Below are 274,994 nucleotides of genomic sequence, written 5' to 3'. Positions count from 1 at the left end.
CAGAGCGGGTCTTTCAATTTGGCACTATAACATTTCGGGCCAGACAGTTCTTTGTTGTGGGGGCCATCCGATGCATTGTAGCACGTTTAGCAGTACCCATAGCCATTGCCCCCAGTTGTGACAATCAAAACTGTCCCCCAGGGGACAAATTTGCCCTCCGCTGAGAACCACTGCTATATAGATTTATAGGTCATCAATATGGGGGTCATGGTTAAAAGTGGGAGTCAGTTGGGTTCTCTGGAAGAGGAAAGGACAACAAACTTAACCTTGGAGGATTCCCAAGGAGAAGAAACAGCTCAGAAAGATGGACTCTGTATTGTTAGAGATGTGTTGCCTGATTGCCTAAGATGACTCTATCTGGAGAAGAATGAAATATTGGGACGAGAGAAGCAACAGAGCATCAGCCACGAAATAGAAGGGACACAGGGCAGGGATATGTTCTGCATCCTTCTATCCCTCTCTCCCTCACATCTCTGGGTGGCCTTTCCAGAACCCTGTCCCCCAAGCCTATGTGAGGTCTTCCTGCCACATACTGTAATATATTTTCCCTCTAACAGGGAAATAATTCCATTTTATGGCAAGTGCATATGAAATGGTCTCCCGTCTAAGTCTTTGACCGCACGTCTGTGTTGCTTGCCCTTGTACACCTAACACCTAACCCACATCAGGGACATAGAAAATGCTCCAAAAACATCTGGTGAAAGAATGGATGCCTGAATTACCAAACAAGCAGATCTCATGAGATATATGTCATCATTTTGTATGTAAGAAAATTGAAACTCCTATAGGTTAAGTGACTTTCTCATAAGTTCAGGCCATACGATTAGTAAAACCAGATGACTGAAACCCAGGCTTGTCCAATTCTAGATTCCATTTTCTCTCCAAGACACACCACATATGTCCCATTTGCACATGGCCTTTTGAGCATCTCCACGGCCTCCCTATCTCAGGAGCTACAAGTCTCAACAGAAGATGCTGTGTGTGGTGCCTCTACAGACAAGCAAGGCAGGAGCCTCTCACTTCTAAACTCTCCAACCCAGGTGTGATCTCTGTTCCTGAGACCCTGGGTTATTGCAAGTTCTACTCTGCTATCCAAATATGATTCACATTCCAATTAAAATTCTGTCTGGATGCACAGCTGAGGCCTTTCGGCCTATTCCTCTCTGAAACTGCCTCCAACTTGAAAATTGGGTGGAGAGGTGCAAGCAGTCTGTGATTTAACTAGCAGGCTGTGCTCCCAATGGTTATTTAAGTGAGTTGTTGGAATTTAGAATATACTTTTTCATTAAAAGAAAACAACAACAATAACAACAACAACAACAACAACAACAACAACAACAAAACACTTGTCATGAGTGGCTGGGCTTCCAGGTTAGACTACTGGAGGTCATTTAACATGCAGGTGAAATGAATTTCAGTAGGCGTAGCTTTTGTTGAGGCTCCTGGAAGTTGGGATAAAGTTTCCTAATTGAGAGGATAGACTCAGAAAAAGCCTTTAAGAAGATAAATGAAAAACCTCCTACTTTGTCCTAAAAATAAAGACTGCACAATTTGCCCTGTTATAAAACTACTGTCAGGAAGAAGGGCTTACCAAAAACTTCTCTAAGACCCAAATTATAACTTAATTTTTTTAAAAGTAAACTCCACTCCCAGTGTGAGACTCAAACTCACAACCTCAAGATCAAGAGTTGCATGCTCTACTGACTGAGGCTGCCGGATGACACTCAGGAAGCACTGTTGGGTTGGATTTTTTTTTTTTCCAAATCGTAACTTTTAATAGAACTCTGAAATGTAAGTGCCTTATCTTCAACCTTCTATACTCATATCAATGTTTAATTATTTAAGGTTACATTTTGCAACCAATTTGACTTAGAAGCGTCAAAAGGATGTTACGACGATTTATAATTATCTTTCTCCTGACTTACTCTTTCACTTGCATGTCTAACGGGCGTCTAACCACATAACAAAGCCAAAACAAAACTTCACATTTCCTCTTTAAACTCCTACCCACCCTGGCCAAACCTCTTTTTTTTTTTTCCCTAAAATCTTCTCCCCTCTTTTCACAAAATGATACATGATCCACTTTGGTGGCTCAAACCAAATATCTAGAATTCAGAATTAATTGCTTTTTTCTGTCATGACCTCCTCTTCGTCTTCAAACCATGATAAAATTTTATCCATTCTGCCTTTAGAATCTGTCCTGAATCTGTCTACTTCCCTTCAGCTACACTGTCACCAACACAGATATCATGTCTCTCATCTACGCCATTGAAAAGGGCTCTTCACCACCTTCCCTGACCAATTCTCCCCCACTGCCCATCCTCTGTACATCAGCTGTATGGATGAGCACAAGCTTTGAAGTAGAGATAACCAGCCTAGGATGCAGCTTTCCTTTACTCATTATAATGGCTTTGCCAAGTCCTCTTGGCATTACTTGTTGCTCCAGTCTGACCCAGAGAGTTGATCATTGGACCTTGATCATAGGATCAAACACTTCCTACGGCAGATGGATATAGCCCTGGATCTTACTGAAAGTGACTATCCTTCAGGTTCTAGTCTACTTGAGTGCAAGCGATCTATCAATCCTATTAAAATATATGACTTAGGGGAGCCTGGCTGGCTCAGTCAGTAGAGCGTGAGATTCTTGATCTGAGGGTTGTTAAGTTCAAGCCCCATGTTGGGTGTAGCGATAGCAATTACTTAAAAAGAAGATCTTTAAAAGTAAATAAATGAATAAAGTGTGTGACTTAAGTTCAAGTGCACCATTACATTCCAAACACAGAATTATCTTCTAAATTCAAACTGCCCTATTATAATCAAGTTTGATAAGTCTGCTTTTGAAGCTAACTTGATGGCCAAAAATGTTACAGTATGTGATGGGAAAATCTCAGTCTCTACAGAGCAAACTGTCCTGGCAATTCTTCAACAACGTAGCCTTCTAGGTTATTTCTACAATTCTCCAGGAACTTGGCCCATATTGACCATTCTGCCTTTTTCACTCTGATCACTTCAGATAGGATACTCAGACAGGCCTCTACATGGCCCCAGGGACCCGACCTCTGTTTCTGGCTTACCCCCTTGTTTCACTTGCCTAGCCCAACATGAACAGTAAGAAAAAAAAATCATTTGGTTAAATTAATTTTCACCAAACTAACTTCTCCAAATCTGATTGAATGAATAAGCACTGATGGCCCTTTAACTCCTCCAGATACATTCACATTTGTTAAGATGATGATCTTTGTGGTTTGTGGGACCTTAGAAAATAGAATAATTCTTCTGACAATGTATAAAAACTTGATCACCCCCAATGGCTTAGCTCTGCTTAGAAGCTTGACCCTGGGGTTGGCTCTGCTGTGCTGTTGTTTGCTTCATCTTCCGAACCCAGAGCACCATGATGTCTGTAATTTACTTCATCATAAGGTTTTTCGGTGTGGATTAGTTTAAGCTATACTTTAGGGGCAATCACTTGCCTTAGCTATTTACATAATAGTGGTTAGGTAATATTTCTTTCAAAGGGCCAAACTTCATAGGAAACTACTGACAATAGCTCAGCCGATCATTATTGCCCATTAATGTCAGAAGTTCTGCTGGTTAGTGTTAATGAATTCTAGAAACAGGTTTTAACTGACGAAAATACAAATATTTTAGTGAACAGATTTTAGTAATAGTTTGCTCTTGGTGAAAATTGTTGCTGAAAACATCTGGATTGTCCATAATATTCTGGAAAGACTCCCCTCACTTGTATGAAGTAAGATATAAGAACCTAGTGAGGCCTGCAGCCTGTGTGCCCTAGACAGTCCTATGCTGAACATTTGTTTGGAAAATTCTGGTTGCCTGATGTCAAATTGGCTTTGATGAGGCAGCAACATAGGAAACTCATAAATATTTAACGTAAATCCCCCTAGTTTCATGACAGCAAAGCACATCCAGGCAGCAGCAAGAGTTCAGAAGACATAGCAGACTCACTGCAGTAGGCTGGGGGTGGTGGGTGTCATATAATAATCTGCAAGTCAAGGATTGTCCTATGGGGACAGTAGATCCTTGAGAAGCTAGTGAAGGGCATGGGGTAGGAAGGCCTAGCTAAAGCGGATGGCGGAGCTTTGGCAGAAAGGAGAAAAATGCGGTGCAATAAAGCTTGAGGTAAGGTTCTTTCTGTATGTGGTGGAGGACGGGGTCGCTGCTCAGCTGGGGACAAAGCATATAGGAAGGTCCCACTAAGGGGTAGCTCCTAGCACTTGTTCAAGCAGCCATCCCTGAGGCAGGGACACCCATGCAGGCAGTGGCTGTTCCCGACAGAAGAGGAGTAACATGGGATGTGTGGTGTTTTCCAAAGGGCAAAGAGTAGGTAGAGATGTGCACACGCAAACACACACACACACTATTGATGCTGACGTTGGCAGAGCATGTGTGTGGATCTGTGGCAAGTAAATTTTTGTGGAAGCTTGGAGACCCCTTATAGCTGAAGCCTTAAAACAAAACAAAACAAAAAAGAGCTTCACTAAGGCTTTGGGTTGATGAATCAGTTCTGTCTGCATTCCCTGCCCCTGCCCCCATCGTGGCAAGACTTTCATATCCTGAGATAGTCCAGATAATAGAGCAGGAGCTTTTTCTTAGCGTATGCAATTATTTCTGTATTTCGCCCTCCACTACACAAACACTCCCCATGGCAGCTTTAAATCAGAATCTCTAGGGATAAGGTGGGAAATGTGAATGCATAAAAACTCTCCCAAATGATTCAATATGATAAAATTTAAGAACTGAGAGTTTCTGGAGTGCCTGGGTGGCAAAGTGGGTTAAGCGTCAGACTCCCAGTCATGATCTCAGGGTTGTGAGATCCAGGCCCAACTCAGGTTCTGTGCTCAGCATGGAGTCTGCTCAAGACTCTCTCTCTCTCTCTCCCTCTGCCCCTCCCCTCCTCTCTCTAATAAATAAATAATTCTCAAAAATCCAAAAACAAAACTGGGGGTTTCTATGTATGCCTGGGACTCGTCTTCAATTCTCCCTAAAAGTCTTGGGGGGTAGAGTCCATCAACCTTCTCTCTCTTAGCTCCTTCTCCTCATGGAGAGAAAACACAGCCGTGCATGGGTTGCCGTGTTCATAGGAGCTATTAGGGGCCTTTTCAGCCAGGTGCATCCCCTTGCTCTCACAGAACCTGAGCAGCCACCATAGAGCCCCTATTGCCAGACAGATGAGGAGATGTGAGCTAGGGAAGAAGAAGGAGAAAGGGTGTGAATGAAGTTCGATCATAGAAAGAAAATCTGTGAAAAGCTGAAAGCATTTCCACTTCCATAAAGAATTGAATCCACTTCTCATGGGCACTCTGTTCCTCTGTGCAGGAGAATAACCCAGAGGGGCCATTTAGATGGATGGATTTTCCCAGAAATGTGACTATATAGTGTAGATATGTCTGGAACATACCATTTATTATAAACGGCTGGGTTTTGTAGTGGACTGTGTGAACACTGCATTCAAACACACATATTGGACATCAAGTGTTTAGACAAATGATGTCTTAAAAATGCAGAAATGAACCTCAGACCTTATAAGATCAACCTCACACATGCCAAAAACTTTCACCACTGGTGGAGGATATTGTTATGCAAGGGCTGATGTGAAGCACACAGGTTTGGGGTTAAGACCCAACTTTAGGGGCTCCTGGGTGGCTCAGTGGTTGAGCATCTGCCTCCAGCTCAGGACATGATTCCAGGATCCTGGGATCGAGTCCCACACTGGGCTCCCCACGGGGAGCCTGCTTCTCCCTCTGCCTGTGTCTCTGCCTCTCTCTGTGTGTCTCTCATGAATAAATAAATAAATTTTTTATTTAAACAACAAAGGCCCATCTTTACTAGCTACTCATAGTACAGTCTCCAGGCTTTCACAGATCAAGGTGGAATACACAGGAGAGAAACTCCTTAGTAATCAATACGAGCTTCAGATCTCAGAGCCTAGAGATAGTCTGTGTATTTCCAAATGGTCCCCAGTGCGGTCAGAAGAGAAAATATCCCGGAGGCAGAACATTAATGGGCGCCATGAAAGGAAGAACAAGAAAGAGGTCTCAGGGCATCTTGATCCTACTAAAGCACAAAATAAATCAATTGTAGATTAAACTAAAAAGTAACAGGACCTGTCTGGAGAGTCTTGCGTATCATACTCAGAAGTGTGAATGTTGGTAGGCAGAGGGGGGTTATCGATAGGGAAGCGTGACAGACCTGATTCATGGTGTGGATGGATCACGTGGCCTGCAGGGTGGAGGACGTCTCACTTCATGAGAAAAACATCTGGGTCATAAGAACTATTATAGTCTATTTACCGTTTAATTAACTACATAATTATGTGTGTGTGCACACCCACGTGTGTGTGTGTTTGTAACATTTACTGTGTCATATACTACTTTGCAGTTTGTTAACATCGATTGGCACAAGGAGCCCGTGATGTAGGCAGGCATTATTATCTCTCCATTTAACAGATAAGGAAACGAAGCCCCAAGAGATGAACAACTTGCCTGAGATCCCAGAAACAATGAGGGCACAAGTCAGGTCTCTAGACCAGCTCACTTCTCCCCATGGTCTCAATGTTTTTCTATGACTCTATATTTTCAACGGTGCCATCTTCTAACACATTCTACTAAATCCTTTACAGTTTTAGGGGGTCAGAAGAGTGATGGGGAATCACTTGTTTTCTCACAGGGAAAAATGGATGGGAAACATGTCAAGTCTTCCTGGCCACCGAGGCAGAATGAGCAGGGTCCTCTAAACCCTTGTGCCTTTGAACACGCTCTTCTGCTACGTGGAACACCTTCTGTCCTCAAATCTTTTGCATTTGCACAGCAGACAGCCGTCCTTCCTCCAGGAAGCCTTCCCAGACCTCCAGTGCTGACAACATGCTCTTCCTCGGCACTCTAATAATATCCAAGGGTCATGTTGATCATAGTCCACACACCCCTTTGTAGTACTTACTGCGTTGCTTTCCCACTAGAACCTTGAGCTCCTAAATCTAAGAAATATTTTATGCTCTTAATGCTCTAGCCCAATTGCTGGCACAAGGCATGGCACCCTCTAAAGCCCTCAAAAACTGGCTGTTGGTTTGAATTTCCTGAATGACGTTTGCTGAAGGAGCTGTATGCAACCTACCAAGGTTAGAAATGAAATCTATTCCCCACGGGAGAAAAAAAAAAAATCACTGCACCTTGCACCAATTCTCTCTTCTAAGCTCTAATCTCTTCTGCTCCGATTTATCACCAGAGCAACTGTCTGAAAATGCTTTTTCCTTATCTCACAGGCCCATAATAAAAGCTCGTTTACTTTAAGCAAATGACAGGTTTTTTTTTTTTACTTCTATTTTTTCTCCTGCTCTTTTTTTCCCCCCTTCTATTTACTTATCTACTGGCAGCAAGAAAAGAAAAATGACTCTGATCTCTATTTAGATATTTGATATACAATGTGTTTAGACAGGGACAGCTATAAATTGCTAGCCAGGCACCGTTTGAATATCTAAAACCTGTTTGTTCTATTTTGGATTCCATGATGGCAGAGGAAAGAAGGGGAAAAATCGTACACGCACCGTGTATGAGTAGACCTGCAGGTTCAAATGTTTATTATTTTTAGGCCAAGTGTGAGTTCCTAATCAGCATCCATCACAAAGGGAATTCATCTCACCCCAAGAAAACTGCAAGTTAGCAACAATCTTCATAATTCAACCTAACCAGCCTTGGTTGAGATTTGCTTCGATTTGGCCACTGTCTGGCTTTGGGAGCCTAGGCCGGGTGCATGTCTCTCTATGCCTCAGATTTGTCACTGGTAAAAGGAGGAGTGGGGTCTAAGTAAGACCTTGAAAGATCCAATTCCATCAATTTCTTGGAAGTCATCCCAACGTGTCTATACAGTTTGCTCTGTCATGGCATGATTTGCTGGAATCACATGTTGAGTGACCAGGCCACATCTGAGCTCTCCCTACCAGAAACACATGTTGTCCTTACCCAGAAAGGCTCTGCCACGGTTCCCAACATGAGTGTGCCAGGTGCAATCTTTGCCTTTTTTTTTTTTTAATGAGGCTGAATATTGATATTTTATCAATAACCTAATTTGTTCCACATCAACTATTTCCTAATCACGGAAGAGCACATCTTAAGAAATCTCTTTCCAAAGTTGTAGATCAAATTGATTATTGCCTTAAAAAAACACATTCTTTGAAATAACAGTCTCTCTCAGTGCATTTAAAATATTTCATTTTGAAAAGCTATTTGACTTGTAGCATTTGGTTTTCACACTTCTGGAGAAACACATCCAATGCAGTCTGACGCTGACTTCACTGAGTTCTCCAAAATTTCCATTCCCAAAAGGTAAATAGGTTCTCCATTTACTCTTTGAGAGCTGAATAGATATTTTGGACGGTTCAAACGCTTTTATTCATACCCTCACCTTATTCAGAATGTTCCTTGACCCTCCATTATCATCAGAATAAAGGCCAACTTCTCAGCTCTCCTCCATGATCTAGTCTTACTTTCCAGATACGTCTTCCACTAATGCCTTCTCACCTCTCCGTCTGCCAGTTACTTGTCCCCAGTTCCTCAGACACATAAATGACCTAACGCATGTGCCCAGTGCCAGCCCAGTGGTGGGGCTAACGTAAGAGGCTCTCAGCACATGATGGGCCTTAATTCACACATTCATTCATCTTTTATTCATTCACTTGTGATTCCTGTTCATTGTTGACCAAGCTGGGCCCCTGCTACATTAGGATAAAGAACAGAACTGGCTACATGAGTTGTTATACTGTGAAACCATGGGCCTTTGCTTGAAAATCATTAAGAATTTCAAGATAGCACCTGGGAGGCTCAGTCAGTTAAGTGTCTGCCTTCGGCTCAGGTCATGATCTCAGGGTCCTGGGATCCAGCCCCAAATCGGGCTCCTTGCTCAGCGGGAAGCCTGCTTCTTCCTTTCCCTCTTGTTCTTCCCTTACTCTTGCTCTCTCTCTAATGAATGAGTAAAATCTTAAAAAAAAAAAAAAAAAAAAAGGAATTTCAAGATAGTGACAACAGTGCAAACAAGCACAGGGCCCTTCCTTCTGAGTCTGGATCCCTGTGTGGCCATCCAGGTAGCAAACCCATAAGGCTAGCCCTGAATAAGGCACAGTCTCTGACCCCAGAAGCTCATTAGGATGGATAGAACAGGTGAGTAAAAACAGTTGCTCTCTGATGGTAAGTTCTATGAAATGTGTGAGTACCGGGGGTTTTGGGGGTGGGTGGAGCACTCAGCCCACACAAGGGGGGAGCTGGAGAGGAGGAGGGGTCAGGAAAGTCCTATGGAAAGAGGCAACATTGAATTATTCAATTCAGATCAGTGCTGGGAAGGCAAGAGAGAGAGGAGAGTAAGAGACATGAAATAGCCAAATAGCTGGTCACAAAGGACAAAGGAACATAGCCAAACCTTACTCCTCTCTTAAGGAAAGCACTTTCAGACATTTTTGATGAGCCACAGTAAGAAATGCATATTTTGACCTAGCACGCACATGGAAACAAAACTTCCAGATAACGATACTTATTCTTACTATGGGCGCGTTCTCTTTTCTTTCTTATTTGAAATACATTTACAACCCACGGTCTGAAGGACTTGCTTTAAGGACTATTTCAACCATTACCTTCTTGGCAAAGCTCCCTAAGCCATTCAGCCAGGTGCCATCTGAACTCCTGAACTGCTTCTCTTCGGCGTTTTGCTATCTAGAGCCTGTCATGGGCCCACCTCTCCTGTTAGTCCATAACTTGAAGCCAACTTCAAGTACCTTGCACCTGATACATGTCTATGAAGGCCCAATAAGTGTTTGTTGAGGGACAGTGCGAGAGATCACCCTCTTCCTCAATCCTGACCTGACATTCTTCTTCAGACCATCTGTGCTTTGTCTGTATCCCAAATTACATTAGTTTAACTAATTTTTTCTTGCTCAAGAATTAAAGAAGAGCCCTTGGGCTCAAGTGAAAAGCCCCTTTCCTTCCCTTGGTCGACTTGATGATAAATATCAAATCAGTTTCGTTCTGCGTCCCGTTTCCATTGCTTTTCTGTTCACCCAGTACCAAACTCTAGTGATGGAATCCTAAGACCTCCCACTGTGCTGATGTAGTCCCTGTGACAAGCCCTCTGTAGTTAAAGAGGGATTGCTCTTGACTTTACAGGTTTTTAAGTATTTCCATGATGGTATAGAACTTGAACCCTAATTTTTTGCAACCACTGAGTTCCAAAGACTTTCATAAAATTTTATCATGAAATCCTTAAATCAATGTCTGAAGATAGTATCATTATTAGTAGTTTCCATTTTACAAGTTCACGTAGACAGTGCATCAAGCCCAGAGACCACATCCTCTCCATGATGCTGATCGAATTAAAGCAATGACAAAACCATCAATGGATTCACCTTTGGCCAACAAACCAGCCGAACATAACAGCCAGCAGTGTGACTCTGGGCAGGAAGGAAATTTGCCAGAAGTCTTGTGGCAAGCCACAGCTCCTTACTGTCTGGGTTTTATGTGAGGCCCCACTTCCTGCCTCCCTCCCAAGCATGGCACTGATGGCCTCGTCCTACCATTGGTCATGGGCACTGGGCTATTTCCAAGCCTACAGTGGATATGTCATGTCAGATTCTAAAGGTTAGCATCTTATTTCTGTCACCCCAGTTTGTTGCTTTGTGGAATTGGTTTTCTTGTTTTTTTATTTCTCCTTTGGTGACAGAACCAAGAATGTACTTCCATATTTTCCTTGGGGGTACATAGGGGATTTAACAAGACTTAAAACTGAGTCCAAATGTTCTCAGAGATGTCCCCTGGCACATTGATTTCAATGTCTCCACCCCACCTAGACACTTGGGACAGAGTACCATAGAGAGTGAGCCCGGCGTGAGAAAAAATCATGGGCTGGAGACAGTGTGAAGCTCACTTCCCATCTACAATAAGGGAATTGGTGCCGGAAGGCAGCATGGGGAAGTGGAAGGACCCTGAGCTGGAAAGCAGAGGCCTGGTTTCAACAGCTGCAGAATGAAGTAGCATGTGTGAAACTGCTGCGTGCGCTATAAAAGTAACACCACCAGAATCATGGCTTATATTTGACTGTTGATACTGAAAGGTAACTTGGGGAATCAATTGGTTTGACTCTCTTTGGGAAGCGGAGACTCAGAGAAGGGTGCCCAGAGGGTCACAGGTGCCCAAGGCCAAGCCAGAGCGGCAGTATAAACCTTCTGACTAGGCTCCCCACGATGCCTATCATCTGCAGTGTGTGACTCATGGTAGCTCACATTTCCCAGGTCACATCTGTGGCCATTCAATTAAAGGGACTCATGTTAAATTGAAAATTGCTCTGAATTCAGGCCTTTGTACAGATACGCGGGGCTCCAATTTTAAGAGAACTTGTTGGCAAGAGCATTCCCAAGCTCTCAGGTGAGAGTCCATGTCTACCTCCCTCATGTAGTTGTAAATGGCCTAGGGGACCCCCTGCCATAGCTCAAATAATGCCAACAGCTCCATATCTCTTCCCAACAACAATGCCCCACCTCAGCAGATTCTTTCTTCTACAGTTATTACTTCCTCCACACAGACTAACTTAAACTAAGCCAGAAGGATCATAGTTGGAAGACCTCACACAGAGCCCAGGCTGGCTTCATGGATGGGCCACCTGTGCCCATACTCAGAGGGCCCCATGCTTGCATTAACACTCTGCTGTCACCATCTGGAAATTCTTGATAATTCTTTAACAAAGAATTGCATTATCATTTGGCACTGGACTCCACAAATTAACTAGGCAGTCCTCATGGACCTGAAACTCTCATGTATTCTGAAATGCCACACATAACCTCTGGCTTTCCTCTGTTGCCCCATGCCTTCACCTCCCAAAAACAACTTTCTGCGTGTGGGTTGAGATAGGGGTAGGATAATTATACAAAGTTTTTACATTCTTTCTTCCAAGACTTAGGAACTTTCAGACAAATGGGCATCCATGATGGAAACTATGAAGAAAGGTCACCAAGTGTTCAGCCTGGATTAAGTATGACTTATTAATGTTGCATTTTCTAAATAATTCATTGTATTCAATAACTCATGGATTCTAATTCAGACAGAGTACATGAGTGTCTTCTACTTGTCTGGTCTTTTACACGAATTTCTTATTCATCAAAATTACTAAAGTTCCAGTTATAAACACCATCAACTTAATCATGCAACAAAATATGTGTGCCAGGGATTTTCCAGGTTTCTGGACCTACAGCAATGAACAAAAGGGGCAAAATCATGAACAGATATTGTGCAAGGGCCCTCATTAGACATATATGAGCATAAAAAGATATGACTTCCATCCTCAAGGGGACACACATTCTAATAGGAGAAACAGATGAAAATAATGCAAAATATACAGATTCATAAGTACCTAAAGAGAGATACAAATCAGAGATGAGAAGGGAGATGGGCTAAAGGGGAGAGAGAAAGATAGAAAATCACTAACCTGTTTTTTATTGGGTAGAAAAATGATCAGTCCCTACATGCAGGTTTGATATTGAAAATCTCCACAACTTCTTCAGAAAGATGCTAATTAAAGTGGGAGATGGACCAAAGCTTCAGATGCTGAATTTGCAATAAGCATTTGAAACAGGAAAATACACTCTTATGGGAATTTAAGTTAGAAACGCTGCTCCCCAAAGACCATCTATGGGACCAATTAAGCAGGGGGGTAATACAGGAGATAACCATCCTAGGAACAGGCAAACAGAAAACACTGGATTATAAATAAATTACCAGCCCTGTCTTGAGAAAACAACTGATTCATCCATATAAGTGAGATATTGGAGATTTGACATCAGAGAGTGCACAGAGCTCAAATGTAAACTTCATTTGTCATGAGGCTGTACCAGCTGGGCATCCCACAATTCAACACAATTCAACTCAGTTCTGACACTACTAGATACCCGCAGATAGCATCAGATTCCTCAGGGTAAGGGTTCAGTCTTACAAGATTGCTCCTCCCCTACAGATGCCAGTCATACCCCAGGCTGTACATGGTACTTCTGACTGACTGGCTATAATCACCGGAGGCTACTATGACCTCCTCCAACTCAGAATGCCAATCGAAAGTCCAGCTGGTTATCCTTACTTCTGACCAACAGGCTGGGTTCCAAAGACCCTCATTGGGTTCAATTTGAACCCAGACCTCAGAGAAACACTTGAGAAATCTGTCTCACTTACCAGATTACTGGTTTCTTACAAAAGACTGAAACTCTGGAACCTCCAGGTAGAAGAGACTCCCAGGGCAAGGTGTGGTGGAAGGGTGCTGAGCTTCCATGCCCTCTCCAGACATGACACTGTCCCTGAACCTCCATGTGTTGGCCAACCTGGACACTTTTATGACCTAGCCCTTTTGGGTTTTCTTGCAGACTCCATCACACAGTCATGGTTGATGAAATCATTGACCATCATATCCTCACCCGATAAGTGGGGAAGGGGACAATAGCCTTATTTCCAGGAGTTTGTGGGGAAATTTTAATTAGATAACACCTAGAAAGTACTAAGTGGAGGTGCTGCCTCATTACTGTTGCTCAATAAATGTTAGCTATTTTTATAAACTTTAGTTCGCTAAGCTAGTTAAAGCATACAAATATGAACACACAGAAGGGTGTGTGAGGATGCACACACACATCATACATACACACACTCAGAATCCCCACCACCACTTCTTTCAAGGAGGAAGCAGGGAATCAGACAATCAGGCTGGCCAAAGTAAGCACCTCTGTCATCACCCTGGGTTTGGTCACCCCACTCTTCAGTGGTGCCTCGGTCTCTACAAATCGAACATACATCTGAATTTGGTGTTTCCAAGAAAAAAAAAAGAAGACACTTACTCTCTATATGCAGTTGTTGGAAATTTATAAGTCAAGTTATCATTGATTCTTTATTGTCACTCTAGCTGCTACTATGGCTGATGTTAAATCTCAGGATCCCTCAAATCAGGAATTTAGGGAAGACCATCTCCTGACAAAGTGTAATCTCAGAAATTGCCTGCTGCAATTTTTAGTTTGTCTATGTGTTGTTTGGTTGGGTGGGCGGTTTCTGTTTTTTATGACTTGGGAACCATTATAAAACCAACCTTTGAACTGAGTGTTAGCTGAGTCAATTTTCCCAGAACAGGAATTTTAAACCTAACAATGGCTTGCTATTGAGGAGCCCAGAACTTTCACTACTGAATGTCTATAAGTTGACTAGCAGGTAGTGTTAAGAAGTGCTGTGTAAACTCTAAAGTGTTTTATTACTATTATTGTTATTAGCATTAACCAAAATCTAGTCAAAAATGTTTTGGAATGTCTTGAGGGCATATTAGTAGATGAGAACTACAACACACACACACACACACACACACACACACACACCCCAGAAAGAAGTCACAGGTCAGAAACAGTTCTCAAAGAGAACAATAAGGGTACCTGGGTGGCTCAGAGGTTGAGCATCTGCCTTTGGTGTAGGACGTGATCCCGGGGTCCTGGGATCGAGTCCTGCACCAGGCTCCCCACAGGGAGCCTGGTTCTCCTTCTTCCTATGTCTCTGCCTCTCTCTCTGTATCTCTCATGAATAAATAAATAAAATCTTTAAAAAGAGAAAGATAACAAGAAAAAATCCAAGACTTCTTTCCAAACGGTGAAGTTTGAGCAAGAAGTTGTTGTTGCAACAGGAGTTTCAGAGGGAATGATGAGAAATGTCAAAGTAGAAAGGCAACACAGTGAGGGAGGTCAGAGTAGGGTCACAGGAAGATGGCTTACAGTCCACATGGAGAAACTTCTGCTAGGATGTCGCATGGACTCAGGAGCCACATCACATTGTGAGTGACAAAGACTTTTCACAGAAATTGATTTAGTGTGAGAGAAAAGCTCCTTCTGGCAGCTGGAAGGCGCAGCACTGTGAAGGGTGTTGCTTGCAGACACGAGGCATGTCCTGTGTGCCTTGGACCTGGAGGGAAGGTAAGAACATCAGATAAGGGAAGAGGTTACTGAAGGCAATGATTTGAACCAAACAGACCATACAGTAAACCCTGAAGTAAATCTTACTATTGGGAGAGGGTCTAAGTAGAAATGTTAGTATCGGGGATACCTGGGTGGATTAGTGGTTTGGCACCTGCCTTTGGCCCAGGGCGTGGTCCTGGAGTCCCGGGATCAAGTCCCGTATTGGGCTCCTGCATGGAACCTGCTTCTCCCTCTGCCTGTGTCTCTGCCTCTCTCTCTCTCTCTGTGTCTCTCACGAATAAATAAATAAAATCTTTTAAAAAATAATCAGGAACAGAAGCAAAGTTTTTGCATAGTCGTACTTTTTCAAAAAATTGTTTTGTATATGCGCACACACAATACCAACCTAGTGAGACAGTGATGCAGGTGTTACTGAATCATCAGGGCTTCTTTTCTTCAGCCTCCCATTGCTGAGAAAGTCTGGCTTACCCACTGTGACCTATATGTCCACTGACCACGCTTTTTGCAGTAAAGGGGCCCAGAACTTGTGAAATGACCTAAGCTAACGGCCACCTCCTACCTTCCATTAGGCCTTCAACAACCACCACAAGTAAACAACCCGAAAATAATTCTACCAGCTTTAGCAGGCATTTTGTCACTGTCTTTTGTTTTACCTGGAACAGGGATCCTTGTGCCAGGTCCCTCTGGGTTCTGTTCCCACTCATGGCAGACATAAAAAGAAGTCTGCTATAGAGAGCCAACCTGGAGAATTCTGTTTCCAAATTCACTAGACTTTGTCCTGGGTTTATCCTGTCAGTATATAGCCTAGAGTAAATAGCCTTTTCTTTAAACATAATTTGAGTCATTGATGTGCAACAAAGAGCCATGAAGGGGATTTGACCCAAGGAGACCAGACGTTAACTGCCTCTTACTAAAAGACACATTTTTTATTCTTTGTTAGCAGCTTCCTTCCTTTTTGTGAGTGAATCACAGCTATTGCAAAGAGAATTTGGCAACTGGCCCAGTAACAATTTTGGACTGGCACCCAGTACTAGGTTGCTCTCATTTTCTGTCTAACCCACCTTGGGCAGGCATATCTTGTTAAAAAGTGGTGTGGTCTATAGAAAGAACAGGGACATGACAACCAGATGGATTTAAGTCCTCCTTCCTCCAATGACCAGTTTTGTGCCTTCGGGCAAGTTACTTAATCTCTTGGCCTCAAGTACTCATCTGTGAAATGGGGATAAAAGAAAAACACAGTCCTGTGAAAGGTGTTGCTTGCAGACATGAGGGATGTTCTGTGTGTCCTGGAACTTGGCAGGAAGTTAAAAACATCGAATAGGAGAAGAGGTCACTAAAGGATCTTTGGGAAGATTCTAAATAATCTAATTAAGATACTGACCACAGTGGATAAGAATTTTGACCTGTGAACTGAAGAGTGTTTGAATACAATTTTATTTTTCTGTAAATCAATTTAAAATCTACAGATGCATCCTTAATCTACTAAGAGGCAGAAACTTTGCCTCAATCAATTTGGTGAACCAACATCCTCCACCAATATCCTCAGGGCTTGATTTCCAGGGAGAGATTATATGGGGCTGAACAAGGGTTTAGGGCGCAGATCAGTCAGGTCAAGGGGAGAGAAGAGGAGCATCTAGTCTGGGCTGTTACCCATCTGGACAGGTGCCTGTCCGCTGGTTTTGTTCCTAACCAGTCTTTGGTTCCATGAGGACCACTGTTGAATCATCCTTCATTCTTAACCCAAGATCCTCTGTGATTGGTATCCTCTCAGAGAACCCTATGTCCCACTCTGGGATTGTTGTACTGCTGTTCCCACATCACATGAGCTGTGAAAATCCAGTGGGGCTGCACATAGTCCTGCACCAAATTCATGCTTCTCGCTGACTTCTTGGCTCCTCCATTATAGTGATGGAAGTTTTTAAACCCTCCCAGGTCTATCAGGCTAGACATTCCATATAGCTCCTTCTATTCTGGAGTATCACTGCCTCACTGCCCTCCATCCAAGAGGAAAGGAACCATGGGTTCTCTCTGCAGTTGAATCTCTAAATTCATCTTAGAAACCAGAATACCTGTTTATTTCTAGCTTCTTCTGTGACATGCACCTCCTTCATTCCAGCCCACTGCCTCATCTACTCCAGTAAACCTTAATCATTTTGGGGCATGAGAAATAGGTCTGACTCATTTTGCATCTTCTATACTCTACATCTTCTCAGAGTCCAGGCTTCTGAAATTCAAACCTTCTCTCCACAGTATAGTATGTGTTAATGTGCATGATCTAGGTGCCTAAACAAGGGAGGAGTGTTAAGGTGATTGGAAATACTAAGAAAAAAAACCACAGTATTTCAGAATACTATTCCATTGCATCACTTAATAATTATAGTAAGTAGTGTTATTTTAATAACAATATTAATATTAATAATAAATTATTGAATGCTCACTGGAATTCCTAAGAAGGAACAATGTTTGGATGACTTCAAGTTCTGACATGAAGGGAGTAAGAAAAACAAGGAGGGAAAAATGTACAGAATGTTAAATGGGAAAGATCTTAGAAGTCATTAGTTGATATTTTGGTTCCAAATCTTTTATCACCAAAAATTCCTCAGAAGTCTTTTCTCTCTGAAATTAGACACGTTGCCCTGAAAACCCCTATCTATACAGTAATATCTGCTATCAATTGCTTAACTTCCTTATTCTTGATTAATCAATAAATCCATATGACTTATTGGTCTTTTGATTCAGCATGAGGCAGCCTTTTAGGGCTAGACTCAGACCCCATATTAAAGGGATACTAGTCAGAGCTGGTGATCCAGGAGAGATAGAAGCTGCTCTCATACCCACTCATGCCTTCCATGGCCCCATCTCCATATCGACCACTCTGTGTATCTTTGCAGATCCCTACCTGCCCAGCCCCCCCAGCATTAACATTGAATCTTTCTCCTTTTTGGTGTATAGCTTGTGACCTTCCTCTGGCATATGCTGCAGGTCTTTCCTGGAACCGTCTTCATTGCTGGAGCCCTTTGTCTTCTCTTCCCTGTCTCACTGTCTTGGGCTGATTCACACTCCTCTCTGGCCTGGGCCCCTGAGGTCCAAGGCCCAGCTCTGTGTCTGTCTTCAATATGAATATAACAAATTGAGAAAGTTGATACTTTGATAGAACATGGTAGGCAATCCTCAGATTCAGAATCATTGGTCCACTTAATATCTCTCCAGTAATGCTGTACAGATTCCCAATTCCAAGCTTTGTTTCCTGCAATCCATTTCCCCAGAATTCTCTTACTTCTATCAACTCCTCGGTGAACTGTACTTCAACTTGGTGTCTTCTACTCAGGAGAGATTTTGCCTTCCAATGAATTGTTACTCCCCTTAAGCCACTCACCTGGCACTTGCCATTAACCTCCTTGGGCTGGCTTGCTCTGTAGTAGGAAGGGCATGACTACAGAGTCGGGCGAGCCGACATTCACATCCCAAAGTCACCACTTCCTAGGCTTGTGATCACCAGCAAGCTACTTGACTTCTCTGAACATGTATCTCTTTAGCTGCAAAACGTTGACAATAATACTTATTGCACAAAGTTGTTGTGAGGAGAATTTGAGAATCTCATCTGCTCTGGCCTCCCTGGTGCGTGTTGTCTATTTCTTTTTTTCTTTTTTTTGCTCTCCCTCTCCTCTTATGAGCTAGCTGTCCACAGGGAATGTGCTCTGCTCCGCCCCTGTGCGGGTGAACTCCTCCCATGAGGATAGCCTCCCTCATTCAGTGTAGCTGAGAGAGTTGATGTACGTAAACACTGACATTCGGTATTAAGAAAATTTGTCCACAGATATAAGCCATACCCAGTAAATGGAATACTAGTTAGAGGTGGTATTACTTAAATATAAGTAATATTTGGGCTCAAACTTATTCCTTTATCTTATTTTATATTTTAATTGATGCAAAACTTTGGCATAAAAGGATATAGTTCATTGGTGCTCTTGCATCCCAACACTTTCATCTCAATGGGCCTCAAATTATTCATCTGTAAATTGAGCTAGATGCTCTTTAGGGTCATTTCTAGTTCTGAAAATCTGCAATCAGGGGGGAAATGACAGTATCTCACCCAATGCATGGCATATAGTAAGTATTCAACAAGTGGTAATGTTCTCAGCTTGTGCATAGCAATACAGAGATGAGCTCAAGACTAAGAGTCTTCTTTGCTTTACAAGAGGATGAATGGATGCATTTTGCATAGCCCCTTAAACACCCCAGTCTAGGCAGAACTTCGAAAACCAGCTAAAGCAGTGTTTCTAGCCTCCTCATTAATAAAATGATGAGCTATTCCCAAAGTCTTAAAAGACAGGGCTTCGAGAAAAATTAACCTGGTTACAGGATATTCCCCGTAAAGACCATTAGGACTTTAATGAGATAGCTAACTATCCCATACATTCATCCATATATTTTCTGGAAGCTTTCAAAATAGCAATGTTTGGGATGTGTATGTGGTAGGGGGAAGGGTAGCTTGTCCTAGAGAAGATGATTGCTAGAAAGGAAATCCCACAGGCATCTTTTGATGGCCAGCCATGCTGGGTTTTGATGGCTGAATGGCACTATAGCCTGCGGGTCCCCCACACTGTCAGGCTTGCAGCTGATGGCAGATGAACACAAGATTATGACAAAATACAAAATAAAGTATTGATTTGGTTAATAACCTGGGAAGGACTTCATATTCCAATGCAAACTTTTATGGTCTAAGCGAGGTTAGAACATACAGCTATACAGCATTCATTTTTTAAAAAAATGAAGTGCTTTCTTTCCTCCTCCCCTCTGTCTATTTTATTTCTTAATCCCAGAGAGTGATGCTCCTACACAGTAGAAGTCAAGGCCAATCTGTAATGCAACCCACAGCATTAGAAGAAAAGGCAAGATATACTGAGTATGTTTGTCCCCAAAGCAATGTTTGGAGGCACTACTATTGTTCTCATAATATAATTCTCATAATATAATTTTTGTTCTACAAAAATATAAACCAAAGCACAAAAATTATAAGTAAATTGTCCAAGACAGCATAGCTTGGAAATGGTAGAATGAGAATTAGAACATGGGAACTCTGGCTACAGAGTCCTTGAATTTGACAATTTCTCAGTAGAGAATGTTATACAATACTCCAAATAATACAATATGAATTTGCATCCATTATTAAGGTCTTATGCAGAAATTAGAATTCAAAATTGAAAAATAAATTAAATTTCCTTCCCTGGTTTTAAAAAAATATTGATAGGGATGCCTGGCTGGCCCAGTCATTAGAGCATGGGACTCTGATCTTGTGAGTTCAAGCCCCATGTTGGATGTAGAGATGACTTTTTAAAAAATACTATCAGTATTTTAAAAAATACTCTAAAATGTTACCCTCATTCATTTCTTACTCTGTTTGGTCTTAGCCACAGCTCTATGAATTTCTCCTTTCTAGACATCCCTCAAGGGGTGTTTAGAAAGTGTTTTGGTTTTGTTTTGTATTTTGCTTTGACCTTCTTCCTTGTGACACCTGCTTTGATGCTCTTCACTTCACTCTTCCACCTCTGCTGTTTCTGATGTGGACAATCCCATGTGCACTGCCCAAGTCTTCAACTGGGTACATTTCAAAAATAGAAAAATATAAATTGTAGGATAATAGTAGCACAAAGGAACAGGAAGGGAATGGAGCTATGTATAGTGTATACTGTTGTAATTACATTGGTAAACTAGATTATGATAAATTAAAATGTTCATTGTAATCCCAGGATAATCACTAAGAAAATAACTTATAAGAAAATAAAATAAATGACAAGGAAATTAAAATGGTACCCCCCAAAGCATCTATTTAACAGAAAAGAAGACCATAATGAAGGGATAGAGGAGTAAAAAAAAGACACATAGAAAACAAATATATGGGAACCCTGGGTGGCGCAGCGGTTTGGCGCCTACCTTTGGCCCAGGGCACGATCCTGGAGACCCGGGATCGAATCCCACGTCGGGTTCCCGGTGCATGGAGCCTGCTTCTCCCTCTGCCTGTGTCTCTGCCTCTCTCTCTCTCTGTGACTATCATAAGTAAATAAAAAATTTTAAAAAAAGAAGACAAATATATAATGACAGAATCAGACTTACCTACCAGTAATAACACGAAGCATACACTCCAGTGAAGACATAGGTTGGCATAATGAACTTTATTTAAGTGTTTCAACTATAGATGGTCTACAAAACACACTTCAGATTCAACGACACTAATAGGCTGAAAGGTAAAGGCTGGAAAAAGCTATACCATGCTAGCAATAAGCAAGAGAAACAGGAGTGTAGCACTAATTCCAGACAAAATAGAATTTTTTAAATTTTTATTTATATATTCATGAGAGACACAGAGAGAGAGAGGGAGAGACACAGGCAGAGGCAGAAGCAGACTCCATGCAGGGAGCCCGACACGGGCCTTGATACCGGGTCCCCAGGATCACGCTCTGGGCTGAAGGCAGTGCTAAACCACTGAGCCACCCGGGCTGCCTGACAAAATAGAATTTAAGATAGAAATTGTGACCAGAAACAAAGAAGTACATCTGATTTGGGTTCAACTCAACCAAAGATAACAATTATAAACATTTATGCAACATCAGAGCCCTAAAATACGTGAAGCAAAAACTGCCAGAACTGAAGGAACTGACAGACAATAGAAATTTGAAGACTCACTGTCAGTAACGGATAGAACAAGTAGTCTTGAGATCAACAAGGAAATAAAAGACTTAAAAAGCAATATAAACCAACTAAACCTAAAGGTATCTATAGAGACTTCGCCCAACAGTGGCAGAGTGTGTATTCTCCCAAAGTCTGCATGGTGTATTATTCAGGATGGACCAAGGGCCATATATTAGGCCATAAAATGAGTCTCAATAAACTTAAAAGTATTGAAACCATACAAAGTGTGTTCTCTGGCCACACAGAATGAAGTTATAAATTAGGTGAGTCTTGGGGGTGCATTTACTCTAAAAGACCATCTAAAAATTGCAGATTATATTATCATGGGGAATAAGAGGGATAGGTATTGGGGGATGTGTCTCCATCTCTGCCAAATAGGGCTGATGTGGGGACCACAGAGAATAATATATGAGCAAGACTTTTGTCATTCATAAACCATTATTCAAAGTGAGTCATCATTATTGCTCACGGGTCAGGTTGGCAGGGATGCCAGCCATCTCCAGGGCTGACTCAACCTGTAACTGAACAAACGTTTTTATAAAAAAAAAAAAAATAGTTGTTTTATTGAATTCAGCATTTATTGGCCAAGATTGCGGACTCTCCAGGCAAGTACAGAAGAGTTTTTCTCCACAATATTGAATATAGAATAGCTCCTTGATGCCAATAAGTTCCCCCTAAAGCCCAGGTCCTGTGGCCACTGGCTTCCTGGGAGTAGGGACTCCATCTACAGCAGGTATCGCTATGGGAATTGTCAAGCACCAGATAATCCGAATAGTCCGTAGATGCTTTTTTCTCTCTGATAACTTTGTTTCTATTGAACATTGCCATGATCTGTGATTCTTCTAAAAGCTTTAATGTAATTTCAGTTTGTGTGAAAGGGAAGTAGGGACTACAGATATGGAACTGAATGAACATAATCCCTAGCCTCTTGATCTGTAGGTACAGGCAGAGATTGGAGCACCTGCAAACTCTTATCTTGGACCTACTCCATCAGATTTGAGGAAACCAGTGATAAAACACTTCTTTCCCCTCACACTGGTATCCCCCATCTCTGTTCACAGAAGGGTTCAAACAATCTCGTGGTCATCTCAGCATCTAAAACAGTTTCTATATGTTGAGGAAGGAATACAAAATAAATAGCAGGCTCCTTCCCAGACTTGCCCATTAAGGTATTCCATATTAAAATAAATCATAATATATAATCTCTCTGACATGTAGCCAAAATGCTCACTAGAACTTGGCAATTTCTTTAGAGTCTTATATGTTATTATAAAACTTCATATGATTTTGCATTTTGCCTTCGAGATACCTCTGTGTTTGTTTTGTGTTAAAATATCTTAAAGCATGTATCTTCAAATATTAAGGATATTCCAAGGAGGATAACCATGTGGAACATACAGCTGCAGCATCACCATGCAACATTGAACCCCTTTTAGAAATCTGGGGATGGGTAATGCCAGAGCTTGATTAGTATCTCCCACAGGTCCCCACCCCTTGATCAGAAGCATCCTGTTTTTGCTGTGTCTTCTAATCCTGTTTCTCTTCTGATACAAGATTCATGCTGAAATGCTGGAAAGTTTTGCCCTAAGACAGAGTGGTGGGTCAGTCCTACCAGGGCCTTGTGCTGATTATTCAGGAGACACCCCGTGTCATTAGTCTGTTTGTTCATTAATGTGTCCTAAGTGCCTGGAACAGTAGAGCACATGGTAGATGCCACATTAATATTTGTTGGGTAACTAATATCTTCTAGGGGTCTCATTTGTCAGATCTTTTATTCCAGCAAATAAGCAATGTGTCTGATATCACAAAATAAAATATTTAATGAGAGCTATCATTTATTGAGTGCCTATGTTGTACCAGGCATATAAATATACTTCAGCTCTGCAAGAGATTTTGGGTGGGAGAGGGTCCGTCTTTTACAGAGAAGGAAAATAGATTTAAAAGATGAAGTAACTTGCTCCAGGTTAAGTAATTAGTAGGGAGCCTGTCTAAAAAACATGCTTTCTACGAGGCTTCACCAACTTTCACTTTCAGAAGGCCTCACTTTAAAGGCTGGTGACACAGAGATCCTTTGTCCGGGTGATACAAATTGAGAGTTATTTACATGGCTTGGTTTTGGGATCCAAGTAGTTGATACCTGTCTGGCGTCCCTGGGGCTCACTCACTGGTTTCATTAATATTTCTCTGCACCATCTAGTGCAGTAGCCACTAACCACATGTGTGGCTACAGAGCACTTATAATGTGGCCAATCCCAACTGAGATATGCTACGAAAGCAAAACACACACCAGATTTCCAAGACTTAGTATGAGAAGTGGAATATAAACTATCTTAATAATTTTTAGGGGCACCTGGGTGACACAGTCGGTTAAGCATCTGCCTTCAGCTCAGGTCATGATCCTGGCATCCTGGGATGAAGCCCTGCATTGGGCTCCCTGCTCAGTGGGGAGTCTGCTTCTCCCTCTCCCTCCCCCACCCTGGCTCATGCTCTCTCTTTCTCTCTCTCTCCCCCAAATAAATAAATAAATAAAAATCTTTTAAAAAGAAGAAAAAATGAGCGGGAAATATCAGAAAGGGAGACAGAACATGAGAGACTCCTAACTCTGGGAAACGAACAAGGGGTGGTAGAAAGGGAGGTGGGCAGGGGGTGGGGGTGACTGGGTGATGGGCACTGAGTGGGGCACTTGATGGGATGAGCACTGGATGTTATGTTAGGTGTTGGCAAATTGAACTCCAATAAAAAAAAATAATAAAAATAATTTTATATTGATTACATGTTGAAATGACAATATATTATTGAAATTAATTTTTTTCATGCTTCCTCTTACTTTTTGTAAGGTAGCTACTAGAACATTTTAAAAAAGCTAGATGCGTGGCTTGCACTGTGTTTCTCTTGGATACTGCCAGGACAGCTTCCCGGGTACACTCTGAACCACTTCGGGAAAGACCAAAGAAAGAGGTAGGCCACTCCACACTGGAGGTGGCAGGTCTCATAAGCAAGGCTTGTCTTGGGCAGATGCAAAGCACTAGATCTCTGTGCCCATCCACCAAATGTTAAAAACTCCTGTGGAAGTCATAGCTGGGTCTCGGAATGTGTCAACACCACATCACTATCACAAGGCTGTATCCTTGGGGAGGTCTCAGGAAGCAGGGAAGGCAAGCGGAATGCACATTCCAAGGACAAGGGAGGGGGTGAGGAGCCTCTGCATCCCGGGTCTTGCTCACAGTTTCCACTGGCGGTCACATCCCCTCGATGACTTCTCCCAACATACAGCTTCTCAGTTCAGTTCCCACCATGCTAGGCCCTGAGCCACCTGTGGCAGGATGCACGGAAAACAGAGAAGCACGATCTCTGCTCCTCAGGAACTGACCACTATGTGGGAGAAATGGACACACACACCCACAGTGGTAATCAGAGGGCATGCACAAGCCGCCTCTCAGTATAGACGTGTGTTGTCCTGAGCACCCTGTCGACCCCTCCGGTCAGTACTCTCCCTTCATAGTCATCTTCAATCAAGCCATTGAGGTCACCTGGATGGTGCAGCCAGTTAACATCTGCCTTGGGCTCAGGTCATGATCCCAGCATCCTGGGATCGAGTCCTGCATCAGGGTCCCTGCTCAGCTGGGAGTCTCCTTCTCCCTCTCCCTCTGCCCTTGCTCTTGCTCGTGCTCATGCTCGTGCTCTCTCTCTCTCTCTCTCTCTCTCTCTCAAATAAATACGATCTTTAAAAAAAAATCAACCCATCAACACATGGAACAGCATCATCAGGACTTGAGCATGTTATTTAGAATCACAAAATCAGGATCCAAATTGTGGCCCTACTTAGACGAGTCTGGTAGCTTCAGCTTAGCAGTTCTCTGGTGTGATTGTAAAATACAAGTAGAAACACCTGCTCTGCCTGCAGACTCCCCACTGAGCAGGGAGCCCAATGTGGGGCTCCGTCCCAGGACCCCAGGATCATGACCTGATCATTGAATCATTGATCCTTGAATCTTTGATCCCTAAATCATTGTCCTTAAGGCAGATGCTTCACCAACTGTTCTAAAGATGGGATGGGGTCACGGTAGCAATCTCACAGGACTGTTAAAGGTTAAATGAGTTAACACGGGGAAAGCCCTTAGCATGGGGCCTGGCACACAGGGGATGCTGTGTGTACCCAAGTATTCCAGTGTTTATTTCCTAGGTGGAGTTTAGCACAATCCCTAATGACTTCCCTGATTCACTTGCTACTTGTTTATTGTTTACCACCTCCCCGCCTACAGAAGGCAGGTTCCGTGAAGATAAGGAACACCACGAAATTTTCCACACCTCGTCAAGAGTACACACGATAGGCTTTCAATAAATATTTGTTGAGTGAATCATTGTCCTTAAAAGCTGTAAACACAGGATGGAGACCGTAACAAGGACAGAAAATGACAAATTGAATACCAGAATGAGTTTGAGATTTCAACAAAAACTTAACTTTCGCTGTAGTGGACTAGGCCCCACCTGCCCCTAGGAAGAGAATTGTAGGGGGGACAAATGTTTTGGTAAGTTGGACCTGAATCTGCCTTACTCTCTTTCTCTGCAGGAAGAGGTTCTCAACCAAATAGGTTAGAAGCTATTGAGGAATTAAAAAAAAAAAAAAAAAAAACGTGGGATGAGACAAGTGTCATCCAGAAATCAATCTGAAGCCAAAAGTAATATCGATGCAGAATGTTTGGAACACCTCATTGTGTGGTACCTGTGTAGATATTCTTTAAAACATCCTGTGTACCCGCTAAACCCATGGTGAGAGACTTAGTCCTTGGTAAGGCATGTGGCTTGGGCTGTTTTGAGGGATGTGATGCGATGCTGGGTTTGGCCTCAAATGGAAATGCAGTGCGCCAGGATCCCACTGGACAACGGGACAGTGGCTACAGTCCTCTCATGAGTGAGAGGACCAGGGAATGGTGTTCCTCAAGTAAGAGAAAAGAGAAAGAAACAGAGGTCCTGAGGCCTACGAGGTAAGACAGAAGAGTCTTCCCGGGATGGAAGCAATATCCTAAGATGGAAGCAGAGCAATGACCAGGGATCCATCCCAGTAGCCGTGGCCCTGATGGGTTGCCTAGAACCATATGAGTTGACGGTAAGGCAGCTGTGCCAACCCAACACGGAGAACAAGCCTGGATCCTTACCTAGGTCTTCCTAACCTAGGAAGTTGGATGAGCCCAAGCCAGCTGTTTCAGCAATGCCCTCTGTGGGGGCTCAGGCAGGGGTCCCGGGGAGCCTCCTACAAATACAGGTTAAGATTTGGCCAGAAGAGAGAATCTTGAAAATCTCCCTGAAGTGACTCCTTTCTTCTGGGCTAAGGCTCAGCATGGGTTATAACCTGAGACCACAGCTGGATCACTGGGGTTCAGGGCCTGAGTGCTGAGGTGATGTGCTCATGCCGGAAGAAAGAGTGGCTACGGCCTCATTACCATTGTCCACAAGGAAGCATTTGGTGTTTCCCAAACACACCAGACTATGGCTGCTTTGCTCCCTCATGGTTTTGGACTCACCTGAAATGATCTTCTTGGGCTTGACCAACTGCCCCAGCCTCCAGGGAGGCCTAATTTCTCCATCCTTTTGCTCCTGATGGTCTCTTCTCCTCCCTCCATTTAGCCTCTGATATACCCTGTGGCTCTTCTTTTCGAGTCTGCCTCTGCCAAAACAGTGAGCCACCTGAGGACAATGTGTCTCAATGTATTAATAGCTCCTGGCCTACAGCCTGATTCATATTTGTTTTTTTGTTTTTAATTTTATGTATTTATTCATGAGAGACACACAGAGAGAGGCAGAGACACAGGCAAAGGGAGAAGCAGGCTCCCTGTGGGGACCCCAAATGCGGGACTCGATTCCAGGGCCCGGGGATCATGCCCTGAGCCAAAGGCAGATGCTCAACCACTGAACCACCCAGTCTTCCTTGATTCATATTTGTTAAACCTAATGAAATCATATTGGGGTTGATGCAGCCTTTCCGGGAATATCCTGTGATTCCAGTTCCTCCCCCCTTCCTCCCTTCCCCAAAACTCAGTTCCTGTAGCTTCCCTTCCACAGATATCTGGTACTTTGAGGAACCCCCAAAGCACAAGAACTTCTTTGAACTGAAAAGCTCAAAGAGGTCAGGTGATTAAGGGGCTGTTGAGAGAGCCCCAATGGAGGATGACGGAAACCTGGCTCCCGGTCCCTGTGTGGCCCTCGTGGGCTGTGACACTGAGCAAGTCACTTCACTCTCTTCTGAAAAATGAAGTGAGATCACCAGAATTCCTGAATTTAGGACAGGATAAAAAGCCACTTTCGATCAGGGAGCCAAAAATAACCTCTACCACGAGTGTGAAGACAGTCTCAAGCAAAATACTCTTCATGAATTAAATATATGTAAGCATGGAAAAATTCAATGAAACGTCAACCACCACATCAGAGTGATTATTTCCAGAGGAGGGCCGAGGGAAGGGGGACTACATCTAACAGGAAATAAACAAAGCAAGTGATGGCCCTTGCACAGACCAGTGATGACCATTGGCCATACATGAACGTGCATCTGCCCCTCCACGTGCGAGGTCCCAAGGGTGGCAGGAAGGTGGTTATCAGGTATAAGAATTGCTTGGGCCATGTTGATTGAAAAAGGAACAAGCAGGGAGCAGGGATGATGACATGTGGGCAGCGCTGGGGTCAGGATGGCTTAGGAAGAAAAAGAGGGCACACATGCACCCCAGGAAAGTTATGAAATGAGGAACATAAAGCTGGAAGAAGGGGAAAGCCCTGCCCATGTCTATGGTCTCCAGACGATCAGTCCACCTAATCTTGTCACCAGGCCCTGCTAAAAAGCAGAAGGTCCCTTCTCAAAAGCTTTCCCTGACTTTACATAATGAGACATTATGTAAAGGGTGAACTTAATTTAGACGCTGGTGTTGACCAGAACAAACAGCAATAAAGCAGAAATGATTAAAAACACGTCAATCACCTTTATCCCTCGGAGCGTACAATGTGTACACAGCCTCCCAATCAGCTGGGTTACTCCAGCCACCAGACCCACCGATCCGGACTCTTGGTGTTGAGAAAAAAGCCAAAGGCCTAAGCAGCCCCTGCATCTCGGGAAACACTTCTGTCACCACAATACCTACCATCTGCCAAAAGACCTGCTCATTTCTCAGGGAATGAAAGGATGACAATGAGAGATCGCCCTGACATGCTTCTGAGGACGCGCCCTGAATTGTGTCCCCCACAAAGTTCATAGATTGAATCTCAGCCCCCAGGACATCAGAATGTGGCCAGATTTGGAAATATAGTTTTTGCAGATGTAATTAATTAGTTAAAAGGAAGTCATACTGGAGTTGGGTGGGTCGCTAAGCTGATATATATGACGACTTATCAAGGGGAAATTTGGACACGGACACACATATACACGTGCATGGAAAGAACATCACATGAAGATAAAGGCAGAGATTGGGGTGAGGTTTCTATAAACCAAGAAACACCAAAGATCATCAGCAAATCGCCAGAAGCTGGGAGACACATGGAAGGTGGGACGGGTCTGCTGCCATCATTTCTCAGAAGGAATCAATGCTGACAACACCCCGATCTCAGACTCCTAGCACCCAGACTGTGACACAGTACATTTCTGTTGGGTAAGCTGTTTGCTTTGTGGAACTTTGTTACAGAAGCTCTAGTGCACGAGCCCACAATTTAATGAATAAAGAATAATATGTTACATTGGCTGGAAAATATAATGACCAGAGCTCAGGCCTGTGCTTAAGAAACAAGCTGCATAAGGACAGAGCCTGCAACCATCACCCAGAAGCTATGAAGCCACCAGAACACTACTTGACCTTCAGTATCTCAGTCTCCTTAACTGTAAGATGGATATAATAATAGTCCTACTTCACAGGATGAAATGAGCTAATCCTGTTCTTGGCACAGTATCTGGCACATAACATGCACTCAATAAATACTCACTTCTATTATTAGCGTGCTATAAATAACAAACACTTCCATGCATTTCAGTTCACCTTCCCTCAAATTTCATGAGAGTAGTGCTATTATTCACATTTTACAACTGGAGATTCCGAAGCTCAGATGTTTTAATTACACAGTATGGGGTAGGTCTTGGGTATAGGAAGATCTGGGTTAGGATCCTAACTCCAACAACCCCTTGCTATGTATGTAACTTTGGGCACATCTCTTAACCCCCACCAAATCTCTGTTTTTTCAGATTTCAGATGAAGAATTGTGTGCGAGAGATGTGCATGGCTGACATCTGGTTGATAGTTGGCCTTGGATAAAGTATTTTTACGATTATTAAGTAACTTGTCCACAATCATATCAAGTATTGGTAGAGTCAGGACTTGAACAAGCTTCAGAGCTTTCTGTTCTACATCATCATCTCCCTGAGAGCAGAGAGTAAACATCAAAATGGGAAAATGTTACAAGATATAGGGGAACAGGTCATCTCTCGGAGAGAAGGATGAGAGGAGGACCGGACAGTAAGGTGTAACATTGCAATAGAGGTAGGGGAAGAATGGCAGGCGTCCCCTGCAAACGACTCACCATTAAGAGGTTGACTGGTTGTCTGAAGACATGGTGCCCATCAGGGACTCAGCTTTGATCTCAATTTTCTCTGCTCTTCTGTTTCCCTTATAATTAAGTCCTGGACCTTATTCTCTGTTCTTTCTGCAACAAAGAAGACCTTCTGTCTTTCATAATTTATTTTAAATTGGTGGTGAGTTACCCTCAGCCTTTCGATCTTTCTCCAGTGCATTAAAGACACTGAAGGCAGTCATCCATTTCCATAGTCTTTAGGATTACTATTCCCCACCACCACCACCACCACCAACCCGAACCGCTCAAATACGTGACATCAGGCTCTTCTCAAGGTGTTTCCTATCAAAAGGTCTGATCAGGACCAGGAACTCTGCTGTTAACAGTTGCCCCTTAGGGAATTTATGGGCTTACCCCTCTACAATTCCTTATTCTCCCAGACTTTACCTTTAATTATTCAATATCTTCTAAGTTTTCCCGTTACCTTTAGATAGGTTTTCTACCTAAAGCAAGATAGGTACCTAGCCTCAGACCCACTATCAAAATAAAAATACCAAAAATAAAAATACATTTGTCCACATTTTCCTAATGCATAAGTCGCCTCTTTTTTTCCTTAATGATTTAGATGGTCTCCTTGTAAATTAAGAATGTTATTTAGCTGTTGTGTGTGCTACAGATATTTTCTTCTTGGTTTATGGTTTGACTTCTAACATTATTTGAAGGATTTCTTTTTCCCAAATAGATTTTTTTTTTAAAGTTCTTTATGTAGTCCAATTTATCTCTCATTTCCTATGTGACTTTTGGATTTTCTCTCTTGATTAAAGGCTTTGCTCATTCCAGGATTATTAATATATCAACCAATGGTTTCATTTGGAAAGTATGAGTTATTTTTATGTTTAAATCTTTAAACCATCTGTAATGCCAATTTTATTTTCCACAGGAAGAATAAGGGAGATTTTTGGAAAAGAGTCTTAAAATATTTTGTATTTCATTAAATCAGAAAGTATCCTTTCTACCTTTTTCTTTTTTTACACAATGTTTTCTAATTAGACAAACACATCTTTTATGGTAGAAAATGTGAAAAATACAGAAAAGTATAAGAAAGAAAATTAAAATATCAATAGTAAGTTCAGTAGTCAGAGATAATCCCTGTTAGTATTTTGGATTATTTATTTTAGGCATTTGAAGCATAGCTACAACCTGTATAAAACTGATCATACATCATAGATTTAGATCTATCAATATAGATTTGATTCCTGATTTTGTATTTAATATCGTACCATCAGATTTCAGCTCTATATCATTAGATAATCTTCAAAAGCACAATCTCAAAGAGCTATATAATATTATATTACATGGATGTGGTATAATGGTAACCATTCCAACAATTTGGGAATGGATTAATGAAAGTGAAATTAATTAAACATTTGTACATGTTAAAAATATTTCCCAAAGATTCTTCTAATAAGTAATATTGACTTCTACTTCTGCCTACTGTGTTTAAGAGCTCTCACCTCACAACTGAATATTTCATTTTAATATCTGCCAGTTTGGAAGGTAACAAATGGTTTATTCCTACAGGCCTTTTCTACACTGTGTGACTTTCTGGGAATGATGTCTGCCCAGAAAGAATTTCCTAAGACTAATTGAAGGAGAGCCCTGGGGTGCTTGAAGGGCTCAACCAGTTAAGCATTTGACTCTTGGTTTCAACTCAGATCATGATCTCAGAGATCTGGGATCAAGCCCTACAGGTATGGAGTCTGCTTGGGATTCTCTCTCTCCCTCTCTCCTTGTCCCTCCCCCACCCCCCTCCCTCTTTCTCAAATAAATAAATCTTTAAAAATAAAAAATCAAAAAAAAATCTTTAAAAATAAACAAATAATAAAAATAAAATAAAGCAGAGCCCTGAAAGTCCTCAAGTCTCCAACTGTTCCAATCCTGAGGAATGTAAAATTTTCCTCCCAAATTCCCATGTGAACCCAGAACCCAAAGCAGGAAGTCACCACCTCCCTTCTCCGAAGGACCAAAGCCTCATATAGCACAGAAAGTCCATCACTGGTTGGGTTGTTGTGTCTCAGAGAAGTCACGTATTCCCTGGTCCTGTCTCCTGAGTAGAAAGCCTACATTTAGATTCATACAAAGGTGGGATCTCTACAGGGTTAACCTGGAAGTAAGGAAAGACAGAGGAGAGGAAGAAAAGGAGAAGAAAATGTGTGCTGGGCCTCATCCCTGGCTATCGTTTGCCTGGATGCATTTGGAGAAACCCTAAGGCTGATGCTTACATCAGGTTCTACGTGAAATCTCAAGGCTGGAGCCTCATTAAGGGGGTGGCTATTTATCAAGAAGACATTGTTTCCCCACAATAAAGAACAGCAGTGGAACAACCAGGAGGCTAAGCCGCCAGGATGGAGGTGGGTCATCACACGGATACTCTCCAGGCCTTCCTGGTGAGTGGATTCTCGCTCTGATCTGTTGGGGAAACCATTCAGTGGTCCCCTCATCTCAGAGGCGGACCAGTGGGAAGGAGAAAGGAGGGAAGTAACAAAAATAGCATTTAACAATGGCTTTGTATACGTGAATCACTTGCATACCACACGTTATCATATTTGATCTTCACAACAACGCTATTGGATGTTTTTATTCTCATCTTGCAGATGAAAGACGAAGTACAGAAAAGCTCAGAAATTCAACATGGTTATGCATCTAGGAAATCAACGGCTAAGCCGGGATTTAAATGCACATGCCTGATTCTGCAGCCCACGCTCGATCCACAGAATTCTGGTTCTGTCATGAGCGAAGCATTTAATTTCTGATAACTTGACTGTCCTATTTTTAATGTGGAAGAAGCAAAAGTCATCATGCAAAGTTATCAGAGGCAGACCCATCCTCTCGTGGCCTAAAACCTATGAAGTTATCTGTAAATTTGATCACAGTGATGCTTATGTGTTTGCAGTCACAACATGAGAGTCTGTGACTCAACATTTAATGTATTCCTATGATAACTTATTTATATCACAGGCAGTCAGCATGCTCTATAAATAGGGGGTAATAAGATCTTATTTTTAAGATTCATAAATTTAATTAACTACTTAAATATGCTCATGTCTCCATTAATGATCAACTCTTCAGTTAAAAACAGTGCAAGTCTGATCCAGCAACCAGAGTCAGATCTACCACAAACCTCTCATGGGGGCGAAGGAAGGAAGCCGATGGTACCCCGCTTTGCTCTCCCTGCCCTCCTGCCTGTGTGTCTGCCCACCAGGCTCTCTGTTTCTTTTCTTCTGCTCTTCAAAACCCATTCTTAAGAGATCTAGCTCGCAGGTATCTACAATTTAAGGTGCATTTTAAACAGTGTGCTCCTGGGTATTTAAGTCATTCATCACTTAGCTTAGCTGCAGGAGGTACAAGAGTAGAGCAGAGGGGCAGGTGCACTCAGCCCTGTACACTGAGAGTTATATTGTCATTATATCACTCCCAATGCTGAGAAAGAGACAGAGGAGGGGGAACGACAAGCTTTTCTTTTCTCTCTACAGAACAATCACAGACATTGTTCAAGAATGTGGGTGGAGGGGCACCTGGGTGGCTCAGTCAGTGAAGCATCTACCTGCAGCTCAGGTCATGATCTTGGGGTCCTGGGATCAAGCCCCGCGTTAGGCTCCCTGCTCAGTGGGGACCTTGCTTCTCCCTCTCCCTCCGCCTGCTGCTCCACCTTCTTGTGTGCTCTCTCTTTCTCTCTCTCTGTTAAATAAATTAATTAATTAATTAATTAATTAATTAATACTTTAAAAAAAAGAAGAATGTGGGTGGAGACAATGTGAAAAGGAGAAAACACTGGCCTTAGGTCCCCAGACCTGGCATTTATCTTCCCTGCCACTCCCCAGCTTCCAACTTCAGGCAAATCACCCTTCCTGTTTGGACCTCTGTTTCTCCACCTGCAAATTTAGAAGCTTGAAGTAACCACTTCAAGGACCTTTCAACATTGGTTTTCTAGGATTCTGATACTTGAGCATCCTTGAAATCCCAGCAGGCGGATTAATGACAACCACGGTTATCGTTTTTAAATAAGCAGATTTGCACAAGAAGAGCTTCATCCCCAAACTCCAAAAGCATACTTCCCCTTTCCTGGCATATGGAATAAGCCCCTACATGATGAGATTGAATTATCATCGGTTTCACCCAAATTCCTGCCCATCAGCCCATGCCATTTCCACTCTAGCCTGGGACTCTTTGTGCTGCCCGTGTGCCTCCTTCCCCCATCCTCCACTCCAGTGGGCCCAGGTGCTAATACAAGGCATGCCGTGGAGGGGAGAAAAAGCCTCCTCTTTCAGGTGCTGGCCTGAGAAACCCAAAGCATCACCCTTTTCATGACAGTTAGTTGTGCACCATTCCTGCCAGCTCTCACACTGCCCAGACTCCCAAGAAGTCACTCCTCTGGGCTACCTCCTTCTCTTGGTAGCCCCACAAACCTCCCCTCTCCTACCCCTCATTCTCCTCCCTCCCCTGCCCAGCAGCTCTCACTGCAGCTGGGAAAGTACAGGCAGTTGGGGAAAGGGCACAACTTGGCTCCTTTCCCAAAGCAAACAATTAGGAAACATTAACTTCCCTTAATGGGCAAAGCAACATTAAGCAGATGGAAGCTCAGACCCGGGTCACTTTGCACAGAGCCCAAGCTGTGATGGGGGTGCCAGCGTGCATATGTGACCTCTAAATTGAAACTTAATTGGCCATTAATGGAATTCATCTAATTAAAAACACTTGTAATTAAGCATGAAGAAGAAAAACAGCCTGAATTTGACTTGGAGAAAGCATAACTACATTTGATATGGTCAATAAACCCATACTTAAGAGCATATTCAATTATTTCCCGTCTTCTATCATGCAGGGTTTGCATCACATAAGAAAGCTCACTGTAGAGCCCTCCACTCCCTGGCTTCGTGCCCCACAATCCAGGAACTTCAGGACCATTGGCAGCGGGAGCTGTGGGAGCTCTACAGTGTCCCCCAGAACGTAAGACAGGTACAATGAGGAAAGCCTCTAGAAATAGTAAGAAATTGCTGCTATAGTTTGGAACAGGTCGATGTGCCCCATTTGGAACCCCAAAGTTTAAGGGGTCCTCCCAGATAAGGATAGAGTTTCATAAACTTATTTTTTGTCCATTTCAAAAATGCAGATAGAAATAGTATGTTGATCTGCAAGGAAGACGCAAAATGAAGAAAATAGACCCTCAGAGAGGTTGAAGTAATTTGCCCAATGTCACAGAGCCCAACATGGCCGAGCCAAAGCTTTGTAGTAATCTTGCCTTACCCATCTCGTAGGTCATCGGAAGGATTTAACAAGATGACATTTGTGAAAAGTAGAACCTATAACTATAAAGTATATAATCGGTAGATCCTATTGTACCTTTTTTAAAGATTTTATTTATTCATTAGAGACACAGAGAAAGAGGCAGAGACTCAGGAGAAGCAGGCTCCCTGGGGGGAGCCCAATGTGGGACCTAATCCTGGGACCCTGGGGTCACGCCCAGAGCTGAAGGCAGATGCTCAACCACTGAGCCACTCAGGCGTCCCCTGATTGTACCTTCTCGAGGATTGTCACTTTGGGCGACCCAAACCCCTCCATCACAATACAATCCCTAATGTGTACACGGCACCTAGGCCGGTGCCTCACAGAGGGAGGTACAGGACGGTGGTGAAGAGTGCAGGTTAGGACCAGAATGCCTGGGCTGGATGCCGACTCTACCACTCACCTACCAGCCATGTGACCTTTGGGGAATTTCTCTCTCCCTAGGTCAGTTTGCCCATCTGTCAGATGGGGAGAACAATAGCCCCATCCTGTTGAATTAAATGAATGCATAAAACATTCTTCAAACAGGGTCTGGCACATAACGAGCCCTCGTGAGTGTTAGCTATCATTATTAACGTGCCAAGATCAACAAGAAGTCCAGTCTTTCTCTCGAGCTCCCCTGCCCTGATAATTCCCAAATTTCCCTGCGTGCCTAGTGGCAGATATTAACGAGATCGCTCCTGGCTCCTCTCTCAGCTCATGCATTGAGTCAAGATGCTCATATAGTCCTCGGGGGCTGCAGAAGGCTACAAAGCTGTCCTAGATGCCAGAGCCAGCCAGCTCTGCCCTGCTCTTGCTGCAACAGCAACTGCCCAAAGCAGAGGCCCTGTGCTACCCCTTACTGGCGGCCTATTGGAACCCCCACTCCATGCCTTCTGATATCTAAGGAGAGAACAGGGCTCCCACTGCACCACACCGTCCCAAGCACAGCCCAGGCTCACCTAACAGCAATGCCCTCCCTGACTCACAGGGGACCAAGACCAAGACCCCCACTGAATGCCTGAAACTGCAGCTAGAGCCAAACCCTATATATATATATATATATACACACACACACACATAGCATGTTCTGGCCTATACATACATACCTGTGATCAAGCTTAATTTCTGAATTAGGCACAGTAGGAGACGATTAATAACCACCAATAATAAAATAGAACAATTATACAATATACTATGACAGTTATGTGAACATGGTCTCTCTCTCTGGAAATATATTACCGTAGCCACCCTTCCTCCTGTGAGGATGTGAGATGATAAAATGCCCACATGCTCAGATGACTGAGTGGAATGACACAGGCACCGTGACACAGCATTAGGCCACAACTGAAGTCTTGATGCTGCCTCAGAAGGATGATCCTCTGCTTCAGGCCAGCGGTTGACGAGGTGTAGCAGAAGCCCTGGAAAGTGAAGCCCCAGACAAGGGGGGACACCTATGGCATAAACTAAGATCTGCCCAAGGGTCCCCAATGAACGTTAGCCCATCCCCTCTCTCCCTGTCAGCCTGCCACATCATGGGGGCCGTTACCAGCTCCCTGATACCCTAGAACCAGGTCTTGTCTTCTTCTGGCCCAGAAAAGAGGACACCCAGCCTGCCTATTTCTGTCCCAAGACTAAGTAACCCCTGCCAGGGCTGCTTTCACGGCATGTGATGGGGGCAGAAGGGCTCTGCACTTGGGGTTTAATGCTCTGTGGTGACCATCTGGGAATTCTTAATCATTTTATCTTTGAATGTATGTTTTGTAAGTGAGGTCCAACAGGACAGTGGGGCACGTGCTGTCACCTCCCCAGCTCCACGGACACATTCTCGGCCTCCCTGTCCTCACCCCTGCCCCATGACTCCTGTCATCCTCTGCTCAGGGTGACCACACCACCTGGATGGGGGGTGGGGGATATCGGAGGTATGACAGGAGACTAGTGGCTGGTGTCTGGGTCAGACCAGGGCAGCAGCCATCCTCCACACCTGGTTGGCAGCACCAAAAAGCAGTTGGCAGGCAAGCAGAGGTGACAGGCAGAGGGTTGATGGGGGTGGGGGGGTCTTGCCAAGGTTGCAATCCCTTGACGACTGCCTGTCCACCAGGGTCTGGGGCAGTGGGCCATGGAAAGGGAAGACTGATTTCCCCATCCCCTGCCCAGGGCCCCCATTTTCATCCTGCATCGGGTGGGCAAATTATGTAGTGAGCCCCCAACACTTTGTAGGATGATTGGCCATAATAACACCAATCACCTTTCAGGAAAACCCTACTTCTTCTACAGAAATATGTCAGACTCCATGACCCCAACAAGCCAGGGTCCTCAGATGCGATCTGTGGTTACTTACCACAAATACCATGCCAATATGAAATCATGTTATACCACAGGGTTTCATGTAGTATTAAATTCCAAAAAGTGGCCCTACAGGTCTCCATCCTTACAGGGCTCCTTTATGATAATAAGAATGGTAAGTAGACCTGAGACCCAGTCTCAGTTTGCCATGCAACTGGAAACAATGAGAAGGAATATTGTTCAGGAATGTTCTGATGAAAGCAAGGACTGAGAATACAAGGGTAAGACTTGTTAATTCAATGAATCACACAGAGCTTAGAAAAACAAGAGAATAGTTTTCTTTTCTTTTTTGTTTGTTTTTTTTGTTTTATTTTTTGTTTGTTTGTTTGTTTTTTGGGGGGAATAGTTTTCCAAACAGAAATTTAACTTCATCAAAACCAACTATGGGGGTAATTTCTTCGGCCAGAACGTGTAGCCAGCAGCATGTAGAGCCTTGGAAGCACCACTTCCCATTCAGGAAAATAGACATGACTCGAGACCATGTCTCATTTCACCTGACTCCCCAGCACTTTCTTGTAGATGTTAAGGTTCCTGTTGCTACATAGGACACCTCCATCTAAAAATGCAGCCATCCCCAACTCATCAATGGAGAGGCTTCTAAGGAATCTTGGGCTTTTCCAAAAGAGTAGTAACTCAAGGGGCACCTGGGTGGCTCAGTTGGTTAAGCATCCAACTCTTGATTTTGGCTCAGGTCATGATCTCAGGGTCCTGGGATCAAGTCCCATATCAGACCCCATGCTCAGTAGGGAGTCTGCTTGAGACTCTCTCTCTCTCCCCCTTCTCGGTCCCTCCCCCTGTTCACTCACTCTCTCTCCCTTTCTCTCCCAAATAAGTAAATCTTAAAAAAAAAAAAAAAAAAGAGTTGCAATTCAAGCCAAACCATCTCATCTCACTTGTTCCCACTCACCCAAGAGGTAAATATTATTACTGGCCATACAGAGACAATTTCCCGGGATGCTGGGAATGGTCTTACACAATCATGCTGAGGTTCCTGATGAGGTAAAGTGGCTGCCTGCATTTTCTACTTTTTCTGTAGCTTTTGGCTGCCCTTCTGTTTCCTACAGACCAGCCATGTGACTCGGGCAGAAAGATGTTGGCTGAAGGAATGAGAAGTGTCAGTATCTGGGTGGAACAGTGGGGACATTGGTTAATAGACCTACATAGTTGCTCTTCCTGCTAGACAGGAGCCACCTCTCCAAAAAGAAAGTCTCCAGATTCCACCCACAAAACAGTTAAAAAGTCCTAATAATCCTAAAGAGGTTGTGGTTCTAAGTTCCACTGGTGGGTGGAACCATGTGCTCCTCAACAGTAGGAAATGCGTCTTGTCCACCTCTTCATCTCCAGGACGTGGCCCCATGTCAAAACACATTTGGTGTGGACTACACGTGGGAGGAAAGGGTGAGGACACCAGCCATTACAACATGGGGAGGAATGTGGGGGTTTTGCCTCTACCAGCTTTACAGAATTCTCTGGAAATTTATTTTGAGCACAGAGATAAACATGGGAATAATTGAAAGCTGTGAGCCTCTTGAGGTCCAGCATGTTTATAATTTCACTGCTGAGCGTGGGGCCAGACATGTAGTGTGTGTGGAAGGGGTGTCAAGAATTATTTGTGAATTGAAAATGTTGCTACTTTCTGAGACTTCCCTGTGGCAGGCCAGGTCACCGTCGCCCCTCTTTAGCACTTCACTGCTTGTCTGTGATTCTGGATGCAGGAGTAAGGCCTAATCTCAGAGCCTTCATGAATGTCAGAGAGAAAGCTACCCTAGGGAACCCCAGAGGGCTCCTCGTGCTGGTAAACCTTGCAGACCCCTCCCTCCTTCCTAGCAAGGAGAGCCCCCAAACCTGTCAGGACTACCCTGCATGGAGCAGGGGCCAGACAACTCAGCAATCTGCCCCCTCAACCACCTACTTCTCACTCTCTACTTTCCCTGGGGCCTGAATTACAAGGTCAGAGGAAGTCAAACAGCATAATGATGTGCTCTGCACGGCCTGGCAACCCCTCATCTCTGCAAATCCCTAATCAGGAGAGGCCTATTGATCAGAATGATTAGCTTGGCCCAGCTGCTGCTCGCTTTCAGCAACTCTCTCTGTGTGAACTCACAAAGGGCAGCTGCCCAGGAGAATCCAGTTCTGGCCCGCTGGAGAAGAACACGGACCTGCCCCATACATTTGGGGCTGGCCTATGCCTATCTCCAGCAGGCCCCGACTGGAGATGGATACCAGCCATCTGATCTGTTCACATGAATTACCAAAATAGAAACAGGTAAGCAGCAAGGTCCAGTGGAACTGGACTCCCTCCCCTCACGTGCTTCGGGCGCTGGGACGGGATTGTTGTAGATAAACTTCTGTTAGACGCTGATGGATGTCTCTCTCCCTCCACGCACAGCCAGAGAGACAGGAAGCCAGCTCCCACTGAGGGAAAATCCAGCCATCGATTTTCTGAAAAGAGAGCACTACCAAGATTCCTTGAAAACATAATAAGACGCCTCATTTTAGAAAATAACGAGCATTTTCCTCAACACAAATGCATCAGTGTTGTCTAAGGGGCAATAAACCGGATGTTGGAAACACCATCACACAACAGATCTCTGGCCTCTAGGGGAAAATGTACCCTAGGGAAGCTTGATTCCAAGGTTGTGAATGTAATGTTTTTCCTTTAAGGGGCAGGTATACTGGTTACCACCTCACAGGTAAGAGGTAGGACTAATTTCTTTTTTATTTTTGTTTTGTTTTTGCAAAACTATTCACCAGGCAACAGGTGCATGGATAATCGTCAATTCAAGACAGGGCTCATTCATCAGTTTCTGACAACAGCAATGTTATAAACAATAAGGGCCATTGCTTTTAATGTACAGAGTAGCCCAACGTTCCTCAAACTGTGGCTCCCAGATCAGCATCAGTACCACCTCAGAACTTGTTAGAAAATGCACATTTCTGGACCTTGCCCCAAACCCACTGAGTTAGAAATGCCAAGGATGAGACCCAGGTATCTGCATTTTAATAGGCCCTCTAGAGATGCCCGCCCCTCGCTTCTAGGGAGATTCAATTTCATGGGTAGAGAGTGTGATCGGGATTTTTATAAGCTCCCCAGGTGATCCCAATGTGCAGGGAAGTTTGAGAACCACTGGGCTAGGAGTCAAGAACTGGTCTCCACACAGTCTTGGAATTCCTTTTGTGCCTGGCATTTGCAGCCACTTCAATTTTGAAGAGTAAATTTTCAAAGAGTTACTTGCCTTTCAAAGTGTTGATGGAAAAACTTGGGCAGGGAGGCTGCTACCAGGTGAGAGCACTGTGCTGTGGCCCTGTGCTCCTGGACGTACTCTCACTTATGGAGTCTTGTGGAGACCCTGTGCTCAAACTCTACAGGTAGGTTACCGTGAACGTGCTACTCTTTTTCTAAAAATAAAAGCATATTGGGGTGCCTGGGTAGCTCAGTTGGTTAAGCGGCTAACTCTTGGTTTCAGCTCAGGTCATGATCTCAGGGTCATGAGATTGAGTCCCACATCAGGCTCTATGCTGGGTATGGAGTCTGCTTAAGAGTCTCTCTCTCCCCCTCTTCCTCTGCCCCTCCCCACACCTCCTTAAGCTCATGCTCACTCTCTTTCTCTCTCTCAAAAATTAAATTAAAAACAAAAATATATTTATCAAGCCATGTAAAATCAACAAATATTAAATAACCATTTTTAAAAGTGGTACTTTGGGACAAAGTTTAAAAGTCTTGGTATGAAATGGTAACCTTCTCATTAATAATAAGTAATAATAGTTCAGTCTTCTTTTGTCAAGTCATCCCATATCATTTTAAAATCAAAAAGTTTCCCAGTAATTTAACTCTAACCTCCATGTAGCTCAGCCCTAGAGTGACCCTTGGTTGCTTGTTCCTAAGAATACTTGTAGACTTCGCTTCAGTCAGAGGCAATCCAGCCCATGACTTAGAAGCCTTGAGTTCAAGGGAGGGATGTCCTACTTGGCCTCGGGGAGCAGCAAAATGGAAACGCCAAGGAGACACTGGACCTGGGAGTTAGATGGCTCCAGAGGACTAGAGGATCACGGGATGGGTGTGGAGGCAGAAAGGCAACACCAGAGCAAGTAAGCCGGGATCAGAGTACGGGAAACAAGGCAGCACCAATCAGTGATACGAACAAGGGATCTAAATTAGATGTTAAAGTATAGAAAATTTCAACAGTGTACAGGAGGGTAGGCACCAGCAGACAGAGTAAGAGGAGTCAAGAACTGAGAAACAGGCCAAATGCAAACACTGAATGACAACAAGACACAGAGAGTTTGCAGTACAAATGTCCCTGGTCCTGTTTCTGTTTGAAACCAAAGGTGGCCTACAGCAGGACAAGGAGACCACAGAGAACCAAGTTCCAGTGGCCACATCATCGGGGGACTGCATGCCGTAGACATTCCATTGGCGTTACAGAACAAAGAGTCTCAAACTCATCCCTGGTTGTAACTGCATAACTGTCTCTACCAGTGACCACACTGTGTCTAGCACAGCCTGCCCTCACCCTGTTAGAAACGCATCTATCACAGAGCTGGAGGGGAGAATGGAAGTTGAGGTGGGCTTTGGGTAGAAATCACCAAGCTCTGGGTTCATAAATCTGGATTCCCTCCCAATGTCCAAAATAGATTCCCTCCCAATGTCCAAAATAGATTAGGACAAATGTCCTGAGAAGTCCTGAGTGCCCCCAGCCTTGCTCTCCCAGCTGGATCCCAGCTCCACTTCTAACTCATTGTGTAGCTTTAGGCAAGTCCTTTTAAAGCTCTGCGTCCCAGATCCTCTCCTGGATCATGAGGCAAGCAGGATGGGAATACAACCCACTCGCTAAAGCAGGTCTTGACTCTAAAAACCACTGGCTCTGCAGAGCAGTCACATTTCCCCAAATCCATATCACAGATATGGTTTGTCCTGTCAGATTACACAGGCTCCCTGTGCCTATTACTGGCTCCCTGTGGCTGGTGATCTTCCAGACATTTCTAAGGTCTCCACAGTCAATGGGAAGTAAATGTGATCTTTCAGGTTGTTCATGGGGCCAAAGGGCAATCCTGTGGATAGACTGATGCCAGCCTTACAGGGCGTTGGTTGGCCAAGTTTAACTGGGGGCTTTGCAAGTCTTCCCTAAGGAAAGCCCCGTATCTTGCCATCACATGCAAGGAAGCAGAAATCAGAGGCATGGAACCAGATGTCTAGTTTTAGCTTTGGTCTTCATGCACTGGGGTCAGAGGTGGAGGTGAGGGGCAGTAGGACAGCCGAGAAAATTCGGGAAAAATCCAGACATAGGAGAGCATTCTTCCCTCCTTTGCATCCTCCAGGGGCCAGCCCCGCACCCAGCCCGCTACGTGCTTCACGGCATTCTCAGCCAGATGTGGGTTGGCCCAAGGGGCAGCCATCTGGACTTGAGAGCCCATTATAGCCATAACAGACAGCTGAATCTAGTTACCAACGCAGCCTCTCCCAGCCTGCATGTCTCAAGCTGGAAATCGCACACTTAGGAAGCATCTGTTGGGGACACGAGACACCTCTCCCATGGGGATGGAGGGAGGAAAAGAATGTGGGTACATGGACAAAGTCACACAGGCTGCCAGCAGAAGCAGGAGGTGTGCAGGCTCCTTCCTGCCATCCCACCCCTGCCCGATTACCGTCTCTCGCCTACCCATCAGGAGCACGTACACACCCCTCCCTGGAATCACCCTCTCAGGGCCACTGCTGCAAGCAGGCCTTGGTTTAAAGCAGAACCAGATGACAGATACCAGAATGTCTGGGACTGTCAACCCAAGCAAAAAGTCGCTTGCCCTGGGAAAGTTACATCCACAGACAGCCCAGGCCTTAGACGGGGGGAGGCTGCTCTGGGGGCTGATGGGGCTGCAGAGGAAACACTGTGCTTACCTCCGCAGCTCTTTTTCCATGAACTCACAGAGGGCCGCATGGGGTGTCAAAGGGCTGATGGCCATATAGGGGATGGGACACACAGGAGCAAATGCCACCCTGCTCTGCTCCAGGTGGCATGATGCCCAAATGTGCCTCCCTTCCTCAGGATGGGTCAAGGTTCCCTCCCAATGTCCAAAATAGAAGATTAGGACAAATGTCCTGAGAAGTCCTGAGAAGTCCTGAGTGCCCCCAGCCTTGCTCTCCTGTGACCGGCTCTGTCCTGCCACAGCTAACCAGGCTTTTTTCACCACCCCACATGTTTTCTTGCTTCCATGTGGGCTCTCGCTCAGCCCGTCCCATCTTCCTGGAGGCCCTCCTGCTCCTCCCCATTTCTTCAACGTGCTGAAAGCAGGAGAGGAGTCAAGACCATCACCTCTGAGCACCAGATCTCCTGGGTTCCAATCCCAGCTCGGCCACCCCTAGCCGATGCTTCCTAGCCTGTCTGCCCCTTACTTTGCTTTCCTGGAATGTGAGGACGACGTCTATCCAGTAGTTAACTTCACACAGTTGTGTTAAGAATTAAATAAGCCAATACCTGTGGAAGATTAAAAACAGCACCTGCTCCATCTGAAACATGGAACGGCTGCTGGTCATTATTCTATGAACACCTTCCTGATTCTTCCCATCCTCGCTCACCACTTTCCCCAGCAATTCCTAATTCGAAGGGTCATGTTGTTTTGCCATGACGAATTTAGATGCCTGTCGGCTGCCCTAGTCTTCCAGATTCTCAAGGAAAGAGATCTGACTTCTTTATTTTCACACCTCCGATACAAAGTGTTGGGCATCAAGCAGATATTTCAAGTGTGTTGGATTACATGGGATGGGCAACTACTAACAACGCCTTTCATTCAGTGGGTGCCACCTATGTGTTGGACAGGTTGCTAAGAAGTTCATTTGTATTCATAAGTAGCTTCTTCAAATTTCACCTCACGTGTTCTCATAGCTCACAAGTATGGCTTTTGGAAGCATGAGGGAGAATTGCTACTACAGATTTGAGGGCTTAAGACAAAAGAACTGGAGAAGTAGAAATAGACAAATATCGGTCCTCGATGGCGAGGGACATGTAGGAAAAGAACTGCCAGCTTGGAGTCTTTCAACACAAAAAAGGTGATTCTGTGTGGCCAACTGAGCTCTCAGGAAAGCAGACTTATATCCAGAAAACAGAGATATATCATCAGACATATGACCAAAAGAGAGTGGAGGCTCCTCAAAATAATAGAAAAATAAGGAATAAAGGGGGTCAACACAAAACAAACCAAAGTAGATGAATGGGCTGTTCTCTACATTATACATAGAATATACATACACGGTCTCCCTCTGTATATAATACATATATGTCTATATGTTAGATAATATATATTATAGTGTTAGTATACTATTCTTTTATTTTTTAATATTATATATTCTTAATTCTGTTAATATTTCATGTACTATTAATGGAATAATATTAATGGAATAATATGTTAATATATATTATATGGAATTATATTAATGGAATAATATGTTAATATATATTATATGTGAAATAAGGAGCCACAAAATGGAAGCAGCTCAGTCTGCAGTCACTGTGGTCTGGGACTGTGAGGACAGGTGTCAGAATAGGCAAACTCCTGGAGCAAGCCGAGGCAGGAGGAAAATACTAAGAGAGCAGAGAAGGCTCTCTTCTGAGGGGGAGCAGGTGCTGGTATGATGTTCAGAAAAACAGAAAAGAGGGAAACCGGGACCAGCAGGTTAAGAAGGGCTCCGTCTGGGTAGATGGCAAGGAAGCTGAGCAGCTCTGTTGTAGTTTCCTCCCTCCACCCAGTGAGGACCAGCATTGGCCAGGACCTGGAGACGAATTTCATCAAGAGGCTGCTCATGACCAAAATATGTGAAATGATGGTAACAAAGTCCTTAGCATGTAAAAGAACTTAAACCTCTTGCCCGGGCAAATTTTTTTTATAATAAATTTATTTTTTATTGGTGTATGGCCAACATACAGAATAACACCCAGTGATCATCCCGTCAAGTGCCCCCCTCAGTGCCCGTCATGACAATCACCATTTTATGGTTTTTAAAAAGTCTTTTCATTGTGCTATTTTATGAATATAGCTTCAGAGTGCCTTACGAGGTGCAGAATGAAGAGTTGACGGGGGCCTTTGGGCAGAGCCCTGCAGAAGTAATTCTTTGGCTGATGCAGAAAAGAGTCAAAGAAGAGAGAATTAATCATGTGGCATAGTTTTATCCTTTAAAAAAGTATTTTTTAATGTAACCCCACTTCTATCATGAAAAAAATTGCTGCCTCATAAATCGCATTAAAAAATGAAAGCCCCGTTTAAACAAAACAGGACCAGCAAGTGTGCAACGTAGCTAAAAGGTGAAGGGAGGGGAGGCTCCCGCCCAGCCCTCCTGGGCTTTCCCCGCATTTCCAGCCTTGAGTGCAGCGCAGAGGCCTCAAGGCTCAGCGAGTGGTTTAGGAGCGCCACCCCGTGTCACACTCAGAAGCCACAACAGGTTTTCACAGGAGGAGCTTTAACTGGAGGCGTCCGACTGAAATTCCAACCAGAAACTCATTTCTTGCCTGTGGTTATATCTGGAGCTCATGCGACCTAATTCCAACACACCTATAAGAGTTCTATATAGGATGATTCCAAAATGTCTGAAAGCAAAATTGGGACTGGGTATCATCATCACCATCACCATCATCATCATCATCAGTGATGGTTAAGTACTCCCTTGACTACACACACATGTGGTCTAAAGATTCAAGTGTTACAAAGTGGAAACCCTCTCACTTACCGACTATGTTAATATCCTTGAGTCTTCAAACCCTCTCCACCTTCACACCCTCCGCCTGAATAACAGAATAACAAAGCCTCACCTCAAACCCTTCTTATGTCTTCAAAACTCTGCCACCTGGGCAGCTCAGTTGGTTGAGCCACCAACTCTTAATTTCCACTCAGGTCCTGAACCCAGGGTCATAAGATGGAGCCCTGCGTCAGGCTCTGTGCTCACTGGGGAGTGTGTCTGAGATTCTCTCTCTCCCTCTGCCTCTGCCTCTCCCTCCAATCATGTGCTTGCTCTCAAATAAGAAAAGAAAGAAAGAAAGAAAGAAAGAAAGAAAGAAAGAAAGAAAGAAAGAAGAAAGAAAAAAGAAAGAAAGAAGAAATAGAAAGAGGAGAAAGAGAAAAAAAAGAAAGAAAGAAAGAAAAGAGGAGAAAGAGAAGAAAGAAAAGAAAGAGAAAAAAGAAAGCGGAGAAAGAAAGAAAGAAAGAAAGAAGAAAGAAAGAAAGAAAGAAAAAGAGAAGAAAGAAAAGAAAAAAAGAAAGAGGAGAAAGAAAAAGAGGAGAAAGAGAAAAAAGAAAGAAAGAGGAAAAAGAGAAGAAAGAAAAGAAATGAGAAAGAAAGAGAAAGAAAAGAAGAAAGAGAAATAAAGAGGAGAAAGAAAGAAAAAAGAAAGAGAAGAAAAGAAAGAAAGAAAAAAGAAAGAAAGAGAAAGAAAAAGAAGAAAGAAAGAAAGAAAGAAGAAAGAGAGAAAAAGAAAGAAAGAAAGAAAGAAAGAAAGAAAGAAAGAAAGAAAGAAAGAAAGAAAGAGAGAAAGAAAGAAAGAAAGAAAGAAAGAAAGAAAGAAAGAAAGAAAGAAAGAAAGAAAGAAAGAAAGAAAGAAAGAAAGAAAGAAAGAAAGAAAGAAAGAAAGAAAAAAGAAAATGCAAATGCTGCCACTTTGGACCTTGGTGGGGGGGCGGGGGAGAAAGGAGGCAAAAGCTAGTTTAGGGCCTGTGGGTGGGCAGGCGGCGCACGTGGGCAGGGGGTGGGGGTGTGGGGGAGAGAAGCAGGTGCTTCACCTTCAAGGCACCTCTCCTGAGTATTTCCCTCCTAATTTACCTAAAAGGCTAACATGTTTGGTGCCTCCGAAATTAATGTTCTTCTGATGACTGTATAGACCACTTACATATACCCTGTAAAAAAAAAAAAAAAAAGTCTTTAGCTCTACTTGCAAAATAGTAACCCTGACCTTACTGTGTTAAAAGTAAATCTAACTTCTTTTCTTGGTTTTTATTACAAATGGTCCCCGCACTAACTCAGATGCTTCTGCTGATTTCCAGAACAAAGGGCAGAACAAAGGGCAAACCTTGAACCAAGGTTCAAGTCACTTCTCCCTGGTCATAATTTTCCCAAACATGTGACCTGTTTTGTTCCTGGAACATAAGATACCTTCAAGAGGTGAACAAACTCAATTTTGGAGTCTCTTCATCTTTCTACCTGTTACTTCCCTCAACTTGACTTTCATTTCCTCAAGGCAAGGATCATTTTTACCTTTCTCCACAGCTCTCCTGCTATTGAGCACAGCAGCAATGCTCGGTGCACATGTGCTGGATTAACCCAGAAAGAATAGCAGTTGATATGGAAGAAACTTCTTGACAGCGGCAGTAACAGAATTCCAGAGTGGGCGACCAGGGGCAGAAGCAGGATCCCTGACTCTGAGCTCCTTACGAAGTGAGGACATGTGGGGCCCCTGGGTGGCTAAGTCAGTTAAGGAAACTTCTCTGTTTCAGCTCAGGTCATGATCTCACCATTGTGGGATAGAGACCCTAGACCGGGCTCCAAGCTTAGTGCGGAACCCACTTCAGGTGCTTTCTCCCTCCTCCTCTGCCCTTCCCCACTTGTGCTCTCACTCTCATATTCTCTCTGTGTGTCTCTGTCTCTCTCTCTCTCAAATAATTTTTTTTAAAAAAAGGAAGTAAGCAGACATGAGGGCAAGAAGTGCAAAATCTTAAGAAAGATCTCTAGCTTCTCAAACAGAAATCTCTTTGATAAATAACCCAGGAGTTTACAGCCTGTGAACCGCTGCGCCAGCGCAGAGACAGAGAAAATGAGGATGAGATGGAAGCAGGAGGAGAGACGTGCAGGTAAGAACCTGAAATAGGTATGTCCACCTTGTGCCTGGAGGGGGATGTTGATGTGCACTCTGCCCTGGTTGCTTCCAATTCCCTCTGGGAGCTTCCAAGTTCAGTTGTTTGCACCCCTGAAGCCATTCCCAGGCTTCTCTTCTTAATGGAGGGAAGGTTGAATGGAGCTTTGCAGTCAAGGAAATCTTTAATTTGTCCATTTCTGGGACTGGGTCAGATGGGATTGTAAAGCGAGGGACATCAGCTTCTCTGCACAGGGTGGTTGGGTTCAAAGTCGAACTCATCTCCCTGGAAGCAAGAAGGAAGGTCAGAATGTTTGGGGAGGCCTGTGGGTCTAGATGGAGAGCGACCATGACCCTTTTCTCTCATGCTTTTGCATCCCACTCTTGAAGATCTCCTGAAAGGTTCACAGGAGCTACTGGTTTGTAATGGCCTCACCTCCTCTCTCTCCAGCAGGTGGCACAATAAGATCCAAGATGATTTGGAAAATCTTCAAGACCTCAAGCCCCTCTGAAGATTGGTTTGGGGAGAGGAAGCCTCAACTCATACCCTAGACAAAAGAAAAGAACTTGTGGGGAACATGGAGCATGGAATAGGCATGTATTGGCTAAGTTAAAATAATCTGAGACTGAAGAGAGAGGGGTCATAAGAGGAGTAGGGAGGTTTGTGGTGGCCTGGACAGAAAAGCATTTCATTACAGTTTTCCTCCTTCAAGACTAGACCTCATTTCAAAATGTTAATCATTGATACAACCACGGGTGGTTCTTTCACTATTTTACCGATGCCTTTCCATATTTTCCAAATTTTCTGCATGAAGCAGATCTTAATTTCATACCGACCAAATATTAAACATCATTACAAAAATCTTTCATATCAATATTTTTTCGATATCCCTCCAAGTTATGCTATTTTCTACCCTTGTAAATAACAAGTTTACTTTTCTTGGATGATTGGACATTTGGGGAATCATTAGGTCAATTGCTGTAAATATTATGTGTCCTGACACCATATTGGTAAGTCATTAGAAACATGAACACTTCTATCATCGACACCATAGAGTTATGTTTCCAGGTCAAGCTTCTGATTCTCCCAGGTGAAAACATTTCTTTAATTTATCAAACAAAGATATATTCTAGAAAGGTTTTAAACAATGAGGTCACATGATTACTAATCTGGTGATGTGAGGAGAGACCCAGGTCAGGAAATCAGACAGGAATTCCTTATCATGGTTTAGGCATAAGGAGTCAAAAGCATGATGGTAGTGAGTGTTCAGGAAGAGATGGAAGAAAGGGATATTCTAACGGACAGATTCAGAGGGTTTGGTAAAGGATAAGCAGGTCAAGAGGAAAAGAGGAATCAGTGATGGTGACAAGGCTAAGCAGCTGGAAAAATTAGAGTATTAGCAACAGAAATAAGTAAATCAAATGGCGAAGATGGTACATTAAGACACGTGTCATGTTACCGGAAGTTTAAAAAATAAGATGTATGTTGGATCATTAAAATAGTGTAACTCCCAGTAATGAAAATAGTAAACATTAAAATTGCAGCAATTTTTTTTTTTAATTTTAAAAAATACGCAGCCAGGCTTTCCATCCGGTGGCAACCATCAGCTCAAAGGTAGACCAAGATGGGTGCTTACAGGTACACCCAGGAGCTATGGAGGAAGAAGCGGTCTGATGTAATGTGCTTTATTCTCAGGGTGCACCGTCCACAGGGCCCCCCACCCAACCCGGGCTGATAAAGTGCATAGACTGGGGTCCAAGGCCAAGCAAGGTTACGTCGTATGTCGGGTTCATGTCCGTCGTGGTGGCCACAAACACCCTGTTCCTAAGGGTGCTGTGTACAGCAAGCCTGCCCATCATGGTGTTAACCAGCTAAAGTTTGCCCAAAGCCTTCAGTCTGTTGCAGAGGAGTGAGCTGGCTGCCACGTGGGGCTCTGAGAGTCGCGAATTCTTCTTACTGAGTTGGTGAAGATTCTACGTACAAATTCTTTGAGGTTATCCTCATTGAGCCATTGTGTAAAGCTATCAGAGGGAATCCTTACACCCAGGGGACCACCAAGGCAGTCTACAAGCACAGGGAGACACCTGCAGGCCACGAGAGCCATGGCCTTGGAAAGGGTCACAAGTTCCACCACCCTATTGGCGGGTCTCTCACTGCGACATGGAGAAGACGCAATACTCTCCAGCTCTACCGTTACCACTAACATAAGTAACGTTTGCAAAATTCTTACCTAAAAAAAAAACAATTTAGGACAGCCATGTCTGCTTAGAAGTGTTCTTTAATTTGTCTGTGAAAACTAGCTGTCTGCAGATCGTTCCATAAATGCATTGTCAAATTATGAAAGTTAAAGCGCAATAATGTTTGAAAACTGTAAGTGATGGTGTATCATGTTTGTAATAAGATAAACACTTTTGTCTTTGCTTTATCTTGTTAGGGAGCTTATATGTCAGTGTTTAAAATGCTGTTTCGTAAAAAAAAAAAAAAAATAAAAAAAAAAAAAAAAAAAAAAAAAAAAAAAATAAAATGCTGTTTCGTATAATAGGTGTAAAATAAATTCTGTAAAAGCGTAATGCAGAAGCTAGCCATGTAGATTGGTTGGTGCATGTAATGAATCCTACAGCTTCATTGGAATGATGTGATGCTTTGGTTTACTCTCAAATGGCTGTTTTTAGGAGTTTGGTAGGAACAAGGCTTTTATTTTATATATATATATATATATATATATATATATATATATATATATATAAATTTATTTTTATTGGTGTTCAATTTGCCAACATATAGAATAACACCGAGTGCTCATCCCATCAAGTGCCCCCCTCAGTGCCCATGGAACAAGGCTTTTAAAACTGGATTTTGCTTGAAAATGTGAAGAATATCCTAATCTTTAATCTTGATCATATGCAGAACAGTGTTAACTAGGAACCACACATTTAGGTTGAATGCAATATTCCATTTATGTAACTGCTGCTTTGGAAACATTAGTTTTTTTAAAGATCAACATTTTTTTAAGAGAATTGCATAAACCTGTTGCAAGAGGATTCTCTTAAAAATGAAAATAAATCCTGCTTAACCACAGCAAACCTGCCTTGGTCTCCACAGTACCATTGGAAGGTCACATAAAAAGTGGAGGCTTTTGGTTCTATCCCATGATTCCATGGGATCTGTAGAATACTGAATTTCATACAAAGCAGTCAGTTAATGGTATTTACTCTGGTCTATATGAAAACTGATGGAGGGGCACCTGGGTGGCTCAGTAGTTGAGCATCTGCCTTTGGCTCAGGTCATGATCCTGGGGTCCTAGGATCAAGTCCCGCATCAGGCTCCCCGCAGGGAGCCTGCTTCTCCGTCTGCCTATGTCTCTGCCTCTCTCTCTCTCTCTCTCTCTCTCCCCCTCTCTGTCTCTCACGAATAAATAAATTAATTAATTTTTAAAAATGGATGGAAATTGAACATTCGGTAAATGAGAAGAAAGACTTTACCTTAAGATTCGTAAGCTATTAGGAAACTGCTGGCCATCAGACAACCTTTGAAATGTGAGGAAAAATTAAAGTTGGCTTTGGTCATAACTTTAAACACTTTATCCATGGTCTTTGTGGCAATTATGAATCCACTGGCCACCTTAGGGGGAAAAATAGGATTGGCTTTAAAAGTACATCATTGCTCATTCTAAGTCCTAAGTCATCTTGGGTCAACCCACTTATCCATTCCCATAGGCTATTGAGAAAAGTCATGTAGTTGGTGTCAGTACATGTCTATAGTTTCCAATCTAATCCTTATATGTGTTCTTCAGAGTCATTTTTCTCATTCTTACTCAAATCCCTCAAAATCCTTGCCATTCCATAAACTTGGCAGCCCACCAATTGAGCCCACCTTGATGTTAAGCATGCCACCACATTCTGTTTCCATTCTGTCTTCCAATAGATGAGGTTTCTGTTTCCCAGGGTGAATCTGAGTAGGCAGTAAATACAGCAGAGGAATCACCCCAATTCTAAGTTTGCCGACTTAATTCATAGTTTGATTGCAAAATCTAATTGCTGGTTTCCTTGAGCCACTTTTTATATTTTTTCCAGGGGTCTTAGGCTCAGTTAAATGACTTCCAGAAAACAGGCTCAAAACCTCTGAGACCTAAATTCCTTTCTACTCAAAAAAAGATCCTAAACCATACATATATTTTTGTGTGTAGACATTGTTCAACTAAAGGCATAAGTGTTTATTAACTAAAACATATACATATATACAAAACACCTGTTTGTAAAAATTGGAAATAAAAAAACTGAGTAACATTGACCCAAAAGAAAGGGCTCCATAGGGCTTCTTTAAAATTCTCCACCATGGGTTGAATCATGGCCCCCAAAATGATGTAAGTCCTAATGCCTAGTCCATGTGAATGTGACCTCACTTCAAAATAGGGTCTTTAGAGATGTAATCAATTTAAGATGAGTTCATAGTGAATTGGGTGGGCCCTAATCCAATGTGACCAGAGTCCTTATAAGACAAGAAGAGACACAAAAGCAAACACGGAAGGAAGAGAGCCATGACAGCATGGACACAGGGATCACCAGGACTCCACCACAAGCCAAGGAGTGTCTGGAGCTACCAGAACCTGGGAGATTCCTTCTCCAGAGGCTGAGGAGGGAACATGGCCCTGTCAACCCCTCCATTTCAGGCTTCTAGCCTCCAGAGCCTTGAAAGAATAAATTTCTGTTGTTCTAAACCACCCACTTGGTGATGGCAGCCCCAGAAAACTAGTAGAGTCCTCTTGAGCACTCAGAGCAGGAGAGGAGCGGTAGATGTCTAGTTTTGTAGGTGGGGTGGATAATACAGGACCATATCACTACGGAGATCCACACACTGCCTCACGTTACCCATTAAGCAGATGCGGAGATTAGGAGTGTATTAGTTCAATAACTCTGTGTACTTTTTCCTTGATTCAGGGTGACCACAACTGTTCTGTTATCACTCTGTGATGAAGGCTTAAGTCTCATTACCAGAAATAAGGAGGTGTTATCCAGTCCACTTCCCTCACCATCCCATCCCCACCAAAGAAACATGTTCTGGGCACCTCACCGCACCCCTTCCTCCCTGGTAAAGGCTGCTGGGTTTCAGAAACCCAACAAGCTCACACATTATCTGTTCTAATATAAAACAGAAAGATGAAAGATAAAACTTCAGCAATAAATCAAGAATGAGCCAGGTGAGGGGACATGATAGGGGAAAATTAGTCAACTTACCACTAATATGGGATAACCGTTATAAGCATGGATATACCCTACAGGTCACGGTTTTCCCAGCTCAAAATATTAATAAGACAGTTGGCATTACCTTAAAAACACTCTCACCTTCTCAGTTTGATAAGAGAAGAACTAAAGTCCTCTTGGCTGTTGATTAGTAGGAAAATTAAAAGTTTGAGTTGTGTAAGTTTTCAGGGGAGATTATTTAAGTTGCTGGCTACTTTTTCCGAATTAAGTTTTAATTCAGCAAACATGTATTGAACACTTATCGTGAGTCAGGCAACCGGGGTGCCTACTGAAGACACCGAGAAGTTTTTCAAGGCCCTTCTCTCAAGGAATAGGCACACCAGGAGGAGAAATCAACAAATCATTAAAAGGATACTGATATTTAAAAAAAAAAAAACTGTAATAAAGTGTAATAAAGGCTCCTGCTGGAGGGCGTAACAATAGTAGTAGTAGTAATAATAATGTCAAATAAACTGTATGTTTTACGTGCATTAAGGGAGGAGAGAGAAAAGTGTGCTTGGTTCCCTCTGGAAAGATAAAGGGCACCGGCCTGTCCTGTTGGCACACCCCTATTCCTCCAAGGAGGACAAAGAGCCAAGGGACGGAGAATGGGTCAGCAAGGGAAGAAACAGTCTGTGCCAAAACCTGGAGCCTTAAGAATTCATGTCGTCTTTGGAAAAATGCAAACAGCACGGGGAGCTGCGGGAGAGTAGGAGATGAGGCCAGGGCTGTGCCTTGAAAATGTGCGCGTGAGCCTCATTCTCTGAGGCAGGTGTTTTCAAACTGGTGTCCGTTAACACAATGGGGGGATTTTGAACTTGTCTGTAAGAAAGCATGCGTGCGTGCGTGCGCTCTGCTTCGAATATGATCTAAAACAGTTCTATTAACATATTCTGACCATCTGGATAAACCACCTTACAAGAGAGGCACTGCCAGTGATTTTAGACTTTGCATTTGCATTTATAATAACGTTTGTACCAATTAGTGCCTATCTGATCAGAGCCTGTCACATAGTGAGAGTGGTGAGCGCTCGGTGACTCTAGGCTGTCTCTGTGTAGTAGTATCCGTGGTCTCCTAGCATACATCTCTCCTTCTTCCCAAGTAACGAAACCCCGAACCCAGCTGTCCAGAAAAATAAAAACAAAAAAGAAAAAACAAAAATATTGCCCAGTCTTGCTTGAAGCTAGCTCAAGTTCAAGTCAATGAATTGTAAGCAGAAATATCTTATGGCAGCTTCCGGGAACCTTTCTTAAAAGCGAGGTGATTTTTCTCTATAATGTCTGTAAGGTTAAATTTGCGACTGTGTTCTCCAAATGTCCCATGTCCTCATCGATTCCTAACCGATTCCATTAATTACTGATATAGGTGAATTAACGTTTTCCACTGGGATTTCAGATGTCTGTATTTTTTTTCTTCTACTCGCTTTAAATTTCACCTTATACATTTCAAGTTCCCATGTTGGGGAGCAATATTAAAATATTTGAATCATCTCAGTGACCATCATTTACTAGAGAAATTTCACATGACTTCCTCATGTCCATTTGTATTTAGATTTATAATCATTTTGGTGCCAAGTTGCACTCTTAAAAAAAAAAAATCCAGCCTGACAACTCTTAGCTTTTAATTACAGCATTTAGTCACTTATGTACACAATTCCTGATCTATTTGGACTGAAATTTCCATCTTGGTTTGTACTCTCTGCTTTCCCCATCTTTCTCCCATTTTAGGTTCATTGTTTTTTTTTTTTTCCATTTCCATTCTTATCCTGTACTGGTTTGTAAATCATACTCTCTTACATAATCCTTTTAATAGTCATCCCAGACATGATGACATGAATCTTAATTTATGGGTATGTCATGTTAATTAGGGTCTTTACCCTTCTCTGGTAAAGGCTGCTGGATTTCAGAAACCCAACAAGCTCACACATTATCCATCCTACCCCTTTGAAAGCTCAATGCTTTATTATGGTGCATTAAATATTTTATTTTCCAAATTTCAGTTTTCTATAGCCTTTATTCATTTAGATGTGCCCACATATCTACTACTTTCTCTGCCCTACATTCCTTCCTGGTCCTACATCTAGGAATGTTTCTTTCTGCCATAAGTACATCCTTTAGAATTTTATTTAGGGCAGTACAGACTCTGCTTTTTGTTTATCTTTCTGAGAATGTCTTTATTTTACCACATACAGAATTTTAGGTTGGCACTTACTGTCTTTCAGGATATTGAAGATACTCCACTGTTTTCTGCTTTCCATCATTACTGTTGAAAACTCAGCTAAAAATGTACTGATCACTCCTTTGAATATAATAAGTCTTCCCTCAATCTGGCTGCCTCAAAAAAAATTTTTAACTACTTGTTATGGAAAATTTTAAAACATGTTCCTAATTAGAAAGACTCATCCAATAAACTCTTTGTGCCCACATCCCAGCTTCAACAATTATCAACACTTTGCCACTTTTGTGTCGCCTCATCCCACACATGCAGGCTCTTATGCACTTGTTTTAGTATTTTATTTCATTTTTACCAGAGTCTTTTGGAACAGATACAAAATATCAGCTCATGTCTTTTCATCTGTAAACACTTCAATGTGTACCTCTAACTGATAAGGACTTCATTAACGTAAGCACCCCCCATTATCACAACTAGTAAAATTAGCAAAACGCCTTAAATCTTCGAATACCCATTTTCGTTGAAATTTCCCACTTGTCCCACAGGTGCTTTTCACAGTTGGTTTGTGGAAATCAGGATCCAAAGAAGCCCACACATCACCTTGGGTGCTATTTCTTTTAAGACTATTTTATTACAAGTGGCCCTCCCTTGGGTTTTTCTGTCCTTGCTATAGATTTGTCAGGAAAACCAGATAATTCTTTAGAGAGACCCCCATTCTGGATTGGGCTTTCTCAAGTTGTTGAATCATTTCTTCACATTTCTATGAATGGTCAGTCAGACCTAGAGGTTTGACTAGATTTGGGTTAAATATATCTTAGTAAATATATTTCTTCGGTGTATTCATGGTGAATAATATGCTTGCTTTTCCCTTTCTTAGGTCTCTAAGTGTGAACCATGAGCTTAAGGAGTGTTGGCTGATGCCTCCATTCTGAAGTATCCCTCGACCTTCCACCGAGGGTGTTAGTACCACTGAGGACTTGGCGTAGGTCCATGACTTCAATGGAGGTTTTTAAACGATGGTTTTCTGGGGTGCCTGGTGGCTCAGGTCATCATCTAAGGGTCCTGGGATCGAGTTCTGCTTTGGGCTCTCTGCTCTGTGGGGAGTCTGCTTGGGATTCTCTCTCCCTCTCAAATGAATAAGTAAAATATTTTTTAAAAAAATTTTATTTATTTATTCATGAGAGACAGAGAGAGAGAGAGAGAGAGGGAGGGAGAGGAAGAAGCAGGCCCCATGCAGGGAGCCCAAGGTGGGACTCGATCCTGGGTCTCCAGGATCACACCCTGGGCCAAAGGTGGCGCTAAACCGCTGAGCCACCCAGGCTGCCCCAGTAAAATCTTTTTTAAAAATAAAATAAAATGGTTTTCCTACTGCTATCATTCCTTCTGATCTAGTAGCTCCAAGACTTCTAAAAAAAAACCTTTCCTTCATCTACTCTTTCATCGCCCTGAAAATATAGTTTATATAGGAAAGACAGTGTAGATGCGTGATCCTTTCCCTTTGTTAATTTTCAGGGTAGTGAGTCCCTACCTAAGCCACCTCCAAATATAATTGATCTGTAGAAACTTTTCATAATGATTCTTATGTCTTTTTTTTTAAATCAGCTTTATTAAGGCTTAATGTTTGTCCAATAAAATTCACCCATATTGAGTACACAGTTTGAACAATTCTGACAGATGCAAACATCTATGTAAACACATCACGATCAAGATTAGAACATCTCCAGGACCCCCAGGAACTTTTCTCTTGTCCTTTCAAGTCCATCTGTGCTCCTTAGCTTGGCTCCAAGCTGCCTGTCTGCTTTCTATCACTTTGTTTACCTTTTCTAGAATTTTCTATAAGTGAAGTCACCCAAATTTAGTCTTTTGTATGGTCATCTTTCTCTTCACACAATGCTTTTTTAGAGTAATCCATGTTGTTTCATGTATCAGTAGGGTTTGTTTGTTTTTGTTTTGTTTTTTATAAATAGTTTTTTATTATATGAACATATTCCATTTTATTTCTTAATCCACAGTTTTATTGGACATTTCATCCTTGCATGAAGTAGGTCAGCCAAAAACTCAAAAGGACTCCTCTGCAGATCTCTGGGCCCTCTGCCCCCACCAAGTATTTACCTCCTGTCTGGTTCTGTTTTATACATCCAGCCACCCAAGCCTGCCCAAACCCCATTCTCTGGATCCTCAACTCAAAGAGACAGTGGAATTCTGTTTGAGTGCCCCCTTCCTGCACCACAGCCTGGAAACTGCATCCAGGTACTAACGTGGGGCAGTCACAGAGTTCACCTTGTTTGTATCTTATCTCCAGGGGATCACAAACCTTCATTGCCTATCTTCCAACATCTGAAAGCAGTAGTTTCATATATTTTGTTTAGTTTTCCAAGTTTTAAGGGAGAAGGGCAATTCTCATAAAAGTCCATCCTTCATGGTGAAAGCAGAAGTCTCTTGCATCTTTTTGACAAGATTAAATTAGGTTTTTTTTTCAATCAGCTTTACTGAGGTATAATTTATATACTTTAAAATTCACAGTTGACGTCTACACGTTGTTGGTTTTGACAAATGTATGCAACATATAATCACCACCTCTGTCTCCCCCAGAAACTTCCTCATTCCTTTTTTGCAATCAGTCTTCATCCACACCTCTCAACCTGGGCAACCAGTTATCTAATCTCTCACTACAGAGTAATTGCATCTGTCCTAATATTTCAAATGTGTAGAATCAGTTTCTCTTTTGTATCTGGATTCCTTCACCAGTATCATGTCTGTAAGATTTATTGGTGCCATTATATGTGTCAATGTTTGGGGTTTTTTTTTATTGCTGAGTACATGTTTTCATTTCTTTTGGTTAAATAACTAGGAATGGAATTTCTGGGTCATGTGTAAGTATATGTTAAATTTTATGGGAAATTGCCAAACTCTTCTCCAAAATAGTAATACAATTTTACATTTCCAGCATCGATTCATGAAAGTTTTAATTGCTCTGTATTATCACTAACACCAAGAGTGGTTTTGATGCCATTTTAAATTTAAATTTAATCTAAATGTAGAATAGAAGGTAGACATCCTTGCCTTGTCTGTGATCTTATAAGAAAGAATTCAGTCTTTCACTATTAAGCATGATTGCTAGTCATCAGTTTTTCATCGATATCTTTTATGAGACTAAGTTCCCTCTTGGTCTTTGTTAAGAGATTTTACCAAGAAGGAATTTTGGGTTTTGTCATGTCTTTTTTCTTTATCTATGGAGCTAATTATATATTTTTCTCTTTTAGTCTGTTAAGATGATGAACCACATTGATTTATTTTTTAATGTTCAATCACCCTTGCATTCTGGGGATAACCACATTTGGTCATAATTATCCTTTTTACATATTTTACATATTTGATATGATAGACCATATCTACAATCCTTCATATTTATGATCATGAAAAATATTGTTCTACAGTATTCATTTCTCATAACATTTTTTTCTGGAAATATCTCCTTTTCAATTTTCTGGGAGAGTTTCTGTAAAGTTCATCTTTATTTCTTCCTTAAATGTTTGGTAGAATCACCCAGTTTACTTTGTGGGAAGACTTTAACTACAAATTCAGTTTCTTTCATCTGTAATAAGGGTATTTTGTTGATCTATTTCTTTTTAAAGGACTGGCATTTAGATTTCAGGTTGTACTACAAAGCTGTGGTCATCAAAACAGTGTGGTACTGGCACAAAAACAGACACATAGATCAATGGAACAGAATAGAGAATCCAGAAGTGGACCCTCAACTTTATGGTCAACTAATATTCGACAAAGGAGGAAAGACTATCCACTGGAAGAAAGACAGTCTCTTCAATAAATGGTGCTGGGAAAATTGGACATCCACATGCAGAAGAATGAAATTAGACCACTCTCTTGCACCATACACAAAGATAAACTCAAAATGGATGAAAGATCTAAATGTGAGACAAGATTCCATCAAAATCCTAGAGGAGAACACAGGCAACACCCTTTTTGAACTCGGCCACAGTAACTTCTTGCAAGATACATTCACAAAGGCAAAAGAAACAAAAGCAAAAATGAACTATTGGGACTTCATCAAGATAAGAAGCTTTTGCACAGCAAAGGATACAGTCAACAAAACTCAAAGACAACCTACAGAATGTGAGAAGATATTTGCAAATGACGTATCAGATAAAGGGCTAGTTTCCAAGATCTATAAAGAACTTATTCAACTCAACAGCAAAGAAACAAACAATCCAATAATGAAATGGGCAAAAGACATGAACAGAAATCTCACAGAGGAAGACATAGACATGGCCAACACACACATGAGAAAATGCTCTGCATCACTTGCCATCAGGGAAATAAATATCAAAACCACAATGAGATACCACCTCACACCAGTGAGAATGGGGAAAATTAACAAGGCAGGAAACCACAAATGTTGGAGAGGATGCGGAGAAAAGGGATAGAATGTGAATTCTATCCCTTACACTGTTGGTGGGAATGTGAAATGGTGCAGCCACTCTGGAAAACTGTGTGGAGGTTCCTCAAAGAGTTAAAAATAGACCTGCCCTACGATCCAGCAATTGCACTGCTGGAGATTTACCCCCAAAGATACAGATGCAATGAAAAACTGGGACACCTGCACCCCAATGTTTATAGCAGCAATGTCCACAATAAGCCAAACTGTGGAAGGAGCCTCGGTGTCCATCGAAAGATGAATGGATAAAGAAGTTGTGGTTTATGTATACAATGGAATATTCCTCAGCCATTAGAAATGACAAATACCCACCATTTGCTTCAACATGGATGGAACTGGAGGGGATTATGCTGAGTGAAATAAGTCAATTGGAGAAGGACAAGCATTATATGGTCTCATTCATTTGGGGAATATAAATAATAGTGAAAGGGAATAGAAGGGAAGGGAGAAGAAAAGGGTAGGAAATATCAGAAAGGGAGACAGAACATGAAGACTCCTAACTCTGGGAAACGAACTAGGGGTGGTGGAAGGGGAGGAGGGCGGGGGGTGGGGGTCAATGGGTGATGGGCACTGAGGGGGGCACTTGATGGGATGAGCACTGGGTGTTATTCTGTATGATGGCAAATTGAACACCAATTAAAAATGTATTATTAAAAAATAAAAAAATAAATATTTGCTTTTTAGAAAAAAATAAAATAAAGGACTGGCATTTTATGTCTTTCAAGGAATTTGTCTTTTTCATTGAATTTGCCAAATTGTTGGTGTAAACTTATTTACAATATTCTCTTATTAGCTTTTTACTGTCTGTAGAATCTGTAGTGATGTACCTCTCTTATTTATGATATTGACAATTGCTGTCTTTATTTCTTTGTGGTTTTTTTTGTTTTGTTTTGTTTTAAGATTTTCTTTATTTATTCATGAGAGAGACATGGAGAGAGAGAGAGGCACAGACACAGGCAGAGGGAGAAGCAGGCTCCACACAGGGAGCCCAATGTGGGACTCGATCCTGAGTTTCCAGGATCACACCCAGAGCCGAAGGCAGGCGCCAAACCGCTGAGCCACCCGGGCTGCCCTCTTTATTTCTTTGTTACTTTTTTTTTTTAGCAGTTAGACCTTATATCCCTCAGAGTCATTTTATGTATGTTTGTTTTGCTTAGGACTCATTGAGCTTCTTGAATCTGGTACTCTGCCTGGCTGATGCTAGGCTAGCTGCCTTGTTTTTCTGGACTTCTACCTCTGTCTCCTCAACTCAGGAATCCATGCCTTGCTGCTTTTCCCTGCCCTGTGGCCTGAAACCTCTTCCCAGGCAGTAAGCTGGGGCAATAAAAGGGATCGCCTGGTTTGTTTCTGCTCTTTCAGAGACTGCCATCCTCTCTACCTGATGTCCAATGGAACAACAAAAAATCATTTCATAAATTTTGTGTCTGATTTTTAAATTGTTTCACATAAAAGAGTAAATCTAGTTCCTATTCCTTTGCTAGAAACCAGAAACTAACTTTTATTGTGCACCTACTATGCACAAACACTTTTCATTTATCCTTTCATTCAATTCTGTTAGAAGTCCTATGCTGAAGATACTCTGAACCCTTTTTACAGATGAGGAACCAGGGGCTTTGACAAATTAATGAATAAAGCCATATACTCTATTAAATGACAGAATTATTTGATCTCAGTTGTCTTTGACTACAGAAGGATGCTCCCTCCAGATAAAAAAGAGAGACAGGAAAGTGCAGAGTGCAAACTAATAAAATCCATTCTGTAAAATTTATTTTAATCATAACCACTTTAACGAGCAGTTGAAACCCCCCCTTTCTCTCAGAATGCAATGTAAGAATGACAATTTTAGGGATCCCTGGGTGGCACAGCGGTTTGGCACCTGCCTTTGGCCCAGGGAGCGATCCTGGAGACCCGGGATCGAATCCCACATCAGGCTCCCGGTGCATGGAGCCTGCTTCTCCCTCTGCCCATGTCTCTGCCTCTCTCTCTCTCTCTTTCTCTCTCTCTCTGTGTGTGTGTGTGTGTGACTATCATAAATAAATTAAAATAAATTAAAAAAAAAGAATGACAATTTTACATTTCCAATCATTATCTTTGCTGGTTTTCCTTTCTTGTCTTTTAGTGACATTGTGGGCATATTCCCCACATTCCTGGCCATTCTGGTTATAAAAAGGCCAGTCCCCTTAGAAGTTCCAATCTCACATACAATTTAAACCCTTCCCCCACCAGACTCCAAAGGACTTGGAGAGGGAGTGGGATGAACTAACTGCTTTATCATTCTTCCTTCTCCAACACCTTGGGGTGGAATGGGGAATGTGGTCTTGTTTTGTATACTTCTCCTGTTTTCTTAATATCTAATCCCCCTCCCTGTCTCCTCAATATCTAATCCCTTCCCCGGTCTTCTCCGTATCTAATCCTTCTGAGGTTGTGGGATCAAAGGGAAACAGAAGAGGCACAGCTCTTCCTATATAACTGTTGCTTGTGTGACCATTAGTAATCTTGTCCTGACCAGTGATGTTCTATGTTTTCTGCTGTCCTCTGCTCTTACAAGGTGTTTTCATGAGGAAGTTCTCCTTCAGTCAGATCTCTCTGTCCCTACTTCCTCTGGCCCCACCTGAGGTTCAATGCTCACTCTGGTGAAGTTATTACCTTATTTGACCTCAAGTCTTCCATGGTTTCTGCTTCCTTATATAACCCCTCTGCTCCTTCACATGGGGCCAGGAAACTACTCAGGTCCTCTTTGGAACTCTCAAAGGGCCAAGAGGGAACTAGGGTGGGTTGGTCACCATTCCCTTGCACTCACCACACTAAGGCTCATTCCTATCCTCCAGCCTTGGATTATTTCTGCAAGCCTCCCTTCTCAGCTCTCAAGATGACATGGAGTAACCAGCTTTTCTAAGAAATCCCTCACCATCATGAGTCCTGGTGGCAGCAAAGGGCTGGAATGGGAACTCTTCTATGGTTCTGTTGGTCATCAAGTCTAGCTGCGGAGTGAGCTGCCAGTCTCTGCCTGTGTAGGCACTCCATTCTCTACGATGGTGTTCTTGGAACCCCACCCTATTCATTTAAATACTGGAGGTGAGAGAATTACCTGTGGGAAGGCTGGAAAAGGAATTACCTCCTACTGAGAGAATAAATAATGGCCTTCCCTTTTCCTCTCCCCGGTAATCTCCTTATAATAGCTTGTTAGCTAGGTGATGACTGTGGGTAATAGGGACTGTTTAGCTCTTCTCAGTAATCTCTGGGGGGATTAATAGGCCATACAGCTGGCAGGTCTCTTTAGACTGTAGCACAAGAGTGCCTCCTGTTTTCTGATGAAGCCCCAGGCAACAGTAAAGATCCCACTTAATATTCTGCTCTATAACCAATAGTTCAACTGGTGTACAGCAGTTGCCCAAACTCTGATCACAAAAGTTGACTTAAGGTTCATTGTACCTAATTCTCATGTCACAACAGAAAATCTTAATAAGCTCTGAAGTACACAATATGGATAGAAGCCTGAGAAAAGTGAGTATGGTGTGCAAGAATGCACAATTTAAAAAAAAGATTACTCTCCTGCACAAAATGTGCACAATCTCACTCTCCTCACCCCACCTCCAGGAAAAAAAAAAAAAAAAAAAAAACCAGAAAACAAAGAACGGTCCATTCTTTTGGGGCCTGGCCTGATTTCTAAGAAGTCAGAATGAGCATGGTAGGTAGGGGGAGGGGTGGGATGACAAATGAGGTGGAAAGAGAGAAGGGGGTGGGGAAGGAGAGAGAATGAGAACACAGTAAAACAATCCTTGCTTTCATTCTTGGCTCCCATAGACACAGCCCAGAAGGAGCACTATGGGTCCCATTAGGGGACTGCTGGACGCTGGCAGGCTTCCTTAACTCACAGAGCTATTTAGAGATCTGGGATTGGTGCTCGTGTCCAGGGAGTTAGCATTCCTGCCCAGGGGAGGTGGCATGGGAGAGAGCTTTCAAGAGTATTCAACATTCTCCCCGACAGCCTCTTCCTCCCCACTCCCTAACACCAAACTCCTAAATTTCCTGAAGAAAAACAAGCTCATTAATCCAGACTCAGCCTGACATAGCAAAAGATACAAGCAGCATTCTCATGGTGAGAACTCTGGGTTTGTAGGTAAGTGCTACTCACCTGTCCTTTAAACTATAAAGCAAGCTGTCTTAAAAGGTCTTTCTGGGTCCTGAACTAATCCTCCCTTTTAACACTGAGTTTTTTCCTGTATTATTATCACCAAAGCTCCATCAATAGCAATCCATTTATATCCTGGGGGCATGTTCTGAAATAGTATTGCGAAGGACTCAAAGAAGAGGAAGGTGCGTCCTGCCTAAGCATGTGAGAGTTCCCAGGAGGAGGAAGCCAGTGTGGGCTTGGTCATCAAGGTACAAGAAGGGTAGAGAGGACCAGAGGTCTGAGAAGATAGGTGAGCATGTCCAACCCAACTGGGCTCACTAGTGCTGCCCAGACTGCTGGTTTGGGACACCTGCCTTGTTTTGTGACCAGTAGGGTCCTACCCTTCCCATGTTTGAAATGTTGACTGTTCAGATTTAGTGTGTATTATTAGACTCTATAGTCACAAATCTGAAAGCCCCTTGGGAGTGGGAATGGTGACTTGGTCACCACGACTCTCAGCACTTAGTGTAGTACCTAGGACCTGGTAGGCTACAGGCTGCATGGACCCATTCATTGTGAATGAATGAACCAAAAAGGGTCCCAGAAAATGGCTCTGTCCTAAGTCCCAGATCCTCTCCAGACCCTTGTGCAGGCTTTTTGGAAACCTCTAAGGAATTGTGGAAGAGACTCTCTTATTAAGTAAATAATGCCTTGTATAAGTGAAGTGTTTCTATTGTTTCTCTCCAAAGAGTTGTTCATATGCTTGATCTTTATGGCAATCTTATTGGGACTACATAGGGAACCTACCATCTATCGCTATTTTATTGGAAGGACACTAAGCCTCAGGAGAACAATTTTACCCTCAATTCTCTATGTCACCCTAGGAATTCATTAGTAACAGGGCAAAATTTCCCAATGGTGTGACTTCATCTGAGTGGCCAGCTGTGGTTTCAGAAAAACACAGGATTCAAATATTGAAACCTGATTAAAAGCCAATGTTCAGAGTCCTCCCATCTTTCTCTATCAGGTTAGTCATGGTGTGTGAGAGACTCTCGTATTATTGTCTGTAGACCATGAAGAGGATGGAGAGACACATGGTCATGGGCCCTCTGTATATGCACTTTGATTTGGAGAGGAAGAACACCAGGTGGGCAGAAGCCAGACTCAGCCAAAGACTGCAGAGATTAGAGCACATCTGCCTGTACCATATGAAGCTGCTGACCCAGGAGCAGAGACAGCTCCAGAAAGAACTGCAGAGGTTGCAGCAAGGTGAGGCCTCCGGGATTAGGGAGAGGCAGGCCAGGGCAGCAAGCCATCACCTGGCTGAGGCCAGAGTGGCATCCCTGCCTCAGGACAAGGGCTCTTTCAGAGACCTGGATATCAAGGAAGCAAGAACTTAACCCGACCTGGATTTGAGGCTGCCTGCCCTCCCACCACCCTCCTCCCTGGGTTACACAGCTTCCCCCAGCAGCTCAGCAGCGAGGCTTTTTGAGCTAATACTTCTCAGGCTTCCAGTTACTTCTGTGTTTCAAATGAGCTTTTTCTTGCTTTAGACCTTTGTTTTCTTTTTACATTATTTTCCATTCTGCTTTCCTTTCACTACATCTGGGTTGATTTGGTTTCATCTCTATGCTTGGTCAGCATTGATTGAGCAACTGTTAATGTGCATGTCACATTAAGAAAGGGAAGTTAAAAAAAAAAGATCCCCAGGATTAGCAACCACAGATCAATATCCTCATACTGACAGCTGTCCTCTGATGGGGCTGAGCAAGAGCATCTGGCCATTTTCAACACTCGCCAATGAGATTGAGGCCCTTCCTACCTTCTGTGCAAAACGAACTTCTCAATCACCTTCCTATGTGTGTTCACACTAGAGCCTACAGATTTTGCTTAGGTCAGAAAATTTCAAACAAGTAATTGTGTGGTATATCAGTACTGTGTTTTCTTGGACTCTGAAGGCAAAGACCCAATATTTCTGCTGTTTTCCCAAAGAGACCTCTTTACCTGTAAGCCATGTGCTCATATTCTTTATAATAATGTTCTTCCATAAAACCTCCTGTCTCCAAATAACCCTTTCCAAGTGTATACATCACTCAGAAGACCATCCAATTTATGGAGATAAGTAAGTAGTTAAGTAGTGATAATGAGAATAATGTAAGCTAAAAAACTGGTTCTGGTTAGTAGCTACTGATCATCATGGAACAAAGGACTACAGGGTGGTGTCCAGAATCTTGGACCTTCCAGAGCTGCTTACACCAGTCAAAAAAAAATGGGGAAAGAAAACTCCTCTATTTGATGATCCCATTAAACATGGTGGCTAAGAACACAGAATCTGGACCCAGACTGTCAGTGTTGAAATCCTGATTCTCATTTACTAGGGTGAGGCCTTGGGGGGCTCACTGGACCAGTCTGTGCCTCACTTGCCTCCAAGTTAAATAGAAATGATGTTCCCCACTTCATGGAGTTAGTTGAGGATTTAGGTACTTGGAACAGTACCTAAACACACAATAAGTGTTAGGTAAGTGTTTACTCTGATCACTTAATCAATCAGTCAATCAATCAATAAAAGATGGTTACAGGATTAAAACTTCTACTGCTAAAAAAACTAAACTAAACTAAACTAAAATAAAATAAAACTCCTGCTTTGTTGACAACTGCAAACTAGCACTGGGTGTTATACTATATGTTGGCAAATTGAATTTAAATTTTAAAAATAGTTTTTTTAAAAAAAGAAAGAAAACCACAAACTAGTTGTACGATTTGTAGAAACTACATCCATCATTAAAATAATTAGATTTTGCTTTACAACAAAATTCAGCACAGAAAGGACCCCCCCCCCGCCCCCCCAGCTCTGGGAAACTATAGGCCCTTCTCACTAAAGGCAGGTATCAGGACTCAGAAGCTCTGAAAATGCTAGAGCATGTTCCAGAGGAAAGCCAGGTGTCGTATTCAATGTAAATCTGTTTAGGCCTACACAGCTAATATATGGGTGCAAGAATAAAGAGTAATGTCCAAACAGCTGGCCTGGGAATTATTTCCCACAGCTTTGGGTCTGAAGGAGGATTCTGAGCAAGTAGCTGAACTTCTCTGCTTTCTATTTCCCTGTCTGCAAAAATGGTTAAAACAAACTCCAATGAGCGCTCATAGACTGGAAAAGAACCTTAAAAGCCATCTAATTAAATTCCACTTCCATTCTCAAAAGGACACTGAAGACCATATACCTACTTCCAAGGAGAGGGGTGGGGGAGGTATGCAGAAGGCCAGGCCTGAGGTAGCTGGTGTCCTGGCTGAGTAGCAAGTTTGCCTCAGTGGCAGGTAGTGTGGGAAAGTCTGGACCAGGAGGCAGGAAACTGATTCAGCGGCCTCCGTCCCTCTGTCCTTTAGAAAGTCATATTCTTTCTGAGCCTCAGGCTTCTTGACAGTACAATAAAGGGAAAGGGGGGGGGGGATAAGGAAAAGGGGATGAAATAATATGTATTACATTTCAGTATTTATCAGGCATTGCACTAGGCAGTATTTTTCCATGATTCATTTACCAAAATTGTTACTGAGATTCAACTATATGCCGGTTGGTGGATTATCTAAAATGCATATTCCCAGTCCTCATCTGTAAAGATTTGGATATTCAGGTTGGGAATTAGGCTCAAAAACCCACATGTTTAACTGAGGCGATACTAAGGCAGATTATTATGGGACAGGTATTTTGTGGACCAGACTTTACAAAACAGTATTACAGCCACTCCAATAGATGCGGGATTCTAAATATTACAAAAAAAAAAAAAAAAAAAAAAAAAACATGATCCGCTTCCTGTAGATGCTCACGTTTAAATTGGAAGGTAGCTGTGCTTGTGAAAAATTATGATAGATGCTAATTGCTGGGACGGTCAGTGGTTGAGCGTCTGCCTTTAGCTCAGGGCATGATCCCGGGGTCCCAAGATCAAGTCCCACATCGGGCTTCCTGCAGGGAGCCTGCTTCTCCCTCTGCCTCTGTTTCTGTGTCTCTCATGAATAAATAAATAAAATCTTAAAAAAAAAAAAAAAGAAAATACTAATTGCTAAATTAGAGTTATTTCCAAAGTAGGGCAGGAGCATAAGAAGATTCCTATGTCAAAGGGCCTCAGGTGAGATCTCCCAAAAAAAAGCAGTGTGCAAGCAGAATCCTGGAGGAGAATGGGGCAGGGGGCAGCACGGTTTGCATGGAGGACACGTGGGACACACCCAGGCCAGAGGGAACAGTATGTACAAAGGCGCCGCATGAGCATAACTTGCTCCAAATAGTCCAGTACTGAGGAGGGTGAGGGGCGAGGAGAAGGTGAGGCACGGTGTTGAGGCAAGGCCGTATGGGCAGTGTCTCCGCTCATGGAGAGTTCCATAGGTCTTACAAAGGAGTTTAGTTTTCACCCTCCAGGGTCTGGCGGTGGGGAGATGAGATGACATGTTCACCCTGGCTGCAAGGTTTAAGAGAATCCCCAAATTCAGACCTAAACCAGAGGATTGGCCGAGTGAAGAGAATGAGTATTTTGAGATATTTGGAAAGTAGAATCGTCAGAGCTTTGCGAGTAATTATATGTCCAGGGCCCAGAGTCTATTGCCTGGCACAAAGTTGGTTTTCAATTAATCTTATTGAGTGGGACAGCTGGACACATCCAGGTGCCGTGTGTCCACAAGGGAACACGGAGGACAGATGTAGTGTCAGGAAAGTTATGTTCATTTCTGAGCCTGTTGACTCAACAGGGCCAAACTGCAGAAGAATGACCTGGCTGGGAGAAGTAGCTTAAAATCTCTCAGCTTATAGGAAACAGATGAGGTTATTACATGGAAAAGACACACACACACTCAAGGAAACAACAGGGGAAGAAGGGCTCACGAAAGACAGTCTCCTGTCTTGACTACCTCGCAAAGAAGTGATCAGATGAAGCAGTGTTAGGAGTTTAATGTGAGTTCCAGTCCCCTTATCTGGTCATATTCCCTCTGCCTGGTGCCTGCTGACCCCATGCACATTCAGGGAACTCACTCCCAAACCAGTGCAAGACTTTCAACCCCAAGTCACCAACTCCTGAGGTGTCCTGAAGGCTAACAGGGTCCTCCAGAGCAGCCATGACTCCAAGATGCTGAAACATTTACTCAAAGAGTGAAAAACCCACTTAATCGTACCCGGCAGTTGCAACTCCTGGGTCAGGCGAGTAGGAGGTCACATAATTGAGGTGAATGAAACAATAGGGCACCATCTCTGGGTATCGCCCACGCCCAGTTATTTTGTCTTGAAAACACAATGCTTGCCAAGTAAGACATTCAAACAAAACCTCCACGGGCCTCCAGCCAGTTTCAACCTCTAATCTCAGTATTTCTAAATCCTTGTTAACATGTTCTAGGTCAACACTGGGGAGCTGCTGTAAATTTTTCTGTCTTCCCCCGTCCTGCCAAATCCGTCTTATGTGCATGCGGTCTGAGAGCGTTTGTACGTTGGTTCTCTGCCCAGAGAACAAGTTTCCAGTCCAGAATCCTTTCTGTTCTTCTCTTACTAGGTTAGTTTTTAGGGTTTCCGTCAGAGAGAACCACTAACTGGCTGTCTTATTTATTGCCTTGTGGTTCTGGAGGCTCCAAGTCCAAGATCGAGGTGTCTGGGGGACTGATTCACTCTGAGGCTCTAAGGGAAGGACTACTCTCAGGCCTCTCTCCTTGGAGTACCAGTGGCTGTCTTTCCCCTACATCCCTTCACCACTGTCCTCCCTCTATCTGTGTCTCTGTGTCCAAATTTCCCCTTGTTATAAGGACACCAGCCATGGATTAGGGCTCCCCCTAATGACCTCCTCTTAACTGGCCTATCTCCTTAAAGGCCCTATCTCCTATTTCTACAAGTTCTGAGGTGCTATGGGGTTAGGACGTCTACCTATGACATTTGGGGAAAACAGAATTCAACCGGTAACACTTTTTATTGACTCAAAGCAGATATTATCAAGAAAAAACTCTCCTCTTATTTGGGGAATGAAATTCAGAAGAGACCAGAAGATGTCCTTGTGCCCTCACCACCAGGAAGGCAGAAGCACAGAGTTCCACAGGCTAATAAAGTTAGGTGAGAAAATGCTTACTACCCTCATGGGGATGCTACTGAATCCTCCTTCCCACTTCACCTCCCTGAATCATCCTCTCCCTAAGAAAATGCTGCCTTTCCTCCTTAAGCAATGAAACACTTCCCCATAGCTTGACCACCTCCTTCTCAGCCACTTCATCACCTCAGCCAATTAATTCCACACCAAACGTGACCTAACAACTGGGAAATTCCAAATATGGGCCTTGTTGCTGGCTTTCACAGATCTTTCTTCTTTTTACCTCTTTCCCCAGAGCACTGGCCACCAACACGACCCAAGAGATATATAAATCCAAGACACAGGTGCCTCCTTTCCATCAGGCTGGTCTAAGGGACTCCGTGAAAAGCAAAGAACAGTCACTACCTCCAAACTACAAGGCTTCCCACTTCACAGCCGAGAAGACACAAGCCCAAGAGAAAGACTGCCTAAGGCCCCCGAAGGGCAAAGAGTCCAACAAGGGCATCTCTACTCTGTGTCAGGATGGAGATGTCTCCACCCACACTGTAGATCAAGGCCCCGGTTCCAGCCCAGCTGGCGAGAGTGGAAGAGCACACGTTGATGAGGCCAGGTCGGAGGATGCCAGCCTAAAGCCAGACCCCCAGGCCGGGAGACAAAGCCCCCTGAACCCCAGGGAATGTGCAGGAAATTGGAAAGGCGAGTCCACAACACCTACCTTCTCAGAGCTGTTTGCGAAGGTCAGAAACGCCCACTACCTCCGGCACAGGGTCCCCCCCGAGTCTGAGAGATTGCTTACTATCGGGGAGATATTCGGGCACGAGGAATCCTTGCAGCCCAGGGCAGCCCAGGAACGTGAGGACACGGTGAGCACCCTCCGGCCCTAACCACCCAGGTAACCTCACAATAACGTAGATCGTACTTGCTAAAGGGATGCGTTCCTCAAGAAGCTGCAGAAAGTAGTATATAATGTGTGTCGATTTTATTTTAAACCCTCGGGCCTTTTTTTCCTTTTATGGGGATAGAATCTTTCACTGAACGAGCAAGACGGGCATATGACAAATGAGGGGAGAGACGAATCTTCTGAAAACGCTGTAAGCGGTGCCCACGTGTTGCTGATGCCACCAATTCTGTGCATCTCCACTGATGACTAGACTTTTCCCCGAAAAGAAAAATATTCGGGGTCTTGCTTACTTTGGTCGCCCCTTTTCTTATAGGAGGTTCTTACGGTGCCACCTGCTGGCAAAGGACAAAGGTCTTCTGTCCTCACTGGAACGGTGGGCATAGGAGCATTCTCGGAAATACGCATCCTCGTAGGTGCTAGAAATAAAACCTGCTCCCTGAAAAAAAAAGAAAAAAAAACCTGCTCCCTGAAGGGCAAGAAAAAAATAGGATTTTTTAAGACTACCAGGCTTGCTCTCGTTAGGGTGAGAACAACGCTCTTGCTGATTTCTACATCCTAAGCAGGAACAGAAGTCCAATGTTTCTTTGCGATTTGTAAGAACACTGTCATTTCTGATGGGTTTTTTTTTTTGCAACCTATTATATTTTAGAGATGTAATATATTCTTGGATCTCACTGAATTCATTAATAAGTACTTGTGAAAAGCACTGACCTGTTAATTATTTCTGGAGTAAATTGTTCATCTTGGTAAAAAAAAAAAAAAAAAAAAAAAAAAAAAAAAACCAACAAACAAACACCGAAGTCTTTCCTTCCTTCCTTTCTTCCCAGGTGGCTCCACTTTGGTTTTCTCATTCCTGCTTTCTACCCACTCAGAGCACACTTTCTGGATCCTAATAAAGGAAGAGTAAACAATTTGTATCACCTCCTCCAACATTTCCTCCCCAAGAAGCAAAGCAACCGAGGAAGGCAGGCCGGAGCCACAGGAGGGATTCACGGACACTTACTTTATTCCCACGGGCCCAGGCCCCAGCTAGCAGGCCCCACAGTGTAGAGAGCCCCCTGCAAAGTGCCCCAGCCCCTTATTGTATGTCCTTCCTCCTTGTTTCCTGCCTAAACCCTGTCTGTCTGCATTTCAAGCATGCTCCAAGGGGGAGTTTCCCAAAGGATCTGTCTCGCTCCTCCAGGGCCTTTCGTCCAGGCCAAGCCACTGGGGATGTGGCCTCAGCCTGGGACCTGCTCCCTGCGTGCCATCAAGCCCCCACCCTGAGCACACCTGTGTTGCCAACTCAAGAAATAAACATTCTGCACGGTCCTCGCTGTGACCGTGCTTGTGTCTTCACAGGTCAGAGGGGCCCAGGCCTGCCTGGCCTTCCCACTCCGGGACCTGATACACCCTCTTTAAAATGACGTGTCCTGCGCTGCCCCAAAATTGTGCATTACGAACCTTCCATCCACACAGATTTCATGTTCTTATCATTTAGTCCAATATGTGTTCCTCCTTCGATACAACAGATGAGCACTTTTATTGGCACCACTCAACACAACCAGGCGGGAAGCTGCTGCGGGGGCCGTGGCTGCCCTAACTCATTATGCCCTAAAGGACGGGGCAAAGCCCTAGTCTTCCCGAGGCACACTGAGCTCCAGGACGGCTTGCAGCGAGTCAGCTTCAAGTCATTCATTCGTCCCATGGTCCCCCCCGGGGGATCAGTGTGCTCCCCAAAGGACACTGGGCACTGTTCAGAGACAATCTGGCGAGGTGGTTAAAACACCACTGTATTAAGCCTTTGCAAAAGCCTCTGAAGGGTAAGAAATCGGTGAGACAACTGCTTCCATTTTACAGAAAAGAAAAAAATTGAGGCTCACGATAAGCAAAATCTCTAAATGGTAATGTGAATGAGGACCAAGGGCCAGGATACTACTTTCCTGTCCTATCTTCTCTCTCAGAAAGCCGGGGGTGGGGGGCGCTGACACAATGTACAATGGCTTATGCCCTCATTTTCACTTTGAAATACTTTCTTACCCTATAACTGAAAATCGTATGCAATAAAATTAAAAATAATGAGAAGGAAAAACTCATACTTCAATTTTGAGGGAACCTGACATTTTTTTACTACATGCATCATTAATTCAGAGGTGTATTGAGGAAGCAGTCTTCCCCATTTATACCCCTTCCCCCTGCCGTAAGGGAAAGGGGGCTTTCACCTCATCACCTGAACCCATCCAGCGGGCAGGGAATCCACGCTCCACCCGGAGGCAGAGGCATCTAGAAAACTCTGAGATGGTGGCTCAGCCTGTCACCCAGGGTCCCATGGTGGTGCAGGCTGCTGAGAGGGACCCCAAAGTTTCCCACAGCCCTCCATGATTGGGTAAAAGTTGTGACAGCCCCTCTGAGGGTGAAGGCAAGGCAGAGGGAGGGGAACTTGAGAGGTCCGCCCCCACTCCAAGAACCCCGGGGCCAGAGGAGCCTCTGTGCCAACCAAACAGAAGTCAACAGCCCCACATCAATGACAGCCGGCATAGCAAGACCTGCCAGAGACATAGGACTGCAGCTGGACCCCAGCCCTGCACAGGCATTTGGATACAGAGGACAGAAGGAGGGAGATGGGGAGGCCGGGCCTCAGGCCTCATGCTCCTGCGGAGCCCAAGCCACACTGGGGTGGGGAAGGAAGGATTTTAACTGGTCAGGACCCTAAGGAATCATAGCTCACGTGGTTGAAGAGAAACAAAACTGGGAAAACAGAACAACTGGAAGTTGCTGGATCGGACTGCGATGGTATCAAGCAAAGCTGGCAGCAGTTCCCGGGAGAAAAGCGCCCACCCCATGCGTGCACCTGACCACGCCGGGAGTTCTCAGCGGGATCCAGGTGGAGCAGCGTGGTACTGAGATGTCTCAGATGTGGCTGGGGATGCGGCCCACCTGAGATGTGTAGGAGAAAAGGTCTGTTCCTAATTAGATGTTATATGAACCAAATGCAGGTTCTCCCATTGTCTCTCTGGGGCAGAGAAAGCACTACTGTCCTGGGTCCCAGTAGCCGGCACTACCTAGAAACTGCGGATGAAATCGAATGCAATTGGTTTGATTACTTTCAATCGCTCCAGTTTAATTCCATTCAGGTTGGGCTGTGACGCTGGGCAAGGGAGAAACCTTCCTGGTCAAAGGGAAACACATAATAAAGACTCCAAACACACTTTACACGTGTTGCTTGGAATCACACCCAATACTGGCGTGGGGCTTCTCGACTCCACATTATTTCTATTAAAATACTATTCCAAAAGCATGTGGTAGAGAGAAAATGTATGCAAGTTATCCGTGAAGATATGTAATTACGCAATCCGCTGCTGGGAAATTTGTGCACACTCTTGCTGAGGTCTAACCTGGAGTGAGCTGCAGGAAGTGGGAAGCAGGTGCCTGCAGAGCCAGAGCTGTCGCCAGGGCTCAGCCTCTTTCTCTCTCAGTTTAAGCTCTAGCCACTAGGATAGCATGAGCAGAATGAGTGATTCCAACAGTTATTTCAATATGATTGCACAAGAGATTAGATATAATTTTGTAGAATAGGTATAAGAATTCACATTTGAGGGGCACCCGGGTTGCTCAGTCAATTAAGCATCTGCCTTCAGCTCAGGTCATGACCCCAGGGTCCTGGGATTGAGCCCCCACATTGGGCTTCCTGCTCCGCAGGGAGTCTGCTTCTCCCTCTCCCTCTGCCTCCTCTCCCCTACTCATGCTGTGTCTCTATCTCTCAAATAAATAAAATCTTTAAAAAAAAAAAGAATTCATATTTGAATGGTATTTTTCCTAAAGAATTTCCCTTCATTTTTTTAGGAGGTCCACACTCAAACAAATACATACACAACAACCTCCTAACCCGGTGCCCTGTGGTCCCAGGGGCTGGTTCACTACAAGTGCTCCCACCAACAACATCGCAGCACCCGGCGTGCATGTGGGAGCTGAGGAGGTTCCAGGGATCCTCATAATCAGTGTCAGATATGAGACGTCCATCGTTGCCCTACATACTTTTCCCATTCTAGCAAATTCGGTAAAATTTTTCAGCAGTGTCTTCGTGCAGGTCCATCTGGAAATGAAAGCAAAAGCAGATATAATTTGGGTCCTAAAGGAAAATGGGATTAATAAAATTTGAGTTTAAAAGGAAGGCATTTTACATGAATAGGAAGAGAGTGAAAAGCTATGGATGGAAAAGAACAGCAAGCTAGGACTCCTCTAGGAATTCCCAGCAACTTGAAGACACGTGATCTCATAATCCCAGCTCTGTCCCTTATCCAGCCAACTGGGACCCTCAAAAGTGGAAAAGCTGACAGATCTGAGCCTTGCTGCCCCCATTGTCTGTGTCTTTGGGCAGAGGCTCACTCCTGGTGTCATGACCCAGGAAGAGGAAAAGCCTCTGCACTAAAAACACAACAGAGACCACAATTCTAGAATCGAGACTCTTATAATTATCTGAGAAGCTATAAGATGAGTAAATTTTTCTTCTATTATATTATTATAATTCTATTATATATAATTCTATTATAATTCTCAACAGATATCCCTTCAGTATAGAAAACAAGTAATAACCTGCAGACGTTGTCAATAATTTACACTCAGGAGAACATGCTTTCTGAAATGTGACTCAGAGTGATCAGAATCCCCAGACTTAAGACTTCTACAGCTCAACCGTACTTTACTGTTTAATCCTAATTATCACTAAAAAGAAAATAAACAAGTCTGTGTTTGGTAATATAGAAATAACCATCTGGTTTATACTGGTCATCTTGGAGTTGTTCCATAGGATATTGGAGTTAGCAAAGGCTTTGAAGATGAATCAGTTCAAGCTCAGTCCAGAGGTATGAGATGACTTTCGAAACAAACAGAAAGTGAAAACACTTGCTTTCAGTCAATTTCCCACCAATGCCTCTGATCTAGAGTTGAAAGTCTGTTCACTCTTTGTAAACCAATGACCTTCCTTTGTGAGGAAGATGGCAGGTTCGAGCATGTAATCTTCAGGGCCAGGAGTTAGTTATTAGACTGATATGATTTCCCAGAAGATATTCCCACAAATGCTACAAAGTGCAAGAGGAAAAAAGGACTCTGAGTTAAAATAAGTTTGGGGACATACAGATGGCCAACAGACACATCAAAAAATGCTCAACATCACTCGGCATCGGGAAAATAAATACAAATCAAAACCACAATGAGATACCACCTCACACCAGTCAGAATGAGTTAAAATTAACAACTCAGGAAACAACAGATGTTGGCGAGGATAGAGGAGAAAGGGGAGAAAGGGGAACCCTCTTACACTGTTTGTGGGAATGCACGTAAGCTGGTGCAGCTACTCTGCAAAACAGTATGGAGGTTCTTCAAGAAGCTAAAAATAGAGCTACCCTAAGACCCAGCAATTGCACTCCTAGGTATTTATCTGAAGGATACGAACATAGTGATTCATAGGGGCACCAGCGCCCCGAAGTTCAGTGTCCACAAGAGCCAAACTCTGGAAAGAGCCCAGATGTCCATCGACAGATAAATGGATAAAGATGTGGTGTGTATCTACATGCACTATTACTCAGCCATCAAAAAAGAATGAAATCTTGCTATTTGCAGTGATGTGGATGGAACTAGAGGGTATTACGCTAAGTGAAGTGAGTCAGAGAAAGCCAAAGACCATATAATCTCACTCATATATAAAATTTAAGAAACAAAACGGTTGAACATAGGGGAAGGGAGGGAAAAATAAAATAAGATGAAAACAGAGGGAGGCAAACCATAAGAGACTCAACTCTGGGAAACAAGCTGAGGGTTGTTGTAGGGGAGGGGTATGGGGGCTGGGGTAACTGGGTGAGGGGCATTAAGGAGGGCACGTGATGGGATGACCACTGGGTGTTATATGCAACTGATGAATCATAAATTCTACCCCTGAAACTAATAATGCCATGTTAACTAAACTGAACTAAATTTGTTAACTAGTTAACTATGTTAACTAGTTGAATTTAAATTAAAAAAAAATAAGTTTGGGGAAACGTGGGTTAAACAATAAAAACAAATCTCTCTCCCAGGGGCCTCTCTAAACTTTCAATATGCTAAGATTATGGTGAACGTCTGGGGAAAAATTATGTCATGCTGAATTCCTCTAAATGATATGACCATGACAGTTTTGTACATGAATCATCTTCGGAGACTGTGATAATTCACTAATCACACCTTAGAAACATTGTCTTGGAATAAAAACTAGATTAGGAGAGGTTTCTTTTCACATATAGGTCAAATAGTCAGCAAAGATCTTACAAATTCCAGATGGCAATAGCAGGAATGACACTTTATATAGAGAATATTTCCCTCATTTTCCTTCTAGGTGTTCCTGCGTGCACGTGCACACACACACACACGAACACACATATACACACAAACGTGACAACAGCCTCACTCAAAAATTTTCTTAGGGCAAAACGACAAAAATGGTAAGAAGGTGAGGTAATGTTTGTGGCTGTTGCAGCCACTTTATATGGGTTACATGTGTTGGGAGGTAATCTTAGCTTCATTTCACAGATGAGAAATCTGCATTCAGAAGTTCAGCTGGATCCTGCATTGACAATAAATACAGAGCTGAGATCAAGCCTATTTCTGTTTATCTCCAAAGCCCCTGCTCTTCCCACATCACCCCATCCTGCTTACTTCCACCCAAAAATTCAACAACAATAATTGCTAATGCCAAGCACTGGGTAAGAGGCTCCAGCACAGGCCCTCGTCTGAAGGACTTTTTTGTTAAGTGGAATAAACAAAGATAAACTCAAGTAAAATTGACATTGTATGTGCATCTGGGTGACACAGTCTGTTGAGCATCCAGCTCTTGGTTTCGGTGCAGGTCATGAGATCTCATGGTCATGACCTCAGGGTCATGAGATCGAGCCCCACGTCAGGCTCCATGTTCAGCATGGAGTCTGCTTACATTTCTCTTTCCCTCTCCCCTGCCTCCTCTAAAATAAAGAACTAAATCTTCAAAAATAAAATAATGGCTGTCTATTCTCTAACATCTACCCTGCCCCAAATGATCATATAAAACCAGTCATGGTAATTCTATTCTTCCTGCCAGGAACTCATTCAGGAAAGGGCATGTGACTCAGTTGTTGACAATCAGACATGAGGATTGAATTAGTGTTGGTTGAGGGGTCTGTTTTGATCCAGAGGGTCAACCGAGGGCTCTGGGACAGGCCTTCCCATTCCTAAGGAATCAACAATCAACACAGATAAAACAGTTGCACTCGTCTTGCAGACACTGTCCTATCTGCATGTGATTACCTGAACCACTGATGTCATCCTGCTGCAGACTGAGGAGGAAGCCCGGGCAGTGATGAGCCAGAGGCAGAGCTGGAAAAGTAGGTAGGAGGCAGATCATAAAAGGCTTTATGTTTGGGACGACTGTATAATTTACCATCCACCCTGGAGCACCTCTGAGGATGAGAAGAGATGCTAGTGATCAATAAGCTGAGCTAACAGGCATAGAAGGGACAGATCTTCTTACATCCCAGGCTAAAGAGTGTGGGCTTTGCCTGGGTCTGGCCACTTCACAGTTTGGAAGGAAAGAAAGGTTGTAGTCCTGTCAACAGGTTAGACACACATTTCTGGCCATAATGGAGAGAAGAGATTCAAGGGACCAGATGAGAATTGGGATAAAACTGGAGGCATGGTCCATATGAGAGAGGTTGAAGGACTGGCTCTGTGTTCAACGGGTCACAAAGATGAAGAGGATGAACAATGTTAACTTGGACATCTACGTGAAAGATGGTGCCTCTTCCCAGGACTTGGGCCATATGAAGGGCACGATCCTCTCTTCACCCTGGTTAAAGTCCAGGCAGCCAACCTCTGAAGCCCAGGGGAGGCTGAGTTCAGCTGAACGCGCTGAATAGGCCTGTGCATGGGAATGCACCTCGATGGGAATCGTAGAAAGTAAATTAGGGGTGGGGGGAAATTATACAGTCTGGCAAAGATTAAGAAGGACAGAAAAAAATTGAGGGACGAGAATCCATTTTAGTGGCTCATCTGTTGGACTGTCAATGAGAAAAGATAGGAGGCAGCATATGTGTCTGAGGCCCAGGACACATCAAGGAGACAAAAACTCGCCCCATGCCTGGATTTTAGATTACGCCCATGCCGTGGCTCCAGTCAGATCGTTCTCTTTCTCCCTGAATCCATCTCTCTCCCTCATTTTCTCTCCTTGTGATCTCACCAGCTGCAATACAAACGAGGGGGCCCGACTTCCGTGAAGCATTCATTCCAACCCCCAGCCAAGATAATAAATGCGATGTGGTGGTGGCTGGCCAGGGGACAAAACACCCACTGCCCTATGGCTTGAGAATTCATTAATTCATTCATCCAACAAACATCTCTCCCGAGCACCATTATGTGATAGGACCATCCCCTCGTTACAGAGAACAGGAAACAAGGCATGATCATTGCCTGCAGGGCCAGCTTCCAGGCTTTTCGTTCATGTCTATGAATCTAATCCAATAAAGACAGACATCTGATAGGCTGGTGTTTGTCCAGAAAACACGCCACGCTCTCTCTCTCCCCTCCCAGTTTCCCTTCCAGCTCCATGACCTCACCCTGTACTTCACAAGAGCCAAAAGAGCAAACAATGAAGAAGCTAAGTGCAGGAAGCCTGGAGTGTGACCATGATGAAGTGACACACAGTCCTTGCAGGCTAACCATGAGTTTTTTTCTTCCTGATAGAAGCTTTCTTTGCAAAAGATCCTTCTGAGCCTAGGAAGACCTCCCCTGTCTCCGAATTCCATCCTCAGCGCCTTCAAAACAACAGTGTTGACTACAGACTGCTATAGCTGGTGGCGCTCAAAGTGAGAGCAGCCTTGGGATGACTTAAAAAAGTAGTTCGCCTCTTAAAAAAAAGAAAAAAAGTAGTTCACCTCTTAAGGGAAAAGTACTTTCAGCTAATCAGAGTTCTCCTTGTTTGGCCATTCATTCATATATATAAAGTTCCTGCCCCAGGGGCTGGGGACACGGATATATAATGCTCTTGGAGCATTTACTCTGGCCGGAGAGCCAATAAGAAATAAGAAAACAGGTATTCCATTAATTCTTTGATCACAACCATAAAGAGTGCTAGGAGGAAGTACAGGTGCTTCTTAGCCTAGAACAGCCTCCCGACCTCATCTGGAGGGACAGGGAAGGCCTCTCTGAGGACTGATGGGTAAGCTGAGACCTGACGGGGAAGGAGAAGTCAACAAGGTAAAAGGGGAGGGGCTGAGTTTCTAGAAGGAAGATGAACCCGAGCAAAGGTCCTTAGATGAGAAGAAGCATGGGGTTAAGCGGGTCCTGGAGGAGGAAGAGCGGGGCTGGAGCTCAGAGAGAAGAGGCAGAGAAAGGGCTGGAAAGGCTTGTAAGAGAAGAGGCAGGGGTCTTGCTACTAAAAGTTTTCGGTTAAACCATGTTCACGAGGATACCAATCCCCCAGAAGTACAGTTGACCCGTGAACAGCACAGGTTTGAACTGCGTGGGTCCACTTACATGGGGATTTTCTTCAAAAAATACTATAAATGGATTTTCGCTTATGATTTTCTTAACATTTTCTTTTCTCTAGCATACTTTACCGTAAGAATACAGTATATAATACACGGTACACATACCAAGTACGGGTTAACCGACTGTTTAGGTTGTGGGTAGGGCTTCCGGTCAACAGTAGGCTCTTCGTAGTTTTGTTTTTAGGGGAGTCCAAAGGTATACATGGATTTTCAACAGCTCCACGGAAGGTGGCGGTTGGTCGATGCCCCCTAGCCCACATGCTGTTTGTTCCAGGGTCAGCTCTACTTTTGGGGGATTGACATCCTCGTGTCTAAGGCCTGCAGGAGCGTTGTGATGTTGGTGAGGGGACCAGGAGACTCCCCTTTTGCTGGAACAGACGCAACTATTAAAGGAACAGGAATGTGTGTGACTCGTACCTACCCAAGCCGAGGGGGACGGTGGCACCCTTCACCTTGTACCTGACGCCGAACAACCTTACAAGTGTCTTATTCTTCTATTTGTTCTTTCTCCAGGGATTGCAGGTGCCTGGCAAGTAAGCCGGAGGAAGGAAGCTGGGCAGACTGATGAGCAGTGTCCTCGCAAATTATTTAAATGAAACAAGGTCCCATTACGGCTGTCTCCTTCCCTTAGGCTCATGGTGTATAACTTAGCACACCCCGTGTCAACGCAAGATACAAATCCCTAGTCTCCTGGGACTTGAAAATGGGTTGATAAGACATGGATCAAAACAGACCCCTCAACCATAACTAATTCAACATGTGTTCTAGACGTCATTTGGCATTGAATTAGTATTCGTCTAGTTTTCCTTATAAAACTGGAGACCAGACACATCCAAACCCAGGTTAGACGGATAATAAAGGGCCAAGCCTGCTGCCTACCAGAGCAGCTCATCCTTCCCAAATTACCGAAGAGGACAGCAAACCGCGTCTCTCACGCAGGCTCAAACACTGGTGTGAGTGCAGACATACATATGCACAAGCATGTACAGTTATACATATGGAAATGTGTGCATGAATATTCATTACCATATTTCATCTGACCCAGGATCCCATATTTCATGACACACACCATTATTTTCCAGTAAGAAAGGAAAACATGCTGCCAATTAAACTGACATGCTGTTGACTGGAAGCTGCATCACAATTTCAGAGAAGTTAAAATGCGAAAATGTACATTTTAGGACTGAAGCAACGAGGTCTATCTGAGTGTGTATATCGCGTGCGTGACACACACTTACTTTTTCTCACGTCTGTCACCTGCAAACAAGCAAGCACCCTGTGAGAAGATGATAAGGTCTTGGGTGACAGTCTCCGGTGGCCCTAATCATAAGAAATCAGGGAAAGATCACATTAGCTAAACATTGAGATTATGCTGAAATGCCTCTAATCCCGCTGAAGTCCCACCCAGGGCATGAAGCCTTTCCCAACTGATCTCCTTTCCCATCCACCCTAGAACACCTGCCCTCCTACTACATGATCCTAAACTTTGCTCTAGAAAGTCTGGTCTTCACCCATCACCATTTTTGTATTTCAGTGGTGTTTCAGGCTAAAGGTCCCTGCAGAGTATGTGTATGTATGTGTGTGTGTGTGTGTGTGTGTGTGTGTGTGTGATGGGGAGGGGTCATGGGGCCACATTTTCCATCTAATACAACCCCACCCTCCCCCCAGAGAGCACATCCATACATACTCATGCTCTTGCCTTACCCCCCCCCCCCCGCCCCCGATGCTCTAAGATGCAACCTGTGAGTGCCCCCCAGAGCACGTCTGAGAGCCTTCCTGGCAATTCCCAAAAGGAGAGAAAGCTGCGTAAGAAAGTCAAAGTAGGGTTTCTCACTCGGACTCTAAATTCCCCTTTTACTAAACCCTTTACTTTGTTTTAATGGAGCCAACAATCACAAAGCCCTAACTAGGAGTAGCCAGTACTGAGCGGGCCAGACGGTGCCGAGAGCAAGGCCGCAGCCCGGTGAGCGCCCCTTGCCTGGGCCCGGGCTGCCCACAGGGAGCCTGCAGCCGGACACAGGCACAGCAACGTGAGAGCAGCATGCACTGTGACCTTCTCACACGACGCAAGTCACGTCTGGCAGGCAGGTTCTTTGCTCAACAGGCCCTCATAACGGCTGCCTTGGGGGGCGGTGTTAAGAAGGAGTCTGAGGCCCGAGCCTTTGCCAAACACATCTGTGCCCCCAGGAGGTGTCACTGCGAAGGGGTTCACAAAGAGCCATAAGCCGCTCATTAACGACTCACAATATTTGAGTAGGTCAGCCAGGGTCTTAAAAGCATATTTTTTTCTTGTTTTGGAGAATATTTGGTTTTCTGTTTTGTTTTGTTTTGTTTTTATTGGGTTTCAATCTGCCAACATAGAGCATAACACCCAGTGCTTAATTTTGATTTAATCATTTTTGTGGCTGCATCCTGTATGCTAAGCGTAGATCTTTAGGAAGTACGGAAGGTGTTGCAGGGGCTGCAAGGCATAGACACAGGCCCCCAGTGAGAGGCGACGCGGTGGCGATGGTAGCAGGCTTCTTTCCAGTCTTTGTATCCAGGCATCGTCAGGAAGGAGACGAATTCCAGCACCAGCCAACACACAGAGGAGCCTTCGACCTTGTGGTTTCTGTTTAAGGATGGACACCCGTTCCCAAAGCGGGTCCACTGGTCCTACTTGCCACCGGATGCTCTCAAAAGAGGCAATCTGTGTCTATTTTTTTTTTTTTAACTTTTATTTAAATTCACTCTGCCAACACACAGGATAACCCCCAGTGCTCAAGCACCTGTGCTTACACGCATTGGGCGAAGGCCTGTGGTAACTCGGTATCCACACAACAAAGGCCTTGGGACGTTCCACTATAAGCAGATTCCTCTGGAAACGGTCCCCTTTTCTTACTTGCTGTCTTCCTCCCACCCCCTCCCTCTCCCCCCCTTCCCTCTCCTTCCCTTCTTTCCTGCTTCCTCCCTTTTGTTACCAACAGCATCTTGCAGCAGAGTCACATAGCACAGAACACGCTTGGGAAGTAGTTTCTCCGTTGGTGTTCCCACCCCCAGAGCCCCGCAGCCCAGGGGGGCAGCAGGCCTTGTCCTAGGCCGGGAACAGCCTCAGGAAAGCCCGACAGGCTAAACAGGACTGTCCGGCAGCGCTCCCTGGAGTTGGTAGGACGGAGTCAAAGTGAAAAACCCATAAAACTCTTAAAATTTACATCAAGATCTGCTTTCTTGGGGCGCCTGGGTAGCTCAGGATGGAGCATCTGCCTTGGGCTCAGGGCGTGATCCTGGGGTCCTGGGATCAAATCCTACATCAGGCTCCCTGCATGGAGCCTGCTTCTCCCTCTGCCTGTGTCTCTGCATCTCTCTCTCTTTCTCATGAATAAATAAAATCTTAAAAAAAGAAAAAAAAAAAAGAAAAGAAAAGAAAATGGAACTCTGGTTTAACAACCAGGTGCTGTGTGTCCACTACATGAAAAGAGGTGGGAATATAAAAGAAGCCTCTACTCCCCCCAGAAACTTCTAGTATGAAAACATCGGCAGCTGTCCTGTGCCTTTAGCTAAGAAACGGCTGCGGGAAGGGCAATGTTCCTGGAGGTGGGACATCCATCACCTGTATCTTGAGGTAGGAACCTTCCAGCCCCAGAGGAGCCTCACACCAAGAGGCTCAGACCCAGCCTGGGTCCCCCCAGCAGAAGGCAAGCAGAGGACAAAGAAGAGGCTGACACCCTGCAACCCCCCACCCCCGGTGGGACTTGGGTGACCTTCCTCAGGCACTCCCGGCTGCCCTAAAGCTAAGGAAAGGAAAAATAAATAGTTAACTTAATAGAGATCACAATCCAGCAAAACTTGGGTCTGCCTCAGTTTACAAATGTCTTAGCAATTTACAAGAACAAAGCGTTTTTAATCAATGACATGGCTTCCAGAAGGAAATGCAGATACAATGAAACGTCCTGATCACCTGCAGCCCATGGACAGAGACTTGACGTGGGCAGAGGGTCGCGTTCCTCCAGGAAGCTCCCAACTGTCTCAGTATTAATGCCTTGCTAGAGGGAAAAGCAACCTTAACTTGGATTTATGTTGGCTTTTACTTATTTTATTTCATCCAAAGGCATGGCTTGATCTTCAGTGGTTGCTACCGCTACCCACAGCAGAATTGCTCTGCTGTTTTATATCTGGTGTAATTTGAGGTGGTTTGTTTTAATTATGGGTAATTTATCTTAAAAACATATTTATTTCTTGTCATCTTAATTTTAACTTCCCTTAAATCTTCATTTTAATTTTTAATAATTAGGATAATGATCACGTTACGGAATTATATGTGATAGGATTATGCATAGCAACATTATATAATTATAGCTATCATATGTAACCTTATAATGATTATTTTCAATAACAAATTATTTTCATCTTAATTTTTTTATCTTAATTTTATTCATTTCGGCAAGGGCCAGAAAATGCCAATGTATGTGAGGGAGCCCGTGTTTGGCCTATGCCCCAAATAAAAGGGGCCTATTGCCTTTCTTGCCCTAGTCAGCAGGACAGAGAGAAGTCAGCTATCCCTTAGAGCACAACTCCCATCGAGTTCCCTATGTGGTTAAGTAAGAAGCTCATAATGTCCCCTGGGGAAGGTCAGGTAAATAGCCTTAGACTCAACATCACAGCCCTTGGCAGCTCATTATCTATTTATTATTTAATTATTTTAATAAACACTAATACAGCAGTAGCTGCTGTATGCCAGATACTGTTCTAAGCATTTTATAAATATCGACCCAGAACTTCCCCCCCAAAAGAGTAATGAGTCCTATTTCAAGGAGAGCTCAGAAGAGCTGAGAGGGCTGTGTTTCCCCATCTTATTTTTAGAACTAACACAAAGCCCCTGGGCGAGGGAATCTCAGAACTAAAATTCAGAGTCTCCAACACATCAATCACTATTAGGTGAAAAAGAAGGAAGCGGGAAGCCACAGCCTAGCTGGGTTCTGACCCACCCACTGTTCTGACCCCTTCCAGAACTTTCTGGGAGCAAAAGTGTGTCTGGTGAACCGAGAGAACACCAAGAAGCGGCAGCTGGTGCTAGAACGATGGTTCTTGAAGTGTGAGCCAGGAAACTCATGCAGAGTGCCTGTGAGGTCACAACTATTTCCCTAATAATACATTATGCTCTTTTCCACTCTTTTGTCTCACATGTGTACACCCAAAGTTTCCAAAGGCTCCATGACATGTGTCTCCATGGTATTGCTCAGTCATGTGTCTCCATGGCATTGCTCAGAAGTCGCCAGACCTCCGGCCACCTCCACGGGCCCTCCCGGTGGAAGGAGGGGTGACTTGCAGGTGAGACTAAGCAAAGGGGCCGAGCAGGTGTGCTCTTCGGCCACGGTCAGCCGCCGTCCTTCTCTTTCCCACCCGCGTACGAAGGCAGGCTGTGCGCCAGAGCGAAGGCCAAAGGCCTCGTCCATGCACGCTGATCTCCACTCACATGGCACTAGGAAGATCTACTTTTAGCCCCGGTCCCATTTTGCCAGAAATAAAGTTCATCTGGAAGCCCTATGTGCATGTCACTCAGGGCACGAACCAGGAGGGACGGTGAGTGGGGGGTCCTTTATGCCTCACCTCCCACCGTGCGACCTTAGGTAACTTGCATCCTCTCTGTACCTTCGTCACCTCCCCTGGAATACGGACAAAGCCCTGTTCTTTTAGAAAGAAGACAGCCAAGGGGGGTGGGGTGCCAGCATCATCAGGCTCAGCGGCCCACCTGCCCTCCAGATACAGCAGCGATATCTTGCTGAAGGAAATACAAACAAGGGACCGGGAAAGAGACACGAGGAAAAGTGGGGGCCCAAGGATTCAGGCGTCCGGGGGGTGCAAGCAGGCCCATGTATTTAAAAGATATTAGCCAGGGGATCCCTGAGTGGCTCAGTGGTTTGGCACCTGCCTTCGGCCCAGGGCGTGATCCTGGAGTCCCAGGATCAAGTCCCACGTCCGGCTCCCTGCAAGGAGCCTGCTTCTCCCTCTGCCTGTGTCTCTGCCTCTCTCTCTCTCTCTCTCTCTGTCTCTCTCTCTCTCTGTCTATCATAAATAAATAAATAAAATCTTTAAAAAATTTTTTTAAATAAATAAATAAAAGGCACTAGCCAGGACTTACTAAATACATCTTCCCCGTCTCCCTCCCACATGGTGACAAATGTTTCAATAAGCTCCAACACACGCTGTGAAACACACCCTTCAGCAGCTCTGTGAGCCCAGAATCCAACCCTTTGTTTCACGGTTAATGCACAGGTGCACACACGCACATGCACGGAGAGGCTGCATGTACCACGCTGTCACGACAGAGGATGCAGGGTTGTAGTTAGGAGCGCACCGTCTGGAACTCCACTGGCTGGCTTTGAACCCCGACTCTATTGCTTACAGCTCCGGGCCCTGGGCGAGTTACTCCTTGCCTCATGTGTAAAGGGAGGGTCCTGATGGCGCCTGGCCCCACGGCATTAAAATCACAAGAAAAAACAAACATCACACACGTAGAGCCGTGCCCGGGACCTGGGTAGCTAGAGTTATTGGCTCAACCCAGTTTGATAATGAGGCCCTCTCTGAGCTTCTGCGCATGGTGTGGGGGCTGCTGGGGGGGAAGGCACTGTTGTCACCGGGCTTGTGGGGGACCTGGGGGGCCTTCGCTGGGCATGGTCAAGGTGCTGTCGAGCACTAAAGAGCTGCTCGGGGTAATAGTGTCAGTAAATTCCATCCACGCAGGGGGATTTTTACTGAACCCTTTATACCGAGCACCAGCAGAAACTACGAGCCCCGAGCCCCAAAGTAACGGAATGTACTGGTTAAGGTCTAAAGGCCTTTCTCTCCAGGCCTCTGCACTGGAAAGGCAGCTAAGGGAAGCATCCAGAAGCAGAGCCAGCTGCTGAGGCACTGGCGTTCTGGGAGTCTCTGATCCTCTCCACGTTCAAAAGGTGATGGTTCGGGCAGCCCGGGTGGCTCAGTGGTTTAGCACGGCCTTCAGCCCAGGATGTGATCCTGGAGACTCCGGGATCGAGTCCCACGTCGGGCTGCCTGCGTGGAGCCTGCTTCTCCCTCTGCCTGTGTCTCTGCCTCTCTCTCTGTGTCTCTCATGAATAAATAAAATAAAATAAAATAAAATAAAATAAAATAAAATAAAATAAAATAAAATAAAATAAAATAAAAAGGTGATGGTTCTTCCCTCCGATCGGTTAGTCACCCAAGTAACAGATACCCCACCACCAGTTCCCATCCCACTGGACAATTAGGTCCAGTTGGGAGAGAAGCAGAACATGTCACCCACAGGAAACCACAACCTGACCTCCGGAGCGGGGGGCCCTCTGGGGTCGGGGAGGGTGGCCGCTCCTGCCCACCACACCTGGATGCCACTCGCACCTGCTCGGCGCCGCACCTGCAGGCCGGGAACCCAGATGCGCCCCGGGAGCCTTGAGAGCGGCTCCCCAGGGCTGGTTCCTGCCCGCAGCTGACCCCGGGCCCTGCGCTCCCATGCACCTGGGCCCAGGTTGGGCGGGAGGGCGACCCCTGCTGCCCTAGGGCAGCCCCCCACGCGGCACCCCACGGCCCCCCATGCCCTGGCCAGTCCCCGAGCTCCCCACCCACCAGCTGGCATTTGGCATCGTTATTCCGGTCAGTCTTTTGCTCTGTTTGAAAGGTAAGGACATCCTTGAGTTCCCGTTCCCACCGGGCATCTCCTCTGCGTTCCCTCCATTGCCACCACACCCCTAACTGCAGCCGCCTTCGAGAAGACTCTCCATTTGACTTGATGTCTTCGATTACAGGCTGAAGCAGAAAGAAATCTGGCTCTTGGTAAGGAATCGTATGTAATATAACGGGGTATATGATTCCATGGTGTGGACGAGGGGACACACCCCAGCTGCCTGCAGTCCACCCTGGAGTTCTGGAAAATACTTCAATCCATTTCCCACCTCCGCCCCCACCATCACTTTTTCTCTGCTTTTTCAGGACCATCTTCCCAAATATCCCCCATCAGAGGAGGTGGCAAGGTCAACATAGGACGCCTGGAGGCAGCGAAATCTGAGCTACACGTTTAATGTCCTAGAGATTTGTTTTTTCCTTTTTGAGTAATACGTGCTGGCAATTGAAAATAAAATATATAAACTACAAATTCAATGCAAGAGAAATGCAGAGGAAAGCCCGGGTCTTGTTCAGCTTCCCGGAACAACCAGTCACTACCATAAAACCTTAGTTTCTTCCCATGCCTCGAGATTCTGTGTGTGTGTGTGTGTGTGTATGTGTGTGTGTGTAACACAACTGGAAGCAAAATATACACACTTCACAGCACCTTATTTTTATTCACTTATCAACCCATGGGGTATCTGGGTGGCTCAGTGATTGAACATCTGTCCTTGGCTCAGGTCATGATCCCAGGGTCCCGGAATCGAGTCCCACATCATGCTCCCTGCAGGGAGCCTGCTTCTCCCTCTGCCTGTGTCTCTGCCTCTCTGTGTGTGTCTCATAAATAAATAAATAAATAAATAAATAAATAAATAAATAATCCATCTATACCTGCTTATATTCTTTGTACTTAATTCCTTTTAATATTTTTATGGCTTTAAATATTGTTCTTACATTTTTATGGCTATGACATCATTCTTTATCCAGTACCCTGTGGCTGGGTAAAGCTGTTTAAGTCTTTCTACTCTTCTGCTGTTGCAGGATAAAAAAAAAAAAAATTCTTTTTTTAAAGCTGCAATGAGTGTTCTTGTCTAAAATCCCTTGTCTGCAATTCCAAAGCCCAAACAGCTTAAATAACTGAAAGTCTTTTCAAATTTTTGGCACAGTCATTTGGCGGCTAAACTACAGCTGAGCAAATGTGAGGCTATTTATAGCCTTTATACCACTTAATGTGAATTCATATATCTTTTTGCTGACATATTACTGGGTTTGATTACAGGTTGTTATCCCAACTCCCACTAGAGTTGTTACAAAAAATACTGTGTTGTGTGCACAGACTTATCTTTCTAAAATCCAAGCAGTTTAAAGTTCTGCAGCACATTCAGCAGTAACGGTTTTAGGGCAGTGACGATAGCCCCGTGTAAATATCTCTGTACATATTTATGAGTTGTATCTTGAGGATAAATTTGGAAAAGTAGAGCTGCTAACAAAATGTGCATTTCAAATTTTGACAGATACTGTCAAATTGCTCTTCAAAGGAGTTCATGATTTACATCGCAAATAATATTAAATAAAAATGCCTCTTCTGGGGTGCCTGGGTGGCTCAGTCGGTTAAGCATCTGCCTTCAACTCAGGTCATGATCCCGGGGTGCTGGGATCGAGCCCTGCATCAAGCTTCCTGCTTGGCGGGGAATCTGCTTGTGTCTCCCCCTTGCCACTCCACCCTGTCTTCATGCTCTCGCTAGAGCTCTTTCTCTCAAATACATAAATAAAATCTTTATTTAAAAAATGCCTGTTCTCCTCTTCTTTCACATCCAAACAAAACTTTCTGATGTTTGCTAATAGGATCAGTGAAAAGATAACACATGTAGTTTCGAGCTCATTTTATTATGGGTGAGATTAAGCATCTTTAGAATTTACCATCGATTTATGTACATTCCTTAGGTATGAGCTTAATTACCCCAATGACTCTCAATATGTGTTCCAAATACTTTTTCCCCATTTGTTGTTTGTATTTTGTTTTAGTTTTATTTATGATAATCTATTGTAGAGGAAGTTTTAGTTCTTTTGTAATTGGATTCATTCCTCATTGATCCATCTGGAACTTATTTTGATGTAAGGAGTTGTTTGCATGCCATAACAAACTGTCACAAACTTAGCACTTTATTTATTTTTTTAAAGATTTTATTTATGAGAGACACAGAGAGAGAGGCAGAGACACAGGCAGAGGGAGAAGCAGGCTCCATGTAGGGTGCCTGATGTGGGACTCGATCCCGGGTCTCCAGGATCACGCCCTGGGCTGAAGGCAGGCTCTAAACCACTGAGTCACCCAGGGATCCCCAAACTTAGCAGTTTAAAACAATACAAATGTATTATCTCTCGATTGTGTAGGTCAGAAGTCCAGCACAGCTTGATTAGATTCTCTGCTCAGAGACTCACTGAGCTAAAATCAAGGTATTGGCCAGGCAGGATTCCAGCTCCTTGCCCGGTAGATCTGAGGTCCCTGTTTCCTTGTTGTCTGCCAGCTGGGCACCCAGCTTCAGCTTCTAGAGGACACCCATCCTCTCTAGTCACACAGCCTTTCCACAATATGGTGATTTGTTTCTCGAAAGGCCACAGGGTAGCATCTACTGTATCTTCAAATCTCTGACTTGAGCTCTGCTATTTCTCTCCTGCTTTTAAAGGCTCATGTGATTACACTGGGCCCATGTCAAAAATCTGGGATAATCTCCCTGTTATGGTCAACTGTGCCATAAAGATAAACATGAGGGTAACTCTGAGCAAAGATCCTGGGGCACATTTCGAATTTGGCCTACTAGAGCAATGAAGTAAGAGTCTAACTTCTTTCGATTACTAGCCGGTTGTCCCACAATTATTTTTGAATAAATCACTGATACCAATTTGGTTGTTCGAAATTTGGATTGCTGGACAATTCGGAAATATCATTGATCTGAGTGGAACTCAGCCCCTCCATTCGGCCGCTTTCAGCTCCTCTAGGGGCAAGAGATTTGTATTTGACAACTCTAAAACTCCTGGCAATCAGAATAGTCCCATTCTGGGGCCAGTGCCATTGATTCGATGTGAAAGGTCCAGGGCTCAACGGTGCCCCGTGAGGGAAGAAAGAGCAGAAGCTCTGGTGTGTGGCTGTTCCATGGGGAGCTCACCCCTGTAGAGATGAGGGAAAGGTCTGGATCTTGTAGGATCGGTGCTCATTATACTCTGGGAATGACAGCCAGAGGAAACTGTGAGCTCCAGGAAGCTTCTGGGCATTGGAGCCCGGTCAGCAGCTTCTCCTTCCCATCCTACATCCACCTGCACCAGGTAAGAAAGACCTACTTGCTTGTATTCCCAGAGACTTGGCTTCAACTTCGACTTGACTTCAACTAAAGAAGTGGCCTTCCAGCTGCTGCAGACTTGGAACAACTGGCTGAAGGAGAAGCCAGGACAGACCTTGGGATGATTGCAATGTCATTTATTTACACCATTATATTATTATATGATGTAATGGGTGGTTGTCATAATATCATCCTTTTGTCCATGTCTCGATTGTGTTTTCAATAGCTCCAGTGTTTTCATCTTGTTTTTGGTTTTTGTTTTTTTGCTATAGACACTTCAGTTTCTGGGCACTCAGGAGAACAGCTTGGTCATGATCACCCTATTCCTATAAAATCTTTGATCCAGGCCTTTACTAATAATCTGCCAGCTAGATCTACCTCCAGCTGGTTATTTGCTCTTTTCCCCATCCATTTCGACTCTGAACTTTAAAATCTAGGTTTGATTCTCTTTGTGTGCCTGAATTGTCATGGACGGCCAAGGGTAAAATGACTTATCCTTAGCACTTTATAACAGAGAACTTCCACTTCTCTGTAAATCTCTCTGGAATGAGTTGAACCTCCAGTTGTAAGCAGGAGAAAGAAAGAAGTACTGCCTTGAAATCAAATATTCCCTCCTTCCCAGCCCTTCCCTCTTACCCCTCATATCTGTTTTTTTCAAATCCCCCTGCATCCAGCCTGGTTCAGAACTAATTCAGGGGATAGGATTGGGGGGATTACTTTTTATTTATTTATTTTTTATTTTAACATTTCATCTTCTTACTCATAGGCCACAAAAAAAATCATTTTCCTTTCTAAACATCTCAGAAATGAGAAAATGTGTGCTTGTGAATATGCTTTCTTTTCAACTACAGAATGTAAATGATAGTTATAAATGGAAATCCTTTTGCAATCAACAACCCAGAGAATACAGCACCATCCTGGTTGTTAAATAGAAAAGAACGGGATAGAGGTACTTCCTAGCCTAAAGAAGAAAGAAATCTATGCATGGCCTCTGCCTAAAGCTGCACCTGGGACCCCTATTCAGATTTAAACCCATTTATGAATCACTAACAACAAAAATGTGTGTTTCTTTTTTAAAAATTTTTATTTATTTATGATAGTCACACACAGAGAGAGAGTGAGAGAGAGAGGGGCAGAGACACAGGCAGAGGGAGAAGCAGGCTCCATGCACCGGGAGCCCGACGTGGGACTCGATCCCGGGTCCCCAGGTAATGAGTAGTAAAAAAAAAAAAAAAAAAAAAAAAAGAGATGAGAAAACTTGACCAGCCTGATGAAATTCCAGATGAGGAGATGGGAAAGGAGCCCACTGAGAAGCAAAGAAAATAAGAAACAAAACACAAATAACGACTCTAATTACTCCTCTCCCTGCCTGACCCCAAGGGACTCCCAAGAGCGAGACCGACACAACACACTGTCCACCCCGAACTGTGCGGACGTGCACACAATCTAGCTTAGGAGGAGCATCCCAGGCACCAGTGCGATCCCCCCGTGGCTCTCCCGTAGCCAGGCGTCAAGAGCAACCAGTGTCCTGAATTTGATGGGACTTTTGCTCTTTGCACATACGAAGGTATTCCTAAACTATGAGTGGAACCAAGCTGCATACATCTTTCTGAAGTCTGTCTTTATTCAATATTATGTATTTTTAGATTTATCCCTATTGACCCAAGTATCTCTAGGTCTTTAGTTTTAAATTGCTCTACAGACTGTTGGGGCATAACCACCTAGTCTCCTGTTAAGGGTCACTTAGCTGTTTCTTTTTCATGCACAGGAATGCAATGGACTATTTTTTTTTCCTTTTTAATTAATGTGTATGTCTCTTTGGTTGACCCTTTAGAGCTCCACGTCATCTGCAAATAGCTATTTTCTTTCTTGCTCTCTGATCCTGAGAGCATTATTATTTCTCTGTCTTGCTTTAACCTCTGGTCCAAACTTCTAGTACAAGGCTGAAAAGAAATGGGGATAGTAGATGTATGTATGCACTTGGTGCCTGTCTTTTAAAAAAACGCTCCCAATATTTCATTGAATGTGATGCCAAGGGTATTTGCTGGCTGCAGGATATGGGAGTTCCTATTACTGATTACTTGAGATGTTTCTACTATTGCATGAGTGTTGAATTTTATTAAATATATTCCTGCATCTACCAAGAGGAGCCTATTACTTTTCCTCCTTTTTAACAATGATTCACAGGGGCGCCTGGGTGGTTCAGTGGGTTAAGCATCCGACTCTTGGTTTTGGCTCAGGTCATGATCTCAGGGTTCTGGGATCGAACACCACATGGGGCCCTGCGCTCAGTGGGGAATCTGCTGGATGATTCGCTCCCTCTCCCTCTGCCCCTCCCCTCGCTCAAGCTCTGTCTCCATGTAATGAATTACATTATTAGCTCTTCTGGTGCTGAGCTGTCCCGTGTTCCTCGTATACATACAATCTGGTCATGCTTCGCTTTATTAATATATTGCTATATTCAGTTATGACATCTTTCTATGGTAAGTGAATTCAGCCTATGATTTTCCTTTAAAGGACCGTGCTTGTCTGGTAAAGATGTTATGCTGCCTTCATGAAACGATCTTTGTAAAAAGCACTCCTTTCCAAATAATCTGGAATGGTTTGTATTAGGATTGAGCTAAGGTTTGTTTTTTGATGTTTGGAGGAATTCGTCACTAATCCTATCTGGCATCTAGGGATGGTTGTGCCCTTTTTTAATTGAAATTTTTATTGAAAGAATTGTAGGTTCGTTTATAGGAGTAGAAAATCGAGAGAATTCCATGTACCTTTTATCCAGTTTCCTCCACTGATAACATCTTGCAAAAACGATGCTAGCAGGATACAGGCATTGATAAGCCTTTTCCAGTTTTCCTCAGTTTTACTTGTACTTATTTGTGTTGGTGTATTTTGCCCTATACAATTCATCACACCTACAGATTTGTGTATCTGCTACCACAATCAAGATATACAGTCCCATAATTACCAGGATTCTTTGTCCTGCCCTTCAATAATCCCACAGAGGAAAAGAAGGGTGTTCTTCATGCAGATTTCAATTGCTCTCAGGTATTCAGGTTTTCTGTTTCTGCTTGTGTTCATTTTGCTAAAGAACATTTTTTTCTTGTAAACATTCCACCAAAAATAGTGTAAGCTTTTTCATAGTTTGCTCCCATTTTTAAAATCTCTACTTCTGTACTTATGTTCCCCCTTTGGGTCCTACATTGTTATTTACCAGTCTATTCCTTTTGCATATATTCACCTCACCAGAAGTTCCCCTATTTTTCTTTTTAAAGAATCAACTCTCACTTGTTTTCACTGTACACCTATTATCTTCTGCTTTTGTCTTTTCTTTCCTTCTACTTTCTTGGAATTTGTCCATATTCCCTCTAACTTCTTGAGTAGAGTGAAGTCATTAATTTTGCCTTTTTTCTAATCTACTCATCTATAAATCTCTCCTTTAGTAGTTCTCAGAGGAGCTTCACTCATCCGCATGTAGAATTTTCATGGTTTAATTGCAAATATTTTCTAGATTCCAATATGAATTCTCCCTGGACTCGTGAGTTTAAAAGTGGTTTTCTTGGGATGCTTGGGGCGGGGGGGGGGGGGGGCGCAGCGGTTGAGCATCTGCCTTTGGCTCAGGTCGTGACCCCAGGCTCCTGGGATCGAGTCCCACATCGGGCTTCCTGCTCAGCGGGGAGCCTGCTTCTCCATCTGCCTGTGTCTCTGCCTTTCTCTGTGTTGCTCATGAATAAATAAAATATTTTTTTTAAATGGCGTATCTGATATCTTGAGTATCTTTAGTCAACTCCCCCAGCTTGCATACGGCCACTTTGCTTTACTTCCTTCTGAAATTAGCCATCTTTGTTATTGCTTTAGAAAGTCAGAGTTTAAAGCTTATCTACATGACTGCAAGTATCTTTACTCATTATTCCTTTTGCATCTCACTTCTGCTTTGCAGGATTCCATTTTCGTCTCCAAATACATCTCCCAGGAATCTTTTTCAAAAAAGGAATGTTAGAGGTAAACTGTCAGAAAGGGTTAGTGATAAACTTGCAACTTTTGTCTCAAATTTTTATTTCAGCCTCATTCTGAAGTTACAGTTCACATGGGTTTAATTTCACTCAGTGCTTACTATTTTCTTGTCTTCTCTAAGGCAATGCGGGAAGAAGTCTGCTGTCAGTCTCAAGAACTCTCATTAGTGATCTCTTGTCTCTGACGGGCAAGTCCGTTTCTCGGACCCTCAGCACTTTCATTGTATCTGGGTTTGTGATTGAGAATCGTCATTTTTCCTCAATCTGATGATCACAGCTGCCATCGGATCTGACAAATGCTCAGCTTTTCTCTCTTCAAATGTTGCCTCTTTCCCATTTCTCAATTCCCTCCTTCTGGAACACTTACTAAATGCATTTCGAAATGTCCCATTCTATCTTCCACATGTCCACTCTCTATCCTCAAAACCCAACAGTGCATAAAGCCAAGGCCTGATACGTATCTGCAGAATGAATGAATGACTTAAGCTAAATCCATCATGGAAATCAGAATAAATGCACCAGTCCAAAGAAATCTGGTTAGCCATTTTTAAGGGAAAAAAATCAGGCATCTCCTGGAGCCCTTCTTAATAATTGAATCTTCAACCTAGTATCTAAGTTCAGGTACAAAAACAGTGAAATCTGGGATAATTTAATGACAAGAACCAACTGCTGAGGTATGCCACTTGGGGTATGTACTTGAGGGGGGGCTGTGATTTGTTCTCCATTTCAAGGAAATTTGATAAAATGGCTCAGAAAATATGTAGAGCACTAACCAACATCATAATAGCATGAGACGGGGACTGAGTTCATGCTCTAAGTCTCCTTTTGGGCACTTATCATAGAACAGAAATAAGTAACAGTTTGCACCGACCGACCGTCTACTAGGACACAATCTCACAATTCTTCAAAGTAAGCATTGGTAGCAATATTTTCGGTGACTCAATGAAAGTATAAATTGAAGTAGTTTTCCCTAAGTCATCGAGTTAATGACTGGACCCAAATCTGACCCAGTGTCCTCGCTGTCCCAGACAGAGCCCGTCGTCCCAGAGCCCATGCTCCTCCCGGTGCCTTCCTGCTTCCCTGGATCTTCTCTGCCTCCTCAGCATTCAGAAAACCCAGCCAGCTCTCAGAGGGGACAACTGTCGTCACTCAGCACCTTCTGCTGCGCCACCTGAACCATGACATTCTGGTTTATCCATCTCTAATAAAAACCGTGTTGGCATCATTCTCAAAAATGCTCTTTATTCATTCACACGTATTATTGCATTTAATGTTCCTCCACACCCAGGAGCAGAAAGAGAAGGACTCCACTTTACAGAGGAGAAGCCTGGGATTCACAGTAAAGTGCTTCTCGCAAACCTGCAGGGTGAGTGATCGCAAGAGCACAACCTGGAGCTGCTCTCAGCTCCCCAACCTCACCGCCCGTTTGCACATACGGAATGCTCAACTTTATTAAAAATATCTTTAGCAACAAAATTTGAGAAACTATAACCAGAAACTCATACAGAATATGTATAGAAACTGTATTTCTATGCAACTTTTGACTTTTATTAAATCGTTCAAGATTTCGCCCACTTTCTTATATTCTGGGCATAGTGGTTATATTTAGGGTTAAAAACATTCAGGCATTTTAGCATCCTGTCTTCATATCATACAAACTAAGTCTTAACCACCTCCGACCACTACTGATACCAGCAGATATCCCGCCAGCAATTATTCGATTGGAAAACTTCCTTGAAACAATGTGAGTAAATAGTTTTTCCTGCAAGTTTGCATACATTAAAATACAATCATGAAAAACAGGTTGGTCAGCAATGAACACATTTGCAAATGGTGTTAAAGGTCAAGCCCAATATTAACACTGACTACCTCAACATCAATGAAAGATACTTTCAAAATAAGAAAAAATTCCAGTATCCCAAACATATATATTCTTCTGTTCCTGTGATGAACTACATGGATATCTGTATTAGGTCTGTTAGGAGTCTAACAATCTCAGGATTTTTAAAGATTCTATTTATTTATTTGAGAGAAAGAGAGTGAGAGTACACGTGAGCAGGGGGAGGGGCAGAGAGAGAGAATCCCAAGTAGACCCTGCACAGAGCACAAAGCCTGACTCAGGGCTCGATTTCACAACCGTGAGATCATGACCTGAGTGGAAATCAAGAGTCGGACGCCTAACAGAGTTATTCAGACACCCCACAATCTGAGGATTTTTAGAAACACCCCGTGGAGGAAGAAATAAGGTATAAGACCTAAGAAAACTGTCCATAAAAAAAAGGAACAAAGCTCAGATTACCACTCAGAGAGGGGCCAGGCCAAAAGGAGGACCAGTGAGTGCCTGGGTCACCTCTACCTGAGGTGGAGCTTGGGATCCAGTTGTCAGAACCAATAAGCACACACTTGGTTGGGTGACTCTAGCACAACTCTGATGTGACACCATTCTGGAGAACCTCTAAGTCGTATTTTACTTATCGATCTTTTTCTCCTGTTTATATACAGATGCACCCGTAATCCTAGAGATAATCCTGACAGGAAGGAAAAGAGACAATTATAGCTCACTGTCCACCACAAATGCACATCATCCAACTCCACAAAAACCCAGAAAGCACAGCAGGTGTGCGATGTTTCAGATTTCAGACACTGTCATCGTCAGCTCTGATTATGTTTTTTGAATGGTGACCCTAACACGCTTTTCCAGTTCCAGTAAGTTTTGGTAAAATTTTTCAGCAGTGTCTTCATCTAGGTCCATCTGGAAAAGAGGCAAAGATAGGGATATAAGCAAAAAGGAAAAATAATATGAATGGCATCTGCGTAAAAGGAAGGCATTCGACATACATAAGAGAACGGGGGAAAAAAGAACAGGGCTGGTAGGTCGGGGCTGGGGTTCCTGACTCTGAGGACGTGTCCCAAGCTCCAGCCTTCAGCAAACCTACCGTTGCCGCCCTCACACAGCAAGAGTGAAAGACCTGGTTTTGCTTTCTCCCCGAACTCTTGTGTATCCAGTCACAGGAGACACCAGCCAAGGGTTTTTGGAATTTAACTGACATCCACCTAATGTCCATCTTCTTTCATCAAGCACCCCAGCTGTAGCTGGGCTCACTGGCCTCCAGGTAAGAGCTCACTTACATTGCCAGGCTCCACGGAAGCTACTGGGTGCCTTGCAGCTGTGCCCTGGCCATGAGAGCTGAGTGGAAGTGGGTGGTATTGCCCACAAGTCTCCTGTAAAGGCATCAGCACCTCCCTTTCCCCTTCTTCCCCTGGCTCTCTTGAGCCGTAAGAATGAGGGTCATACCCCAGGAATGGCAGAGGGTGGCTGAAGGACCCTGGGTCCTGACAATCTGGGGAGCTGCCCAACCCGCCCAAGGCTACCTCTCTCCAAAACTGCTTTTACGTGCGAGAGACCTGAGTTTCCATCCTGTTTAATCTATTAGTTCACACTCTTCTGTCCCACGTAGAAAACCCAATTTTATTTTTATTTATTTGTTTACTTCAGACAGAGAGAGCACGCACATGAGCATGAGCTGGGGGAGCAACAGAGGCAGAGGGAGAAGCAGGCTCTTTGCTGAGCAGCGAGCCCGATGTGGGGCTCGATCCCAGGACCCCGAGATCATGACCTGAGCCAAAGATAGACACTCAACCAACTGAGCCCCCAGGCGCCCCTAGAAAATTTAATTTTAATTGATACACTCTATGTAAAAGCAAACTTTCAGCCCCTATAAAATAAAGCAACATCTCCTTTCAGGTCAACACAGAGGCTCTTTCTGCACAAAGCTGACAGGCTAAAAATGAAAACTTTTTTAACATTTTGGAAGTAACTTTTACATTCAACATAAATCTCATCAGAGTTTTCCATATGGGAACTGGAAGAGGCAAGAGCGATCTCATGCAACCCCCGCTCTGAACAGAGGAGAAAGCTAACCCCCCAAATTGATCAACGTTTTTAAAGCAAACTTTCAACGCATTTCCATAAAATGCTAATATTTTGGTTTGTAAAATGAAGCGTTTTCTCACCATTGATAAACAAGTCATGCCCTTGAGATTAACAGTCTGTTCAAACAAACTCTGAGGCCCTTCTTAAAAGGAAGTTTATTAATTTACAACAGAGTAGCCCAAGGTGTGTTCTTTGGGATTTTATTAAGTGCTACATAAAACGTGAAGGAAAAAATAAAAAGTCATGTAGTCGAGAAAAAGTGAGAAAGAGCAGGATGGGACACTGCAGACACACACAGGTGAACTCCGGCACCTTCTCGGAGCCTTCCCTGGGCGAGTGTGCTCAGTGGAGGTCTCTGCAAATGGGGAACACAATATGAAGCTTTTCTCAAACTTCCTTGGCCGACAAACAGCTTTTTGCAAATCTTCTCAAGGAACCAGAATCCCACAGAACATATTTTGGAAAACACTGGAGGTTCACAGGTTCATTTTTAGTAAAGAGACGTTGCGGGAGCAAGAGCACGGTTCCCTTCAGACCTCAGCTCCTGACACAGACCTGATCACTGCCAATTATTTGACATCGCGGAGAAAAATTATTTGTCGCAATCTAGTTTTATTTTAGGCCCACGCCTCCCACATAAACTAGGCAGCGGAAAACAGGAGGCTGAAATAAACCCTACTCCTGACAAAAATACAGCAAAAACAGTTTTATAAGTTCAAAATAAATTTTCTTTTTCTTGTATGTAATTCCATGTTTGACTTGTTTTTAGAAGACTATCCAGAGGCTAAAATCCACAGCATCAAGGCCTTTATTTCCCCGTACTTCATGCCCTGCCTCGTGAAAAGTCCAATCTATCAAAGCTAATAATCGTCACAAGCAGAACTGAACATTCGAGGGGAAGGTAGCTTCCCTCAGAAAGACACTTTATATTCCATCCACCTTGCAACGCGTTTATTGTGCACCTACCACATGGGAGGCAACCTGCTTGGGAAGGGGGTTTAATCCTCCTCCTCACAGAGCTTATATTTGGACACAGGAGTCCGACGTGGAAGGAATCCTACACAGAAGAGGTACGAGATGCCAAGAAAGCCTGTGATGGAGGCACCTAACCTGGTCTAACAGGTCACAGAAGCTGGGGTACAAGCTGAGGTCTTAAGCATAAGCAGAAATCTATCAGTTGAAAGAAGGGTGGGCACCTGGGTGGCTCTGTTGGTTGAGCGTCTGCCTTCAGCTCAGGTCATGATCCCGGGGTCCTGGGATCGAGCCCCACGTCCGGCCCCCTGCTCAGCAGGGAGCCTGATTCTCCCTCCCTCTCTGCTTCCTTCCCCCAGCTCATGCTTGTTGTCTCTCTCTCTCACACACAAAAAAACACATAAATAAAATCGTTAGGAAAAAAAAAGGAAGAAGAAGGGTAAGAGCCATTCAGGTGGACGGAAGAAGACATGCAAGACTCAGAGGCAGGACAGAGCAGAGAACGAAAGCAGGTCAGCTGGACGCAGCGACCAGAGAGGGAAGCTGTGGGGACCAGTTCAGCAGCCAAGCAGCAAGCGTCCTCCGTGCAGCAGTGTAAACACATTTACCTTCTGGGTCGCTACATAATTGCTTCCAAAGCCAGTGGTGGCACTCAGGTATTTGGTCAGAGGATTTAGAGACTCCGGCTTTTGGTGGAAAAGCCATACCTAGAAAGGAAGAGGATGTCAATGATTTTTTTCTTCTTCTGCCCAAGATGAGTGAAGCCAGGGAGAGTGGGGGGTGATCTATAATAAGCATTTTACCAAGCTCTAAACAAACTCTAAAAATTCTCTTGGGTATCATCAGCTGTGACGTCCTCATGAACCACTAACATAATCTGAAGGAAGAAAGGAGGGCAACTTGCTTAATAGCATCCTTTGAAAATTTATTTAAAGCTAAAAAAAAAAAAAAAAAGCCTCATATTTTAGCTGTCTCTTCCCTTAATCTCCAAATTAAAGTTCACGCGTATAGATAGCTTTTTCAAGGTTGATACTCAGCCCATGCCACAGGAAGTACAGGTTAAAACTTGTACTATTCATTTTCATTTTCTTAATAGATAAGCACGAGCATGTGCATCGTTCACAAGATGTACATGGTAGTAAGTGAGTCTCCCTACCCTCCCAAATTTTCCAGCCACCCCTCTCTGGAACCAAGCACTCTTGCTAGTATCTTACATGTTCTTCCAAAGAAAATCTATTTGTTTAAAAACATAGATAGCCTTTTCTCTTAACTCAAGTGGAAGCAAAATATACATACTATTCCAGACTCAGCATCTTTCACTTGAACAACAAGCCCTTTCGAGAGATGTTCAGACCAGTAGAGAGCTGTTCTGTTCTTTTTTATTTAAAGCAGCCCAGTATTCCATCTCGTGGCTGGACCGTCATTTATGAAATCAATTTCCAGGGGATCCCTGGGTGGCGCAGCGGTTTGGCGCCTTCCTTTGGTCCGGGGTGCAATCCTGGAGTCCCAGGATCGAATCCCACGTCGGGCTCCCGGTGCATGGAGCCTGCTTCTCCCTCTGCCTGTGTCTCTGCCTCTCTCTCTCTCTATGTCTATCATGAATAAATAAATAAAATCTTTAAAAAAAAAATCAATTTCCAAATGACGGACGTATATGTTGTTTCCAGTCTTTGCTATTACAAGCCACACTGCACCGAAGGATGAATACGCCGGCTCATAGAACCTGAGTACGTCGGTAAGATAAATACCAAAGATGGAATCGCTGGGTGAGGAGGCTGGGCGCGAATTATTTTGAAAGATCCTGCCAAACAGTCCTGGATACAGGCTGCGTCAGTCCACCTTCCCTAGCAGTGCGGGGGCATGTCCACTCCTGACGGCCCCGCCAGGTGGGTGCAATACCGAACTTTCTAGTGGCTGCTAATCAGAGGTGGAAAACAATCTTTCGTTACAGTTGTGATTTGCCTGAGTAAGACGGAGCACCTTTGCCGTGACCAACACAGTTTAAAGACTCTCTTCATACCCTTTGCCCACCGTGCCAACAGATGGTCATTTCTCTTGATTTGCTGAAGCTCCTCCATACTCGTTAGTATGAAAATTAGCCCTTTCCTATGATACGAATGGCAGCTATTTTTCCTCCACAATTTGGTTAGTCTTTGGAGCATATTTATAGTGAGGATTTTGGTCACGTGAAATGGGATTATTTTAATTTAATCGAAAAGTTCACGGGTGTCTGGGTGGCTCAGTCAATCAAGCATCTGCCTTCAGCTCAAGTCATGACCTCAGGGTTTTGGGATCGAGCCCTGTGTCAGGCTCCCTGCTAAGTGGGGAGTCTGCTTCTCCCTCTCCCTCTATCCCTACCCACTGCCACTCATGCTGCCTCTCTCTCTCTAATAAATAAGTAAAATCTTGAAAAAAAGTTCCATCTTTTTTTCTTACAGTTCTAAGAGTAGCTAAGCCCCCACACTCTTAAAACTATTAAAACATATTCCCCTATTTCCTTCTAGTCATGTTTTTTGACTTTTGGGTGTAAATCTTTTAATTTATCTAGAATTTTGAGTGTGAGGGATGAAGAAAAGATCCTGTTCTATTTTTTGGCAACATTTGCCAGATAATCCCTCTCCCCCACTAATCTAGAATACAGGCACCATCATTTGCCAGGTCCCTGCATGCCGCAGGCCTGTCCCGAACCTTCTAGTCTACTCCCTCATCAGCCAAGTCACATGCCAGCACTATACTGTTTTCATTAAGAGAGTTTTCTTAAATATCTTGAATGCTGAAATACGAAGAATCCTTTACAGTAAGCTTCCTCTCGTTTATGCCTAGAATTCCTGTTTTACAGATGATAAAAGGCTTAAATGAGTAAAAACAAAACAAAACAAAACAAAAAAAACGTGTCCCCGGATCCATAGCTAGAACCTGGAGAAGTGGGATTTGAACAGAATCAGCAGAATTGTAGAGCCCACACTCTGAACCACTGGCTTTTGGCCACTCCAGGTTAGCTCACGTACGGAGATGAAACTCCCGTGAGGACTGCAGAGATTCTTACGACACATGCACTAGGCCCAAATCCTCATCCATCCACATCCACCAGCATCTACGATCATTACTACTTGGCAATCGGAGGCATCCATCCATATTATAGAAAATTACAGCAAAGTCACAAAATTTTAAATTGTGACACGGGTCATGCTGTCCTATCCAGATCAATGCATCCTTCAGAGCCCAGATCAAGCCCTACTTAGTGAAGCAAAGCCTGTGCCCACCATCCCAGCTTCCTGTGATCATCCTCTCTGAACAGTCTAACTACTCACCACCTGATGACAGAATGTTTTATTTTCTTGCCTGTCTCCTACATTCTTTTCTTTTTTTTTCAAAATATGACCCTAAGCTCCTTAGTACCTGGGGATTTTGTCTCCTAAGTATTCCTCGTATCACTGATACTCAATATATACTTGACCTCCACATTTGATTTTCATTATCTCTAAAGGATCACATACTACTTCTAGTGCTTTGACAAATACAGTGACTAATTAAAATTGGTTTAAAAGTACTTGACAATCTGTGTTCTTACAACAAAACGCATTTATTTCTGCAACATTTACCAAAACAAGAGTGCAAACCAAATCCCTCAGTGTTTTCCTTAGCTAATTTCATTTTTTTTAAAAGATTTTTTATTTATTTATTCATAGACACACAGAGAGGCAGAGACACAGGCAGAGGGAGAAGCAGGCTCCATGCAGGGAGCCCGATGCGGGACTTGATCCCGGGTCTCCAGGATCACACCCAGGCTGCAGGTGGTGCCAAATCGCTGCGCCACCAGGGCTGCCCCTCCTTAGCTAATTTCAATTCAGCCAAGATTCAAGAATCTACTACGTATAAGCACTACAGTGACAGGGGACAAATGAGCTTCATCTTGAGGGACGTTTCTGATCCATTAGCAGAAGGTGCCTTTGGGGCCTTGAGTTGATGAATCATCAAAGGCATCATTTGTGTAATGAGTAATATCTGTCATTGATGGGGAAACACATGTAATCCATTTGCCATGTGTGATTTTAAGGAAGTGCACTGATTTTCAAATAAAGTTAACACTCGATTCTCTAATATTTAAACAGAGGAAAGAGAATCTTCATATAAAAGGAAATGGAGTTGGATGGTGTCACCTGTACTCTTGGCCTGCAAGGTGCACCTTCTCCATGGGAACCGCTGGCCCGGCCACCATCTTGCTTTGCCTGCCCCTGTGGTGTTCCGCTGCTTTGCCCTCGAGCTGCTGGTGGATCTTGCTTCTGCAGAAGTGCTGTCCCTACGACCATGCTCCCCAGTGCTATGGTAGACACTACACTTTGAAATTTGACTCCTCATACTCTACACTCAGTCTTATGGTCCCCCTTAGTCCAAAGCAGGACCTTGATCATTCACAGAGCTTCTCTTTTCTGTTGAGAGGGTTTCCACTACCGGCGAACTGAAATTTATACCTGCTAGGCAAGCGTACAGGCAACTGCAACTCTAGTAACGTACCAGGGCTTCTGTTCCATTGTACGGCGTCAAAGTGAAAGCATTTGCAAAAAAGCGAAGCTGAGGAAAAGAAACGAACAGTCATTTTTTGTGGTGATTTAGAACAGTCACAAAAGCGACATTAAAAGAAGACATTCATTTCTTGTCATAGAACATTTCTTAAGTACTAAAAAATAAAGAAGTCTAAAAAAGAAATCTCACAATCTCTGTCGCTCCGAGCCAACCATTTTTAACAGGGAGGCATATTTCCTTCTCATTTTTTTCCTATACCTGCCATAATGGAGGGACAATTTTTTCCAGAGCTCTGCAAGAGAGAAATGTCTCCTATGAGGGGCATTTTCTAACGTGTGCTGGAGGAACACTGGTCCTGCAAGACACTCAAAACATTAACAAACGAGCAAAAACACGGTTCTGTGGTCATACCGTGCTCAACCATCCCCTTCTGGGGAACTTTTAATGCATATGACCACTCTGAAAGCTCAGAGACACCCAGTTTAATATCCCTTGATGCAGGTTTCTAAAAATGATGTCATCCTGGTACCCTCGGGAGCTACAGTGCATGATCAAAGGCACATCCCTGTAAAGAGAAGCGGGTGTGCAGGTGGTGAGGCAGCAGGGCCCCAGGGAGTGCGAAGCAGGGGTGACTGGACTGAGGAACTTCAAAAACCTCAAATGAAATGAAACTCTGCCACCTTCTGGTTCAATTTCTTAAATCCGTTCCCAACCCTCAAGCGTGTCACGTTGGCCGCACGCGGAAGAGCGGAAGCAAACCAAGAACGGAGCGTTCACACTCACCAGCCATATGATTGGCAGCAGCAGCGTCCACACCAAGGGAGGGAGAATCCCGTAGGTCATGTTGGTCACCATCGTACCCGGGCACACCACGCTGGAGTACAGACCCTGGCAGCACGGAGAGGACCAAGAAGAGGACTCAAACTCAGTGTGTACTGAGCCAGGCCACCAGGACGCGTGTGAGTAAAGAGGGCGTGCAGATGAGCCAGGACGCCAGGGCACGAAGCACAGATGCTCTGGGCTGCCCCAAGCTGCGCGAGCCACTCGGTGAGAGAGTCACGCACGGAGGACTCACTATGAGAAGCGCTGAGGATGCAAAAATTAGTAAGACAAGATCTCTGTTCTCAAGAAACTCACAGTACACAGAATGACCGAGCTTGAAGCTGGAAGAGAAAAGTAGGATCCGGTCACTGGAGTTTCCCATGTATTGGCTTAATTTAAGAACGGTTTATGAATCATAGTAAGCACTTAAGAAAAAAAAAAAGGACATATACGGGGGCATCTGGGTCGCAGGCAGTTGAGCATCCAAGCTCCTGGTTTCGGCTCAGGTCACGATCTCAGGGTCAGGAGATCGAGCCCTGCGTTGGGCTCCGTGCTCAGCAGGGAGTCTGCTTAAGACTCTCTCTCAGGCAGCCCGGGTGGCCCAGCGGTTTAGCACCTGCCTTCGGTCCAGGGCGTGATCCTGGAGTCCCAGGATTGAGTCCCACATCGGGCTCCCTGCATGGAGCCTGCTTCTCCCTCTGCCTGTGTCTCTGTCTCTCTCTTTCTCTCTCTGTGTCTGTCATGAATAAATAAATAAAATCTTAAAAAAAAAAAAAAAAGACTCTCTCTCTCCTTCTGCCCCTCCCTGCTGCTCTCTCTCTAAAATAAATCTTTAAAAAAAAAAAATACATATACAGTACAGTCTCTGCCTTCAAGAAGTTTCTGATCTAGTAAATACGACAGCTAGACCTAAAGTCTCTGTCTGTCTCCCTGCAGTTCATTAGACCCACGCTGTAGCTTGAGGTGGGAGCTCCTGACACGAGAGGTGAATGAAGGGCTGCGTGTGGTTCCACAAGGACCCCCACCCCAACTGAAGAGCTCTACATCAGGTCCTTGGCCCAGGACTTGTCATTTTAGAAAGATCTGCCCTAGAAAGAGGGCCCAACTACCACAGAGCGTGTGTTACCAGGAAGGGCCCTGTGTGGGCTTTACTAATCCTTGGACCACTGGGATTTGTTGTACTAGTTTATTTAGTTAGATTTTCACTTTTTCTTTTTTTTTTTTTAAACATTTTATTTATTCACGAGAGACACAGAGAGAAAGAGGCAGAGACACAGGCAGAGGGAGAAGCAGGCTCCATGCAGGGAGCCCGACGTGGGACTCGATCCCAGTACCCCAGGATCACACCCTGGGCCACAGGCAGATGTTCAACCACTGAGCCACCCAGGTGTGCCCCAATTTTTACTACATTTTACCTTACGTAGCTATTGACTATTTTAACTCTTATTTCTACTACTTTTAAGTCTCTCTTCCTAAGAGCCAAGGAGGAAAAGCTGTGGGCTGAAAACCAATCACACAGATTTTAGGAGACAGCACCATTTGCTAAATCTCCCTTCTTGTAAAAGATGAAATCCCGAAGCTTACTTGACAACAAAACTTGAGTAAAGTCCCAAAGCATTTCATAAAAAGAGAAGCTAATCCACCCTGACCTTGTGCCCACAAGAGAGCTTCCAGAGAACAAGCAGTTGTGACAACTTTTTAAATATCTCAAGAAACCTCAGAAGGAAGCTAACAACTGGACAAACACACTGAACTCAAATAATAACAATGACAGTAATAATAATGATGATGATGATGATAGCCGACATAAACACACACAAGCTCATGCACACTCGTGCACAGACCACATGCCTTCCATACACACATGACGCCTACACACATGCAGACAGCACATGTACAATCACATCACACACACGCACACACATTCTGAGACCTCTAGCTCCTGGGAGTGCTCCACACCACCCCCCTCATTCAACCCTCCCAACAGACCTGCGAGACAGGCACTATTTTCATCCCTATTTTTCAGATGAGGAACCTGAGGCGTTGGGAGAAGATACAATTTGTCTAAGGATTCAAATCCAGTTCTGGGAGATACTCTCAGCTTCTACTCTTAGACCACCCTCCTTTCTAAGAGGCATGTTTCCAGGAGATTTCGTTCTAATCTGATAGGGGATCCATTCCCGGATACGCCAGGATTGTGACTGTGTCCAAAGCATCACCAGAGAAGGTCCCGCAAGGGCAGACAGCTTCTCGGTCATCTTTTTATTTCTCCTTTCTCTCCAACCCCAAGCCTGGCCCGAAGCCCTGAAGATGGTAAGCATTCTGTAAGTATTAGCAGGATTAAATTTCTCCCCAGTCCCACCCTCAAATAGCAGAGTCAAAGAAAACCAAGGAAAATGCCCCGAGAAAAACTAGAGATTTTCAGTTAAGGTTTTGGACCTGAGCAGGAGAGGTATCCAGGGCAGCTACTGTAAGCTCCAGACCCCAGGGGCCACAGGGAGCCCACATAACTGCCAAAGGCCACCTTCTCCATAGAAACAGTCCCAAAAGTTGGAGTCTGCACAGACAGGCCTGTGGAGTGAGTCTCACCAAAGATCACCACTACCCAGGAGGCTTGGCTACTCCTGATGGTCCTCTAGTGCCTGACGTGATAAACACTAGGACATGGCACAGCTTAGTGGGAAACGTCTGACAGTCAGACTGCCCGGGCTCAAGTCTGAGCTTGACCACTAACCAGCCGTGTGACCTCTGGGTACCTCATGTCACCCGACTGTGGTGTCCTCACATGAAACTGGGAACACTCAGGCCTAGCCTCGCTGTGACAGGAGGGGCACTGAGTGACGTACACAGGGAAGGAGTACAGTATCTCAGACCCAGTAAGTACTGCCATCATCAATAATGTCATTCTGTTCATAAATTATAGCTCGTGAAGAGGTACGGAAGGGCAAACGAAACCACACGTACCTAAAAGGTCAGGAGCTAATTATCTCTGCCCCAAAACTTTTAGGCACGCCAACTGCCAATCTTATTCACATCTTATCTTGTCCTCAGAGCAATCCTGCTCAAGAAACGATACTGCGTCTTCTAAATGATGACAGTTCATGGAAAGCCAACCCCATTACTAGGAAGTCAACCATAGCTGGGAAACCACTGCCCTGCCATTCCCATCACCGGGACAGGCCTCACCCGTGGGTTGAAGTTCCGGTTCAGCGCCACACTCAGCAGGTCAACTGCATATTTGGAGGAGCTGTAAGGCTCCTGGCCTCTGCTGTGCTGGATGTCCTCAAGGTGGAAATTAGATTTCCTTGCATTGCGAGACGATGTCCAGATGAGCTGGGAGGGACTGTCCCTGTGACAGAGAAGAGGTTCCAGTTCCTGAATCTGAATGAGATTAAAAAAAGGAACAAAAAAAAAAAAAAAAAAAAAAAAAAGATCAAAATCTACTGGAGGAGTACAGGTATCAGCTGTGAAACCATTGTCCGTGTACCCTGGAAGCAAACCGGTATGTCATCACTGACGGGGCTACTCTGGACGTGTGAGAGGAGGCTGGAACGACCCACGTGAGATGAGTTAGAGTTAGAGACATCTGGAACCGATGTTTAGCTTCATAAAGATGGATGCATATAAAGATATTTATAGGCACTTACATATACATGGATGACCCTGCGTGTTTATCTCTCTGCTCTGTTAGCCTAGAATCTACTGATCCATCAATAGCAACAAGCACCCAGATCTTCGTTTTTAATACCATTGTCCAGTAAGAAGAACCAGATTTTGGGACACCTGGTGGCTCAGTTGGTTGAGCGTCCAACTCTTGATTTCAGCTCAGGTCATGATCTCAGGGTCCTGGGATGGAGCCCCACGTCAGGCTCCACAGCAGTGGAGAGTCTGCTTGAGGATTCTCTCCCTCTCCCTCTCTTCCTCCTCCTGCTCAAGCTCTCTGTCTCTCTCTAAAATAAATAAATCTAAAAAAAAAGCGGCACCAGATCTCCTTAGGGAAATGGCTGATTCTAGGAAATAAATCTGATGAGTCTGAACCATCTTGTAATGCCAGAAAGAACATGCTCAAAAAGAAAACCATGCGGATGAGGCTATACCAGAGAGATGCAGGATCCAACAGAAAGAGCCCTCAATGGCCTAAACTCAAATAACTGGGGAACGAAAATAAGTAGTATTTCCCCCATCCTTTTGTTTTTAAAAAGATTTTGTTTATTTATTTGTAAGAGACACACAGAGAGAGGCAGAGACACAGGCAGAGGGAGAAGCAGGCTCCATGCAGGGAGTCCTACGTGAGACTCAATTCCAGAACCCTGGGATGGTGACCTGAGCCAAAGGCAGACTCTGTCCACAACCACTGAGCCATGCAGGTGCCCCAATAAAGTAGTATTTCCAGCTCCAAGTAGAAAATACATATCCACAAGCCCATGGGAAGATGATAAGTGATTTTTGCAGCTTTACTGAGGTATACTTGACCAAGAAATGACTGAATGGAGCATCAGATGGAGAACAGACAATCTCTCTTGCAGAGAAATTCCAAACAATTCATGTAGCTAATGAAACCTTTGGGGCGTCAAACACAAACCCTTCAGTACGAGGTACACATAGAAGTCTCCTCCAGAGAATGCAATATGGAAAGGGAGAGAAAACCAAAAAAAAAGAGACTTTATAATGAAAAACCTGACAAACACTCCCTCGAGTCAGATGATCAAAGAGAACATCAATACCCACAAGTCACAGCAACAGCTGATGATGCCCTTGATGCGATGTGATGAGAATGGGACTTCACCTCTGTGGTCCTCCTCCCGCAGACACAGTACTCAAGTCTAACCATGAGGAAAACCTCGGACAAATCCCAACTGTCATCAAAAACAAGGAAATCTGAGAAACTGTCACAACCAAGGGGAGCCCAAGGAGACAGCCACTACATGTACTGTGGTACCCAAGAGGGGATCCTGGACGTGACAAAGGACATTAGGCAAAACTGAAGAAATCTGGATCAAGTTTAGAGTTTTGGTTAATAATAAGGCATCACTATTGGTTCTCAGATTGCGACAAATGTATCCCAATAATGTAAGAGGTTAGTAGCAGAGAAAACTGGGCCGGGCGGCAGGGGGTGGGCCATAGGAACTCTGCACTAGCTCTGCAACGAATCTGCAAATCTAAAACTATTCTATAACAAAAACCGTATTAGAGAAAAACGTAGAAAAGCTTCCAGATGCGCGCCCCATTTGCAATGAACAGATAAGTCAAATGCAGTCAGGATGAAATCAGTTTAACTGGTTCCTGGACAGTAATACTACACTGTGCTCGGGACTCCAGAGAAATTACCTCCACTCTTTGTAACAACCCTAAAGGTTTGGTCACGTCACCTATAATCAAACTGGGGACGGATGATCCATTTGCACAACGCATTTACACCGGAACCCAGAATCCAAGTTTGTATTCCAGGAGAAGTGGTAAGATTGTTAAATCGAACCTGAAGAGAGTGGGAAGTGCTCTACGCCTTCTGATTATTTTACTTGATAAATCACTTCCAAAACCCTTGCCGAGGGACACCTGGGTGGCTCAGTGGTTAAGTGTCTGCCTTTAGTCCAGGGTGTGATCCTGGAGTCCCAGAATCGAGTCCCATATCGGGCTCCCTGCATGGAGCCTGCTTCTCCCTCTGCCTGTGTCTCTGCTTCCCTCTTTCTCTCTCTGTGTCTCTCATGAATAAATAAATAAAATCTTTAAAAAAAAAAAAAACCTTGCCGATATGCCTACCAATACCAGGATACACATGGACAGGTCACGTCATCGGGACACCTGTGACCATTGTCCCCATGGCCACCACTGCCATTCCCCCAACCCAGATGACCCAAATACCTGATGTCCTGAACATTAATTTTTAGAAACTAGATTTATCATAAAATTAACAGACTAGTAATAATTATCTTCTTTTATTGCCAACTAATTTAATAATTCAAAGAGAAGGCAAAGAACGAGTATTATATTAAAAAGATAAAGGAAAAAGTAGATAATGGATCTGTGTAAAGGTATAAAGAAAGGCAAGAACTGAATCCCATTTTGACTTTACATTTTAATTGACTTTTGTCATTGAAAAAGTGACACCGTATTGTGTTAAATCAATAGCATGAAAGGTTATAGAATGAAACATGAAGCCCCCCCACCATGAACTGGCGCCCCAGTTCAAGGCAACCAGTGCTCCCAATTTCATCCGTATCATTCTAGAAATGTTATGTACGTTTATATACTCTATGTAAACATGTATCTTCTTCTGTTTCTACAAATGAGATCACACTATACATGCTGCACCCTGCCATTCCTTCTTCACGATAAAACGCGAGAGGCCGGGAGACCTGGGGGCTCAGTGGTTGAGCATCTGCCTTCGGCTCAGGGCATGATCCCATGGTCCCCAGATTGAGTCCCACATCAGGCTCCCTGCATGGAACCTGCTTCTCCCTCTCCCTCTGCCTCTCTCTCTCTGTCTCTCATGAATATATCAACAAAATATAAAATAAAAAAAATTAAAAAAAAAACCACAAGAGGCCATCGCATGTAAGTGCAAAACGTTTACCTCATTTCTTCTCATGGATCCATAATATTCCAACATCTGCCTCTATCTTCATTTACTCTAAATACGGGCAAGTACTCAAAGAGTTCCAACGTTAAGGGAAATTAAGCTGACAGTGGAGAAGAGTGCTGGTGAATACAGAGGCGTCAGAAATGCGGGTTCTGTGCAGGCCAACCCGGCAACAGGAGCTGATCCTCCAACACCGAGCAATTCTAGGCAACCAGCAACAAAGCCGGGCATTACTTAATCTAGGTATTAAGGCTGTCCTCTGGGTTACACATGAGGCAAGAATACGGAACAAGCCAGACAAACTACACAGCTCTTGTCTACGTGTACCTGTACGCCTGGAACTGTAACACATGGTACCGATGCCGAAGCATCAGAAACCAACATAATGATAAAAGACTAATTACAAATTTGCTGTTTAACAATGGCTTGCCCACCACCCCATCCTATCTGGCACCCAGCCCAGTTGCAAAGGCCGTTCAGAGCAGGACCCGTACTTTCTCACAGTTCTGCACGCTGTTTCTGAAGGCGCTTGTGTTTCCTTCTCACTCTGTCTCTGCCGTCTAGAGTTGATGTCAAAAGAAAAAAAAAAAAAAACAGAAAAAAACATATATATACATCGATACACTGCTTTAGCGAAGCAATGTTTTCATAGAGTGCAGGGATCATTCAATCCAAATACTCAAGCATCCAACGCTAGCCATAAGCTAACGAGCTGAGCAAACAGGCCCAGGACGAGGCCACACAAGCCTTTAGGGTTAGAGCACTAGAGTGAGCGAATTGGGCCCCGAGTCTCTTTACCAGAATAAAGTGGCCAAAGACGTTGGTTTCAAAGACCTCCTGGAGGCCATCGGCAGTGACTTTGTCTTCCTGGGTCAGCAATCCTTCAGCTGTGGAGAACATATGAATCACTTTTCTGAAACAGAAGACAATTGCATGCCTTTGAAAAGCTTCTTTAACTGAAGATACTGAAAAATAGTCCCTGCTGCTCTCCCCTGCCCCAAAACCACATTTTCCTTGATCCTATAATATCAAGAATAAAAATACCCATTTCTCAGATTGTGTTATTGTGAATCTATAAATACCATGCAAAAATGCTTCCTTCCCCACCTCCTACCCCCCACCCGCCCTGCCCCCCTGGCCCCGATTCAGAGAAGTATTCACGTTAGAAGTCAGACTACCAATAGGACCCTGGCTCAAAAAAACTGCTGCTGAAACTCTTCTCACTTTTTTCCATGTCATGTCGCAGATGAACCTCTCTGGGGGAAAAAGAGCCATGCCAAGGAGCAAAAGTCTTCCCCTGCACAAGCTGTTGGGTAACTGCCAAAGCTACACAGGTTGGTTTTTTTTACTGGGAATTCTTAAAGCACCGAGTGGATTAACACGGTGATTTGCTGTGAGATCAATTTAGTAGGTCAAGACCTGGGTGTGTGTGTGTGTGTGTGTGTGACGGAAGAGAAGTAAAACAAAAGTAGCAACGTAGGAAGGAGCATGCAGGAAGAGTGAGAATATCTACCTGTAAGTTTACTAAGTCACAGAGTAAGATTTAGTTCTTTTATTTTTAAAGATCTTATTTATTTGGCAGAGAGAGAGAGACGCGGAAGCAGGGGGAGAGGCAGAAGGGGAGGGAGAAGCAGCCTCGGCGCCAAGCAGAGAACTGGATGTGGGGCTCCATCCCAGGACCCCGGGATCATGACCTGAGCCGAAGGCGGACGCCCAGCCGACGGAGCCCCCAGGCGCCCCTAGATTCAGTTCTTACTGTGGGTCGTGGCCAGACCTTTCAGAAGCACGTCTGTGCTACCGCGTACTGAGACTCTCCCAGGGAGGCCTTTCCTTCGGCGCATTTCCCAGGCTACGGGGCAGAGCACCTGCCACAGCGCCAGGGGACGCTTCCAAAGCAGCCGTCCCGGGTACTGACAACCCTGGACAATCTCACCGACAGCTCTGCCAAATCCTGACATGACCCTGCTACGAGGCACATCCAGGCAGACCAAAAATGGACCCTCTGCAGCATGGAGCCACCTGGAATGTCCCGGAGACCTGGAGCACCCTAAGGCCCAGGACGTGCAGCGTTCTCCACAAAAGATGGGTGCTCTTCCTTCATGACGTGGCTGCAACACTTCCCGTCCTTATTCTTCTCACCCGGCCCTCAGCCCCCAACTTAACCTACCGAGGGCAAAACCAGGCAAAAAAAAAAAAAAAAAACACCCAAAACCAAAACCAAAACCTGACTCTTCCTACTCAGTTCATCTAGAAAATGGACATTACCTTGAAAAGAGGCCACAGAAAAGTGCTTTGATATTCAGCTGTGGATTGGGCATGATCCCAGCGTTCAGATAGACGTAGTCTAATCTCTGAAACCTGTGAGGAAAACAAGACCAGATTGTTCTTTTTCTCTAGAGCAACTGGAATAAAGAAGCCCTACGATGGACGGAAAAATGCTCTCTGCACCCAAATAGTGGCCACAGCCAGCTGAAGGGGATGCATGGCACATCCGCTGACACCGCTTCTTTCTCAATGGGGTTTCTCCAGCCACAGTAAACGGTAAATATTTGAGAATTTTTTTTTTTACAGTGGCTTCAAATAATTTGGGGAGCTATAATGGGCTTTGAAGTTACGTCTACTCAGATGGATACTCCTTCCAGCTTTGTCCTCCCAATTGACACTGCACACCTAATTACGTAACCCTCTGTCCATTAAACCCACTCTCTTTCTGGTCTTAGGACGTCTTCTACTTTTTTCTTAAGATTCACATCTTCCCTAGGGATAAGTAAAATATATGTAATATTCGTGATCGCCCAATCTGATCCATCAGTGCTGGAGGCTGAGTGTCAACGTATCTACTAAGGCAACAACAGAGCCAAGTGGAAACCCTCCACTCTTCACAGCCAGGTGCTCGGGAATCACAAAATGAAGAAAGCTCACAGGAAGACAATGACATGACAGATGCTGAATGGGGGAAGGCGCTCCTGGAAAGCTCCCTACAGGACATCTGTCATGGAGAGAACAGTGATGTGTAGACTTGTGAGAGCTTTTTCATTTTTAAACCTCCATAAGCCTTAATGTAGCGTATTCCTCTAGGGCCAAGCCTGCCCTCGTGATACAGGCACCGTGAATACTCACAAGATCTCCTACAATTCTACGCATTACACTGTCTCCGTGCCCTCTTCTGCATCGCCCAAGACCGTACGGGCCACAGTTACCTTAAAATACATCTACGTTACCAATACAGATTGCACGCAAACATCTCTTGATCATCCTATAAGTAATTAACAGCCAAATGACTCTAGTTACTAAACTTTCTGTTTAAAATGCTGATGTGGGGGATCCCTGGGTGGCTTAGCGGTTTAGCGCCTGCCTTCAGCCAGGGCGTGATCCTGGAGACCCGGGATCGGGTCCCGCAAAAGGCTCCCTGCATAGAGCCTGCTTCTCCCTCTGCCTGTGTCTCTGCCTCTGTCTCTTTCTCTGTATGTCTCATGAATAAATAAATAAAACCTAAATAAATAAGTAAAAGGAGAGACTTTTAAAAAAATTTAAAAAATAAAAAATAAAAAATAAAATGCTGATGTGTACTACTGGGCCATCCATGTAAGCGCCATGAAGTCATGCGGGCCCATCTATTCTTTTCTTTGAATTCATTTAGTTAACATATAGTGTATTATTAGCTTCAGGAGTAGAATTTAGTGATTCATCAGTTGCATATAGTACCCAGGGCTCATCCCATCACATGCCCTCCTTAGTGCCTGTCACCCAGTGACCCCATCCCCTCACCCACTTCCCTTCCAGCCACCCTCATTTTTTTTTCTAGAGTTAAGAGTCTCTTATGGTTTATCTCCCTCTCTGTTTTCATCCTATTTTATTTTTCCTTCCCTTCCCCTCCCTGTGTTCATGTTTTGTTTCTTAAATTCCACATACGAGTGAATTGTCTTTCTCTGACTGACTTATTTCACTTAGCATGAACCCTCTAGTTCCATCCACATCATGGCAAATGACAAGATTTCATTCTTTCTGATGGCTGAGTAATATTCCCTTGTATAGATACCACCTCTTCTTCATCTACTCATCTGTCGATGGACATCTGGGCTCTTTCTTTTTTTTTTTTTTTTTTTTTTTTTTTATGGTTTGGCTACTGTGGGCGTTGCTGCTATGAGCACTGGGGTGCAGGTGCCCCTTCGGGTCACTACATTTGTACTTTTGGGGTAAATTCCTAGTAGTGTAATTGCTGGGTCACAGGGTAGCCCTACTTTCAACTCTTTGAGGAACCTCCATGCTGTTTTCCAGAGCGGCTGCACCAGCTTGCATCCCCACCAGCAACGTGAGAGGGTTGCCCTTTCTCCACATCCTCGCTAACTTCTGTTGTTTCCTGACTTGTTCATTTTAACCATTCTGACGGGTGTGAGGTAGTTTCTCATCATGGTTCTGATTTGTACTTCCCTGATACTGAGTGATGTTGAGCATTTCTTCCTGCGTCTGTTGGCCTGGAATGGGCTATTCCTAACTGAGGATGAAGGTTCTTTTCTGCTAAATGAGGAAATATAACTAAATCTATACAAAACAGAAAGCCGGCTGGCTGAGGTTTGGGCAAAGGAATGCCTGAAACCTGATTTGAGCTCAAGACTTCTGTCCTGACTCTCGGGTTTTTACCTCAGTAAGGACATTTACTGTGTAGCTTCACAGACTCGGGAACTCATATTTGTGGAAGAGTAGGAGATATCAAACCTAGAAAATCTCCTTAGTTCTGTAGAAAGATAATGTGGCAGAAAATTCTAGGAGAAATGACATTTCACAAGAGGCTAAGGCTGAAACTAGAAGAGTGGGGTGAAGAAAACCGGCCCCACCTTTGCTTTATAACTTGTACATTTGGAACAGGAAAATGCAAATGGGCTAGCAGCCCCCATACATGAAACACGAAGTTGTATTCTTTAGGAAAATGCCTTTAAAAAAAAGGCCTTGTTTTCACTGAACCTCACTTTACTGTCCAAGAAAATAAAGCAGTTCTTGTTTCTTAAGGACTTCAATTACAAAAATGCTTGAAAATTAATTATTCTGCATACCCTTGGGGCTGAGTATGGACTAGTGCGGGGCTCTTGAGCTTTTTGGATCATAAATTCTCCCTAGAATTAAAAAAAAAACAAAAACAAAAACAAAAAAACAAACTATGCCCTCTTTCCCCAGGAAAAAATGCATTGTGCACCTATATGCAATTCTGTGTACACTCTCTAGGGAGTTAGACATCTAAAGACTCTATTCCTTCAGATGCCAAGTATTTCTCAAATGCCTATTACACGCCGATTACCACGCATATGCAAACACATCTTTACAGGCCTGTGGGGGGGGGGGGGAAATCTCTGAAGAAACGGGGTACCGATGGGGGTTCTAAGTCCAACCCGATCAATATCCCGTCCTACAACCTTCTCAGGCACCTGCCCAACCTACTTAGCAAAGTTGTACATGGAGGAAAGATGCAAAAGCCATATTCAGAAAGGAGTTACCATAATGTCCACACAACTAGCCATACATCAAGGTGCACTCAAATTAATCCTCATGAAATAAGCATGACTAGGACTGGGCGTGAAAATGCGCTACCGAGACACCACAGGTCACTCTAGAGCACAACTTCTCACACTGCACCTGTTTCTTTTCAGGCTTTTCTCTTTCTGATCTTATCCACTGCTGTGTCATGCGATCACGGGCGAGAAAAGCCACTAACCAGAGGTGTTACCTTTGCTTGAGCTCGCTGGAGGCCCGGATGACCGACTGCAGGTTGCTGACATCCACCTGCACGATGCTGACCTCGGCGGCGGGGTGAGAAGCCAGCAGATCAGCGCTGACAGCTTCCGCTTTGCTCACGTTCCTGCATGCCAAACACACGTGCAGCTCATCGTCCTCCTCCAGCAGCCGCTTGCAGAGCGCGAGGCCCACGCCACTGACAGGACAGTTCAGACAAGAACACGCATTAATGCCGACAGTGCCAAACGGAGGCATTGCTCTCTGGTTCGGAAAACCACCTCTGCCAACGTGGGCTCCGGTGCAGGGCCCAGGCAGAGAAAAAAGACTCAAAGGTTTTTTTAAAAGAAGGGACAACCCCCCCACCCCAACTTGAATAGTCAGTCACGTGCTCAGGATGCTGTCCAGTTTGTGTTTCTCTCATTTTGCAAAAAGCGCACTGCGCGCAGAGCTGTCTTTTCATCGGCGGGCACCCACCCGGCGCTTTTCATTTTGTACCTGTTAGGACACTCGGGAGAGTGATTCAGTCTGTCACCAGCGAGAGCTGAACAGAGCATCGTGGTGGCTGTTTGCTGGGTTGCTCAAGGGCAGGGGCTCTACTACCTGTTGGCATCGCTGCCACCATCCTGAGCAAGAGCAAGAGCCAATCCCAGTAAGGAACAGATGGCTCTTTACCTAACACAGCAGGAGGCAGGTCCCCCTCAGTAAGGACAAATAACCCCTGCTGCCACTTCCTAATTGAAGACTCCACTGATTAAGCAGCAGGTAAGGAGAGGAAATAGGAGATGGCGCCTAGGAAGGGGGGGCGGGCAGGGCACAGGTCAAAGACAGATGAACCACTTCAGGAACGGCATCTGCAAGTGCATGGGGATTGAGGGCACCAGGCAGACCAGCTGGGCAGGGCTGCACCCCAAGCCGGGGCCGTCCCAGCAGAGCACCAAATACATGCACGTTTATTCCTCCTCCCTGAGCAGAGTGGGTCCTTACGATGAACATCCAATGGCATCCATCACCATATCCGCACAACAAAGAAACACACCAAAACAGCTCTGAGTTGCCTCCAGGCCTTGGGCTCCTGCAGCACCAGGTGGGGGGTTCAGGGCACCCAGGGGAGGACACTCACAGACACCTGCGCCTGCGCCGCTGGCTCAGCTGAGGGGGGTGTGGCTAGGGCACGTCTGATGGGATGACACTGGACCCATCCTCTCTGCCTTAATCCCTCAAGACCTCCCCCTGCAACAGGCATGCAAACAGAATGGTTTGATGGTTTGATGGGTGTCATCCTGCCCGCGATCTTCACAGAAGAGGCTGAGTCCACAGGGACAGCCCCGGAACAATTAGGAAGCGGCAGCAGGGGTTATTTGCACTCTTCCCACGTCTTATCAGGTGGAGGGTGATTTTTATTTTTTATGATTTTTATTTATGCATGAGAGACACAGAGAGAGAGAGAGGCAGGGACACAGAGGGAGAAGCAGGCTCCATGCAGGGAACCCGATGCGGGACTCGATCCGGGGACCCCGGGGTCACGGCCTGGGCCAGCCAGGCGGCCCGGAGGGTCACTAAGATGTGTCGCGGGGTCTGCTCCGGGCTGTCTGCAACGACACCCCCGCCCCCTGGGGCCCCCGACCGCCGAGGGCGCCTCACCTGCTGGCCCCGGTGACCAACACCACCTTCCGCATGGCCTCCCGCCGCCGCCGCCGCCGTCTCCGCCTCCCTCCCGGGCAGCGGAGGCCGGCGCCCGCCGAGGCCACGCCCACGATGCCGCCACCGTCCAATCAGCGCCCGCCGGGTCCCTGACGTCACGGCCTCCGCGCTGGGCCCTCCAATCGCGGCCCGCGCTGCGCTCCGGGGGCCGGGGCCGGCGTGGGGTGACCTAGGCCGAGGGGCGGGGCCGCGCCCGGGCCAATCCGGAGAGTCCGGCCCGAGGGCGCAGGTGTCCCCGGGCGCCGCCCCTCCCGCACCTGCGGCTCGCGGTCCAGGTGCTCCCTGCGGCGGGCGCGGGGCTCGGGGGCGCGCGGGGCGTCTCCGCCTGCAAACGCCTCGGCCTGGGGGGAAGGGCTTGGGCCTAGGAACGAACGGTTTGGGTATCGTCGACCTTGTTTTCCACTCCTTTTTTGGAACCGTGGCTCTAGGAACACGGGAGCTGTAGCGCTTTACGGGCCGGCTTCTGGTGACCCCAGACCTGCTCTTTCTCTTTAAAAAAAAAAAAAAAAAAAAATCGCCTTTGGAGAAATGAACATGGATTTCAGTAAAACGTGTCTGTAGAATCACGCTTGAATTTACCAATTTTCAAAATTTGGAACATGGCATGAATCAGAGTGTCCAAGAACTTCATAGGACATTATGGGCGCTGTACTGGAAGCTCCTACTTCAGTGTTTCTCAAACTCCGTGGTAAAGGGCCCCTTATGGTTTTCCAAGCCATCCCAGATGGGTACTTTTGGAAACTATGGTAACAATGGATTATTAGAAAAATGAAATAAAAAGGGAAGGATGCAAAGCACAAGCCCCATTTTTATTATTATTATTATTATTATTATTATTATTATTATTATTATTACTAGATTCAACATGTAAAAGGATCTTCAGCCAAACTGCTATTGACGTTTCTAAGGCCTATTCTAGGTTTCTGTATGTGTCCTGAACTCCACGCACCATGTGCCCGACTCTAGGGAACACACTTTAATCTACTTCATGGCCTCTTTCAGAGTTTCAATTATTTATGCCCAGCAATGAGCCCTGAGCAACGGGAGACTGAGAGCATTTACACTGGCTTCTGAAATCATAGAGGTCTTGATTAATTTGATATTGTAACAGCACTCCAACTTGCTTCTAGCTCACGCGCTCCCTGCTTGCTGACCTAAGTCCCTTGGTCTGCAGCAGAACTAACCTACTTTCCTTGAAATCTGCAGACCACTGGCCTTAAGGGAACCAAACTTCCCCAGAAGATAAGATCTGACTACATAGATTCAAAAACAGCTGCCGTGTATACTGGCAGGTCTGTTCAGGGTCATGGCAACATTCAATTAACCACCTGGGCTGGAGCTTCTCCTCCGTACAGCCCACCCCTCCCTCCTCCCATGCCTTCCCCTTTAAAACCCTCTACCTTTGCCTGGATGGGAAAATGGTCTTTGGAGAATCTAGTCCACCATCATCCCGGGTTGCTGGCTTCCTGAATAAAGCAAACTGTGCTTTCTCACTGTCACGTGTCTCTCGAGTGTTGATTTCCACAGGTAAGCAGCCGAACCTGAGTTCAGAACTGGTTCTCTGTCCAGTAACAATATTGACTACTGTAGTGATCTTATACCATAAAATCGTATTCAAAAAATAAATCCAGTTACTTGAATATTAGATTCCCAAAACATTAAAATGTCTTTATTGTCATCTGGATGGAACTCAGCTCCTACCTTTATGACACTTTCCACCATTCTAAAGAGACCACGCTTTAACAATATTTTCTGGGAGTTCTAGAATAAAATTAACCCCAATCTTTACAGTCTAGACCCAAAGGCTCCTTTTAAAATGTTCTAGGGCTCAGAAGTGACACATAAAAGGAATAAGATTGTGGGGCTATTCTATGAAAAACTCATTCCTATAAAGACAGAGAAGGGCCTGGGCTCCTGGAGAGTCAGAATCATCACGATCTTGGGATGACAACCAGTGTAGGACCCACTACAGGGAGCCCAAAGCAAGAACGGCAGTTTCCTACTAGCATGATGTCCATCCAATCCAAGCGAGGAAACCTTGGGCTTTGCTTCCCTCTTTCAATTCAGGTTGGACCTTTCAAGGTCCTTCAACCTTCACGAGATGGGATGAACCACTAGGGGTGCTAGAGAGACCAGGAGAACAGAAATCTGTTGCAACAGATGTCATTGGACTTTGTATTTTAAAAATATTTTATCACACGTAGGATATGTCAGTAACTGTATAATATACAGTGTATTCATAGGTAAGTATTGCTTTCATCATCCTGAACTAGTCATCTTGAGTTTATGCTGTTCCTGGGCTGTTTTCCTGGAAAAAGAAGAAAAAATTGGTACACAAAGATCCCATTTATCCCTGGCAACGCTTGGCCCCTTGAACAGAATAGTAAATGTAGGGACGCCTGGGTGGCTCAGCGGTTGAGAGCCTGCCTTCGGCTCAGGGTGTGATCCCAGAGTCCCGGGATCGAGTCCTACATCGTGCTCCTTCAGGAAGCCTGCTTCTCTCTGCCTGTGTCTCTGCCTCTCTCTCTGTGTCTCTTATTATTTATAAATAAATATATAAATCTTTAAAAAAAATAGTAAATGTAGCGCTTCCACCTTTGACTATTTACTACCTTATAAAATAAATTTGCCTCTACCGTAAATGCTGAAAGTGATTTCTGGCTCTTTTGGTGGTGCCCAACATAGTCCTTAGGTAGACAAAGATGAGTAAAGGTACCTTTAGCACCCATGACTGACATCTATTTTGGGTCCCTAGAAACCTCTCCAGAATTGACTTGCCTCTGTTTTACAAACAGGGGCAAAAGAACAGCTGCCAGCGGGGCCACGTAGCTTTTCTTGTGGGTAGCTTTCATCCGTCTCCTCTTCAAATCACTACACATTCAGCCTGGCCCAAACCTACTTCAAGCGTGGGATTTCACCCATTTCATCAGATAGGAAGTGGTAAGTATGTGCCTTATACATAAGCAGCTATTCAGTGTGACTCAAGACCAGAAGGTAAGTGTGCATGCTTCTTTCTCAAATACAAAGTGAACATAAAAGTATAATTGGCACTAAATGATAACAAATCACTCAGATACATGCATAGTACATATATGCCATATCCTGTGCAAATACATCTCACTCGCACCTTCCTCTAAAGCTTGAAGCAGGTGTTAACAGTAGAACTGTGCCTCTCTGAACACCTCTGTTGTTCCTGTTTTCTTTTTCTCTCTTTTGTCTTCAACCCCACTCCCACCATATAGATACTTGAATCCCTGGCCTTTAGCCCTGACTCTGGGGGGGTCAGAGTGTGCATTTGTGAATTATTGTCCTCTGAGTATTCTCTGAAAACTTTTATCCATTTTCTTATCATGGCCATTGCTGAAATAATATATAATTATTCAGAAAATTAAAAGTATGAATTTATTTTTCAGTGACCAAGTGAGAAATATGGTTGTTGTTTTTCTTTTTTCTTTTCTTTTCTTTTCTTTTCTTTTCTTTCTTTTTTGCGGGGGTGGGGGTGCCGGTTCATCTTAATTTCTCCTGTGAAGACGGAGTCTGTATTCCGGTTGTTCATAGTTTTTGTTATTTTTTATATGCCTGGGTGGTCTTGAGGCAGATTATATTTGGATTTAGAAGAGATCTCTATGTATCAAACAAGACCACTCTGTAACAACAACAATAAAGCATCTGCAGTTAATTCTGGACTGGATTCTCCAAAACTGGACTAATGTGACAACACAAAGTCCCAATTTCTAGTATGTTTGGATGTGCCAGAGACCAAGATGCTTTTCCTCCAATAAACAGTCAAGTAATATGTGAGAGGCCTGTGTAAGCAACCCTCTGTTGGATATCCCCCCACAAACAGGCACACCCTTGGCTTCCCCTACCTCCCCCCACCACCCCATCACTTCTCCAGGAAGACCGTAAGGAGTAGGTAAGAAAGCCCAGAACTGGTGCTGTTGACACAGAAAGAAGGATCCATCAGTAGCATATTTCTTTAATCATTGTTATTTACAATTTATCATCTGACAGACTTACAGAGAATAAATAAAGAAAAGAAAATATACAATTGGTATCTTGTTCCTTTTTCTAATACAGAGAACTTTTACGTGTTCTATTTGGGAATGACTATGATAGTTTTAAGCAGGGATCGATCAGTTTGCTCTTTACCCCTTGACAAGACACATCATCCTCCCAAGCCCACAAAACTGAGGCCCAGATATTCCCTCCTCGGAGGAAGAGCGAGCCCTGTTGGTTCGGAAACTCAGTCCTCAGGAAAAGTTGCCAGACGACCGGGGAGAAGAACAGGATATCATGAGTAGTAAAGGACATAAAATGAACAGGCTAGGTTACAAACTCTTGGTGTGCTTGCAGGAACCCTACCCAATTCCAACTAATTCTAAGCCTCTTTGCAAGAAAACAGGTTTTCATGCAAAGTGATCGCCTTATCACATTGTGCTTTCCCTTGAGCCTCTTTGCAGATTCTTCCTTCGTATGCTTTTGTGCATGTTGGTAAGCAGAGCCTAGCTGGGGACTCTGATCCTTCGCCCTTAGAGGTTCTCGACAGGTGTCTGCTGGAGAAACCAAAAAGTTTGTTTCAAATAGGTTGGGTTTGGGACCAGAGTCCCTCCCTGCTCTTGTTGGGGGTAGGGGGTGCCTTGTAGAGAACTGCCTTGCACTGCTGTCTAAATAACCCCAAAGAATGAGATATCTCCAAACATCTATTTCATCCTTAGAAAATATACAAATGGAGAATGTACTTCACCAGGTACGAGCCTGGGCACTTTTCTCTCTTTCTTCATTTGAAAATAAGCCCCCGGCATTATAGCAAAGCAGTTCTCCCTAAATTCACCCCACTTAGACTAGATGACAAGTTTCAGCTTCTGACTTTTATTCATTCAAGAAACAACACTCAGCAGATACCTCCTGAGTGCTCGCTATGTGTCTGGAACTTGACAGGACATGCGGTAGGCAGTGTGAACCCAGTAACCACCTTGTGACCCAGTAAGGGGGGAGGTGGAAGATTCCTGCACAAAACCCACAGCTCCTTCATAGTAAATGTACTATGAAGTGTACTATGAAACACTAAGCAACCCCACCCCTGAGGTTGCTTCTGTGTTTACATTTAGTTTGGTCCAATGTAGCCGTTATTCCATTTAAAAATGGATATTTAGCCAAATGGAAGGTCTCTGCTATTCCAAACGTTGTGTTTCATCACACGCTGGGGGATCCGATGCCATTGTACTCTATTCCTCCCACAAGGCAGCGTTGGTGCCATTAACTAAGTGCCACCCAGCTCTTGACCAAAATACTGGGTGAACCCAAAGCCCCCTGCCTGCCACCACTACAGATCCTACTCACTTATAGGAACAGCAAGAACCATCTAGAATGCCCCACACCTGATTCTCTAGCCAGCAAGCTACGTGCAGATCTCACTGTCTCTTGTGGTTCCAAATCCAAAGCCAAACTAGTCAGAAAAATGTGGAAGCAGTCTAGGCAGGATTTTGCTCATTGATAGGGAACAGATTGATTTGTTTTACTCTCTTTAGAATTTTGTAGAATTATACCCAGATAGTATTTTTCCTGCTGCATCCAAGCCAGACCAGGTTACAAATCAGAAAGGGATGAAGTATCCAGAAACTAAATAAATGCATGTTAAAACAAACAAACAGTAAGTGGTGAAATCTGAGTGAGGTCTTCTGTTTAGTTAATAGCGTTTCAAATGTCAACTTTCTGATTCTGAAAACAGACCATGATTATGTAAGATGTTATCAATGGGCGTTCGGGGAAGGCCGCTCTACTACTTTCCCAACGTCTTGTGAGTCTTAAAGTATTTCAAAATAACAAGTTTTAAAAAGAGAGAGAGACACAGCAAGTAAATAATTACCCACCACTTGTCTGCCACCAGGCAACACAGCTAATTGTGCCAGAGAACTCAAAATGCCAGAAATCCAATCACCATTTACCATTCTGGTGTCTTTCCATCTTGATTCAGCATTCCAAGACATTTGCCGAGTGGAAAAGACATTCATCTGTTTCTATAAAAATGTTAAATTTCAATTCAGAAGGATCTCCCAGCATAAAGCAGGATCTGCAACTTCCAGAGATATTCCGGGGCCTACCAAAGTACTGCCAGAGGTCAGAGCCTTGCTGAAAAGACCAAGATGGCAGGTATATAAATGCAAGTTCAGATCAAAGACTTAAGAGCCAAATGTTGGAGTAACCAAAGCCCTAACTCTATGTCTCTTCTTCTTCTTTTTTTTTTTTTTTTTTCAATCTTGGGCAAAACAGATGCTGTTCTGTTTTAGAATATTTCCTTGGAACATCTCATCCCTCCCTCTTGCAGACACTCCCCTTCTTCTGTTCCCCTTTACTCAAAACACATGGCTCAGCCCCACATCATGGCTTTCTTGTGGGAAGTCTGGATGGAACTAGGAAAACACATGGCTCCAATGTGCCACATACCTCGTTGTGTAGATCTCAAACAAGACTTGGTCTCGTCTAACTTCAGCCCTTGTTTCAATGTTTCCCGGTGGCCCTTCTGGGCACAGCAATGACAGGCATTATTTAAAATGGATTTGGTTGGCAGAAGGAAGGGAAGGGGGGAGAAGAGACCCATGAGATGCCATAAATACCCTATTTCTAGGTCCTCGTGTCCAAAGTGGCACTTGGGAAACACAGTGCAGTTCAGGCTAGGAGTTGGTTCCCTCTCAGTACCAGTATCCCCAGCTCGCAGGGGCCCGGCATCCGCAGACACCCTCACACCCCCCTTCCCCGCCTCCGCTGAAATGAGAAGACCTTCCCCCAACGGTTGCTTGCCTGTTTCTCTAAGGACTTGCCTTTTCTGAAAACTCCCTTCCTTTCCATACATTGTACCTGACTTTTCATTTCTTAATACTTATAAAATCTCTGTCATCCAGAACCTCTTTCTCTATACATATTCAACCTTTATCTTTGAGACACTTACTTGTCCTGCCCGCTCTCGGATCTCTCTCCAGAGATGTGCTCTCCTGCTTCGGCGCCACCTGTTTCTACCTCGCTGCCCAGGGCACCCTGGGTCCCTCCCAGGTACTCCCCAGACCCTTCTCTGTCCTCCCCACCAGCCTCCCCACTCCGGCACCTGTGCACTCATCTCCTCATTTCCGACTCCACTTCCCTATGATGCTCTCTGCGATACTGTCCCGTGCACTTGCAAGTGACCTTTCCACAGCATGAAAGCCACGTGCCCCCCGCCCCGTGCCTCGCTCCACTCCAGATCTCTGCTGACCACGTGTGTGTCTGGACCACGCATCAAGCTTGGGACCTAGTTATCAGCACATTAACCAGCAAAAGTATGAATTTAAATCTGGCGATCCGACACCATGATCTGGACATAAACTTTTCCACTTATGTCATGCAGAGGAGGACTCCCTACAAACGTAACAAAGCCCCGTGGTTTCCTGTCCCTCTTCCTAGGTCCTTTTCTAAAGATGCCCAGCTAGCATTCCTCTCATCGGGGTTTGAACTGCTTTTAACTTCTACGTACTAGGCCTTCTTCTCCATGTCCCGTGTTGGGTCTCTTCGGTCTGTAGGGCGAGGCTCTGTGGGTGCAACCAGGTGAGAAGCTAGACCTGTGTCTGTGCTGGAAGACGAGCTTCCTCCTCCCAGGACGGGGCAGCTGTACCTGCCAAAGCAGGCCTGCCAGCCACTTGCAGCATGTTGCTCTGTGACTCGAGGCGACGAAAATCCAGACACATTAAGTTCATTTTCAAGATGATTGGGTTACTATTTTTTTTTTATGGGATCATGGAAGGCAGTGCATCGAGGCAGAAGGGTAAAAAGAAAGAAGTGGAGAGATGAGGCAAAGATGGGGACATGATGCTGTTACTTCTTGTCACACAGAGAAGCCGTGGGCAGGGTCTGCACGTCGCCCTCCCGGACGCATGGTTGTGCAGGAGAACAGCCCGCTGGCCTGATTTCACGGCCCTTTAATTCTACTGAAGTCGGGTGCCCGGATGCAGCACAACTTCTGGGTGTGTCTGTGACGGTGTTTCCAGGTGACGGGAGCGTGGGAACTGGAGCACTGAGTGCAGCACCTTGCCCTCCCCCTCTCCTGTGCTGGGGGGACCTCATCAAATCCACGGGAGAATGGGGAAAGGATGAATCAGATGGAGGAAGGGGGGCTCTATCCTTGCTCCCTGACTGCCGAGCTAGGACACCAGTCTCCCGGCCTGTCTCTCAAAAGCACACCACCCCCAGCTTCCCCGGGGCTGCAGCTTCAGGCAGCCGATGCTGAGCTTCGGAGGCTCCACAACCACGTGGGCCAATCCCTTATAATAAATTATATATATTTATGTCTGTACTTAATTGATTCTGTGTCTCTAGAGAATTCTCCAATACATGAGGTTAATTAGCACTGGTCTTGAAAGCAGAGTATCCGGTATAAGAACCTGTCCGGCCTGGCACACATCAAATGAGATTATGTCTGTAGAAAGGCCTGGTACACTTTAAGGCACTGTCCACGTGGCAGCTGATGCTGTCGCTATTGCAGTAGTTCCCCCCATTATTCCTTCTGCTGAGCACGATCTTCAGAGCAGGAGACACAGTCAGGTAAGGGAATCTGCATCACCTGTTGATCCAGTTGTCCAGACACCCCTGCTCATATCAGGACTGGGAGAGGCTTCAAGTCCGTCTAATCCAATTTCCTCATCTTACGGACAGGGAAACCGAAGTCTGGAAAGACTAAAGGGACTTGTCCAAGGTGACATGCTGGGCTTGAGGCAGAAGTAGGATCAAAGCTCCCAAACCGATGCTCTCCTGACCCCCAAACCAACCATCTCCACAGAATTAGTCCCGGGAGAGACTGGAACCCAGAGACAAAGGACAGCGGTGGGGGAAGGTATTTGCTAGGGTCACCCGATGATCTGGGGAATTGGGGAACTTTGCCTCCGCTGTCACCTGGAGCGATGCTTGAGGGCTGAACAGGGGAGAAATCTCAAGTCCCCGAACGGCCGTGACAAGGGGAACCAGGCAAGGGCTCCAGCAGCAGACCCAAGGACTCAAGACCATTAAGACTATTACTTCTGAGCTCGGGAAGTTTATTCTGTAACCTTTTCTTGTTCTCCTCTGTGGGAGTTGAGAAGCCCCCCCTTCCTGCTTCCACTACATCTGAGCCCTTGGGAAGCATAAAGCTCACAATCTCTTCCGAGGGGACTCTTAAATGACAGCGTATGTTTCCAGGAATTCTCACCCGGACCTTCCCGATTTCTCTCCTGCTGCTCACACCATCCCTGAGGCCAGAGCGTCTGTACGGAGCAGCAGCAGTGAATGACTTCCCTCTCGGGCTCTCCCCGTCCCATTCTGAAATCAAGGGCTCCTAGGGTTAGAAGGACATTAAATGTCATCTCCTACAACCATTTACCTCGTGTTTGAAAGCCTACACCTCTCTTGCCTACTCTTCAGCCTACCACCCGCCCTCTGGAGGTAGCCCATTTAGCCTCCTGTGTCTTCTGCTGTCCAGGCTTTCTCTAATGAAAAGTGGAAAGCTCTCTGCTCGTACCTTTCCCTCACTGGCCCTCAGTGGTCAACATTTTGGAAATACGCAGAACAGATCTACTGTGTATTGCACACAGCCTTCGGATACGGGTCCCCTAGGGGATGATGCATCCACTAAGAGGGCTGTAAGACTTAGAGAAGATAAACCAAAGGGCCTGTGATCCAGACCTCAAAACACCAGTCTTCACTGATTCAAAACCAGGCTCTCACCAACACACACACACACCTGAAAATATCTGAACAAGAGGACCCTCTGCAGAAATCACAGGGGAATAGCACACCTGTTACCTGTCCTCCACAGACCTCTTCTCCTATGTCCATTCTCTGTTCAAGAATCCTTCCATGCACGAGGTACCTTTTTGGCAAGTGACAGCGCCCCTTCATACAGCCTTGCAGCGGACATCCTCTGCTCTGTGCATCCCCTGTGTTGCCTATGCGTGTAGACCGTATAGACCTTATCCTTGACCCCTGCCCACAAATGAACAAAACACCCACTCCGAGAAGCCAGGGTTTTTCAAGCATGTATCGTCTGCTTTGACAGGACAGGCAAGCGCAGAGAGTAGGACGTGTCCAGAGGGCCAAATTAGGAAACCAAGAAATCTATGATCAGTTACTGAATACCAACCATTCCATCCAATTCTCCACACTTACTGAGTGTTTTCCCTAAGCCTCATCTCATGTTTCCTAAGACATGAGTATTCTTCAAGTTTTTCTTTCTGGAAATACATTTTAAAAGGTGACATAGAAGAAGTATTGTAGCATCTGCACATTTATAAACATAGCATATTTAACCTTTATAAATTATCTAAATTGTCTAGCCTGCTATCCAACACTTTGGTATATTAAGTAAGATTTCTTTACTAGATTTTATCTGTCCTAGGCTTTTTTTTTTCTTTTTTAGTTCTTTAATGTAAAAAAAAAAAAAAAGAGTATATATGGGTTGGGGGGTAGAGAAGTGTGGGAGTGGAGTGAAGAGCGGCCAGGGACACGGAGAGAGAAGTGAACAAGCCTCCGCCTCCCAGGCCCATTCAACGTCCAGATGGAGTGGCTTAGGCGTGGGTGAGTGGTAGGTCTCGTGAGAAGGACCTGGGCCATCGGAATGTCGCCAGGCAGTGACAGCATCACTCGTCCCCTTGTTGAAGGAGCAGAAGGTGGATTTCCTGGAACGAAGGACGGTGCTTGGTGTCTCTTCTCCAGCAGCTGAGCATCAGCTTGTACACAGAGTCAGGGCAAATGACAGGCTGGGGGAGGTAAATCTTGGAAAACAAAAGTGAACAAAAAATGAGAATGTTCAGAAGAAGGGCAAAGAGGAAGTGTAGCCGCATTGTGGTTTTATTTGCCTCCCTCTCCGCTTGAACTTGATAACTGGAACAGGTGAGGTGCCTGTTCTTCCCACGCTCATCTCGGCCCCTGTCCCCTTCCCTTGTCGTGCCAAGTCATCTGGACCAGGATCTCCTGATGAACCACTCTGAGGTCCCTACCATCATGCAAAAGATGAACCTGAAGCAAAAAGAGGTCTCAGACTGAAAGCAAATGGTTAGAACACTAGATCCTCCGTTTACGGCCCACACATGTTGAGGTTGATCTTGGCTGAGCCAATCATGGCAGGGGCGGCAAGCGGGTGAGTTGTCTCAGCTCCCCCACTTGAACAGGAGCCTGGCCAGACACAGACACTGCAAAGCATCCACGTTGCTCCTACTGTCATGTCCCCTGTGACCCCCTGCCCCAGACCTCTCCCCTCTCTGCGGAGAGGAGTCTGCTGACCACAGAGCCCACCTCGCAGCTGATAGTGTTGAGAAATGACTATTCCTCCACTCTAATGTCAAACTTTTAAAATGTGAATACTGAAATTTTAGCAATCAAATATAAAGTAATTAAATGTTGTAAAATGTAACCAGGTATAATTTTGATAAATTATGTTTAGTAATCAATGTGCTCAATTCAATAAATTTTTGTTGACAATTTAAACTTATGCCTATAGGTGAGACATTTACTCAGCATATATAATGGCAATATTTGATTTTGACCTTGGCTTCACTCAATTACTTAACTTCACGATTCGACCATTTGGTGGTCAGTGAAAACATATTTGGTTCACAACCAGTATTTAGTGAAGATGAAATGGTGAGTCCTTTTAAGCTGAGTATTCAAAAATAAATAAGAAAAATAAAATCCTGGAGATTGTTAGAAATTAAAATGAAACTAGGTCAACCTGGGGTCATGATGGTTTAGTCCGGGAGAAAAACCATTTTTTCCTTGGTCCACTCACTTATCTCTGCCACAGGAGTAAAGTTGCCCTCTGTCATGGTAAGAAAGCAATTATTTTTATAACCAAGATAGATAATTTGGGTCCCCTGCTCCCAAAATATGTGCAGAGTGTCAAAATAAAATGAAATTCCAGGACCTCTCCCTATTATTTTCAACCTGCATATTGTCCTATCTCTTGTCGTTCCCTTATCTTTTGCTTGCTCCAATACACTTAAGCAATCGGGAAAATCGAGTTATTTTCTCTCCATCCCCAGCTGTTAGCTTGAGCTGCCATGCTCCAGGGGCGGGGCGGGGGGGGTGTGGAGTGGGGTGGGGTGGTCAGAGTTCTAGCCACATCAGCAAGCCCTAAATTCTACATCTCATGGGGACTTTACAAACGGAGTCAGCCAAAGAAATCTTGGAGTATCTTGACCGGGAATTGGGATCCTTGTCAGCGTGGGAATCCAGATTTTCCCGAGCTCTGGGAAGCCACAGTCCAGGATGCACTTGATCATCTCTGAGCATGTAAATCTAGAAACATTGCTAAATGTTTAGTCCAAACCAAATTGTTAATTCCTACCAATAAATCCCTTATTCACTTTTAAACTTATATTTTTGTTTTTGTGTATTTCCACTAGGAGGACAAACTACACAGTCTAGATCAAAAAATAGAGCCAACACGAGAAAGAGGATTTTATTTCCTGCTACCATTGAGTTGGGGAGGAGCCTGATGTAACTGACCCCTCCTGTCCCCTCCAGTGATCATGGGTTGCCATATGGATAAAGCAGAGGGTATGGTGGGGCAGGAGTTGAGGGGGGGGGAACCTCTCAGTCCATCCTCCAGGTCATCTGGAAAATTAGGCACCAAAGACTGCCACCCAGGTAGCCCAACTTCCAGCTCAGGATACCTGGCTCAGTCAAGACTTTCTTCTTCTCACCTTCTGGAGCACCAAGCTCCAGACCCAGCCATCCCCAGCAGTTCTCACCTGCCTCCCTTGGTCCCGGAAGAACTCTCCAGTATTCTCGATGACCTGTTCATCTGACAGCTGGGAATAGGGCTGCTCCTGGCAAAAGGTGAAAGTCTCCCACAGAGTCACCCCAAAGGCCCACACGTCGCTCGCTGTCGTAAATTTGCCCTGTTTACACAAAGAAAAAAAGAAGAAACCAGAATAGTCTGTGCATGACAAGAGCAGGTAAGGTCTGCATGACCTGGTTATGCCCTTGTGACACCCGGGGCAAGGACTACTAAAACTGCCACGATGTACACAGAGAATCTAAAAGAAAAAGTGACGTTGTTTTGACGTCAGGCTGCAGGCCACTGTCTCGTCCTCCTGGTCTCAGTTTAGGTGTGCTTCTCCTGGGGATGAGATCCTGGGGCTGAAAGAGGTGTGGCCGGAAGCTATCTGACTCTGCCACTCAGTGTCAGAAGCTCAAACTTCAGGTTCTAGGGTAGCCTTGGGAAAATGCCCATGGGGATGGCAAAATTAGAATGGGAGGTCAATCATTTGGATGTTAGAGATAGAGGAATCTAGTTTAAGTGCTCGGAGAGGTCCCTGGGAGAATCCAGGACTCTCGCTTCCAGGCCAGGGAAAGTCCCAGTCTTGAAGGGTCAACTAACACGTGACGGCAATGGGCTTCAGGTGTGATCAGCACGCATAGAATCGTGCACATTTCCTATTCAAGAAATACAACACTCAAGTACCTGATGTTATTTATCCTTATTTTTTCAGATCAGAAAAGTGAGATGAGGGGTTTACCAAAATCTCCTAGAGAGTAAGGCCATTAGCAATGGAAAAACAGATTTGGAACAGGATCCTGTGAATGTCACACTAATACTCTTTTACAACACTGTATAATACCTTTAAAGGGAGCAATGCTAATTAATCACATAAAATATGTGATTCACATACAGAGATGATAAAGACCCTTATAAGAACTACGTAAACTGGTGTACATCACAGCAACAGTCATAACAATGGGGCAACTGGAAAGCACTTACACGTCAAATGACAGAGATGTTATTAAATTATTGGATAGATACACACAGTGGAATATTATTCAGCTGTTAAAGTCAGGTTTTTGAAGAACATTGAATGACATAGGAAAGGCTAATGATGTAGAATGATACGTGCATTACATCACCCTGGTTATGTACTATAATTAGTTCCACAGGGTAGTCCCCTTTATCTGCAGTTCCACTTTCCATGATTTCAGTTACCCACAGTCAACAGTGGCCCAGAAGCAGAGCACCCTCCTTCTAATGTATCATCAGCGGGTTAGTAGTAACCTAACGTTACATCACAATGCCTCCACAATTCACCTGCTCCATCTCTTCAGGCAGGCATTTTATCACCTTATATCATCACAAGAGGAAGGGTGAGTACAGTACAATATTTTGGAGAGAGAGAGAGAAACCATATTTACATGACTTTTGACAGTATATTGTTACAATTGTTCTATTTTATTATTAATTACTGTTTTTAATCTCTTACTGTACCTGATTTCTATATTAAAATATCTATTATACCTTTATCATAGGTGTGTATGTATGGGAAAAAAACATAGTATGTATAGGGTTCAGTACTACCTGCAGTTTCAGGCATCCACTGGAGGCCCTGGACATATCCCCCGTAAATAAGGGGGTCTACTGTACATATACACATACATACATATACACATATATATACATATATACACGTATATATACATAGACACATATACACATACACAGAAATGTGTGTATAGAAAACAACCCCAAAGGAAATATACCAAAATATTAAGTGGTTATCTTGGTGAGAGAAAGGGAATAACTATATTTTTTCATTTCAAATTTAATTAATGAATCCTTTAAGAATATGAACAAGAAATAAGCTGATTGACTATAAATGAACAAAGCTAGATTGCTCTCAGGCTTTTCTCTGCAATACTAAATGACAAAAGACAAAATTACATGTATATAGCATTGTAGGAAGTAAGTGTTTAAAGTCTAATAATTCCACAAATCAGCTAAGTGGTGTAAAATCAACACTGACATGTCTCAGATTCGCAGGGTCAGAAAATACACCTCCAAGAGAGACATTTGGAAAAAATTACTCGCTCGTGGTCCAGAATACCAAGCATTGAATAAAAATTATAAAGCAAAGAATGATGAACTTAAAATAAAAAGCAGCAAAACTCATTAAAATAAATATAGAGATGTCAATCCAAATAATTCATTAGAAATATGGTTATGAAATTAATACAGAAGAAAAATATTCTGTGTGGATAACATTTCATTAAGTGATAAGGTTTTTATTTTTATTTATTTATTTAAAGCTTTATTTATTTATTTATTTATTTATTTATTTATTTATGAATGATAGAGAGAGAGAGAGAGAGAGAGAGAGGCAGAGACACAGGAAGAGGGAGAAGCAGGCTCCATGCCAGGAGCCTGACGTGGGACTCAATCCCAGGACTCCAGGATCGCGCCCTGGGCCAAAGGCAGGCGCCAAACCGCTGAGCCACCCAGGGATCCCCATGATAAGGTTTTTAATATCACAAATTAATGAAGACCAATCAGTAGGTCGAAAGGGTAGAGAGAAAACGAAGGATAGTAAATCTTGTATGATGATAGGTGCATTTTTAACCTTGTCCTGAATTTTCTATAGCGAGCATGTTACACTTTATCAGCAGAAGTAGGCAAGTGTAAAAATAATAATAATGGTGAATATACCGAGTAAATCCTCTCAAGTCAGAGAAAATATCAACATCTAGTGTTTGCTTGCTGCAAACTTGCCTTGTCTCAGGCTTGTCCCTGTGTGCCACGCGTACCTGCCTACACGTCCGTTGTTGAGGTAGCGCTTAAAAACGAGAGGAACTCACCAGCAAGATACTCTCCCAAGACATCCAGCGGATGGGGAGCACCGCGCGGCCCTGGATCCGGTAGTAGTCACCACTGTACAGGTTTCTGCTCATTCCGAAGTCAGCTATCTTGATGGTATAGTTCTTACCCACTAAGCAGTTTCGTGTGGCCAGATCTCGGTGGACAAAATTGAGAGAGGAAAGGTACTTCATGCCAGAGGCAATCTGGGTAGCCATAAACTTCAGGTTGGCATAACTGAGGGAATAAAAAAAGAGGGGAGGAAGTAGCCTATGGAAAGAGCAAGCTGCGAGAGGCACACATTCTCCAGGGGGTATCAGTCAACTGGAGTTTCCACCAACATCCCTTCTCTGTTCTCAGTGGATCTCTTTGCTTTCCCTCAAAGGGTGGCTGCTCCATTATTCCTGCGTGCTAACCTCCCCTCCTCATGCCAGAACATTGATGAACTTTACTTCCCGGAGCCCAGGTTAGCCTCTTGAATGCAGAGGAGGGATGGGGGACCCGACTTACTTACCTGACGGTGGGTACATTGCCGGAGGCAGAACTAGGGGGCTCGTGGCGGGAAAGAAACTGATTGAGATCTCCATTCTCCATGTACTCGGTGATCATGCACAGCGGGTCATCAGTGATACACACAGCTAAGAGGCGGATGATGTTTGGGTCCTTGAGTCGGGACATGATCTTTATCTCCTTGAGAAAATCGTTCCTTTGGAGGACACAGACATAGGTAAACCCAGAGGCTGCCAGGGTTAGAAACAAGAGGGGGAAGGAGACACAGCAAAGCCTAGTCCTACCCATTACCCCAGAGTCTTGTTTCCCTTTAAATAACCTTTGGGAGGACAGAGAAGTTGGTACCTGGAAATGCCTTATTCTACACACCCTGGAATAGGATGCATGTTTATTCAACTGTGGTCTTTTTGAGAACAAGAGCCATGACCTGCTCACATTTATATCCCTAGAGTCCAACAAAAGGCCCACCACATAGAAAGTGACTACTATTTGCTGAAACACAGATATGCTGCTAAAAACTCATATGCAAAATGAAACTTTTCCCTGGAAATTGTTTCTTAAGTACACTGGAGTATTTACTTTTTTAAAAAGCTACGGACTCGCTCTATCGATCAAGCAAAGAAATCCTTTATAACGTGAAAAATCATCCTCTGCTTTATCTGGGAACTCTTTCTTTTTCTCATACTGGTTGTTCGCACTACAGGGCACACCAGCAGTAGTCACAACACACACTGAGCAGCCTGTTCAAAACAGAGCTGTTTTCAAGTTCATGGTGGTAGTGTGGAGTTGCTTCCAAATCAGCACTCACTTGGACTAGAACTGTTTGAGGACCCTAGTGACAACCACTCGAGTCACAAAATGGGCTATCATCTTTCCCAGTAACAATATTTGGGTCAGTGAGACCACTGGCCCACATTCTTAAAACTATCAGAGCAGATGAGCTATGAATCTCTGGTGAGTTTTCTAGGAATTCTGGACTGGGAGTTATACTGTATCAATATAAAACCCCAGAAATCAATGTAGTCCTGATGTGACATGTCCCCTCTTTCATTTCCCTTCCACTCAAAACCAGGGGTCTCCACAGCTTGGGGGAGACCATCCTTCACTGCTAAATTACAGTGGCCCCGGGAGAGGAACACCAAACCTCACCAACCAAACCAATGGGCAAAGGCTTTGTTATATCCTATGTTTTTTTTTTTTTCTTCTTGCCACTCTCTCCAATCACGTGATAAAGTTAATATTAAGAATATCTTGTCTCTCTAAGGGACCCAGAGGATGTCATTTTTCATGCATATCCAGGTCTTTAAGACTGAAGTTCTCACAGTTAAAATTCCAATTGTGTTCCCTCACCTTTCTTCCTTCTTCATTTCACATCCTGTCCGTTGCAACACTTTTAATGAAACTCTACTGACCATACTTGGAATTTACAATAATTTGGGGGACAGGGATAATAAGCTTTCTCTCGCTGTGAGTATCAGCGAGACAAACCAAGTCAACACAAATGGGAAAATACATACGTTACCCAGATGTGCAGACTTCTTTGAGACACAGACAACCAGCTTTCAACCAGCATGCCTCTCTGGGTGAGGATTAACTCACCATTACTGTAATGGAAAGGCTGTCAGACAACGGAGTATGGCTGGAAACTGGAATTTATGTAGTAAAGGATCCAAGAGACTATTGGCCAGTTTGGGACACGCTAACCAACTGTAGGATCCTTTTGCTTTGAGGTCCATGGATACTTTTCCAAGTAGAGGTAGCTTCTCATTTGGGGGTTTGCTGGTCACAGAAGAAAAGGAGCATAAAAGAGAAAAAAAAAAGGAATGAGACAGTAAATAGAGACGCGAATAAAGGAGCATGGAGGAGACTCAGCAAGAAAGTTGTGTGTAAAAGTGGAAGTCGGCCAAGAGGCAGTAATGACATTCAGGAGGATGTCTGAGCGCCATGGTCGAAGGAGCACATATTCAGGCTGTTGGGTGTGTTGGGAAGTACAGCTCTGTGCAAAGGGAGTGAGGAAGTAAACACGGAGCTAATTCAATGGAAAGTGGACATCTGCATTTGCCGGAGACAGAGAAGAGAGATGAGGACTGCAGGCCCCTCAGAAAAATAGAGCACAACAGTGAAAGGTGAGGCAGCTCACAGACCTTCCCATCTCAAAGAAAAACAAAAAATGCTCAAAGGTTTCCAGGAGTGTTCCTGATCCTGAAGGAGAAATACATAAAGAAAAATTCAAAATGCAGACCACAGACCTGGCATTCTTGTTGGCGTCTGCTCGGAGCATTTTCACGGCCACCAGGACAGGCTGGTTGGCACTGACATCTAGGGCAAAATCTTTGTCTTTGAATTTTTCCATCCCCTCCACTTCACAGAGATGAACCTAGACAAAAGTCATCTAGTCTCAGCATCATCGTTTCTCCTGAAGATGGCTCAGTACTCTTGCTGGGCATTTCCTGGAGATAAGCTAACTCTTACAACTCAAGCCAAATCATACATGTTAAGATACGTGTAACATGCCTTTAATGCAAATAGTCGAGACAAACAATGATAAAGTTTGACATTGTTACTGCTTTATAAAAGAAACATACATGGATTGGGATGCTATGTGACTGAACCTACAACATACTATTGTATTACGGCATAGGCCACTCTAAAATGGCGCTCGGCAGAAACACTCCAACTTTGACTCAAGGAAGTTTAGTTATTGGCTCATAGGAAACATATGGCAGATTCTTCTCTAAGGTAATCCCTTAGTATGGTGTTAGTACATAAGTAACCCCTATGTATTAGTAACAGAATAATGAGCCTGTGTTTTTAACCCAGGGGACAGAATGAGTATATACGACATCACAAACAGATGTCACCGGCCCTTGTACATCCACCAACACCAAACCTACCCAAGGGCAAAGCATGCCACCCACACTGAAAACCAATAACATATTCCTATATTTCATCTGGGGTTCAGATGGTGCTGGTGAAAGGCTCCTGTTGCCACTTAAGTCATGGCTTTGGATTCTCAGAAGGTTCCCGTGACTGATAGAAGAGTGCAAAGTCACTATTACGTGCATCACTCGGAGGGCCATCGGGAAGAGTGCTCCTCCTTATCTCAGTTGGCAATTCATTCCCTCCGGCTGATTCTGGGACTCAAGTCAGGGGCGAGGTTGTTTTTGACCACTTTACACATAACTCCCACTGACAGGAAGAAAACAAAGTGGCTATCAAGTAGCAGGATGTTCTTGGACAGTTTATCAAAGATGATCACATCTTACGGGACCCCACCCTTTGTAACCTATCGTAAAAAAATTTGAAAATATTGCATGTTTTTCAAGATATCTGCAGTCTAGTGACTTGCTTGCTTTAAAAATTTCTATACAGAACTCAGAAGACCCAGCAACCTTTGTGGGCTATTTCACAAAGATGAGGTTGATCCCAATACCAGCCTTCCAGAGGACGAGGCAAGGACAGAGGAGTGAAGGAGACACTGAGGTCTGAACCCACTTCGGAAGGGACACTTGGCTCTACTGGCCATTTGTATTCAACCCCTATCTTTGAGATACCAAGAACCGGAGATCCCACTAAAAGATTCAACTCACCTCCCCGAACTGGCCTTCTCCCAGCTTCTCCTTGAACGTTAGGAGTTTCCTGGGGAACTCTTCCACAGCCACGTCCTTCCCTGAGAGCAGGTCCATGGTAACGGCAGGCACCGAGTAGGTGTTGCCTCCCGTGACCCCCTGCAGGTTCACAATGTCAGCCTCTGCGTAGTGTGGCGCCCCCTCAGGCCCGCTGGGCTGGGCAGGCTTCACGATGCCACTGCAGCCTGGGAAGACACAGGCAATAAGTCCTCCTCCAAGGGGCATCTTTGGAGATCCTTCCAGGAAGAAAATCCAAAAGGAAGGCTAGGACCTGCCCCTAAGACAGCCTACACTACTCCATGCCATTCTCACTCAAAGAATGGTTCCCCTGGAGACCCTGTCTCGTGGCCTTCAGAATGTAGAATATCATTTTCTCTTATTCTTCTCAAACTACGTGATCATTAGCAACCTCCTTGGCTAATCTTAGGGGATCGTGGTGAAGCTGTAGGTGTAGTTCACTCTAGATAAGAGCAGAGTAGGAAAGTTCGATGATTTAATCACATCACTTATTTCTTTAATTTGAAGACACTCTCATTGATTTAATAACATATTTTAGGGATGAAACAACTTTCCGATGATTCAATATAGTTTGAGACACATTCTTCCTTAAAAAAAAATAACTTAAAATATGAGGGGGGAGATGTTTTAACATATTAGAAAATAGGTAAGTTACTTTAGGTTAGCCTAGGAAATAAATTCGTTCATATCCTTGAGTTCAACGTGCTCCTTCAATGTTTCTTATCCGCTGAGTGATAAACATATGCGAGTTTCCTTTCCTCCTTTGTAAAGAGCCCTTGCAAAGCCTATGCGTGCCCAGTTAGGTCTGTCTGCTTCTCCATCTGGCCTTTCTCCCAAACACAAGTTCCACTGACTTAGGTCATTCCTCAGGTGCTGACCTTATGGAAAAGCTGCTCTGAGCCTCACTGATGACCCCAGAATCCCTTCTGATGTCACTCTGCAGCACTCTAAAAAACACTGGATATGAATCAATTGGCACTATTTTACCAAAGCAATGCTTTTTATTGAAGAAAGGCAAGAAATATTCACTGATGTAAAAGATCTTGTATCATTCTAATAAATTTTCACCAAAGAGAAATAAACAAAAATTAGATAAACTCAGTTATCTAGATGGCTAGAAGATTGGGAATTCCAGGATGTCTTTAGCTTCATTTATTTGTTTTCTCCAGGTGAAATGCTAGTCCTGAATTTACCACTAATGATGTTTGGTATTGGGTGAGTGCCCTAGCTGGGCTTCCTCACCTTCTTCCTATGGAAAATGAAGAGACCAGACTAGTTGGACTTAGCTTAGGCTCTTCAGGTGTTAGCACCTTAGCGACAACCTTTATCTATTTTCTTTCTCTTCTGACCTGAGGGTCCTTTTAAATACCTACTATGTGCAGTAGCAAAAGAGAGGCACTCAGATTAGGGTAGGACCAGTGGCAGATCAGTCTAGAAAGAGAGTGTGGACTTCTCAGGAAAACGTGGGCTCCTCTCGATTAAAACCAGTCTTGGCTGAGGAGGAGAAAAGTGTCACACCTTCATGATGCCCGTCAAGATCTCTCCCTCATTCTCTGCCACTGGGCCATCCTCACCTGACTCTTCCTCCCCAGGAGCAAATTCTGGGAGTTTTCGTATCAGCCTCGATGGCTCCTGGTAGTCAGGACGAAGGGGAAAGATGCGATCATAAGTGGAATTGGACTCCTGCTCACTTGGCGATGAGGAGCGGTTGTTGTTGAACATGCTGGACTCACTGGGCAGGGACAGGCTGACTGTCATTTCATCATCCAGCATCCTCCGGGAAGCCTGAATGAGAAGAATGGGGAAGGCATGTTGGCACAAAGGGGATCATAGCCTCCTCCTCTTCTGAGATCCAGCTCCTCCACTCAGGTGAAATACCTCTCTGTTACTCTTAAACCCTGGAAGCACCACAAGTGACAGGGATGCGACCTGTGTCAAATGCCTGTGTCATAGGAACTGAGAGTAATCCTCCATTGCTTCAAGGCAAAATGTGATCTCCTAACTTCTGTGCTGCCAATGTTTGTTAACTTCCACTGAAGCATTTATAAGCATTATTTATATGACACTGTGAGAACCTATCAGTGGCCAATCAAAGATCTTCTCCATCTTACAGTTTTTGATGTTCTATTATATACTGGATTTTAGCAGGCTTATCCTTTAATTGGTTTGATTCTGTGTAGACACATTAAAATGCTCATTCACTCAACAGATGTGCTATAACATGATGGCTCAGTAGTGCACTCCATCACTCTGGCTCCATAGCTTAGGATAATATGCCCTCAATCCTGCATTTTTACTAGCCCAAAATAAAATAGCTATAAGAATGCAAAAGGAAATCCCTAGGGATACTGAAGTGAATTATACCTAATGAAGAAGAAGAAGAAGAAGAAGAAGAAGAAGAAGAAGAAGAAGAAGAAGAGGAGGAGGAGGGGGAGGAGAAGGAGGAGGGAGAGGAGGAGGGGGAGGGGGGAGGAAGGAGGAAGATAATAATAAAATTGTTTTGGCATCCTAGCCAATGTGATCTATCTGCACCTTCTAAAGGAAAATGCACGAATTTGAATGTATGTGAACTATTTGGATTTGAGCATAAAAAATGTTCCACTCTCATAAACACATGTTTGAGTGTTCAGTGGAAACGCTTAGATGTCTGCTTTATCCCCTGAACTAAAAAGTCCTTTGTTACAATCACATCCTCAATACAGAGTTTGGAGCCCAGCACATAGTAGGTACTCAATAAGTATGGGTTTATTTAGCTCTCTCAAAGAAAAAATGTTAAGGACACTACTAAAAGCATCCTGCAAATAATGGTTAGTCTAAAGCTATTTTGAATCATGGTTTTTGGAATATATGTGTATGCCTAAGGGTTTTATACACACACATACGCATACGTGCACACAAACGCATAGACACACACAGAGACACAAATTCTGTCCCCAGGAAGAAATCCTGTCATTCCAAAGCATCTGGATTTATCTTACTAGGATACACAGGGTAGAAATAATTTTTTGAAGGACCAAGTTAAATATTCCAGGGCAAAATTTTTGCTTTCCCTTTTACTTGAAGAATCTCGAATCCAATACTCCTCTTCCAGTCATGAACATATTCCAATCAGGCTCAGAAGATCCAGAGAAGTGTGGTAATTTCTCCAATAAAGAGAAATATAGCTCACAGGGTATAGAACACAGATTCCCTCTTCCCAGTGAAAATGCAGGCATAACAAAATACTCAATAAGACACACATCAGCTTCAAGCTGTCCCATGGACCTTCAGACTACCAGCTTCTACTACCACCAGCACATTTTGCTGCTCCTCATCCAGAACTTAGATACCCAGTGTGTTCCAGCATTCTAGAAGAAAGGTCTTGAATTACCTCAAAGCTCAGAGCTTCTCTAACCTTTCAGTCCACATCCCTTTGAATCCATGGATCAGTGAAGACGTCCATGGCCAAATCTAGAAACACTTAAACATCAGCAGACCCTAAGAGTATCAGATACCTAGCAGAAATGCCCAGGGAGTTGCTATCTAGCCTAAAATACCAAAGTTATAGATATTCCAACTTTTCAGTGGAATGTATATATTTTAAAAGGAAAAAAGTTGACAAATTTCAACACTGACAATTGGAATGACCATAGAAAATAGGATATCAGTTATATGACCTTAAGTACATCACACTTCTATATAACTTACTAGGCCCAGCTCACCATTATTCAACAAGGTTTAAGTAAAAGAGTACACACAAAAAAAAAGACCTTGCAGATTGTCGAATGTTAGGCAAATGTATAAAAATTATTCAGGTAAGTTAGGCTGGACAAAACAAATCTGAAGAGGGACCCAGAAGGATGCATAATCACAACTTCCAAGTAAATAAAGTAGAAACAGGACTATGAGAAACTTGGCTTGGATATTAATGAGGCTGAATGTTTTTCTACACACACACACACATGCATGTGTGTAAACAGTAACAAGAGAAGGAACAGCATTATCAGAAATTTTAGCTAGGTACCAATTGTACATCTGTTAATTTTTTTAAAAAACACAGATGCCTGCACTCTCCCCAAACCCAGTGAATCAAAACCTTCAAGGAAGATGTTTGAGTTGAGATTCAATGTATTAGGAAGAGTTTCCTAGGGAGGCTCCAAAATCCTCGTTTCAAACATGAGAAAATGGACTTAGCTTATTCTTTTCTGACTCCCTTCAGCAACAAGCTTCTCCAATCCCAGGCTTCTTAGTGGCCTCAGTTAATGCTCTAAGCATTTACAAGTTCTTATAGTTTGCCTTTTTCTCCTGGGGTGACAGTGGCTTAGGCACGTGTAGCACAGGTTCTTATCCCATGACTGTTCTGCACTTCCTTACCTTCTCCAGCATTTTCTGCCAGAACTGCCTCCAGAGGATGATGACAATGATGGCCAGGAGAATGAAGATGATGGCCACCAAGCAGCCAATCAGGATCCGAGTGTTGCTGTCATCGACTTTAAGCATTGGATCTGTGACCAAGAAGAGAGAGATGGAGAACATCACCATCTCATGGGGCAAGGAAAAGCATGAGAGACTGGACCAGGGACAGAGGTAGAACTTTTTCCTTCAGGATAATTCTACAAGATGCCGCCTTAACACTTCTGCTTAGTTTCAGTCTTGCTAGTCTTGTATGACTTTGCTCCTCCAACATACAGTCCTCCTCCTTGGGGCCGTAGCCTCCGCCTCCTCCTCATGTATCAGACTGGATAATGGAGAAGTTTTCAATTCATCCTCAAATTTTGTTCCTTTATTACCACAGCCTAGGTCTACTGGCCCACAGTCATACCTCATGAAAAATAGGTGAAGAGTCCCCCTTGGAGACACTTGATCATATGTGTTTCCCATATTGCCGGCTCATATTACCAGTGATCATCTAAAGCACTGGATACATTTTTGCATGTATCTCCAATTAGAGAGACTACCATTTTGTTTAATGGACTTCCATCCATTGAGATCCCCTAGAAATGTCCCTTTCCTTGTTTTTGTTCTGAGATACCCAAACTTTCATGAAGCAATTGGAACAACTCCAGACTCTGCTTTAACTGAAGAATAAAATGAACTAGTGAGGAGAGTGAGTTTGGATCCTTTACTTTGGATTCTATCTTTCCAGAACTACCCTTCATCCAAAGCCACCTGGTATAAAGCCTCCTATGCAGACAATCAGGCCCTTGCAAATCTCTACCCTTCTTCATCTTTTAGAAGCCCCCTTCAATTTTAACTTTTATAACTAGAAATCACACATACCATAGGTTGTGGGTGCCACAGGTGAGGTGGGCAGGGCTCCAGAGTTGTTATACATTGCAGCGTCTGTTACAAAATAAGTGTGAGTCAGAGCTGGGGAGAATACAGCTAAGTAGTGGTTTTTCTGGAGGCAGATCGTGACCTAGCACATTGTGAAATCAATTTAGCGAGTTGTCATCAGCCTTTCTTAAAAAGGAACTCATATAATATTCTAAATTTTAAAAAATCATCATTCATCTGGACAGTAAGAGCAACTCTTCTTTTGGAAAATGTTTGTTTAAACGATACTAGGTGTCATGGTACAAAGAAGTTTATGAAACAGTGGCTCAGAGGGCTGTGACCACACATTATCATAAAGCATGCATAGGAAGTCAGACCCAAATTCAGCAAAATGTAGAGAGAACATGATGGGTAAGTGGTCATGGAACAGACATAGCGCTAAGCGGCTCTCCAAGGAAATTAAGTTGTTTTCACTATGCTCATTGACCTAGCCCTTTAATTTATAATCAAACCTCATCCTTATAGGTAAATTATTGATACCGGAGTGTCCTTTACTGTGATGTATAAGCTTCTAAAACTAGCCCCCCAGAGTGTATTTGCTAGATTGATGTTGGCAACTCATTTTCCCCTCTGATTTGTCTAAGGAAGGAAGTCAAGAATTAGAATATGCAATTCCCTTCAACCCGCATGCTCTCCGTAAGTCCTAATTTTTCTTCTTCTTAGCATTATTATGCAAATTGGGAGGTATCTGGCATCTACATATACTTTTCTGCATTGGGTCCTCAAGCTCCAATGGAAATGAATGTTATCATGACATTGGATTATAAAACTCAAGAGATCCCAGGAGTCAAAAACTAGCCCATTGCTGCAATTGGGTATAACAAGGTAAGTGGACTAATTACTCTGCCAAGAGAATAGAATCCCTGAGGATGGATGAGAATCTATGGTCTCATTGTTAACACAATGTAATGACACCGTTTTTAAACATCTAAACCACTGTTCTTTTTTTTTTTTTAAGATTTAATTTATTTATTCATGAGAGGCACAGACAGAGGCAGAGGGAGAAGCAGGCTCCATTCCATGCAGGGAGCCTGACGTGGGATTCAATCCTGGGTCCCCAGGACCACACCCTGGGATGAAGGCAGTGCTAAACTGCTGAGCCACCCAGACTGCTCTAAATTTCTGCTCTTAGTAAATACTTCATGTAAAATAATCAATCTATTCTTAAATTAGGTCTTTATAGAAGAAGGCATCAAGGCACCAAACTTGTTTTTTTTTCAAACAGATGTTCTATTTCCTTATCAGTACATCTTAATGAGCAAACTGTCCTGAAATTTTCTTCCTTTAAAACTTAAATCAGGGGTGCCTGGGTGGCTCAGTCAGTTAAGGGTCCGACTCTTGATTTTGGCTCAAGTCATGATCTCAGTCATGAGATCTTCAGTCATGGGGTGGAGTCCCATGTTGGGCTCTGCTCTCAGCATGGAGCCTGTTTGTCCCTCTCCCTCTACTCATCCTCCTGCTCTCTCTCTCTCTCTCTCTCTCTTTCTCAAATAAATAAATATATAAATTTTTAAAATCTTAAAATAAATAAACAAAAATTTTTAAGAAATAAAAGTTAAATCAGAAAGCATGGGGTCTTGTACTTTATCTTCACATTAGTCTCTCTTCCCCTCTTCTGTTATTTTTCACCTAAACTTTTCTACCAGTCCAGTGCAAGGCTCACTCTTTTGACACTGTTATGAACCCACCCTCTACTGACCTCTCTCCTGACTGCTAATTCTTGGTATCAGTTTTTTGATTTTTTGAGCATCTTTAGAAAAATCAATGTGTGGGTTTTGTACCTCATCTCAATGGTGGTAGACAATGTCCTAAATGCCTTTTAATTTTGCAAGATTCAGCACAATCCCTACTACCCGGTTTGTGGTCTCTAAGCACCATTCTCCAATAAAAGGAACGAGGACTGCTTAAGGAAATGGTTGACTCCATATCTGGAACACCAATGTTTAAAAAGAGCTTGCATAATTTTGTTCTTCCAGAAAATAAGATATTTATCAAAGTCTTATAAGTCCAGATACAAAGAACACAGAGCCAGCCTAAAGGTGTATGCTCTGGTCAAATGTAAGACAATTTGAGCATCAGAAATAATTAATAATTACAACTGATTAAACATACTGAAATTATTAAAAAAGCAATGAATGCATGATGATATTAAAAACCAAAACATTATTGAAGGTTGCTAGGGCATCAACTCTGAAAATTGATGAAGAGAAAAAATTAATCATGTTTCCTGCCCTTTCAATGTGAACCATATCTCAGGGTAAGCAAGTGCATGAGGAACAGTTCTACTAGTCAGAAGAAATTGAGCTAATAAATGCAGAAGGAATGCAAAAACTAGAAAATCACCATTTAACAATCCCTAATGAAATAAATAATTCAAGCAGTGGTCATCAGTGGAGATAACTTGAGCCCAGGAATCAATCTTAGCATTACTTAAGGTGAGAGAATCTAACATTACATCCTCATGATGAGGTTCAACATAAAGGACACAGCACTATCTATGAAAATTCTTGACAAAAATAAATATTGAACTTGAATCAAATCAGCCTGTAGATATAACCACGAGTCTACAGAAATGACAAAAGATATATGCTCTAAAAAATGGCATCACAGAAAGCAATCAGCCAAACCAGAATGGATTTTTTTTAAAAGGACTGTTTTATATTAAGAGAGACACTTAGGAATATCCTAAAGGAAATCTCCCAAGAGGACCTTATTTGTTTTTTTGGTTTTTTAAAATTTTTTTTCTTTATTTATATATGATAGTCACACAGAGAGAGAGAGAGAGGCAGAGACACAGGCAGAGGGAGAAGCAGGCTGCATGCACCGGGAGCCCGACGTGGGATTCGATCCTGGGTCTCCAGGATCGCGCCCTGGGCCAAAGGCAGGCGCCAAACCACTGCGCCACCCAGGGATCCCCAAGAGGACCTTATTTGGATCTGAATTTGATCAAGCCAACTGTAGTAGTAGTATTAGACAATCAGGGATACCTGAATGTGGACAACCTATTAGCTAATGTTAAAGAATTACTTATTAACAAATGTTGTTAGATGCCATAATGCTTTATGCGTATGAGGCATGATGTTTATAAAGATAATGCTATTTTCTTAGATGTGGTCTCACATTTTTAGTAATGAAATCAAATAATGTCTCAAATTTATTTAAAATTCTACAATGGAAAGGGAGAAATGGATAAAACAAGACTGGCAAAACCAGTGGTTAGTAAGGCAGTGACTGATGAGGGGTCTTTACTTTTGTGTATTTAGAATTTTTTCTTAAGATTTTATTTATTCATAAGAGACACACAGAGAGAGGCAGAGACACAGGCAGAGGGAGAAGCAGGGTCCCTGCAGGGAGCCCAATGTGGGACTCGATCCCAGGACCCCAGGATCACCCCAGGATCAGGTTGGCAGACGCTCAACCAAAGAGCCAACGAGGTGCCCCTATTTAGAAATTTTCACTTAAATATTTTAGTAGTGTGCTTCCCCTTAACTGGCTTCATTTATATAGCTTTAGCTCATTGTATTCTCATGTATTAGTCCTTTATTTATGTGCCTTTTACAAAAATATGTAGAACCCAGTAAGTATTCTAGTCTTACGGAAGATTCCTCTATGCATCTGCGAGAAGCCGCCATGCAACCCTTTTCCTTAGAGACCCTCCAGTGAGCAGCTCCAGTCCACCCCTTCCTCCTGTTCCTCCCATTTCCACAGGAGGCTCCCTCAGCTCCCAACCTGATTGGAAGGTGATTTCACTGAACATCATCCAGGTGTCCGCAAAATGGTATTGGCACTTGATGGCACTGGCCATGCGGTGGTGGAGGGGCACCGTGACGAAGCGGGCACTGGGGTTGACATCGTCCAGGACGAGGGGGAAGGACACAGCGTTAGGTTCCCACTCGTTGGCCTCAGAGCGGAAGTAGCACTGCACCTCCTTAAAAATCTTCACACCTTTAGCAAACATGTTGTTGCAATGGACCTGGCAGAGAAAGAGGCATGCGAGTGACAGGCTGACAGCAGTAAGTGGCGCAGGGACACAGTGCAACCTAACCCCTGACGTCCTAGACCTGACCATTTATCTGAGCACTGCCCTTGGTGAGAAGTTGCTCTGTAGTCTTTCAGACTTGCTCTTCCAGGAACTTGAAGGGTGGCAGGGATACATTGGTCTGGCCCTCAGAACCGAGGTGGCTCCCCTGGTCACCTGTCTACACCTGTAAGGCCCGGGTCACCTCATTTCCTGTCACCTCATCTGTTAAATGAGGGCTGGACCAGCATCCTTTCGGGGCCTTCCTTGCGCTTAACACTCCCAGGTGTCTAACCCTCTCCAACAGGCTTGCCATGCACCCAGAAGCAGGCTGCTCTGAACTGAGGTAAGGGGGAGTCCTCTCTCCTGCTCCCTCCTAGGTGCATTCTAAAGCCAGTCCACTCCTTCCAACAGGGTTAGCTGAGAAATCTGAAACAGTACACATTCCAAAACAATTTCATCTTTCTCTTTAGGAATCTCATTTCAAGGGCCACATATTGGCATTTTTCAGCCAGAGACACACTATCTTCATTTAAGTTAAGTTAAGGTGAAGCCATTCTGATGTGGGCATGAAATCTTCCCCACGGATATTTTCTGAGATGAGAAAAGAAGGTCTTTCGGAAAGTAGCTTGCATCCTCTTGCCTGCTGCCATGACTCTTTCACCAGGATATTTGTATGGCTTTTAAAAGGGTCATCGGAAACAAAGATCCCACAACAGTTCCTCTGGAGCACCTTGCTGCATTTAACATCCCTCAGAAATGGAATATGCATATTTGTAACTAGGTCAGGTCCCTCGTGGTAGTTCACTGACATTTCCTCTGGCTTAGTCGTACGTGGAAAATGGAGCTTTGTGGATCGCTATCCCCTGAACTAAAAGACTGCACAGGTTGGAAAAGCATCTTTGCCATTCTGGGAATATATTTGCTATTTGCATTTTAATGTCTTGCTTAGGGCCTGAATTGTAACCCTCCGACTGTCTTTGGTACCCTCCTCTGCTCTCTGGATGGGAAATACAGGAGGACTACCATTCAGAATTTATTTTTAAATGAAGAAGAAGCAGCAATGATTGCAGCAATTTTATGGTTGAAGAAATGAGCAGAGAAATGAGCAGTCAACAACAGGATGGAGTCTAGAACTCTAGACTCTTAGTCCAGTGCTCTTGCCAATACCATGTCACACAGAAATGGAGCAAGTTGCTTTAACTTCTCCATTTGGATTTTCCTGTAAACTTTTTAATGTTGAAAACATCTGTTAGTACCTTCTTTCTTTGGGATGAGTTAACTGTTCCAGTTTATTGAGCACAAGTCAATGGAACAAGGCTAGAAAAAAAAATCCAAAAAATACCATCTACAGCTTCACTAGATTTTTTAGATTTTTTTTTTTTTTTTGAAATCTGCAAAGTGTTGGATAGGTAGCCTGCGGGAGAGGTAATAATCTCTCCTCCAGATGTTTTGAGAATTCTCCTGGAATGCAAATAAATAGTATAGAATTTCATTCCCCTCTGGGCTTACATATTTATTTAATAAATGCAGAACATTTTAAAAGTACATGAATATACTTCAATAGGCTATTTTGACTATATTTAAGGACTGAGGGGAATGGCAATAATTTGCCTAGAAACCAATAACTACTCTCTAAAAGATGTTAGTGATCCAAAAGTCATCTTTTACATTTTATTTGTCTCAGAAAAATTAAAATATGCTAGAGACCTGTTTGGGCTCGAGAGGCCTGAGCCTGAGATAGCTTCTTCGAAGTTTCTGGCACCTGCTTACTGTAGATTATGCTTCTGAATAATTCTGACCTGTGATAAACTAATTAAACCGGAGCTACAGGGGACTCAGGAAGATTACGTCTATTGACTAAATAGTACAATTTTGTGGAGAGTTTAACATACATTTTATTATTTCTGAGACTAAAAGTTATCCCAATGGTATATTTCTCTGAATCAACAGACATGTTCATAGGTGCATGTGGCTATCTCATTATTCAGCAAAACAAATAAATTTTCCCTGGAGGTACATATTTTTGCCACTATGCATATTCTCTTCCTCCCTCCAGAAAACCTTGTGAAGAAGAGTGTGTTACACACAACTGCACGTACTTATGTTTTACAACTGCCAAGGAGCCAGCCTTGAACAATATACAAGTAGATGGGCATGTGTTGATCCTTCTGTTCTCATCTTAAATATTTGTTCATTTAACTGATAGCTATTAGTCCAGTTAGGAGATATTACCACATTAACATGTGAGGGTGATATAATAGACATGGATTTCCTCTTTGACTCCAGGTTTGTGCCAAGAATAACAAATTTTGATTCACTAGGGACCCTTAATGATAACACAGATTTCCTTCTGCTGGATCTTCAACTCATCCTACATATCTCCTTTTGCAAATAGGTAGTGCCTCTCCCCACACTGAACTGCAAATCATCCCAAGGGGATTGAAATAGAGGCAGCAACACCAGGTTTTTGGCCATTAATATTCTGTATTCAACTATTAATAGGGAAATAATATTATTATAATGTTATAATATTAATATAATATTATTATAATGATATTAACTATTAATTGGGAAACTGACAGATAAATGAGGATCCATGTGTGAGGTCAAATGCACTTGTCCACTTTCTTGGGCCTCTTATTAGAGTCCTCTTATGCTCCTCAACAAACCAGTAAAAATTCTATGTGAACCACAAAAACTTCAGGGGTCTCCCTTACATTCAACAAAAGGACTTTGTACTTTTAAGCCCCAGTTTTCCTCAAGCTTAGAGTTCAGTTTGGGGGAGATCAAAATCTAGTAGGATGACCAGACAGATGTGCTGTTGCAACAGATAAGGGACAAAGAACTCTGGAAACAGAAGAGTACAGAGCCTTCTATTATGATTTCTCAGTGCTGCAGGGGTTAAAGAGACAGGGTAGGGGTGGAAAGTTATTCCAAAGACAAAATACAAAATATTCATGTCTTCCATTTAGAATTAGAGTTGCAACAAGCCAGCCTTATTGATAAAAGTATGTCTTGTCCCTGGGGCACATGGGGCAGGGCCATAAAATGATTTCCATGGGCAATTGTTACTTTTGCTCTTGTGAGCCCCTCTCTCCACTAAAAATAAAATAAAATAAAACTGTATTTTAAAATTGTGTTGTTAAACAGATGAAAATAATTTTTGACCCTAAAAGTTCTTTTCCCCCACTGACTTTAAAAGAAGTTAAAGTTAAAACATTTCCAGGGGCTTTAAAAAGTCCTGTGAGCTCTAGGCCCACTGTGCCTAATGGTATGTAGGCTCTGATGTTGGAACAACAGAAAACATTGAGAAACAGTGACCTAGTCTAACCCCCTTATTTACAAAGGAAGCAAGAAGCCAAGAGATGAAGTGACTTGGAAACACATGTGGCTCATTAGTAGCAGAATACCGATTTGAATCCAGTTCTGCTGGCACCACCCAGGGTTCTTTCTAGTGTGCCTTTTCACTACACCATCATTTTGGATTCCTTGGACACGTTCCACTACACCTAACTCCACTGACCTTCATGGTTGTGAAATTCCTGATGCGGTCAAATTCAAACATGATCTCGATGTAACCACTGGGGGCACTTTCATTCCTCCAGCCCACGTAGTCATAGCCCGGCCACACGTGGTATTCGTGAGTCTGAGTGAAGTCATCCAGGCCAGACACCCCATCTGTCAGCTGGCCCAACCCTTCAGTCATGCTGCGCAAGCCAGGGGAAAAGACGGGAAAGGGAGAGAGAAATCTAGAATTAATTGCACATTCGAGGAAGAGCTTTTATACCCAGCTTCTTCACCCCAGGGTTTTGTAAGAGTTGATTATCTTGAAGGTTGAAGGATTATGAAAAATCCAGTATATTTTATAATATTGATGCATTTATCCTGCATCAATGGAGAACAAAGAATTTCATACAAATAAATTTTACAAAATACTTAATTGCTTACTCCTTCAGCAGCAAAGCTTTTGAACAATATTTTATCAGGTTATAAGAAAAGCGTTCTATAATCTATTGTATCCTTACCTATTCTTGGAAACTGAATATAATATGCTTTTCAATAATAATTCAATGTTATCAAATTCATTTGATTAATTAATCTATTAATGAGTAAATGAATGAATGGATGGATGGATGCATACAATGAACACTACAGTAGATAGTAGCACTTGACTATCACTCAATAAATAGTCCCAGAGCTTGTTGGAAATTTTTCTGACTCTTCTTTGACTTAATGTTGTCATTTTTCAGTGAATCAATTCCAGAGAAGCCAGTCATGCACTCCTCTACCCCACATCCAACCACCCAATTTGACCCCAAACTAAAGGGGGGAAAGTAATCAATGCCAAATTTAAATACTAATTTATTTCTAATTTTAATTAAATTTGCAGAATACTAGAGTCATGAAATAAAATGCATGAATTACATGAGGGGCTCAGGCATTGGATTTAGTCTTGCTTTCTAGCTTGGCGGGCTTTCCATTTCTGATTGTAAGGCTTTGCTTGATTAGTATATAGGACAATTGTGTATTTATGTTAATTTGGCTATTTCTTATTGGCTTTCTCTTTTTATTTTACCTTCTTTTTATGGAAGGACAGAGCAAGAACTCATCAACTGGGACTCCTCTCTCCTCAAACTCTGCATTTCAAGCTCTAAATGATAGTCAGGAGTCTCCCAAATGAAAATATTGGGATACTCACCCTCAAGCAAAAATACATGTGCCCCTTTAGGTTACATAAAAGTTGTGAATTCACAAAAAATAATTGCGTGATTATGCCAGCCTTACAGATACATTTTTTTATTTATTTGTTCATTGAAAAATGTTTGGCAAATTATAAAATTTGACTGGCCTTATCCACAGTGACCAGAGCCTGGATCTCCCTTCCAAGGATTTGCCATCTTTTTCTTCTCTCTACAGATCAGAAGGCTAGGAGAACATAAGTTTACTTGCAATAAGTATATTTCCCATTGTCCCCAGAATTATAAATCCCCATGAAACTTATGAAAGCAACACAAATGAAAAATTAACTTGTTTTAATCAAAATTAAATCACATGGGGATGGGTAAGGAAAGAAACTTTCCTGGTTTACTTAATCTCCTTTAGAATTGTTAGAAATCACTACAACAAGCATGTACTATCTCTATAAATTTTTTAGTTAAAAAAAGATAACTTTTGCTACTAAAACTATCTAATCCTGAGATTCTGAATTAGGGAGCTTATACCTCATCACTCAGGCACACTCCATAGTGATAACCTCACTACCTCAGCTATAAATGGGAGATGATTGTGTGAAAACTATTGCAATTATTCTTGATCTTCCCTCTGTTACTAGTTACCTGCCTTATTTATCCATTTGAATCCCCTGCTAGTCCCTTAAATTTATAACCCAACTGAAACCCATCACTATCCCTTTCTTAACTAAATATTTCCCCTTAAGTTTCTCATTTCTGCCCATTATATTTTTCTCATATTCAGTGGCTCAAAGTGCCTGGCACAACATGAGCACCAAAATTTTTTTGTTAGTGAATAAATGCCATCCCCAAGGTTTCATCTACCTCTTTTTCTCACCCGACTGTCTCTCCTCTATATCCAATCAGATTGCAAACGACCCCTATGTGAATGTCTCCTCCTCTTGTTCCCACAGTCACCATTTTAGCAGCCTTGGTCCTTCCTTCTTCTCATCTGACAGAATTTGCAATTAGAAAATGTCCCTCGTCACCTCCTCTTTTCACTCTAATCTAACCTTTGCAAGCCTCTTGATTAATCTGTCTAAAGCACAGTTCCAATCATGTCCTTCCTCAGCTTTCAAAATCTTCAAAGATTTGTTCTGTTGGTGATTATGTTGATGATGAAAAGAAAACTCCTCCTCCCCTTCTTCCTCCTGGCCCTAACATTCAAGTACCTCCAAAATAGGACATCATCTGCTCAATCATGCTTCTCATCTACTCTTTTGCTACCTAAGTATGGCTGGTGGTTAAACTATTGATCTTTTTTTTTCTAAAGATTTTATTTATTTGTTCATGAGACACACACACAGAGAGAGAGAGAGAGAGGCAGAGACACAGGCAGAGAGAGAAGCAGGCTCCATACAGGGAGCCTGATGTGGGACTCGATCCCAGGTCTCCAGGATCAGGGCTGAAGGCAGCGCTAAACTGCTGAGCCACCCGGGCTGCCCTAAACTATTGGTCTTTAGCAGACATTCCCCTGAACCTTACAGTGTGTTTCTTCTGTCTTGCGATTCACTCTGCCTCAAATAGAATTTCAACATTCTTTACCTGTGAAAGTTCCACCCTTCCTTGGGGCCCACTTGAGATTTCATCTATTCCATCATGTCTTTGCCAGTTTTCCAAATCAGATAAAAACTTACATGTATTTTTCACTTTACCTTTACAAAATGCTTTTCTCATACATTTTTTATCACTTTAAGCAAACATAAGCAACTTTTATGACATGCAGCCAAGTGTTTTCACTCCCAGTGCTATGCTTTCCTACCATAGCTTACTCGTTTCTTTGAACCCCAGCATACTCATAAGATGTCTCTTAATCCTATGTTTGTATCACAGTGATTTATATCCTGGTTTAGTTCCCATTCCTAACTGTGAGCTTCTTAAAGGTAGGATCAAGGACTTTCTTATATTTTTGAGTACCTGCCAAGTCTGTCCAAATTCCTTGTAGGTAGTAACAGTGGATTAGCAAAGATTTATTGACCTAAATGAATTCAATTGATCTCTGATTTCCTCTATGCCTTGAGTAAATGTCAGTTGGAGTGTGGCTGAATAAAAGGATGCCCAGACAGTTTAAGTGAATGGGGAAGAACAGTGACTAAGCAGATGGAAAGGAAGTAGCTAGAAATTGAATATTGGAGGAGTCAGGTCTTCACTCTCAGGGAGTGGTATCTGGGGGGATTTATTCTTCACACCTAAAACAATAGAAGTGCTCTAATCTCTCACTCCCCTTCCTGAGACTAATTTCTCCCTCTCTCAACCACTAGAAACCTCCAACATCTAGTCTGGACTTAACCTCTCTCCCAGGCTCAATCTTTGCAGACAAAGACCAAGTTAAGAGAGAGAAAAGTGTTGAAGTGGACTAGAAGAAGAATGGCAAGGCTCAGAGTGAGGTGAGATAAGTGGGAACACTTCTCATCCAACCCTAAATTCCTACCATGTCCAATCATACTCTTCCACCATGGTCCTCCATAGGTCCATTTCAGGACTTCCCACTGGTCCTTTCTGCTGGTCCCAGCTTGAGTTTCTGCTACAATCAGGCCATTCTTGTCCTCAGCCCTTTCCTCTGCTCCCTTCTACCTGCCTTCTCTGCTCTAAATCATATCATCCTAGAAACTCTCCTTGTCTCTCATAAGCCTTATGAGTCTCCTTTTCATGACTTCTAAAGCATTTATATGTATGGGGTTCATTCTTCCTGAACTTCATGACTTAGCTTATTTAGTATACTTATAATTTCAATCCTTCTAGTCCTTTGTCTCCATAGTCAGACCATATGTCCTGTTTTAAGGGTCAAAAAAATATGGCTACCATACTTAGAGCTATACCACAATTTCAGCCTTTGTTTTATGTAATTTTCTATTTCTCTGTCTTCCCAAACTAGGATCTAAGTTCCTTGCAGAACTCCATATTTTACTTCATCTAAATTATCTCACAATGCCTAATACAGGGTCTAAATAAACACCAGTTGGTTGACCTGTTGATTAATTATTAATCCCAAGCCATAATAAAATATTACTCTCTTCTAGTAGCCACATTCTCATTCTGATGACCAAAGTTTCCGAGAATTTACCTGTACCCAACAGCTCCATCATAGACAGAATCATTCAGATAAATGATGGAGCCTCCAGGGAGTACAAACTGCTGTCCAGCTGGAGCATTGTAAGACACCAAGCCATCTGCCAAAGGAAACACAAATGTGTCAGTGCCTCAGGAAGGAGATACACCTACTGCTCAGACCAATTCTCACAGGGAGTTACATAAGACTGCAAGGATGCAATCGTGTTCAGTGTGTCTGCATAGGACTTAACCTGGGCACAAAAGGAGCACGGCTGAGGAGCACTCCTCAGTGGCAGTCAGTGAAATGAATCAGAATGCATCATTTAGAGCATACAGCACCAAATCTTGGTGGAGAAACAATATCCTTTCTTGACTCTAACCTAGAGGGAATCACATCACTCCAGAGATTACTAATCCCATACCTCTCCGACCTGTTTGCCTTTATTTTCCAGGGGTTGGGGTTTTTTATAAGGTCTATAAGCTCTCTGTCTCTGGAGACCTACCTAGCCAGACACAGCCATAAAGCTCCACCCGCATGCACACATTCATGGAGTGGTCAGTGACTGGAATGAAGCGGACAAATCTGGCCACGATGGGTGGCTCCAAGTCCTTTAGGAAAATGTCATAGGGGTTACTATTCCCATCCAGCACCTGAGGAAAGAGAAGAGAAAGAGCAGGAAGATGCTATGAGGTTACACTGACTCTTCCTCATCACCCCTTTCATGGACCCTCTCTTTTGAATTGAAGGAGAAGAATGTATCCACTTAGCTGTCTCAGCAGCCTTGATATTCCTCCCAATAGCCCCAGTCCACCCTCCCTCATCCTCGGTCAGACATTTACAAGGGCATGCCAGGTGTGTGGATGCACATACCTACAAGACAGCCTGCGTACTTCCTCTTCTAGCCTAAGTCAAAATATGGTCCTGGACATCTCAGGGTCTAGATGTCTCTTCTTCCTACCTGTTTCCCATGCCGGTTCCGCCAAGAGATCCAGCGAGTGCCATCCCGACTGTAATTGATCTTGTACATGGGGGCAAACTCAATCCCATGGCCCCCGGCATGGCGCCCTTGGGTCCCCACCAGAGTGATAAAGTGCAGGGTGTGCAAGTCAATCTGTAGGAACTCCTTCAGGTCATCGGGTTCCACTGGAATCTCAGGGCACCAGGCTCCATCCCCGTCTTCTGAGTCCAGCCTTGAGACACAGGGTTAGGGAAACAGAGAGAAACCATGAAACTACAGTTGTTTACCAATCCACAGCAAGCAACTGAGGGGAGAGAGCAGGCTGGGTTCCCACTCTAAAAAGACTCTTCTGGTCTCCCTTCAAGCCTTACTGCCATCACCCGTGGTCAGTCCCCTGTCCCTGAGGCACTATGAAACCCAGAGAAACACAACCAGGGCCTAGAGGCTTTCAGATCAGATGTAGTCTTTACTTCTCATCCTGATTTAAAGGTCTCAAGGGAAATGAAACCTTTTCTACCCTATACCCCCCCCATGAGTCATTTTACCACCCCCTTCCACATTCAGTCCCAACATAACAAGGGTGGCCACCCCTTGCTTGGATATCAAGTTATAGGAAGGAGGAGGGAGGGATCATAAGATCCCCAGTGTGGGTTATGTAACGCAGTGGAATTTTAACCAACAGGATGGGCATGGCGGCCCAGCAGAAAGCCATGGGAACCCATGATGAGAGTGAGGGGTAGGAGCATGTCAGGGGAGTAGTAAATAATCTGGTTTCATTTTATTACCTCTAAACTAAACTACCAGTGAGGAAAATTGTGAAATAAGTATAAGGTTTATTTTGGGAACCTCTTACCACTTTCCCTCTTCCCTGGAATGTCTCTTTTCTTACAGATGTCACCTACTCGTTGTTCTCTTCCAACCCCACCAACCCACTCTCATCTTTCACATATGAAGAAATTATAGGGAAGGTTTACTAAGATTGCTTTTCTTATGGGAGATTCCATTTTAACAGAAATCAACACTTTACACTAAAAGAATTAGATTCCAGGAGGAGGAGGATTGCGCTCTAACAAGCAGAGTAGTCTTTGACAAGGGTGTTTATTGCTTTAGAAGATCCCTGCTATTAGGCCACTAGGAACCCACCATACTCTTTATAGTTGAGGATGGCCCTTCTATGAGGTATCCTTGAGAGAAGGGAAGAATTTATTGGAGGCCTCAGCATATGCTTACAGCCTTGATGCTTTGCACTGTGAGTGATGTTTCAGAGACACCCACTGAGAAGAGGACCGGGTCTCCTAGCTCCCAGTGCCTTAACTTCATCTGCACCTTCTCCTACCACTGTCGCCAGCTTCCTGCAGGTGCTCACAGTGAGAAGGTGAAGTAAAGCAAACCACTGCATGTCAATGAACCCATCTGTTGTGGCCATAGTGGGGCAAGGTCTTGTGGTTGGGATGGGGTTGCCAGATGACCATTTAGTACCAAGCCCTGAATTCTCTTCCTGAAAATATACAGAACATGACAGGCCCACTTGATGTCCTTCCCTCATGCCTTCCAGCTCCCACCAAATACTACTCTTCTTCCCCAGTCCCTTGAGTCAGAAAACGTATTCCAACCCAGGACTCAGGCTTTCTTGGGGTATCCATCCTCACCTTCCATATTTGGCAGCTGTGGATTCTGACCACTGACTGGAAGCTGTGATGTCCTCATCTGGAATGTGGCCTCCTGACATGCCCAGAGGATAGCGACATATGGCTGGACCAAGAGAAACCGAAGAAAAAAAGAGAGGAAATACTTTTCTTTTTATTTCCAAAGATCCCCTGCCCCTTGTAGGAATAATGTAATTGATTATTGGACAGGGAAACAGAGGACTAAAATTTTCCAAAGTCTTTCTATGACCCCAGTTTGATCACCCTCTCTCAGCTTTTTCACCCTGGCCCTCCCTCCAAACTTATTAGTGTCCAATCCCTTGAGCACTGACCTTCAGCCACACCTATCTTTTGGTCCAAAATCTGACAAATAATGTAACATAATGCACTGTCCTGATTTATCCTTTTATTTGGCAGTAAGCCCATGGCCCGTTCCCATTCTCCTATTAGCAAATGTACACTTCTAACCAGTTTCCCAACTGTGCTGAGTCATCCGCACAGTCAGCAGATATTACCTGTGATCCAAAGCATTCTTTTTTCTAGGTAGGTGATTGCACAAAACTGTGGAACAAAGCCAACAAAGCCAACAAACTCAAAAAGCCAACAGACTGAACACACAGCTTTGGCCCCCAACAGCACCATGTTTTGGCCACTGGCTAAAAATAATAGCCTCTGGAGAGGGACTTCCATCCCCAGCCAAGACAGAGTAAGAGGAGCCAGACTTACTCTCCTGGGTGAAACAATCAAAAAATGGACAAAGTACACAAAACACTGGATTTCAATACAATGAATATCAGACAACAGAGGACGACAATCCCTGAGAGACAGAGGACAAAGATAAGTCCTACAGTGGCACCAGTTTACTACTGTGACAGATTCAGGCTGCAGCACAGTGAGTGAGAACTCAAGCAGAGTCTAGAGGATTCCCCAAATCAAGGAGACAAGGGTCTGGAGAAGCCATGGGGATCTTGGGTTGCCAGAGAAATACAGGATTAAATACAGGATTCCTAGCTAAACTTAACTTTCAGATAAACAGGGGTGCCTGGGTGGCTCAGTCAGTTGAGTGGCTACTTTCAGCTCAGGTCCTGATCTCGGGGTCCTGGGATCGAGCCCCACATGGGACTCCCTGCTCAGCGGGGAATCTGCTCCTCCCTCTGCCCCTCACCCTGCTCATGCTCTTTCTCTCTCTCTCTCAAATGGATAAATAAAATCTTTAAAAATAATAATAAATTTCAAATAAGCAATAATTTTAGTGTAAATATGTATGATGTAATTTTTATTTTTTTGTATGACATAATTTTTAAAGAAGCAGGCATGTGCAGAAGCAGATGATAGAACATATAATGAAAAAAACAATCAAAACTAATTCAGAACTTATATAGAAGTTAGAATTTAAGAAGAAGAGTATTAAAACAGTTATAACTATATTGTACGTGTTCAAAAATACAAGGTCAGCCACTGTGGGAAACAGTACAGAAGTTCCTCAAAAATTTAAAGAAGAATTACCATATGATCCAGTAATTCTACTACTACTGGGTATTTACCCAAAGAATACCCAAACACTAATTTGAAGAGATGTGTGCACCCCTATGTTTCTTGCAGCATTACTCACAATAGACAAGATATGAAAGCCACTCAAGTATTCATTGACTGATGAATGGATAAAGAAGAAACAGTATATATATTTATATATATGTATATATTACTCAGCCATAAAAAGAATGAGATCTTGCCACTTGTAACAACATGGATGGACCTAGAAGATATAATGCTAAAAGAAGTAAATCAGAGAAAGACAAATACCATATGATTTCGCTTGGATGTGGAATTTGAGAAACAAAACAAATTTTAAAAAGAGACACACACACAAAAAAATCAGTCTCTTAAATACAGAGAACAAACTGGTGGTTGCCTGAGAGGAGGTGGATGGGGAAGATAGGTGAAATAGATAAAGAAGACAAAGACTACACTTATATTGATGAGCACTGAGAAAGTTGAATTGTTGGATCATTATATTGTACACCTGAAACTGATACAACACTGAATGTTAATAATACTTGAATAAAAACAAAAAACAAAAATATAAGGAAAGCTACAAGTGATATAGAAAGAATATAAATCAAATTTTAGAGGTGAACCTGACTGAGAAAATATACTGGATAAGATTAAAGGAAGGTTATACATTAAAGAAAAGATCGGTGAAATTAAAGACAGCAATAGAAATCATCCAAAATGAAACCATGACAGAAATAAACCAAATAATCAACAATAAAAAATAGAACACTAGTTAATTTTGGAACAATTTCAAACATCTTACTATACATGTAAATGGATTCCTTAAAGAAGAGGAGAAAGAAAGACCAAAAAAGTATTTGAATAAAACATGGTAGAATTTTCTCTCAAATTTGAGAAGCTCAATGACCTGAAGCACAAGAAACATGAAGAAAATTATGCTACCGTACATCATGATCCAACTGGTTAAAACAAGTGATAAGGAGAAAAGCTTTTAAGCTGCCAGTTTTAAGCAGTTTTTTAAGTTTTAAAAGAACATATCATGAACAGAGGACCAAAGAAAATGACAGCAAATGTCCCATTGGGAATGGTAATTACATAGTAAATATATAAGATGAGTTTCCATGTTATTTACATCTTTTTAAAAGGTAACTGACTATTTAAACAAAAACAGTAACAATATACAGTGGGTTTTGTAATATACACCAAGATGAAATGCATGAAAACAATAGCATAAAGGCTAAAAAAGGTAAAATGGAAGTTATCCTGTTGGAAGATTTTTATACCCCACATGAAGTGATATAATATCACTTAAAGATAGACTTTATTTAATTAAAGATTTACATGGCAAATCCTAAAGCAAGCACTAAAATAATATTTTCAAAAAGATTTATAGCTAATCAGTCAGCAAGAGGTGAAATGGAATCATAAAAATTTCAATTCACTGAATAGAAGGCAGAGAACCACAGATAAGTTATAAGTAAAAGGATGAAAAAAAGACAAACCATGAATACTTAATTTTTAAAAATCTGGAGTGGTTGTATTAATACCAGACACAATACATTTTAAGATAAGAAATAGAGATGGTACTTCACAATGATAAAGGAGTTAGTTAATCAAGAACACATGACAGTCCTAAATATTTATGCATGTATCAGCTTCAAAACAAATGAAAAGGATTTAAAAAAAAGACTGCAGGGAAAAATTAACAAAACCACAATTATAGATGGTTTTATATCTCAATAATTGGTAAAACAAGTGGACAAAAAATTAGTAAGGATATTGAAGATTTGAACATTATCTACTAGTTTTACCTAACTGAACTTTATAGAACTCTACCCAACAAAAAGTATAAATTATTTTAAAGTGCATATATAACCAAGATAAACCAAGATAAACCATATTCTGAATCATAAAAGAAATCCCAATAAATATTAATTATTCAAGTCAAAAAAGTATGTTCTCTGTCATAATGCAATTACTATTCAGAAAAATAAATAGTGGAAAGATACCTGGAAAATCCCCAAATATTTGCAAACTAAATAACACTCTTCTAAATATGCCATGGGTCAAAGATGAAATCAAAAGGGAAATTAGAAACTATTCTGTACTGTAAGATAAAGAAAATACAACATAACAAAATTTGTGGACACCACTTGAGAAGTACTTATGGGGAAAACTATCACAATAAAAGCCTATATTAGAAAAAAGGAAAGATCTTTTTTAAAAAAATATTTATTTATTTATTTATTCATGAGAGACACAGAGAGAGAGAGAGACAGACAGACAGACAGATACAGGCAGAGGGAGAAACAGGCTCCAAGCAGGCAGCCTGACATGGGACTTGATCCCAGGTCTCCAGGATCAGGCCCTCGGCTGAAGGCGGCACTAAACCACTGAGCCACCCGAGCTGCCCAAAAGGAAAGATCTTAAAACTATGATCTCAGTTTTCACCTTCAGAAACTAGTAATAGTAGAGCAAATAAAACACAAAGTAATTATAAGAAAGAAAAGGATATATTAGTGGAAATCAGTGAAATAGAAAACAGAAAAATAGCAAAGAAACTTTATAAAAGCAAAAGCTGGTTCCTTGACAAGACTTAAAAGGAAAAAGAATCTCTAGCTAGGTTGACTTGGAGAGAAAAAAGAAAAAAAAACACTACCAATATTAGGAAATGTAGGAAGTTACCTAGTTACAGATACTACAGATGTTAAAAGTACGGGAAGAAAATATTATAAACAATATTATGCCAACAATTTCAACAACTCTGATAAAATAGTCAAATTTCTTGAAAGATACAAACTACCAAACCACACCTGTAAAGAAATAGATAAACTGAATATTAAATATATAGTCAACAACATTTCCACACACACAAAAAAAAACCCCTCCAGCATAAGATGGCTTTACTTTTGAATTCTAACAAATATTTCAGAAAGAAAAAAATACCAAGCTCTCACCAACTCTTCCAGAAAATTAAAAAAAGGAGAGGATATTTCCTCATTCATTCTATGACATCATATTATTCTAATACAAAAACCAAACAGGAACATTATAAGAAAACTATACACCAATAACCATCATGAACATAGATGCAAAATCTCTAAACAAAATTTTAGTAAATTGAATCCAAAAATACATAAAAAGGATAACATGTGATGACCAAGTGGGGTTTATTCTAGGAATGCAAGGTTGGTTTGACATTCAGAAATCAGTCAATGAAATTCACCACAAACTTAAAAATGAAACTATATCATCACTTCAGTAGATATAGAAAAAGCATTTGATAAATTCAAACATCCTTTTCTGATAAACATTCTCAGCAAACTAGAAATAGAAAGGAACTTCCTCAGGGCCCCCAGATGCTCAATTGGTTACGTGTCCAACTCTTGATTTTGTCTCAGGTTATGATCTCAAGGTCATGAGATCTAGCCCTGTGTCAGGCTCCATGCTGAGTATGAAGCCTACTTAAGATTCTCTCTCTCCCTCTCTCTCTGCCCCTACTCCCCTGATCTCTCTCTCTTAAAAAAAAAAAGGAAAAGAAGAAAAGAAAAGAACTTCCCTAATAGGAACAATTATAACAGAATATTATGAAAACCTATATGCCAACAAACTGGACAACTTAGAAGAAATGAATAAATTCCTAGAAACATTACAAGCTACCAAAACTAAAGGAGGAAGCCATAGAAAATTTGAACAGACCAATCACCAACAATGCAATTGAATCAATACAAAAAACTCCCCAAAAATAAAGCTAGATGGTTTCACAGGCAAATTCTACCAAACATTTCGAGTAGAGTTAATACTTATTTTTCTTAAACTATTCCAAAAAATGCAAGAGGAATGAATCACCCTGATACCAAAACTGGACAAAGGCACTACAGGAAAAAAAAAAAAAAAGAGAGGATCCCTGGGTGGCTCAGTGGTTTGGTGCCTGCCTTTGGCCCAGCGCACGATCCTGGAGTCCTGGGATAGAGTCCTGCATCGGGCTCTCGGCATGGGGCCTGCTTCTTCCTCTGCCTGTGTCTCTGCCTCTCTCTCTCAATCTGTGTCTCTCATAAATAAATAAATAAATAAATAAATAAATAAATCTTTAAAAAAAAAAAAGAGGACTACAGGCCATTATCTCTCATGAATACAGATACAAAAATCCTCAACAAAATATTAGCAAACTGAATCTAACAATATATTTTAAAAATCACATACCACAATCAAATAGGACTTACTCCCAGGATGCAGAGGCGGTTTAATATTCACAAAACAATCGACATGATATGTCACATCAATATTAGAAAGGATAAAAACCATATGATCAGTTCAACAGACACAGAAAGAGCATTTGACAAAGTACATCTGTAATGTCACGTGATGCTTCTAGAGACAGTGTGGTGAAGCAAAACCATACACAGCCACTTTGGCCAGAATCATGGCCACCACCACCCTGAAACACTTCTAGGTTCCTGTCCACTACATTTTCCAAGTCAAATTTGAATCAAGGGACGAACATGGGAGCTATGGGGGGATGTATAATTTCTCCATCTGAGGTGACAGCTTCTACCCATAACCATTATGCCTGAATCTCAAGTATAATTCTGGGTTGTTCAGGAATGAAGCCCCACATTCTCAGATTCTAAACCCTCCAGGATATGAAACTGAAAGGAGGAGTAAGGATGAGGAAATATTGATACAGGATGCCAGTGAGGCCAAGATTACCAATGGGTGAGGTCAAAGAACATTTCAGAAATCACTCACAGGGCGTGTCCTCTCTTGTGGGCCACCCCTCCATGCAGTGGAGGCCATCCTCTGATTTTAGCGCTGGTGCTTAGTGCTTCTCAGGGTCAGTGACTTAATGGCAAGGAGAAGCTTCTGGACACCTTTATCCCACATGCCACGTGCACCAGTCCAGTTTGGCATTTGGGACACAAGCCAGCTACTAATAAACTAGACCTTTGCTTTCCTTTTGTTATTGTCCCCTGTGTGTATATTTCCCCTGAGAACCTTCTGGGGAGGGGGCCTGGCTGGCCAAGGCAGGCAACCCTTGCTCCTTTGGCTATCATTCACGTCATGGTGCTCCCAATCCCGATCTTGACTCCTGAAATACAGTTCCTCACAGTTTTCAAAGTGCTGTCCCCGTGTTTACATCTGGTTTACCCTTACAATAACCCTACATGGTAGACAGGACGTGTATTACTATTTTCAAACTACACGTGAGGAAGCCAGTTAAAGTCTCACAGCTATTAAGCAGTCCTAATCCAAAATTAGTCCAGCGTACCAGACGGTCCCCGTCTGCTTTAACCACAGGTGCGACACAATGCAAGCTGTTTCTCCCAGCATGCCAGGCTGAGGCAGGAGCCTTGCAGATTTAGTAAGAGAGTTGGCCTCTGGCCCCTTCCCTCGCTTCTGAAACCAAAGCTTTGTTCGTGGATCCAGACCTATCTCCATCCCCAACACAATAATCTACTGTTTGCTCATGGCTTTCCAGATTCATAGGGTTTTTAAGTTCCTATTTGTATTCATTCATTCATTCTGTGATTTTATTTTATTTTATTTTATTTTGGAGCACTATGGGAATACAGCCATAAACAAAACAAAGTGCCTTTTGTCAGAGTCTACATCCTAGTGAGGGGAAACAGACAATAGGCAAATAAATACATAAGACGAGAGAAGATGGTAAATGGTGTGAAGAAAGTTAAGTGTGGAAAGGTAATAGGTGCTTTTTCCTGCAAAGTGATAAGAAAGGCTGCTCAGATAAGGGGACTGTGAGCAGAGACCTGAGTGAAGGAAGCCAGTGAGCCAAGTGACTCTTAGAGGGCGGGATGTTTCACGGAAAGGGAACAGGAAGTTGAGAAAAGAGTCTTCTTGGTTGTTTCAGGTACAAGGAGGTGGCACACATGAAGTGGAAAAACTAGCTTAAGTTACTATCCAGCATTGTCGCTTTGCAATGTAATGAACCTGGATGCCTCCAAAGCAAGCATTTTTGAATAAGAATAGGACCAATTTTGGTAAATTCTCTTTCCTCTGATTTCTGACATTTTTGGTGTCTGTTTTATAGCCTTAGGTACATAGTGCTTTCTCATATAATTGTGTGGGAAGTCCTATCTCCCCTCAGATGGCAAACTTTTTAGAGGGAAAAAACAGGGGGAAGGGGGGGGTTGTATCTTATTCCATTTTATTTCTCAGTGCCTATCTAGGGAGACAACAGGTGCTCAAAAATACTGAGAAAAGAACTAGGTATCAATTAGGAGTAAAAATAAAGTTGAGTAAAATAATGTCTCCCTGCAAATCTTACCCCCTAGACTGTTCCATTTCAACAAATTCCATTCTTCCCATTACTTAAGCCAAAAATCTTGAGGCCACCCTTGACTCTTTCTTACTCCATATCCACCCCATCAGCTGATAAGAAATCCTGTAAGCCACCCTAAAAAATTCCCGTAACCCATCTACTTCCCACTTATGCTGTTACCATTCTAGGCCAATCCACTGCCTCCTATTCGCCAGGAATAGAACAAGCACCTCCTACCTGGACTTCCTTGGTCCACCTTGCCCCATGTATCTAGAAAAATGTAAGTCAGACCCTGTAACTCTTCTGCTCATTGCCCTTCAGGAATCTCCCACCTCACTCATAATGATATTAAAACCCACGAGTGGTCTCCAGGGACCTGTGGAGTTGGTCTCTGGACCCCCATCCAGCACACTCCCCCATCTGGCCACCCTGATCTCCTTGGTGTTCCTCAAGCACATTAAGTATGCTTCTTTAGACATTGAAGTAATTAATTTAGTAATAGTAGTAATCTGTGCAGGCTGAGGAAAGAGGAGTGAAAGACCATATTTCCTATTAATTTTCACACGTTAACAGATCTGAAATCTGAATGCAGCTTACAAGCAAATGGTGAATCATAGCTTAACTGTCTGGGTTTTTTTTTTTTTTCTTCTTAGAGTTACACAAAGTAATGACACATGGTAGAGTCAGCAGAGTCTTAACTTTGATGAAGTACAGTAACCATAGCATCCATTCAGAAGTAGTTGTCAAGTGTCGGACAATGTGGTGTTTTCTCTCATTTCTTCATATTTCTCACGAATCACTTCTCCATAGGTAAGAGTTTAAATAACCACCCAAGGAGGGGTGCATGGCTGGTGCTGTCAGTTAAAAGACCAACTTTTGGTTTTGGCTCAGGTTGTGATCTCAGGATCATAAGATCAAAGCCCATGTCAGGCTCAAGCTGAGCTCAGAGTCTGCTTGGAATTCTCTCTCCTTCTCCCTCTGTCCCTCCTGCTCTTGTTCTCTCTCTCCCTCTCTCTAAAAATAAATAAAGAAATCTGAAGAAGAAGAAGAAGAAGAAGAAGAAGAAGAAGAAGAAGAAGAAGACGACGACGACTGCCCAAGGCCGTTCATTGAGTAACTATTAAGTTAAGCCTCATGTCAGGCTCTATGTTGAGCACAGGAGTCTGCTTAGAATTCTCTCTCCTTCTCCCTCTGGCCCTCCTGCTCATGCTCTCTCTCTCTCTCTCTCTCTCTCTCTCTCAAAATAAATACATGATTTTTTTTTAAAATGCCCAAAGCCATCCATTGACTAAATACTAAGTCACTTTAGAATCTGATTTGAAAGACTGCCCTCTTGGCCACACAACCTCTGAAAATAAAGAGATTTCAAATCCACTCTGGTATCCGAGCAAAGGTCACATCCCTTCTGGGTCTCAGTTTTCTTGTGCAAAAAGCGAGGGAGCTAGATTAGATGTTTTCCAAGGCAAGGGTTCCCAAAAGCCAGTCCATGGATGACTGCTTTAGAATTGCTTAGGAAGATTGTAGAACATATGGTTGTGAGCCCCATCTTAGAGGCTTTTCTTTGGGAGATCTGAAACTGTGCCCAGGAACCTGCATATTTAAAAGATTTCCCAGGTGATTCTGCTGTACAGCCAGGCTTGGGAAGCACCGCTCCCAGGTCCCTTCCAGCCTGGACACATGATGATTCTCTGGGGCCATTCCGAAGTCCAGAGACATCCACACTCACAGTCCCACTGGGCTTTCATTCCTGGCTATCGTGCATCTCTAGTCATTGGGCCACAAGTGTAATGAGAACTTCTGTTTCTCAGAACATCTAAAGTAAACCAGAAATGGGAAAGAGGGTCGCATGGGGTGAGTCATGATAATGTTGCAAATAACTTCTCCACCAAGGCACTGCTTATCCTGGGAACTGCAACCAGGAAGTTTTAACAGAGTGCTGCAGCTGAGCCGCTGTTATGAAACATGTCCATATCTCCTGGGCTCAGGAATCCTGTCTATGTTATGCTCTGACTGAACCTTTCCATATTTAACAAAGAAAGGGAGAGAAAGAGAGGGAGAGAGATCCCACCTAGGATACTCTGCTTGGTGTCAGAGGAGCACCAGTTCCCCTGCTGAGGCTCTTTGCTCCCCTGATCTATTCCTGTGTAAGGGCTGCAATCCTCACAGTGCACTCGGGGACTAGCAGCATCCCCACCACTGGGGAACTTGATACCAATGCAGACCCTCAGTCCCCACCTCTGATCTACTGAATCACTCTGCGTGTGGAGCCCAGCCAACTACGTGGTCACCAGCCCTCCAGGTGACACTGATGCAGCCCCAGTTTCATAACTGGAATAACTAGGGGATGAAAGGAGACTTCAGTTCTCCATATATTAAAAAAAAAAAAATCTACCTGTGTCAGTGATTCCCTCCTCTTCCTCCCCTCCAGCCCTTCCCTCACACAAAAGGGTATAAGCCAACCACGTATGGACAGCAGTGGCAACACCACGATGAGACCTGGAAGGCCTCCCTGATCCATGGTAGATGTGGCCCTAGACCTCTGCCTGGGGACCAGGACAGGTCAGGAATGACAGGTGACATGTTTATTCCTGCTAGGAGGCAGTTGAGGAGTGAGAGGTAAACCTGTCTTTTGGGAGTCAGTCATCCAGTCCATTAGCAAATCCTACAACCCCTACTTACTGCCGATTTCTTGAGTCCAGCCATCTCTGTCCTTCTCCTCGCCTCCCATACAGGGCCCAACCTCCGCCACCTCACAACTGAACTACAATAATGCCTTCTGGCTCTCTTTCTGGTTCTTCCACCAACTCTTCTCCACACAGCAGCCCACGCGGGCTTCCTAAAACCTTATTTTGACATGAACCAGCTTTTCAGACTGCCCGGGACAGTGTGGCCTGTGTGGTCTGAGGGCTTGGGCCTCAGCCTACCTCTCCAGCCTCACCTTAGGCTATCAGCACATCTACACTCTCTGTGTCCCAGCACACTGGGTCTCATCTCAACTTCATCAATGCAGAGTACCTTCTAACCTCTGTAGGTCATGTTCCCTTTACCTGGAATGTTCCTTCCTTCCCCTTCCTTACCTGCTGACTTTTGCTCATCCCCCAGCTCTCAGGGAACTCCTCTGAGCCTTCGGGGGAAATTAGGAATCTCTGTTACATGCTCTTTTTTTTTTTAAGATTTTTATTTATTAATTCATGAGAGACACAAGAGAGAGACAGAGACACAGGCAGAGGGAGAAGCAGGTTCCCTACAGGGAGCCTGATGCGGGACTCGATCCCAGGATCCTGAGATCACAACCTGAGCCAAAGGCAGACGCTCAACCATTGAGCCACCCAGGGGCATGCCCCTGTTACATGTTCTTATAATGCACTGGTTCCCTTTTTAGTGTTCTTCATACTTGTAATACAAATAATTATTTGTTTGGTTTTAGTCTCTCCACTAAACAGTGTCATATGGCCAGGGAGCCTCTCTGTTGCTTCCCTAATTTCTAGTAGGGTGTCTGGCATTAACTGAAGGCTCAGTAAATATCTGTTTAAAAAGTGACAAAAGAAGAGTTTTCTGTTGTTCATAATTATGAGGCTTAAAAACAAAGATCTGGGAAATCAGACAAGGGTAGCCTTGACTAATGATGTTTGACCAGACCTATAAGACTTTCTTGTAATTGATGGTCATTACGTATCTCTTGTAACCCATCTTTTTGTTCATGTATTTATTTAACAACTGTATGTATTTAATGTTAATGTTAGTTTATTTAACATCCATGAATTTATCTAAAATAAGTTCCTGCTTTGAAGGTCCAAGGTGTACAGGATAGACAAAGTGACTTAGCCCATGGATCTTACATTTTGGTAGAGGAGAGGAACAAAAGGCAAGAGATTTGCAATAATCAAATGGGCGATCAAACTGTCTATTTGACAATAGCTATTATGCAGTTGTTACTATTTTAGACAATAAAAGCTACGGAAAAACCCTAAACCCTAAAATATGACAAGGAGATAAAAGAGGTGGGTGGCAAGTGCTTTTAGGTAACAACCTTCACCAGATTTTCTAGTTCCCTTGTACTTGTTTACCTCCTTACTGAAATTATAAGCAATTTTGAGAATAGTAATCATGTCAGACTCTTTCTTTTCCCCCTCTCAGCCACTGCCAACACATAGTGCCCATTAGATGCTCAATACACACCTGGCAACACATAGTGCCCATTAGATGCTCAATATACACCTGGCAAATAAATAAGTAAGCAAGAGAGTAGAGGGATGGAGAGATGGATGGATGGATGGATGGATGCAAGGCTGAGTGAATGGAGCGCTGAACTCTTGAGGGTAGGTGCTGTGACTGATTCACGTCTCCAGAAATGATTCATTTCTCAACCATCTCCAAATGATGGTGAGCAGCAGGGATGCCTTTCAAGGGCTTGGGGGGCATTTGCATGAAAGGAAGAAAAGCTCTGGCATGAATATTAGTCAATGGATACTGGGTAACTGTTCAACAAGCTGTGCTAAGGAGGGATCTCCAAGCTCTGGTGATGAGAGGCACAGGAGATGGGAAAACAGCTGGGAATCACACTGTATGCCTTGATGAGGGTCCCCAGCTCAAAGCCAGAGCCAAGCTCTCAGCCCGCAGGTATTACAAACCTTTTCCAGACAATGGGGGTGGGTCTGGAGGTCTAGGTGCTGGGATCAAAGAATATAGGAATAAGGATGGGGAATCCAGAGATAAGAGCCAGAGAAGCAGCCATTAGGCAAAGTTTCTTGGTGAATCAGTATTCCCAGGGGCCTCAGAGAAAGGGCACAGGAAAATAGACAAGCTGATCTTGGATGGCCTTTCTCATCCTAGTGGGTCTTTGGAACCAGGATAAGCCTTGGCCCAGGGCAACCAACGTGGCACTTCTCAGCAGTACCACTGTGGTTTTCCTATTGACTATGCCTATTTTTGGTAAACTCCTTCTGTGGAAGGGATCTCAGCCAATAGCAAAGGCTCAGAGTGCCAAGTCCTAAATGTCAGGCCCCCTTTGCTTTCCCCCCAAGCCCACTTCATTTTTTTTTTTTATCAGATTCCATCCATCTGTCTCTGAACTCCGCATCATGAAAGATAAGGAAGCATGAAAAGGCAGAGAACAGGCAAGAAAAGCAAGAGACCCGGCAGCAAAGAAGTGTGTCCTGAATCTGCCTGCTGAGCTGTCTTGGTGGTTCTTGACACTTCCGCTACCCGCCGATCTCCTGGACAGAGAAGCCAATTCCCTTTCCAGTTTCCCAGAATGGAAAAGTACCAGTGCCGGCTGCCGCATGCCCAGGGAGAGCTCGATCCGTCCTGAGCTCCGTTAGGGCCTGGCAGGCAGGCTGAGGAGAAGCAGCTGCCACTAGGGCCCCAGCTTCCCAAGAATTATTTTCATGCCGTGCTGCCAAGGTTGAGAGCCTGAAAGGGCTGCTTGTTCCATGATGTTTACCATCTCACTGCTAGCTCCAGACCACAGGCTGACCTGTCAATGAGTGTCCTATATGCAGCTTCCAGGAAAACACACACATGGCACATGTGAGGCCAGGGGCATGGAGCACTGACACCTGGGCCTTGCTGGGTGCAAGTAAGACAAGACTGATCAAGAGTGGGGCTATTGGGGTCAACCAGGGGGCCCAAGACGATCTATGGTCTAAAAGAACATCTGCAATCATAGACTTTAGAGCCAGAAAGGGGCTTCAGGAACCAATGCCTCCAATGACTCTGTATTAAATATCAGAACCTCAGAGCCCCCCAGAAGCAAACTGAGTTACTTAGGGATGCACTGCTGACGAGTGTAATTAGGACTGAAATTCAGGTCTCCTGATCCCTGGTTACTCTTTCTTCAACCCCTGGCTACCATGATGGATTTCTTCCAGTTCCAGAAAGGATAAGATGATCTCATTAAAGAAGCTGTTGCTTGGGTCCCTGCTCCCCGCAAACCCCACATGGGAGGCTGCTTCAAACTGGTTCGCTATTCAGGTAAATATCTGCACAATGGGATCCTGCTAAGAGCCAAGGAAGATTACTTGGGCTCCTCTACGTACACGGGTCTATTTTGCCAGGACCCCTTTGCCCCAAGTCGAAATCCCCCTTGGGATTAGCCCTTTAGAATTGCAGCTTTCCTAGAAGCCCAAATACTTCCCGGAAACCATTGCTGCAGAGCTCCAGAAGAGGGGTCCCCAGGCTGAATGGGATTCCAGGGTAGTAAAGTGAGGGCCAGCCAGGATACAGTCTTCCTCCTGGCTCACAACATCAGTGACGGCTTCACGGTGAAATGGTGTGTCCTTCCCTCTAACAAAGAGGCACGTTGAGGGGACAGCTAGGTCGCCATGAAGGTCAGGAATTGAAAAGAGAAGAAAAAAGCAGGGTTTGGAAGCTTTCTTTCTTTCTTTTTTTTTTTTTTTTTTTGGTTTGGAAGCTTAAAACTAGATCTGCCACTTCCAAATTATGCGACTCCAAGACAAGTTCCTAAACCTCTCTAAACCTGAATCTCCTCGTCTTTCAAAATATTGCCCAAAGGGTTGTTACAGAGACTTCATATAGTGAATATGCAGGATTTAGCATACTTCATGAAGTATTACAGAGCTCCAGAAATGACGTTTGGAAGGAGGAAGAAGGGATTACTTGTTTTAACTATTACATGTTCACTCTTTATTGAGCAATTCAGAGGTTTTATGGCCTGGGGAAGGTTACTTACCTTTCAGCTCTCGGCTTAATGGTAATCCTAGTATTTGCTTATGGGAATGCTACATGCAAGGAAAGAGGGGTTAACATACATCAGGTACTTCATAAGGTTTAAAGCAGAGTAACACTTAGAGCAGTAATAACAGAGGTTAGATGTTATATATATATATATATATATATATATATATATATATTTTTTTTTTTTTAAGCTATTTTACTCTGACTCATTACAACAAAGATTGGAATTGGCTTCCAAGATTGTGTGAGATAATAAACAAACAAATGAAGGTATGTATGCTAAGGGGAAAGAGAATAGGGACAATAAGATGAACTGGAGAGCTAAGATTAATGTCAGAAATATATTACATTTGGATCTAGCCCTCTGCTGGTGATGGGCCTCAAATCTGGCTCCAAGTTTCCCACTAACCAACTCAAAAAGCACACCATAACCAGTTAACGTGAATCAGGATGGCAATAAGAGTCAACTTTTTAGTCCTGCTTCCAGGTGAGATGGAGTAGCTTGCAGTAACCAGTGCTCTCCCTGAGAATATCTGGAAGAGCTAGATAAAATTCATAAAGCATCTCTTTGTAAGCATCTGATTGCTGCCTGATGTTTAAAAAAATAAATAAAAAGGTTAAAAATGGTCAGAATATCCAAACAGATGTTTCTCCAAAGAGGTTGTGAGGAAAGGGGACTAGCGCTTCACAGAAGGGAGAATCTGAGAGGTGATAGAACTCCTGCAGCCGCGTTTAGCCAGTCCTCAATTCTGGAGCAGGAGCAGGAGGCGGACTCTGGGCTTTGCACAGACAGAGCATCACTCGGGGGCAAAACCCCAGAGCTCTTGAGGGAGACCAGGGATCCCTCCAGCCAGCAGCATTTTTCTTGCTGAGCACATTTGCCAAATGCATAGCTATCTATCACTGTTGAGCAAGTTTCTCAATAAGAAAGGCTCCAACAATGTCCTAAATATTGGTCCAACCTACTAAAAGCAAACAAACTAAAATTATAGCTTTCCCAAGGTGGATTTGCCCCACCCCCATAGCCAGGGCTCCCCCTGTGCCAGGATGAATCATTTCTTAAGCTAGCCATGCTGGTACACAGAAAATGCACTTTGTTGTTTGGCCTGATATCTTGAATAGAGGCTATGGCACCTCAAAGGTTGAATCTGAATTCCGTCCCTATCGTGCCAAAAGCCAGAGCTTTTGGGTACGTAGCTGGGTAAATTTAAGCATGTTTCCCTCTATTTACAACCTCTAAAATGCTCTGCTGATAGGGCCAAAGCAAGGAGACTTTAGGCATTTGAGAAAAAGCACAGAGGTTGCTCTGCCTCTGCCCAGGGCTAGAGCTCTCTGGGCCCTCAGACACCAGGAGGCTGGACGCCTGACACTTCACACAAGCAGCTGCAGCTAGAGGGCTGCAGAGTCCCCGTCCTCCTTCTGGCTCACTCCCTCTGTACTTGGCATCCCCATCATTCAAAGGGATGATACTCTTATGAACTCCCCCTCGGGGTTCCTAACATCTTTGTGAGATCAAGTCTCAAATGGCAGAATTTAGATGCTTTTTTTTGCAGAAAAATAGAGAAGCCTGGTGCCCCTTGGCTCCCTTCCTTCCCGCCTTCTCCTCATTCCTCAAGCACTTACTGATTGCCTATATAAGCCAAGTACTGTGATAGGTGTTGGTCGTGACTATGCAAGAGATCACTGCCACACCAAACAAGACAAAGACCAAAGTCATAAACATCAGTGAAGCAGGGGGGGAAATGTTGCATATTTTTTAACAACTCATCACCTCCTACTTACACCCCTTCCCCCAAAACCTCACTGTTTTGAATGTCTTAACTTTTACTTTACTTTACTGTGTATGCATCCAAACCACGAAAAGTTCTGGGAGGCCTAATCTTGCCACATCCATGCTCTTCAGAGTCCTGTTGGCTAGGACCAAAAGCTAAGTCAACAATCACAGTATTCTCCCTCAGAAAAACACACTGCTGTGGATAAGCTCGCCTGGGCACAGGGCCCCGTGTCCCCTTGGAGTCAGGATGGCCAGAGTTCAGGATTGTCAGAAGCCCCCAATTCCCAAAGGTAACTTGAGTCTTTCTTGGAAACCACAACGGACCATAATGGTCACTAATGAACTCTTTTTTTCTTTATTCCCCCATCATCTGCTAAATAGAAACCATTGTTTTATGGTATTTGGTTTATTTTATTTTCCTTTTCTTCCAAAAGTAACAAATCACAACCCTTAATATTTGCATGTAACGTTCCAAAGCCCATTAACTTCCCTTATATCTCATTTGGACCCCCTATAATAGCTGTGTGAAGTGCAGAGAGTGGAGTTTATTCCCTCCATTTTATAAGTGAGTAAAGTTGTATACAGAGTTTTACCTAAAGTCACAAAGCTAGATAGTGACAGAGCTGGAATCAGACTCTAGGTCTCTTGATTTCCATTGCCATGGTCTATTCACCAACCACATTGGCATCACACTGTGTGTCAACACTCACTCTCCACACTATCTCAGGGTCAAGAAGAACCACCAATTTGGGGAACAATCTGGACCAAGGACCCAGGAGGGCTTACTGCCTGTCTACATCTTAGAATATGTTGGTCTCAGATTTGTTGAAATATGATACAAGGGGTGCCTGGGTGGCTCAGTTGGTTAACCATCCAACTCTTGATTTTGGTTCAGGTCATGATTTCAGGGTCATGAGATCAAGCCCTGTGTCGGGCTCCTTGCTCACTGGGGAATCTGCTGAAGATCCTCTCCCTCTTCTCTTTCCCCTGCTCATGCTCACTCTCTCTCTCTTAAATAAGTAAACAAATAAATAAATAAAATCTTTAAAAAATATGATAGCAAAAGGAACCTGCATCCTGGTTATAGGATATAAAATCAATACACAAAAATCTGTTGCATTTCTATACACTAAAAATGAAGTATCAGAAAGAGAAATAAAGAAAATAATCCCATTTAAAATTGCATTAAAAAAATAAATAAATAAAATTGCATAAAAATACCTAGAAATACACTTAACCAAGCAGGTGAAAGACCTGTATATCAAAAACTACAAAGCATTAATAAAAGAAATCAAAGACGATACAAATAAATAGAAATATCTTCCATGCTTATAGATGAAAGAATAAATATTGCTCAAATGTCCATATTCTCCAAAGAAATCTATAGATTCAATCAAAATTCCAGTGGTTGTTTTTCAAACGGATAAAAACAGATAATTCTAAAATTTGTATGGAACCACCAAAGAATCTGAATAGCAAAAGCAATCCTGAAAAAAAAGAATAAAGCTGAAGGCATTATGCTCCCCAATTGCAAGATACTTTACAAAGCTGTAGTAATTAAAACAGTGCAGTATTGGCATAAAAGCATACATATAGATCAATGGAACAAAACAGAGAACCTGGACATTAAAAAAAACAAAAACAAAACGGAGAACCTGGACATAAATCCACACATACATGGTCAGTTAATTTACAACAAAGGAGCCAAGAACATACAATGGGGAAAGGACTGTCTCTTCAATAAATGGTGGTGGGAAAACTGGGCAGCCACATGCAAATGAATAAAACTTGACCACTGTCTTATACTATGCACAAAAATGAACTCGAAATGAATTAAAGATTTGCACATAAAACTAAAATCATAGAACTCCTAGAAGAAAACATAGGCAGTAAGTTGCTTGATGTGTGTCTTGGCAACATTTTTTTTAATCTGATACCAAAAGCAAAAGCAGCAAAAGCAAAAATAAATAAGTGGGACTACATCAAACTAAAAAGCTTCTGCACAGCAAAGGAAACCATCAACAAATGAAAAGGCAACCTGCTGTATGGGTGAAAAAATATTTGCAAATAGTATATCTGGTAAGGAATTAATATCCAAAATATATAAAGAACTCGTACAACTCAATAGCAAAAACAACAACAACAACAAAAATCCAATTAAAAAACAGGCAGAAGATCCAAATAGACATTTTCCAAAGGAGACATACAGATGGCAAACAAGTAATGAAAAGATGTCCAATATCTGTGCATCATCAGGGGAATGCAAATCAAAACCCCAATGAGATCTCACCTCCCACCTTTTGGAGTGGCTACTGTCAAAGAGATAAGAAATAACAAGTGTTGGTGAGGATATGGAGAAAAATAAATCTTTATGCGCTACTGGTACAAATGTAAATTGGTGTAGCCTCTATGGAAAACAGTGTGGAGTTTCCTGAAAACATTAAAAATAGAACTACCATTCTGGGTGGCTCAGTCAGTTAGGCATCTGCCTTCAGCTCAGGTCATGGTCTCGGGGTCCTGGGATGGAGCCCTGCATCCAGCTCCCTGCTCACTGGGGAATCTGCTTCTCTCTCTCTCCCTCTGTTTCTCCCCCTGCTTGTGCTTTCATTCTCTTTCTCTCTCTCTCTCTCTCAAATTAATAAATAAAACCTTTTAAAAAAATAGAACTACCATGTGATCCAGCAATTTCACTTTTTGATATTTATCTGAAAAAAATGAAAACATTAATTCAAAAAGATATATGCACCACCACCCCTATGTTCACCACAGCATTATTTATAAGAGCCAAGATGTGGAAACAACCAAAGCGTCCATCAATGGATGAATGGATAAGGAAATTGTGGTATATTGTACAATAGAATCTTAATTATGAGAAAGAAGGAAATCCTGCCATTCGTGACAACATGAATGAAACCCGAGGGCATTATGCTAAGTGGAATAAGTCAGAGTCAATACTCTATGATCTCTCTTAAATGGGGAATCTAAAAAAAACAACAAGAAAAACAAGCTCACAGACATAGAGAAGAGATCGGTGGTTGCCTGAGGTCAGGGGTAGAGGGGTGGGAGAAATGGGTGAAGGGGATATAAATTTACTTAAAAATAAAATAAGAAATCTAACTGTTGTAAGGGGCAGTGGAAAGAACGAGCATCCTGGGAGGAAGGACATGGCATAGCGTTTTGTTATCACCGGATGAAGACAAAGCTTGTGATCAGAAAGCATTTGTCACATACCGAGGATCCCAAAGTTCTGTGGCTCCTGGTTTTGGTACCACCGTAACCTCCCTCTTGCCCTCATGACCCCTCGATGACAAACATCTCCACACTCTTACTTTCCTATTGTGCTCTGTGCCTTTCCTTAAGCTCACATGCTCTCCTTTTTTCTTTTCATCTAGCCTAACCAATTCCTTCCTGTCCAGCTCACTCTCATACCTTCCGTATTTCAACCAGGAAGACACTGGGGACCTGACCCGGGTTGTGTAGCACATGAACATCCTATGAGTCTCACACTCCAAGCGGCAGTTAGAGCACAGAGGTCAAGAATATGCTGCTGGAGGTGGATCGCATCTTCCCTCCGCCACCTCGCGAGCTCTGTAATCTTGAGGGAGTCACCTAATGTTCCTGGGACTCAGTTTCTCCTTTGTGAATAACAGTATGACCTAATTCATAAAATTATTGTGAAGATTAAATTTGCTGACACCCACTTAGAATAGCACCAGGAATATATTAAGCGCTCATTGAATATTAGTTGGTGCCCTTCTTTGAACTCTGCATTCTCTTTTTCCCTATTTGGCACAACCAGGGATGTTTGAGGGGCAGATGAGCTTCTGTTGTCCCCAGAGAAAGATCCTTTTACTGGCAGGAAGGATACCAAAGGCCACCCTCAGGCTAGACTTGACAAACAAACACACACACACACACACACACACACACACACACACACACAAGCAAGAAAGCCAATCTGGGCTGCATCAGGCATTGCTTGCTTCAGAGAAATTCAAGCAGGGAGGTCCTTCCCAGAATTTTTTATCTCCCTCTGAGGGCCCTCCTCAGCCGAATAAAGCAAGCAAGCAAAATCTCTCTCTCTCTCTCCCTCCCTCTCTCTCTCTCCCTCCCTCTCTCTCTCTCTCTCTCTCTCTCACACACACACACAAACATATATACATACGCATAACACTAGCACCTCAGATCTGGTTTCAGAAACCTGAAACTAGTACCACAGGCTCATTGCATGACCCCCACCAACCCTCTCGCACTCTCTGAGCACATGAATAAGGAGAGCTCAAGGAAACAAAAATGATTCTGCAATTTGGAAATGTGTGTAAGTAACTTAACTTGTATCAGCTTTGGTGGGAGACAAAGGGGTGAGGACAAGAGGACAACTCTGTGCAGAAAGGAACCAGAGCATCTCTGGTGCTTTGGTTTCTTTGCGAGGGTGAGTCAGTCCCAAGGGGCTTTCTAGTGCCAGCCTAGCTTGCTGGGCGTGCTAACGAGACCAAGGCTACAAGAACGAGCTCTGTATGATCCTGTTAGTCTTCTCTTATTCCTTGGCCTCAGGTCATCCCTCAAACCCCAGTGACCCCTCATCCCCATCAACGCACACTGGCAGTCACAAAAGGAAACCATGAGGATGCCCAGCTATTACATGATTATTGGAGAAAGTCATTTCCTTACTGACTCCCTGGTGGGGCTGGATGGTTTTAGTGGAAAGAACTTAGGGCCAGGAGACTAGCGCCATGAGTTCCTGCTTTACCATTAGCTAGATGTGTGCCCATGGACGAATCACTCACCCCCTTTGACACCACTTCCTTTATCTGTCAAATGAGGAAGAGGGACTTAAATATCACTAAGGTCCATTGCAACACAAACGGCCTAGGATGCTAGTTTGCCTAGACCTGAAGAACTTACTGGAAGGTAGGATTGATGCTGGAAATAACAAAATCCCAGTGAGGAACCTAAAACAAATCTGGAGTCTATAGGAGAAGAATTCCTCCTCTCAAAATCCCAGCCCCTTCATGTCTTTGTCTCTGCCCTGAGAGAAGAACATTCTAGACACCGAAAGAGGACTCCCCCACCCCAGGGCTCTGAATCACTAGTAAGTTGCCTGCTTCCTATGAGGGGAAAGCGTGGAATGGAAACAGGAAGGAAGCCCCAGCCCTGCCCTGCCCTGCCCTGGCTCCATACCATGGATCCTAAATGCCTGGGTTGCCTGTTAGGGAAAAAGAACTGTTTTTCCCTTTTCCAAGTAAAACCAGTTATCACAGGCCAAGTCAGAGGGTGGGACCAACTGCCCTTGTGCTCCTCACAGACAGCAATTATCAGGTTGGTTTGGTGAGTCTTTAGGACCTCAGACCCCTGGGCTTGGGTCCGGGGTAATCAGGTCACTTTTATTCATCCTCTTAGCTAGAAAGTCATGAGATTCTGGGCCCTGGCTGGCCATCGAGGGAGAAGCCTAGAGGAGTCTGACCTTGCTGGCTGATCAAACAAATACTAAAGCCCAGAGCGTTCTTATGCTTCATTGTGAAGTCTAAAGACTTCTCTTTCTCCTGGAGGTACTCCCAGGCTCTCCTGTTGAGTCCAGTAGCCCAGCTCAAGTTGAGAAGGAGGCGAAACTTGACCCAAAGACCTGCAAGAGGATGGAAAAGCTGCCTCTTTGGGTCCCTCACTCACCCTCCTCCAGGCAGCCCATGTGAACCTCTCCCTCCCTCCAGCAACAGCTTATGCTATTCCTTCTTCCTGAAAGACTTCTTGGACCCACCTCCAGAGACAAAAAAAAAAAAAAAAAAAAAAAAGCCATACAAAAGGCTTCTAGTATTATGAAACTCCTGCATGTCAGGCTGGGGCAGCTATTCTGTACCCAATCTGTCACTAGGGGGCATTTTAGGGTACATTTTTTTTTTTTTAATTAATCAGCTATCTTCTTTGTGCTTAACCTCAAAGGCAAGCTTGTAATGAAGCTCAGATTTTAGATTCCTGAGTCTGAGAAGCACCAGGAGTTGGGGACAAGCAGGTTTTCTTACAAAGAGCCACTCAAGGTCAGGAACCCTACTTCCAAGCCTAAAGCCCATCCATATATTCCAATATAGGCAGTAAGGCTCCCACACCATAAAATCATAGTAAGTTTGTGCCAGAAAGGCTCTCAGAGATCATGTAGTCCAACTTCATCTCACTACAGGAGAAAGGATTAAGGAAGTGTGAAGAAAAGTACAACGGCATGCTTAATGCCACACAACTAATTTAAGACCAACCCAGGGTTGTAACTAGGCTGTTCCTCAAAATAATCTTCTGAGTGAGTTAAATACTATGTTCTGTGTGAATTGCAAATCATTCATCAGATTGTTCTAATAATATCCAAGTCATTTGTTGATTTGTAGGAACGTTTTTCAGAAATTGTTGGTATGACTGTTTGACAGGGATACCACTCGCTAGCTGACACACCTGAGCCATGATTTTGACAGAGGAAACTGCCTTGACCTTTTCCAATGACTTCCGTCATTGAATCGACAGTCTTCAGGACCCAGTCCCTGGGGCACTGTTACAACTGGAAGATGACTCGGCACACTGCCCACACTTTAGAACTGTGTGTGCATCCTCCTGCATGTCAGTATTTCCGGGGTGGACCTGCAGAGCCCACACCGCAGCCCCCAGTGGTAACACCACCTTCAACACTGCCGTTACTGGAAATGCCACCACTACCACCTGCCCCACTAACCCCTTCACTGCCACTGTCAAAGCTCTGGCGTTTTAGAGTAGTGAGCCAGCAGCACTCTGCCATCATGTCTCATGTCATGATCTACTACCTGTATCGCACTAGCACTACTCTGCATCCCCTGAGGGGTGACGCCAGCAGCCATGATGAAATCTCTAAAATGGACTTAAATTAATGAGCTTATTTTAGACTCAGTATTATTAAGTTTAGTGCTTAGCCCAGTTGCTTTTTGCCAGCCAATATTTTATATCAAGTAATCTATTAAAATATGTGTCGATATTTTTACAATTGGCTCTATATAAGATCTGTTTATAAGCCAGTTCTCCTGACTTAAATCCAAGATGCCATTTAGTTATTCCATGCAGCCAACCTATGGGGAAAACATAAGTGGCCAAGAATTTCCATCTCTCAATAGATAACAATAAGGACTTCTAAATAGTCACCCATAAATCCATAGGCATGCATTTATTATATATCTACTCTATGTTCATCAGTGTGTATCCCCTAAGACTCCACGACCCCTCAGCTTGGTGACCAAATCCTGTAACATGAATTACAATATCCCATTGTTTGCCTTCAGCTTACCTTGGTAGAATAGAAAAATCGGTAGAGAGAAGGATTAGTTCATTAATGTATTTCAAATATTCTATGTTCCTATAAAGATCTTTGCAAATCAAGACCTTTATTTCTTTTTCCTTGGCAGAAAGATCCAACAGAAATGGGTGACAGCAGGAATAGGGGGAAAAGATTTAAAGATAACTCTTTGCTATCTTCCAATAGCTCCTGCTGCAGGGATCCAGCAGGGTTCTCTCACACAGAGGGACAGCTCCTCTGGTTTTACCCATTAAAACACGTCATTCCAGTCTCTGTGGATGTCATTCCAGTCTCTGTGGATGTGCCTGGCACCAAAACCTTTGACCACTGTGCACACATAGTGACTCTTCCTCTGAAACCCAATCTGGGCTTGTTAAACATAACAAGAGGCAACCACACTTCAACCAGATGAGAGGAACTCAGAGGAGAAAAAATGAAAAAACGGTGAGTCCGAGTTCAGATCCGAGATGTTCCAATTAAGCTCATTGTAAGAAAGCTGTAGGGCACTGGGTTTATTAAACCAATAAATCTTTGGTTTTAAGGTGTTTTGATTATAGTTCCTTTTCAGGTATGAAGAATATCCCGTGGAGATGGGATTCTGGTGAGGGGAAGAGGGTGAGAATTTTCACAACTACCCTCATGCTACATGAAAAGGACAAAATAAAAATGTCCTCAAAAATCAAATACATCATGGAGCACCTAAAACTCTCATACACTATCGTGGAGTGGAAAATTAGGAAAAATCCCTTTAGAAAACCCTTTGGCAGTATGTAGAAAACCATATTGTATGTAGCATACAACCCAGCAATTCCGCTTCTAGGTGTGTACCCCAAAAAGCTGAGTACATAGTTCTACCAAAAGACCTTTATGAGAATGATTGTAGCAGATTTGTTCCTGATGAATGCAAACTGGAAACAATCCAAATTCCCATCCACAGTAGACTGGATAAATAAAATAGTCAAACAAAGTAACATTATATAACAATGAAAACAAACAGTTGCCAACTGCATGTAAGAGTAGGGATGAATGTCACAACACAATGAATGAAAGAAGCCAGACACAAAAGAGTATTTAGGGATCATCTGCTTTCACTTATATAAAGTACAAAAACAGGCAAAAATTAACCTATATTGTTAGAAAGCAGGATAACATTTAGCATGGGGTGAGCGTGGGAAGAAGTAACTGGAGAGGAGCATGAGGAGAGCCTGCCTTCCAAGTCTGGTGAAGCTCTGTTTTGTAATCTGGATCCTGCTGATGGATGTATTCAGTTTGCAAAATTCATCACATTGAGCACTTAGACTATGGGTACCTTCCTATATTTTTATGTGTTGACATGAAAAATTGACTGTTGTCCTTCATCCTTCCCTGTATTCAAGCCTTCCCCCCGGTAACTCTTTATGCCATTCCACTGTGATGCTGGGCTTGGCCATGCCACTCACTTTGGACAATGAGATTTCAGTGACTGAAGCATCAGCTTGCAAAATGCTGCGCATTTCTGCTTCTGCTTTTGCTCTTGTGCAATTCTGCTAAAAGATCTCCACACTAGTCTGCTAGAAGAGAGCACAGCCAAGGTGCCTGGTCATCAGAGCCAACACCATCCCCGATGAACCAATAACCAGCTGACTCCTGGATATGTGCATGAACCCAGAGATCAGAACAACAGTTCAACCAAGCCCAAACTAAATTACCAGCACTACACAGGTTGTTAGGAGGCACTGCTGGGGTAATAGACAAGGGATAAAACCGTATGCTTCAATTTAAAGGTAAAATATACATGTAACTTTTAAAAAATGAGGGAAACTAAAAAGATTTCTCTTAACACATGTATTTTTTAGTATGGCCACACCCGGCAGGAAAGACTGCCCACAAGACGAAGGTCCCAAAGGCACAACAGGACGTCCAAGTAAAACACAAACCTGAACCAGAGAAAAATAACTGGAAATCCAACCTGCAGAGGTTCTGCATGGCATCTAAAAATTCTCTCCTTCTGTTTCTTAGAAGATGCAGAAGCAAATGCCTGCTTCTTCCACTTTTTTTTTTTAATTCCCATTTCCTCCACCCTACTTTATATCAGGAACTCTTTTGTGATAGTCAAGATGTTATACAGACACAGGACATTAGTTTCTGATTCTATTTTGGACATGTTTCATCATGAAAGTAAGAGGAAGGAAGGAAGGAAGGAAGGAAGGAAGGAAGGAAGGAAGGAAGGAAGGAAGGAAAGAAGGAAGGGAAAGCAAGAGAAGGAAGGAAGGAACCCTTTGGGTACCCTTGGCAGGGTCTTTCCCAAGATGAACACTGATGGACTCTTCCAGCATGTGGCTGAGCAATGGCTGTGTTACCTGGATTGACCTGAGCTTTTGCAGAACTCAAGATGGGCAGCAGCAGGAGCAGCATCAAGGGCATCCTGGGAACGGAGTTCAGCTCACAAGATGGTGTTGGAACTGGAGACTGCAGCCCACCAAAAAATTCGAGAAAACAAGAAAGAGGAGAGGAAATGAGTGACATAAATACTGTCAACATGAATGAATATGACTTGTACGATTATATTTGTGTTCTTAGAGTTTTTATTTCTATATCAGGGACTTCAAATCACAGACTTTGAGAACCATTGGGACACTCAAAAGTCACATCATGTAGGAATTTCCAAACTCTATTAGATTGTGGAATTAAAATTAGCAAAATTTTAGACAGGCAACAAACTTTTACTGAGATATAAAACTACCCAAATTGCAAATGGTGAGAAAACAAAACCTACGTTTATGAAGTTTTCATAATTTTGATATTGATTCCAAAACTAAACCAAGAAAAACATTCCATGGTGTTAATGTGTTTGCCTTTCAAAAGATCTAAGGTCAATATTGATCCTGACTTTACTGGCTCTGGAGTGGTAGGTACCTGGGATTCTGTGTCTTTAAATTCCCCCAAATGACCTGTGTGGTAAGGGCTTAGGGTTGAGACACTGAGTATGAACTCACATTCAGTTTAATAGAGATACATAACGTTACATATGGAACATTTACAGATATAGGCATATATACAGGTTAGCATACACACATGGTCTCTTTGCTGTGTCGGCCAAGAGGGCCTGGAAGCCAGACACCATGATGTCCGCAAGTAAGCCTGGTGCCCCCATCTTGGTTTTCAATACCTCAAAAAAAGGAACCAGAGTTCCCTGGAGACATGGCTGATCCCAGGTCTGGGGCAGGACACATACAGAATCTTTTAGTGACAGAAATCAAGAAAGCATACACCCCCCAAAATGATGGGGACGTATCAAAGGGACACAGGAACCAACTGAAAAAGTTCCCAGTGGCCAAAGCTGGAACATCTTGAGTGACAAAATAAATAAAGTAGTATTGGATTATAACTCAAGGTATAAAATAAATATCTACAAGTCCGTGTTGATATAAATAAATGATTGAATAAACAAATGGAGAGAACAGAAAAATTTCCCATTCAGAAGAATTCTAAATAATTTAGGCAGACACTCAGCTCTTAAAAGAGTTGACACATAACCTCTCCCCTTAGGGTGAACTGCGCACAGTGACTTTCTCCCAAAGAGCCCAGTATGGACATGGAGAAAGGACCTTTTCAGCAGAGGAACTTGATGAACACGACCTCAAGCCAGGTGATGGAGGTTAGCCTCACCACTGATAAGTCATACTGATACTACATATCCTGGATATGATGTGATGAGAATGGTACTTAGCCTCTGTGGTCTTCCTCCTAAAAACTCATTACTTCAGTCTGATCATGAGAAAACCATCAGACGGATCCAAATTTAGGGACATTTTCCAAAATCCCTATTGAGTAATCCTCAAAACTGTCAAGATCACCAAAGACAAGAAAGTCCAAGAAACTGTCACAGCTAAGGGAGACTTAGGAGACGTCATAACTACAGGTAGTGTGGTGCCCTGAAGGACCATCCTGGAACAGATAAAGGACATCAGCAGAAAACTGAGGACTTCTGAATAAAGTATAGACTTTAGTTAATAATAACGTATCAACATTGGTTCATTTACTGTGACAAAGGTCCTATACTAATGTACAACGTTAATAATAGGAGACACACTGGCTATTGGATAAACAGGAATTTCATGCACTATCCTTGCATTGATTCTGTAAATATAAAGTTGTTCTAGAATAAAAATTTTCTTCAAAAGTTTCCTCCAGGTAACACCAATCATCAACCAAACACTGGATCCACTGTTATAAATAACCTGTAATACATAATTATAAAGGAAGACAAAATCCCGTTCAGCTGGGGTGATTAAAGAAGGCTTCACGGAGAACTCTGATTTGATCAGGTTCTTGAAAGCTAGTAGGATTATAATGGGCTATAATGGGGAGAGAGTAAATAATGTGCTAACATAGCCAAGACCCTGTTTGAGGAAACAGAAGCTTTCCATGATGTTTTCTAGGCAGTAGAACTCTGATCTGCCCTCCTCAAAAAAAGTGGTGTAAAAAAGAAAAAGAAAAAGAAAAAAGAAAAAACACACACCAAACCACAGCACCAAAGCAGTTATTCATATGCCTGGAGAGGATGGAGCCAAAACTAATCAAACACACAAGACTAAAGTGGCCTTATGGTGGGGGTCAGCGATGGGTGATCCAAAGACCACAAAAGATAAGCATGGTCTCATGGCACTGATTTGGATGGGTAGATATGTGTCGCAGCATCCCTAGTCACTGCCAGCAGCAAGAACATCGTGTTTCCATCAATGAGTCCCCAAACTAGTATGTCCAGAGAAGCACGCAGGCAGATCTTGGAGACATTGGTCGTGGCTGTACTCCAGCACCAGCCATGACCACAATCCAGGATGTCCTTCCACAAAGACTGAGCTCCTTGCGTGCAACCATTTGGCCCTGCGAGCACTGCCGAGGCCAACTGCCCTCTCTTTTGTAAGGGAGTCCTACAATTCTCTCTCATGGCACCTTTCTCCTGAGTTGTTGGCCATGCCCTCCTCCCCACCATAGCCATCCCCGGTGGTTCCTTCTACTGGGCCCATCTTTTATACCTCACTCGTTCACCAAAACACACACTGATCTTGCCTCCATAGATTCTCTGTGACACAGTTATAAATTTACCCATGTAGTCATTACCTTCAAAATGGCTCATCCTTGTATCCCCTGAAGAATACTTTCTATTTTGCACAAAGCAGGTGCTCAAAAATGGTTTTTCACGGAATGAAGTAGAACCTATCAGATGTTCAAAAAATTTTGACTGCATTTCCTTTTGGAAACTGCAGCTTGGTTTCAGGCTGTGAATCCCCAAAACAAGTGACTATTTCTGCTTTGCTTGCTTAAAATTAAGGTGTTGGCAGCTAACAAACACGGAAGAAGTGAAGTACCCTAACTACACCACAGATCTCTAACACGTGCCAAAGACTCTCTCATGTAATATTCACGGTAACCCAAGTTGGTTAGTTTTCATCAGCAAGGTAACTGAGGAGGAAGAGGTTAAAACTGATCTGGTTACACAGCTGACAGGTGCCAAAACTCATGCGAACCCAGGGTTTGTATTATTCCAATACCCACATGGGTTTTGTCGTCGTCGTCGTTGTTTGTTTTGTTTTTGTCGTCATCCTTTGATCTGGCCTCTGCCCACGCACGTCACCAGAGCTACACTCCTGCTTCTGCCTCAGGACCTCCGCCAAAATGCTTCGTGCTCTCTTTGTCTACATCAAAGCTCTGTTCAGCAGTCACTTCCTCTGTGAACTACTCTCTGGCCTTCTGGTTGCACGCACTAAAAGCTTCTTATTATTTTTCTACAAAGAAATGATCCTAGTTTCTAATTACATACTCTTTGCTGTAGTGTCTAATTAGGGTCTCCCCCTACACCCCTCCCCCTATAAGTTCCATGTTTATTCTACTCGCCATTGCTTTCTCAACACCTACCAGAGTGCTGGATAAATATTTGCAGCATGAATTAATGATTGCCTTGGGCCACATATTCAGTGACTACATTTGGCCACGCTAAATTCCATACCCTAAAAGGAAGTGTACCCGAGGTTTATGATAAGCATACATCACCCTTTTCTGCCCCTTTGGGGGAGTTTTTCCAAGGGTTCCATATTTAAGCAATGCGACAATGTGAGCAGAAGCCACAAACACACATAGGAGAACTTCAAGGATGTAGAAAGGCCCTTCTCTATCCACTTCTTTGGTTGATAGTACAAATCCTTTTGACAATTCATGCAAGTTTTGAGAATAAAGCTCAACTGTAAATATCCTTGCTCAAGGGGTGTTCCTTCATCCCTTCTTCCAGTAGCTATGCTCTAAGTGTCTACGGGTGCTATTCCACGTGCTAAAAAAGGCAGCTTGGAGCTGCCATCATGAAGCTTGCAATCCACAAGTGAACAAATAAATAAACAAGAACTCTAAAGAGATGTGTGTGCCATGAAGAAAACGCAATGGGGCGATGCAGTAGACAGTAAACGAGGGCTACTTCAGGTACGGAGGTCAGGAAAGCCCTGTCCGAGTGTGGGATTGGCACAGAAATATATAAAGAGAACAATGAAGAGAACAGGCAACCCAGAAAAGACTCATATATAAGTGGGAACTTACTAAATTCTAAAAGGGGTATTCAAAATCAGTGAAACAGTTCATTTGTATTCGGAAACAAATAAAGGTATACCCATAACTCACACACAAAACAGAAAGCCCAAAATGTAGAAGTAGAACTCTAAAAATATTTCAAGAAAGCATAGCATCTGCTAGAAGCTAACCGTAAGGAAGGCCTACACAAATGAGACAAAGGAAACAAATCCAAAAATGAAAAAAGTGATAAAATCTTCCATCAAAATGTTAAATGCCTTTGAGACCAAAGGCATCATAAACATAACAGAGAAGCAACAGGCTAAGATAGATCTTTGAAATTTTATAACAAAGTAATTTCCCACGTAAATATGGATGCATGGATCATTTTTTGAAAGCCACTATTAAAATCAGCCAAGAAAATTAAAAGCATTTAACAGAAGAAACAATATAATGCCAGTAAACATCTGAAAGTACTGAACCTCATTAAGAATCAGAAAGACAAACACTAAAACCGTCATTAAGTACCAATTTGACTCATTAGGTTGGCAAAATTTTTAAGTGTGATAATATGGATGTGGCAACAATGTGGGGGAATAAATACTCTTGTAGTCTGCCGCTGGCTGTGTAAATTAGACAATAATTTAAATTTAAAACTGCATATACCCTATCATCCATCTATTCCACTTATTATTAGTTACTCTAGAGAAATATTTATGAACCTGCACGATGGGGTGTGTACAAAGAAGTGCTTTGGAATATTTTTAAAATTTTATTTTATTGTGGTAAGAACACATAACGTAAGATCTCCTCTCTTAATAAATTTTCCAGTGTTCAGTATGTTATTGTTCACCGTAGGTACAATGTGGTACATCAGATTTCTAGAATGCACTCGTCTTGCTCAATCTTAATTTTATGCCTGTTAATTAGTAGCTCCCCATTTCCCCTCCCCCTCAGTCCCTGGCAACCACCATTCCACTCTTCCATTAGATAATTTTTTTAAAGATTTTATTTATTTATTCATGAGAGAGACAGAAAGAGAGGCAGAGACACAGGCAGAGGGAGATCCAGAATCACATGCTGGGCTGAGGGCAGGATATAATATATAATATAATTATAATATCTTGGAACTATGCAGTATTTGTCCTTCTGTGACTGATTTATTTCACTTAACATAATGTCCTTAAGGTTCATCAATGTTGTTGCATGTTACAGAATGTCTTTCTTCTTGAAGGCCGAATAATATAATATTCCATTGTGTGTATAGGCCACATTTTTTTTATTCATTTACGTATCAATATCTGGATTGTCTCCACATCTTAGCTCTTGCAAATAGTACTGCAATGAATGTGGGAGTGCTAGTACTTCTTCAAGATCCTGATTCCAATTCTCTTGAAAAAAATCAAAAAAAAAAAAAAAAAGAAAAAAATCCGCAGAAGTAGGATTTAATGAACCTGCATACTGTCTTCCATAGTGGCTGTGGCCAACTTATCTTTGAGAAGGGTGCCATGAATACACAATTGGAGAAAGGAACAATCTCTCCAAAAATGGTATTGAAAAAACCGATACCCACATGTAAAAGAATGGAATTGGACCCTGATCTTATGCCACACACAAGGATCAACTCAAAATGGATTAAAGTCTTGAATGTAAGACCTGAAACTTTACAACTCCTGGGAGAAAACATGGGAAAAGCATCATGACATCGGCCTTGGCGATGATTTCATAGATACGACACCAAAAGCATAGGCAACAACAACAAAAATAAACAAGCAAGATTACACCAAACTATAAAGCTTCTCCACAGCAAAGGAAACCATTGACAGAGTGAAAGGCAACCCATACCATGGGAGAAAAGATCTGTAAACCATACATCTGATAAGGGATTAATATTCAGAATATATAAAAAAATACTACAACTCAATAGCCAAAAACTCATAACCCAATTTTTAAATGGGTTAAGGACTTGAATAGACATTTCTCCAAAGAAGACACATGAATGGACAAGAGGCATATGAAAAAAAAATGCTTAATCATTCATCATCAGGCAAATACAAATCAAAACTGCAATGAGTTATCACCTCACACTTATTCAGAAAGGCCAGTATCAAAGAGAGAGAGGGAGAGAGAGAGAGAAGTGTTGGCAAGGATGTGAAGACACCGTTGGCACAATATTTTTTTTTAAATAACAAAAACTTGGGGGAAATTACTACAAATATGAGAATGCCAGAAACTACGGTATATTCCTACTGTGAAATACTATGCAAGACTTTAAAAGGATGAGCTGGAGAGTGACATAGTTAGGTGTCTATGTTGTATTTTTGAATGAACAAACATGTTACAAGGTCTATGTAAATCTTTATGGGTGAGTGCACACACACCCACACACTCACATACTTTTATACCTACACAAAAGCTCTAGAAGGGTAAACACTGCCCTAAAAACAAGCTTCACTCTAGTGCTCCCCGCAGTGTTCAAATAAGAGGGTAAACAGAGGCAGAGCAAGGACTCTTCGGAGACAGTGCTGATAACAGTAGGTCCCTCAGAGACAGGAGTGCTTGGCAGAGGAGATTGGGAATGGCGAGCAAAAGGAAACTCTAGCCTTACTTGTCGTGTTTGGATTCTTAACAAGGAAAATGTGTTCCTTGTTAATGTCTTCTACATTGCTTTTTGTGACAAAAAACAATTTTCTGGGGGCAATCTATCAGAATGGGGGGGGGGAGTGCTTACAACCATGCATGTCCCAGAGGTTAGAGGTATGTGGGGAACTTCTCTTGTATCTGAAGAAGCACTTGTGGGACTGAGCAGTCTTATTGATTGGGACACCTCGTACATGAATAAAGTAGAAGCAAAAAAAGAAAAAACAGTTGAGAATTGCTGCTTATATCTTACTTTGTTGAGCTTTTTTTTTTTCTAGAACACTTGCACTTCAGTAGGTGCCCCTAAACACATTATTATTGAGCCTCACAACATTCCTGAGGAGAAAGAGTACCACCTCCCTTTACAGACTAGGAAAGTAAGGACGTAGGTCCCTTCACCCACTCACAGCCCAATATTTTCCAAAGAATATCATTAGGGGGGATCCCTGGGTGGCGCAGCAGTTTAGCACCTCCCTTTGGCCCAGGGCGCGATCCTGGAGAGCTGGGATCGAATCCCACGTCGGGCTCCCGGTGCATGGAGCCTGCTTCTCCCTCTGCCTATGTCTCTGCCTCTCTCTCTCTCTCTCTCTCTCTGTGTGTGACTATCATAAACAAATAAAAATTTAAAAAAAAGAATATCATTAGGTATGTAGCTCAGAGAGAAGGTGTCTCCTTTTTTTTTTAAGATTTTATTTATTTATTCATGAGAGACACACAGAGAGAGAGGCAGAGGGAGAAGCAGGCTCTCTGCAAGGAGCCCCATGTGGGACTCGATCCCAGGACCCCAGGATCATGACTTGAGCCAAAGACAGATGCTCAACTGCTGACCACCCAGGTGCCCTGAGAATGTGTCCCTTGTAATAAAGAACTCACTTCCCTCTTCACAGTCAAAAATCCCCTCCCCTGGCCAAGCTGGATGAACACTCCAAACTGACCCCAAAGGGAGCCATGGCTCAGGAACCCCCAGACCTGATGGGAACGGTTGGCACTCCATCTCAGGTCTGCCCACACCAGAATCTGGACAGGCTGTGGGTCAAAGCCATCAGGAAAACCAGGAAGTAAATGGGAGGCAGGTGGGAGTGTGATGGCCACAACAAGAAATCGGCAAGGATGAAAAAAAACAAAGTCAAAAAAACAAGAATCTAGAAGGTCAAACTTGTGACAAGTTACCGCAGTAACTGAGTGAATTTCTAAAAGCTTCTTCCTGAAACACAGTCAGGAGCACATGCAGCGAGTCATCAGCACCTTGTGCCCGACACCATCCCATCCTACGGAGAGTTCACACGGGAAGGGCTCGCTCCTGGTCTGTCCTGTGTCGCCTACAGCTCCAGGTCACACGCGCCTGGAGACACACACTCCTCTTCTCCAACCGCCTTGAAAAGTCAGACTGTTGCCCTAGTAACAGGCTCTGCTCTGGCGCCCAAATAGGATGGCAGCTGAGGACGAGGCACGGGAACTTAGGAGAGGGGTCTGAATGCCTTTGGGATGCTGAGTGAGGCAGGGTGCGGGGCAAGGTCAGGTGTCTCGCTCCATCCTGGTTCAAGGAACAGCCTTTCAGGGCTCCCAAACCGGAGCCCCACGCCATGTCTCTTCCTTTGCTAGAGAACTGAATATACATGATAGATGATAGATAGATAGATAGATAGATAGATAGATAGATAGATAGATAGATGATAGATAGATAGATGATAGATAGATAGATGATAGATGACGGAGATTTCGATGACACATAGGTAGATATAAAGAGAAACATCTTGAGAAATGTAGCCATCACAGGTAACTGCATTTATTTGGGGGGAACAACGCACCATCATTTCCACTCTGACACGGCAGGTAGGCTGGGCAGGGACCCCTGGGGACCTCTCACCCTCACTGGATGGGAACCGCGGGCATCTCTGTTCCTCCCAAGCACCTTTGGAGTGACCCTAACTCACACATAGTGGAGCTTTCTCCTCCCCCCAAGTGCGAATAGCAGCACCCACGCCTTCTTCCCTGCAGCAGAACCGGGGGTACACGCCCCACTCGGAGAAGCGTCTGAACTTGCCAAACTCACAAATCACGCAGCGTTTATCCACATTTCACAAGAACTCTCTGCACAGCCCTGAAGCGCCAGGTACCCCTGAATAAGAGCTTTCCACGGGGTACGAGGGCACCGACGCGCAGCACCCAGAACCGCCCCATCTACTTACTGACCTCCTGAATCACGAGTGCGGCTCCACCTTACAAACAGCCGTTCGCTCGGCGCACCGGGCACCGGGTTCCCTTGACCGGTAAATCCTTCCAGGGCATTCAGAGCATGGCCCGGTGTGCTTAAGTGCTGTCACGGTCAAGTTTTCAGGAAGACAGCCCAGCTCCGAAGCGAGGCGCATCTGATTTGGCAGATGGTCATCCTCCCTCGCCAGCGGGCTTCCCAGGTCCCAAGGCCCGAGAGGAGGTTCCAGGGGACGGCGGCGCCTTCCCGGATTCCCAGCAGAGATCTTCCTGTTCAGGCTGCCCTGGGGTCTGAAGAGGAAGTGCCTGCCCTCCCGGAAAGTCATCTGTAGCCTCCAGCCTAAGGACAGGCCTTCCCCGCGGGCAAGGGCGGGGTTCTGGAAGGCTCGTCAGGCTGCAGCAGACGCCGGTACTGGGAAGCCAGGGGTACTGGGGGGGGGGGGGGCGGGCTCGGGGGCGCGGGCGGGGGGCCGAGGCAGGTAGAGAAGCCCCACATGCTTGCTTTAGGGCCGCATGTTTTCACGCAGGGGCCATCGGGGCCTCCAGGCTTGTTTTCCTCTCTGCTGACTCATTTTCATCTCAGATTCAACAATTCGAAAGAGCAATCTTTGGAGTGTTTAATACTCAGCAAACAAATATGCAGAAATGAGCTTGGTTTTGGCAAGAGTCGGGCCCCCAGACACACACCCATACACACACACGCTCGCGCGCGCACGCGGATGCATGTGCAAGGGCACACTCACACACCAGCCAGCCTCGGGTGATGGGCTCCCAGAGACTTACTAAGTCTCCCTCAGCCCGTCCTTCCTCTGGGAGGCCCAGCCTCGCGCTTCGCAAAGTGTAGCCCCGCAGAGCTAAGGCCAAGGGCCCCACCGCCCCATCTGTGTTTGCACACAGGCCATGCCCCGGCCACCCGAGGTCACCGTCCCGGCTCAGAGGCCGGGAGTCTGCGAGCCGCGCGGCTGCCTTGCTTGGAAGGGCACTTTGCTCCCTCCTCCTCCTCGCTCCTCGGGCTGGAAGGTGGACACAACCTGGGTCTGCCGCGGCAGAGGAGGGAAGCCAGGTAGCTCTCGCTTTCTGTCCCTCGGCCTCTGTGGAGACGACAGGATGCTGAGTGACATCCTGGCCCCAGAAGACTCTGCCCCCGGCCAGGGACACATGGAGCCCAGAACCCTGACTGTGTGACATCGTGCGAGGTTACTTTCCGCATCATCGGCGTCACATCTGACGCCTTCGCCGGATGAGCAGGAGGCAGAAGGAGGGTAAGGACAGCGAGGGCAGGGCAGTTTGCAAACACAGAAAGAGCTGTGGCCCAGCACCCTAGGGCCTGCGGGGTCCCGGGGGTGCTCACCGAGCCCCGCTGAGCTCCAACAGCCCCTGCGTCTTCATGTGCATCCCTCCTTGGCACCTAACCCCCCGTGGGCCGGCACCTGAGCAGCTTTCCCACCAGCCTCCCATGCCCTCCCTCGTCCCACGCTCTGCCCCAGGCCCTACCCCCCCTCCCCCCAGCCCCCACCCCACACAGGGGAGCAGAGGGCGGACTGCGTGCACCTGCGTGCATTTCCAGGCGCTGGAAGGTCTTGGCACAAGGTACTAGGCTCTGAGGGGCTTGGGGGTTACGGAATAAAGACTCTAGTCTTCAAATATATGGACCCACAGCAGTGGGAGCTTAGGGGACCTGAGAGCTCACCCATCTCCATCCCCTCTGGTTAAAGGTGAGGAAAGTGGGGCAGCCTGGAAAGCGGAGAGGCCTCGACACAGGCAACTGCGGGGCAGGGTCCGGGCCCAGCCTCTGGTCCCCCAAACCAGCTCTGCCCTCCTGCCTCACGGCCTGCCCTTGGCCGACCTCCTCTTCGTCCTTCCTAAACCTCTGAGTGCACACACCTTCCTTAGGCCCTGTCTCTCTCAGATAACTCATTTCTTTTTTTTCTAAGATTTTTTAATTACTGGGGCACCTGGGTGGCCCAGGGCGTGATCCTGGAGACCCGAGATCGAATCCCGCGTCGGGCTCCCCACAGGGAGCCTGCTTCTCCCTCTGCCTGTGTCTCTGCCTCTCTCTCTGTGTCTCTCATGAATAAATAAATAAAATCTTTAAAAAAAAAAAAAAAAAAAAAGGAACATGGCCCAGTCAGGGTGCACCTGCATGTCTGCATTTCCATCTGACTCTCGCTGCCCCCACGCGTGGACCCCTCCATGAATCTGCCGAATCAGAGGCCAAAAGCGTGCTTCTTACCTGTGCCTTTAGTTTTTGCACCAGCTAGCAGCTATCCAGCGGGTGCTCAGAGGACACGAAGCCTGGCCGACGGGTCCCCTCCTTGCTCATAAAGCAGGCAAGGCCAACAACACCAACCCCTGGCCTGGGACCCGCGTGCTAAAGGTCGCCGTGAGTGACGCTTCCTCTGGACAAACCGACTGGGTCCTTTACCTGCGGTCGCCTGACAGCCATAAAAGGTCCTGAACTGTGATGCAGCACAGCAGGAGGCGGCCTGGGGCCCAGGAGAGCCGGGCGGTGGCCACACGTGTGGGGACAGTGACGTGATCACGCTGCGGGTCCCTGGGTGTGACGGCACACCCGGCTGCACCACCTGCAGGCCTCGGGCTCCCTGCACCCTCGCCCCCCCCCACCCCCCGGGCTGCCCTCTCTCGGGGCCATGGTCGTGCTGGTGCCTTAACAGCCCGGGGCCCCATCGGGGGGCTGGCTTCCTGCAGGAGCCCGATCACACCTGCAGACTCTCCGGGACGCGAGTGGATCCCTTCGCATCGGGTGGCAGGAAGCTCTCCCGAACCCCAGAGGATGGCAGCGCGCTGCCAGCGAGCCCTGCTTTCCGTTCCGCCAGAGTTTCTCCACGACAGGCTCTCAGATCCTCTTTCCCAGACACCAGCTGGGACCTCCCTTGCAGCAAAGCAACCCAAGTGTCTCCCCTTTACATACTCGGGGCCTCCTGAATACGTGCGCTAACCACGGGGCTTTTGCCACAAAGAGCTCGGACATCCCTCTCCTCCTCTGCCACCCTCAGCAGGAGGACTTCACCTCTGAGACCCTGGCAACCAGGGTGTGTGGTGAAACCTTCAACCATAATATAGGTCAGACCCTTCATTTATTTGTTTATTATTTTAAAGTAGGCTCCACACCCAACCCGGGGCTTGAACCCACGACCCCAACATCAAGAGCCATGCGCTCTCCCAGCTGAGCCAGCCAGCTGCCCCACGTCAGGCCCTTTAAACAACCAGATACCAATTAATGCCGTGGTTAAAAGGCACTTATCTAGGGACCAGGACAGTATGAGATACGGACACAATTTGAAAACGATGTCGCTGTCACAATTAGACGGGATGATGCACATAAAGGGCTCGCAGCGCAGTGCCCGGTGCCCGGGAGATGGCAGGTGCTTGTTCATATTTAGTTGTTATTTTTTTTTTCTTTTTTTTTTTTTTTTTCATATTTAGTTGTTATTTAGTAGCGGAATCATGCATAGGATGGCGGCGGAGAAGGAAACCAGGCCAGCAGCCACGGTGACAAGGGCGTCTGGGGTGGGCCCAGCCCAGGCCTGGTCACCTGAACATAACACAACAAAAAGCATCAGGGCCACCCGGGTGGCTCCACAGTTGAGCACCTGCCTTCAGCTCAGGGCGTGACCCCGGGGTCCCAGGATCGAGTCCCACATTGGGCTCCCTGCATGGAGCTTGCTTCTCCCTCTGCCTGGTCTCTGCCTCTCTCTCTCTCTCTCTCTCTTTCTCTCTCTGTGTCTCTCATGAATAAATAAATAAGATCTTTGGGAAAAAAAAGTCATCAATGCCAGCTCCGGGCCGCAGATACACAGACAAACATGCAGGAAAACCAGCCAGACAGCGGGTGAGCAGGCTGGCACCCGGCCCTGGCTCCAGGGCTCGCAGGGCACAGTGGAACCCAGGGTGTTACGGAGCCGGGGCCCAGGGACGCACAGACCCCCAGGGTGCTGGCTCCACCACTCTGGACACACGGGGCCCCCGGCTTTCTGCCCAGATCGCGGAGCCCGAAAGCCTCTTGGCGGTGCTTGGGTTTGAATGGCACAGCCTGGTCCCGTCGGGGTCCCCACGCCCCCACCAACAGCCCCCGCGGCCTACACTCCCGGCCGAGTAGGAAGGCGCTTGGCCAGGGGAGCCGCGCTTCTCACACTTTCCACGGGCTGCCTTCGTGGCCACTAGACCGTCCCTCCTCTGCCGCCTTCCACGGCAGCCCCCGAAGCAAGCGGGCAGAGAACAGAAGTTTATTTAAGGATCGGAGACACCTGCAGACTCCATCTGCTTCGGGAGGTTCCCCACCTAGCCACCTGTGCTGGCCGCTGGCCCCTGCCTTCGGAAGAGCCGCCCGCGCCCCCCGACTCCCAGCCCGGGGCCAAGACGCCACGTCACCAGGGCCAAGTGTGGAACCGAGGACCTGGACCTGCCCCGTCCCGGCCGGGGAGCCTTCTCCACGCAGTCAGGGGGCGCCCACCCTGAGGTCAAGCCACTGTCTCCACTCCACCGGCGGAAGGCCCACCCCCTCCAGCTCCTCTGGACGTGGCCTAGAGGGAGCCCCTTCCACCAGGTAGATCACGCCTTCTCTCACATCAGCCCTCCCACCTGGGGCTCAGAGGCTTGGCTTCGGGACAGAAACAGACACGGACATAACATTTGTCGGCTGCGATCTTGCTCCACGGCCTCCCCTTCCCAGCTGGGCTGTGAGCGCCTCCCCCAAGGGAGGGACCTTATCAAGGTGGCTTTAAATCCCCAGGGCAGGGCAGAGTCTGGACATATGCGCGGAAGGTGCTGGTGGATGCATGGGTGACCCCGGGGGTCCGCGGCGCCCAGGAACGTCCAGGGGAGCCGGTTGGCCTGCTGACCGCTGGGAGGGGGGAGTACACAAGCTTCGTCCCTTGGCCCCGCTCCTGCCCGGCCCTCCTCCCAAGCCTAAAGGGGTCTCCTCCTCCGACTCGACACCATGGCATCCAGACCCCGTAACTTAGCAGGTGCCGCGTGGGGGCTTCTATCGCTCCGTCACCGGGCTTGTGGACGGTGCGAAAATCTTGTCTCCGCAGCAGGACTCGGAGCTCCTGGAGGGCGAGGACCCTTGGCACCTCGCAGGGCTCCTGAGAATACGCAGGCACTTGTGGAGCACGTGTTCAATGCCAGGCAGCACGCTAAGTCTCACCTGAATATTCCCACGTGGCCCTCCTAGCAGCTCCCTGAGGTTATTACGATTATCATCCTCGTTGTACAGAAGAAAACACTGAGAAGAGAAAATCGGCCGGAGATGACTCGGGTGGCAAGTGCAATGGCCTTCCATCTCTGGTTCCTGACAGCTGGCTACCACGGCTCTGAAGCTGGGCCGGGCGGGCTTTCCCCAGCACCCCTACTCCCAGGCTACAGGACATCGTCATCAGGCACGAGGCGATGGTCAACTACTCCGCTTGCAAGATTTCGACCCTACCGCCAGCCAGTGAACCCGACTCGGGGAGGGCATTCCCACCTGATCCACGCGCCGCTCACTGTTTCCCACTGAGGGACGAAGGGGAGCCTCCCGGGTACCTGAGCTCGGAGCTGGGTTTGGCATCGCGGCGTCGGGACGGCTCACGCGAACTCACCCACACGGTCGGCTCGGGGTAGCCGAAAGTTCTGGTCGGGGGGCAGCTATCTCTATGGCTCTCGAAGCTTGGACAATTTCGGAAGGCCCACTTTGTTAAGAAACATGGTATAAAATTACAAATGGCAAATTAGGGTCAGGGCCTCAGAAGGATCTCGAACAAGTGAGGAGGGCAGACACAGAAGCTACAGCACCTGGCAGCGAGTGCACCTCGGGATCTGAGCTCTGGTCCTGGCTCCGCTACTCGCGATCCCCTTCCTTGATCGGGCTACAGATGAGGGGTTGGGATGAGGAGGAGTGGGGTTGGGATGAGGCCCCGCTCGGCCCTGACACACTGAATTTTATCGCGCGTGGTGCGGAACCCGGGCCCAGGCTCACCGCAACCTAACAGAACTGCCCCCCGGCCCGGGAGGGATTCAGCTCCTCCCTCCAGCCCAGGCACATACTGTATTACAGTAATGAGAGCTTTGGTTGCTTTAAATATCACAAAACAAAAACAACGGGCAGCCTGTGTCCATCATCGTCCCCCGTCCAGACCACAGAGGAGAGCGCCGCCAGACCGAGGCCAGAGCGGAGATGGCGAGCGAAGCCCACATAGTCCCTTTCAGGAATCCACTGGCTCGCATCTGGAATGAAAATCACCCATGGCAGGGGCCGTGAAGAGCCGGTCATGGAGACAGCCCGCGAGGTCACTCTGGGACAAAGAGGCCCCAGAGAGTGAGAGAGATTGGAGGCCCGGGTCCTGGATCCACCAGGGCCGAGCCGGTGCCAGGCCTGAGGCTGCAGGAACCGCCGTCTCTCACCCCTGGGAGAGGCCGAGGAGTCCAGCCAGAGGTCTCCACAGAAATGAGGCGAGCCTCCCCCTGGGTCCTGGGAGGCGCCCGCAAAGCAGAACGACAAGCATCCATCAGCTGGGAAGGAGCCAGTGGGCAATGTGGAGAGGCGCGGAGCCGGATGCCTTGTCCCTCGACTTCCCCCAAAGCCGCAGAGCCGACCTGCAGGGGGACCCAGGAGGCCCTACAAGGCCTGGAAGCAACCACGACGCCGGTCAGCTCACCACAGAGGGTCCTGAGCAAACGCATGTTCTGTAAGGTGACCTGTGTTAGGTGTGGGGGATTCACCTGTGTTAGGTGTGGGGGATTCAGAGGCCTCGTCGTGTGGTGAGTTGGTGTTGAAGGCAGGATGAAGGGCCCTGAGCATCCTCCACGCTGGACGGTGAGCAGAGCCACAGGCACACCGTCCTCCCTCCGGCCTCACCTCCTCCCCTCCCTGCCTCTGGCTGGCCGCCTCTGCCGCTCCAAGGTGTCCCCCGCCAGCCCACCATGATTAGGGAAAGTAGCCAGCATGTACATCAGGACAGATGGGGTGAGGGGAGGCAGATGCTCTTGCTACACCCTGCCAGTCCCAACCCTAACTCCCCCCCGCCCCCCCTTGTGAGGTGCCTCCACCAGAAAAGGAAGTTGAGAGGAGATTTGCCAGTAATTTGTGTTTGATGGCAAGCCACCTGTGGGCAACTCTTCCCTAAGCTTTAGGTTCTTCCTGGATAAGGTTTCCCCATAACCGTGTCAGTCAGATATTTTTAAAGGGGAGTGGAAGGTCTGAAGTCAAATGAAGGACTGAGCTCCTTTTGCCAGGATCCTGCCCGGCAGTTCCGCAGGAATGTGCACCACCCGCATCGTGGGGATCCCCACGTGCTCGCAGAGGACAGAGCTAGGCCAGGGGAGTTAGTCTTGGGAAAAGGCTGGGGTTGGGGGCTGGGGGTTGGGGGCTGGGAGGGAGGAAGCTACTACGAAATCCACTGAACATGAAAACCAGCACCTGGAATGTCCGGTTCCCACCACGTGGCCTGGTCAGCCCTAGAACATAGGCTCCGTGAAGGGAGCCCTTGCTCTGTTGGTCTGAATCAACCGCTGAATCCCCCACACCTGACACAGTGTCATGGAGCAGGCGATCAGGACGTAGGGGTTGACCTCCTGGTTAGTAGGTGTCCGCAAACGTTGGTTGCCTTTCCTTCTCCATGTCTCTCAGGAACTTAAGTGGACAGTGGGTGTGTGGCTCTTCTGACACTTTGTGGCTGGTTCTAAATGGACAGGACTGTCCTAGAGCACATTCCTCATCTGGCCTCCCTCCTCCTTCCCCCTCACCCCATTCCACCGAGAACCGAGAACCGTACAGCAGCAAGCTCTCCATTTCCTTCCCTTCTCTGAACTCCTCACTGATGGTGATTACCTACTGCCTTGGACTGGAAGTTAATTTTCTTTTCATATGATTCAGTCTTGTCTCTGTTTTTATCCCATGTGTATAGGGCCTACTGTACTTATCTCATTATAAATTCACTGAGGTCAGGGATTGAGTTACAGATCCTCTGTAGGCGCCATGGCAGCCAGCGCCCTGCGATATACATTTCCAAACAAACTGCACAGACTGTCTCCCGAGCTCTGACTTCCCTGGGAATGCTGTATTCATTACTCACTCTGCTCCTTTTCCCTTAAATGTATTCCCAACTTTTAAAAGGATAAAAGGCTCTAGACATTCCTTAACCAGCATTTATTGATGAGTTATCACATACCAGACGATGTGCTGGGTGGGAAAGAGGAAAAGCTGTATACAGGCGTACCTTCGAGATATCGTAGGTCTGGTTCCAGACCACCACCACAATGAAGTTAATATCCCAACAAAGTGTGTCAAATGAATTTGTTGGTTTCCCAATGCATTTAAGTTCTACTTACACTATACTGCAGTCTATTAAGTGTGCAACAGCATCATGACTTTAAAAAGTACCTACCTTAATTAAAAATAATTTATTGATAAAAAATGCTAACCACCAATTTATTGATAAAAAATGTTAACCACCTGAGCTCTCAGTGAGTCATAATTGCCAATCACAGATCACCATAACAAATATAATAACAACAAAAAAAGTTTGAAATACTGTGAGAATCACCAAAATGTGACCCAAAGACACAAAGTGAGCAAAACCTGTTGGAAAAATGGTGTCACTACACTTGCTCAACACAGGAGTACCACAAACCTTCAATCTGTTAAAAAAAAAAAAAAAAAGTATCTGCAAATGTGATAAAGCACAGTAAAACAAGGTAGGCCTGCGTACACGCACACACACACATGCAATGTAGATCAGAAAAGTCATGGTGTAAGTCTCTTTCTCTACAAAAGCCGAGAGTGAGGTAGCTGGGTGGTTTGGCGGAAATGGTGCCTGACTAGCTGCTCCGCTAACGGTGTAGACTTGGAGGAGCTCAGTACTCTATCCTGAGACTCTTCCTCTTAATCTGTAAAACAAAGGACATGCCAAGGACATGCCCTCTCTCATATTCTGTCCCTTGTGGACAATGAGCAGCTCCAAAGTTCATATGCTGACAATCTGTAGTGGAAAATAAAAGAGCTAGAGCTGGGGCACATGGGTGGCTCAGTCCATTGAGTGTCTGGCTCTTGGTTTCAGCTCAAGATCATGATCTCAGGGTCCTGGGATCGAGCTCCATGCTCAGCAAGAAGTCTGCTTCCCTCTCCCTCTGCCCCTCCCCTTGCTTCTGTGCTCTCTCTCTCTCTCTCTCAAATAAATAAATAAACCTTAAGAAATAAAAGAGCTTTAGCTATTGAGAGAACAAGAGTCATGAGATTGAAATAGAAGATAAAATCTAAACTGTTTTTAAAAACAGCTATTTAAAAATTGAATTATCAACTTCATATATAATCATATAATGTAATGATTCAACAATTCTATCCATTACTCAGTGGCCACCACGATAGGCAGAGTCACCATCTGTCACCAGATGACACTATTATATTATTGATTCTATTCCCTAGGCTGCACTTTTCATCCCTGTGGCTTATTTGTCTTATAACTGAAAATCTATACCGCTTGATCCTCTTTACCCATTTCACCCATGCCCCCCCACCCATTTCCCCTCTAGAAACCACCAGTTTGTTCTGTGTTTAAGAGTCTGGCTTTTTTGTTTGTCTCTTTCTTTCTCTGTTCATTTGTTTTGTCTCTTACATTTCACATAAGTGAAATCATATAGTATTTGTCTTTGTCTGAATTATTTCACTTGGCATTACACTCTCTAGCTCCACCTATGCTGTTGCCAATGACAAGATCTCATTCTTTCATGGCTGAGTAATATTCTGTTTTATATACGCATCACATCTTCTTTATCCATTCATCTATCGATAGTCACCTGGACTGCTTCCACATCTTAGCCATTGTAAGTAAAGCTGCTATAAACATCGGGGTGCATATATCTTTCTGAATTCATATTTGCATTTTCTTTGGGTAAATACCCAGGAGTGGAATTACTGGATTATGTGGTATTACTGCTTTAATTTTTTGAGAAATCTCTATACTCTTTTCCACAGTGACTGCACCAAACTGCATTCTCACCAACAGCACACAAGGGTTCCTCTTTTTTCCCCACATCCTCACCAACATTTGTTATTTCTTATCTTTTTGATTCCAGCCATTCTGAAAGGTATGAGGTGATATCTCATTGTGATTTTCATTCGCATTTCCCTGACGATTAGTGATGTTGATCTTTTCATATCTGCTGGCCATCTGGATACATTCCTTGGAAAAACGTCTATTCAGGTCCTCTGCCCATTTTTTTTTATCTCATTATTTGGCTTTTTTTGTTGAGTTGTATAAATTCTTTAAATATTTTGGATATTAACCCCTTATTGGATATATCATCTGCAAATATCTTCTCCCATTCAGTGGCCTGCCTTTTTGTTTTGCTGAGAGTTTCCTTTGCTATCCAAAAGCTCTTTATTTTGGTGTAGTCCCAATAATTTTATTTTTGCTTTTGTTTCCTTTGCCTGAGGAGACACATCTAGAAAAAAGGATTCTGTGGCCAGAAGCAGCTACTTTTAAGCCCACATCAACAAACTCCCTACCCAGAGACTTTAGTAGCGACACTCAGTGACTGGTCTATACTCAAAGTCACACTTGTGAATCCAGTTGGGAAGCCAACTTCCACATGAAACAAGAGTGAATATAAGACTTTATATTATTCTTGGTCTTTTTGAACTCACTGGTTCCATGAGCTGAAAATATAATCTGGTTTTATAGCTGGAGGAGAAGGAAAAGTTCCTAATAGAGTATAACTCTTTTTTTCCAGCTGATGGGAGAAGTTGAAAATTTTCAAAGGAAAATGGAAGAAATCATCCAAAAGGCAAGGAAGAATAACAGCATTCACACAAAAGCAAGAGTAAGGAATATGATTAGTACTTTGTGCACAATAATGCCTGTGGTAAGGATGCTGGGAAGAAAATGAGAAAAGTGGAGAAAAGAACTCCAGACTGTACGGCTGGCACCATAAGAAGAATGAGACTTTCCTTGGGGAAAGTGTTTTGGACTCTGTGACAAGGGAGCAGAATCTCCAGAGTCCACAGGTTCAAGTAGGAAAAGGAAAGAAGTTATTTCCCTACAAAGAAAATAAGAGGATTCATTGAAGGACCTTAGAATGTTTCACCTGGCCAAAAAAAACAAGCTCCCCTAGGAGTTGATGGTCTTGAAATACATGATACACTCTTCCAAAGTAGAGGTATTCAGATCACACAGCACAGCTTCAAAGTCATAACTAACCAAGTTGCAGAGAGGCAGATTTTAACCAAACATAAGAGGGAACATCCTAAAAATTAGAGCCATCCAAAATTGGGGTGTGTTTTTTGTCGGGGTATGAGCTCCCCATTACAGGAAGTGTTCAAGTAGAAGCTGAACAATCACCTTATTTATAAGACTGTAGGGAACAGTCCTTTGTTGTGCAAGAGACTGTGTTAGCTAACTTCTAAAATCCCTTCCAGTTTTAATCATCTATGTGTCTGTTCATTACAGCCCCAAACAGGGTAAGCTGACGGGCAATCCAACGCAGAGGAATGTGTGATTTGAAAGAACTATTTTTTTATGCTGATGCAGATTCGAAGCTTCACACAATGATAACTTATGGCCACTGAGTTCCACGATTTGTGGACATGTGAACACTCGCACGTTCACACCACCTATGCAAGCAGACACCACAGCAGGCCATTGTTACCTTTCATCTTATGCATAGGCCATCTGGCCCAGATCCTGTGGCAAAAGTGACGTATCAGGACTTTGCTCTACTAGGGCTCAATTGCTTAAAGTAACTTTGAGCTTCAGTCAGAAATAAGATCTGGAGAGTAGTATTGATCACTTTTCCAAGAAAATATAGCAAACTTATTGAAGACCACTTAATAGTCATAAAGAATAATTCGATCTACTGGGGTCAGTCATAAAGTCCCAGGCACTGAAGTGTTTGAATCTATAAACATACATGAGTAAATTACCTGTTTTTCAGTTCCTCCTCTTGTGTTCTGATCTCCCTAAACCCTAAATTATTTATCAGGGTCTTGGATACCACTGAAATGTAAGCCGACACTGCTCAGTGTTTGTCTTATTTCGCTTCCCTATGACACATACAGAAGACAGAATATGGGAAAGAAAACACAGGTTTGAATCACACAGCATATAGTTTCCTTTTCTGTCTCAGTAGCTCTAAGCAGTTTTGGGGGCCTGGACTCTGCATGTACCCACAGTGTCCTGAAGGTGACTAATGACCGAGCCACATCTCATAGCTACAGCCTCTCAGAGCCATCTCCTCTAACAGCCTGTCATGTCCTCAAATCCCAAAATTAGAGTTCTACAGTCCCAGGGCTTCCAAAACTTTAGTTTGAATGTACATTTTCACAGACATACCATATTTAATGTCCATTTAATAAAAGAATGACCCAACCCAAGTCTGCTCATCCTTCTATGCAAATACTCCCTATTGTGCAGACATCTGTGTGGACACCAGGGTCCCGAGGCTGACATCATGTGATAAAAATCTCGAAAGCTCAACACCACTCATATAAAATCCTGGAGTCCCGGAGCCTTGGGTGTGAATCTCCAATATAGTGCTCAAATAAGTGGCACGGTATCCTTGGCTTAGCTCCCTGAGAAGGGATGTGACATATAGAAGTTCCTAGGTTATGGCCGTGGGATCCATGGTAACCCAAGAAGCATAGCATTCACCAGGTCCCGCACCTGAATATAGGGTCCAGGGCTGATTAGAAGGAACACCTTCACCCAAAGTGCCAGAATGTAATGTTACCAGGGGAAGCCAGGATATTGCTGCCAAACATCAAGTGTGGGGTGAGCTAAGGTTGAAAACAGGAAAGCGAATCATAAGGTTTGTATCCTGCAATATTGGAAACAAGAGACACAGGTAGAGTCTCAGGGCAAAGTCATGGTCACTGTGAATGTGCTGGACGTGCACCTCTGTACATCGGTGGCAGTTTAAAGAAGCTCTCTCATGAGAAATATTTGTTCAAAGATGCTTATAGTCAGGGCATGTGTGGGCTACTACTTTCCTAACTAATTTGGCCAGGTCCCAATTGATATAACAGGGCAGGTAAGAAAAGAAGCTAATTAGGAGGAAGAGATTTTTCTGAGTACTATCTAAAGTATTTGTTTTGCAAATCCAAAAATCTTGGCATTTTGTGAATAAGAATGTCACCTGGGAGCCTGAGCAATTAAGCCCACATCCATGGTTTTATGAAGCTACAACTGCGTATTCACTTGGATAAAACTGATGGCACTTTAGAAATAATGAGCAATTCTTATAGAAAGGAAATAAAAAGAAACTTAAGTTGAATACACTGAGAAACTCTACATTTTGCTTTTATTTTCTCATGCTTTGAACAAACCAAACGAGGTACAGAGAATGGCATGAGAGTGTCCAGCCACCAGCTGGGCGGCCTGTAGGGACCAGATCACAAAACCACATCTAGCCACAAACCATTCTCCAACAGCACTCCATGCTCTTCAAAGCCAACGTTCATAGAAGGGAGCAATCCCAAATTACAGCAACCACTACAGTCAGTTTTTTACAAAAAAAAAATCTGGATTTGCAGTGCAGGGTAAAATCAACGAGTGATATTGGGAAAGTAGGAGAAGTGTCCAGAACGAATGCAGATTTGGAACAATGGGGTATAAACAAATGCAAGTGGAATCAGCACAGATCTTATAAGGGCAACCCTTAAATCATTGTGGCCTAGCAAGGCCACTGTTTAGGATGATGATGCTAACAGGACCAGTTCCAATTCAGTTCAGCACACAGGTTTTGAGGCGGCACAGGAAAATCCGAATGCCTCCAGCCCGTTCTCAAGATTTCCTTGCCCTCCCACCACATTCACATCCCGCATCACGGGGCAGGGACATAAGTCAACAGGCCATGCTAGCCTTCTGCAGTGTGGACTGCCATGGGAGCATCCTGGTGCAGATGATCCAGGTTACATCAGGATCTGAAGAGCCCCAGAGAACAGTCTCACAGCACAGAAAACCCCCAAAGGATTACAGATTGAAAACTCCTCCCCCTCATTTTTTATATTCCCCGTATGAGTAAAACCATATGATGCTTGTCCTTCTCCGACTGATTTATTCACTCAGCATAATCCCCTCCAGTTCCAACCACATTGAAGCAAATGGTGGGTATTTGTCGTTTCTAATGGCTGAGGAATATTCCATTGTATACATAGACCACAGCTTCTTTATCCATTCATCTTTCGATGGACACCGAGGCTCCTTCCACAGTTTGGCTATTGTGGACATTGCTGCTAGAAACGTCGGGGTGCAGGTGTCCCAGCGTTTCACTGCATCTGTATCTTTGGGGTAAATCCCCAGCCGTGTAATTGCTGGGTCGTAGGGCAGGTCTATTTTTAACTCTTTGAGGAACCTCCACACAGTTTTCCAGAGTGCCTGCACCAGTGCACATTCCCACCAACAGTGCAGGAGGGTTCCCCTTGCTCCACATCCTCTCCAACATTTGTTGCTTCCTGCCTTGTTAATTTTCCCCATTCTCACTGGTGTGAGGTGGGATCTCATTGTGGTTTTGATTTGTATTTCCCTGATGGCAAGTGATAGGGAGCATTTTCTCAGTGACAACAGTGCTTGTTGTCAGTGTGTATGTCCTCCTCTGTGAAATTTCTGTTCATGTCTTTTGCCCATTTCATGGAAATATCAGAGAGGATGACAGTACATGAGAGACTCCTGACTCTGGGAAATGAACAAAAGAGGTACTGGAAAGGGAGGTGGGCAGGGGGATGGGGTGGACTGGGTGACGGGCACTGAGGGGGGCACTTGGTGGGATGAGCACTGGGTGTTAAAAGATATGTTGGCAAATCAAAAGAAAACTCTTCACCCTATTAATCAAACAGAGCAATTTCAGGCTGGGGAAAGCCTCCTGATCTCTCTTCCTTTTCCTCTGAACACCCCCAGGGCGCCCTTTAGAAGTGAAGCACGTTCTTAAGAGGCCTCAATTGTCAGAGAAGCCCTCCAAAGCCAGCAAAGGGACAATCAGGGAGGAACCTCCAAGTGACTCCTCAGGGCTCCCTTGCTATGTGAAAAGAAGCCCGTGAGCATCTAGGCACCTGCGAGCTGCCCAGGATCAGCTTAGGTAGGTGGGAACATTCCTGACCTTCTCCCAGCCCTGACTGAGTGGGGCCCATGCAGCCAAGGCAGGGGGAGGCAGCGGAGGACGGCCCTACCCTAATCACAGGGCTGGATCTCAGCCCAAACCTGGGAGGTGCTATTACTCCCTCTCCCTCGAAAAGCAATCCCCAGGGCTCATCCAGAGTGAATATAAAGGGACGAGAAAGGGTTAGTTAAGTGCATTCTCCTGGCAGGCAGGGCTAAGGGGGCAGCAGGAGTAGGCCTCCTGCGGGAGCCTCGGGCTGTGCCTCCCCTGATGCTTCCAGCAAGCGGCACCCCTGGAGCCACAGCAGCTGCCTGCATGGCTCCTGAGGACTCGATCCCTGGACACAGTGGCCCACAGAGCTTTGCCACTTGTCCCATCTCCCTGCCTCTCAGCCTGTCCCACCCACTTCTCCGATCCACCCCACCCGCCCGCCCCCAGCGTTCAGATTCATTCAGAACCAGGTTCTAACACGGTTATGCACACAGGTGAGAAGATAAGTTGCAAAGGTCAGTCGCCCACAGATGAGTGGGTTCTATTCTCAGGCTCGGGGGGCGGGATTCCTCTAAGGGGCAGCTTTGTCTTGTTCCCAGTTAGTGGAGATAACCGGGGTTAGTACCGGATAACCTTGGTCCGATCCGTGCTACCACCACTACCAACCCCCCTGCCCCCAACACCCTGAGCAAGCAGCACAGCTCGGCCGGGGAGCCCCAGGAGGCCTGCCTGTAGATCTCAACACGGACCTTTCAGAGCACGCGTGCCTCAGTTTCTTCATCCAAGAAGTAGCAGGCCGCTAGGGGCAGATACCGCCCCAAAGGATCACCGTGAGGAAGAAAGGAGTTAATACTCAGAATGATGCTTAGCCTCAAGTCTTATTATTACAACTGGAGCTGTTTAAAGACCTGGAGTTTGTCTCATTTCACAGTAAATATATTTTGACTACCCCAAGTACCTGGCTGGGGCTCGCACATATTAAATAATCATAACATGACAAGACCCTGGCAGCAAAAACAAACATACCAAAAAAACAAAGAGCCCCACGTCCCTTGCTCTGACAAGAGGCAGCCCAGGTTGGCATGCTGAATTGTCAGATTCCTTCTCTCCCTGCAATGGGTTTCTCCCAGTATGTCCTGGTGCTTCTTGAGTTATAAACTTGCAGGGGGTGGGGGGATACTTCAGCCTTTAGCACATGGCTGGGAGAGACTCTGCAGTCTCCATTTCTCCTTGCCTGGGGGGTTCTTGTGACCTGGATCTTACGACCTACCCAGGAGGCTACTTTGGCTCTGGTTGTGGAGCTGCTCTGTGGACTTCTGGGAGCCAGTCCTTGCTTCTTCTTAAAAACCAGGTTTTTAAAGGGCGCCTGGGTGGCTCAGTCAGTTGAGCATCTGACTCTTGATTTCAACTCAGGTCCTGATCTTGGGGTCCCTGAGATCAAGCCTCACGTTGAGCTCCATGCTAGGCACGGGGCCTCCTTGGGACTCTCCCTCTCCCTCTCCCTGCTCGTGCTCTTTAAATAAATAGATAAATAAAATATTTTTTTAAAAACCTGTCTTTAATTCCATCTCTTATAAGAGACACACACTCTGACCAATATCCTGATCCATGCATCCTATGAAGTCAACAAACGAACAGAAAGAGTTGCTTATGAACGTGTCATTAAAAAAATATAAATAAATAAATAAATAAATAAATAAATAAATAAATAAGTCATTACTTCTCCACTGTGCTCTCCTAAGATGACAATCGGACTCCAGATACACAGGTGCCCCCCCCACCCCCCACCCCCAGAGCAGTGACAGGAGACTCCACGGAAGGAGGACACACAAAGAGAGGGTGCCGGGTCCTGAGAAACCTCAGCAGGAAGTGGAGGTTCTGGCCCACTAAGTACAGGGACTCAAGGTTCCAGAGGTTGGGAAGTGACTTCTGGAGGCTCAGCGAGTTTCCGTCCAAGGAAACTAGCAGCGGGTGGAGAGCAGGCCGGAGAAGAAGGCTGAGGCACAAGGCCTCGCTCTGACTGCAGCAGGAAGAGCGGGCAAGCTGCAAGGGTGTGGGTGGGGAGCAGAGAGCTGAGGGGCCTCTCTTAATAAGGTAGTGGTTTGGGCCCCAACCAGGAGGGCGTCGCTGTCAGTTTTCTTTGGGGCTAGGGATTGGTGAGGTGCTCGTCCAGCCATCGCCCCCACCAAATATGCATCCAATCCTTGTCGTTCTGCAAACCCTCACTCCACTTTGGCCAAGGAGCAGCGATGAAAGCCAGAGGCTGAGGCTGAAACAGGCGGGAGCCTGGAGCTCTGTGGCAGGCTCTGGCCCTGGAGCTCATGAAACACGACACCTAGAGAGGGAAACTGAAGGAAAAGAATCACAGCCAAACAAACACACCCTTGGCCAGAGCTGAGCCCAGGGGCCAGAGAGGGAAGGAGGGCCAGATATTTGCTCCCTTTCTCTCCAGGATCACAACTGCACCAGCGGGGAGACTCTTTGTTCAAAGACTACACTTACCCATCCCGCCCACAACTGAAAGATCTTATTTTATGAATCCTTGCTTGGTGAAGCTTATTTTGGTGCTATTTGATGGGGAAAAAAAAAGACATTGTCTTGCAAAGTCTCTGTAATCAAATGCCTGCATTTGCAGGGAATTTGCCATCACAGCACTCCTATCCTTTAGCCAGTACCGGAGCAAAATGAGTGGATTAGGCCATGAATAATCCACGGCAATAGACACCTCAAAGTAAGATGCATTTACACGGCAATAGACACCTCAAAGTAAGATGCATTTAGCTCTACTCTGGGAAACGAACTAGGGGTGGTGGAAGGGGAGGTGGGTGGGGAGTAGGGGTGACTGGGTGACGGGCACTGAGGGGGGCACTTGATGGAATGAGCACTGGGTGTTATTCTATATGTTGACAAATTGAACACCAATAAAAAATAAATTTATTTAAAAAAAAGATGCATTTAGCTCTAGAATGAGTTGGTTGGTTTGTTGTTCAATATGGGAGGCAGTGCAGCCTAATGACTAGAAAGAGAGAATAGCGAAAGAAATTGAAGACCTTACAAAGAAATGGAAAGACATTCCATGTTCATGGATCAGAAGAACAAGTACTGTTAAAATGTCTACAGCACCAAAAGCAGTCTACACATTTAATGTAATCCCTATCAAAACTCCAACAGCATTTTTCAAAGAATTAGAACAAACAATTCTAAAACTCGTGTGGAAGCACAAAAGACCCCTAAGTAGCCACAGCAATCTTGAAAAAGCGGACCAAAGCAACCCAGACTTCAAGTGATACTACAAAGCCCGAATAATCAAAACAGTATGGCACTGGCCCAAAAATAGACACATAAGTCAAGAGAACAAAATAGAAAATCCAGAAATAAACCCACAATTATATAGTCAGTTCATCTTCAACAAAGTAAGAAAAAATATGCAACGGGAAAGCAGTCTCTTCAACGAATGGTGTTGGGAAAACTGGACAGCTACTTGCACCAGAATGAAACTGGGCCACCTTCTTCCAGCATACACAGAAATAGACTCAAAATGGATGAAAAAATTAAATGTGAGACTTGAAATCATAAAATTCCTAGAAGAGAGCACACAGACAGTAAGGTCTTTGACACTGGCCACCGCAACATTTTTCTAGATACGTCTCCAGAGGCAAGGGAAACAAAAGCAAAAATAAACTATTGGGACTTCATCAAGATAAAAAGCTCCCCTGCGGGGAGTCTGCTTCTCCCTCTGCCTGGGTCTCTGCCTCTGTCTCTCGGTGTCTCTCATGAATAAATAAATAAAATCTTAAAAAGAAAAAAGAACTCTTGCCATTTGCAATGACATGGATGGAGCTAGAGGGTATAATGCTAAGTCCAATAAGTCAGTCAGAGAAAGACAAATGCCACATGATTTCATTCATATGTGGAATTTAAGAAACAAACCAGCAAAAACAAACAAACAAACAAACAAAAAACTGAAGGAAAAGAGAGAGACAGAGCGAGAGAGCAAGCGACAAGCCTAGAAACAGATTCTAAACTACTGAGAGCTGATGGTCACCAGAGGGGAGGTGGATGGGGGAGGAACAGGTCAAACAGGTGATGGGGATTAAGGAACGCACTTGTGATGAGCACCAGGTGATGCATGCAAGTGCTGAGTCACTACATTGCACACCTGAAATTAATATAACACTGTATGTTAACTAAACTGGAAATAATAAAATAAAATAAAATAAAATAAAATAAAATAAAATAAAATAAAATAAATAATAAAATAAAATAAAATAAAATAAAATAAAATAAAATAAAATAAAATAAAATAAAATAAAATAAATTAGAATGGGTTCACAGTTCAGTACTACCACCAATCTGCTATGTGACCTAGGGCAAATCATTCAACCTCTCTAGGCCTTATTTCCTCATCTGCAAAATGGGGATATAATGGTATTGATCCCATATGACTGGCATTAAAACTAAGTAAGATTGTCTCTTTAAAACAGTTTCAGTGCCACACAGCAAGTGCTTAATAGACAGTAGCTATAGGGGTATCTGATGCTCAAGTATTTATAATTCTCCAAATCATCCTGTTGAAACCATTTTTAAAAGTCAGTTTGAGAGACTTTTGCGCAGTGCCCCCATTGCCATTTGAATTCCCTGCCATAATCTCTTCTAACCCTCATGCCAAGCAGGGATCAGGATCCTCCAGTCCCACCTGGGAACCAACCATGCACATCTTTCTTCTTGTGTCTCCCACTCTCTTCTCATGTTAAGAGCTTTCGTTTCCATATGAAGGAGCTGTGATAAATTGGCAAGAACCGTCCACCTGGCATGCCCAAAACCTGACAAAACTAATAAAGTCTAACTCAGATTTTGTTTTCTAGAAATTAAGTTTCAATTCTAGGAATAAGTCACGGTGATCACATCACTCTGCTGCCAGAGCAAGACATTTGGATCTCTGCATTTAAATGTTTCCACATATTCAAAGTTCTCTGAATTGATTTTTTTTTAAAGATTTTATTTATTTATTCATGAGAGAGAGAGAGAGAGAGGCAGAGACACAGGCAGAGGAAGAAGCAGGCTCCATGCGGGGAGCCCGATGCGGGACTTGATCCCAGGTCTCCAGGATCATGCCTTGGGCTGAAGGCAGGCACTAAACCGCTGAGCCACTCAGGGATCCCCTGAACTGATGTTTTTACGTATGATTGAGTGAAATAAGGTGATGTTAAAACTTGATGGATATTATTTATGTGTTTGAGAAATTATGGAACACAAAATTACCAGGAATAAGAATTGAAACACAGCAGGTCTGGTTCTTGTGGTGAAGACTGTCTTGACTGTAAAATCGTTCCATCTGCACCTGGGAGGCTCAGTGGCTGAGCATCTCGATTCCTGCACCAGGTTCCCTGCTCAGCGGGGAATCTGCTTCTCCCTCTCCCTGTGCACCCCCTACCCTGCTTATGCGTGTTCTCTTTCTCTCTCAAATAAATAAAATCTTAAAAAAAATTAAAAAGTTCCATCAGTTACCAACAAAAATACCACCAGACCCTTGTCCTATCATAGAGATCTACCTCGACCTGCATTCATTCGTTTGATATTTATTTTTTTTAATTTTTATTTATTTATGATAGTCACACAGAGAGAGAGAAAGAGAGGCAGAGACACAGGCAGAGAGAGAAGCAGGCTCCATGCACCGGGAGCCTGACGTGGGATTCGATCCCGGGTCTCCAGGATCGCGCCCTGGGCCAAAGGCAGGCGCTAAACCGCTGCGCCACCCAGGGATCCCTCGTTTGATATTTATTGTGCAATTTCTAAATGTCAGGAACCGTGCTAAGCACTGAGACACAGAGCAGAGCTCCTTCCCACCTGTGTCGTGGAGGTTAGTGGGAAGTTGAGGAAAATAAAAGGCAGTTACAGAGTGATGTAAGACAGCAATGATGGGGAGGAAGGGCACCTGGCCACGGCTAAGGGGCAGGGAAAACTTCCCAGCATCAGCAACATCTAAGTTAAGACTTGTGGGATGAGCAAAGCTTGGAATGAGCAGGTCGGGAGGGGAAGGATTGCTGCGAGTAGGGGCACCCTCATGGAGAAAAGCCCAGAGACCGGAGGGCTCAGAGGAATGTTATCACTTAGGCATGACTCAAGTGTGGGATGCAAGGATAAGCAGCAAGAAAGGAGACCAGAGAAGAAAGCAGAAGTCTTGTAGGCCATTTAATATAAGCATAAAGGGGAGCCCTGGCAGTCACCTAAATAAAAAAATAAATAAATAAATAAATAAATAAATAAATAAATAAATAAATAGGAGGATGAGAAGACAGAGTTAAGAAACTATTTCCTGAATAAGCAACAACAGTGAGGATGGTGGAAAAAGTGGAAAAATAAAGAGATATGTAGGTGTGGAATCAAATGGATTAATGATCTGGGTTGAATGTGAGGGCAAGGGAGGAGAGAGAAGCCAAGACTGGGGCCTAAGTTTCTGGTGTGGGAAGCTGGGGGGAGGGGGTCCCACCACAGGGCCTTTGCACTTACTGTTCTCTCTGCCTGCAGTGCTCTTTCCCCACATTCCTGTTGGGCTCACTCTCCACCACATTCAGGTCCCTGCTCAAAAGCTGCCCTATCGGAGAGTCTTCAACTGCCCAATACAAAATGACACCTAATCAGCACCCACATCGCGACTCCCTACCCTCCTACCGCCTGTATTAGTTCACAGCATTCATCCCCACCTCACGCTGGATGTGTTTGTTTCTTCAATCGCCTTCCTGAGCCCGTGGGAATGGGAGCAGCAGGGTTTTTTTTTTTTTTTCTATTTTGTTCCCTTTTTTATCCTCAGCATCTCACATAGTTCCTGGCACATAATCACTCTTAATATATTTTGTCTAAAGATTAAATTTGTAAAAATAGATAATGCTAAAAGAGGAAACACAGAAGCAGTCTAGAAAAACACGCTGACCTCTGTTTCTCACACTTTCATTTAGCAGCTCCTCTGTTTTTTAGTTAATGAAAACATAAGATATATGGAAAGGGGCACAAATCATACACGGATGGCTCCGCCAATCCCGGTAAAACGAACATACTCAGGTTATCACCCCTCAGGGCGAGAATAAAACACCCTCAGGAGCTTCCAACATGACCCTCCCAAGCACCACCCCTCTTGCTCTCCCCCAGAGGTTCCCGGGAAACTGATTCCTAACCCCATAAAGAGTTTTGCCTGGTTTCGAACTTTCCATAAACAGAATTAGTTCCCTTTGTATTCAGTGTCTGGCCCCTTTTCGCTCAATATTGGATTTGTGAGCTTTGTCCCAGTTGTCATACATTATGTGAAATGATTGCAGCAATTTCAACTCTCACCTGCAATGTATGGAGCAATTTTCCATTGCTCCAAATCCTTGGCACTTGGTTGTGAGTCTAATCCATGTTGGCCGTGCGGGTGGGTTTGTAGTAATGTCTCACCTCCCAGGGACTGACTAGCACAGAGGAGCATTCTCTCGTCCACGCCACGTGACACCCACTCTCGTGAGTTCCTGCACAAGCCTCTCCTCCCTGCTTTTGTCTTTCTCTTCTTGCTCCAAAGCATTTCCCTTTGTGTTCTGAGTGCAAACCCTTCATCAGTGTTTATGACTGCTGCAAACATCTTGTTCAGACTCTAGTGTTTGCCTTTTACCTTCTAACAGTGACTCTTGAGGAACATAAATTCCTAAGTTTGATGTAACCCACGTTATCCACCTTTTCCCTTCTGGTTGGTGTTTTCTGTGACCTGGAAGCATTGGTAAAGGGGGACGCGGGAAGTAGAGGTGGGAAGGAAGGGAACGTGCTTTCCAAACGTGGAGACTGGTGTGAGCCAAGGCAGGGCCGTGCTCCCTAGATTGTGCTGGGCCAGGCTAGAGGGGAAAGTGTGTGCTGGTCAACGTGGGAGAAAAGGTTAGCCCAATGAAGTGAGCCTAGGCCATGAGGGACCTCCAAGTAGGCCAAGGCACCTCCCCTTGACCTGAACACAATGGAGGTGGCTGGAGGTCCCCAGCTCCACCTAGCTGTAGGCCTTCTCACCGTCCTTCCTGTACCTGCAGCTCACCGAGTGCATGTGCCCAAAGTAGAGCTGAACCGCTGTCCCCCCGTGCTGCCTTCCTACCCTGGACATACTTCCATCTCAGCCTTGTCATGCTGCACCTGCAGCTTGGAGTCTAAGCAGACACTTGTTTGCAAACAATGGCAGTAGATGCAGGACAAGCTTGCATAGCCTCATGAGAGCTATTCCACGATCAACAATTTGGCATCATGTTGGTAGCTGGAAATGAAGCACGGTGAGAGTATTTTTACACGATGGCAATCAGCAAGGCCACCGAGCCCCACAGAGCCCACCATTGGACACTGTTAGACATCATTAGACGCTGGTCTCATTCAACCGTAGATGACAGCACCGAGCCTAGTGGCTGCACCAATGTCTGTTGAATTAAGGTGTATTTTTTCACACCTAACACTACTTTCAGAACAACAAGAAACTCCTCCCTTTGTTACCAGCATCGTGCTAAGTGAAACAAGTCAAACACAGAAAGGCAAGTACTGTGTGATTCCACTTATGTGAGGAATCTGAAACAGTCAAATTCATAAAATCAGAGCCTGCAGTGGTGGTTGCCAGGGGTTGGGGAGGGAGAAGAAACAGGGTGTTACCGATCAAGAGGCCGGAAGTTTCAGTTAAGTAAGGATGAACTCACTCTAACGATCTGCTGTCCAACATCGCATCCTGTACACAACAATGTACTGCGTGCTTAACATTTGTCAAGAGGGTGGCTCTCATGTTAAGTGTTCTTTTCAAAATAGAAAATGTTTTTAAAGAATCCTGCTGTCTACCCCTCAGTCCAACCAGCGAGTACGTGGTGCTCATTTACTCTGCATGGTGACACCATCCCTGAGAGCTTAGGAGCCACAAGAGAGTGACACATAGTGAGCACACAGGACGTGTGTCGGAGAAGCCCGGGCCTCAGGAGGCATTTCGGAGCCAGCTGGTGCTCCTAAGAGGTCTGGGAAGCATGGCTTCCTATGCAAATCTCAGTAAAAACAGCCCAGACACTGTCTAGAGCCAAAAGCTCATCTCACTCACGAGGTCCTCGAACGAGGAGGAGCCCGTGGGCCCCTGTGTCAGACACGCGAGGGCACGGCCCTTGGCCTTCCCTCCACAAACAGGATGAGGAAATGTCAGTTGGTGAGAGAATTCATGACTCACAACAATGCCTGGTGGGGTAGGGGGTTTTCAGTAAGAGGAATGAGTAAAGTTTTATTTGCCACGCACACCCAAGAGCCAAAACCTAGCAAAAGAATGAAAACAAAGTCAAAAAGACACAACCCCGGCATTTCAAAGCAATCTAAAAAATTAACTGTAGATCCCTTTGTTGTTAGAGTGAAAATACCATCCCTATGATTCTTAACTGAAAGACTGCCCAGGGCTGGGGGTGGCGGGGGGTACGGGGGTGGGCAGCGGATCACAATCACCCTCCGGGTAGGGATGAGGGCCAGCGATTCAAACAAAAATTACTCAATATTATAATTGATTTAACTTATTTTTAGTCATGGTAATTCACTTACTTGGAAATTTCAAAGAACATGAGGGAAAGAATGAAGGTTTATGGTTATAAAGAGAGGCACGGGTTTTCAAAGGGATGAGACATATCTTAACATATTTTAATCCTCATCTTTTACAGATAAGAAAACTGAATATTTAACTGTAAGCTCTACACCAGCACGAACCAGGTCTGTCTTATTTACTGGGACATGCCCAGTGCCAATCACAGCTGGCACACCATAGGTATGCTCTAAGTAGTTGTTGAATGAATGAATGAATGAATGAATGAGAACTACAGAGAAGCTGTGACTTGGGCCAGCATTAGTCATGTTGACATTTTGGTGGAGCCGGTGTGAACGTCCTAACCCCAAACCCAGTGATCTTTCTACCCTGGAGTGGTGGTTAATTAAGAAAATGGGGCTCTGGAGCCAGGCTGCTCGGGATCCTGAGCCAGCCCCACCACTTACTAACTGTGTGACCGTGAACAGGTTATATAACATCCTTGAAACTCAATCTCCTCTTCCATAAAGTGGGGGTAATCATGGTCCACTCCCTAAGGGCAATCGTGAGCATCAAACAAGGAAGTACATGTAGAGTATGTTGCAAGTGCCCAGCTCACAGGATGTGTTCCCTGCACAAGGGCCATTATTATTATACCACAAATGATAAGATGGGACTAAATGATCTTGGACGCCTGGGTGGCTCAGCGGTTGAGCATCTGTCTTTGGCTCAGGGCATGATCCTGGGGTCCCGGGATCGAGTCCTGCATAGGGCTCCCTGCATGGAGCCTGCTTCTCCCTCTGCCTGTGTCTCTGCCTCTCTCTGTGTGTGCCTCTCATGAATAAACAAATAAAATCTTAAAAATGAATAAATAAATAAATAAATAAATAAATAAATAAATAATCTTAGTCCCTAAAGGCCCAACTTGGTCTTCTGTGTTCGTGGTAAGTAAGCTCTTTGAAAAATGAGCCTGAGACAAAACCTGAAACATTACTTATAAATGACACATCACAGTTTTCCCAGAAGTCCGTCAACTTGAAGCGTACCCACAGGCTACCAAAAATCCGAGACAATGAGACAGACTTTGAGGGAAGGTCCTACACTATTCATCACTTTATCCCATAGACAGCCTGGCGGAGGAGAGGTGGGGTAGCCTGGTGGTCAAGAGCACAGATGCTCAGCCTTAGCTGCTAGGACTTCAATCCTACTTCCTCCGTTTGTTCACCGTATGGCCCTGGGGCAAGTTGGTGACTCTGTGTGCCGACATTTCTTCAAATCACAGTGAGTTTCATAACTGCACCTCCTGACAGGGCGGTGGTGAGGACTAGACAGGCACGTGGCCGTCATCACAGGCAGTGGGGACCCCTGTGAATTCATGTACAAAGGCACAGACTCAGCGACTTGAAGGTGTATTGCTGTCTCTCCAGTGACCAACCCTGGCCTGTCCCCAGAGCCATGGTCCCAGCTCACGGTCCGGCCCTCACACCTCACACCAGCCTGAAATGATGCACAGAGGAGCACATGAAGCCGGTACTCATTCCTGGAACTAAGTCCAGTCAATCGGGCTGAATTTAAAGGCCTGAGCCACACAACAAATGTGAGGGCAATTTTCTGGCAGAACATGGTGAATGGGCCCTGGGGTCCGGGTCTCCGTCATCAGTGGATGCGAGGCCACCGAGGTACCAACCCATGGATGAGAGTCTAAGGAGAGCCAGCACCACCAGGCTGGTTCGTGGCCAGAACCAACCGAGCTACGAGTGCTGGGCGCCAAGGACACGCGGGGAGCTGAGCACTCAGGTTACCTTCCACCCCTTCGTTCTTCCCTGGACCTCCTCCAGCCGGTGTTTGGCAGCCCCGACAGCTCAGTTCAACCCAGGACAGCTTTTGGATGATCGTGTCTACTGACGCACCCCCCAGATGCACCCTCCTTTGTGAGTCATGGCAGAGTCTTCCTTATGGACAGATTCACAACACACACAGTTCGGATTTTTAATAGAGATGGTGCATAAACACTCGTCGACTAACAGAGCTTAAAATCAATAAACTTGCATATTTTATAGAGCCAGGGGAGCGCTGTGGTTATGAGCTTAGGTTCCACAGCCGGGTGCTACTTGAGTTCACTGCTCAACGGAACCACTCACTCACCTCGTGTGAGATACCTAACCTCTCTGTGCCCCACTGTGCCCCAGTTGCCTTATCAGTAAAATACAACCATTATATCGACTGCACATGGTTTCCGCGAGACCAAACCAGAGAACATGGGTAAAACCATTAGGAAGTATCTGATAAGTAGTAAACGCTATCCACAGCCAGCTATGATTAGCAGACCACTCACACCAGGGGGGTAAAGGTATCTGTGCAAAGGGAAGGAAAGGACACACGAAAGGAGGTCTCATGCTGAACAAAACAAAGGGCGGTGCCCATTTCTGTGTGCTGGTGCTTGGACCGGAGAAATAGGATGGTGTCCCTCGTCCCCCTGTTGACCCATGCTCAAGTATTCCCATTGGTAGAAAGTCACTCAGAATAAGTCCAAAGCCAAGGTTCTTTCAAGTGCCCCCATCCCTTTATTTGCATAACCCTGAAGTTGCCCAAACCAATCTCATTCAAATTTTCCAAAACAATCACCTTTGCACTGAGTCACCCTGGAAACTTTTAGTAGACTGGGTTGCAGTTTCAAAAAGCTGTGGGTGAAAGCACTAGACGCCCACCTACATCATGTTTTGCTTCTCCAATTGTACCGAAATACAAAAGGGCAACCACAAAAATGATCCAGCCTACTATCCCATTAATATTTGGCGTGGGTACCCCAAATACGCATTATCCATTATGGGATATGGTGCGTGACTGCGATTTGGCCAGAACTGACAAGGCCAGGGTCTAAGAGTTCAATCTGTCCCCATCCCCCCCACGGCCCAGGCAGCATGGCCTCTGGGTCAGTGCCTCAGGCATCTCCTTCATCCCCACCAGAGATCTGGGTCACAAGAGAGCACAGGTCAGAGTGGGATCACAGTACTACAGTCAGTCAAAACCAAAACTGAGACGAGAACACCCAGGGCTCCTGGCTCCAAGATCAGAGCTCTTTTTCTAAGACAGCTGGGAAAACACTTCTAAAGATTATGTCCTTTCAACAATACGCAGAACTAAAAAAATAAAAAAATAAATAAATGAATAAGACAAACCTTAAGAAAAGTTCAAAGCAAAGCAACATTGCTCTTCTATCACGGTCACTTTTAGAAATAGTAAGTGAGCTCTCAGCATTGCCAGGGACAGTCTACACCATTAGCACCAAACGTACGGAGGTGAGGGGAAGCAAAGCAAGCAGCGGCGCCCCGTCACGGCCATGGTGGCCACGCTCATTCTCAGGCCTAAGGCAAGTGCACTAGGCACACAGGAAGGAGCAAAGCCTTGTCAATGCTCCTGGTCTAGGTAATGGCTTGCCTCCTCTTCCTTTTACCACATTTGGGGTACCTTGGAGGGACATCAGAGAGGTGAAACTCGGTCTTGTAGGAACCCAGCAAGACCACTTTACCAGTTATGAAAGGAAGACGATGGCAGGCAGAGGAAAGGCTGGACTAGCCCAAAGCCTAGCAGCCTTGTCGTCTTCCTCTTGCTCTGGATCTTCCCACTTTCCACCCTGTCAGGAGCCTCCCTGTGCCCTTAACCAGAACCTTCACCTTGTGTGAATAACATTAACTAAAGAAAATAAGGGACGTCTGGGTGGTTTAGTGGTTGAACGTCTGCCTTCAGCTGAAGTCATGATCCCAGGGTCCAGGGATCGAGTCCCCCATTGGGCTCCCCGCAGGGAGCCTGCCTCTCCCTCTACCTGTGTCTCTGTGTGTCTCATGAATAAATAAATAAAATCTTTTTGAAAAAAAAAAAAAGAAAAGAAAAGAAAGAAGAAAAGAAAAAACAAAAGAAAAGAAAAGAACAGCAAAAAAAGAAAAGAAAGGAAGAGAAGAAAAAAAAGAAAATGCAGCTTAACATGGCCGGCTTTGCTATGCAATTAGCAACCCAGGAGGCTGGAATCAACATCACGCAACAAATGTTTGTCATCCCCATCAACAAGAATGGTAGAGGTTTGCTGAGGACCTGTAAAAAGTTCTAGGCGCTCTTACAGATCTGTGGGGCAAACGAGGTGAGCAGGACAGTCTCTCCTGCATCATTACTTGTCTAGCACTGTCTGGTGCTGAACTGAAAGCCTGGGATGTGTATTTGACCCTGTACGGATATGAAGCCCAGCTGTGCCACTTAACAGCCACGTGACCCTGGGCCAACCACAGCCTCTCTCTGCTTCAGTTTCCTTATCCGCAAAATGGGGGTAATAGGGGCGCCGGGTGGCTCACTCAGTTGAGCATCAGCCTTTGGCTCAGGTCAAGATCCCAGAGTCTTGCTCAGAGGGGTGTCTGCTTCTCCCTCACCCTCTGCCCTTCTTTCCACCATCCACTCAGGCTCTCTATCACATACTCTGTCTCTCTCAAATAAATAAATAAAATATTTTTTTTAATGGGGTTATGTAATAAGAAAGCCTTCTTTTTATAGGATGGCTGCAGGGTTACACAGGCCAAAGGCTAAGAAGAGTGGCTGCTACAGAACAGTATTTATTTTGATAAGACAATCTCCTCACCTGCAGGGGCCCCTGTCTCTTCAGATCTAAGAGCTGGGGAGGACCTCAGCAGTCATGCATACGGTTCGACCTCCTCAGCGTGCAGGTGAGAACGAGGCTCCAGGACACCAGTAGGCTTGTCCACAAACACACGCTTTGTTAAAGGAGTCTTGAGTTAGACCCAGCCCCTCCCCCAGGTCTTCAAACTGCCTCCCAGTCTAAGAAGCTATAGTTCATAATTTATAAATAATTCTGCTGACCCTCCTCAGAACATATTTGTTTTTCAGTTACACAAACAAAGAAATGAATAGTTGGTAGGAGTATTATGGTGACCACACCATGACAACATACATGGAGAAATTATTTCAAGGCACTGGGCTCCCAATCGTCCCACTGCAATTGTACATTATATAAAAGAACACGACTATTTCTGCTTCACCCCATTCTAAAATATGTTTGGTTTGAGAGGGAAAAGTTCTGTGGCCCTAGTTCAGGTCTGGGTGTTATCAATATCATATGTCTTAAATTTTTTTGCTTGGCTTTAACCATGAATATTTATGGTAATAATCACATAAAGTGGCATTGGTACTGAGGGTGCTGAGTCTGTGTGTGTGTGTGTGTGTATGTCTGTCTGTCTGTCTGTATCCCACATATGTGGCTTACACAGCTCCCAGGACCCACACAACATATAATTTACATATAATCCCCTTTGGGTGGTTGATTGTTGGTTGGTTGAATCATTTCAAGACTGTTCCACCCACATAAGCAGAAGCAGTCTCCTGGGACACATATCATCTATCTCTGAATCTCTCTCCTTTTTTTCTTCTTCTTTTTCTTAAGTTGGCTCCATACCCATCATGGAACCCAATGTGGGGCTTGAACTCACCACCCTGAGATCAAGACCTGAGCTGATATCAAGAGTTGGAAGCTTACTTGACTGAGCCAGCCAGGTGCCCCTCTGAACCTCTCTTAAACTACTATAAAATCTTTTATTCACAGACATTCTCAGATTTTCACACAACCAAACCCGAAACTTTGGGCCTTAGAGAGCCCTAAACGCAGCTCCTCAAAAATGAGGCCTGTTCCTTGTGCGCTTTAAGGCGTCCAGATGAAGAAGTCTTGGTGTCAGATGGGAAGAAAGAAGCCACATGAAGACATTACACTAACGTTCTTGGCATCTGGCTTCAGGTACAAAGTAGGGTTCTCATGGTGCTGAGGTATTATTTACAACGATCAATGTAGCAACTCTTTTGGCCAGCAGAATTCTTCATACAAAAAAAAAAAAAATAGAAAGGCATTTTGTCACCCATCCCCTGTCAAACAGAAGACTGGAAGGGAGGGCAGGCTCTCCCCATTAAACAGAACAGGAAAGTGATGTAGACCCAGAATCAAAGACTTACAACTGGAAGAAGTCATTCGTCCAAGGCCATGCAGCAAGTGGTACCTAAATGTGGGCCTCCTGTCTCTGAATCTAGAGTTTTTTTAAAAATAAATAAATAAATAAATAAATAAATAAATAAATAAATAAATAAAGCCACACAGGGGCCTACCTGCGTGGTCTCTATAGTCTCCGCTGTGTTGCTTTGATTCACATGCCCTCTCTTCGGCCTCTACCACACAGTCTTGATTACTACGGCCACGTAAGTGTCAACCAGGACAGACGGAGTCCTCCCACTCCATTCTTCTTTTTCAAACTTGTTCTAGCTGGTATATAGTTCCTTGCCCTTCTCATCTAAATTTTAGGATAATCTAGTCTATCTTCATTTTTTAAAGTTGCTAAAACTTTGAGAGAAGTCATGTTAAACCCGTATGTCCTTTGGGGAGAATTGGCATCTTCGCCATATGGAGTTTTCTAATCCACAGACATCGTGTGTCTCTCCATGTATTTAATTCTCCTTTTTGTTTCTTTCCTTGTGCTTTATAAATTTCAGCATACAAGTGCTGTGCAAACTTTATTCAGTGTTTTCTGGTGATTATAAGTGGCACTATCTTAGGGAGAAAGCATTTGGCCTTTCACAATTGAGTGTACTGTTAGCTGTGGACGTTTTATAAATGCTTTATATCAAGTTGATGCAACTCCCTTCTACTCCTACCTTTCTGAGAGTTCCCATTGTGAGTGGGTTTTGCTATTTCTACATCAATTAATATGAGCATATGATTTTTCACACCGAACCGCCCTTGCATACCTGGAGTAAATCCCACTTGATCATAGTGTACAATTCTTTTCATATATCATTGAATTCTATTTGGTAATATTTGTGGACGATTTTCACATCTAGTAATTCAGCAGCCTCTCCTGCTTTCCTTTGGTTAACATTTGCAGAACATAACCTTTGTCGTCCTTTTTCTTTCAACATGCTTGTATCATTACATCTCTGAAGTGGATTTCTTACGGACAGCATGTAGTTGAGTCACGTTTTGAGAGCACTCTCCTGTCTTTGTTATGTCTTGGATTCAAAACAGTTACGATATCGGCAATTACGGGTGTTTCGGATCTAATGTATTAGTTTGCTTAATCTTTAACACACTATCCTCAGAACCTTCCAAATATACCTATTTTACAAATTAGAAAGCTGAGATATATTTGCCTAGCTTAACACATCCAGGCAGCAGTGGGTTGGAACTGAAACCCAATCTGGCTCCGGTGCGCTTGCCTACACCCACAATGCTTCACCCGCCTGAGCTAGCCCGCAAGCACGCTGCCTGGTTCTTGCCCTGGGAGTCGTTTGGCAAAGACTCTACATATTCTAATAGGTCCACCTCCTCACTAGGGTGAGAAGCAAAGTTCCAGATCGCTGGCTACACCTTTGGCCTGATAGTTCTTGCAACCACGTATGCCACTCATAACTGACAGCTGCTGGGTTGGGGCAGGCAAGGGGAAAAGAGTGCTCTGCTTGTGATCCCAGAGGGCCTGAGACGCAAGGGCCAAAATCATTGGCAGACCAAGCGCCTGGGGGAGAGTCCCCAGCCAATTAAAAGAGGAGAAGCATACTTCAGCCTGAGCCAACAAAGCAGCAGTGTCCAGCTCAAGTGAGGCCCACAAGATAAACACTGACCCTCCCCACCCTCCACCCTCACTGTGGATAAAACACAGGGCAGCACCTTGGGCCTGATCCAAAGCAGACACACAGACACATCAGGGACCTCATGAGGTTACAGCTCAGGCTATTCTGAATATGGCAAGAGGCCCCTGAATGTTCCAGAGGGGACCCAAAATTAACTTTCCTCTCTTGAAATGAAGCAGCTAATAAGATGACTCAGGGCAGAGAAGCAGAGCTCTGCACACAAGTCATGGTTCCCTTTAGCTGTGAATATCCCTGGGCTGGGAACGTTCACTCTCCTACCACTCCCATCATCCATGCAGGCTCTCCTGGGATCTGAGTGGGTTCTAATGGCCTGATGGGTAAAAATGGAAGGATACAGTGATCTGGTAAGTGACCCGTGTCACCACAGAGAGGAGAGGACCTGAGGAACCAGCATAAAGGAAAAAAACCAATGACTCAGTCAATCCACAATTGTAAATATTGTACGAATCAAACAACCAAACTGCAGGTAAAGACCATATAGATGAGATTTCAGCCTGAGCCCCAGGAAGCCTTTTGCCATCATCAAGGTGGAGCAGAGCACACATTAAACAGCCTATGCTACTGCTGTGTGGCAATAATCTATTTTAAAAAAGCTAGAAAACCTGATGCAGAAAGGTTAAGACATTTTCTCAAAGTCATGCAGCAAATGGGAAAGCAGAGCTCAGTCTTACAGTCTGGTTTCAATCTAGGCCTTTTGGCTCCAGAGCGATCTCTCCATCCTACCACCCTCCACCACAGAGGCACGCTCCAGTGCTCGCGTTTATATGGAGGAAACACTCCTCCCACTCCTCCCAAAAGAAGCCAGATTGACTTCCCTGAGAATAGTCAGCAAGTCTCTGACTCAACCAAGAACAGGATTTGAGTTTTCTTAGAAATGTCTAGCCCTATAATTTTAATTTTACAAAATTTTGTGTCGATAGAAAAAGACTGGAATGTATTCAAGCCGATAGAATGATGAGTAAAGTTGTCTCCCCCAGAAAGGGAACCTTCTCTAAGATTGGGTTGTATTATTTTTACACTTTTTTCTTTTCAAAATGACAAAAGAACGACTGTGTCCCCCAGTGTCATTCTAATTATGTCTGAGGCCAATGAACTGAGGCCTTCGGCAAGAAAGAAATTAGCTTAGGAAGTGTGGCTCTTGTTAAGAACACGCCTGGGCATTGCAGGAAGCATCATGGCAATGTTTTACTCAAGTCTTTGACTTAAAGATGGGATGTTCATCTGTGTCTTCGATAATTTTTGTGTTCCTCGTTACATATCAAATCACCCCGAGACCTCTCCTATACCCATAGGTCTCCAGGATTGAGAACATAACCTACTTGGTTATCTGAGAGACTCTTGTAGAAATTGCACCAGCTGCTTGATAGGCGGTGCATTTATAGGGAGACATGAGGTTGCACCTGGAGGACAGGCAGCTTTGTAAGGAACGTGTTCTGGGCAGCAGACCGGACCCCCTTGTCCCATGCCACAGTCACTCACTCAGTGACCCCGGGCCTGCATTTCCTCATCTACAAAGGCGTTAGGGTTGCACAATCTTGAAGGTTCCTCCCCCTCCTAACTTTCCACAGGCTTCGGTCCCTAATGCCAAATCCCAGAAGAATTAGTTGAGAGGGGTTGACACACCAGGTAGGATAGAACTTTAGCCACCGAACATTAGTCATAGCTTTTGAATGAGTGTTTACCATGTGTCATGTACAATCTGTAATGTTCTACATACATCGTTCCATTCAATGCCCACAACGACCCTATGAGATGGGAACGATTCCTACCACTAATTTGCCCATGAATAAACTAAGGCTCAGAGAACTTAATTAACCTGCCCGTGGTCATACAACTAGTAGGGAGCCGAGTTGACTCATGAGCTCAGCCAGTTTGGCTTCAGAGCCATGTATTGTAAGGGCTGTTCTAGGTGGAGAGATCTGTCTGCAGAACCCAGTGTCTCCCCAGTGAATGACCTTTCCTGACTTCAGATTTCACCAAATTCACTCCCGCCTTCCCTACCAGTTGTCCAAACTCTGCATCGTTTCCCTTCTATAAAATTTTTTTAAGAATAAAAAACCCTAAAAAGCAAACAAACAACAAACCTTTGCCCAAGCCCCGGCACACAGGTATAAATAATATGAAATGAGAGAGGTGATGAACAGCATAGTTAGAGATGTAAGCCTAAAACTGAGACAATACAGACAATATCCCAGGAAGTGGTTTTCAGAGGTAGGGCACCTTCTGGGCGTCCTGAAATCATGGACTTTCCCAAAAGTCATAACCCCCATGTTCGCTTCTGTCTGCATCCCACAGCGGGAGGCTGCCTGGGAGGTGCCGCTCAGCCCCAAGATGCTAAGTAGAAGGACTGTGTGGATGAGTCACCCAATCTGGAGAGTATAGAAAAGTCAGGAAGGAAGGAACCGGCTATAAAACTTCCCTGCTATCCTCCCACCTGCCCCAGTCGGAAGCTCCTCTGTTCCTCCTCCGCCTCCCCGGGGTTACCCATGAAGATGAGAAACCCACTGGGAAAAGAGCTGAGGAGCCTGCAAAAATCAGCTGCAATATATCCATGAATGGAGCCTGGCAAAGAGTAACCAGAAAATTCGAAGCAATCAACAAATAGAATATTAATAGAATACCAACTATATATGCAAGGTAATCTGGAGATAGAAAGTCCTTGCCATTTTGTTTAAATCTACCTCCGTATCCAACACAGGGCTGGAAAGAGAAAACCCACAATGAATTTGAAAATTTCAACCCAGTAACAGTAGAATTGGGAGGTGGCTCCCCAGGGAGTAGAAAGCATCCTGCCTGAATCCTTGGGGAAGAAAAGAAAAAAGGCAAACATTTGAGGGAAGGGGAATCTCTATCTTCAACCCGCCATGAGCTTGGATCTCGACTGAACAATTATCATTCTTCCTGTACTCCTGGGAACCAGCTCATAGCATCCAGGACTGGAGCTAACCCAAACTGGCCATTTGTCTGGGATAATATTGCTTTTGGTTCCCTCCGTGTGATTGGCCAAACCCCCTTGAGCACAGAGGAAACACTGTTTCCTTTTGACCAAATTCACCCCTTTTATTTCTCACAGGAAAGGAGTGACTTTTTCGCATCCTGCAGGAAAGAGCAGAGGGTAGGGCACCACAGGGAATGGCAGGATGGAGAACAGTGAGTTAAGGGCATAGGCTTTGGTTCTGATTGTGGTTCTCTACTTTCTAGCTGTGACCTGGCAAGTGACCTAACCCTAGTGGGCCTCCCTGTGTCATCCGTAGGAGGCAGTGGATAATACTGACCTCCTAGGATTTTTGAAACTCCAGGGATTTTTAAAAACCTTGCACATAATGTAGCTGGTATTGTACTTAGCTCATAGGAGGTTCTTAAAAATTGGTAACTGGTATTGTTTCCAAAAATACAGAAGGAGGTGATCATGAGATTTATTATTTTTTTAAATGTAACCAGCCAATTTAGGCTAAATAAGCTAAATAAGTTTTTCCTGTAGTTTATTCAACAGACAGTAGCTGAGAACCTACTATGTGCCTGAATAAGTTAGGCCCTGGGGACAGAAAGATGAATGACACACTTTCCCAGCCTTAAGGATTTCACAGGCTAGCAAGGAGCGAGTATTACATAAACTTAAGAATAGCAGTGTGAGAAGTGTTGTAGAGGAAAGTGCTGTGTGAGCAATGAGGAAGGAGCAATTAATTAACTTGGCTGGAGGCAGCTTAGTGTGAGTCAGGACAGAAGTACTGGTCTGAGCTCTTCTGCCCATTTCTGCGTGTGACTTGGACCATGTGACCAGGAGTAAAGCATAAGGAGCACGTCCTGAGCTTTAGGCCAAAGAGATGAGTATTAGAGAGCACTCCTGACTGCTCACTTGCACACACACACACACACACAAACACTCCCAAGCATGACAGTGTAAGCACTCCGACATATGCACACACACAGACATTCCGACTCACTTCCCAACTTTATCCAACACAGACATTCAACATCATCGTGCTCACACATGCCAATCAGTCCCCAGATGGTAGAGTCTCTCCCCCTGCACTGCTGAGGGAAGACCCCAGGGGCCACCTCCTTACCCCATCTCGGTCCCAGCACGGCACCCAAGGCCCTCTGTGATCTTGCCTCTCTCCAACTCTCTAGCCCCACCCACCCCATGCCACTGTTACCCATGCATGGCTTTACTAAATATTAACTGAGTGCCTACTATGGGCAAGTCTTTGGGCCAAGCCCATTCTCTTTGACACGGCTGAGTCCATGGGCCAAAATGTGGCTCCCTGAAAGCCTCCAGGCCTTTGCCTCTCGATCTGTTCCTTCTAAACACACCACCAACATGACACCATCACCAGCATTCCCCTTCCCACCGTCATGGCCCCACAGAACTGACCACATGCCTCTGGGGCCCCACCCAACCTGCAGTGGGAGCTGCACCCACGACAGCGTCCCTTCCTTCCAGTTCTTGTTCACCTACCCCACACCCACTAGCCTGTGATCTCTGTACTGTGCGCTTGCACGTCCCCCCGGGACCATGAGAAGCTCACGGGAAGTGCTTGCAGAGTGAAGCAGTGTTTCTGCCCAGTTCCCAGTGTTTGCACCATTGATCCCTCCCCGTTCAAGTGGTTCTAGAAAGAACGCTCTTCGTGGGCCTCCAACACTGATATTTGCTTTATGAGCAACAATTACAACATAATTAGCAAATGATATACAAATCTGGTACAGTGTTCAGACTTCTGACTGTACTGTGGGTTCAAAACGAAAGGGAGAAGGAGTACTTCCTGGGCTTTTAGGCCAAATAAATGAGTGTTAGAAAGCATTCGTGACAGGGAGAGAAAGTACAAGACGGTAGCGAGGGGCTGGACAGAGGGGGATGGGGAGTTCCTGCTCGATGGGTGTAGAGTTTCAGTTGTATGAGATGAAAACAGCTACGGAGACAGACGGTGGTAGAGGTTGAATATTCTGAACACAGTTGACCCTTGAACAACATGGGTTTGAACTACACGGGTCCACTTATATACGGATGTTTTCCCATAAAGACAATACAATACTGTGAATGAATTTTCTCTTTCTTATGGTTTTCTTAATAACATTTCCTTTTCTCTAGCTTACTTTACTGTAAACACACAGTATACAACACATACACAAAACATGTTAATCGGCTCTTGTGTTAGGCCTTCTAGTCAACAGTAGGCTCTTAGCAGTTAAGATCTGGGGGAGTCAAAAGTTATACACAAATTTTTGACTGCACAGGGGATCAATGTCCCTAGCTCTCATATTGTTCAAGGGTCAACTGTATATTTAATATAACTAAACTCTATCCTTAAAAATCATTAAAATGGAATTTTTGTATTATATGTATTTTACCATAATTTTTAAAAATGGAGGAAAAATGGAAGATTTGTTGGTGAAAAGTACAGCAAAGGAATAGTCCATTCTCACCAAAAGATAAATGGTGCACTTTACCTTGTTCATTGATTACCTATGGAATTGGGTCAGTCCTGCTCTGAGTTTTTAATTCCTCGCAGGCACATCCCTGTTTCTCCTTCATTCACTCTTCAGCGTCTATCACTGAGCATCTAACATGTTCCGGGTTCCATGTTAAATGCTGGATACCCCAGCAGTGAATTAAGGATCTATGGATGATTGGAGCACGCTGAGTCCTGTGACAGAAATGGCCAGCACACAGCTGTTGAGAATGAGAAGGATCTCTGCAGGTGGGGGCCTGCAGAAGGGGGGAGTAGGGGGGCCCCTGAGAAGATGAAAGCCCAGACCTGAAGGATGAATCACCAGGAGAAGGGTCATGTGACATTGGCTGCTCCTGGCAAATAAAATAATCTGCAAGAAAGTCCTAAGCAGAAAAGAGTTTGGCTGGTTCAAACCAAAAAGAACCCCAAGTGGCCAGATTGGAGATGACCAGAGCGGGGTGGAAGGGTGGAGGGGGGGATACCACACAGAGCTTCACAACCATGTGCTGTGGACTGAATTGCAGGCATCTCCTCTCCCCCCGCCCAAAAAATGCGTATGTTGAAGCCCTAACTTCTACTGTGACTGTATCTGGAGACAAGGCTTATAAGGAGGTAATTAAGGTTAAATGAGGTCATAAGGGAGGGAGCCAGATCCTATCAGATCAGTGTTCTTAGAAGAAGAGAAACAAGAAGACTCGCTTGCTCTCCCTCTGTGCCACGTGGGGACATGGCAAGAAGGCGGCCAGCCATCCAGCCAGGGGGGCAGCTCTCCCCAGAATCCAAACCCTGCTGCACCTTCATCTTGGATCTTCTAGCTTTCAGGACTATGAGGAAGTAAATGTCAGTGTGTGAGCCATGCAGTCTATGGCATTTTGTTACAGAAGCTCAAGCTGACGCATGCACCATGGTAAGAGCTTTGAGTTTTAGACAAAGGGAATCAATGAAAAAGTTTAAGCAAGGGAGTGACATTAGCTAATTCATTTTTTATGATCAATGTGTTTGCTGGTGCTGGGGAGAAAGGTGGGGAAACACCAAAGGGGGCAAACTAGAAGCTATTGGGGTCACAGTCATGAGGCATGTCATGAAGGCAGTTAGGACTGGGACAATGGCGCTGGCGAGGGTGGGAGCTGGGCAGACCTGAGGTATGCTCTGGAGCACAAAACACACCTTGCAGACGGCTCATGGATAGAGAGAGGAACCATCGAGATGGCTGAGTGTTCTGGCTTGACTGGCTCAGTGGATGGGTCACCATTGATCAAGTTTGGGAAGGAAGGAGCAAAGAGTTTGGGGGATAAGTCAATTCGGTCTGGGACACGGCAAGCTTAAAATATCTATGAGTCATCCAAGAGGAAATATCAAGAGTTCTGATTGTTATCTGCATCTGGAGCTCAGGGGAGAGGAGGGGTTGGAGGCAGAAAGTTGAGAGACAGAAGCATACAGACAGCACGGTAAAGTCTGAGACTAACATAATCACACGGTGTATTTGAGAAATGGAGAAGAGGGAGGGGTCAGAACCTGGAGAGGCCCTTTCTACTCTACCACACTGACTCTTTTTGTTCAGATTTATCAATGGGGGTAAAATAGGTAAATACGTAGAATATAGAGGATAAAATGGGTATAGCAGAGTCCACTGGTTAAAACCCTAGAGTCTGTCTTTTTCTCTTAAAGTAGAGTGCTATAGGTGGAGGAAAAAATGAAGAGAGATCTGAATTATTGAGGATACCCATAAAATGAATTCTAGTTTAATTAAGGCTTGTGGGGTTTTTTCAAGTAAAGCAAGCCCCCTCTCTTCCTCCTCTCTCTGATAATGATAGATAGGTGATTGATATAGATAAGCTGCTGCCCATAAATAAAAATGCAAACTCCATGAATCTAAAATGCCTCCTATTTTCATCTTTAACAAGTCACAAGAGAAAGAAGAGGCCAGAGTGGCCCTAACATTAGCTCTTTCCTCTCCCAAGATTCACTAAGCATTGGTGTCACCTTCAAATTTTCCAGTGAAGAGAAATTGTATCATGGGGGGAGGGGGTAGCTGGGTGACGGGCATGGAGGAGGGCACATGATGTCGTGAGCCCTGGGTGTCATACAAGACTGATGATGTATCACTGACCTCTACCTCTGAACCAAATAATACATTATATGTTAATTAGCTGAATTTAAATTTTTAAAAGAGAGAGAGAAATCATTTCTTTATGAGTCAAAGGAGTTCTTCACTGCTCTGGACCTGACACTGTCTCTCTGACATGAAGCCGTATGGTCTACGGGGGAATAGAAGCAGAGTAAGGCTCCCATATCCTTCCTGAACCAGAGAATACTGGCTCCCAACAGGTGCCCTCTGAGAGGCTCCTTCCATGTACAAACTTTTAAATGATGTATTAATTTTCTTTAAAAGGGAGGGTAGGGGAAAGAATCTGGAAGTATATTTGAGTTGATTATAATATCTACAAAATCAACATCTTTATATCTAATTACAGAACTAAAATGGACAATTAGAGCCCATAATTAAAGGATGCATATAACAATGAAATTACAGTGTGCAATGAGTCGGGAGAAATCCTAATTATACTCTGGGAACCTGAAATCCCTGGCACTGCCTCACATTGCTATTCTCATCGCCGAAACCATCTATGTGAGCTCATCTCAGAGGTTTTCTGTGTCTCTGAGCGGATTTGTTTCATAGGGACAGAGGGCCCCTGAGAAGATACGCCTGGGCCCCTTTCTCTGAGACCAACCGGCTCAGTCCGCCCTTATCAGAAAGACCGGTACACTGGGAAACATATCTCTGTCATGATTAGGGTGATGGAAAACGGTTCTCTGGACGGTTTGGAAAAATAACTCTTTCACCGTCATATAGTGGGTAGGGATTTGCCCAAGTCTTTATGATTTGGAAGCATCATCAGAACATTGAGTCAATTAAACAAGAAACAAAGAAGAGAGTATTTGTGAATCTATATGTACATCTGTGTGTGTATATATATATAGTTTAGTGTATATACTAGTATACACTAGTATTTACTAGTATAGTGCACCTGTGCACATCTCTATGCAGATCTAGTTTAGTAAATATACATGTAAAATATATATATATACTTAATAAATAAAAATAATAAGTAATAATAAATAAAATATATATTTTTAGGGGGATGTGAAGAAAGATAAATACATATTTCATGTAGGTCCAGCCAATAGTGAGTGGGCTACTTTGCAAAGAACAATTCAGGAATATAACAGGCGACAAACCAGAAAAGCCAAAGTCAAGGTATAAGAGAGAAAACGTGGAGAAACAAGAAGCCTGGGGGTCTACCTGGATGGAACGCTGATATAGTGGCAGGGACCTTTACAAGCACTTGCACGTATGTTGGCTCACTGACGCCTGGTCACAACCGTACGAGGTGGGCACAACTCTTGAGGACGACCTAGCTGATGGCAAGGAGTGGGGAATCCCTGGCCCAAGTGCAGCAGGCGGGGTTAGAACCCAGCACCGATCCGCTGAAGGCTTCTGACACCAACACAGTGACACCATGAGGCCTATCAGGGACCCAGGCTCCAGTAGTTCTGGAAAGGATGGACTAACACAGGGGGAAGGTGCAGTACTGAGGTTGTGGGGGAAAGCTGGGCACTGGGGGCGGCCCTGGGGGGCAGATCAACAAAGGGAAGAGATAGAAGGGCGCCCGGAGGACGGGACTAAGGGGCCAGCAGGTCTGATGGGGACAGTACATCAAAGATGACTATGTTTTTGAATGGAAATGAAAAAAAGAAAAGAATTATTGTCAGTAATAGGAGACAGGATCAGGGAAGGAAGAATAGAAGGGAAACGTGAGGCTCTTGCACAGATGCTGTGCCCATGAGAGGCCTGGGGGGCTCCCTGGGGAGGCGTCCTTCAGGCAGCTACAGCTTGGACTAGAGGTCGGGCTGGCCAGGCTCCCCAGCAGGCGGTCTCCGAGGAGGGGAGACCCAGGCCAGGGGGCACCTGAGACCCAAAAGAGGGGACCATGGGAGGGGAAAAGAGGCCCAAGGGGAAGGGTGTGACCCCAAGCAGGAAAGGTGTGAATAATCAACCATCGGCCACCAGAAGCTCCCAGCCCTAACCCACACTAGCCCCCCACTTCCGCAATCACAACCCACACCCCTGGGAAACAGTGCCCTTCAGGAAGTCGTAAGGTCATGACCACCCCGCAGCGGGGAGGAGAGGCACAGCCCCCAGAATGTCGTGGCTGCGACAGCGCTGTACCGGACACATGCGGCTGCCTTCACGCCGAGCACAACAGAACCATCGAGAACTGTCGAACCTCTACATTGTAAACCTGAAACTTGTAACATGGAGGGCCGGTTCTTCTTGGGTTGAAAGAACAAAGACAGTCACGATAGTCGTTGCTCATTGCAACTGCTCCCTGGTAAGCTCTGCAAGGCCCGGGAGGGCATCCGACAGGTGCACTGCTCAATCCTTGGGCCTCCTGCTTAGCCTGGCGCTGGCCAGAGTACATCCTGAGTATCGAGGGAATGGACGGGGCACTGGAGGGGCTTCACTGGTGAGAGGTTAGGAGGAGGCACTCATGGAGTCCTGTTCCTACGACGCCCCCTGCGTCCCTGTCCCCTCAGACCCAGGCTGCAGACGAGACGCATTCACATGTTACAGGGCACGTGCATGCCCGACGGCGAGCAGAGGCCAAGCCACACCCCTCGTCTACTGTGAACCTCCTGGGCCACAAGGAGAAGATCCCATCCACCCCTTGAACCACCGCAACGAGCACAGAATGTTTACCAGGCCAAGGGGGAAAAGCATCAGCCCGGGCCCCGAGGTCGCCTACACCGAGTCCTTGCAGTGACCCTCACGACGTGTATCTCCTGGTGGCTCTGCGTCTCCGGCTGGATTCTGAGCGATACACTCCAGGACAGCCTCCGAAAAGATGCACCCCGTCAGTACAGATCTGAGTGTCTGCTGGGGGCCGTCCCTGTTCTAGACGGCGGAGATGGAAGGGACTGGAACAAAGACAGGCAGGGGGCGGCTGCCCTGTGACGTGAGTGCCAGACCGCCGGCTCCGACTGGGGCTCCTCTGACGGCATCTGAAGCCTTGTTTTCAGGGACACAGAGACACCCGCAGAGAAGAAGGCTCCCTGACGACAGAGGCAGGGTCCGAGTGGCCACGGGAGCCCCCCAGAAGTAGAAGAGACAGGGAAGGATGCTTCCCCGGAGCCTTCCCGGGGGCCCTGATCCTGCTGACACTGTGACTCGGGCCTTCTAGTCTCCAGAACTGGGAGGCAATGGGTGGCCCTTGGCTGGAGCCGCCCCGTTTGTGGGCACCTGTGAAGGCAGCCCTAGGAAAGTAATCAAAAAAAAGTCAAATTCCTTCATTCTTTTTCTTCAGAAGTATCTGTCCCATAAATCACAGACTAAGTAGGGTCCGATGTGTCCAGTCTCACATCCTCATGCTAGACCTGACCCGGGTTTTTGCAGGTCAGGGAATTGGTGCTCACTTGTGGCTCTACGTTCGCTTTCAGTGGCTTCCCAGAAAAACTGGGTTTTACAAACGGGCCCCCTGCTTGTGGGGTATAGTTTGCCAAACTGAATGTTTTAATATAGTCTATGAGAGCTTTATTCATCTTGGGCATGGGGTGCTTTGGTGCCCCCCCCCTTTACAGTTTCTACTGGAGGCGGGTGCCTCCCGGCCTCAGCCCAGGCCTGGCCCTGTTCCGCTCAGACTTTTCATGTTCTTTTCACTAGTTGGCGTTTTTCCAGGTTGAATTGTTCTCCTCCAATGACCAATAATTCTTGGTCTCCAGTGACTCTGCCAGTTGATTCATCTGTTTTTAGGCATTTTTAAAAAATATTTTACTGAACACTGATATTTCCTGCAGATAATTGAGGAAGATGCCAATTAAGGCCAATCCTAACCAGATGCCTCTAGGGCCTTTTTAGATGCTGCCCTGTGAAGGGGTGGGGGTGGGGCCGGGGGGCCAGGGTCCTTGTTGGGACTGTTGGGGTGTCCCATGTAATTCTCCTGCCACATTTATGCCACCCGAGCCAGCCTCCACACTGGGATGCCGTCTTGAGAACGCTCCAGAAGGGGGGGTATCTGGATGAAAACAACTCACCCGGTGTCGGCCCCTCGCTGGCCACTAGCGCATCTCTTCTGAACAACTGCCTCCAAGTGTGTTAGGCCGTGAGTTTTTTGTAAATTGTTTCTGTATTCTTCTGGGGTTCTAAGTACAATTTCAATGTAACTCCCTGCTCATGATCCACTCTTCACCTAGTGGTTTGTTTTATTTTTTATTTTTTTGTTTGTTTTTTTTTCTTTGTGTGTGTGTGTGTGTGTGTGTGTTTTATTTATTTTTTGTGTTTTATTTTTTAAAAGATTTATTTATTTATTTATTTATTTATTTATTTATTTATTTGAGAGATAGAGCACGCGCGCACAAGGAGGGGGGCAGAGGCAGAGGGAGAGAGAATTTCAAGCAGACTCCACGCTGAGCACAGAGCTCATTGTGGGGCTTGATGGGAGCTCAATCCCATGACCCCAAGATCAAGACCTGAGCCGGAACCAAGAGTCAGACGCTTCATCGACTGAGCCCCCCCAGGCGCCCCACCCCAGGCCCTGCCTAGTGTTTTATTCAAGGGCTATATCGCACGTGGCTGCTCTAATAAGAGGGCCTGACTCCATCGGCATCCAGGGTTTCCAGAAAGGTGCTTGCTCCCTTCCATCCTCCGTCTCTTCATCTATAAAATGGACGAACAATATCTATCCTTCCTTCTCATGGTGGTTATGAGCCAAGAGAATGGTAGATGCTGAGGTGCCTTGCTGCTAAATTAAGTGCTGTGTGAGAGCTTACGAATGCATCTGTATAAGGAAGTATGGTTTGGGGCAGCCCCAGCAGTTTAACGCTGCCTTGGGCCCAGGGCCTGATCCTGGGGACTCGGGATCAAGTCCCGCGTCAGGCTCCCTGCATGGAGCCTGCTTCTGCCTGTGCTTGTGTCTCTGCCTGTCTCTCTCTCTCTCTCTCTCTCTCTCCCTCTCTCTCTTTCTGTGTCTGTCATGAATAAATAAATAAAGTCTTAAAAAAAAAAAGGAAATATGGTTTGTAATCACAGAACATGGGAATCGCGGGACTGAGGGTAAATTACGGCATATGCAGACGATGAATAATCCTGTAATCATTCAGAAAATAATCGAATTAGAGATGATAGATGATAGGCAGGTGGGTAGACAGACAACTGATAGACAAACAGATGAAAACAGTTCCATTTGGAAAATGTGCGGGGCGGGGGGGGGGTGTATATAGGTCGGCCTGCGCAACTTCAGAGGCAGAAAGAATCAGCATCAAGCCTTAAATGTCAAGGAAAGCACTTGTCTCTGGGGAGTCCAAAGAGATGGCTGGGAAGGGAGATTTTACTTCTCATTTCATATCCTTCTTATATGCTGGGATTATGGATTATCGGTGATTTTCAGGTTTTTTAATTTTACAAATATTTAAAGAAACACAGTGTTGCATAAATGCCTGCAGCCGATGCTGGATGATTTTATATACACTCCCCGGAAAGCAGACATTTTCCATCACTAGCTGCTTCACGCAGACTTTTTCAACAGCTGGGGGGACTAATCCCACAGTGATGAAGAGGCGTGCCCAGGGTCACACAACCAGGAAGTCAGGGTCAAGGCAAGGACCCACGGTCCACTCTGCCTCTAGCCCTGTGCTCTCGCCACCGTTCCCACTGGCCCTGCTGCCGTCACAGTACATCTGTCCTTCGTGTGCTCATTCGTTCAGTCCACTAACGCCGAGGCCTGCCGTGGGCTTGGCACCATACTTGGTTCCAGAAAGAGCTGCAAAGATGGACAAGGCAAGATTTCTGCCCTTAAGCAGCTCACAGTCTCTTGTGCTGTTAATAGGAAACAGGAGGAAGCAGAAGGCTCCCTGGGCAGACAGAGCCAACAGCTGGGACAGCCCAGCCGCCCTGGTTACGCTCATGAGGTTGAGTCAGAAGATGACTCTGATGCCCCTTCTTCTTGAGGGGCCTTTGTGCTGGAACGTGCCAAAGATGCCCTCAACGTCTGGGTACATCTCTGTTTGCTCAACCAACCTCTTGGTTTGGTCCAACATGGACATATACGGGGAGTGGAGAGAAAGGAGGGGAGCCAGGTATTGGTGGAAATCTGGAGGGAGAGAAGGGCTCTGGCCAGGGTAGGAGCCACACGTGGACTGGACGTCAAGCCGGTGGCTGGCAGGAGGGGAAGCTGTGAGGTTCACATTTACATGCTGGCCAAAAAAGAAGAAAAATTCCTCTGACTCACGATGAACACAGACTTGCCGTGGGCCACCGTGAGATTTTTCTTAGGATTTAGGGGGATACTGTAAATGGTCTACGTGCTCCTCTCCCCTGAAATATGTGGGGATCACAGGCTGGGGTCTGTCTGGACCAGCAACAAAGGATTTAGAGAAGTGTGCACCTTCCTCTCAAAAGTTTCCTTAATTTGGTTTTTCTCACGTGGAGCTGAATTTTTACTCAAACGGGAGTATCTATTGTACCCTGGGCAGGAGCCCTGGGTCTGGCAAGGGGCAGTACGTACGGGTGGCCAAAGGACGGGCAACGAGTTCATTGTCCATTGGAAGCCCTTAGGGACAGCTCATGAGGAAAAGGAACAGGAGCTGGGAAGTGCACAACTTGACAGCTGGGGAGGACGGGAGGGCCACTTCAGGCGACAGTTCCAATGCGGTCAGGGGATGGATGAATAAGCACACCTAGGACACGGAAGGAACCCGGCTCCCCCCGGCTTTGACACTGCAAGGAAGCTTGGCAACCGGCTATCACCTCCCGCACATGACCGGTTTGCCACTGTGCTGTCCCCAGAACAAGTAGAGGCGCAGACACGGGAAGCTACGGGGACACGTGCAAGAAATAGCAAGTCTGACGGGGATCTGATTTTAGGAGAAAAAAAAAAAAAGCACGTAGGGAACAGATGGGAAGTGAAGCTGGAGGGATGGGTTGGGAGGTGCTTCCAAAAGGCGTCAAACAGGAGACCAAGGGGATGCGATCTTGGGTCTTTTACTGTGTAGAAGTCGGACAACCACTATGTGCATCGGAGCAGAGCTCAGGTGGCACCCTTGCTTTTTTTTTTTTTTTTTTTTTTGTCTCCACGAATGTGGGAGGACTTCTGACTGGAAGAGAGGAAAACCCTTCAGAGTTCCAGGGAAGGAGAGAGCTCACTGAGATTTCTCGTATTTTCTCTCTGAAAACATCAAATACTCCTTTATAACAACATTCCGTTTAAAAAAAAAATTACATTACTTCTTTTATTTCTTTTCTGATATAACAAAAGCCACACATGCTCATTGATGAACATCCAATTTGATGAAGAATCAAAATGACTCCTCCGGTCTCTTCATCTAAAACCAAAGCCAGTTAATATTGTGACGCAATTTCATCGGAGTTTTCTTTTGTGGATTGTACATCATTACTGAATACCATATTTATATGACTTTATAACTTCTAATTCACTTAATATAAAACCATAAATACCATCTTATGTTATTTAAAATTCTCAGAGGCATCATTTTAAAGGCTTGTGATCTGTATGCGTAACCACACTCTCAAGTTTGGCCATTCGCGTCCTTTCTCTTGCCTCCTTCATGCTACACATTGTTGTGAGCAGCTTTTGTTCCCTTCCGAATATTTCCTTAGAACAGACTCATGAGAGCAAAATTCCCACGTCAATAGTATGGACTGTTTTTTTTTTTATTTTTTTTAAGATTTTTTTATTTATGATAGACAGAGAGAGAGAGAGAGGCAGAGACACAGGAGGAGGGAGAAACAGGCTCCATGCTGGGAGCCCGATGCGGAACTCGATCCCAGGACTCCAGGATCGCGCCCTGGGCCAAAGGCAGGTGCTAAACCGCTGAGCCACCCAGGGATCCCCAGTATGGACTGTTTTTAAGGTCATTGGCGCACCTCGTCGAATTGATTTACAACTCGGGGTGGGGGCGGTTCTTATGCATCTGACAACACATAACTCTTAAAACTAGAGTTTTTATTGAATGAAAGTAGTTTCTCCGCTTTGATGCCTTTCCTTTAATGACAAAGAAATATTTCGTATTTGAAGGAGAGAAAATTCTCCATAAAATTAGACTGCTGGGCGGTGAGAAAACACAGCGCCCAGGAAACCTAGTGCGCCCTCACCCTGGACCACCTTTGCTTCCTTTCCCCGTCTCCTGATCAGTGCTCCGGCCCTCCCTTCCCTGACTCCCCACCCCGCCCCGTCTTCTCTTGGCCTCTCAGATCCCGGGACAACGTGTGTCTGTGGTTATCCAGGGGGATCCCATCTTGTGTTTCCTAGTAAAGGACGCAAGTCCACACACAGAGGCTTCTGCACCCTTGCCCAGGGCTCTGGAAAGTACGGTTTGCAACGAGATGAGCGGTGCTTTCCAGATCCTCACGGCCTGTGTGTTTCTCATCATCCCCCCCCCGCCCCCCCCCCCCCCCCCCGGGAGGTAGTAGCTGGCTTTTGTTCCAAAGCCACCCGAGGCTGGTCCTTCTCCTCCCAGGACAAGGCGACTTCTCTAGAGCTAGTGCTGGGGAGACCACCAGTCCCTCGCACAGTCAAAACCCCCTGCTCCCTTTCCCTTCGGGCACAGCTCTGCTCCCAGACTCCTTCACCGCCCCCCTGCTGGCCTCCTCCCGAGCCTCCGAGCCTCCGCCTCTACCCCCTTCCCCTTACAATCTTCCTTGTTGGCTGCAGCAAAAGCAGGCCTTTCTGGAGCAAGATTCCTATCACCTTGCAGCTCTGTCCAAGCATCTCCGTTACTTACATGGGAAGTCGGTATCCGGGAGTGGGTCGATAAAGATGTACCATGGGCTTTTTAACGGGCACTGGTGAAGCGCCGTAGGGGCTGGGCCATGAGCTCTGCGTCTGGAGAGGGGAGCTGACCCAGACGTGGGAAGGGTCACGAGGCTCCAGCCCTCGCCTCCCTCCGGTTCTCCAGGCCTGCACGCTCCACAGGCAGAGCTCGCACTTGACGTGTTTCAAACTGAATTTACTCTCTTCTCCCCAAATCCAAGCTCTTTGTATAATGGTTCCACTATCCAGGTTCTCAAGACAGATAGATACATGTCAGGAATATGGGGAGATCTGAGGGCAGGGGATTTTTGACTTGTAAGTGTCCATCTCACTTACTCACTTCTTTAGTTGTGTTTAAAGGCATAAAGGGGTGGCTCAGCCGTTGAGCAGCTGCCTTTGGCCCAGGTTGTGATCCCGGGGTCCTGGGATCAAGTTCCGCATCAGGCTCCCTGCAGGGAGCCTGCTTCTCCCTCTGCCTGTGTCTCTCCCTCTCTCTGTGTCTCTCATGAATAAATAAATGAAATCTTTTCTTTAAAAAAAAGAGCATAAAGGGGTACAGAAGCAAATAAGACACACACCCCCGCCCCCCGTTGTAAGCATGTAATAGTAGGGGAGACGCAGAGCTTCCTGGCCATTGCCACCTTGTCCACCCAAACTGTGCCTCCCAAGCCCGGGGCTCTCCAGACCCACCGCCTAGCTCAACCATTCACTTCGGGAGAAGCGGACTAGGACATCTCCACGCATTTTCATGAGTCTCCTCTACTTGTCTTCTACCAAAACCCAACCGATCCAGATTATTTTATTTATTTTTATTTATTTTTTAATTTATTCATGATAGTCACACAGAGAGAGAGAGAGAGGCAGAGACACAGGCAGAGGGAGAAGCAGGCTCCATGCACCGGGAGCCCGATGTGGGATTCGATCCCGGGTCTCCAGGATCGCACCCTGGGCCAAAGGCAGGTGCCAAACCGCTGCGCCACCCAGGGATCCCCCGATCCAGATTATTAGAAAGACAATATCTGTGTGTATCAAGAACTAAGGGTAAAAAACATTAACAAAAATCCCTGCCATCCGTGACTTTATAATCTGGGCCGAGAGAAACTGTCGTCTGACCAGATAATTTCCATATAATACGGTACGTGGCCAGACCTTGCGGGAGTTGCAGCCAACGCCAAGAGAAGGGGTCATCCAGGCCAACCACAGACTCAGGGAGACGCAGGGAAAGTGGGGTGAGGGGCGAGGAAACCTGCCAACTGGAACTTGAGTGAGGAGCAGTTAGTTCATAGCGGGGAAACCAGAATTTGAACCCAGGTCTGCCTGACTCCCCAGTTCATGTTTTTCCCACCATCCTGTTTCATGGTGGGCTCTCCAGGGATAGTCACTGAACCCAAGAAGAAACGAATGAATCAATGACTACATTATACTTCTTCCAGGGGAGAGAACTGCCGAAATGTCAGCCCAGATAGTAGCTTTGGCTGTAAGACCCCCACGTTCTTGGGGCACCTGGGTGGCTCGGTGGTTGAGTGTCTGCCTTCGGCTCAGGGCGTGATCCTGGGGTCCTAGGATCGAGTCCAACATCGGGTTCCCTGCATGGAGCCTGCTTCTCCCTCTGCCTCTGTCTCTGCCTCTCTCTCTCCGTGTCTCTCATGAATAAATAAATAAAAATCTTAAAAAAAAAAGGACCCCCACGTTCTGATCAGCTTAGGGACTTTCTGCAACAAAGCAGGGGGTTCTCAACATAGGAGGCGCTAATTCACTCCTACAACCTCTCAGAACTGGCTGGAGGTAAGATAGTCTGGAATTGAGGAGGGGACCCCCTGCTTTCGTCCACTCCAGCTCCTCAGGTCTGGTGTCCCGGGCTATGCAGACGATGGGAGAAGAAGCTAAGTAAGCCTTAGGCTCCTAGAGCTACAGCAAAGATTCCCATAGAATCCCACACTAAACCACGCTGGCCCCGGACACTCTGGATAAGAAAAGGGATCCTAATCCTACACCACCTCCTCTGAAACTCGGTTCTGGAAGGAAGACGGCCAGGATTTCCAAGGCGTAAAGATCAGAGCAGGGCGCCCACATCCTCAAGCAGCTACACGGGCTGCGCTCCCCGCCCCGAACCCCTGCTCCGCTGGGTTTGCAGAGCAGATGCCTGGTGCCAGCCGCCCCCCTTCTGCGCTTCCTGCCCCCCAGCCCAAGCCTCTGCCTTCTGTTTCTGTGTGCTTGGCGCACACACGCAGCAAGCCTGGAGCTGGAGTGTGCCATCATTTCACAATTCAAAAACCCCAAATAAGAGACAGGTGGTGGGATTCTCCGAGGGAATGAAGAGAAGGCCTCCCAGCCCACGCCGTCTGAGTCTGGCTGCCCAGTGAAGAGCCCAGAGGTGGGCTGGGCTGAGGCTACTGTTCCAGGACGTTCTATCCAACCCCTTCCAGGCTGTTTGGTTCTTTGGTCCCAAACATTTCCACTCCTGTTTCCTTTGGCTCCTCCCCATTCTTGAGGAAAAGCCAAACTTACTTTGTACAATTAATGGAATCAATTTGTGGAGGAAGGAGTCAGCTCAATAAAATTACAATCATTTCTTTAGGAGGTTGTTATGAAAGAGGCCTTGGAAAGTCACAGACTCCTTGGTACCATTAGGATCGATCTGTGGCTCGAGACGCTTCATTGCCCACCTGGGAGTTACGTTTTATGACTCAGCTTCTCTGTGATGGATTAAGACGGGCTTGCAAATTTTGCCGCTGGGGCAAAGGATTATAGCTATTTCCTTTACTTCAAGGAAATATTTTAGGTTCATCGCATAAGCCAGCACCGGCAAACTTTTTTTTTTCCTTTTTTTCTGCAAGGTCCCAGATAGTAAATATTTTAGGCTTTGTGGGCCAAAAGGTCCCTGGCATAACTATGCAGCTTGGCCTAGGTAGCACAAAAGAAGCCATAGGCAATATGTAAATGAATGAGCAGAGCTGTGTGCTAATAAAACTTTATTTACAACACCAAGCAGCTGGATTTGGACCACCAATCCCTGATATAAACCATCTGTTCTGTGCAGGAGTCAGTTGGAGGAGGGAGGGAAGCTCACTGCCACCCTTAGAAAGGGAGTTGCTGCTTTGGTACGAGAAAAGTCTGAGGCCTCCGTCTTCTACCGTTATCTAAGTAACCTCAAAGGACACCAGAAACGGCACTTCTAACACGATCCCCAGGGGGTTTGTACGCGTTACATCTGGAGACCACTGCACCTCAAACACCAGGCAAATTACGGACTCTGAGGTCTGAGGCCTGAGGCCTGAGACCCACAAGCTCCTGAGTGACACTGATGCTGTCAGTGGATGATGCTTTCATTAGCAAAGATCTCTTTTGGAGCATCCTCTACAAAACTCAGACCTGGGATGACCACAAGAGCTGGGGGGGGTTCCAGCAGCCCCCCACCAGCTACCCAGTTTCTTTACCCCAAAACAGATGACGCATGTGTAATACTGTGCTAGATGGAACACAAAAGCAAAAATACCTGACCGAGGCTCAGACCTTGGCTAAGAGGTTCTCACAATCTTTTTTTTTTGGGGGGGGGGGGTACAAGAGGGGAGCTCACACACCTAAAAAATATTACTGAATACAAGAGTTCACATGGATGTCTAAGACAATGAGACATCAGTGAGGAAACCCTGGCGAATGCTATGGGTGTCTAGAAGGGATGCCCCCCCCAACCCCATCCATCACAAAAGGAAGAACCAGGGGCTCCACATCCCGGGAAGCAGGAGCTTTGAGTCGGTTCAAGCGCAGAAAAAAATCCGGTGAATGTTGCCAGGCAGGAGCACCGAACCTGCCTCCTGGGGCCACGAGCTCAGGCCAGAGTGACTAATATAACGTGAGAAATTCTAAGGAAGTGAACATTGCAAGCGTGGAAGTGAGATCCTTGCTCTCGCAGCCGGGGGTGTGCGGCACACATGCGGATCTCTGGGCTCCCGAACCGTTCCCCCTTAAACCTGGCTGGGACCTGCACTCACGCTCCGCTGGGCAGGGGCATGGGAAGCCGGCGTCCCCCACAGCCGAGGCATCACCCCCAGGGCACAGAACCCCTGGGATGGCACCCAGATGGCCACCCAGCCAGCAGGCTACGCTCTCCCCAGTCCGGCAGCCACCTTCCTTTCCAGATCTCTCTTCCAGAACGCCTCAGCCGGATTGCCATTTGCTCCCTCCCTTCGACCCCACGTCCAGGGGGGTCTTGTTCACTGGTCACTCGGTGTCCCTGGTGCTGAGGTCGGCTCCACCGAGAATGCCCAGTGGTGACCCACCTGTACCCCCACCCTCACCGCAGTCGAGGACCACCCAGACACAGGGCCGGGCCTTCCATCAGCACCCACCACCCTCCGGGCACCTCCGGGCACCTCCTTCCCCCCACCCCGAGCTCGGTTCTCCTTTCTGTTCCTTCCTGTTCCTGCCTCCTGCCTGCCACGAGCACTTGGGCTGGGATCATCTCGTACTTGCTCGCTTTCAGGTCCCCTGCGCAGCCCCCCACCCATCACAGGTGCCCAATAACCAGTTACCGCGGGGGCCTGGGGCCCTCGGCTCAGGGCGTGACCCCGGGGTCCCGGGATCGAGTCCCCCGTCCGGCTCCCCGCAGGGAGCCCGCTTCTCCCTCTGCCTGGGTCTCTGCCTCTCTCCGTGTGTGTCTTTCAGGAACAAATAAATAAAACCTTAAAACACAAAAACCAGCTCCTGCTTTTGTTAGTAGAGCTGCCTCACCCCCCCCCCCCCCCGGCCCTGGAGCCCCCGCTGCTCTCTGGCCCCGGCCCCGGCGCAGCATCCCCGCAGCCAAGGCCGCCCGGTCCTGCGGGCAGACCCCTCGCGGCCGGAGGCTCGTTCAGGGCGGCGCGGCCCGGGTGCGTCTGTCCGGGTCCCAGCCCCAGATGCCCCGACGGACACCGCACGTCCCCCAGGACACGCCGAGGCAGCGCCGCGCACCGGACACGCGGCAGACGGGCGGGGGTGGGGGGGCGGCTTCTAACGCACGAAGGGAAATCACGTTCCAGTTGGAAATACAAACTTTTCCTTTAAAGGAGAAGCTAACGCTGGCAGCGATGCTCCGCTGAGCGACCCGGGAGAGCCGTCCTGGGGGAGAGGGGAGGGAAGACCGCGTGAGTGACAAGTGGACGGGAGACAGACGGAGGAACAGGGAGCAGGGGGCCAGAGGGGGGAGCGGGAGGGGGAGGGGGAGGAGGAGGGAGGAGCGGAAGGAGGAGCGGGAGGGAGGAGCGGGAGGGAGGAGCAGAAGGAGGAGCGGGAGGGAGGAGCGGAAGGAGGAGCAGAAGGAGGAGTGGGAGGGAGGAGCGGAAGGAGGAGCGGAAGGAGGAGCAGAAGGAGGAGTGGGAGGGAGGAGCGGAAGGAGGAGTGGGAGGGAGGAGCGGAAGGAGGAGTGGGAGGGAGGAGCGGGAGGGAGGAGCGGAAGGAGGAGCAGAAGGAGGAGTGGGAGGGAGGAGCGGAAGGAGGAGCGGGAGGGAGGAGCGGAAGGAGGAGTGGGAGGGAGGAGCGGGAGGGAGGAGCGGAAGGAGGAGCAGAAGGAGGAGTGGGAGGGAGGAGCGGAAGGAGGAGCGGGAGGGAGGAGCGAGAGGGAGGAGCGGAAGGAGGAGCGGGAGGGAGGAGCGGGAGGGAGGAGCGGAAGGAGGAGCGGGAGGGAGGAGCGAGAGGGGGGAGCGGGAGGGAGGAGCAGAAGGAGGAGTGGGAGGGAGGAGCGAGAGGGGGAGCGGGCGGGAGGAGCGGGAGGGAGGGAGGGAGGAGCGGAAGGAGGAGCGGGAGGAAGGAGCGGGAGGGAGGAGCGGGTGGGAGGGAGGGAGGAGCGAGAGGGGGGAGCGGGAAGGAGGAGCAGGAGGGAGGAGCGGGAGGGAGGGAGGGAGGAGCGGAAGGAGGAGCGGGAGGGAGGAGCGGGAGGAAGGAGCGGGTGGGAGGGAGGGAGGAGCGAGAGGGGGGAGCGGGAAGGAGGAGCAGGAGGGAGGAGCGGGAGGGAGGGAGGGAGGAGCGGAAGGAGGAGCGGGAGGGAGGAGCGGGAGGAAGGAGCGGGTGGGAGGGAGGGAGGAGCGAGAGGGGGGAGCGGGAAGGAGGAGCAGGAGGGAGGAGCGGGAGGGAGGGAGGGAGGAGCGGAAGGAGGAGTGGGAGGGAGGAGTGGGAGGGAGGAGCGGAAGGAGGAGCGGGAGGGGGGAGCGGGAAGGAGGAGCAGGAGGGAGGAGCGGGAGGGAGGGAGGGAGGAGCGGAAGGAGGAGTGGGAGGGAGGAGTGGGAGGGAGGAGCGGAAGGAGGAGCGGGAGGGAGGAGCGGGTAGGAGGGAGGGAGGAGCGAGAGGGAGGAGCGGGAGGGGGGAGCGGGAGGGGGAAGCGGGCGGAGGAGCCGGAAGGAGTAGCCGGAGGGAGGAGCGGGGAGGGGAAGAGGGAGGAGCGGGAGGAGCGGGCGGGAGGCCCACAGGAGCGGGGGCGGAGAGGAGAGGAGGGCGAGGGAGGAAAGGGAAGGCGCGGGTTAGCCCGGGTCCGGAGCACCCCTTAATGGCAGTAATGAGCCCCCCAAGTGTTCCCGCTTCGAAGCTGGGCTACTGGGTCCTCCTGGTAGGAGCCGCGGCGGCCCCGGCCAGAAGGGAACACGTGGTGGCGACCTTCTCCAGCACAGGAGGAAGCCTGGCCTGGCCGCCAGAAGAGGCCAGAGGGGCTGGGGGGGGGGGGGGGGGGGCTGAGGTCGGCGTCGGCGTCGGTGCAGGTGGGGAGAGGCGGCCAGACGGGGCGCCACAGCCGAGGCCGCGGGGCTGAAATATTCATTCCCGAAACCGTCCCTGGGGCCTGGGTGTCTGGGGAAGAAAAGTCCGCAGGGAGGGTCTCTGGAAAGCAGAGCGGTGCGAGCCACAGACCAATCACGTCTGAGGAACCTCGTGTAACAGAGAAACCCCCAGTAACTCCGGGTTGGGGTTAAGGGCAGCCCCGAGCTGTTCACTGGGGTCGGCGCACGGCGGAGGCCCGAGGCCCGCGAGGACCCCGAGGACCCGCATCAGGAGCCTGGGGGGGGGGGCTGTGCTGGAAGCAGGGGCGGGGAACAAATTAGTTTCAAGGCAATCTGTGGGAAGAAGGGGACCCCGCACGTTTACCGCCCCAAGGAAGTGCCGGAGAAATGGGGAGGAGGCTCCCCCTGGATAATAAGGGGAAGGAAGGAGGGTCTAATCCACGGAGCACCTGACAGTGCAAAGAAATCGCCTCCTAGAGGAGGTGAGGAAACACTGCCCCCCTTCACCCCCGCGACTCCCGGGTCCACATCATTCATTCAGCAGGTTCTACAGACGCCGTGAGGGGGGGTAAGTCAAGTCAGGGGGTCCCCCTGGGCATGTGGTGGGTGCCAGGCCCCGGCCCGATGCTGGAGATGCGGGCGGGAAGGAGACACGGTTTCTGCCTGGAGGGAGCTCCGGGCTGAAAAGTCTCAGGCCTGTGCAGTGACTACAGTTCGAGGCTCATTAGTGGGATCCATTATGGGATCTGTTAGTGGGATCCGTTATGGGATCCATTAGTGGGATCCGTTAGGGGGATCTGTTAGGGGGATCCGTTAGTGGGATCCAAGTCTGCTAAGGGATGAACTGAGAGGTTCCCCTCGAGCCCAGATCCAGCCATGTGTGAGCCTGTCCCACCTTCCCCGCAGAAGCTCCAGGTGGCCACGCACCAGGGCCCGGGGCTAAGGGGGCATTTCTGTGCAGTAAGTACCCCGGGCTCGGTCCTCCCGCACGTGTAACTCCTCCAAGCCTCATGAGGACCCTGGTTTTAGTAGTTCTCCCAATTATTGTTGCTCTCTAAGCCACCCCAAAGTATTGCTGGAAGGAGGCAACTCATAAAAAAAATAAATGGATGAATGACATAGGAGAGATCCAGACGGATGTGGGAACCCCGAGATTCCAGGGGGCTCTGCAGGGACAGGGAAGGCGGGGTACCCGGGCGGCTCAGAGCCAGGGGACACCCCGGAGCGGCCCCTAACCTGGGCTAGCCACATCCGGGGCAGCAAGTGCCCGGAGCCCACTGACGCTGCCCATCGGCCCTCCCGGCCCGTCAGACACATGTTCACCGGCGACATCAGCTCTCAGCACAGAACCCGTGGACTCGACGTGCCTTGGGACACCGGCCAGGTGGGCGAGGGGCTCTAGGGCGGCCAGACTGGCAGGGGGCGGTGACCCCTCCTGCCACCACCCCCCACCCGGCTCAGGGGGTGACAGCTTCAGCGCTGGCCCGACTTACAGCCATAGGTGCAGAACATTCTCCGAGGAACAGGATCCTCGACGACAGCTGCCTCCTGTGTCTCCTCAACTGGCACAGCCTCTGCTTTAAGCCACAAGCCGTGGAACTTTCTAGAGCACGGAACTCCAGCCACTTGTAGATATCCCTTCATGGAGGAGGAAACAAAGGAAAGCAATGCCAGGTGACAAGCTTCGTGAAAATGGGCTCCATGCACAGTTTTCTTCCCTACCTGACGACTGTCAAACAGAAACGTCCCAGGTGTCCCAGGCGCCAAGGAGATCTCAAAGACATTTTGTTTCCGAGGGTTAGTTGTTACACCCACTGATGTTCATCGATTTAGAAATTAAAACGGAATTTTCGATGTATTATGTATTTGAAATGATAGTGTTTAGATTTTATCATTCATTTTAATGTCTTAAACATTGTTTTTATTTAATTATGATGATTATGTGTCCACATTAAGTCATGATTTTTTTTAAATAAAAATACCTATTTTTTAGAGAATAATAAGAGTGGAGTGAATTGTACAATTTAAAGAATCTCTTTGGTATCTGGCTCAATCAAACACAGATTCTCCTACCTGCTTCTGAATTAAATTTGTTGCAATATCACATATCACTTAACTTCTTGAAAACTCCACCATATAATCGTGGGAGAAAATGAGAGCGGGGGAAAAAAAAGCAAAGCATTTTAGGATTATCGTGAAAATAGTCTTATTCTTGTAGATCCCCTGAGAGGGTCTCCTGAGCTCCCCGGGCGCCCAGGCGGCCCTGGACCCACCGTTCTGTGCAATCAAAGTAGGTCCCGCTTCTCCCTCAGACTGTCATCACCTTTCGTCGATGCCACCAGTGATCAGTGACCTGAGCGGTCTTCTAGAAGTATCTACACATACATGTAAATATAGGGATGTAGAGGTTTTTTAAATTAATCTTCAACAGTCAAGTATGAGCACACTCTATATTTCACCTAGTTTTCCATTACGCGTGTTGGGGGGCGTTGCGTTTTAGTGTTTGTCACTATGTCATCTCTGCAGGCCTCTTGTACTCCACTAAATGGATCTAACAACACGTAGCTTGGTACCGCGCCACGGTACGCAGGCGGGTTGCTGGACAGCCACGGTGACTTGCCACTTTCTTCAGTGAAGGACACAGGACTTAATGGGAATGAAGTGGCCACATGGAGCAAAAACCAGGTGTCACACGTATTAGCACAGCTTTCTTGCAGCTTCTAGTTTCCTAAGAAGCCATGCAGCTGAAGTCTTCAAAATTTGAGAAAATATCCCATTTTTTTGCCATATTACTGGGGTCACCCAGTATTATACTTGGGGCTTACCTCACTGTGCCAGAAAGACTCGTGTTGACAATCCCTGTGCCTATTTTTACAGGAATGTTTACAAACATCAACCTGTCTGGAAACACACCTGCTACCATCAGTGTCACATAAGTGTGAGGCAAGAAGGCCGGATCGTAGTCCAAGTGTCCCCGGACAGTATTTCTGAAAACTATTTCCCTGTGGTGCTAAGTTAACGGAGATTAACCCTGTTAGGTCACAACTTCCCTGACACAGAAACACAACACCCCTCACCCGCAGGAAACCCGCCCCTCACGGGGATACTTTGGTCCAGTTACGTCGCACGCTCCAAATGCTAGAACTGATGCAGACCATGAGGGTTCACTTCCTCTCTCTGAGATTTACCAGCCATACAATCGTAGCTCCCACTCACTTGTAAAATGGAAGCAATGACACCTATCTCGTGAAGTTATTAAGAGCACTTCTAATTATCCAGGGGGGCCCGGGGGGCTCGGTTAAGCATCCGACACTTGATTTTGGCTCAGGTCATGATGTCAGTGTCATGACGTCGAGTCATGTCCCCCCCACCGCCCCCACATCGGCTCCTTGCTTAGGGTCTAGTCTGCTTGAGATTCTCTCTCCCTCTTCCCCTCTCCCTGCTCACTCATATGCTCTTTCTCTCTCTTTCAAAGAAATTAAATCTTTTCTAAAAAAAAAAAAGTTATTTTAATTATCTATAGAGTGTGCCTACCACATAGTAGGTAGGTGTTCAATGCTTGACCATTGGTAACCTCCTTCTATTTCTATGAACAGAAATAAGACAGGAGACTGATCCTAGGTCCTGGACTGGGCTGGCTCTTCACTGAAAACCCAGGGGTGCAGCCTTTTAGGAAGCCTGGAGATCTAAGAGACTGGGGCAAGACAGGATGGTAGAGATTTTTTTTCAAACAAAAAGGATTTCATGAGATGTTTGTCTTTGTCTGATTCAAAATGAGAGACGCGGGTCTGCTTTCCTCCTCCCTGGCAAGGAAAACGGGCACCAACACTCCCTGCCATCCTGTCTCGACTGTCCCGTCTGCCTCTGAAATCACCTGGGACAGTGTGGTTGGCACTTTTAGATCCACAGAACCTAGAGGAAATCCACCAGGTTTGGAGGAGCCCCTCAGGTGAGGATGAGAAATGAGGGACTTACTCCTGAACAATTCTCGGGAGTAGAACCAGCGTCTGCAATAATTACAGGACGGATGTGTTACGACCTCGATTTACAGATGAGGAAACTAAGGTTCCTGTGGCGAAGGGGCAAGGCCAGCGGCTTCACAGGGATGGTCTCGCAAGACAGACAAGTCCTCGTTAACTGTAATTTAATGATCGTCTGAACCCAATACTGTAACCAAAATCAAAATCAAGATTCTTCAGAAAATCATCCCCGCACTAGACACAGAAGTTAAGAGTGGCGGGACACCAAAGCCAAGATTTAATTAGTTTGGGAATTACAAATTTTATTGTCTTATTTAATTAGTATTTGATTATATCAGTTATTGAGATGAATAGGTTGTTTCAATTTATAGATGATTATTTTGAATAATGAGTAAATAATGTCATGGTAATTTATCCAATGACATTTCTAGCTCCCAGGGGGTGTCAGGTGCTACATGTGAAGGAAACTTGTCCCTTGGCCTCAAAGAAGGTATAAGGCCTATCACATGATATAAGCTATAACCATATACGTATTTGGGTTAGTGGGGAAATAAGATAGACAAGAATAAGGTGCTAAAAGAAGGAGACATGCAGCCAGTGGTGTGTTCAGGGAAGGCCTGAAGGAGTGAGGCACCATTTAGCTCCCTCTTGAAATATAAATAGGATTTTGCCAGCCTCGGAAGAGAAAGATGGCAGGTTCAGGAGGCTACAGGCTTAATCTGGCATGAGGGATGCTCTAGAGGGGAGACAAGGGGCAGAGAGACCGACCAGATCCTGGCCTAGAATCATGGCCTCAGGAAGGAAGAGAAAGAGATAATAATGTGGAGAGAATTGAGGGTTGGCCAGTGGCTGGCTACAGCAGGGAAGAAGGGAGGGATCAGAGAAGCCTGAGTTTCCAACCTGCACGTGACCAGCAGCATGTCACTATTCATAAAACCGGGGCAAACCGGAAGAGGAACTGGTATGTAAGGGGAGATGGTGCGTTTGGTTTTGAACATAAAGAATTGGTTGCCTGAAGGGGGGTGGTTCAGTCAGTTAAGCATCAACCCCTGATTTTGCCTCAGGTCATAATCTCAAGATTGTGAGATCGAGCCCCACATTGGGCTCTGCGCTGCGCACGGGGTCTACTTGGGATTCTCTCCCTCCCTCCCTCCACTCGTCCCTGCCCTAAAGAAAAAGAACTGGCTTCCTTAAGATGGAAACAGATAAACACACCAGGCAGAGAGGCAGAAATTTGGGTCTGGCGTTCCAGAGAATTGGGTGTTAGAGATAAATGTTTGACCATCAAATGAATGAAGGAGTAAATGAGGGCTGAGGCAGACGAAATGATGTGGGAATAAGGAAGAGAAGAACAAGGAAGACAACCCGTGGGGCCCATCTGCCTTGAGTGGGGGCAGAAGACCAACCTCCCCAGGTGAGACCCAGAACAACTCAAAAATAGTTCCCCCTCCCAGAACATCAGGAGCCCCCGATCTCCCCCAAATCCCTTATTTCACAGATGAAGAAAACTCAGGCCCAGGCGGCTGATGTATCTGAGGCCTCACAGCTGCCAAGCCGTAACTAGATGGTTACGTGACCCCTGGGAATTAGCACTGCCTTGGCGACGTAGCCTTGCACGTGCACCACAGGACACGGCCGGACTCAGAGAAGCCTGAGAACCAACTGGAAACTTGTTTTATCTCCGCTACGTGAGTCCAGCACTGTCACTGTGCCCCACCACATAGTCAGCTCAGGGTTCAAACTGCATCTTACTCATCTTGCCACGGACCCTCTGCACCGACTTTTCCCCAGCACCGTCTCTGCCACCAGTATCATTACAGGGTAGAAAAATCAGCGACAATGTTCTTCTGAACGTGCACGTGACCGTAGGCCTCTAGAGCTGAAGGAGCTTGGCAGTTTGTCTCACATTAGTGCAGCCTCCATGGAAACAGACCCCGGGAGGTTCGGTGACCAGAGGAGCTGTTGGTAGTAGAGCCCAGACCAAGATTCCAGTCTCCCGTTTCTTTCCATTTCACTACCAACCTTTAATGCAAGAGACTTCTTAACGATTTATGTATTTATTTGAGGGAGAGAGAGAATGCGAGTGGTGGGGAGGGCAGCGGGAGAGAGAGACTCTGAGGCCGACTCCCTGCTGACCGCAGAGCCCGATCCCAGGGCCTTGAGATCATGGCCTGAGCCGAAGTCAAGAGTCCGATGCTTAACCATCTGAGCCACGCAGGCGCCCTGCCAGAGACTTATTCCCAAGACAAACTCTTTAGTCTCTAATTTTTCCAAATGTATGCAATGAAGCCCTCTCCTCTAAAGATACTTCTTTAAAAAGGAACTCCATGGTCCAAAAAATTTGTGGAGGGGCACTTGGGTGGCTAAGTGGTTGAGCGTCTGCCTTCGGCTCAGGGCATGATCCTGGCGTCCTGGGATCGAGTCCTACATTGGGTTCCCCAGAGGGAGCCTGCTTCTCCCTCTGCCTCTCTCTGTGTGTCTCTCACGAATAAATATGTAAGATCTTTAAAAAAAAATAAGAATGCTTTTAAAAAGAAAAAGGTTTGTGGAGTGCTATAAGCTACCCCTCTCTTGGACGGCCAAGATGCTTATTACCATATTAAAAGATCTTGGCAAGTCCTACAGGAAAGAAACCTGGGTCATTCTCTAAGAATATTTCCCCAACTTATTTGACCGCAGAACTCTGGCCCTTGCCCTGCCCCTGCTGTTATCTATTTAAAAACCCACAGGTTTCCAAGGATTGTACTTTGGGAGACACCATCCCTGTCTAATTAGCAAGAGTTCTCTGGTAGGTCCCAAGCATAAGTGTCAAGAAGCCTGGGAACCAGGCGGGGAAGCGACAGGAGGCAGAGAAGGATGGAGGAACGACAAACAGTCCTAGTGTCTTCTGAGCCATCCGCTGTGCCCACAGCAAAGGGTGAAACATCTACTTGAGAAATTCTGACTTGGGGTCCTGGTCAGAAGCATCAGACACTGGTCTCCAACGAAGAGCTCTTATGGGGAAATGGTGCTCACCCCACCCATCACCAGCATGCAGGCTTCACTGGGCTTCCGCACCGTTACCAGCAATGAGCTCTCCTTGTGTCCTTTCCAGTTCCTTCCACAGCCACTCGGGCTTTTTTCCTCGCTCACTCTGCCACCGTGGTCCAAAGCCAACCACATCTGGATGATTGAGAGCAGCCTTCTAATGGGTCTTCTGACTCAACCCCTTCTCCCCAGCCGTGTACCTTACAGGCTACAGTCACATTAATCTTAAAACAACACATGATCTGCTCCAAGACAAAAAGGAATGTTCCAAACCCCACAACACCCAAAGCTCCCCTTCATGTATGAAAACACGCCTGTGCAATGCTGTTTCTCCATGCTCCCCGGTGCACATTTCTACCCCTGCAGGCGCCCGGCCCCTCTGCTAGCTGAACCAGCCGGCCACAAGCACTGTGGCTGCCAAGGCGCCACGCCTCCTGCCCTCTGCTTCCTGCCTGTCCGATTCAATCCAGTCTCGTGCCACTTTGGGCTCCAGGGCCCTGCTGTACCAGCGCCTCCGTGGGCTCTTGTGCTTCCAGACACTGAGCACCCAGCCCCGCACACACTCGCATGGCTTCAGTGTTTCCTGAGTTTTCTGATGGGTATTAGACTCAGGAAGAAAAAAAAGATCAGGCCTTAATACATTCAAGGCACTTAGTAAGCATTCAAAAACACTCTTGCTGAATAAAGGAATTAATCCACGCTGACCTCAGAACTACAAGTTAAGCAGAAAACGTCACGTCTATAAAACACTGGGGGAAACTAACCCTTTCCTGGGCCTCAAGGCATTAAAATGTTTCTAGCTCAGTTGATCTTGAGCTTCCTCTTTTATTAAAAGGAAGACAGATTCAATCCCATCCTGAAGGACCCAGTGAGTTTTTGTTCTTTTTCTGGAAGACAGAGCTGTGCTTTCCACCACCTTCTCACAGGGGAGAGTCTAGCTTGACCATATCCCGTGATATTTAAACAGGAGCTCCACATTTTCCAAAGGTCTGGCCAAAAGAGTGTTCTTCTCAAGAAGAACATTCTCTATTGAAAATTGTTTCTTCATTCATTCCCTGATTTATTCAACAAACACTTGGCGAGCAAGGCCTTGGGATGCAGAGGTGGTTAAGAGACAACCATGAGGCACCCACGGTCAGACCCTCTTTTACTCAAAGTGCATCAGAAGAACACCTGCAACAAAATCCCCTGGGGGAGGTTGTTTCAAAGGAAAATGCAGGTTCCCCAGATGCTGCACAGAAAAGTTCTTATTCGGGCAGCCCGGGTGGCTCAGCGGTTTAGCGCCGCCTTCAGCCCAGGGCCTGATCCTGGAGACCTGGGATCGAGTCCCACATCGGGCTCCCTGCGAGGAGCCTGCTTCTCCCTCTGCCTGTGTCTCTCTGCCTCTCCTTCTCTCTGTGTCTCTCATGAATAAATAAATAAAATCTTTAAAAAAAAAAAAAAGAAAAAGAAAAGTTCTTATTCACTGGTGGAGCCTGGGATCTGCATTTGTAAAAATCCCTCCACGTGATTCTGATGCACACTCAAGGGGAGAGCCCCACTGGCCAGCGGAAAAGACGGGCTGCTAAGGAGATCCTTATAAAATGTGATGCCGGCTTCCAGCGAAAGGGAAGTTCACCATGTGTAACGGAGGCGAGCGGAGAGTGACTAAGTGGTGGGGAAGGGTTAGGTGTGGGGTTAAGGGAGACCTGCGTGCAAATCGCCGTGTGATTCGCGCCACGTGTCCTCCTAGATAAAATAGGAAAACAGAAAGACACCCACCCCACACAACTACCACGAGGCTTCCACAAGGTTATGCAGAGAAAGGGCTTTGCCTAAATCTTGGTACACACTAAACACATCACCCTGAATTCATCATGATTGTTACTGTAATTACTAAAACATTTGAAAGAGACCCGGGGAGATCAGAATGTCTTTGCTGAGAAAAACTGGAGTCTGAATTTAGTTTAAAAGCAGTGTCCCCAAACATGAGAGACTCCTAACTCTGGGAAATGAACTAGGGGTGGTGGAAGGGGAGGTGGGCGGGGGGTGGGGGTGACTGGGTGACGAGCACTGAGGGGGGCACTTGATGGGATGAGCACTGGGTGTTATTCTATATGTTGGCAAATTGAACACCAATAAAAAATAAATTTATAAAAAAAAAAGGCAGTGTCCCCAAGTGTAAGTTGCCACCTACAAAATTTCCAGCATTTTAAAAATTTTGTATCTATGATTCTATCATTTGAAACTCTTAATGGGAGTGGGAACCAAGTTCTGCTGTGTAATTTCAGTGCCTGCCTTTTCATTTGTGTTCACCGCTCTACAAATGCCAAATGAGAGCCAGATCAAGTCAAGAACCAATCTACAAACAGAGGACACGCGGGGGGTGGGAGGGGGCACTGAGTCACCGAATGGCACCGGGCAGTTCAATCTGCTCACCATAGACGTCAGTGCCACGTTCATGCTGTGAGCAGAAGTGTGATGTGGACTCTGACTTCTCACATACCAACACCTCCTGGTTTGTACGCAGAAGCCCAAGGCATAAATACACAAAGCAGAATGGTCCTGTCCCTCATTCTCTTAATTTTAATGTCACCACCATGCTAATCTTATCCTCCAGTGAATAGACAATTAAACAAATTATCAAATGATACCTTATTAAAACTGACATCTGGGGGCGCCTGGGTGGCTCCGTCAGTTTGAGCCACCGACTCTTGGTTTCAGTTTTCTTGGTTTCGACTCACGATCTCAGGGTCACGAGATCCAGTCCCATGTCGGGCTCCACACGCAGTGCGGAGTCTGCTTGCCACTCTCTCTCTGTTCCTCCCCTGCTCGTGTGTGTGCTCTCTCAAATAAATAAATAAATACTGACATTTGACCATTTCCTACTTTTAGTGTTTGGTTAAGTATGAGATTTTATTTTCCTGAACTCATAAACCCCTGAGACTATCATTAACAATTTAGCATACTTATCCTGATGGGCATTTTCTGCATGCATATTAATTACATTTAAATTACACTTGTTTCAGACCCAAATGACACATAGACCAAGCCCTGAGGCCACATGGTTCCACTCTATCTTTACCCTCCACACTAATGGTTCGTTTCAACTAACCACATCATTTGACCAGTAAAATAATGTTTTCAATTTATTTTATTGAGTTCATAGTTATATTTGATTTCATTTATAAATTTGGTTTGGCTTTATAGTTGCAGGAGAACTATAAGCACAAGAAGTGTAAACCTATTGTCATGTGTATTCATATTTTAATGACATCTAAATAATCAATTGTCCTGAGGAACTGAAAAAAAATCCTATAAAATATGTCTATTATATATTGTTCAGATTTGAGTAACATCAAACTGGATAATCCCAAGAGAAGATGTTTAGAGAGCTAAGTTTATCCCATGAGCACCTGCCTCCTGTGAAAAGCCTGCTCCCGGCCTTTTCACCAAGAGTAAGCAGCAGAGAATCTGCTCCTTCAGAGCCCCACACCCAAAGCCACCCCTGCAGGATGTCTGTTCCATACAGCCTTCTGTACCATTTTGTTAACTTCCCAAAGCCCCCTACATTGGTATCAGCAAAGCTACTAGTCTGGTGGGGGGCAGGGGGGTGGAGGTGAGGTGGTCAAGAGACTCTCCTTGGAACACCACTCACCTCGCCCTTGAAGCCACTTGCCTGGCCCTAAGAGTTGTGGTTAGTGGTGGTGCTGGGAATTGCTGAGTTCTGATCAAAGGAAAGGACGTGGGTCTAGACGTCACCATGCTTCATCAACACTCTCATCTAACCCTCATTTATTCAGAAGGAAGTGTTGGAACCCCCCATGATCAGTGGGATGGATGTTCTTCCCTAATGCTGATTGCTGGATCACTCAGTAGAAACTACAATAACCTCATCACAGGGATAGATTTGGGTGTATTTTTGAATAGCATCACAGTGTTTCTCCAACGGCCCTACGGAACTGGGGCTGAGTAAATTTGGGAACAAATCAGCGATGACAATTATGGCTGATACTCCTATAAAGGGCTGGATGAAGAACCTTTAGAGGCTCTGAGCACTGAAGTATTAGAGCACCTTCCCCACTCCCACCCCACAAAGTACTTTGTTATAAAACACACACACGCACACACACACACTAAAATATAGCATTAAGTATAACAGTATTCAATACAGTTTCTATTCCTTTTCATTATGACTTTTTCAATACTTCTTTGGAAAACCTAATATCAGTTTATTTCCAAAAGAAATTGGAGGTACCCCAGCTCGTGCCTTAATCACCTTTGCACAAAGCAACATCGTAAGTGTATCTAGACTTTCCACATGCACCATCTCCCTCAAAACCAGGACTCGTGTGTTACACGGAGTCTGCAGATAACAAATGTGGAGCCATTTGTAAAGTGTCAAACTCTTTTTTTTTTCCTATTTACCTAAGAACTTCGCCAGACTTTTCCTTGCCCTGCTCAACTCAAGTGAGGACTTAGATCTTAAACACTGAAAGTCCTTTCAAGATTCATACTACTTGAGAAGTTTGGGCTGAAAATGAGAACTTCAGCCTATTTTGGTGCTCCTTCCATCTCCTAGATTGCTCTGCCCAGGGCGCAAAGCTCCTGGTAGTAGGATCATCAGGAAGTACAAAGTCATTTGAAGTTTCACAGGATAACTTTAGACACTCTGAGTGTCTTTGATTGAAGACCCATCATAAATGCTGGCAACTACATGATCAATTAGAAAATGAAAGCCAGGAGACCTGGTATCCTAGAGCTAGAATTTCTTCGAGCTAAGCATACAGCACAGCAGAGCCCCTCTTTTTCCTGGAAGAAGTGGGGTGCCTGTGGGCCTTTGTAAAGGGGCCAAAGTTAGCACCTGAAGTCATGAAAATGAGGGAGGCAAGTAAACATCAGAAAGTTGTGAAGAGATAATAGGAAGGCCATCGATCCTTGGCCTTCTATCCTGCAAAAACAAAGTTTACCACCAAAAGCACAGGAAAAGAGTTAGAAAATAACTTTTCATACTCCTTTGAGGGATCCACATAAGTCTAGAATTTACATCCTAGCTTGACATCCCCGTGGTAATGAATAGCTTTTAAAAGGTTTAAAATTTTTTTCACCTCTAAGTATGATCTAAAGCAGCAGTTAATTTGCTTCTTATGTGACACTGAATGTTCAAATGAGAATTTTTTAATAATTGTTTTAAATGAAAGCTGCTTCAAAGAAGAGTGAGCACTAGTGTGCGAAGGGAAGGTGAAAGGTAAGCACTTCTATCCCCAGAGGTCTGAGCAAACGCATGAGAGAAAAAGCATGATCCGAAGAAAGACACCAGCTCTGCCCATCGTCAAACCAGGAGAAGCCAAATCTGGGGCTGTATCCTGAAACCTGAATCGACTAGTCATTGGTCTCTGGGAATAACCATTCTCTACTCACTGCTTTTTAAAAAATTAGCCCTGTGTACATTGTATACTCAGTGTACCAAGTGTTCACATGTGACTTTATTCCTTCTCATTTGTACTCACAGAGACATTCATTCGTTCCTTTCTTCAATTTCCACCGTGCAAGAGAAGCAGGAACTGAGTCCAGTATGTCTGATAGTGAGCCCAGTGCTTACACCATTTCTCCAAAACCTGGCTCTCTGGACATCCTGATCTTACAGAATAACCAAGTAATAGAAGTCTATTGAGCTCCTTTACATCCTCAAAGACTATAGTATATGAGGCTTCAGTTACAGCCCTCTAAGAATTTTCCCAGCAACAAATAACGCTATGTGAGGCAAATCATGAGACCTTAATAGAATATATATTGATAGCTCAGCAAATACTTATGGATTATGCCACAAGGTGACTTATAAAAATTACCTAAGACATTTTCCTTGCTAAACTACATGATTGTGACCCAAAGAACCAGGGATTCCAAAAGGAAGGTCTGAATTGGCCAGAGGATCTGAAACTCAAGCTGACCTTTAGAGGAGGGTGGCATTTAGCTAACATGAGAGGACAGAAGAGGATATTCAGAGCACATGGTAAGAACTACAGTTGAGACTGCAGTGATCGAAGACCTAGCTATAAAAGTGAAAATGGGAGAATGGGTGCTGGTATGGACAGTGATTAGCATACTTGAACAAGAAGATAGAGAAATTTCATATTGCCCAGATGAGAATATTGAAATGCAGACAGGTCTAAAAAATACTTGCATAAAGTCCAATTGCTAATGTGGCAAAGTTAAAATTAAAAACTAAACACCCCCAAGATGAATAATCCAATTTAAAAATGGACAGAAGACATAAATAGACATTTTTCCAAAGAAGACATCCAGATGGCCAATAGACACATGAAAAGATGCTCAACATCACTCATCATCAGGGAAATGCAAAACAAAACCACAATGAGGTATCACCACCTCATGCCTGTCAGAATGGCTAAGGTCAACAACACAAGAAACAATGTTGACAAGGATGGGGAAAAGGAAACCCTCATGAACTGTTGGTGGGAATGCAAATTGGTGAAACCACTCTGGAAAACAGTATGGAGATCCCTCAGTAAGTTAAAAAAAGAGCTACCCTACAGACGCGCAATTGTGCTACTAGGTATTTACCCAATAATACAAAAATACTCAAAGGGATACATGCCCCCGAACATTTATAGCAACACTACTTACCAGAGCCAAACTATAAAACAGCCCACGTGTTCATTTGTTCATTGATTGATGAATGAATAAAAAAAAGATGTCACACACACACACAATGGAATACTACTTGGCTATAAAAAAGAATGAATCTTACCATTTGCAGTGATGTGGATGGAGCTAGAGAACATAATGCTAAGTGAAGTAAGTCACTCAGAGAAAGACAAATCCACATGATTTCACTCATATGTGAATTTAAGAAACAAAACAAATAACCAAAGGGGGGGGAAGAGAAAGAGAAAGAGGGAGAAAATAAAAACCAAGAAACAGACTCTTAACTGTAGAGAACACACCGATGGTCACCAGAGGGGGCGGGTGTGGGGGGGGATGGGTGAAACAGGTGAGGGGGATGAAGGAGTGTACTGTTGTGATGAGCACCGGGTGTTGTATGGGAGTGTTGAGTCATTATATCGTACACCTGAAACTAATATTACACTGTATGTTAAGTGGAATTTAAATAAAAACTTAAAAAAAAAAAGCTTATTCTTTTAACCTGAACTATCCCACTCTTGCTACCACACTATGATTTTAAGCGAGAATATTTGTGTGTTACATTAGTTAAACAAATGACTCTCCTTTCAGGTGATAGTTATTATAATTTGAATGATGTGACAAAGAGATTTCCCAAATATCTGCTAGTAAGCTGTTAAATCAGTCTTTACCAATCGTTTTAACCACTTATAGCAAAAGTTTTGCCTCCATTACCTTTAATAAATAAGATATTATTCATTATTATTTATTTTTATTATTATTAATTATTATATATTATTCGTTAGGGTACAATAGCAACAGTTATCTGAAAAGTAAAAATAATTTTTAAATAGAAATGCTCACCGTTATAACTATGATACGAGGTCTGCCTCCAAATAGAAAGGAAGCCAGAATTAAATCAAAACACTGGAAATTTGGGATTTGAGACTTCATTCTGCAGAGCAGTTTTCAGCTCACAGCAAAGCTGAGCAGACACTAGAGCGTTCTCATATACTCCCTGCGCCCCAAACACGCATCCAGCCTTCCCTACGTCAACATCCTGCACCATCGTGTTACATTGTGGGGCCTGAACTTACGACCCTGAGATCAAGACCTGAGTCGGATGCCCGACCGATTAAGCCACCCGGGCGCCCCAACAGTGGTACATTCCTAACACTCCGTGAGTTTACGCTGACACGTCATTATCACCCAAAGTCCATAGTTGACATAAGGCTTCATTCCTGGTGTTGCACATTCTGTGGGTTTGCACAAAAGTATAATGACATGTATTTGCCATTTAGTATCGTACAGAATAGTTTCACTGCCTTAAAAATCCTCTGCGCTCTTCATGTTCATCTCTCCCTCCTCGCTAACCCCCAACAACCACTCATCCTGTTACTGCCTCCATAGTTTTGCCCTTTCCAGAACGTCATGGAGTCGGAACCACACAGAATGCAGCCTTTTCACATTGGCTTCTGTCACTTAGTCACATGCATTGAATGCTCTTCCTTATTTTTTTTTTTTTTCGCGGCTTGGTGGCTAATTTCTTTTCACTGCAAAGTAATATTCCATGGTCTGAATGGACCACAGTTTGTCCGTTCAGTTTATCCATTTGGCGATTGCAAATAAACCTGCTATAAACATCACAAATATCTGAGGCAGGTTTCTGTGTGGACGGACATACGCTCTCAACTCATTTAGGGAAATACCAAGGAGCATGATTTGTAATCATGTAATGAAGGATCATAAACATCTAAAATCTTGTTGGTCTTCTTGATCACTAACACCTAGACTAGCACCTGGCAGAGAGCAAACCCACAACAAACATCTGCTAAGACATAAATATATGTATTCAGCAAAAACAAAGCGATGACAGCTTCCCAGAATGCCATAAAATTCATAATGGATAAAAAAAATTGATCTTTTAAAAAATCAGTGCCATTGGAGTAAAAATTGGTGAGAAACTACTTCTCTTAGACATAAGAATTCAGGATCCTTGGGTGGCGCAGCGGTTTAGCGCCTGCCTTTGGCCTAGGGTGCGATCCTGGAGACCCGGGATCGAATCCTACGTCGGGCTCCCAGTGCATGGAGCCTGCTTCTCCCTCTGCCTATGTCTCTGCCTCTCTCTCTCTCTCTCTCTCTGTGACTACCAAAATAAATAAAAATTTTTTTTAAAAAAGACATAAGAATTCACCAAGATTTTAATTGTTGGATTTTTCTGAATTATAGTGTTCAAAATTTTTAAAGAAGAAATGAAAAAAAAAATTAGATTATTTGTCCTTTTCTACAACTACATAAAAATCTATAATCAAGATACAAACAATAAATATATTTACACACGTGCATATATGGCAAAGGAACTGCTTCGTAATTAGGGCATATATTTATCAAAATTATATATACTCATAAGTTTATTTAGAAAAACACTATAGGATGCCTGGATGGCTCAGTGGTTAAGCATCTGCCTTCAGTTCAGGGCGTGATCCCGGCATCCTAGGATCGAGTCCCACATAGGGCCCCCTGCAGGGAGCCTGCTTCTCCCTCTGCCTGTGTCTCTGCCTCTCTCTGTGTCTCTCATGAATAAATAAATAAAATCTTAAAGAAAAAGAAGAAAAACAGCAACCCCCCCTTTACTACTCCTTGACTTTCAAGTTCTAGACATTATTCCTCTTTCACATACTCCTTGTCCTTCTTTTTAATCCATTTCCCATCTCAATTCATTTTTGGCTGCCTAAGCCATGAAGACCCTAAGGACAATCTTGCATATGGAAAATTTTGCTGGATTAGCTACCTCTGAAATGTGTCCAAAAGGACAGGCCACCTACCATCTTCGTAGGCATAGGCACGGTGCTTTCCAGTATAAAGCTTCTTACACATCATCTTAGATGAACCTAAGGAGGAGGGGATAAAAACTCAGGAGGGAGACAGATGAGGACATTGAGGCCCAAGGACGTCAAAAGACTTCTCTGAGGTCAAAAATCTAGAAAATTGGGCAGCCCGCGTGGCTCAGCGGTTTAGAGCCTGCCTTCAGCCCAGGGTGTGATCCTGGAGACCTGGGATCGAGTCCCACTTCGAGCCTGCTTCTCCCTCTGCCTGTGTCTCTGCCTCTCTCTGTGTGTGTCTCTCATGAATAAATAAATAAAATCTTTAAAAAAAAATCTAGAAAATGATGGTGCTGAAACCATCATGTCCTCCCCTCCGACCCACACACCACAGTGCAGGTACTCTTAACCTCTGAGCAGTAGGTCCAAGGGACCCTCCAACATCTCTTTGGTGTCTGTCTAGGCACAAAACACAATCCACAAGACAGGTGAATGAGTGATCCATTGCAGACCCTCCCGGTGTCCAGGAGAAGCCCAGCTGAACCCAGGGGCTTTGAAGTGAGTATGAGCCCAGTTTAGAACTTCTTCACCTTTTCACTGCTCCTCCAGGACTTAGTGACACTTGGGCTGGGTCAAACTCGACCTTTCTTAGGCGAGGAAGGCCAAGGTGAGATTCCAGCTAAAAAGTATATACCCTGCCAAGTGCTGGGAGCCTCCATTGCTTGAGAATTAGACAAACTTGGAAGCATCAAATAGTTCTACGCAAAACAGAAAGGACAGAAAGCAAAAATCAGAGAGAAAACCAAAAGAAGAAGAGAATTATTTTCAACTAAGTCATGTCAGAATAATATGGGCCCAATCATAACAAATCCAAATGCATGCATATGAAATGAAAAGAGACAAAGAAAGTTTAGGGAGACCGTTGCTTTAGCCACTAGGTGATGAGTGTTCTGGTGAATGTCCCTGGGCCGGCGTCTGGACATCTCAGTTCCCTTATTAAGCTGCGGTTATTTAAAAATGTTAAACAGAGTGTCTTACACTAATAGGCAGTGAATAAATACTTGTTGAATAGACGCATTTATTGAAAACCAAATAAAATAAAATGGAATTTCCGAGAGAACCCAGAACAACCAGAGAGAAACAGATTAGAAATTCCCGAGAAGTGTGGGGATGGGGAAGGGAGGCAGGGACTTGGGTATGAGAAGGAGGGGAAAACAGGTCAACACAAACAAGTCAAGGCCAGTGCCCCCAGACCCCCACCTCCTGTGGTCCCTCCAGTTTGGAACCCATGGTGGGACCAGTCTATTATTGGAAGATTCCTACGGAAGCACAAAACTTGAATTTCTCTTTGGTTAGCTCATCTCTCCCTTTCCTGAATGCATTTTGCATTCAGCTAACAGCAGTCGACATTGTGACTCATAACCTCTCATTGTAATGGGATTATCTTCTCTTTGTAACAGCCTCTAAATCTTTTCATTGTAATGGGAGTGACTTGCCCAATGGCTAATATATAATATCCCTCTTCCCTACCTGCCCCAAACTGCCAATTCTTTTTTTCTTCTGGTGTCATGTAGACCCCCAGCCATGTAACCCACTCTTTGATCAGTTCCCCATGACAAGATGGTATTGGGCACAGGTGTGTCCCGGGTATTAGGGGAAAGGTTGGGTAAAGGTGCAGTGGGGGAAGCAGGGAGTGGGGGTGAGGAGATGACACAACGGCTGTCATTTCAAATTCAAAAAGGCTAATTTCCAGCAAATCTCATCCATGACCTAACCAAGGTGTTCAGATGAAAGGAATCAATCCAAGGCATTGGTCCCCAAGGTTCATGCAAAGTGAGCCTGTGGCCTGTGAGGAACCAATGGTTGCCTCAGAACAAGTAAGAGAGGCGCCATTTACTGAGCGTTCACCCCACCATGTGCGAGGCTTTGCACGGGCCTCCCTGCATATCTAGTGGCACCTGTTCTTCTATCACACCCGTGAGACAAGACGAAGGAGATTCAAGGAGGTTGGGTATCTTGTCTATGGTCATTTGGCTAATACACAGTGGCCAAGCCAGAACTTGAACCCACGTCCTCTGCTCTGCGAGCGCACCTTGGGTGCTGTTGCTGGCAGAGGCCGACTTGGGCAGGTGAGTGCTGGGAATGGGCCTCGGGAAAACAGGGAGGACCACACAGCAGTGCTGAACTGGTGATATCCGCATCGACCTCGTCTATTAACTGTGTAGTGCTCGGGGGCGGCGTTTGCAATGCCTATTAAATGGGAATTATAATCCTGACATCACAGAGTGGGACACTGAGACGTAGGGGGTTTGAGCAGGTGGCCCAGGGGCCCAGCGTGGGTGAGCGTGGCCCGGGTTGGGAGTCAGGTCTATCTGACTCCACACTGGGAAGAGTCTGAGGCCTGGACAATTTCCACTTAAGGGGAAAAGCGAGGTCGGACACAGCATGAGGCGGTCTGTGGGAAGCTCACACGAGGCAACTGGAGGAGGGAGGCACGAAGCGTTAGATTGCTTGTAGGACAACAGGAGAGGGGGGTGCAGTCCGGGCTGCCCTTCATGCCTGCCAAGGAGTGGCTGAGGCAACCGAAGTGGATATTCAGCAGGGGAGGTTCACGGTAGAGCCACTCTGCGGGCACTTCAAAGTACTGGTTCCCAACCCCCAGCTGGAGATGCTCTGACATCATTGGCCTGGAGGTCCTTAAGTCCCACTGGGGTTTCTAATTTCCTGGGGAGCAGTCCTCACTGCGGACGGGCTGCTGAATTCAGAGACGCTCTTGGATGCCTGGGGATGTCGGGCACATTTCTGGACTGAGTCGTCATCGCTGGGAGAGAGTCGATTCACACGGGGCACGGCTTCCAACAGGGCAAGGGGCATAAAGAGCCCAGTGTGTCTGCACCGCGACGGTCGCCGCTGGGGCGAGCCTGCACAGGACTTGGGCACGTCGAGGAAGTCTGTTTTTAGATGGGGCGGGGGTGAGCCTTCTGGATGCCAGTGAGACACGTGTTTGGGTTGCGTGTTCGAGGTGTGGGTGATGTGCCTGAGAGGGGATCTCATAAAGGAGCTCAGGAAGCGAGTCTGAGAACGATCACTAACCTAGAACCGTGTGGCGTTAACAAGAGCAGGGGGGGGGGGGGGCTCTTATTTGGTAGCCTGTTAGAAAGGCAGTCGGAGTGGGAAGGTCTGCACTATGCACTATATTCTTGACGTGTCATAGGTAGCTCATGTGCCTTGAAGCCCAGGGAGGGACTGTGGAGGAAGAAGACGGTGCGCTACCAGAGACGCTAGAGGAGAGGGGGGCTGATGGGGCTCCCTTGGATGATGCTCCCACCCTGTGCTCAGACATCGTCCAGGAAAAACTCCGTTTCCTCCGCTCACGCACTCACAATGCCTCTGCCACCAGCTGTGTGGGTTTCCGCACCCAGAAATTTTGACGCAGGCCTCCTGGAGCTGGTGTGGACCCCACAGGGTAGGGCTCAGGCCCCCGAGACCGTCCCCCTCCAGTGCAGGCATCAATGGCAAACACCAGGTCCCCAACTTCTGTCTGACTAGGCCCACGAATCAGAGGTTCCCACGACCCCATCCTTGGATTTGATCATTTGCTAGAACAGCCCATGGAACTCAAGGAACCGCTTACTTCCTTTTACCAGTTTATTATATAAAGAAAGATACGAGAAGAGAGACGGATGAACAGCCGGAAGAAGAGATACACAGGTGAGGCCTGGGAGCGTCCCGAGAACGGGAGCCTCTGTCCTGGGGTTGGGGCGTACCACCCCCCAGCAGGTAGACGCGCTCGCCGAGCTCCCCCTTGCATTCTGCGGGGATTCTCATGGAAGCTTCCGCGTGCAGGCAGGATGGATCATTGACTCACCCTCCAGCCTCTGGGGCTGATCAGGCTTCTGATCAGGGCTGTCTTTCTGGTGACCGGCCCCCATCCAGGAGCCCACCCAGAGTCACCCATTAGAACAAAGGACACTCCTGTCACCCAGGAAATTCTGAGGGATTTAGGAGCCCTGGGTCAGGACATGGGTCAGAGACCGAAGGGCTCAAAAGAAATGCCCCCAGTGCTCTCAGCGCTTGGAAAACTAGGAGGGCGTGAGGCGCCCTGTGCCCAGGGCCGGGGGCAGAGACCAGGCATGCATTTCCTATCATCCCACAGGCACAGACACTGTGGGCACTTGCAGTGTGAGGATTCTTAGTAAGAGATCCTGAGAAGGCCCTCCCCCTGCCCTTACCTTCCGTGTTTATAAAGCAAACAGATCTTAACCAGAAGCAGAGGCAGAGGCCTCCCCGCTGCCCGGGCCGCCAGCCCCACCCCCGGGAGCAGCTGCATTCCTTCTGGCTACAGGCACAGCCCGGGGGACATGGGGTGCAGAGCCGCTCTGCCAAGGACAAGAAAGCCTCGGGTCAGGGATCCACCCTCAGCCATGAAGCCCCTCAAAGGCCCATCTCCTTCAAGGAGAAACCAAGGGACGACTACACACCCCCCTGGTCAGAGGTGGTGGAGACCGAAGCAGGAGACCCAAGGCCAGCATGGTGTCCTCCGGTCCCCGCTGTGACCTCTGGGGCGAGGAGCGATGGCCAAGCCAGGCCACCGGAGGGGAGCCTCAGATGGAAAGACTGGAACTGCTCCCCCCACGGAGAGGGGCTGCTTCCATCCGAAGGAGGCTGGGGCTGCGGCCTCCCATTTCAGGGTTTTAGACAAGTACATGCCACAGGCGGCCCCACGTTGTGGTCCTGGGTTTGCAGTGATCATCGTTACAGGAATGGGTATGGTTAAGCCCTTCCCAGCCTCCAGGACAGATATGGTTAAGCCCTTCCCAGCCTCCAGGACACACTCCTGTCCCATATCTCGTCAAACAAGAACACTGGGAAGTCCTGCCGTCGTCCCCGGGTAATAAATACAGAGGCCAAGGTGCAACACTGCCAGGAGGTAAAAAGTGGAGCCGGCACCTGAACTCGGTGCTTCCGACTCTAAACCCCAGGCTCCTTGCACGGCAAAGGGAAGTATTTAGGGAACGTGCAGAAGGAAGCCTGCAGGGGTGCCCACTTGCAGCCCCTGTCTGGCACCAGATAAATACGCAGCCACGTGCACAGGGGCGCACCCCGCAAGAGAATCCGAATCCGTCCCGGCCCAGCCTGATGCCTTCACCTCCTGGCCACGGAGGGAAACGCGGAATTCGACCCGGAAAGTAACCACAGGCGTGTGTGGAGGGGTGAGGGGGGCATGACCGCCCAGGGACTCGAAGCACAGATTTCAGCTCTCATCACAAGGCAACGCTTCTGTGGGGCGATGTGCGGAGACGGACGGGGACTGAACGAACCGTGGTGATCACTTTGCAAGGAGTACAAATATCTGGCCGTTATGGGTATACCTCAATGTAAGAAAGTAAAATGCAAAGGATGTTTTTAAAAAAAAAAAAAAAAGAGCACAGGCTTTAGAGTCCGGCGTACGTGAATTTCAGACTTCTTAGCTGCATTTCCTTGAGCAGCCCGCTCCGCTTCGCGGAGACTCGGTATCCTCACGTATGAGATAGGAATCGCGTCTTAGGGAGCTGAGGATCCGTCCAACGCTGCATACTGAGCTCTGAGCGTGGAGCCTGGTGCATAGTAAGCACTTGGATGTCAGCTCCTTTATTTTCCACACACACACACACACACACATGCACACACACAACCAAATACAGCTGACCCTCGAAAAACACGGGTCTGAATGGCGTGGGTCTGCTGATACAGATTTTTTCTGATTAAAAAAAAAAAACGTACAGTACTGCTAATGCTTCTTCCTCTTCCTCAAGATTTTCTCGATAACATTTTTCCTCCAGTCGACTCTATTGCGTGAATACGGCACGTAACAGACACACATATGCGAACACACGACACACAGTCCACGCGCTAACCGACTAGCTGTTGCGGGCAAGGCTTCTGGTCCACAGTGGGCTATCGGTAGGTAAGTTCTGGGGGAGTCAGAAATTATACATGAACTTCCGACTGCAAAGAGGTCGGTGCCCCAACCCCTGTTGTTCAAGGGTCCCCTGTGTGACCAGAGATACCACGAGCTGATGAGCCACCGTTAGCATCCTCCACGGGCGGTAACGAGGGTCCCTGCGGGGACTCGTTCATTGAAGTGTCCCCATAGTCTCGGCCACGAAATGAACAAGAAAGTAGAGGTGGGGGGGGGACGGAGGGCTGCATTCGAGGCGAGGGAAGCCCCGATTCCACGGCCAGGCCCACCAGCGTGCGCGGCGCGGCCCCGGCATGTCAGTCCTGCTGCAGCTGCGGATCAACGGGCTGGGTGCACCTCTGAGGCTCCTCGCGGGGCTCTAACTCCGGGGAAGGGACGCAGAAAGCAGAGGGCAAGATGGTGCTGACCCTCCACGGGCCCGGACAGGGCGAGCACCCCAACCCCGAGAGTTTCAGCCGCTTGGATGGGACTCCTGAACATCAGCCAGGACGCAGGGCTCCCAACTGCAAACAGCCTCGAGCTGCGGGGTAACAAAGGGAAAGGCACCCCCGGGCCAGCCAGGCGGGGTGAGAAGCCCCGCTCCACACGGGCCCCCTCCCAGCCACCCGGCCAGACAGCCCGCAAGCTGCCCTGCTCCCAGTGGAGTTGGCGACGCTGCTGAGAAAACGAAAGTGCAATCAGTTGTCCTCTCCCGGACTCAGGACCCTCGGGCACCGCGCTTACTGCACCCCAAAACCAGCTCCCGCGCTCGGCCTGTCCAGGCGCCGGAACCAGCGGTGCCGTGGGCCTGGCCTGCCTGCCACACGCCACCCCGCCATGCCCTGCACTGGAGCTGCCACTGAGGATGCGGCTGGTGGCTCCGGGCCGGGCGCTCTGGCTTCGGCTGCTTTTCTCTTCCCTCCGTAAAGATAAATCCAGGACCCCTCCCCGCACACCGTGAGAGCTTGGATCTCTCGGGTCTACGGCGCCCCCGTTCCCTCCCCGGCCTCGCCTGGCTCCAAACCCCCCTTCTGCCTCCTTTTGAAAACTTTTCCTGAGCCATCAGAAGCAAATTCAGAGCTTTCGTTTTTTAGAAAAATGGGGGGGTGGGGGAGAGGAAAGAGAAACAAAAACAGTAACTTACGTTCATCCAGGAGTACACAGATTGGGGAAGAAGAAAACAGAGTTTATAATCCACTGCGTCCCCCTCCAACCCCCCCCAAAAAAAGAATCTGTTGTGAAACGCTTCTTTTTCCACTTTGCCGGCGAAGGAGCCCGGCGGTAGGCATACATCCACAGGCTGATGCAAGATGCTTTGAGAGAAACCTCACATTCTGAGGATTCCTGGGAGAGCGCCAGGGATCCCAGCATCCAATATATTGCACATTTGGTTTCAATTAGGAAGGGGGTTGGGAGGGGAGAAGGAAAGTCACCAATCAGAGCTGTTTTCTGTTTAGAGACTATTTCTTTTGACCCAAGGGACCACGGGCAAAGCTATAATTTACAGCAAAACCCATTCATAGAAGAAAAATATGTATAACCATAGGACAGAATTAAAGACATAGCTCTCTTCCGCCTCGTCCCCACCGCATCCATCCCCAAGCCCTCCCCCGCCACCGAAGCCTCGGTCCCCACCCTGTCCCCCCCCCCACCTCATTTTTCTTACTTGAGCTGAAGTTATAAGCACAACTGAAGGTTTGGATTCCCTTCCAGCTGAAGTTTCCAGGACAGTTGGGTCACACACATGGAGTTGATCTTTAGTGTTTTATCCATGAAAGCCCAGAGCTGAGCCCTCCCCCAGAAAGATTGGACTTAATCCCTCCCCCCTACTCCCTCTCCCACCAAAAAAAAAAAAAAACTGGACAGCTCTCGGGTCTAGAATTCCTATTTTCTTTCCACTCAATTCCCAGTTGGTTATTGCCTCCAAGGGTCTATTGCTGCCTGGGATTCGTGCTGCTGGTTGAAAACACAAGCTTGTACAAAGACCTTCTAAATTATTTTGAAAACCTTTTTTTTTTCTTCCTTTTCCGCTTCTCTCCCCCTCCTATCCGTGGCCATGGCCAGAGATCATGTGAAAGGGGAGTGTAGGCGGCAGGGAGAAACCCTTCCTCGGCTCCCTAAATGATAATTAATAATCTTCGGCATCCATCAGGGCTCCTGTCCTTAACCCTTCCCAGCCTGGATCATTTCTGACCAAGGCCAGGCTTGGGCCGCCCTGGAGGTCCTGATGGTCCGAGAGCACAGGGAAGGAAAGGCAAGCGGAGACTCCAGGCCAGGAGATCCATGGAGGAAGGTAGACGGCAACAGAGAGGTTCTGAAGGCCTAACCCACCTGGAGGGACTTGCTTCCTCGGGGCTCTGGAGCTGTGACCACCTGGCCTCTGCTGTGCGGGCAGCCACTCGGGGGCTGCATGGCCCCCCG

General features: G+C 45.2%; 3 protein-coding genes, 2 long non-coding RNA genes and 1 pseudogene across 20 annotated transcripts; 3 read left to right on the top strand and 3 right to left on the bottom strand.

Annotated features, from left to right (window-relative positions):
- The first annotated feature begins 50,330 nt into the window (after positions 1-50,330).
- Positions 50,331-50,941, top strand: LOC140626859 (large ribosomal subunit protein eL15-like; annotated as a pseudogene).
- Positions 50,942-64,415: 13,474 nt separating this feature from the next.
- CCDC190 (coiled-coil domain containing 190) lies at positions 64,416-72,945 on the top strand. Of its 2 annotated transcripts, XM_072814432.1 has the most exons (5): positions 64,492-64,694; positions 65,759-65,957; positions 70,635-70,761; positions 71,031-71,598; positions 72,464-72,945. In XM_072814432.1, exons 2-5 carry the CDS (start codon positions 65,762-65,764, stop codon positions 72,527-72,529), a joined length of 957 nt encoding a protein of 318 aa, XP_072670533.1. In that variant the 5' UTR covers positions 64,492-64,694; positions 65,759-65,761; the 3' UTR covers positions 72,530-72,945. The 2 variants fall into 2 exon arrangements, 1 of the variants encoding a protein (XP_072670533.1); XR_012025727.1 differs by lacking the exons at positions 65,759-65,957; positions 70,635-70,761; positions 72,464-72,945 and having other exon boundaries at positions 64,416-64,694; positions 71,031-71,169.
- A 24,417-nt stretch (positions 72,946-97,362) lies between these two features.
- On the bottom strand, positions 97,363-120,454 carry HSD17B7 (hydroxysteroid 17-beta dehydrogenase 7). 8 transcript variants are annotated; one of them, XR_012025993.1, is made up of 9 exons: positions 120,341-120,454; positions 118,692-118,895; positions 115,238-115,330; positions 113,771-113,885; positions 109,579-109,741; positions 106,354-106,458; positions 105,562-105,618; positions 101,655-101,753; positions 97,363-98,892 (listed from the first exon to the last, which is right to left on the bottom strand). XR_012025993.1 is itself a non-coding variant. In XM_072815008.1 (9 exons), the coding sequence occupies exons 1-9, from the start codon at positions 120,373-120,375 to the stop codon at positions 98,803-98,805; spliced, it is 993 nt and encodes a 330-aa protein (XP_072671109.1). In that variant the 5' UTR covers positions 120,376-120,454; the 3' UTR covers positions 97,363-98,802. The 8 variants fall into 8 exon arrangements, 4 of the variants coding, with proteins under 4 accessions (XP_072671109.1, XP_072671110.1, XP_072671113.1 ...); XR_012025996.1 differs by having other exon boundaries at positions 109,579-109,773; positions 113,771-113,859; XM_072815008.1 differs by having other exon boundaries at positions 109,579-109,773.
- Positions 120,455-124,363: 3,909 nt separating this feature from the next.
- Positions 124,364-274,371, bottom strand: DDR2 (discoidin domain receptor tyrosine kinase 2). Of its 5 annotated transcripts, none has more exons than XM_072814723.1 (18): positions 274,240-274,371; positions 251,673-251,817; positions 185,807-185,915; positions 159,906-160,008; positions 158,257-158,488; positions 157,801-157,948; positions 157,311-157,416; positions 153,040-153,223; positions 149,225-149,468; positions 145,439-145,501; positions 144,533-144,663; positions 141,754-141,964; positions 140,123-140,346; positions 138,782-138,909; positions 136,537-136,728; positions 136,025-136,259; positions 133,150-133,299; positions 124,364-131,172 (listed from the first exon to the last, which is right to left on the bottom strand). In XM_072814723.1, the coding sequence occupies exons 2-18, from the start codon at positions 251,676-251,678 to the stop codon at positions 131,038-131,040; spliced, it is 2,601 nt and encodes an 866-aa protein (XP_072670824.1). In that variant the 5' UTR covers positions 251,679-251,817; positions 274,240-274,371; the 3' UTR covers positions 124,364-131,037. The 5 variants fall into 5 exon arrangements, with proteins under 5 accessions (XP_072670824.1, XP_072670823.1, XP_072670827.1 ...); XM_072814722.1 differs by lacking the exon at positions 274,240-274,371 and adding an exon at positions 273,718-273,921; XM_072814726.1 differs by lacking the exon at positions 251,673-251,817.
- On the top strand, positions 134,416-154,258 carry LOC140626888 (uncharacterized). 3 transcript variants are annotated; one of them, XR_012025876.1, is made up of 4 exons: positions 134,416-134,539; positions 144,542-144,745; positions 146,159-146,320; positions 154,109-154,258. It is a non-coding gene; the product is annotated as an uncharacterized lncRNA (long non-coding RNA). The 3 variants fall into 3 exon arrangements; XR_012025877.1 differs by lacking the exon at positions 134,416-134,539 and adding an exon at positions 136,587-136,749; XR_012025875.1 differs by lacking the exon at positions 134,416-134,539 and adding an exon at positions 139,442-140,015.
- On the bottom strand, positions 211,476-219,291 carry LOC140626817 (uncharacterized). Of its 2 annotated transcripts, none has more exons than XR_012025818.1 (3): positions 217,266-219,291; positions 216,447-216,549; positions 211,476-212,284 (listed from the first exon to the last, which is right to left on the bottom strand). It is a non-coding gene; the product is annotated as an uncharacterized lncRNA (long non-coding RNA). The 2 variants fall into 2 exon arrangements; XR_012025817.1 differs by having other exon boundaries at positions 211,476-212,271.
- Positions 274,372-274,994: the final 623 nt, after the last annotated feature.

Source organism: Canis lupus, chromosome 38 (assembly GCF_048164855.1).
Source record: "Canis lupus baileyi chromosome 38, mCanLup2.hap1, whole genome shotgun sequence".
Lineage (NCBI taxonomy): Eukaryota > Metazoa > Chordata > Mammalia > Carnivora > Canidae > Canis > Canis lupus.
This window is presented reverse-complemented; position numbering and strand designations above follow the sequence as displayed.

Coding starts and splice junctions, on each gene's coding strand:
- CCDC190 (XM_072814432.1), top strand. CDS start 65,762: ATGAAGAGGATGGAGAGACACATGGTCATGGGCCCTCTGTATATGCAC. Junction 70,762..71,030: donor CCACAGGCTAATAAAGTTAG/GTGAGAAAATGC, acceptor CTCTTTCCCCAG/AGCACTGGCCACCAACACGA. Junction 71,599..72,463: donor CCCAGGAACGTGAGGACACG/GTGAGCACCCTC, acceptor CTTTCTTCCCAG/GTGGCTCCACTTTGGTTTTC.
- HSD17B7 (XM_072815008.1), bottom strand. CDS start 120,375: ATGCGGAAGGTGGTGTTGGTCACCGGGGCCAGCAG. Junction 118,896..120,340: donor TTGGTCACCGGGGCCAGCAG/GTGAGGCGCCCT, acceptor CTGTCCTGTCAG/TGGCGTGGGCCTCGCGCTCT. Junction 109,774..113,770: donor TCTTTGGCCACTTTATTCTG/GTAAAGAGACTC, acceptor AATCTCATTCAG/ATTCAGGAACTGGAACCTCT.
- DDR2 (XM_072814723.1), bottom strand. Junction 153,224..157,310: donor GATGGAGCTGTTGGGTACAG/GTAAATTCTCGG, acceptor TGGCTTGCGCAG/CATGACTGAAGGGTTGGGCC. Junction 141,965..144,532: donor GGCAGAAAATGCTGGAGAAG/GTAAGGAAGTGC, acceptor CTTCTCATTCAG/GCTTCCCGGAGGATGCTGGA.